We start from the raw sequence: 273,548 nt of genomic DNA on the forward strand, positions 1-273,548 counted from the left end.
TTGGAGAAATGTCTATTTAGGTCTTTTGCCCATTTTTGGATTGGGTTGTTTGTTTTTTTGATATTGAGCTGCGTGAGCTGCTTGTATATTTTGGAGATTAATCCATTGTCAGTTGCTTCGTTTGCAAATACTTTCTCCCATTCTGAGGGTTGTCTTTTCGTCTTGTTTATGGTTTCCTTTGCTGTGCAAAAGCTTTTAAGTTTCATTAGGTCCCATTTGTTTATTTTTGTTTTTATTTCCATTTCTCTAGGAGGTGGGTCAAAAAGGATCTTGCTGTGATTTACGTCATGGAGTGTTTTGCCTATGTTTTCCTCTAAGAGTTTTATAGACATCACTATATCTTGATCTTCCACAAAGGAAAACATTTATAATGTAAGGTAAGTGAAAAAGACCACCATCTTGTATATACACTACAACTAAAATAATATTTAGCAAAAAAAAAAAAAAAAAAAAAAAAGGATGCATGAGAAAAAGAGTGGGGAAAAATAATAAAAAGCTAAACTTTTCACCATGTTTACATATGTCATGTAACACGGTTTTCATACCTAGATATGAAAAAATTACTTTAAAAAAGCTTCCCTTGAGACTGACGATACCTCTCCCAAATGATATCAATTGACGTTTTTGAGGACACAAAAGTCAGACGGGGGACGCTGGAAAATTTCAGTTTGCATTTTTCTACCCAAAGACTAATAGAGATATTTAGTCCATAGGTAATTTCCCCAGTGCCTTTCCAGTTTTCAGAAAGATAAGAGAGCTCCTGACATTAACTCCAAACAGATGGCTGGAGCTGCTTTTGCCATCTCTTCCTTCCTCTCCCTGCTCTCCCAAACTACAGCGAAAGGCACAGATCTAGAATAGGAGGAGAAGCAAGACTGTGGCTGAGAACGGCCGTGTGGCACTGGGCTCGAGGGCATCTTCAGAGCCAGGTGTCATCCGTGCTTCATCTCAAGCTGCACGGGAATCTTATTTCTAACCATGTGTCACAAAATTCCACTATGACAAACCGTAATGAATGAAGGTCCTGGAGAGTTTCTCATGCTGGAAATGTTCATATCTGGACTTAGAAATAAGTAGTCATTTAAGTGGGCTAGAAGTTTGGTTAGAAGAAAGAAATGTGGTTTTCTATATCATACTGTCATGTCTTTAATGGGAAATGGAAGGTATTGAATAAACCAGGGAGTCTCTGCACACACTCTCCTGCCTCGAGACCCCTGCCTTAGACATGAAAACCTCCACCTCCAGTCTCCAGAAACAGTTGCCAAGGAGGCATCACTCAGTACTGCCATACCCTTCATCTGCGAGGACAGGCATCCCAGAAGACAGCCACTCCAAAAAGCAGTGTCAAAGGTCCAGGCAAGATACGCCCTTTAAAGTAAGTCTAGGGAATCATCTTCCTTTGTTTGGTCACTGCTTCTCAGAAAAACTGAGTTATTAAAGAAGATCAGTGTTAACATCTTGCTTCATGTTTTGCAAGACTCAAATTCAGTGTAAAAAACTCTTGATCCTGGGCCAGTTGTAGCATGGAGCCTGGGGCTCCTCCAACATGCCACACTGTGCTGGGTGCTAGGAATACAGCAGTGAATGGGACAGACATGGTCCCTGACTTTTCTGAAGTTCTTGCCAGTGAGGAGTACAAACAGATGAGCAGATAGGCAATCACAAAAAACTAGGAGATCATCAATGTGACATACGTAGCACAGCACGTACAACACTATGAGTTACTGCATCACTGGGCACGGAAGGCCAGAGCCAGGCTCTTCAAGTGCGCAGAACTGAACAGGGCTGGAGCACAGAACAATCTGGGGAGATGAGGCTGGAAAAGGTGCAAGGTGGTCAAAGGTGTCCTTCACCTCATGTGTGTCCCTGGCTGTTGGCACCGCTCCACTGGCTCCACTGGCCCCCAGGAAAGTCAGCCACTTGCTCTACAGTCTGCACCTTACACCAGGTTGTCCCCTGGGCGTGGCTCTGCCTACCTCCTCCTCAGACTTTCAAGACCTCAGCTCCACAAGCAGGCCGGCCCTTCTCATCAGCTGATGTGGCGGCGTCCGAGGTTAGTCTCTAGTAATGCAGCTCAAAGGGATGGACGGACCTCATATAAATGAGACTGCTCTTCTTGCTGCCCCCTGCTGGTGGCTGTGTGTAAAAGGCAGAGGTGCCACATCCTTGAAAACCATCACATTCCAGGAAGGCAGCGATTGTGTCCTGGAGAGGCAGAGAGAATATATGGTTGAAACACGGGTTGATGTATGTGTGGATTAACAAATTCCAAACTATCCGTTTAACATGACCAGAAAACAAATGATCCTTTACTTTTTCCTGCGTACTCTAAGTCTTGCGTTTGTGGTCATAATCAGTGAAGCTACGTAACAACCGTTGAGAGAGTTGTCGGAAGCCAGGATTCATACGTGACACAGCATCCCAGGTAATGATGTACCAGTATTAAGTAAAAAGTATGAGGGAACCTCAAAGGCGAGAGATCTGTGTTGTTCCAATACAAACATATTCCAAAGAGCCATGACATTGTATTTCGTCAAGGCGTGAGGTATGAAATTATCCAGGAACGGTACATTGAACAATAAAGAACAAGAAACAATGGTTCCTGGACCTGAATGGGAAGAGATGATGCCTGGAAACCACAAAAAATCTTCATATGTACAGATCAGACAGTTAAAAAAATATGTAAGTACATATTTTACCCATTAATATAAATTTTCACCAATATATCACTATACTTCACTTGGGCCTATGTATTTTGTAGTATTTTTATTTATTTATTTTTTTATAAATTTATTTATTTATTTTTGGCTGTGTTGGGTCTTCGTTTTTGTGCGTGGGCTTCTCATTGCAGTGGCTTCTCTTGTTGCGGAGCATGGGCTCTAGGCATGCGAGCTTCAGTAGTTGTGGCACGTGGGCTCAGTAGTTGTGGCTTGCAGGCTCTAGAGCGCAGGCTCAGTAGTGTGGCGCACGGATTTAGTTGCTCCGCAGCATGTGGGATCTTCCCGCACCAGGGCTCGAACTCATGTCCCCTGCATTGACAGGCAGATTCTTAACCACTGTGCCACCAGGGAAGCCCTTTATTTTTATTTTTTTTAATGTATTTTGTAGTATATATATATATATATATATATTTAAGATGTTGGGGGTAGGAGTTTATTAATTAATTTATTTATTTTTGCTGTGTTGGGTCTTCGTTTCTGTGCGAGGGCTATCTCTAGTTGTGGCAAGCGGGATCACTCTTCATCGCGGTGCGCGGGCCTCTCACCATCGCGGCCTCTCTTGTTGCGGAGCACAGGCTCCTGATGCTCAGGCTCAGTAGTTGTGGCTCACGGGCCTAGTTGCTCCGCGGCATGTGGAATCCTCCCAGACCAGGGCTCGAACCCGTGTCCCTTGCATTAGCAGGCAGATTCTCAACCACTGCGCCACCAGGGAAGCCCTGTAGTATATTTTACAATCAATTTGTTTATAGACTTTGCCCACACACCGTAGGTGCGACCCTGCCTCGACATGTCCAAACACAGCTTCCCCAGCAACTGCTCCTCATTTTGTACCTGTCTCCCATTTTCTGACCACTTTTGCCAGAAATCTAACATTCTCCCTCCAACTACCCTCTCTCCACAATTACTGCGAGCCTCCTATCTCATCCACCTCCGAGTCCTGCAGATTCTACCTGCTGCGCATCCTTCCATATCTCCAACCTCTCACCTCTCACTTGGACTACTACAGCTGCATACAACTGCCTCTCCCATCCTCTCCTAATTCCTGCTGACTCTTTCTCCATTTTGCAGTCAGGGTGATCTTTCAAAAGTGCAAATACCATCACATCACTCCCTGGATTAAGAAGCATTGCCTCTCATTGCTGAAGTCTAAAGTGCAAACTCCTGGAGACTTCCCTGGTGGCACAGTGGTTGAGAATCCGCCTGCCAATGCAGGGGACACGGGTTCGATCCCTGGTCCGGGAAGATCCCACATGCCATGGAGCAACTAAGCCCATGCGCCACAACTACTGAGCCTGTGCTCTAGAGCCCATAAACCACAACTACTGAGCCCGCGTGCCGCAACTACTGAAGCCTGCACACCTAGAGCCCATGCTCCACAGCGAGAGAAACCACTGCAATGAGAAGCCCGCGCACTGCAACGAAGAGTAGCCCCCACTCGCTGCAACTAGAGAAAGCCCACGCGCAGGAATGAAGACCCAACACAGCCAAAAGTAAATAAATAAAATAAATAAATTTAAAATAAAATAAAATAAAAATATATAATGAGATGTCTTTTAACACCATAATCACAGATTGATATTTTATCTTTTTTTTTAAAAAATTTAGTTGACACCATTGTTATATTAAGTCTTTTTATCCGTTAACACATATGTCTATTTATTTAGGTCTTCTTTAGCATTTTTCAATAAAATACGGTAATTTTTCTCAGAAACTTCTTGAACATTGTTTTGATTTATTCCTAGTTATCTTAAAATGTTTATTGTATTGTAAAGGGCTTTTTATTCAATTATGTTTTCTTACTATCTGCTACTGCTATAAAGGAAACTAATTGTTTTACTTATTAATCTCTATTCAATAATGTTTCTAAGCTTCCCTATAAATTTTAATAATGTGTTGGGTTTTCTTTTCTTTCTTTCTTTATTTTTGGCTGCGTTGGGTCTTCGTTGCTGTGCGCGGGCTTTCTCTAGTTGCCGCGAGCCGGGGGGTGGTAAAAGCACCGAGTCCTGGGATTCCCTGGTGGCGCAAGTGGTTGGGAGTCCGCCTGCTGATGCAGGGCACGCAGGTTCGTGCCCCGGTCCGGGAAGATCCCACATGCCGCGGAGTGGCTGGGCCCGTGAACCATGGCCGCTGAGCCTGCGCGTCCGGAGCCTGTCCTCCGCAACGGGAGAAGGCCACAGCAGTGAGAGGCCCGCGTACCGCAAAAAAAAAAAAAAAAAAAAAAGCACCGAGTCCTAACCAATGGACTGCCAGGGAATTCCCCTAGAATTACTTTTAATTGATTTAAATTTAAGTTTAAGTGGCACATGTGGCTGATGGCTACCATATTGGAGAGCACAGCTCTGTAACATGCAATTATATAAAAAGACCAGAAATAATTTTTCCATTCTTTTATTTACAGATATTGAAGTTATTTCCAAATTATTGCTATATAAGGAAATGCTTCAATGAACATATTTCTCTATGCCTCCTTATGCAAATATGGGAGGATTTGGATATTAGTTTATAAGTGGAATTATATTGTCAACTCTACTAAATATTGCCAAATGGTCTCCACAGTGGTTTTTCCAGTTTACACTCTTACACAATGTAAGAGGGTCCCTATCTCCCCATAACCTCAGCAACACTTGGTATTACCAGACTTATCTTTGCCAATATGATTGATGTCAAATGTTGTCTCATTGTTATTTTATTTTATTTTAAATATTTATTTATTTAGGCTGCGCTGGGTCTTTGTTGTGGCATGCAGGATCTTTTTTAGTTGCAGCATGCGGACTTATTAGTTGTGGCGTGCAGACTCTTAGTTGCGGCATGTGAACTCTTAGTTGCAGCATGCATGCGGGATCCAGCTCCCCCTGCATTGGGAGCTCAGAGTCTTACCCACTGGGCCACCAGGGAAGTCCCTCACTGTTATTTTAAATTGCATTTTCTGTTTCTCCTTTGAGGAATTGTCTTTCATACTGTCTTCATTCTTCTCTTGGGTTGATTGTCTTTTTCATACTGATTTGTGGAAGTTCTCCATAAATTCTAGGTGGTAATTCTTTCTTGGTTATATGCCTATATATCATGACTACTATAATGTTCTTTTTATTATTCATTTAATTTTTGGAATAGCAATAATTCACATGTATTCCAAAAGATACACAAAGATAACTAGGGTTGACTGAAAAATATTCTCTCCTTGACCAAACTCTAGCCACGTTCCTCTAAGCTCTTTTTCTACTTTGGCCTGCAAAGACTTAAACAGAGGACTTCCCTGGTGGCGCAGTGGATAAGACTCTGTGCTCCCAATGCAGGGGGCCTGGGCTCGATCCCTGGTCAGGGAACTAGATCCCACATGCATGCCACAACTAAGGAGCCCTGAAGGTGCAACTAAGGAGCCCGCCTGCCGCAAATAAGACCCATCACAACCACATAAATAAATATTTTTAAAAAAAGACTTAAACACGAACATAATTTCTAACAGCTCAAGGCCACATCCCCAGGATGACTTTTGCTGCCCTTAAAGTGTCTGCCTGAGAAAACACAGAGCTGCCAAAATAATTTTTTGTTTGTTCCAGTCAACACCTGAAGATAGGGCCCTTGTCTCCTGGCCTCCCTGGGAGGGTAGGAGTCTAAACTGGATAAGCACCAGTTAACAAACCCAAATGGATTTCACACAGACCAAACCCCCACTTCCTGCTTTTTGTAATTTTTCACTTCCCTGACTCTACTGAGCTCCCACTCACCCCCCTCTCTATTCCCTCATTCTCCTTTTAAAATGCCCAGTTACCTCTGTACAAATCCAAGTTGAGTTCTGTTCATGGTGGACTCTTTTCCCTAATGCATTAGTATACTACTGACTACAATCTGTCCTTACCATATTAACTAGTGTCCAACTTTTTTATCTTTGAATAACCCAGCAGTTCTACTCCTAGGCATATATACCCAAGAGAAATGAAAACATATGTCCACACAGAAACTCGTACAAGAATGTTTACAGCAGCATCGTTTAATGATAGCCAAAAGGTGGAAAAAGCCCAAATGTCCATCAGCTGGTTAAGTGGATAAACAAATTGTGATTTATACATAGAATGGACTATTATTCAGCCATAAAAAGGAATGTAATACTGATATGTGCTACAACTTTGATGAACCTCAAAAACATTATGGTAAGTGTAAGAAGCCAGACACAAACGGTCACATGTTGTATCATTACTTTTATATAGTATATACAGAATAGGCAAATCTATACATATAGATCAGATTAGAGGTTGGGGTCAAGGGAATATATGGTAAGGCAAACCCTCAAACTTGTTTTCTTGGTTATTCTTGGCCCTTTGTTCATCCATATAAATATTGGAATCAGCTCATGAAGTCCAGAAAAAATATTACTGAGAATTTTTATTAGAATTGCTTTAGATTTATCAATTAATTTGGGAAGAGCTGACATCATTGTTATATTATGTCTTTTTATCCATTAACACATATGTCTATTTATTTAGATCTTCAATAAAATACGGTGATTTTTCTCAGAAATTTCTTGAAAATTTTTTGATTTATTCCTGCTTATCTTAAAATGTTTATTGTATTGTAAAGGGCTTTAATTAAATTATGTTTTCTTTCTACCTGCTACTGCTATAAAAGAAACTAATTGTTTTACTTATTAATCTCTATTCAGTAATGTTTCTAAGCCTCCCTATAAATTCTAATAATGTGTTGGGTTTTCTTTTATTTATTTATTTGTTGGGTTTTATTTTATTTATTTATTTATTTTTGGCTGCATTGGGTCTTCATTGCTGCGCGCGGGCTTTCTCTAGTTGCGGTGAGTGCGGGGGTGCTCTTCATTGCGGTGCGCTGGCTTTTCACTGCGGTGGCTTCTTTTGCTGCGGAGCATGGGCTCTAGGGTGCGTGGGCTTCAGTAGTTGTGGCTCGCGGGCTCTAGAGCACAGGCTCAGTAGTTGTGGCGCAGGGACTTAGTTGCTCCGCCGCACGTGGGATCTTCCCGGACCAGGGCTTGAACCCGTGTCCCCTGCACTGGCAGGCAGATTCTTAACCAGTGTGCCACCAGGGAAGTCCATGTGTTGGGTTTTCTATGTAGATAATCAAATCCTTATAAACAACATAATCATTATTTATGTTTTTTTTTAAATTGTCAAGTTAGTATTGATAATACACACACACACACACACACACACACACAAACAAACACTGCTTGGTTTGATTTGCAAAACTTTTGTTTAGGATTTTTCCCACTATGCTTGTCAGTGAGTTTCATGAAATAATTTTTTTTGTTTTTTTTTTTTTGGCTGCACCGCACAGCTTGTGTGATCTCAGTTCCCCAACCAGGGATTGAACCCAGGCCCTTTACAGTGAAAGCGCTGAGTCCTAACCACTGGACCGCAGGGGAATTCCCCCAAATAGTTTTAAAGTATATACTCTTTTATCTCTTCTCTGGAAAGGTGTATGTTGTTGTTGTTAATGTTGGTTGTAACTCTGTATGCAGGTAATAGTAATCTGATGAAGTGTTCTTCTACCATCAGAAACAACTTGTACAAAACAGTGAGCCCGGGCTTCCCTGGTGGCGCAGTGGTTGAGAATCTGCCTGCCAATGCAGGGGACACGGGTTCGAGCCCTGGTCCGGGAAGATCCCACATGCCGCGGAGCAACTAGACATGTAAGCCACAACTACTTAGCCTGCGCGTCTGGAGCCTGTGCTCTGCAACAAGAGAAGCTGTGACAGTGACAGTGAGAGGCCCGCGCACCGCGATGAAGAGTGGCCCCCGCTCGCTGCAACTAGAGAAAGCCCTCGCACAGAAACGAAGGCCCAACACAGCCATAAATAAATAAATAAATAAATAAATAAATAAATAAATAAAAAGCCATGCTTATAAAATCTTTAAAAAAAAAAAACAACAGTGAGCCCCTCAGCCTCCCACTCTTTTACTGGGTTCACTCCTACTCACCCTTCGGTTCTCATTGTGAACTTCACATCCTTAGAAAGCTCTTTGCTGCCTCCCACACTAGGTTAGATGTCTGTGTTCCACGCCTCTCATAGCACACTTTATTTCCTCTATCATAACTCTCTTCACATTTCACTGTAATGTCTCACTGAATGTTGGTATTCTCAGCTGGACCACAAGCTGCAACCTCATTTTTTTTTTTTTTTTTTTTTTGGCCGCACCACATGGCTTATGGGATCTTAGTTCCCTGACCAGGGATTGAACCCAAGCCCTTGGCAGTGACAGTGCGGAGTCCTAACTGAACTGCCAGGGAATTCCCTGCGACCTCATTTTTGTTCACCACTACTCCAGTGTTTGGCACATGGATGGCACAACATTACCCATCAATGAATGTATGTTGACAGTTTGATTAAATGAATGAGTGAAGGAAACAGCCGCAAAATGGGACATGAATCAAGTTATCCCTGTATATGGAAAAATTTGAGCTGCCTGTGAAGACCTTCTGCTTTAGAACAAGGGAGAAGATAAGAACCAAGAAAGACTGCAGCCCCAGCTGTGGGAGCAGAGAAATATGGAAGGAGGTGGAGGCACCATCCAGGTCCTTCTGTGCAGAAGCTCAGTATGAAAAGACAGTGATGGGGGGCAGAGACATGGCAGCACCAGGGACCCCACCATTATTGGAGGCCTGCTAGAACCCCAGGGTTCCACCAAAGATGGCTCTGGACACTTAGATGTTCTGGGAGGGTCATTATGCCACCTGAGAGCCAAGTGCTATGCAGGATCATGGGGAAGACAGCAGAGATTCCTCAAGATTCTCTCACAGACAGAGGGAGGGGCTTGGACAGGGTTAGATTTCTCCTATTACTGCAGGCAGAGTCCCCCGAAATATCAGTTAAAGTTTCTTGTTTTCTTTAACCCAATAAAAAATGGGCAGATGATCTAAAGAGACATTTCTCCAAAGAAGACATACAGATGACCAAAAGCCATTTGAAAAGATGCTCAACATCGCTAATTATTAGAAAAATGCAGATCAAAACTACAGTGAGGTATCACCTCATACCAGTCAGAATGGCCATCATTAAAAAGTCTACAAATAATAAATGCTGGAGAGTGTGTGGAGAAGATGGAACCCTCCTACACTGTTGGTGGGAATGTAAATTGGTACAGCCACTATGGAGAACAGTATGGAGGTTCCTTAAAAAACTAAAAATGATTCTGCAATCCCACTCCTGGGCATATATCCAGAGAATACCATAATTAGAAAAGATACATGCACCACAGTGTTCATAGCAGCACTATTTACAATAGCCAAGACGTGGAAACAACCTAAATGTCCATCAACAGATGAATGGATAAAGATGTGGTACATATACACAATGGAATACTACTCAGCCGTAAAAAAGGATGAAATAATGCCATTTGCAGCAATGTGGGTGGACCTAAAGATTATCATACCAAATGAAGTAAGTCAGACAAAGACAAATATCATATGATATCACTTATATGTGGAATCTTAAAAAAAAAGATACAAATGAACTTATTTACAAAACAGAAACACTCACAGACAAAGAAAACAAACTTATGGTTACCAAAGGGGAAAGGTGGGGGGAAGGGATAAATTAGGAATTTGGGAGTAACATATAACACTACTATATATAAAATAGATAAGCAACCAAGTCCTATTATATAGCACAGGGAACTATACTCAATATTTTGTAATAACCTATATGGGAAAAGCATCTGAAAAATATATAACTGAATCACTTTGCTGTATACCTGAAACTAACACAACATTGTAAATCAACTATACTTCAATAAAAAATACATTTTTTAAAAGTTTCTTTTTTTTAAATATTTTTGTACTGTATGACCAAATTATACCCAAACCTCAGAAATTAGGTTATATTTTTTAAATTCCCAAGTCCATGGTGGTGAACACACTTTAGTGTAAACAGAAGTAGAAATATAATGTTGTACACATGAAACTTACCTCTATTAAAAAAAAATCTAAAATAAAATTTTAAAAAATCCCCAAGTCTACTCAAGGCAGAGATAGCTCAATGGCTTCTGCGGGCCACTAGAGAAACCTCCCTCACCATGTCCTGACCCCACTGACTCATGCTCAGTAACTATTATGTTTATTCTACACCTGCACCTCAGTACCATAAGTGCCTTGTACAGAGGTACAAGAAATTCAGTCAGTGGAGAGACATGATAGCCGGGTATCCTAGCTTATCTGTCTCATGTGACTTTGAATAGCATCCGTTAGCCCCTTGAGCTTCAATAACTGAGTACACTGGCAAATGGACCTTTAGACTTGCCATAAGGCTCATTAGGCCCTGCTCCTAGACCGTTTGTTCATTCATCCAATTAACCCTGCCTGAACACCTCCTGTATGGGAGACCATGGTTGGGTCAGTCTCTGGTATCTACCTAGAGAGCTATTTCCATGTGACTCAGAAATGTTGATCTGTAGAGTAGACTTGAAGGCCTCACACAAGATTTGGAAGGCAGGATATCATACTAGGTAAAAGCATGTGCATTGGAGACAAATCCTGCGTTCAAATCCAACCTCTAGCACTTACTTCTCTGGACCTCATGGAAAAATAGGGCTAATAAGAATTTTGTCTCAGTTAGGATGCATTCAGCTATAAGCAACAGAAAACTCAGCTAATAATGAAGACATTAAATTGTTTCATTTTACAAAAAGGTCTGGAGGTAGGCAGCTGGTAAAGCCACTCACATATATTATCCAACAAGACCTAGGCTCTCCTCATCCTGCTCCATCACCCTTGGTGTGCTGGCTTTTGGGACCCCTGTGATACTCCATGATTCTCTTGGCACATGGGAAACTTTGCCCCTGGATTTCCCAGATCAATTTGGGAGTATTACTTCTTGGGGGGTGGGGAGGGGACAATGGCCTTGTGGTGATTTGGATTATTATTCCCAGTTATTTGCGCCCTTATAATTTAAGTATACATCCCTGTCCTTTGCTGCATGACTTGCTTGGGCCAACAGGATGTCAGAAGACGTGATATAGGCAGATGGGTTTTTGTAATTTGACTTGGCCTCTTACACTCCTGTGATGTGACAAGAGAAAAGTAAAATCCAGACCTCTACTGTCCCTTCAGCTTGGGCCCCAGAATAAAGACCCTGGACCAGAACTAAACACAACCAGAAGCTTGGAGCCTTATCCATCCTGATCAAGCCCAACTTGGATCAGCCAAACCACAGCCAACTTCCAGCACTATGAACATAAAAATAATTGTTGTTATGGTAAGCCATTGATACCTTGGAGATGTTTGTTTACGCAGCAAAAACTAACTATTGCAGGACATTTTGGGGGCCCTACCAATGTCTAAGCTCTTTATCAGGATCAATTATCTTACACCAAAACTCAGAGGTGTGAGGAAATGAAGTTTACCTAGAAGAAATGTGGCCTTTCTTACAACCCTCATCTACTGGGTAGCAGTAAAAGCTGGAGCTGTTTCAGTACAATGCCATAGAATAAACATGCTGTTCAGATACTTCTTAGTCTCTCTAGGTAAAAATGCTGAGAATCTCAGATTTCTCAGAAGTCTTCCCTCCTCCCAGGCTTCTTGCCAAGTAGCTGTTGGGAGTGCATGAAGAGAGAGAAGAGGCTTAAATTCTCTTGTGGGGGACAGGTGTAGGAGGAGAATCAGGGTCCTCATGATCTCACTGCGTCCTTTGGCTCCTCTGGTGTATGGGTCAATATGTACTTGGTCATGTTCACCCTGTTGTTCTTTGGCTAATGTCAGCACTTAGAGTATCTCAAGGGTCTCTCATGGCTGGGTCTGATCTCACTGGTACTCCCTGGCTGACTCAATCTCCCTGTGGCTCTGGAGAGCCCAGTGGACCCCCTGAATATCTACCATGTCCCCAATCTAGCCCCTGACCCAAGCTGTCCAAACTGCACACCTCTGTTGTCCATTCACCACCTTCCTTCCACACCACGCCCATGGCGCTCAGCTCAATACCCACCTAGGGAAGAACTAAAAGTGAAAACTAGACCCTCTCTCCCTCTCGTTCACCCTGGTTTGCCCATATATCTATATTGGACACAAGTTTGTACCAACTTCAGTGATTTCTTCTATTTTCTAGCTGTTTTTGAAGTCATTTCCCCATTTCCAAGGTAAGCCTCTTTGATGTCTATCTCCTTGTCACCTCCGGCTTTCTTCTTCAGTCCCCAAGACAAGAAGGGGCAGGCTTCTCTTTTATTCCTTTCATACCATATCCTTGGTTTCCTGGCTCTAGTCACCACTTCAGAGGACAGGAATTCCTTTTGGAAGCAATCCTTTGAGGTAGATGTTATGATTGTCATTATGGACAAATGAGGCAATCAGAGACGAGAGATAAAATTAACTCTTCCTTTGGTAGAAACTTGGATCTAGATCTGGATCTTGATTATGTTAAATGGGAGCTAAATGAATAAAGAAAATGATTTCTCTCTGAGTCCAATTTCAAGCCTATTGTCTTTCTGAACAATCCTATTCTGAGTTTCAATAGATGCATATTAGCTCTTTTCTTCTCTTTATATTCCGTCTGAAACAATCCTAATCTTCTCACAAGCAGATTGATGACACTACCAAATAAGGAGGTCGTTTAGTTGCTAAGGGCAAAGAGAAAAGCACATGTATAGTTTCTCCGTACATTACTCATTCCAGCTCCCTGTTTCTACCTGACTTCCCTTCTCCAAAGTCTAGTGAATTTTTATCTAGTCCTCTGATTGTGTGCATGCACATGTGTGTCAATATGTGCATATGTATGTGTGTGAATGTATCAAGTGTGTGACAGTGTTGAGAAAAATGAACTCTTTATTCTTTTAAAACTGCTTCTTTTTTTAAATAAATGTATTTATTTTATTTATTTATTTTTGGCTGCATTGGGTCTTTGTTGCTGCGCGTGGGCTTTCTCTAGTGGCGGTGCGCGTGGGCTACTCTTCGTTGTGGTACGTGGTCTTCTCATTGCCATGGCTTCTCTTGTTGTGGAGCACGGGCTCTAGGTGTGCGGGCTTCAGTAGTTGTGGCTCATGGGCTCTAGAGCGCAGGCTCAGTAGTTGTGGTGCACGGGCTTAGCTGCTCCCCGGCATGTGGGATCTTCCAACCGTCTCTGTGCTGGTGGTCAGAATGCAGTTAACGTCTTCCATCTGGTGGGGGTTTTAGTATCTGCAAAACAACTCAAGGATATGGCTCAGGATATGATCTGTAGCCCCTGAGGAGGAACTAAATGTCCTTGAGTTTGTTTTATGGCTAAATTATTATCACTTTGTCTTGCTTGACTGTTTTCCTTTGTTTCTGCATTTTTTTTACTTCTCTAAAGAAATTTGCTCTTTGAAACTTGGGGAAGGCCTAGGAGGCTAAGGCTATTTTTTACAAACAAGAGGCAGGGGACACAGTGGGCGGTGGGGGGAAGGTCTATCCCCAGGAAGGCCCTGCAGGGTCCTGCTTGGTTTCAGTAGGTATTATCATTCTTACTTTTTAATGGTGAGGGAGCACAGCCTGAAAGAGGTTGAATAACTTCTCCGAAACCTCACAGCTAAAACATGAAATAGGTGGGATTCAAACCCTATCCACTGTGACTACTAACCTCACCATCCTTTCCCTATGTTAAGGTGCCTCTTGAGAGAATGTGCTGGCACTACATGGGACTCTGTAAAGATGAGTATTTTTAGGACTCTATAAAGATGAGTATTTTTAGGACTTCCCTGTTGGCGCAGTGGATAAGACTCCATGCTCCCAATGCAGGGGGCCCAGGTTCAATCCCTGGTCAGGAAACTAGATCCCATATGCATGCTGCAACTAAGAGTTCACATGCCACAACTAAGGAGCCCGCCTGCCACAACTAACACCCAGTGCGACCAAATAAATAAAATTTTTTTTAAAAAATAGGTGAGTATTTTCTTCCTTGTAGAAGTTTATTTTTAAAACAAGCATAAAAGTAAGTATACCTAATCTTGTTTTAAACTAAAGGGATCGGATTTAAGCTGCTGCGGCTGCTGCTGCAAAAAAAAATCACAAGTGGAGAGGCAGGCCCCAGCTCCCTTGCCATGTGTTAGAAGGAGCTCATACTAGGATGGATCCAAAAGTCACCCTGTCTGGAGGTACTTTTGGGAGCATTTCCTATTCTTCTCTTTAAACTTAGGCTTTTGAAGCATATAACCGTGGGTGAAGAAAACAATACCCATGGTTCATTCTTCTTAAAGATTTTTTAAAATTCTAAAATGTATGTTTTCTTCCAGACCAGCATATGCTTTTAGCTGCCTTGTATGTTTGGCTCTTTTCAAGTACAGTCTAAATGTTGTCAGACCTTCTTGGTCTGTAGAGGAAGTCCCTCAGACACTGAGAACTCAAAGTTCCTCTTCTGGTTCAGTTTTGGTTATCTGTTGATATATAACAAACTGCCCCAAAACATGGTGTCTTAAAACAGTAACCATTTTATTGTTTCTCACAATTCAGTGGGTCAGGAATTCTGGCAGGTCACAGCTCGCCTCTGAACCCTGTAGTGTCCACTGGGGCTGGAAGATCCATGAGGATGTCTTCACTCATGTGTCTAGAGCCTCAGCTCAGAGGGCTCCCAGTGGCCAGGGGATGACTAGAACTGCTCAACCGTGGTTACACTTCTGAGGCCTCAGTTCTCAGTGCTTTGTCATGAAATCTCAGGGTCTCTCCCTCTCCGCATGGCCTCTCCGTGCAGTCACTCCAACAGGGTAGACAGACTTCTTACCTGGAGATTCAGAGTTCCCAGAGAGGAAAAATAGAAACTATCAGGTTTCTGAAGGCTTAGGCTCAGAACTGGCACATAGTCACGCCCACTGTGCTCTATTAAATCAGGTCACAGGGCCAGCATAGATTCAAGGAGAGGGGACTACGCGAGGTTGTGAATATTGGGAGGTATCCATTGGGGATCACCTATGTCACAGACCACCACAGGTCTTAACCTGCATCGGCCAGTCCTGCAAACAATTCTCTCTCCTGGTATTTCTAGATGAGCCCACAAGAGGCCTTACATGTGTTCATAAACATCAGCTGTGGCCACCTTGAAGCATCTGCCAATGCTCTTCCTCTTCTATTCTGCTTCAATGCCCACAGTTCTCAAAATCACTCAAGGAAGTTTTGCTTTCTAACCCTCATATCTCACTAACATCCATTCCCACTGGAAGTAAATTCTTTACTATAATTGGTTTATGCAATGCATTCCTGATGAACTAGCCAATGTCTTTTTGCCTTCACTTGGGAAGAAAAACAATTCACCTGGACAGTAATGCCTCAGGGTTTCACTGAGAGTCCTTCTTATTTATCACAAATCCTGAAGGTTTATCGGGATGACAGAAAGTTCCCTAGAGGTTCTACTTTGCTGCAATATGTAGATGGTTTGCTTCTTTGCTCTCTTTCCCGAGGCTCCTCCCAGGGAGACAGCATCCAGTTTGCTAAAGCTTTCAGCCTTAAAGGGACATGAGGTTGCCAAGAGAAAATGCAGTTTGCCCAAACCTGGATTTGATATCCGGGCATCTGCTATCAGAACAAGGGCTACACCTAGATCCAGTTAGACTTCATGGTATCCTAAGTTTCCCAAAACCCAAAACTAAGTGTCAACTGTGAGGTTTTCTCTGGATAATTGGTTATTGCCAAAATTGGATTCCAAATTTCTCTCTTACGGCCAAACCTCAGTATGTTTTACTCAACAATAACAACCCCAACCCAATTTTATGGAAAGAACCGGAGACTTAGATTTAAGGCTTTAAAGGAGAGTGTAAGGAACCCACACACCATTAGGCATCCCAATTATCAGATTCCCTTTTTCCTTTTTGTATATGAAAACTAAGGGAATGTCCTTGGGGTATTCACCCAAAAATACGGGGACCACCATCGACCCATCATGCCCCTTGCCTTAGAGCCATTATGGTCGCTGCCCTTTAGGTTGAAGCCACTGAGAAAATTGTTGTGGATCCCCTTTAGCCATTTGTACCTCATGCAGTAGAAGCGCCCCTGAATTCTCATGACACTGAACATTTCTCAGCCAGATGCCTCACCTCCTATGAAGTCCTTTTGTTAAATGGTCTCATGTAACTCATTTATGTTCTAGTAATCTTAACCCTGCTACTCTTCTCCCCTTTTCACCAATGAAATCCCTCACAACTGCTTAACGCTGATGGACCACCTTGTGATTCCTCTTGATGATCTTGAGGAAATTCCTCTGGGTAATTCTGATCTCTATGGTTTACTGGTGGTTCTTATTTAAAAGGTGACAACAGTAAATATTGTGCTGGGTATGCTACTACAACTCCTTTTGATGTTGAGGCAGCACCTTTACCTACGGCCAACAGGCTGAATGATATGCCTTTACATGGGCTTGTACTTCAGCCAAGGACAAAACTGCCAATATTTATACTGATAGTAGATATGTTTTCAGAGTAGTTCATGATTTTGGAATGCTGTGGAAGCACTGTGGCTTCCTTACTTCCAGTGGAAATAAAATTTAAAATGGCCCCTATGTTCAGAAATTATTAGGTGCAATATTTTTACCTGCCACTTTAACTATTGGTAAAATTCTGGGGCATTCTGAACTTGACTCTCTGGAAGCTAAGGGAAATCACCTTGCTGATACTTCCACAAGAAATGCTGCCCTTAAAGGGACTGCCAGCAGCCAAACTTCTGTCACAGTCCAAAGGAATATTTCTCCTAAATGATAACTTAGAAAAACTGGCTAGAGCAGCCCAACCAATTGACCTCAGAAAAGGAAAAATAAGATTAGGAATTCAACGTTGTTGCTTTGACTCTAAAATTCCCACTCCTCACCACTGTACATGGATTAACCCACTAGGCTACTGACAAAATGATAGCATTCATGAATCCATATTGGTGAGGAAGCATTAACAAGGCCACAAAAACTGCCCACTTCACTTGTCCCACTTGTCAGAAGTATAACCCAGGGAAGCCTATTCATACTTCTATACTTAAACTGCCTAATGGACCATTCAGGATCTGGCAAATGGATTTCAAACAACTTCCTCCATCTCATGGATATATGTTTTAGTCATGGTCTGTATGTTTTCACTCTGGACCAAAGCCTTCCCTTGCAGATGAGCTACTGCCTCTATTGTGGCTAAAATCCATTTGGAAAAGATTATCCCTACCTGGGGAAACTCCTCTCAAACTTCATTAGTGATCAAGGAACCCACTATATTGGCCGGATACCTCAACAAGTCTGCACTGTTTGGCCAGTTTTACAATGCTTTCACTGTGCTTACTACTCTCAATCCTCTGGTTTAGTTGAATGCACTAATGGCATCATTAAGACTTAACTGGCAAAATTTGTAGAGGTCCTTCAATTACCTTGGGGAGACCCTCCAAAAGCATTGCCATGGGTCCTTCTAAGTCTCAGATCCACCCCTTTTGGAACTCATAAATACCCTTTGAGATAGTCACAGGATGCCCAATGCACTTGGCTTCTGCTTCTTTTGACTCACAACTGATAAAAGGAGAGACACCCAATATTGCAAAGGCCTAATTGCTTCTATTAAAAATAACCGTGCTTTGGTAGAGCAATCTTTCCACGGTGCATACTCAGGAGAGGAAGACCTTAAGCATCACACCTTGCAACCTGAAGACATCATCTCTTGGAAAAGAAACCTCCAGAAGGACTCTCTTCAGCCTCTCCGGAAAGGCTTTTATCGGGTACTTCTACCAACCCTCGTGCTGCCAAACTCCAAGGAATAGACTCTTGGATTTATCTGACACACCTAAAGAAAGTACTGAACCCTGACTGTAGCTGCACATCATTTGGTGACCTGAAAGTAAAGATTCCCAGAATTGAAGCAGATGACATCTGATGAGACAGCTTTCCCAAGATATCCAGACCAGGCCTGTTGAAAAAATTTCCCCAAACCTTTTTGATGACATAATACTTCAGATAGGGACTTCCCTGGTGGTCCAGTGGCTAAGACTCCACGCTCCCAATGCAGAGGGCCCGGGTTCGATCCCTGGTCAGGGAACTAGATTCAACATGCCACAACTAAGAGTTCACATGCTGCATCTAAAGGTCTCACATGCCGCAACTAAAAGATCCCACATGTCGCAACTAAGGCCCGGCATGGCCAAACAAATAAATAAGTAAATATTTTTAAAAAACCAACAAAAAAAACCAACTTCAGGATTTCCCTGGTGGCATGATGCTTAAGAATCCGCCTGCCTGGGCTTCCCTGGTGGCGCAGTGGTTGAGAGTCCGCCTGCCGATGCAGGGGACGCGGGTTCGTGCCCTGGTCTGGGAAGACCCCACATGCCGCGGAGCGGCTGGATCCGTGAGCCATGGCCGCTGAGCCTGTGCTCCGCAATGGGAGAGGTCACAACAGTGAGAGACCCGCATACTGCAAAAAAAAAATAAAATAAAAAAGAATCTGCCTGCCAATGCAGGGGACATGGGTTCGAACCCTGGTCCAGGAAGATCCCACATGCCGTGGAGCAACTAGGCCTGTGCTCCACAACTGCTGAGTCTGCACTCTAGAGCCCGCGAGCCACAACTACTGAGCCCACGTGACACAACTACTGAAGCCTGCGTGCCTGGAGTCTGTGCTCTGCAACAAGAGAAGCCACCGCAATGAGAAGCCCGTGCACCTCAACGAAGAGTAGCCCCTGCTCACCGCAACTAGAGGATGCCTGTGTGCAGCAATGAAGACCCAATGTAGCCAAAAATAAATAAATAAATTAATTAATTAAATAGATTTATATTAAAAAAAAACTTCAGATGGTATCCAGTGTCTATGATCTTGATAACATATGGACTTTAGATAAAAGGTACATGAGACTTCTCCCTCCTGCCCCTTCTTGTTGCTCAGATGTGACCTTGATAGATTTTCAATCTGTGCATTTTCTCTCTGACATAAGACACTACACCCAAGAAAGATCCTTCCTGATACTGAGGGACAAAAAGCCGTTGAAACTAGAAAACCTGTCTCTGGATCTGCAATGCTTTCAGAGAATGATCTTGATCAAAAGGGAGAAATGTAAAAAAAGTAGTATCAATAAATAGAAACCTCAATTAAATACAGTCAGGAGACCAGCAGGGGGAGCTCTCACACCCTGCGACAACAGCAGAGACCACTAGGAAGAAGAAATACTGCTTTCCTGGCAAGGACTCCGCCAGTGAAAAGCCATGAATTTTTTGTTTGCTATAGCCCTTCCAACTTCCTTTTCCTCTCTGTAAAAGAATTCTCCCTCCCTTGCCGTGTAGGGACTTGCACGTGCCTCACCAGACTGCAGATCCCGAACTGCAACTCTCTGCTGATCCCTAATAAGCCTATCTTTGCTGGAGAAATATCTGGCAGTCTGTTTATTTAGGTCAACAGTACTAATTAGAGAGTCTCTAGACTGGAGGACATCAGAGAGCAAGGGTGTCATCCTGAAATAGGAGGATTAAGTGAAGATTTAGAGTTTCCCAATGAAAGGTGAGATTCCCCGCCTTTCCCCCCACTTAGCTCACAGACCCTGACAACCAGACTGTAACCCTCCAGACAAGAGATTGTCCAGAAAATATGACAAGGACAAAAGAAAAGACCTAAAAATGCAGATGGAAGTTCCCAAGTAACAGCCCAGCTAGGTCACTACAGCAGACATCACTGCCCCCACTCGTATCCTCTGGGCAATCCCACTTCAGTGTACTCCTGTTGACTTCCAGCTGCCAAAATCTGAGCCTCTTTGCCTGGAGTCTCTCTCCAAAGCCAGGTAAGGCGACCTTGCCCAGGTACAAGGCAGAGGCCAGAGGTTCTAGGGAATTAATACCTTCCCCCACAGGAGCAGCTCTCAACCAATGACTGTCGGAATTTGATGTATAAATACTCCAGGTCTCTTGCCCTTGTATGCAATAATTCTGAAGTGTGTGTTTTACACCGTTTTCCCAAAGTTACTCCATAGCATTAAGCCTCAATCATAGTTAGCTTTACAGCTGTTTTCTCTTCCCTGTCTCACTTTCCTACTCCCCTACTTATGTTTCCACCAAGTACTTCCACTTGAATACATGGCTTTCGGTTCTCTTTTGGGAGAACCCAAACTAGGATTATCATGTTAAAGTTGAAAAGCCCCATGCAAAGTGAACAGGTCTTCTAATCAGCTTTTTAGTGCACCATTTAAAAAAAAATTATTTACTTTTGGCTGCACTGTGTCTTCATTGCTGCACATGGGCTTTCTCTAGTTGCTGCAGGCGGTGGCTTCTCTTGTTGCAGAACATGGACTCTAGGGGCACAGGCTCCTAGTGCACCCAGGCTTAGTTGCTCCACAGCATGTGAGATCTTCCCAGACCAGGGATCGAACCTGTGTCCCCTGCATTGGCAGGAGGATTCTTAACCACTGCGCCACCAGGGAAGTCCCACCATTCTTAAATATAGGCAGACAGCCAAGGATCATCAGAAATTTAAGAAAAATCTCTAACTGGAAATATAGAGATCAAAATAAGAAAATACCTCATAGGAAACAGAGACTAAAAAGGAGGAAGAAAACTTGCCAAAATATCTATTATTAATCTTCAAGAGAGTTAAGAAAAGAAATTACATTCATGAAACAATAACAGAATACTATAAAAAATAATATTCAGAGAACAAAACAGAACTATTGAAAATGAAAAAAAATATATGATAGAAGTGAAAAACATAGAGATTTGAAAGATAATGTTGGTGAAATCTCCCAGAATATAGAGCAAAAGGAAAACAATGTGAAAAATGAGGGGAAAAAAGGATTAAAAAATTTATAGAATCAGTCCAAGAGGTCCAGTATCTGATTCTGGGAGTTATATAAAGAAGGAAAACAGCTGGAGGGATATAACCAAAGAAATAATTTAAGAAATTTCCCAGGACTGGCAGATGAGCTTCCAGAATGACAGGGCCCAGCACATTAAACAAAAATATGCCCGTTCCAGAGTTATACCATTTTGAAATTTCACCAGTGAGGAAAAAGAGAAGATCCTAACAACTCCTGAAGGAAGATAAAACAGGTTTTGTTTTGTTGGTTTGGCTGTACCACGTGGCATGAGGGATCCTAGTTTCCCAAGCAGGGATCAAACCTGCGCCCCCTGCAGTGGAAGCACAGAGTCTCAACCACTGGACCACCAGGGAAGTCCCCTAAAAAAGGTTTTATACAAAGAATCAAGAGCAAGAATGCCATTCATTGAAAGCAAGAACACAGTGGAGCAATGCTTTCAAATTTCTTAGGAAATTTTTTTCCAGTCTAAGATTCAGTACCAAACCAAACTACTAATCAGTGTATGAATAGGATAAATACATTTCCAGACATACAAAGTCTCAAAGCATTTACTTCTCGTGCACCTTTGCTCTGGAAACTTTTACAGGATGTGCTCCACCACAACTAGGAGATAAACAAAAAAGAAGAAGGCTTGATATGTATGAAACAGGAGGTCAAACACAAGGGAGGAGGAAAATTCCTAGGGGACAGTGAAGGGAGACCCCAAACACCAGAGCTGTTCAACAGGACTGGAGGGCAGCCACTTCCCATTGGAGCTGATCAGAGGCTTCGAGAGGGAATTTCATTCAGAAGATGTGATAGACTACTTGATGTGTTTGAACAAATTGAGAAGAAATACATACTGGAAGATATGTGGGGGTTGAATTAATGGTAAGAACATAGAAACAATAAACAAAAAGGTAATTATTAGGTCAAGGGAAAATGAGAGTTTATTCAGTGAGTAATGTTTGTGCAGTCATAATAGCTTAATGATGAATAGCCATCTAAGCAGAATGAGCTATAATGTACTAACTCTGTATAGTGACAGATGATAACTAGACTTAACATGGAGATCATTTCATAAGGTATAAAAATATCAAATCACTATGTTGTATGCCTGAAACTGATATAATATTATATGTCAATTATAATTCAATAAATAAATAGTTTAAAAAAATGGGCTATGTTGGACTGGAGAAATGGGCAGATGGGTGGGAGAAGGTACGTTTTTTCCCAACTATTTGAATCTTTAGACTATGTGCATGAATAACTTTGATTAAAAAATAATAAAAGTATGAAATTAATAGCAAAATAAATAGCTAAGTGAAATAAGGTTGGGACCTCTAAACAGGAGAGGAGAAAAAAGTAGGGATCAGCAGTTTACTTTTTTTTTTAAAGCCTTTTTAAACATTTATTTATTTATTTATTTATTGGCTGCGTTGGGTCTTTGTTGCAGCGTGTGGGCTTTCTCTAATTGCAGCGATCGGGGGCTACTCTTCATTGTGGTGCATGGGCTTCTCCTTGCGGTGGCTTCTCTTGTTGTGGAGCACAGGCTATAGGCACGCAGACTTCAGTAGTTGCAGCACGTGGGCTTCAGTGTTGTGGCATGCGGGCTCAGTAGTTGTGGTGCACGGGCTTAGCTGCTCCACAGCATGTGGGATCTTCCCAGACCGGGATCGAACCCGTGTCCCCTGCATTGGCAGGTGGATTCTTAACCACTGCACCACCAGGGAAGTCCTTATTTTTCTAATTTTTAAAACTTTTTTATTCTTTGTTATTGTTCTGCCTTTTTTTTCTGCTGTGCCTCATGGCTTGCAGAATCTTGGCTCCCAGGCTGGGAGGTCAGGCTTGAGCTCCTGTGGTGGGAGTGCCTAGTCCAGACTGCTGGACTAACAAAGAACCTCAGACCCCAGGGAATATTAACTGGAGTGAGGTCTCCCGGAGGTCCTCATCTCGGCACCAAGACTTGGTTCTACCTAACTGCCTGCAAACTCCAGGCCTGGATGCCTCAGGCCAAACAACCAGTAAGACAGGAATACAGCCCCACCCATCAAAAAAAATGAGACGACTAAAAAATATGTTACAGATGAAGGAGCAAGGTAAAAACCTACAAGACCAAATAAATGAAAAGGAAATAGGCAACCTACCTGAAAAAGAATTGAGTAATGATAGTAAAGATGATCCAAAATCTCAGAAATAGAATGGAGGCATGGATCGAGAAAATACAAGAAATGTTTAACAAAGACCTAGAAGAACTAAAGAACAAACACTGATGAACAACACAATAACTGAAATGAAAAATACTCTAGAAGGAATCAATAGCAGAGTAACTGAGGAAGAAGAACAAATAAGTGACCTCAAAGATAGAATGGTAGAAATAACTGCTGAGGAGCAGAATAAAGAAAAAAGAATAAAAAGAATTGAGGACAGTCTCAGAGACCTCTGGGACATATTAAATGCACAAACATTCAAATTATAGGGGTCCCAGAAGAAGAGAAAGAGAAAGGGTCTGAAAAAATATCTGAAGAGATTATAGTTGAAAACTCCCCTAATGTGGGAAAGGAAATAGCCACCCAAGTCCAGGAAGCTAGAGTCCCATATAGGATAAACCCTAGGAGAAACACACCAAGACACATATTAATCAAATTAACAAAAATTAAATTCAAAGAAAAAAATATCAAAAGCAGCAAAGGAAAAGCAATAAATAACATGCAAGGGAATCCCCGTAAGGTTATCAGCTGATTTTTCAGCAGAAACTCTGTAGACAGAGTGGAGTGGCAGGATATATTTAAAATGATGAAAGGGGAAAACTTACAACCAAGATTACTCTACCCAGCAAGGATCTCATTCAGATTCACCAGAGAAATCAAAAGGTTTACAGACAAGCAAAAGCTAGGAGAATTCAGCACCACCAAACCAGCCTTACAATAAATGCTAGAGGAACTTCTCTAGGTGGAAAACACAAGAGAAGAAAAAGACCCACAAAAACAAATCCAAAACAATTAAGAAAATGGTAATAGGAATATACATATCAATAATTACCTTGAATGTAAATGGATTAAATGCTCCAAACAAAAGACACAAGCTGGCTGAATGGATACAAAAACAAGACCCGTATATATGCTGTCTATAAGGGATCCACTTCAGACCTAGCGACACATACAGACTGAAAATGAGGGGATGGAAAAAGATGTTCCATGCAAATGGAAATCAAAAGAAGGCTGGAGTAGCAATACTCGTATCAGATAAAGTAGACTTTAAAGACTGTTACAAGAGATAAGGAAGGACACTACATAATGACCAAGGGATCAACCCAAGAAGAAGGTATCATAATTATAAATATTTATGCACCCAACATAGGAGCACCTCAGTACATAAGGCAAATGGTAACATCCATAAAAGGGGAAATAGACAGTAACACAGTAATAGTGGGGGATTTAACACCCCATTTACTCCGATGGACAGATCATCCAGGCAGAAAATAAATAAGGAAACACAAGCTTTAAATGACACAATAGACCAGATAGATTTAATTGATATTTATAGGACATTCCACCCAAAAGCAGCAGAATACACTTTCTTCTCAAGTGCACACAAAACATTCTCCAAGATAGATCCATCTTGGGTCACAAATCAAGCCTCAGAAAATTTAAGAAAATTTAAATTGTACCAAGCATTGGTGGGACTGTAAAATTGATACAGCCACTGTGGAGAACAGTATGGAGGTTCCTTAAAAAACTAAAAATAGAACTACCATACGACCCAGCAATCCCACTGCTGGGCATATACCCTGAGAAAACCATAATTCAAAAAGAGTCATGTACCCCAATGTTCACTGCAGCACTATTTACAATAGCCAGGTCATGGAAACAACCTAAATGTCTATCAACAGATGAATGGATAAAGAAGATGTACATATACATAATGGAATATTATGCAGCCATAAAAAGTAACAAAATTGGGTAATTTGTAGAGATGTGGATGGACCTAGAGTCTGTCATACAGAGTGAAGTAAGTCAGAAAGAGAAAAACAAATATCGTATATTAATGCATATATGTGGAATCTAGAAAAATAGTACAGATGAACCTATTTCCAGTGCAAGGATAGAGACGCAGATGTAGAGAACAGACATATGGACAAAGGGGCAGAAGTGGAGGGTGGGATGAATTGGGAAATTAGGTTTGACACAAATACACTACCATGTGTAAAATAGATAGCTAGGGGGAACCTGTGGAATAGCACAGGGAGCTCAGCTCGGCGCTCTGGGATAACCTAGATGGGCAGGATGGGGGGATGGGAGGCAAGTCCAAGCGGGAGGGGATATATGTATACATATAGCTGATTCACTTCATTGTACAGCACAAAATAACACAACATTGTAAAGCAATTATACTCCAATTAAAAAAAAGTTTAAAAAAATCTCAAAAACAAACAAAAATTCATGAAGAAGACATAATAGTCCTAAATGTTCATGCATTGAACACAGCTCCAAAATACATATAGCAAAACTTATAGAACTGAAAGTCAAATAGATAAATCCACAGTTATAGCTGGAGGCTTCAATACTCCTGTCTCAGTAATTGATGAAACAAGTAGACAGAAAATCAGCAAAGGTAAAAAGATCTGAACACACTATCAACAGATTTGACCTAATTGACATTTATAGAACATTCCACCCAACAACAGAAGAACAACATTCTTTCCAAGGGCACATCAAGCGTTCATCAAGATAGATAATAGTCTGGACCATAAAACAAGACTCAACAAATTTTAAATAACTGAAATCATAAAAAGTATGTTCTCTGACCACAACTGAATTAAATTAGAATGATATCTGGAAAATCTCCCAAATATTTGCAGGTTAAACAACACACTTCTAAATTACCCATGGGTCAAAGAGGAAGTCACAAGGGAAACTAGAAAATATTTTGAATTGAATAAAAATGGAAAAATAACATATCAAAATTTGCGGGACATAGCCAAAGTGGTGCCTAAATGGAAATTTAAACATTAAACTAGAAAACAAAAAAAGTTTCAAATTATTAATCTATGTTCCATCTTAAGAAGTCAGAAAAAAGAAGAGCAAATTAAATTCAAAGTGAATAAGTAAGGGGGGCTTCCCTGGTGGCGCAGTGGTTGAGAGTCTGCCTGCCGATGCAGGGGACAAGGGTATGTGCCCCGGTCTGGGAATATCCCACGTGCCGCAGAGCGGCTGGGCCCGTGAGCCATGGTCGCTGAGCCTGCACGTCCGGAGCCTGTGCTCCGCGACGGGAGGGGCCACAGCAGTGAGAGGCCCGCGTACCACAAAAAAAAAAAAAAAAAAAAAAGTGAATAAGTAAGAAATAAGTAAGATTAGAGCACAAATCAATGAAATTGAGAACAGAAAAATAGAGAAAAATTAATGATACCAGGTTATTTGAAAAGATCATTAAAATCAATAAACCGATAGATACTAAGAAAAACTATTTTTAAAAATCTGTAGGAGCAGAAATCAGATCAGCGCTTGCTAGTGGCTTCATGTTGGGGGAGGCGACTGACTACAAAGGAGCCTGAGGGAATTTTGAGGTGGATGGAAATGTCCTATATCTTGATTGTGGTGATGTCTGCGACTGCATACATTTGTCAAAACAGATGGAACGGTACACCTAACAAGGGTGGATTTTACTGTATGTAAATTATGTCTCAATGAACCTGAAGTAAAAGAAAATACAAGAGTGCATTTTAGCACTTTATGTAGAAGGAGAATTTCATGAAATTTTTGTTTTGGATGCATGTGTTCTGGATTGCAGTAATAAACTGTTTTTTATCCCATAAATTGTAGTTAAAAAAGAAAAAACAAGTCATTGCCCGAGAACGTGCCAAGGTCTTCCCTGTCTTGCGACTTGACACTAGCCAGTCCCTCTGCCTGAAACACTGGGACAGTTCATTCTCCGGCTTCAAGTCGCCCCAGGGAGTCATTTCCAGGCAACTCTATCAAGAAACCCAATGCCACCCCTCTCTCTATAGCTCTAACTCTCTCTCACGCTGTTTATTTCCTTTATATCACTTACTGCAATCTATAATTTTTTTTATCTCTGTAACAGTACATTGAGTCTGTGGGCTTGTAGGTTGTAATCAGATAATAGCTTTATCCTTTTCCCCCATTGTCCCTGGAAACCTGCCCTGTGGAGCTAGTTCTTTCTCTGCCTTTGAACAATACTCAGGAAGGTCACAGAGCGAATCTGCTCAATCTCTCTATAAAAAGTCCTCCACACTTCATTTTAAATTAAGTTTCTTCCCTCGGCCAGCCATCACTGGCTTGACTTGGAAAGTTGTGCTGGGGAACAAAGACAGTGTGGCCGGATTCTTCTTTGTGAATTTCTTTCCAGACTCCCGCAGCATCCCACCATACCCATCAGTGCCAGATGCAGGGGAGGAAATGCTTTACTTAACCAGCACAGACCAGAAGTGGTTTTGGTTTCCTCTGGCTGTGACAGACGTTCAGATTGACTTTTGCTCTGTGGGACGTTTGTGGGTTTGTATAGCCCCATGATTGCTGGCTATCTCTCACCTGCACTCTGTATCCCAAACTTCAAATTTATCTAGGTGTGGAATCGGCTGCAATGCTCCCCACTTCCTGTTATCTGAGCTCTTTGCAATGTGCTCTTGGCAGCTACGCCATCAAAAGGTGGAGCTTGTTGCCGCACTGCTGGAATCTGGATTGGCCTTGTGACTGGCTTAGGTCAATAAAACCAGGTGGAAGCAACCTTGTGCCAGCCAAGGCCTCAGAAAGCCCTGTACACTTCTGCTCTCAATCCCGAAACCCTGCCAGCCAACAACCTCAGGCTAGTCTTCTGGATGACAAGACCTGTGGCCCGGGCACCTCTTATCACCGCAGCAACACCCAGGCAACCTTCAGAAGCAGAGCTGTCCAAGTGACCAGCTGCTGATCACAAACATATGAGTGAGCTTTGCTGAGATTACAAGAAATCCATACAGGAGCCCAGCCCATGCTGCCAACCCACAGAAGCGTGAGTTAATTAAATGCTTAAGACACAAAATATTGGGATAGTGAGATACACAGTGTTAGAAAACAAACTGAACAGAGAGAATTTGAATATCTAATTGGCTTTATTCAATGATTCATGAATTGGGCAGCATCCTATCTAACAAACAGGAGTGTGCTCAGGGAATTCCCTGGTGGTCCAGTTGTTAAGACTCAGCACTTTCACTGACGTGGGCCCGGGTACGATCCCTGGTCAGGGAACTAGGATCCCACAAGCCATGCAGCAGGGCCAAAAAACACCATCAAGAAACTGGGGCTTCCCTGGTGGTGCACTGGTTAGGAACCCGCCTGCCAATGCAGGGGACACGGGTTCGATTCCTGGTCCTGGAAGATCCCACATGCCGCGGAGTAACTAAGCCCGTGCTCCACAACTACTGAGCCTGCGCTCTAGAGCCCGTGCTCTGCAGCAAGAGTCGCCACCGCAATGAGAAGCCTGCGCACCGCAATGAAAAGTAGCCCCTGCTCGCCGCAACTAGAGAAAGCCCACGCACAGCAACGAAGACCCAACACAGCCAAAAATAAATAAATTAAATAAATAAATTTATTTAAAAACAAACAAACAAAACCCACCAAAAAACAAAGAGAACTGTGCTCTGAGGAGATGTTCAAGATGGAAAGATTTTAAAAGCAGAAGGAGGATGAGACAAGGAAGTTAAGTGAATTTTCCAGGGAAGATCCCCTTGCGTTAGGGGAAGGCAGGGGGTCTTATCAAGCTGATTACTTCACTAGGGTTGATCAGGTACTTTCAGACTAATTGGTTTAAAATTCCACTCCTGGGAGAAGTTGAAAGTACAATTAAGTTAGGTACTAAGTCTCGGTGGGGCGTAGCATAAATGACTCCATTTGGGGCCTGTTGTTCTTTTTTAAAAAACAGCAATTAGGACTTCCCTTGTGGCGCAGTGGTTAAGAATCCACCTGCCAATGTAGGGGACATGGGTTAAAGCCCTGGTCCGGGAAGATCCCACATGCCACGGAGCAACTAAGCCCATGTGCCACAACTCCTGAATCCGCGTGCCACAACTACCGAAGCCTGTGTGCCTAGATCCCGTGATCTGCAACAAGAGAAGTCACTGCAATGAGAAGCCCGCACCCCAACGAAGAGTAGCCCCTGCTCGCCACAACTAGAGAAAGCCCACAGCAATGAAGACCCAACGCAGCCATAAATGAATAAATAAATTAATTAATTGAAACCAAAAATAAATAAATAAATAAAAACAGCAATTAGCTGATACAGTCTGTTAAGAAGTTATCTGTGCCAGTTGGATTCTTGTTCAAAATTTGCATGGCATACTCTTATCACTTTACCTTAATTTTGTGTGTGTCCTTATGATTTTTGTTTTTAAATTAAGGGTACTTTAATTAATTAATTTATTTATTTTTGCTGTGTTGGGTCTTTGTTTCTGTGCAAGGGCTTTCTCTAGTTGTGGCAAGCGGGGGCCACTCTTCATCGTGGTGCGCAGGCCTCTCACTGTCGTGGCCTCTCTCGTTGCGGAGCACAGGCTCCAGACGCGCAGGCTGAATAGTTGTGGCTCACAGGCCTAGTTGCTCCGCGGCATGTGGGATCTTCCCAGACCAGGGCTCGAACCTGTGTCCCCTGCATCAGCAGGCAGATTCTCAACCACTGAGCCACCAGGGAAGCCCCTTATGATTCTTTTTAAAAAGCCAAATAACAGGACCAGAATTATTGTTTATTTTGGTTTTCCAAGCTAACTATCTTTTCTTGGCATAGGCTCTTTAACTCCAACTTTGTGAAGTAGAGATTATTATCTACTTTATGGATAGTTAATTGAGTCAATGAAATTTAAAAGATTTGTCCAAAGTTACTTAGTTAGCAAGAGGCAGAACTGGAACATGAACACGGCAGTCTGGCTCCAGAGCTGATGCTATTAAACACCATCTACTCTGTTCCCTGCCACACTGACAAGTATTTCCTTGGATGTGTGTAAACCAGTTTGAAAAGCATGGATTAAAATAAAGTATGTGTATATTTACCTCCAGCCTTTACTTTCCTGAAGTTATTTCTAAATAACAGGCAGCACTCCCCAACATATAAAAATCTCTTTCAAATCAATAAGAAAAATATTGACAACCAATAGAAAATGAGCAAAGACATAGATTATTTATAGGAAAGGAAATTCAAATAGATTTTCAACCACTTGACTGAAAGAAATACACTTAATTTCACTAACTTTTAAAAGTAAATTAAAATAACAATGACACACTATTTCTTGCCCATCATACAGATATAGAAGTTTGATAACACTCTCATTTGGCAGGGGCCAGGGAACGAAATTAGTACTGTCCACACGTTGATGGGAGGGTACACCGGTGCAACCTCTACAGACAGCAATTTTATAATATCTATTGAAGTTAAATATTTACATATTCTTTAATCTAGTGATTCTCCTTCAAAGAATATACATCTACACTGGACATTTTTGAGAATCTAAGGGAGCACTGTTACAAGTAAGGACTACCCCAGACACCTGCAGGTATGGTCACTCTGACTGTGAATTACATACAAGGTTATTCATTGCAGCACCGTGTGTATTGGTAGAATAGTGGAAATAACTCAATTATTCATCAATAGATGAATGTTTACATAAAAGTACCATTATCCCTACAATAGAATGTAACACAATGGTTAAAAAGGAGGCAACTCTTGTAAATACTGATTTCAAGATATGAAGTGTAAAAAAGCAAGGCAGGGAACAATGAATATGATATACTACTGTTTATGTATTTTTATAGAATATATGCAAATACATGCTTGTATATGAAGACACTGTCTCTGGAAGCTAGCAGATTCAGGTTTGAGGGGCTCTGAAACTTGTACAATTCTGGTGGCCCTTTTTAAGAAAAAGAATACAAAAAGTACAAATACAAAATTCGGTATAAGGCCTGGGAAGGGGCCTAAGCAAGCAAAGGACGCTGATGCAGAAGCGTAGTTGGCTTCACAGTAAATTGCCTCTATCTGGAAAGATGCAGGAGAAACCAGTAAAAGAGTCTGGCTCCTGAGAGGTGAACTGGGTGGCTGCAGGAAACGAGAAAACAAGTGATGCACCTTTCTCCCTGTGGGATTTTGCAGTATGTTACCTATTCAATAGGAAGAATTCCTTTGTAAATTAATTGCAGTGTCAAACCAATACAATTCCTAAATAACCAGAACAAACAGTAATTTCTCAGAGAAAGATACATTTCTTTCTTTAGAGACTCCCTTCATTTTCAAGACACAAAAAGAAGATACATACCATTTTTGGTTGGTTGAGCTAAGGATAATAATGCCAACTGTTGTTTTTCAAATACCAGTAGCTTCTTTCCCTCATAAGAAGAAAAGTCTGGATCTTAAAATGGGCCTTAAGGTTTTATTTCTCATATACTGTTGATCATCTTACAGCACCTCCTTGCTGATGTTTCACAGCATCCTGTTCTTCTTTCAGAGACACTCTAGCTTATCTATGAGGAAGTTTATTATAGTTTATGTGACATTCCCCTCTTCTCTCTGCCTCTGTTTGCTCTGTATTTTGTTGTTGTTTGTTTTTTGCCACAGACAGAGCCCGTTGTTCTTAGATCTCTGCCTGTCTTGTCCGTCTGTCCATCCACCCGTCCGTTCTCGTATGTATCTGTATATCTCTATGGAAAGGGAAAGGGGGTTTCTCATGTAAAAATCCAAAATATAGTTCTATGAACACCCGTGTACTAGTCAGTCCAAGTGTGGCTATGAAGCCCCAAGCAAGCCTTGGCACACGGGGCCGGACCCTTGGTCTGGGGGGCCACGCCAAGACCCAGGCCTCTAGGACACAGTGGGGTCCCTTGCTTTGGGGGGCTCAGAGCCCATCAGCAGGGAGATGGTGGGATCAGCAGGGAGATGGTGGGGTCATCAGCGTGGTTGTCCTCCTGTGAGAAGCAGGAGCCCTCCCCCAGCTCTAAGAGCACCGGCAGGGCTTCCCTGGTGGCGCAGTGGTTGAGAGTCCGCCTGCCGATGCAGGGAACACGGGTTCGTGCCCCGGTCCGGGAAGATCCCACGAGCCGCGGAGCAGCTGAGCCCGTGAGCCATGGCCGCTGAGCCTGCGCGTCCGGAGCCTGTGCTCCGCAACGGGAGAGGCCACAACAGTGAGAGGCCCGCGTACCACAAAAAAAAAAAAAAAAAAGAGCACCGGCAGACCACTGCCCTGCACGTCCACGGAGCCCGGGTCCAGCAGGAGCTGCTTCCCCAAGTCAGGGCTGCTGCTCTCTGCCTCGCGAGGCCTGGGGGTCTCGCGGGCCAGGTTGCTGTCAAGGTCAGGCAGACTCCTGTCGGGCAATGTCACCGAGGGGCCGAACAGGTCCGGCAGGGCACTGGTGTCCACGCTGAAGCCGTGGCTAGTCGGCTTGGTCTGCAGGTCGCCCAGGTTGGAGTCCATGGCGTCCAAGTGGTCCCTGAGCTCGGTCCCCTGGCTGGACTCAAACACGCAGAGAGGAGGAGGGGCAGGGGAAGAAGCGGGTGACCCCAGACATCTATGGAGCGCGAGTCAAATTGTCCAGGCGGGCTATGCTGAGGCACTTCTGGGAGGGATGGGGTGTGGGGCCGAGGTGGGCAGGGGCGAGAGGGGTCACCCCCTTCCGCCCCCGCGTCTGTGAAGGGTGTGGCCGAGGCAGCCGGCGCAGGCTCTCCCACAGGATGGAGTCAATGAGGGTGGTTGGGGACAGGGGCGTATCCACCATGGTGGACGGGTGCCCGGGACCAGCATCCTCTGCCCGGGGGCTCCGAGGTGGGCTGGGGGGCTCCTCCTTGACTCGAACCAGGGTCCTACTGGACAGGGGCCTCTAGTCGTCTATGTTCCTGCCTGGAGAGGCCAAGGGACTACTGGGGTAGCTCAGTGATGTCAGAGACGAAGGGTCCCGAGCCGGCAACAGCATCTGGGGAACAGAAGCTGCGGCCGCTGTAGGCCATGCCGGAGCCGAGTAGGGGCCCGGGCCGTGGATGTGCTCCAGGGAGTACCGGGCATGGAATAGCTGTCGTACAGCATCAGGGGGATCTTTCTCTTCACCCCCCGGATCTAGTTCCACTGCACCAGCGAGATGAGGAACTGGATGAGCTTGTTGACGACTTTCTGCTGCCGGGCGTGCTTCTGCTGCAGGCCACCCACCTTCCGCCACAGGGCCTCGTTCTCTTGCTTCACGGTCAGCAGTTTGGAATCCATGCTCTCCTGCTTCCTCTTCATCTGCTGCACGTCGGTCAGCAGCTTGGTGACCCTGTCCTGGGGAATCTTTATGTCCTCGCTCCACAGAGTGGACACGCTGGTCACTTTCCTCTTGACCAGGGGCTGCTCCTGGCCGCGCAGGAAGCACAGGTGCTGGAACTTGGTGTCGTCCCCCTCTGGCTTGACCAGGCTGCCCTGCTCAATGCGGACCACCTTCCGGAAGCCACACATGTTGAGCTGCCCCACGAAGCTGGCCGTGCTGCTGTGCTTGGAGGACTTAGATGGCACCTCTTTGGCAGACGGGCTCTGGTTGAGCACGTGGACGCTGTTCCTGCTCGGGCTCCAGAACGTCCGTGTCTTGGTTGCTCACGAAGGTCCACAACTTGGTCAGGAAGACCTGGACGTTGCTGGGCTCTGCCGTGCCCAGGCACACGGGCAGATCCATCCCGGGCAAGGTGGGAGAGGCGGAGGGAGTGACCACGAGGAGAGACCACGGGCCGGCCGCCACCGCGGGCCGCCCGGATGTGAACCGGCCCGGGGCCTGCGGCCCACATGGCCGCCGCCATCTTGTGACGGGCGAGCTCCCGCCGGCGCCGCCCACCGGCTTCTTTTTAACTTTTTATTTTGATTTTTTGTTCATGTCCAAAGTCTCCCTCAAATACAGTATACAGTCCTGAACTGAGCACTCCTATTTAAAAGCAAGACACCCACAAGCTGGTGGGCCACTCTGGAACCTAGGTGGGAACTAGTGGCCTTGAGGTAATTGAGTGGGAATCCAGACTTAAATTTTTGAAGCACGGAAATTCCCTGGCAGGACAGTGGTTAGGACTCCGCGCTTTCCTGCACGCAGAATGGCAAATTTTTTGAATCACATTCAAACGTCAGTACCTGTGGGTATTTTTTCTTGAGGGAGTCAGTTGCCTCCTGGGGGGTGAGAGTGGATTGTCAGTCTTCTGGGAACCAAATGGGGAAAGGGGGCTGGTGGTTCACTGCTTGGGATATAGGTCTTCACTAAAGGCCCCTGTGTTCAGTATGGAGCCTGCTCTCTGCTCATTTGGGCTTGGTGTCCCCAAGGCCAGAATCTGTCTGGTTTGGCCTTTCCCCCGTCTTCTCTCAGCATGATGGGCTGGCCTGGGAGTTGCCTGGTTACCAGCTGTGGGGGGAATTAACTGCAGGTATCTCAGCTTCTTCAAAAACTTTTAATCCATCCTCTCCTTGCACCTCTGCTTTCACGGGAAACTAGAGCTGTGAAATTCCTACATCTTCCCGAAGTTGTGCCTCAGGAATTGCTTCTTGTTGCCCACAGCTCCTGCTCTCACCCTTAGGTTTTGCTTTTTCGGATTGACAAGGTCAGTAATCACTCTTCTCTCAGCTCCACCAGCTTTACAGTTAAGATGTTGTCTTCTCCTGTCTGATATTGTCTCTTCCCCTGTTCTCTTTGTGCCTTTCTTATCCCATTTCAGGGAGGTTTGCGGCATGAGGTGAGAGGAACTTGAATGTCCAATTCTCAAGATTTAACCAAAAGAGCTTAAAATTTCTTTCAAGTTCAAAGAAATGAAGCACAAATTTGTCCTTGGATCAAGATATATCTTTGTTTGGGGATGAACTACTTCTGTAAACCTTCTGTTTAGCATTGGTTTTTTCATCAATTGATTCAAAAATATTTCCAAGTGTCCAGTATACTGCACAGACCGGACAAGACAGTGTTGGTTGCCAGCCTCATAGAGCTTTGATTCCAGTTTCTTTTTTTTTCTTTTTTTCTTTTTTGCGGTACGCGGGCCTCTCACTGTTGTGGCCTCTCCCGTTGCGGAGCACAGGCTCCGGATGCGCAGGCTCAGCTGCCATGGCTCACGGGCCCAGCCGCCCCACGGCATGTGGGATCTTCCCAGACCGGGGCACGAACCCGTGTCCCCTGCATCGGCAGGCGGACTCTCAACGTCTGCGCCACCAGGGAAGCCTATGATTCCAGTTTTGAGAAAGGAGACCCACAGATAAAGAAGAGAAGACAATATGTATATATATATATATATAATAAACTGCAGTAAACATTATAATGAAAACCAATAAAAGGGATAAAGAATAATCGTATTGTCCTCCTCCAAATAAGAATTGTTAGTATTGGCTTTTCCCATCCCCCACCTCCCACTCATTTTTCACAACCCACTCCAGTTGGGCTTCTGCCTCTTACTCTCCTAAATCCCCCAATGACTTGGATGTAACTAAATACAATAAATTTCCAGACCTCCTCTTACTTGATTTCCCCAGCACCAGATAAGTGGACTTCCACTTTCTTGGGACACTTTCCTTGGTCTCCAAGACCCAACACTTTCTAATACCCACCTCTGTGATCACTCTTGACCTCCATTGCCTTCTTTATCCTGATGACCTTGGAGAAGCAGCAGCAGTGAGTGGTGGCTTGAAGCAAGATCTTAGTTCCCTGCCCAGGAATTGAACCTGGGTAGCCTGGATGAAAACCAGGAACCCTAGCCACTAGACCAGCAAGGGCTGGAGACTAGAAGTAAATTTTCTGTGGCTCTTGCCTCCACTGAAAAATGCATTTCTCAGGGAGACAAAAACTGTAAAAACAGGTATGAAGTTTATTATTAGAGACACAGCACAACAAGTGGGAGAGCACACAGAGAAACAGTTTGTTTAGTGAAGACAGAAGCAAGGCAGAGAAAACACACCCAGAGAGAAAGGGTGTGGGCGTTCTCCCTAATGAGGAGGAGTAAAGAGTTGGTTAAATCGTTTATACAGCGTGGCTCTTCCCAGCCTTTGTTTACCTTTGGCCAATTATCTGGTTTCTTTTTCCACACCTGACCTGTCATAGGACCCTCCCCAACTTGCATGCACAACTTTTTTCCAAGATGGATTCCAGCCCAGAGGCCTATGGGGGCCCTTGGCATCACCTATTCTGGGGTGGTGACCCCTTCTTTTTGACCCCCAAGGAGCCTTTCTGTGCATGTACGGTGTCTCCTTTGCCCCAAAGATGGGAAATATAGGACCTCTTGATCTTTTACTCAAACAGGGTTTAGCCCCTCTCTGTTCCTGCCATGACTGTTATCTTAAAGTGTATGTACCCTGTTTCTGTTGTTATTCCTATTTCCAAGTGCAAACAGGAGGCTGGTTGTAAATATCTATCCTGGAGCCCACCTATCTCCTGTTTCAGGAAGTGCAAACAGGAGGCCTGTTGTAAATGTCTAGCCTGGAGCCCATCTACTTCCTGCCCCACTGACATTAAATATTGGAGCTGTCCAAAGCTTGAACCCCCTTCTCTTCTCATTTTGCTACCCTGGGAGAGTTCATCCTTAAGAACTGGAAATTTTAGGACTCATCTTCCTGTCTGGACTTCACCAATAATCCTGATGTTACCTTGCATACAGCCTTGACTCCTTTGCTCCTTCATCCTTTCCCAGCACTCTTGGCAAAGTCCTAATTCTCTGCCAACTCTGCCATTGCATGCACGTGGCTGAACATACCTGGAGGGAAAGGAAAACACATACCATGCTGACTGGTCTCATTTTGAATTTTTGGTTAAGTCTCAAGTACACCTTGTGCTGGCTGACAGTCATACTACATGTCCCTAGTCCAGTGGTCTTCACCCTGGAGTGTGCAGACTCCAAGGAATACACAAAGTCCTACAAGGGACAGGAGGACATGGCCAGTTATGAATGTATCCATTTTCACATTCTCTATTTCTGTATATCCTTTTCGTAAAACTGATTTACCTGTGAACTTTTGTGCATATTTTCATTTCTCTCCTCCTCTTTTGCCATTGCCCATTTGCCATTCTCCCAAGATGGGGAAATATAAAAACATCTGAGTTGCTAAACTAAAGTACAATTTGAAATTTTTTTTTTTTTCGGTATGCGGGCCTCTCACTGTTGTGGCCTCTCCCGTTGCGGAGCACAGGCTCCGGACGCGCAGGCTCCGGACGCGCAGGCTCAGCGGCCATGGCTTATGGGCCCAGCCACTCCACGGCATGTGGGATCTTCCCGGACTGGGGCACGAACCCATGTCCCCTGCATCGGCAGGCGGACTCTCAACCACTGCGCCACCAGGGAAGCCCAATTTGAAATATTGTTTTTGAAAGTAAATGACTCTAATAATTGAGTAATGAATCCTTTAGCAAGTCAGGTGGTTTTCAATTCGTTGCTTTCAACAAAATTAATAGAGAATCTAATGGAGTTTTCAGCTTGAATATCATTAAAATACATTTAATGATGGCTTATTATGTGATTTTTGGCATATAATTCAGAAGAAGTTCAAAGAAGTGAGTGTCATTGCTATAATAAAATTATTTCCATTCCCATTTACTTATTTATGTGAACAAGAACTCTCAGCTTTTATTCTGATGAAAAGAAAAATAGATAGAGAATTGTTACTGAAGGTTGTCTCATTCCAGCTATGCTATTCTTACGATTGTTACATGTAACGATGTTACATGAACTGTTACCTAAAGCAAGCCCAGGTGCCTGAGGCACAGTGAGGCCAAACAATACCAGAACTTGTTGTTGTCAGAGTCTGGAGCAGAGAAAGGTTTATTGCAGGGCCAGGCAAAGGGCTTTTTCATGACTTAAAAAGCCCAAACTCCCAAAAGGCTTTCAAGCAAAGCCTTTTTCTTTTTCTTTTTTTTTTTTGGCCACACTGTAGGGCTTGCGGGATCTTAGTTCACTGACCAGGTATTGAACCCGTGCCCCATATAGTGGAAGCAAGTGTGGAGTCTTTACCACTGGACCGCCAGGGAAGTCCAGCAAAGCCCTTTTAAAGGCAAGATGAGGGAGTGGCGTGGTTAGTTGTTGCAAACTTCTTGGTGTGGGATCGTTTGTTCTTGCAGCTGTCCAGGTAGGTCAGTTCACAGGTCACGATGTTCCTCTAAACCTCCAACAAGACAAATGTTATTCTGTGTTCAGGTCAGGTCAAGGTCAGTCTATCCTGTATACTTGAAGCTATAGGCAACATTCTTTTACGAAAGGTGCAGAGCCAGCATGACTAAGCAAGGCAACAGAGCATAAAGATTAAAGTAAAAGGAGGACTTACCTGGTGGCGCACTGGTTAAGAATCTGCCTGCCAATGCAGGGGACACAGGTTCGAACCCTGGTCCTGGAAGATCCCACATTCTGTGGAGCAACTAAGCCCATGCACCACAACTACTGGGCCTGTGCTCTAGAGCCCCAGAGCCACAACTACTGAGCCTGCATGCTGCAACGACTGAAGCCCATGCGCCTAGAGCTCGTGCTCCGCAACAAGAGAAGCCACCGCTCACCACAATTAGAGAAAGCCTGCGCGCAGCAACAGAGACCCACCGCAGCCAAAAATAAATAAATAAATAAATAAAAAATTTAAAATAAAAGACAAAAGTAAAAGGAACAGATCTAATATGGAGTCAGATTTGTTCTTCTTTAATACAGAACTAGCTAAAAACCCATTAAAAGACGCATTGTAAATAAAATTTTATGTTTATTGATAGCTATCAAAATGTATAATATATTTATGTGATTTTGATCAATTTGCTTTGTTGCTAATAGTTCAATCCAAAAGAAAAGTTTAAACATTTAGAGTATTATGGTTAAAAGAAATTAAAAAGAACTAATTTTAAAAAATATATTTTGTTACAGAGAAATATAGAAAGATCAATACAAGACTTTCACATATAAAATACATTAAGAAAAAATTATGTAGTGGAAGTGAATGAAATATAAATTCAAGGAAAAAGTAAATAATGTAAAATGTCCAGCTGTTGAAGAAGAGTATATTCATATGTTCTATCTGGTTTTTTTTTAAAGATTTTATTTTTGGATGTGGACCATCCATTTTTTTTAAAAGTCTTTATTGAATTTTTTACAGTATTGCTTGTGTTTTATGTTTTTTGTTTTTTTGGCCTGAGGCATGTGAGATCCTAGCTCTCCGATCAGGAATTGAACCTGTAACCTTGCATTGGAAGGCGAAGTATGTTTTTCAAAAGGATGATGTTGAATATCAAAAAGCTATGGCATTGGGACTTCACTGGCAGTCCAGTGGTTAAGATTTTGCTCTTCCACTGCAGGGGGCACGGGTTCAATCTCTGGTTGGGGAACTAAGATCCCACATGCCTCACGGCATAGCCAAAAAAAAAAAAAGCTATGGCATTTAGGTTCTATTGGTTACATTTAAAACAGTAATATAAACTGTCTTATTTTTATTTTTTTTTTATTTATTTTTTTTTACGGTACGCGGGCCTCTCACTGTTGTGGCCTCTCCCGTTGCGGAGCACAGGCTCCGGACGCGCAGGCTCAGCGGCCACGGCTCGCGGGCCCAGCCGCTCCGCGGCATGTGGGATCCTCCCGGACCGGGGCACGAACCCACGTCCCCTGCATTGGCAGGCGGACTCTCAACAACTGCACCACCAGGGACGCCCCTGTCTTATTTTTAAATGTTGATATTTATAAGATACTAAAATTTTTACACTGTTTGTAGTTATTTAAATTTACAAGGAAAAAATTAGATATGAAGTAAAAGACATGCAGGAGGTCACATAGTTTTCCAAAATGTTTTTAGGGAACATGCAAGCAAAAAAATTGAAGACTAATGAACTAGTCCTGGTACTATTAGTACACCCAGGCAAGAAGGGACTCCGCCTTGAGCCCACATTTAAGAGGACACCTCATGTCAACACACACAAACAATTTTGAAGGGACATAGGGGTATCTCTGTTACTAAGGATCTGACACTTAATTCTGGCTCAGTGTATTAATTATCTCTTGTTATATAAAATTACCCCCAAACTAGTAGCTCAAAACAACACACATTATTTCATGATTTCTGTCAGTCAGAAACCTGGGAGAAGCTTAGCTGGATCCTCTGCTTCAGGGTCTCCCATCAAGCTGCAGTCAGGGTGTTGCCAGTGGTCTCCTCTGAAGGCTCCGTTGGGGAAAGACCTGATTCTAATCTTGCTCCATGGATCGCTGGCAGGATTCAGTTCCTTAAAGGTTGTTGGACTGAAGGTATCAGTCTCTTTTTGGCTATTTCCCAGAGGCCACCCTCAGTTTCTTGCCATGTGGGCCGCTCCAAAGTGGCAGCTTGCTTCTTCAAAGCCAGCAATAGAGTGCCTACAAGACAAAAGTCATGACTTTTAATCTCAGAATTGACATCCTGTCACTCTTTGCCAAATTCTATTCAATAGAAGCAAGTCACTAGGGGACTTCTCTGGTGGCGCAGTGGTTAAGAATCTGCCTGCCAATGCAGGGGACACGGGTTCAAGCCCTGGTCTGGGAAGATCCCACATGCTGTGGAGCAACTAAGCCTGTGCGCCACAACTACTGAGGCTGCGCTCTAGAGCCTGCAAGCCACAACTAGAGCCTGTGGGCCACAACTACTGAAGCCCACGCGCCTAGATCCCGTGCTCCGCAACACAAGAGAAGCCACCACAGTAAGAAGCTCGTGCACCGCAACAAAGAATAGTCCCCGCTCGCCGCAACTAGAAAAAGAAGCAAGTCACTAGACTCAGTCCACACTCAAGGGGAGGGGATTACATATGGGCATAACCATCAGAAGGTGGAGATCACTGGGAGCCATTTTAGAAGGCAGCCTACTAGACACAGCATGACCATAAGTCTAAACATCTGCTGCTATAATTAACACTATTCAAGTTGCAAGGAAATGTGTCTCCTTACCTCTTGTCCTTTATCATTGAAACAAAAGGTGATGGTGACCAAATGCTGTGAAGATTCATAGGTTTTGCTGTTGCTGACCCTGCAGATGGCCACTTGTTTGGGATGCAGGGAGAATTTAGCAGTGATAGTGATTAAGTAACAGAAAAGACAAATCAATTAACTTGTCAAACGTTCTCTCAGTCAGTATGAATGTAGTACCTTCTTACATAATGATGTATCCTTTCCCAGTAGGGTCACAGTTGACCACAGTGGCTGAAGAACATGTTCCTGTACTAAACAATTAATATTACTCTTCAATTTGTATATATGCATATGTATGTATAACAAATATGGCACATGAAGTTACACTGGCAACTAAATAGGCATCTAATACTTCAATAGTTTTATTTTTATAAAAATATTTCATAGGATTTAATTAAAATTTCAAAAAGTTAAATTTTCAACTGGCAGCTTTCTTTTTTTTAATTAATTAATTTATTTATTTTATTTTATTTTTGGCTGTGTTGGGTCTTTGCTGCTGCTCGTGGGCTTTCTCTAGTTGCAGCGAGTGGGGGCTACTCTTCCTTGTGGTGCGCAGGCTTCTCATTGCAGTGGCTTCTCTTGTTGTGAGCACGGGCTCTAGGCACGCAGGCTTCAGTAGTTGTGGCACGCGGGCTCAGTCGTTGTGGCTCACGGACTCTAGAGTGCAGCCTCAGTAGTTGCGGCGCATGGGCTTAGTTGCTCCGTGGCATGTGGGATCTTCCTGGACCAGGGCTCAAACCTGTGTCCCCTGCATTGGCAGGCAGATTCTTAACCACTGCGCCACCAGGGAAGCCCTCCCTTCAAATGGCAGCTTTCTATAAATAACTTTTAATATTTATTCAGTATAATTTGCAATTTACACTTCAATTTTAATAGATGATTTAAATATTAGAAAAATAACATTTTAAAGCATGATAATAATTTTAATTTTACATTAACTTCATTATATTTCTTCATGAAAATATACTGAAATTATGTAAAGTTTGAAGTCAGTTGCATTTAAGTTTTATTTTATTTTTAATTAACTAATTAATTTTTGGCTGCGTTGGGTCTTCGTTGTTGCGTGCAGGCTTTCTCTAGTTGTGGCGAGCAGGAGCTACTCTTCATTGCAGTGTGCAGGCTTCTCATTGTGGTGGCTTCTCTTGTTGCGGATCATGGGCTCTAGTTATGTGAGCTTCAGTAGTTGTGGTACGTGGGCTCAGTAGTTATGGCACGTGGGCTCAGTAGTTGTGGCACATGGGCTTAGTTGCTCCACGGCATGTGGGATCTTCCCTGACCAGGGCTTGAACCGTGTCCCCTGCATTGGCAGGCAGATTCTTATCCACTGTGCCACCAGGGAAGTCCTGCATTTAACTTTTAAATTCTTTAGCCCATTACTGTTAATAGAGCATAGATTATATGAAAATCTCAGTTATAACAACATAATTAGTGACTTTGCAAAAATGAAGATAAGAAAAATAAATGGTTTGAAATATATATTTATTAACTTGTAAATAATGCATGTCTCTTTTAAATTGAGGTAACATTGGTTTATAACATAAGTTTCATGTGTACAACATTATACTTCTACTTATGTTTACACTATAGTGTGCTCACCACCAAAAATTTTGTTTCCATCCATCACCATAAAGTTGACCACTTTTACCCTCTTCACCCTCCCCTCATCCCTTCACCTGTGGTAGCCACTGCTCTGTTCTCTGTATCTACATGTTTGTTTTTGTTTGGTTTGGTTTGTTCATTTATTTATTCATTTATTTTTTTTTAATTCCACATATGAGTGAAATCATACAGTATTTGTCTTTCTCCATCTGACTTATTTCACTTAGTGGAATACCCTCAAGATCCGTCCATATTCTCTCAAATGGCAAGATTTAATCTTTTTTATGGCTGCATAGTATTCCATTTAATATACATACACCACATCTTATTTATCCTTTCATCTGCCAGTGGGCACTTAGGTTGTTTCCATAGAGTAGCTATTGTAAATGATGCTGCAATAAACACAGGGGTGCGTATTTCTTTTAATTAGTGTTTTCATATTTTGGGGATAAAACCCAAAAGTGGAATAGCTGGGTCATATGGAAATTCTATTCTTAATTTTTTGAGGAATCTCCATACTGTTTTCCACAGTGGCTGTAGCAGGTTACATTCCCACCAACAATGTACAAGAGTTCCTTTTCTCCCTCCACATCCTCATCAACACTTGTTATTTCTTGCCTTTTTGATAATAGCCATTCTGACAGGCATGAGATTATATCTTGTGATTTTGATTTGCATTTCCCTAATAATTAGTGACGTAGAACATCTTTTTCATGTGCCTATTGGCCATCAGTGTGTCTTCTTTTGAAAAATGTCTATTTGGCTCCTCTGCCCATGTAAAAAAATCAAGTAGTTTTTGAGTTGTATGAGTTCTTTATATATTTTAGATTTTAAGCCCTTATCAGATATATGATTTGTAAATATCTTCTCCCATTCGGTAGGTTGACCTTTCATTTTGTTGATGGTTTCCTTTGCTGTGCAGAAGATTTTTAACTTGATATAGTCTCCTTTGTTTATTTTTGCTTTTGTTTCCCTTGCCTGTGGAGATATATCTGGAAAGACATTGCTACAATCGATGTCAAAGAGCATACTGTGTATGTTTTTTTCCAGGAGTTGTATGGTTTCAGGTCTTACATTCATGTCTTTAATCCATTTTGAGTTGATTTTTGTAAATGGTGTGAGGTAGTGGTCTAGTCTCTCTCTCTCTCTCTCTCTCTCTCTCTTTTTTTTTTTTTTGCATGTTGGCTGTCCAGTTTTCCGCATCATTTATTGAAGAGACTATTCTTTCTCCAGTAATGCACATGTTTATTTTGTTACTCATCCAGCCATATCTGGTCCACCAAAAGAATACCTAGGTACATGCGATAATAATTAAATGTAGTCATTTTGATATTTTTTCCAGCTGTGTTGCTTTACACACATTCTTTTGTTGTTATGAAAGTAGACTTGGTAAAGTAAGAGTAAAGAACATACCTAACAGTTTATTAGCTTGATGATTAACTTTAAAAAATTTAGACCTATGATATGTGAGCCTCCATTTTTATTCTTGCCCTGGGGCACCTTCTTTTCTCTCCTCAAATCAACTCCCTCATGCCCAGCTGATGACATTACTTCCTAGTTCACTGAAAACCAGGGACAACAGAAAAGAACTTCTTTTTCCACTTCCCACCTTCTCCTACATTTCTGCCCTTAGACTCTGTCTCCCTCCAGGCATCATAAATGTGTCTATCTAGGGTCACCCCCTCCACTTGTGCACTGAATCCCAGTCCTTCTCAGTCAAGAGCATCACTCCTACAATTGCACTCCCTGGTCCCTGTCCCTGTCTACTTTGTCATTCCTATCAGCATATAAAAATACCAATATATGCCCATTTTAAATATCCTTCCTCTGAGCCCACATTTCTTTCTACATTATGCTGCATTTCTTTCCTTCCCTTTATGGCAAAATTCTTTGAAAGGACTGGCTGTACTCTTGTTGTCTTTCTCATCTACTACTTTGTCTTGAACTCTTTCCATTTCTTCTGTCAAGAGGTTGGTTTATAGACTCACAGACATAGAGAACAGACTTGTGGTTGCCAAGGATGGGGGGATGGGGGAGGGGAGGATTGGCAGTTTGGGATGAGCAGATGCAAACTATTATATGTAGGATGGATAAACAACAAGGTCCTACTGTATAGCACAGGGAACGATATTCAATATCCTGTGATAAACCATAATGGAAAAGAATATGAAAAAGAATATATATATATATGTATAACTGAATCAATTTGCTATACAGCAGAAATTAACACAACTTTGTAAATCAACTATACTTCAATAAAGTAATTTTAAAAAAGAAGTGGGTTATGAGGTCCATACCTCCTCCCCTTAAATCTAAACATGTTTGTAACTGTCTTATAACCAACAGAAGGCAGCAGAAGTCATACTGCATGATTTCTGAGGCTAGCTCAGAAAAGATTATACAGCTTCTGCCTTACTCATTTCAACATGCTCTTGGAGCCATGAGTGCCATGTAAGAATCTTAACTATCTCAAGGTTGCCATGCTGTGAAAAAGCTCATGCTACATGGAGAGGACAAGTGCAGGTGTTCTGGCCAACATCCCCATTAGAGAGCCAGCTGACAGCTAGCATCAACTGCCAGAAATGTGACAGAAGATGCCTCCAGACGATCCCAGCTCTCAGTGGTTAAGTCACCCTCAGCCTTTAAGTCTCCCCAGATAAGGACCCAGACATCACTGAGCAAAGACAAGCCATCCTTATTGTGTCCTTTCTGACACAGTATTCCATGAGTATAATAAAATGGTTGTTTTACACCAAGTTTTGGGGTGGTATGTTAGGTGGCTATAGTAACTGGAACAGTGTGTGTGTGTGTGTGTGTGTGTGTGTGTGTGTGTGTGTATGTATGTGTATACATATATACATTCATATATTTCCTAGCTCTATTTGCTGAGAAGGCCTAGGAACGATGGCATCATAGTAGCAATGAAGATATCTGGCACCCAGATCTTGGTTTCCAAATACTACCCTTTGTTAAAAGAAGCCAGAGAGGGCTTCCCTGGTGGCACAGTGGTTAAGAATCCGCCTGCCAATGCAGGGGACACTGGTTTGAGCCCTGATCTGGGAAGATCCCACATGCGTGGAACAACTAAGCCTGTGAGCCACAACTACTGAGTCTGCGCTCTAGAACCCTCGAGCCACAACTACTGAAGCCTAGAGCCTGTGCTGCACAACAAGAGAAGCCACCGTAATGAGAAGCCCACGCACTGCAATGAAGAGTAGCCCCCGCTCACTGCAACTAGAGAAAGCCCACAGACAGCAATGAAGACCCAACGCAGCCATAAATTAAATAAATAAATTTATTAAAAAAAAAAAAAAAGAAGCCAGAGGCTCTTGAAGAAATGGTTGATTCCTGGGCTGAGTCAGGAAAAGTACAAATTGAGCCTGAATTACCTCTTGTACCAGAAAGTAATCAAATAATGTTGTAGACATTGCAAAAGGACACAGGAACCAGCTTGGAGCACTTTCTCATTTGCCAAATTTGGGATAATTTTTTTCAACCTTACTTTCTGTTTAATTCATTTTGCCAAACAAACATAGTGAAAACTTTAATCTGACTAATTGTGCAGAAAATAGAATTTGTAGCAAACATAACAGGATAGACTTAAGTCCCTGGCAAGCTGGATCTCCATGAGATCCCATAGATTGCCTTGTAGATGGCCTCCTGGGAGGGAGGTCCTAGGAGGGAGAGGCACAGATCTGCCAGTCCCTATCAGAAGCACAGGCTGCACGTGGGAAGGAAAAGCACAAAAAGTAGAACTGATGTTACTTGGATCTCTTATCATTACATGTGGAAGAGTTCTGATTACTGGCCAAACTCAAGGTGTCGTCTTCCCAAACCCATAGTCCTTGGGCATCCTGCCTGCATCCGTAGGGGATAAGTTTCAAGTTCAATGGTTCTAAAGCCTCTGCTTCACCAGAACCTGCAACGTAAATTTGGGGGTGGGGGTGAAGGTGGGGAGGGGTAGACAAAGTCATAATTGCTGGTGTCACCGGTGCAGAGTCTGAGATCCCAGACTTCAGGAGCTTGCTTCAGGAGGAAACAAGAGAGGGTGCCAGGTCACCAGCAAGAGCCCAACTGCCCTAAGCCTCAGTACTCTCAACCAGTGCCCCAGGAGTATGAGGGAGTTCAACAGCGGCGGTCTAAGGTCCCCACTAAGCTGCTAGGTGTCTGGGAGTTCCGAAGGCCGAAATGGCACTCGTTCACATCCTGTGCTTTTTGCGGATGACAGCCATAGCCAGCAGCCGATCCCTCTCGAGGAGTTCTTCACAGAGCTTGGCCTCAGTGAGACACAGGTGAGGATGCTGCCCTTCATCTCCTTCATCTTCACCTCCATCAGTGCCAGGATGTCCAGCTGCTCGTCCAGCTTGCAGGAGCTCCTTCTCCGTGGTGCCTGACGACAAGTAGAGTGGTTCGAGCCAGTATCAGGGAAGCCCTCACAGCCCTCCCCGCCCCCCACCAGCTGGGGGCCCTTGGGGCTGTGGCAGCCTCTAGCTCCGATGCTGCAGCTGCTGGGGCTGTGGCCTATGAACTCCACTTGCACCACCAAGCCCATGGGCTTCCCATCTTCTCCCGTGGGAATGGTGGGCGCCAGGTGGCACGGATCCCAGAGTCTGGCGCTGCCCAAATTTGGGATAATTTGTGCATGAAATTAATGATGATAGTAACTAACTACAATTAATTAAATAAAATAGAAATGCATGGGTCCAGGCAATATAAGTAAATATAGTAGTAATGGATTACAAGTTATTGAGTAAAATTGGAATCCATGAGTCCATATGATATAAATAAATAAATGAATAAATGAGGGAGAAAGAAATGTTCTTTTATAGTCGATTGTTGACTGAAAACTGAAGAAGAAATGACGGAGTAAAAAAAAAAAAAAAAATCACCATTTAATAAACATCATTGGGCTTCCCTGGTGGCGCAGTAGTTAAGAATCTGCCTGGCAATGCAAGGGACACGGGTTCGAGCCCTGGCCCGGGAAGATCCCACATGCCGCGGAGCAACTAAGCCCGTGCACCACAACTACTGAGCCTGAGCTCTAGAGCCCACAAGCCACAGCTACTGAGCCCACGTGCCACAACTACTGAAGCCTGCACGCCTAGAGCCCGTGCCCCACAACAAGAGAAGCCACGACAATGAGAAGCCACAACGAAGAGTAGCCCCCGCTCACCGCAACTAGAGAAAGCGTGCGCACAGCAACGAAAGACCCAACGCAGCCAAAAATAAATAAATAAATAAATTTTAAAAATAAAAATAAACATCGTCATGCTTATTCTGATGAGAGTCATAAAGGGATGCTAAGGCAGGTAGGTGGAGATTTGGTGATGTGCCAGATACCTAGGAATTACAAAGGGACAGTTAGGACTTTAAGGTGGAGAACCTGCCAGACTGGTTTGGCAGCATCAGGAGTGAGATGGTTTTGCCTCCAGCAACTTCTGATGTGATACACAAAGGCCGCATCATTTCTCTCTTGCCCCAACATGTACTTAGGTTGGAGAGATTGTACAGAAATGAAAAGCCTGTACTCTTTAAAACTAATTCATGAAAGAGAAAGACAGAGGAACTGCCCACATTGAAGGAGTCTGCAGATATGTGACTACCAAATGCGATTTGTGATCCTGGACCAAAAAGGACAGAGGCATTAGTGGGACAGCTGATGAACTCTGAATTGTACCTATAATTAGATAGTGGTGTTGACTTCCTGATTAGGATGGTGTATTTGTTTGCTAGGGCTGCCATAACAAAGTACCACAAACGAGGTGGCTTAAACAGTAGAAATTTATTTTCTTACAGTTCTGAAAGCTAGAAGTCAGAAATCAAAGAGTCAGCAGGGTTGGTTCTCTCTGAGGGCTGTGACAGAAGTCTCTTCCATGCCTCTCCCCTAGATTCTGGTGGTTTGCTGGCAATCTTTGGCGTTCCTTGGCTTGTAGACACATCAACCCTATCTCTGCCTTCACATTCACATGACATTCTGGTCTTGACATATGCTGGTCTGGACGTGATGTTCTGGTCTGGACATGTCTGTGTCCAAATTTCCCCTTTTTATAAGGACATCAGTCATATTGGATTAAGGGTCCACCCTACTGCAGTATGACCTCATTTTATTTTAACCAATTACATCTGCAACAACCCTATTTCCAAATAAGGTCATATTCTGAGGTACTGGGAGTTAGGGCTTCACTATCTGAATTTTGAAGGGACACAATTCAACCCATAATAGATGGTTATATTGGGGTTGAGAGAAATAAGCAAATATAACCAAATGTTGACAAATGGGGAATCAGGGTGAAAAGGATACCAGAGTTCCCGATACTGTTCTTAAGTGTTTTCTGTAAGTTTGAAATTACTTCAAAAAATTTTTTAAATTCAATAAAGTGCTGAGTTTATGTATTACACAAGATCTTAGTGCTGAACCTATCATGGGGAAGGAACTATAAGGAGATGATAAAGGTGTTTGGGTGGCCTTATTGCAAACTTGCCTGAGACATAGTGAGGGTATCAGAAATTAATACATTATGTTTACACAGCACTTCATAATTTACAAAAAAAAAATCTTATTTCGTTTGTCCCTCCTGACAACTTTGTGAGGCAAGACTTTTTCAATTTTAAAGAAAAACTAAAGAAAGGTCAGCTGACTGGCCCAAGGTCTCCATCATACAACCGTTAAAGGTAAACTGAGGCATGTTAAAATTTTAAGTTTGAGCAAAAAAATGCATTCAAATGGGCCCGCACCAAACCAGAAGTGGTTATGAGCGCTCCTCAGACCTCAGCCAGAGGAAAAACTTAAATGGAGAAAGTGTGGAAACAGAGAAAGGAAATTATTTGATTGGCTATAGCTTAGCCTAGTTGGCTGTGTGTGATTGGTTGTCCTTTAGTGTTTTTTTGTTTCGCTTTGATGTTTTGATTTTGTTTTTGTGTTGCCTGTGCCTCCCAGCATGCAGGATCTTAGTTCCCCAAACAGGGATCGAACCTGTGCCCCCTGGAGTGGACGTGCTGAGTCCTAACCACTGGACTGCCAGGGAATTCCCTCCCTTGGCATCTTGATTACATGACCTTGAGGCATTTACAGGTTTAGATTTTGGCTTGCTTAAGTAGGCCGCCATGACATTAGAGCCACTCAGTCTGATGGCCTCCTTGTTTAATTAACACAACTAATAAATGATTAGTTTGGACCCTGATCCAGTTTTTTTTTGACTTGTAATGACCTCCTGTGGCGGTAGCAAACGATAACACGAGTTGACTCTAAACAAAACTGTGACTTCCCTGGTGGTCCAGTGGGTAAGGCTCCACGCTCCCAATGCAGGGGACACTGTACGATCCCTGGTCGGGAACTAGATCCCACATGTATGCCTCAACGAAGTCAGCATGCCACAACTACAACCCAGCGCAGTCAAAATAAATAAACAAATATTTTAAAAACAACAACAACAAAAAACCTGTGACATCCTTTGTACCATTTTGGGTAAACAAGTTCTTCCCAAGAAAAAAATGTCTTCTTATTAAGATCAAACTGGAGTTTAGGTAAGAGACCTTAGAGGCTCCAGATATGAGGTTCACTATGGACCCTTTCCTCCGCTGTCCACACTCCACCCCCCAACCACCACCTACGGGGCGGGTGTGGGCCGGTCTCCATATGGACTTCGATTTCCCTCACGAACTTTCAGGCCAGTGCCTGGGGAACAGGGTCCAGAAAAGGCCTTCAACCCGTGCCACAATACAGCCTCTTGGACATTTCCCACCAACTCTCAGGCCACGCCCCTCACGCACAAGCTCGCTCTTCCTTATTATTGCCCCAATAGTTAAGTCCCAATCATTCTCCTTCGCACCGCTGGCCAATCATGTTCTTTCTCTTTTTATAAACCTCCGCCCTGGCTCCTGCAGTCCAATGATTGATATAATCGTCTTCAAAGTCACGAAGCAAGAGTGCGGGGTTTCAGCGCCGCAACCTCGGGGCCCCACAGACCTGGGGAAGAACTACGAGCCTGCGCGGACTGTAGCCACCGCTGCTCGCTCTCCCCCTTCCCCCCACCTAGGTTAGGCGTGTCCCCCCCCACCCCCAATGTAAAGCTGAAAAGGGCCTTAGGTGCTTGACTAGCATACTAGGTCCACTTGCTCCCTCTGTCTGTAGGGGCCCAAGACCTTGAGCCTTAAGCTTAGAGGCCCAGAATGACTTGGTCAGCTCCAGCTGGCATGTCTCTGTTGGGCCTTCAGCTTCCGAAACACAGAATTATAAAACGGTAAAGCTGGACAGACTTTAGGAATTGTTTAATCCAGACCATTCACATTGCACTGACTGTTCCAAAGGCTCAGAGGCCCTCCTCTCCTTTCTTTCTCTTGGTTGGGGGAATTAGGGTCAAGCTCCGCTGGTGCAGGACTTGCCAACACCACGTCCCTTAATCCTGGCCAGGCTGAGTAAGGGCTTCCATCCCAGCCTCCGTGCTCCAGCCAGCTGTCACATAGTGGGTTAAGATGGCTGAGGAGGAGGGTGATGTGGACGAGGAGGACGTGTTCCTGGCGTTTGCCCGGAGGCCCTCTCCTCCCAGGGGTCCCCTGCGGCAGGCCATGGACAAGGCCTTCTTTATCTTCCTGGTCCTCACCCTGACACTACTGACGCTGGAGGCTGTTTATAAGCTGCTATGGCTGTTACCATGGGCAAAGTTTGGGGACTGGCTCCTGAGAACACCTCAGATGGAGGAGGAGCTGGAACTGTGACCGCCTTTCCTATAAACGTCCTCTTTCCCTGCCACAGAGGTGAGAGGGGAGAAAGGGGGAAATGGGGGCTTTGGAGGGACACTTGGAGAGCTGAGAGCAGCTATCTTAAAATTTCTGCACCTATACTCCGGGAATTAATTTTGAAAAAGTTTATAATCCTCAGGTATTTTTAAGTAAGTACCTAAAACTTTTCATCATACATTAACATTGTTTCAAGGATGTAATTCCTGGCATACAAAAAATATTCACATTTTAAAATAAAAAAATTAAATCAATCTTTTGTGTGTCCAGGGGAGTTGAAATATCAGAGTGACTTGATATTCACCACCACTCGTTTAAAAATATAATTGGGAATCCTTCCTTTTCTTCTTCCATCATTCTCTTTTCTCCTAGAACTTCTATTACCATTCTACTTCTCCACAGACAATTTTATCCTTTTATACTTGAAAGTCTTTTATTGACCAATCTATCACTCTTTCCTACATAAACATATATATTAATTGAGATGAAAAATATTTTTCTTTCTTGTGACCATAAGACTCTAGTTTTTTAGAAAAATTTCTTCTGGGTTACCATTACAATTATTATGTGAGCAGAACTGATTAAATAGCATAAAGATTGTACACATTTTCATAATTGTTAATATTAAAGGTACATTTTTTTTCTGTTTCAGCTTGCAGGATCTTAGTTCCCTGACCAGGGATCAAACCCCAGCACCCTGCTTGGCAACACAGAGTCCTAACCACTGGACTGCAGGGAACTACCTAAAAGTACATTTTAAGTGAGATAGACGAGGTGGTGCTCATGGTGCCTTGAAGAAACAGGTTACATGTCTCTTTATTTAAGACAAAGTAAGGGAATTCCCTGGCCGTCCAGTGGTCAAAACAAAAACAAACACAAACAAACAAAACCAAACAACAAAAAACAAGGTAACATCCTGAGATTTCATGATTGAGAACTACAGTATCCTTTTTTTTTTTTTTTAAGAGGGAGAAAGTCTATTGTAAAAGAGAAAAGGAAGAAGGAGAAGCTCTACTGCAGGAATTTACTGAGGAAAACAAATTTTGGGAAAATTGAGAATCTGGAAATTAAGTCCCTTATATTTCCCAAATCCGAGTACCCTTGGGCAAGTCTTCATGTCCCCCAATTTGAAGACTTAGATGACTGGAGAGAAGTGGTGTGGGATTCTTTAATGGAAGGGAGAGTTTGAGGTTCTGGGACTCTGAGGGCTTGGGGATGTAAGGGTCTGTGGTCCCAGAAAGTGGCAAGATGCTCACCATCTGTGGAATTCGCAAGGATGCAGGAGGTGGGAAACTCAGCAGTCGGAACCGTATTAACATTTCCGGTTTCCCCACAAGCTCACCTTTGGACCCAGCTCTGCCTCCACGAGTCCCTCCAGCTTCCCTAAAGCTGGGTTAGGTGGGGGGGTGGCGGGCGAGGCGGGCGTCAAAGTCGTTTTCTTCTCTCTTCCTTCTTTCATCAGCTCTCTCAGAGGAAGAGGACGAGAGAGACTCGAGGTATTTTACGAGCCTCATTTCGTCTCACAGCCCTCACAGCGGCAATTGGCACAGATTCTTCTCAGAACCCCCTCCCCACATCGCCCGTCCTCAGGCCCTGGAGCCCCTGGACAAAGCACGGCCTCCTGGTCATCAGCGCCTGCGCCTCGGGAATCCCCTCCAGAAAAGGAAGGAGAACCACCCAGGTCCCACCTACTTGGTTGGTCATTAGTTCTGTGGTGGAGCTTGAAAAGCAAACCAACAACAATAGCAGTAATAATAACACATTTGTACAGCGTGTTGTGCTCATTTGTATGCATGTGTTATGACTTCAAGATTGGGAGATGTAGGCAACTGGATGTAGAAATAGCTTCTGGACAGCGACAAGGGAGCGCACAGCCCATAGAAAGGAATGACAGGCGCATTCGATTAAGCCGTGGAAACTGGTACCTGGCAGGTAGGAAAGCAGCGCCAGAAGGCTTGTCAATAGCCCAGTGGATGGAAAAGGTTTTATTTCCCTCTTAAGAGATTCCCGCCCTTCCGTGCACCCTTGTGCAGCCTTGGAGGGCCGATTCCTCAGCTGCCCTGTTCCGTTCCCCCCTCCCCTGCTTGGACAGGTGGCTCAGTCCTCCCGGCACGCAACTCGCCGGCAGCTGGGCCAGGATGCGGGAAGTTTCTGATTGGCGGAGTGGCAGAAGCACCGGGTGAAAAGAGCTCCACTGGCGGCGCGCCCCAATCCGGGCGTAGCCAGCGCCGTACGGCAAAATGGCGTCCTCCAAGCATTTGGGACGCCCGGATGGGACAATTCCGTCCCCTGCAGGTCAGGGGGAAGGGAGCCGCAGACTATGTGGGCGGCATTAGAAGCCCTCGCGGGGCGGGTCCACCGTCACTTCCGGCCACCGGGGGCGGGGGGCACTGGATTCCGTACGACAATATGGCCGCACCTAGGTGCCTGTAGCCGGAAACTCCGCGGCTTCCGGTCCGGAGTAGGGCCTGCGGTGGGAGGGGGAAGGAAGACGGAGGGAACCATGCGAGGTTCTGAGATCAGCGGCGAGGGTCTTCTCGAGAGACTGTTTCTGAGGTGGGGGCCGGACGGTGCGGGGAGCGAAGGCGGGGGCGGGAATGTCGAGGGACAGGTACTGGGGGGTTCCGGGCGCTGAGTCTGAGGGGCAAGCTGTGGTACCTTCCTTCCTATCCCTGAAGGGGAGTGGGGCGGCCGGGGGCTGAACTGGGGGAGGGGTACTTGGCGGGAAGCTCATCTAGGGGAAGGACCGGACTCAGGGCTGGAATCTGAGTGGAAGCAGGAGAGCCCAGTGTGGGGCTCACTATCGGTTACAAGTCCCAGAAAGAGAATGGGGAAAATTAGGGTGGGGTGAGAGGGAGGGGGACTTGAGGTGAAATATCTCCAACCTAACGCCCCGGTTTGAGGAGAGCCATCAGAGGGTGGAATATGGAGATAATTTAAGTAGGAGAAAGGGGGATGGATTGTTGGGAGGGAACCTTCTTCGCCTCAGAGAGTCTCGGAGTTGGGGTGAACCTTCAGGATGGAGTGAGGGTGTGGATTTGATGTGTGTGAGAACGAAAGGGGAAAACACCTGAGGTGGTGCCAGCGGGGGTGTGGTATCTGTTCGAGGGGATGTCAAGGAAATCTGGAGTGCAATGTGAGAGGTCGTCCAGGGGTTGAGAGGAAGAATCAACTTGCCAACTATGAGAAATAGTGGGGAAATGCAACTGAAAGACCGGATATCGACGTGAGGGGTGGAGCTGGGGGTGGGACTTAAGGTTTTCTGATGGTTTGGGGCTCCCATAGTAAAGGGCCCAAAAAACATATGGTACTAATGGTTGCTGAAGATAGGCAGTGAGGACACTGTTGGGCATGGCTGGGTGTTTTGAAACCCAAGAAGACTGAAAAATGTGTGAGATGAAGGGATGGGGCTATGCTGGAGGGGCTCTGTCTGAGGCCCCATCCCCTTCCAGCAGGAATTACGAAATCCCCAAGACTTCCTCCCTCCGGGGGATTTGATCCCCCATGGCCACCGCTAACAGCATCATCGTGCTGGATGATGATGATGAAGATGAAGCAGCTGCTCTGCCAGGGCCCTCCCACCCACCCCCCAATCCGGCCTCACCCAGGGCAGAAGCCCCTGGCTCCTCTCAGCCCCATGGGGCTGGAGGAAGCAGTAGTTCGGGCGGCAAGAAATGCTACAAGTTGGAGAATGAGAAGCTGTTTGAAGAGGTGAGCTTTAGGGGAGAAGATTCTCATACCCCAGGGAGGGGGATGGCTGACTGGCTCTCCTGTCCTTTCTTCCCCACTAACCCCACCTCACCTTCTTTCTCTCAATCCCATCCCTTGTCTCTTTCCCCCTCCCTTTTTCTCCTGAACCTTCCAGTTCCTTGAACTGTGTAAGACGCAGACGGCGGACCACCCTGAGGTGGTCCCGTTCCTCTATAACCGGCAGCAGCGGGCCCACTCTCTGTTTTTGGCCTCGGCGGAGTTCTGCAACATCCTCTCTCGGGTCCTCTCTCGGGCCCAGAGCCGGCCAGCTAAGCTCTATGTCTACATTAATGAGCTCTGCACTGTTCTCAAGGCCCACTCAGCCAAGAAGAAGCTGAACCTGGCCCCTGCTGCCACCACCTCTAGTGAGCCCTCTGGGAATAACCCTCCCGCAGACCCCTCCTTGGACCCCACAAGTGCTGAGACCACTGCCTCTGAGGCCCCAAGGACCCATGGTTCCCGGCGGCAGATCCAGCGCTTGGAGCAGCTGCTGGCACTCTACGTGGCAGAGATCCGGCGGCTGCAGGAAAAGGAGTTGGATCTCTCAGAATTGGATGACCCAGACTCCACTTACCTGCAGGAGGCGAGGTTGAAGCGTAAGCTGATCCGCCTCTTTGGGCGGCTGTGTGAGCTGAAAGACTGCTCTTCACTGACAGGCCGGGTCATAGAGCAGCGCATCCCCTACCGTGGTACCCGCTACCCAGAGGTCAACAGGCGCATTGAGCGGCTCATCAACAAGCCAGGGCCTGATACCTTCCCTGACTATGGAGACGTACTGCGGGCTGTAGAGAAGGCAGCTGCTCGGCACAGCCTTGGCCTCCCCCGACAGCAGCTCCAGCTCATGGCTCAGGATGCCTTCCGAGATGTGGGCATCAGGTTACAGGAGCGTCGCCACCTTGATCTCATCTACAACTTTGGCTGTCACCTCACAGATGACTATAGGCCAGGTAGGCATTAGTGAGATGCTCCTTGGTAACCCTCATTCGTCAGGTGTGTGGTGGAGGGGGTGTCTCTCTAGTCCCTTCTAGGGTTCTGGGTGAGTACACTGACTTTATATCTTCCCACATAGGCATTGATCCCGCACTGTCAGATCCTGCCCTGGCTCGGCGCCTGCGGGAGAACCGGAGCTTGGCTATGAGCCGGCTGGATGAGGTCATCTCCAAGTATGCAATGATGCAAGACAAGAGCGAGGAGAGCGAGAGACAGAAGAGAAGAGCGCGGCTCCCCCAAGCCACCCCTTCCCACTCTGCAGACCCCTCCAAAGCCTCCTTGGATTCTGGTGAGGTATGGAAGGGAATACACCCTTCAGAGAGACCTTGTCCTTCCACTGCACTGGCCAGGAGGGAGTACGTGGTGACTGATCATGGCGTGTGCAGAAGGAATGCAAGAAGCAGCCCCTCTGGGGCAAGGGATTCCATAGAGAAACTCCTTTGTCCCCTGCAGGGCCCTAGTGGGATGGCATCCCAGGAGTGCCCTACCACCTCCAAGGCTGAGACCGATGATGAAGATGAGGAAAGTGATGAGGAGGAGGAGGAAGAGGAGGAAGAGGAAGATGAGGAGGAAGACGAGGAGGCCACAGATTCCGAAGAAGAGGAGGATCTGGAACAGATGCAGGAAGGTCAGGGGGACGATGAAGAGGAGGAGGAGGAGGAGGAGGAGGACGAGGAAGCAGGTATGTCAAGGAAACAGTATTCTTGTCGGTTCCCTCTACTCTGTTGGGCATGAGCCCCCTGTTTGAGATCCTTCCCTTCTTCCTCTTACTCCTAGTGTCCTCTCAGCAGTTTTCTTTCCCCTAGTTCTTTTGCTACCCCTCCCCTCTTTTCTTCTTTTCCAGGGAAGGATGGAGATAAGAGCCCCATGTCCCCACTACAGATCTCCACTGAAAAGAACCTGGAACCTCGCAAAGGGATCAGCGGGTCGTTGGGGGAGCAGCAAAACAAAGGACTCACAGTGTCACCATCTTCACTGGCAGAAGAGCCCCCGGCCCCCTCCAGCGTAGTTGCTGAAAGCAGTGGAGAGCACCTCGAGGAGTTGCCCCTGGAGGAGGAGAGCCCTATGTCTCAGCTCTTTGAGCTAGAGATTGAAGCCTTGCCCCTGGATACTACTCCTTCCCCTGAGGAGAGGGACGTTACCTCTTCCAGGAAGCAATCAGAAGACCCTCTCACCACTGTCTTGGAGAATGGAGCAGCCATGGTCACCTCCACTTCCTTCAACGGAGGCGTCTCTCCTCACACCTGGGGAGATTCCAGTCCTCCCCACAAGAAATCTCGGAAGGAGAAGCAAACAGAAGCCGGGCCATTAGGAAAGAGGTAACAGCAATAAGGAGGAGAAAGAGGGAAGCCAAGGAGGGACTGCGGGGGCTTTCTGAGAGGAATACTGTGGAACGGAGTCTGCGAGGAGAAACTGGAGCTCCCCCTCCATCCTCAGTCTCCACATACCCTTCCACCCACATATGTTTCTGTCTCTAGCTATGTGGAAAGGCAAAGGGCAGTGCATGAGAAGACACATACTCTGCCCAGCCCGCCTTCCCCCTTGGCTTCCATGGCTCCAGTTGCCGATTCCTCCACAAGGGTGGATTCTCCTAGCCACGGCCTGGTGACCAGCTCCCTCTGTAGCCCATTTCCAGCCCGGTTGTTCGACACCCCACAATCACAACCCTCCAGACCTGGTACTTTTAAGGTAAGAGGGGGAGGCTGTGTTTCCTGACTTCATTCTCTTTCATTGTTCAGTTTGGGGTATTCTGTCTGCTGCACTCATCACCTCCTCTCTCTTCCCACCCCAGTTTTTGATCTCTGATAAGTCCTTCCCTTGGCTTCTCGTCCGCTGTGTTCCAGACCTCTCTGACTCTGTCTCTCACTCCCCTGCAGATGAGTGTGGCCACACAGTGCGATCCAGAGGAGATCATCGTGCTCTCAGACTCTGATTAACTGCCTCCCCCTCCTCCCTGCCTCCAAAATGTTTTGGGATAGTATTTGGAGGACGGTGGGAACCAGACGACTGAGGAAGGGATGGACTGAGCTAATCGCCTTTTGGTGGTTTCTTTAAAAAAAAAAAAAAAGCTTAAGTTTTACACAGAAACATTAATAAACAATAAAGTTCTTTTCTTATTGTATTCCTGTCTTTTCCTTGTCCTGCTCTCACCAGCTGCTGATTGGCATGAGCTGTTCTCTGGCTCAGGGTTAGCCGTTCCCCCGGGATAGCCCTGGATCTGCCCTTTCCAGCTGCCTTCAGCACGCCTCTCGCGGAGTTTTTCTCGCCCTCAGGCCTTCTCTTTGCTCTCTGCCAGGCGCTGAAAAAATGTACTTCAGCCTCCTGAACGCGCTTTACTTTCTCACTTCGAGCGGTAGCAGTAAAAAGGCCAATCACGGGCCGACGCAAGGTTATTTAGCCAATCCAGGCCCGGAGGTAGGGGGCGGGGTTTCAGGGGGACTGTCAGAAGCTGGGAGACCGGGGCGATTAGATCCCGCAAACCCGCTAATGGCCACAGCTCAGGGGCGGAGCCCAGGCAGCGGCGGCCTAGACCCATCGCCAATGGGAAGAGGCAGGCTTACCGAATTAAAGGGGAATGAGAACTTCGGCCGAACCGAGTCCTGCGTCCTCAGCGGCGGAAAGAGACCTGGTACCCTTAAGGTGGAAGGAAGAAGCTGTTCTTTAAAGGAGAAGTGGCCGAGTCGGCCGAGTATTGCCCAGCGGGTCGGGCGGGGTTCCCGCCTGTGCCTTTAAAGCCTGAGGGGCGGGAGGCGGAGCGGAGGCGGAGGGCGGAGGGAGTCGGCGCAAGATGGCGGCGGGAGGGGCCCAGGCTGCGGCTCTGGCCGCCGAGTGAGGGGCGGGGGGGCCCGGGGGCGCGCGGCCCGGTAAGCGGGGACGCGCGGGGTTGGGGGGCGCCTTCCGGGCGGGAGAGGAGGTCGAAGTAGCGCTTGGGGCGGAGCAGAAGGGGGCGGGGTCCGATGTGGGCGGGGGTAGATAAGGGGCGGAGCCCAAAGGCCATGGGCGGGTCTTGAGGTGGGCGGGGCCTAAATGGGCGGGGTTGGGGATAACTGGGGGCAAGGTGCGTGGCCTGCGAGAGAGCCGTGGGGTGGGGGGGCACGGCCTAAAGGGAAGTGGAGAGAGGGGTGGTTTTCAACACCAGAGCCAACCTGCCCCCCTCCCAAGAAAAGGGTACAAAACCCCAGAAAGGTAAATTTTGGAAAGTCAGGTTCTCAGGCAAATGGGAATTTCTGAGGGGAGGCACCCCACTCCCCAAGAGCACCTTATTTCTGTAACGTCCAAGGAAAGATCACTGGATTTGGAGTTAGGACACCTGCATTTGTGGGTGCTGCCACTTAATGGTGTAACCTTGGATAATCTCTTAATCTTTCTGAGCCTCAGTTTCCTCATCTGTCAAATGGAGTTGAAAGGAATACCTACCTTATAGTGTCACTGTGGGGAGTTACTCAGATAATGTGTGAACATGTTTTTAAACTGTAAAGGGCTGTGTCATTATGGGTTGTTATCATTCTTCTCTCTTTCTTTCCAGAGACCCCCCCGGCCGCCCTCCTCCTTCCCTTGTTCCTGTGGCTGGGGGGGTACCCCTTCCCTCCACACCATGGAGCCATCTCCCCTGTCTCCCAGCGGGGCAGCACTCCCCCTGCCTCTATCGCTGGCCCCACCACCACTGCCCCTGCCTGCAGCGGCAGTAGTGCACGTGTCCTTCCCCGAGGTGACCAGTGCCCTCTTGGAGTCTCTCAATCAGCAGCGGCTGCAGGGCCAGCTCTGTGATGTGTCCATCCGAGTGCAGGGACGGGAGTTCAGGGCTCATCGTGCTGTCCTGGCTGCCTCTTCCCCTTACTTCCACGACCAGGTCCTACTCAAGGGCATGACCTCCATCTCGCTGCCTAGCGTCATGGACCCAGGCGCCTTCGAGACTGTCTTGGCTTCAGCTTATACTGGTCGCCTCAGCATGGCCGCTGCTGACATTGTCAACTTCCTCACAGTGGGGTCTGTGCTCCAAATGTGGCACATCGTGGATAAGTGCACTGAACTCCTCCGAGAGGGCCGGGCCTCAGCCACCACCACCACCATCACCACTGCTGCAGCCACATCGGTCACTGTCCCTGGTGCTGGGGTCACCTCAGGGAGTGGGGGCACCGTGGCCCCTGCCACTGTGGGATCCGTACGCTTCCATGCCTCCAGCCGGGCCAGTGAGAATCAGTCCCCCAGCAGCAGCAACTATTTCAGCCCTCGGGAGTCCACTGATTTCTCATCTTCCGCCCAGGAGGCTTTTGCAGCTTCTGCAGTGGGCAGTAGGGAGCGTCAAGGAGGTGGCCCTGTATTCCCCGCCCCTGTGGTTGGCAGTGGGGGGGCTACCTCTGGGAAGCTGCTGCTGGAGGCAGATGAGCTGTGTGATGACGGTGGGGATGGGAGGGGTGCAGTGGTCCCTGGGGCTGGGCTCCGCCGGCCCACCTACGCACCCCCCAGCATTGTGCCGCAGAAACACTGGGTATATGTGAAACGGGGTGGAAACTGCCCAGCACCAGCGCCCCTCGTTCCCCAAGACCCAGACCTGGAAGAGGATGAGGAGGAGGAAGACTTGGTGTTGACCTGTGAGGATGATGAAGATGAAGAGCTGGGGGGTGGCTCCGGGGTGCCACCAGGGGGAGGATCTGAGGCTACCCTTAGCATAAGTGACGTCCGGACCCTGTCTGAGCCTCCAGACAAGGGAGAGGAGCAGGTCAATTTCTGTGAGTCCTCCAATGACTTTGGCCCCTATGAAGGTGGGGGTCCTGGGGCAGGGCTTGATGATTCAGGGGGACCAACCCCTTCCTCCTATGCTCCCTCCCATCCTTCGAGGCCCCTGCTTCCACTGGACATGCAAGGCAACCAGATCCTGGTCTTCCCATCCTCTTCATCCTCCTCCTCCTCCTCACAGGCTCCAGGCCAGCCACCAGGGAACCAAGCTGAACATGGGGCAGTGACCCTGGGGAGCACATCGGCAGGGGCCCTGGGCATGCCGGGTGGCACCGGCGGGACTCCTGGAGGGACAGGCAGTGGGGATGGAAATAAGATCTTTCTGTGCCACTGCGGAAAGGCCTTCTCCCACAAGAGCATGCGAGATCGCCATGTGAACATGCACCTCAACCTGCGGCCCTTTGATTGCCCCGTGTGCAACAAAAAGTTCAAGATGAAGCATCACCTGACAGAGCACATGAAGACACACACAGGCCTCAAGCCCTACGAGTGCGGCGTCTGCGCCAAGAAGTTCATGTGGCGAGACAGTTTCATGCGCCATCGGGGACATTGTGAGCGCCGGCACCGCCTAGGCGGCGGGGGCGGGGCCGGACCCGGACCCGGGGGGACCACCGGGCCAGCCTTGCAGCCCAAGAGAGAGTCCCCCGGCGGCGGGGGCAGCGGCGACGAGGCGAGTGGGGCCACGCCCCCGTCCAGTCGACGGGTCTGGTCCCCGCCCAGCGTCCACAAGGTGGAGATGGGCTTCAGTGGGGGCGGAGGAGCAAACTGAAGAGGCGAGCTACGGGGGGTAGCTTTCCGGGAAGAGGGATTAGGGATCACTAGCCAGGGGCGCTGTGGCCCGTAGGTGATGTCCCAACACACTTACTGTCTTCCTATCTCTATGGACTTGTATATATTCTGGAGAGGGAACCGCCTCGCACCATGGGCCACCCCTTTCTACTCCTCAGCCCCTCCTCCCTAAAGTATCACCGGAACTCAGCCCTTCCTTCCCTTCAGATGGGTACACTGAAGCCCCAGCTCCCGAGTAGGGTGCAAGTGGTGGGGGGGAGGGAGGGAGAGGGGACTTGTTGAGCATCCTGGAGTCGCTGGGTCGAGGGTCAGGTGGTTGTAGTCTGTACCTGAAGTCTGTGTTTGCGTAGTTGTGGGGACCAGGACTTTGAGCCCCACCCTTGTCCTAGAACATACCCTGCCCCCAAAAGGATGTGCCCCTTATTTCTACCCTAATCCCTCTTCCTCCACCTTGGGGGTCCCCCACCTCCATTCTCACTGGGGAGTGGGGGAGTGGAGACAAGGAGTAAGTCGTAGGAGTACAAGGGTTTTATTTTAAATCTTATTTTTTTTAAACGGTGATTAAAATATTTATTGGTCATTTCATTTGCCTTCCCGACAACCCCTATGTGTTTGCTGGGGACCTGGCCCAGGTCGGGGAAGGTGGAGTAAGGGTTCTCAGGGAAGTGGATTCGGGGTTGGGGTGGACAGGAGGGGGTGCCTCTGGTGTGGGAAGGCTCCCGGACTCTGTGGTGCTGGGTGGTTCAGGAGGGCTGGGAGGGGCTGAGTTCCCCAGATCAGAACTGGAGAGGATGTTCCGGGATCCCTGCCCAGCCGGCGGAGGAAGCACCTGCCTCCCCCGAGCCCTCCCCTAGCCGGAGCGGAGATTTCCTCCGCCCCTCCAGCCGGCCTTTGGAGGAAAGTGAAAGTGAAAGTTAAAGGGGGAAAGCCGGCTTCGGAGCTGAGAAGATCGCGGCGCCATGAAGCCTCTGTCCCTGCTCCTCGCTGTGGCTCTGGGTGAGCGAACCCCGCGACTCTTAGCCTAGGGAAGCGGTGGGAGGTGACTGCCACCACGTCTGGGGGTGGGGTGGAGGAGGTCGGGTCACCTGACGTTGGGGCCGTCCCCTCACTCGCGCCCATACCCCCAGGCACGGCGACCGTCGTCTCGGCGGGACCCGCAGTGATAGAGTGCTGGTTCGTGGAGGATGCGGGCGGGGGCCGGTTGTCCAAGAAACCCTCTGCACTGCTGCTGCGCCAGAGCTCGGAGAGCCCACCTCCCCGGCCGGACCTCGACCCAGAGCGCTACCTCAAAGTGCATGGTGAGTCATGCTGGACTCGCTCCCAACTCTGTCGCCTCCACCGAAACCCCCTGCTCTTTAGGTCTCACAGTGACCTCGGGCCTCAGTTTCCCCCTCTGTAAAATGAAACTGGATCACTTTTAAATCTCTCGCTACCGGGTAGTCTGTACCTTTAAAATTCCCTGGACGCTGCTCTCCCCTCCCCTTTCCTGGCGGAGATTCTACTGCAGCAACTTCTCTCTCTGTGCTCACAGACCCCGCGGGCACCCTCCTGGCCGCCTTCAGGCGATACCCGCGGGACGCCCCCGCGCCACGCTGCGAAATGAGCCACTACGTCCCGCTTCCTGCCTCGGCGATCTGGCTCAGCGGCTTGACCCCGGAGCAGAGCTGCCCGCGGGCCCTGGATGGGAGGTGGCTCATGGTCAGCATGTCCAGCCCGGTCCTCAGCCTCTCCAGCCTCCTTCGACCACAGTCCGAGCCTCAGCCGGAGCCTGCTCTCATCACCATGGCAACAGGTAGCTACCGAGGGGAAGTAGAGATAAACGGGTAGATTCTAAGGGTCCAGATCAGCCGTTAACTCGCTATGTGGACTTGAGCGAGTCATTTCCCTAGTCGGGTCTCAGTTTCTTTATTTATAAATCGAAGCAGTTCAGCTGAAGTTAAGATGTCTCTACCGGTTCTTCTAGTCCCAGCCTAGTTTAAACAAAAGTGCGGTTTGGGGCGGGGCTTTGGAGCCAGGCGGGGGTTCCTGACACCCGACCTTAAGAAACTCGCTAGGCGACAGAGTTGGGAGGGTCTCAGAAACAGGAACTTTTGCACCTTTCCTCCTAGATCTTGCTAGGCTCCCCCACATTTGCGGTTCACCCAGTTTAAAAAAACAGCCTTCGCGCCCCACCCGCGCCCACATCCGGCACTGCGGCAACCAGCAAAGCGCAGGCTCTTGAGCTCTAGCGCGTCGACCTCCCTTGACAGACCCTTCCCTATGGCGCGTGATGATGCCCTGACTCTGTGGTCACCGAATGGTGGGCTTGAGTGCGTGGAAGGGAAGCGGCAGATCTAATGGTTCCCGCTGCAAGGGCCACTTACTGCATTGTGTGACGCAGTTTGAGGCCCAGGGGTCGGGCACCTTGCTGGGCTGGGGCGCAGGGAGGGAGTGGGCCGATAAAGCAAGAATGGGGAAGATATGAGCGGGATTTGGGATTTCTCGGAGGTCTTCTCGAGAGGGTAGGTAGGATATTAACAGAGTCCTCGGCTTCCTTCAGTCTTGTGCGATTTTATGGAAACAATACAGCCTGACCGGCTGGTCAACCCCAGCCGAGCCCTACACCCTCCCTTCCCCAGTACCTTCTCCCTGCCACCCTCATCACTGAGAGAGAATCACCCACGGGGCTCAGCACCCACCCTGAAACCCTCACATCTGCCTACACCTCCATTCTTAGTCCCCAGACCTCGCTGTGGGCAGGGGCAGAGGCAAACTGCTCCTTGTGGGGACAGTAGCTCTCTCTAGTGGGTAGGAATATTTCCCAGGCTGTTGGCTTCACAAGGTGGGGTGAGAATGTCCTTTTCTCTCTGAATATGCTTTTCCAACTGTAAAATGTGGATGGTTATTTCCCATCTGCCTTCCCATTGTTGTAAAAATCAAGCGAGACACTTTGTTAATTTATTCACTGATTAAATATTTATTATCACCAAGAATAAATTAGGGCCCAGTAGTTCTCAGTCCAGGCTGCAAATAAGAATCCTTTTGGAGGTTATACTGAAATCTGAGTTTTATTCCAGATGAATTAAATCAGAACCTCTGGGTGGCCTTGGTTACTTTTAAGGGTCACAAAGGTGATCGGATGTAGAGTCTACTCTCAGGAAGGTTCCCATCAGATTTGTCTTGGGTAATTGTAGAGTAGAAAGTGACTTGGACCATAAAAGAAGTGCAGATAGGGAGCCAGGGGCGTGTGCCCAGGAGAGAAAATTATTGCATCTCACCCACCACCAGGGGTGAAAACTAGTTGCTGTGTTCAGCCCTCCTTTTCAAGCATTCCTACTTGATTAGGGATTTAAGAATGTGAAAGTTGTTGTTTCAATGTAAAGTTAAAAATGAACTCTTTCCAGGGTCACAGATCATCAGTAATTTTGCTAGTATGCATTTATACTTCATTTCTTACCAAATTAGTTGTCAAATACTCTAAAATGTTTCTTGAGAAATATACTTTTGTAATATACTTGTGTGTATAGTATTTAATTCTCATCGTTCTTTTAAAATTGTTATAGAAAGTTTCAATGACACACTAAAGTAGAGAACAGTAAAATGAACCCCCCATATACCCATTATCTACTTGTATAGTTATTACATTTTACCAAATTGCTTTACCTATCCTCCCCCAAACTTCTGTTCTTTTTTGGAAGTATTTTTAAGTATATCCCATCGTATTATTTTACTCATAAGTACTTCAGTAAGCATCTCTATCATATAAGGACTTTAACAACCCCCCCCCCACACACAATAGCATTATCATACCTAACAAAACAAACAATAATTCCTTAGTATCATTTAACTCCTGGCTCATATTAAATTTCTCCCGATTGTCTCAATGATGTTATTTTACAGTCTGTTTGCTTCAGTCAGGATAAAAAAGAGGTCTATATATTCTATTTGGCTGTTGCAGCTGCTTGGGCTGCCAAAACAAAATATCATAAACCAGGGGGCTTAAACAACAGGAATTTATTTTCTCAGTTTTGGAGGCTAGAAGTCCAAGATCAAGTCCAAGATCAAGGTGCTAGCAGGGCTGTTGTCTGGTGAGAACTCTCCCCTTGTGGTTACAGATGGCTGCCTTCTGGCTGTGTCCCCACGTGGAGGGGAGAGAGAGAGCTGCGGTGTTTCTTCCTCTTCTTATAAGGGCACCAGCTCTATCAGGTTAGGGCCTACCTTTATGACCTCATTAACTTTATCACCTCCTCCTAGTCCCTATCTCCAAATACAGCCACATTGTGGGTTAAGGCTTCAACATTTGAATTGGGGGGGTTGGGGGAGGGAGAACCACAGACATTCAGTCTATAACAGTTTCGTCTCTCTTTTTTAAAAAATTTATTTATTTTTGGTTGCCTTGGGTCTTCGTTGCTGCATGCGGGCTTTCTCTAGTTGCAGTGAGTGGGGGCTACTCTTCATTGCGGTGTGCGGGCTTCTCGTTGCGGTGGCTTCTCTTGTGGAGCATGGGCTCTAGGCACGCGGGCTTCAGTAGTTGTGGCTCACGGTCTCTAGAGTGCAGGTTCAGTAGTTGTGGCACATGGGCTTAGTTGCTCCGTGGCATGTGGGATCTTCCTGGACCAGGGATCGAATCCTTGTCCCCTGAATTGACAGGCGAATTCTTAACCACTGCGCCACCAGGGAGGTCCCAGTTTTGTCTCTTAAGTCTCTTTTATTTGTAATTGCCCCACCCCTTTAAATGCTATTGATTTGTCATTTGTTCTGTAGAAGTTCCCACATTCTATATTTGGCCAATTGTTTCCTCATCCTGTCATTTCCTTTGTTCCTTTTCCCTCCATATTTCCTATAAATTGGTAGTTAGAACTAGAGGCTTGATTAGATTTGGGTTTAAATTTTTTCAGTAATATATATATATATATATATATATATATATATATATATATAGTACGCGGGCCTCTCACTGCTGTGGCCTCTCCCGTTGCGGAGCACAGGCTCCAGATGCGCAGGCTCAGCGGCCATGGCTCACGGGCCCAGCCACTACGCGGCATGTGGGATCTTCCCGGACCGGGGCACGAATCCATGTCCCCTGCATCGGCAGGTGGACTCTCAATCACTGCGCCACCAGGGAAGCCCCAGTAATATTTTATAATAGTTTTTACCATTCACTTTTTAACAGAAAAGCATAAGCCTATATAATACAAGCTGCAAAACAGGTAGAAATTTCCTTACCAACAGGTTCTGGCCCTGTTGTGTTTACATTTGTATTTTTACAGAGTCCAGGTTGTGGGATGCAGGTCTAAAATTGCTTCATAATCCCATATTAAAGAGCACTGTTAGCTTAAGGTTGAACTGTAAAACCTTTAGGTTTTGTTTATTAATCCTACAGATTGATTCTTACAATTCAAAACTGTATTTTTGGATTTTAATAAACTAAATGAAATTGCTTACTTTTTTTTACTCTATTGAACAAAAACAATCCCATGAAGTTCAGAGAAGTTTAACCTTATAGGCCTTAGAAGCTAGGATTGAAAATTACACAAAAAAAGGGGGGGCTTCCCCGGTGGCGCAGTGGTTGAGAGTCCGCCTGCCGATGCAGGGGACACGGGTTCGTGCCCCGGTCCGGGAGGATCCCACATGTGGAGTGGCTGGGCCGCTGAGCCTGCGCGTCCGGAGTCTGTGCTCCGCAATGGGAGAGGCCACAACAGTGAGAGGCCCGCATAACGCAAAAAAAAAAAAAAAAAAAAAAAAAAATAGGGAATTCCCTGTCAGTCTAGTGGTTAGGACTCTGCTCTTTCACTGTTGAGGGCCTGGGGTTCAATCTCCGGTTGGGGAGTTAAGATCCCGTAAGCCCCGTGGCATGGCCAAAAGAAGAAAAAAGAAAAAAAATTACATAAAAATAACCACAGAGGCTTCCCTGGTGGCGCAGTGGTTGAGAGTCCGCCTGCCGATGCAGGGGACACGGGTTCATGCCCCGGTCCGGGAAGATCCCACATGCCGCGGAGCGGCTAGGCCCGTGAGCCATGGCCGCTGAGCCTGCGCGTCCGGAGCCTGTGCTCTGCAACGGGAGAGGCCACAGCAGTGAGAGGCCCGCGTACCGCAAAAGAAAAAAAAAATAAAAAAATAACCACAAGAGAAAAAAATTACTTCTACCTGGAAGACCCAGACATTTCTGGCAGTGGAACAGATCTGAAGGACATGAAGTAGTTAGATGTTGGAGAAAATGGGGGAGGGACATTAGAAACCGAAGGAACCAAAGCAAAGAAAAGCCCAGTGACTAGAGTTTCTGCTGGTCGCAAGAAAGGGATTCTATGTGGCTGGTTCTTAGGGTGCAAGAGAAGTCTGGAAAGATGGGTTGGGGGCTGGATTACCAAGTACTGTGAAAGCTGGAGTTTATAAATGATAGTGAACCATCAGGAGTTTTGTGTGTGTGTGTGTGTGTGTGTGTGTGTGTGTGTGTGTGCCATTTTTCCAAAAGCCTGTTATTTTACTTGATTCCTACAAAAGGTGGCAAGGATTAGATCATTGGACTAATGGGGAAAATAGAGATTAAGTCCTTTTCCCAAGATACCCAGCAAGTCCATCATGATGATGATGACAGTAATGAAAATAGTAACAGCTAAGCATTTTCTATATGCCAGCTCCTGTTCTAAGCACTTTATAGGCATAATCTTATTTATTCCTCTCAACAACCGTAAGAACTAGGTACTGATGTTATTCCCATGTCACAGATGAAGATATATGAGACACAGAGCAGTTAGGTAATTTGCCCAGGGACACACAACTTGTAAGAAGCAGGGCTAGGAATTGAACCCGGGCCATCTAGCTCCAGCGTGTGCCTTTAGTTGCTGGCTTCCTAGGTAGCTGGGATTTTTAAACAGGCAAGTGCCCAGATCAGATTTGTAGCCACGCTATTTGGTTTCAGTGTGGAGGATGAAATGAAAGGGAGAGAGATACTGATAGAGGATAGGGAGACCTGAGAGGAGGCTGTTGTAATTGTCCAAATGTATATTGATAAGAACTTGAGTAGGAAACATGTAAGATCTATTTGGGAGACAGAATTAGGGCCTGGTGGGGAGAGCACATAGCACATTATATTTGGCAATCTGTCTCCTACACAATTTGAAGGCAGGGGCTGCCTGTCTTGTTTACCACTCTCGTCAACCGTGAACATCCTAGGTGCTCAATAAATATTAGTTGAATGAATTAATTAGAAGAAGGAGTCTTAGGGACTCCAAATGCTTGCCTTTAGCGCCTGGGGGCTGGTGGTGATCATTGGTCAAGGCAGGTAAGATGGGCATTGGAGCCGAGTGGGGAAATGTTCTAGAGATGCTATTGAGTTGGGGCACGTTACATTTGTCTGGCAGATGGTTGGCTGTAATCACAGCAAACACTTTTGTAGTCATACTGTGTTCCAGGCACTGTTCTAAGTAGCTTTCATATATAGATGTCTTTGTTATCCAGAATCAGGAACTGCATATGTCTGAGTAGCAGGTGTTAAATGATTTAACCTTCACTACAACCTCATGGGATAGGTACTATCATCATTATTATCCCTATTTAGGAGATTCAGAAAGTGAAGAGTAAAGTAACTGTTCCAAGGCCATATAAATAGCTGCAGAGTGGGGATTAACCAGGGCAGCCAGGCTCCAGGCACTCAACCAGCATATACTGCCTCAGTAGATCACAGATGTCTGTGTTCAGGTCTAGTCTAGAGCCAGAACCTTCCAGAGTCAGTAAATACTCTGCATAGCACCATAGGGTTGACAGTCATGAATCATCACTTCTTCACCAGCAAACCAAGAAGGGCCTGGCTCTTCAAAGGTGGGCGTGGAGGCTGGTGGGCTGGTTCAGGTTGTGTCAGGGCACACTCAGATCCCGCTGACCCCAGAGCTGGTGCAGCACGGGCTGTATGTTCCGAGCAGCCTTCAAGGGCTGTACCCACTCACTGCCTCTATTCACCGTGAGACCTCTCTGCTCACTCTGAGTCTCACTGGGTCCCGCCCGGTCCCAGGGCAAAGGGGATTTGCAGGGAGGGCTGGAAGATGGTGAGTGTCAGAAAGGAGGTGTCATCAGAGGGGTGGGTAAATTAGAGTCGAGTCCCCCCCGTAACTCCATTTCTCTATTTTATTCTCTTTCTTCCTCTCCCCCTCCCCACCTTCCTCTCCTCATCTTCCTCAGCTGTGCTGACTGTCCTCACTCACACCCCCACCCCTCGCATCCGATTGGGACAAGATGCCCTGCTGGACCTGAGCTTCGCCTACTCGCCCCCCACCCCCAAGGCTGCTACCTCTCTGGCCCCAGGTCCCCCTCCCTTTGGGCTGGAATGGCGACGCCAGCACCTGGGTAAGGGGCACCTGATGCTGGCTGCAACTCCTGGGCTGAGTGGGCAAATGCCAGCTGCCCGAGAGGGGGCGGTGGCATTTGCTGCTTGGGATGATGATGAGCCCTTGGGGCCGTGGACCGGAAATGGGACCTTCTGGCTGCCTGCAGTGCAGCCCTTCCAGGAGGGCACCTATCTGGCTACTGTACACCTGCCATACCTACAAGGGCAGACCACCCTGGAGCTTGCCGTACAGAGTGAGTGAGGGGACAGGGGTCTCTGTGGGTAGAGGGTGATCACTGGGATTATGGGGACACCATGATGGGGGAAGGATGGTGGAGAAAAGGGTGCTGGGTGAGTAGAGGGAGACAGATTGGGGGTCCCTGAGAGTCAGGGGGGCAATGGGTAGAGGGTCCCTGGGAATCTGAGCGGCTTTGGGATGAAGGTTCCCAAATCTGAGGGAGTAGGGGTCCCTGAGAATGGGGGCTTTGGCATGGAGATTCCTGTGAAACACCAATGGAGAGATGGCAGGTTCCCCATCCTGGGAGGAGAAAACCCGAACCCCTCAGTATTGGGGAAGCCAGAGGGCACACTGAGGGCCTCTGAGAGAGGACGGTGTAGATTGATTCCCTCATGCTGCTTTCTTACTCTCTCCCCAGAGCCCCCCAAGGTGACCCTGACACCAGCACCTCTTATATGGGCTGCCCCCAGGGAGGCACCCCCGGAGCTGCTCTGCCTCGTGTCCCACTTCTACCCCTCCGAGGGCCTGGAGGTGGAGTGGGAGCTCTGGGGTGGCCCAGAGGGTCGCTTTCAGAAGGCCGAGGGGCAGAGATGGCTCTCCGCCCTAAGCCATCACTCAGATGGCTCCGTGAGCCTCTCTGCACACCTGCAGCCACCCCCAGTCACCACCGGGCAGCATGGGGCACGCTATGCCTGTCGTGTCCACCACCCCAGCCTGCCCGCCTTGGGGCGCAGCGCCGAGGTAACCCTGCAGGTAGCTGGTAAGAGCCTGAAATATGGAGAAATGGGGAGGGGTGTGGGGAGAGGTGCCTGGGAATTTCAGACTCATTCTTGCTCCTTCTGCCTGCCAGGTCTCTCTGGGCCCTCTCTGGAGGATGGCGTAGGCCTCTTCCTGTCTGCCTTTCTCCTCCTTGGGCTCATCAACGTGCTGGGCTGGGCTGGTGAGTGTAAGTCCCACCCAGGCTGGGACCCTTGACTGGCAGACATTCTCTTCCTCCTCCCAGAAGAAGTCTGACACCCATCCCTCTGCCCTTCTACTGCCCCATCCCATCCCTTCTAAATTTCTCTCCACAGCTGCCTACCTGGCAACTTCCAAGGATTCAGTGGAAAAGGTAACAACACTCTACCTTCCTTTATTTTTCCCTTCTCATTTTATCCCCTCTGCCCAACTCCTCACCCAGGAGGGAGGCTGCTGGCTTGGTGGGCAGAACCCAGACTTGGAATTCACACAGACCTGCATTAAATCCTGCCATCTCAAACATGCTACACCTCAGTTTCCTTGGGTGTAGGGGGAAAAAAACTGCTTAGGCAGTGCTGTCCAATAGAATTATAATGCAAACCACATACGTAAATTTAAATATATAATCTAGGGACTGCTTTAAAAAGGTAAAGAGATATCTAATATATCCAAAATGTTATCGTGGCAACATGTCATCAGTATAAGAAATTATAGTGTTTTTTCCATTCTAAGTCCTCAAAAACAGGAGTTTATTTTAAACTGGCAGCACACCTGAATTTGGACTAGCCACATTTCAAATGCTCAACAGACACAAGTGGGTGGTGGCTACCCTTCCGGCCAGCAGAGCCTCAGAGGGCTCTTGGAATGATTAAAAGAGAAAGGGCATCTCCTCTGGAAGATGCAGGAGCAAAAGCACTTGGCACAGTGCCAGGCTTAAAACATAGAAAATGTTAGCCTCTATCATCTGCCATCCTCTGTGCCCATGATGTTCATTTGTCTCTGGATTGACCATGAGCACTTCACCCTGCCCCGAATTCCTCACCTCCTTTTTACTTCTCTTCCAGAAAACACAGTGAGGCCAACTCACCACCATCCTGGGGAAGCCACCATCATCTCTGGTCTGAGCCACTGTAGTAACTCCCCCAAATTGTATACCCTTGGTTCGTGCCCCCTCCAGTCTCTCTCCAGTGAGCAGCTGCTTTCTGAAAAGACAAAAGACATTCACCTTCTTAGGGCTCTAGAGCAGCAGTTATCAAAATTTTTGTTCTCAGGACCTCTTAAAAATTATCAAGGACCCTACAGAGCTTTTGCTTATGTGGGTTATAAACTATAGATATTTATTGTACTAGAACTTAAAACTGAGAACAATTTAATACACAGAAAGACACAAGCACACGTTCCATTAGCTGTGGGGACGATGTCAATACACGTCATGTAGCTTCAGGAAAACACTGTACGTTTTTTAGAGAATGAGAATGAAAAGGCAAATAACAGTTTGCGATTGTTATGAAAATAGCCCAAACTTCGCATACCCCCTGAAATAGTCTCAGGGACCTCTGGGACAGAAACGGGTGCTCGAGAGGCAAAATCCATTCTTCTTGTCCTGGCTTGTGTATCCCTGCGCTCCAGCCACTGCTTACCTCTTCAAGCCCGCCTCGTGCTCTCTCCGGCCCTCTTCTCAATGCTTATCACACCTACGGCTGATCCTTTTCTTCAATAGCCTCCCACCCTCCCTGGGTCCCAGAGCGCTGTTCCCTCTGCCTGGTCCATCCTCGCCCTTCCTGGGCTCCAGACCAGGTCAGCCTTGTCATTCCCTCAGATCGCCGCGTGTCCCTCTTGTGCGGTTCACCACGGTTGTATTTAAGTGATTGTGCGAGTCGTTGTTAAATGCTTGTTTCCCTGCCCGGACTGTCGTCTCCTCGAAGGCGAGGATGAGCCTGTCCGTCCCCTGGTGTATCCCCCGCGCCGGCACAGGGCCTGGCGCCCGCTGGAGGGCGCTCAATATAAGACGTTAGTCTTTTTGCGTCCTAAGAATTCAAAAGCAGGTGTTGGATCAAATAACTATTGGAGGAAGGAAGCAGCGGCTCGGCTTAGGGACCTCCGAAGGTCAGGACGGTCGGCCAGACTGACGCGGGGAGCGGGTCTAATCGTATGGGAATAAACTTGTTCAGTGCTTCCAACGGGTGCCTTAGTTCTTCCCCAGGGATCCCCTTTGCAAGCGCGAGAACACTTCCAATCGCGTGTGGTTCCTTCCAACGACCCCGCCTCTCAAATGCCTCGGCTGCACCCAATCCCCCTTCGGAACTGATTGGGGTCGGGCGCCACTAATGGCGGACAGGACGCCCTGAAGAAGCCGGCCCTAGAGGGGTGACAGTACGTGAACCGAGATCCAGGCCCTGGCGTCGGAAACCCCCGAGCGCCGAGTCCCTAACCGGACGTGGCGGCTTCCTGCTCCGCCCCTTTCCGAGGGGGCGGGAACCCAGGGCTCTCAGGAAAAGCCGGAGTGGATTTCGGCCCGCTACACGCGCGGGTGGGGGTGGGAGTGGAACCCCGCGGGCTGGAGTAACTGTGTCCGTCCCCGCCTAAAACGCTTCCCGCGGGAGTTTTAGCCTAGTGGTTGTGTTAGGGGAGAGGAATGTCAAATTTGGCTCCTGCCCTTCTCCGGGGGCTGGAGACTGAAATCTTTATATCAGTTAAGTGCGGGGCGACTTGGGTTCCAGGATCCCCGAGTCCGGGGGGCCCGAGGACAGCGGAGCTGGAGACCCGGGCTCCTGGGTCCCGGCCCCTGAGTGTCTAGCGCTCCTCTCGTCCGCGGCCCTGGCTCCTGTCCTCACTTCCTTCCCTTTTTGGCTCCTGCTCGCGGAGCGGGCGGACGTGGGGGGAGCGGAAAGGGCGGGAGGGCCCGGGAGTCTGGCGAGGGGGTGGGGTACAAGGGGGTGCGGAAAAGCCAGGGAAGGGACTCGGTCCGGGAACTTGATCAGGGGCCGGAGACCTACGGGAACAGCGGCCCGGGACCCTCGCTGCCCCCACCCCTCCTGAGCAGGTCAGAGCCAGAGCACCCTGTGACCCTGCCCGTTCCCGTACTCGTGACCCCCTCATCCCCAAAATGCAAGGCCCCCCATATTCCACCCCTGTATCCCTCCTTCCCCCCCGCCCAGTCCCTTCAGGACTCCCATCCGGTTACCTAGAACCCACCCGCTTACGTCCCCTCCGGATCCCCCGCGTCCACCTGACTCTCCACCTGACCCCTCCTGTCTCTCCCCAGGAGCCCCCATGGCCCGACCCCGCTGATTCCTTCACTCGGCCATGCTCCCGCGGCCCCTGCGGCTGTTTTGGGACACGAGCCCCCCCGGGGGAGTCGTGCTGAGCAGCTTCCGGAGTCGAGACCCCGAAGAGGGTGGGGGCCCAGGTGGCCGGGGCGTGGGCGGGGGGCAGGAGGAGGAGGAGGAGGAGGAGGAGGAAGAAGAAGACGACGAGGTGAGACGCGGGAGGTGGGAGGTAGGGGGCGTGTATATTTCTGAGACTCTCCACCTTTTGGTGTCTGTGTCCCTTCATCTCTTCCTGCCTCAGCTACTTCCGCGCCTCTCGCTGGTGTCTGCCTGTCTCCCCGCTGCGGGGAGTCCCGGCGTTTCTGTGGTTCTGTGCCGCAGTGTGACTCAGGACCTGCCCGCAGGAACCTGCCCTGTTCCTGCCAGGAGCGTCTGGCTGGCTGTCCTGCGGGTCTCTGGCCCTCTCCGCCTGTGCCCGAGTGTGCCCGTCTCTCTGGGCTTGGTGTCTAGGTCCCTGTCTCCCTCCCTGTTTTTGTTTGGCGGGGAGGGGTTTGTTTCCACAGTAACCCGCTCCTCTGATTCCGGGATTGGGGAGGGAACCCTTTGACTTCGTGACCCCTCCCCCCTCTCCTGCCGGGCTCTCGGTGGAGGCGCGAAGCCAAGGTTCTTGGACCTTGGAGGGACCATCCCGGGCTGAGTGGCGGGTGGTCACCTGCTTTTCTCCGGGACTAATGGCGGTGGCCAGGAGTATGACTGGGGCCTCGGGAGGCGCCAAAAGTTGGATTTGAGGCCCCGAGGCTTTGGACTCCTGGGTCCAGAGTCTGGGTGAGGGCTGGGTGACTAGCAGGGCTGGTTTTTCGGGATCGGTTGGGGGAGGGGCTGGGTCACATGACACTCTGAGTCTTTCCCCCACATCATCCCCACTTCCCCTTCTTCCTGTACTGGGATCAGAGCCGCCACCTCGAGGGGGGTCTCCAGGGCTGAGGGACCCGGGGAAAGGGGGCTAAGGGGAAGGACTAACTCTTTGGGCTTGGTCAGTTCCTGCGGGGGAGGGCGGAGCATGCGGCTGTGCCTGTGACTGAGGTTTCAGCTTCTCAAGGTCTCTGCCTCAGGCTTTCTGCCTCTCTCGCTTCCCGTCTCCTACCCTTTGCACCTTGATTCTCCGCTGTTCTGGGGTTCAGCTCTGGGGGGAAGGGGCTACAGCGGTCTCCAGGACCAGGGTTCCTGCATTCCATCCAGCCCCCCACGGCAAACCCCTAGACTCCACCGGGCCCTGAGGCGGCTTGCGGGGGGCTGTCTGGGCCCCAGTGGGGGAGACCTGGGGTCACCAGTCCCCCCCACCCCTCGTACTCGCTGGTACTGTCCCCCGCCGCAACAGGTGAGGGGTACAGAGGGAGGAGTAGGGCCTGGGGCTGAGGGTTGGGCAGTGGGGTATGGTGGGGAACTGTCTGACCTCCCCTTCCTTGCTCCTCCAGGCCCCTGTGTCTGTCTGGGACGAGGAGGAGGATGGTGCCACCTTTACTGTCACAAGTCGCCAGTATCGGTCTGTTGATCCCTTGGTGAGATCATAACTTTGACTTCACACCTCTGACCCTCCACCTCCCAGTTCCCCTTCCTCCGGCCAACTTTCTGGCCAGAGTGCCAGGTTGGAAGTTTGCAGACTGCACTCTGCTGTGTGACTTAGGTCAAGTCTTTTGCCCTCTCTGAATCTTAATACAGTGAGCCTGGATCATCTCCTAGGTCTGGGATTTCCCCCAGATATCTAGGGGCAGAGTTGAAAAAAGGGTCAGTGACTGGCCCTCTGTCTCCCCCAGGCCCCGAGGCCTCCCCCGCGTTCCTTCCGGAGGCTCCGAGCTGGCACTCTGGAGGCCCTGGTCAGACACCTGCTGGACACCCGGACATCAGGGACTGACGTGACCTTCACGGCAGCCTTCCTGGCTACTCACCGGGCCTTCACCTCCACGCCTGCCCTGCTAGGGCTTATGGCTGACAGGTCAGGGTCATAAGGGGCCAAGGGTCATTGACATGTCTGGACTTTCTAAAGCCGGAATATCCCGCCCAAATAGTCAAAGCCACTAGCATTTTGGAAAAAATGGACAGATAGAATCTCTTCCACTCCCCAGGCTGGAAGCCCTTGAATCTCATCCTACTGATGAGCTAGAGAGGACAAAAGGGTGAGTGACCCCTGATTCTTAACCTCACAGTTCCCTCCGCCCAGGCTGCAGCCTGACATCTGACCCCTGGCGGATTCCACTTCTCCCAGGGTAGCCATCTCTGTACTGTCAACCTGGCTGGCCTCTCACCCTGAGGATTTTGGCTCTGAGGTCAAGGGTCAGATTGACCGGCTTGAGAGCTTCTTGCTTCGGACAGGGTATGCAGCAGGGGAGGGTGTTGGGGGGGGCGGCGCTGACCTCATCCGCAACCTCCGGTCCCGGGTGGACCCCCAGACCCCCGAACTTCCTAAGCCCCTGGCCCTCCCCGGCGATCCCCCTGCTGACCCCACGGATGTCCTGGTGTTCCTCGCTGACCACTTGGCCGAACAGCTGACCCTGCTAGATGCGGTGAGACCTTGATCTCTGACCCCCCTGCCCCCTGCCCCCTACTAACCTGTCCCTGACTCCAGATCCTTAGCGTGCTTCCAATCCTTCCTGATCCAGCTCCCAGTCTCCTTCGCCCACCCAGTTTTGACCTTGCCCCCTTTCCTCTTGATTGTTGCCCTTCAAACCCTGTGCCCCTCTGGTTCCTTGGCCACCTGAGATCCTCACACCCCCGATATTGGAAGGCTGACCTCACTTGACTACAAACTTTAACCTCTAACCTCTGCCCCACAGGAGCTATTTCTCAATCTGGTCCCCTCTCAGTGCCTGGGGGGCCTGTGGGGTCACAGAGACCGGCCAGGACATTCCCACCTCTGCCCGTCTGTCCGGGCTACTGTCATACAGTTCAACAAGGTGGCAGGGGCAGTGGTCAGCTCTGTCCTGGGGGCTACCTCAACCGGAGAGGGGCCTGGGGAGGTGACCATACGGCCACTCCGTCCCCCCCAGAGGGCCCGACTGCTGGAGAAGTGGATCCGTGTGGCAGAGGTAAGAGAGAGGCTCGGCCCTACTAGGGACTGTGGTGTGGAAAGAGGCCCACAGCTGCGGCCCCCTCTTGTGAACCCCACAGGAGTGCCGTCTGCTCCGAAACTTCTCTTCAGTGTATGCTGTGGTGTCGGCCCTGCAATCCAGCCCCATCCACAGGCTTCGGGCAGCCTGGGGGGAAGCAGCCAGGTGGGGAGGATGGGGCACTGGAGTCGGGTAAGGGCTGGGAGGGGGGCAACTGAGCCAGGCCCCTCCTCAAGACCACTGCCTCCTGCTCCCCAGGGACAGCCTCAGAGTCTTTTCCAGCCTCTGCCAGATTTTCTCCGAGGAGGATAATTATTCCCAGAGCCGGGAGCTCCTCCTGCAGGTGAGGCCTGTTCCCAGCATTCCCAGACATCCCCCCCACCCCCCCACCCCCACCCCCATGTCTCCTTGTTCTGTCACCACCAGGAGGTGAAGCTGCAGCCTTCTCTGGAGCCAAATTCCAAGAAGTCCCCGAGGTCTGGCTCCCGGGGTGGGGTGAGTGACTAGTTGGGGGTGGAAGCAGTCTGAGGGATGGAAGAGGAGGCACAGCAGCGTGAGGAGAATTCAACTTGTTCTCTGAGGCAATGGGATAGGAAAGTGCGGAGAGATGGAGGGCCCTTGGATCAATGGCAGGGGTGACTGACTCTTACCTCTGATCTCAGGGTGTGGTCCCATACCTTGGCACCTTCTTGAAGGACCTTGTGATGCTGGACGCAGCCTCCAAGGATGAGCTGGAGGTCAGTGTGTGTGTGTGTGTGTGTGTGTGTGTGTGTGTGTGTGTGTGTGTGTGTGTGTGTGTGTGTGTGTGTGTGCGCATTGCGATAATGGAATGAGTAGGCCTCAGGGTCAGACAGACCTCCTTCCAGAAGGGGCTGCAAGGCAGAAGCACTGCCAGGACTCTGTTACTTCGGCAAGTTTGTTTAACCTCCTTGTGCCTTAGTGATTTGTAAATGGGAAACTAGTGACGTCTCTACATCAACCTTTTATTATGAGAGTTAAATGAATTAACGTTTGGCGAGTGCTCAGAACATGCCTGAGATGTAAGCATATATAGTTTGCTAAATAAATCAATACTGGGATCTTGGGCAAGTTCCTTATCTTTTCTGAGCTCTAATTTTCTCAACTGTAAAGTGGACACAATTTTGACCCATGATGTTCTATTTAAAGGGTAAGGTAGGGGTCTTGGGGCATGATGGATGAGAGGGGGAGGAGGGGGAGGGCCAGAGGAGTCAGAGAGGCTGAGTGAAGTGAGTGTTTGGGAGAGGGGATGTTCTCTCTGTGGCAGGGTTGGGACCCTCACCCCATCCCCTTTATCCTTGCAGAACGGATACATCAATTTTGACAAGCGGAGGAAGGTGAGGGGAGCATTTGGGCTGGATGCTAGCTGTCCCTAGCTACATCCCAGGAAGGGGAGAGGAGGGCAGAGTCAGGGGTTCCTGAATTTTGGCGCCTGCAGTCTGTGGGCTCCTTCCTAGGAGTTTGCTGTCCTTTCTGAGCTGAGGCAGCTCCAGAACAAATGTCGTGGCTATGACCTCCGACCTGACCCCGATATCCAGCGGTGGCTACAGGGGCTCCGGCCACTGACAGAGGCCCAGAGGTGACTGGCTGGGTGCGGTTGGGACTCCAGGGCTCAGGCTGGGCATGGGGGTCAGTATGTCATGCACTGACCTCTGCCCATTGCCCCCATCCCCAGCCATCAGGTGTCCTGTGAGGTGGAGCCATCCAGTAGCAGTGACCCTCCTGCCCCGCGGGTGCTTCGGCCAACGCTTGTCATCTCGCAGTGGACAGAGTGAGGGAGTCAGTGGTTGGAGGGTGGTCTCTTGGGGACTTGTCCTTCTCCCTCTGACCTTCCCAATGTCCTGCCACTCCAGGGTGCTGGGTTCTGTTGGAGGTCCCACACCCCTTGTCTCCTGGGACTGGCCGAATGTGGGGGCAGAGGAGGTGCCTGCAACCCCCGCTCCACTGCTGACCCGGCTGGCCCAGGTGAGCTCCGCTCCTGACCTCTGACCTCAACACTGACCCTGACTTCGTGAATCCTTCTTCCTTGACCTCCCTGCCTTCGTGCCAGTTCCCTGTGTCGTTTGTCCCCAGCACATGAAGTGGCCGTCTGTCTCATCTCTGGACTCCGCCCTGGAAAGCACTCCAGCCCTGCAGAGTCCCGCTGACCCCAGCCACCTCTCTCCCCCAGCTTCCTCCCCGAGGCCTTCTCGAGGTCACCGCCGCTCAGCCTCCTGTGGCTCCCCGCTCAGTGGGGGTGCAGAAGGGGCCTCCAGGGGGCCTGGATATGGGGGAGGGGGGCCTGGGCCAGGGGCCTCTGATTGCCGCATCATCCGAGTCCAGATGGAGCTGGGGGAAGACGGCAGTGTCTACAAGAGCATCTTGGTGAGGGAGCTGTGGGCTGGGAGGTGGGGTGAAGGATGGTGCCCCGAGGGACTAGAGATAGATGATGTCTTAGATGTCAATAGCCAAATGGGAGGATGATTTTACTTTTTTTTTTTTTTTTTTTTTGCGGTACGCGGGCCTCTCACTGCTGTGGCCTCTCCCGTTGCGGAGCACAGGCTCCGGACGCGCAGGCTCAGCAGCCATGGCTCACGGGTCTAGCCGCTCCGCGGCATGTGGGATCTTCCCGGACCGGGGCATGAACTCGTGTCCCCTGCATCGGCAGGTGGACTCTCAACCACTGCACCACCAGGGAAGCCCTGTTTTTACTTTTAATTGACCTTTGGTTTTAGCAACCATGTTTTCTTTTTTTTTGCGGTACGTGGGCCCCTCATTGTCGTGGCCTCTACCGCTGCGGAGCACAGGCTCTGGACACGCAGGCTTCACGGCCATGGCTCACAGGCCCAGCCGCTCCGCGGCATGTGGGATCTTCCCACACCGGGGCACGAACCCGCATCCCCTGCATCAGCAGGCGGACTCTCAACCACTGCGCCACCAGGGAAGCCCAGCGACCATGTTTTCTTTTGAAGGTTACTTTGCTGGTGCACCTTGAACTTTGGGTGGCTGTATTAGATTTTCAGAACCAATAGCAGTTTCCCCACAGGAAGCAGGAAGTAGCCCAGCAACTATGTGGGCTGGCGGATGGAGTACAGGGAGCCACCATGTTGGGTTTCCCTCTTCGCTTGAAAGTTTGGGTGCGGGTAACCTTTTCTGGTTGGGATTACTGGCTAGGGTTGGAAAAATGGAAAGCACAGGTCATCATGGCCAACTGATTGCTCTTTTGGTCTACTGTCCTGCCAGGTGACAAGCCAGGACAAGGCTCCAAGTGTCATCAGTCGTGTCCTTAAGAAAAACAATCGTGATTCTGCGGTGGCTTCAGAGTATGAGCTAGTGCAGCTGCTCCCAGGGGAGCGAGGTCAGAGGCTGGGAGGGCAGACTCTGGAGGAGAGTGCGTCCACATCCGGGGGGTTGTGCGGGGAATGACTGTGTTTGTGTTTGACACCCTTTCTGAACCTACAGAGCTGACCATCCCCCCCTCGGCTAACGTCTTCTACGCTATGGATGGAGCTTCACTCGATTTCCTCCTGCGGCAGCGGCGACGGCCCTCCACTGCTACACTGGGCCGTGCCAGTGGCCCTTCTGCCTCGGGAACTCCCCCAAGTGAGGGAGGAGGGGGTTCTTTTCCCAGGATCAAGGCCAAAGGGAGGAAGATTGCCCGAGCACTGTTCTGAGGACGAAGCCCTGTTGGCTCCTAGAACTCATGGTGGCCGTGCCAGATGTGGGGAGCCATCCTGAATGGTGGCAGTTGCCGCACTGGGGAAAAATCCAGAAGGATGGCCAACCACCCTGGGGCAGTGAAGCGCCACTGGTTTACCAGCCAGCCGAGATCCAGCCCTATGGGAACTGGTAATCTTGGTACCCAAGACGGATACCTGTGTATAGCTTCCCACTTTCCATGAATGCAGCACACAGCTAGTGCTGGGAAAAGGATCCGTTTCTGATTCCTGGCCACATCCTAACATGCTAAGGGCCAAGGAAAGGCCTGGAAGTAGGGGGAAAGGAAAAGCCTAGAGGCTCTGAGCCCCAGGGAAGGGAATGGTAAGAAAAAGGTTCTAGTAGGAGTTCCTCTTCCTAGTCTGGGGGTTCCTGTCACTGTGACAACACTAATAAACCAAAACACTACCTGAACTCTACTCCCGTCCTTGCAGTGTGTACGAACTAGCTGCTTGGAGTGGGGGTGGGGAGTTGGCTGAAGGTAGACACCGTGGAAAAAGAGGGGCCCAATGTTCTCTATCCATGAAGAGCTGGAAGCAAGGACTTGGTGGAAACGGTTTCCTCAGAATGGTTTGTTCCTCCCCAGCAACCTCGCCATCCCTGGTCCCTTTATTTGCTCTTACATTTTTCTCCTCAGTTGCTACAAACCCATGTCAAGTACTAGCCATCCCAATTAAAGTGATCAGCATGAAGAACACCCCTGACTCTGAATTTGTAAGAAACAATTTTAGGACAAAGAAATGGAAGAACAACTTTGTGGACAATGTACAAACTGGGAGACCTTACATATTACAATGCATTATGTGCTGGGGCTTTAAATCAGTTTAAGCTACACTCAAATTCTAGGAAGAAAGAGACTAAAAAGAACTAATGTGCCAGGGCTATTTTGAGAATGACAAGAAATCATAGCAAAGGAGGGTCACCATGTTTCATTCTGGGGTCAGAGAATTGTGAGTTCTTCAATAAACTCACTTTCCCTGAAATTATTGTGTTGTAAATGCCCTTTTCATGTTTCCAACCAAGATATGGAAGAGTTAAGGGTTCCACATACAGGCAAGAATTAGGTTTGAGACATTTCGGATTTTAGTCTCAAGAAAGAAGGGTTACTCTGCCACACAGAGATTCCAGTGCAAGGATCTGGACCTGAGAGAGTAATGCAAGTGATAAACATATAAGGTGGAAGGGACCAGGAGAATGGATGGAGACAATTATAACAGAAGCGACTGGTCAGAAAACGGCCAGGTATTTTCACATTTTATTAGCTACAGTATAGACCCTAGAGCTGCCTCATTTGCTCCCCTCCCCCGCCCCCAGGACAGGGTCAGACCTTCCCAGGAGCCCCTGCTTTTGCTGCCTGGGCCCGCTGGAACTCCTGCTGCAGCTGAGCAAGGGTCGCTCTCTGTTGCTCTGACTGCCGCTCTAGGTCCCGGAGCTGGGATTCGTATCGCTTACTGAGGAAAGGCAAAAAAGCAAGTAAGGAGAAGTTACTGAGACTTACTGTTGAGGGTGCTGAAGGCAAGAAGAAGATTGGTGGAAAACTTGAGATCTAAGGGGAGGATGGAGGAGAGGAGTTACAAGGGAAGGGTTGGAGGAACTGGACAATTGGGGGATACTCTGGAGAGCGACTCTACGATGGTTCCTCAACACCTTTTTCCCAACGCGTCAGGTACATCACGGGGCGTGGAATAAAGACTCACATCTCAGCCGTGATGTAGTCCAGCCTTTTCCCCACTGTGGCCCGAGCTTCCCCCAGCTCCTGTTTGACCAGCACGGGACCCAGAAGTTTAAAGACCACATTGGATCCATCCAGCAGGGCCAGTTCCTGATGGAGGGGTGGCACATACATGATCAGAATTACTGCCAGGACAGATCCCTCCTCACCCCACAAATCCCAGTCTCTCACCTCCTTCACGATATTATTTTCTGTTAGTTGTGCCTCTAGTTTCTGCCTCCCTGACATGGATTTACTCAAGTCTGGTGGGTGGGAGGAAAGACTTTATTAGAGACATCACATGCGCCACCCGACCCCCAAAATCCTGATGAGAAAAAGATGCAATTGAGGAAGTAGGCCAAGGACGGAGCGGCGAGTCAGTGGATGGGAAGAGTATAGAGGTGGGGATGGACCCGCACGCTGGGGCCGGGAGTAGGGGGGTGGGGTGGCGGCAGTGCAGAACACATGGTCTGGGTATGGCTTTGGGTTTTGAGGGAATTGGGGCGAGGCCACACCGACCCTGCTCCCTTACCCTTCTGTAGCTGTTGATATTTCTCCACTTCTCCCTGTAGCTTCTTCTGGATTAGCTCAGCCATGGCGGGGACGAAAGCCTGCGGGGAGCGGGAGGGGGGCGCTGGGTCTCACACTCTGGAAGGTACCCGAGCTCCCTTTTCTGGCCTGCGGAAATGACAGCTCTCCTGACAGGCAGCCTCTCGGAACACCGCAGTCTCTCCGGATCCGGAATATCTGCTTCACCCCTGCCCCAAGGGGTGGCGGGCGAAACAGGACCCCAAACCCCTCAACCGAATCCCTGACCCACTCACGTTCTCCCGTCAGTATTGGTAAACCCGGAAGTAAACAACGAATGCCGGGAAAAGACGGCGCCGGAAGCTTTCGTCTGGTGCATGCCGGGAAATGTAGTTCTAACATGTTTAATGAGCGGCTTTCCGCTGAAAAGACTGGATTTGGAAGGTTTTAGGCAAGATGGGGAAACCAAGCTGGTAAAAGAAACTGCACGGTTGCTTGGGTCCTGGCCCCGGACAGCCTCTCTTTCATTACTCGGGCATAAGCTGCTGCACGGGAGGGCGGGGCCAAGGCCCGCGGAGGCCCTCAGTGGCGAGCGCGCCCTCAGTCAAGATGGCGCCTAGAAGACTTCAGACCTGGGGCGGCGCTGATTGGATGAGGGTCGGAGAACTTCCGGGAGTTCTCCATCCGATTGTGGGACAGCTGAGAAGAGTTTGCACGTGTATCGTGGTTCGAGTGGACTAGATGGAGACGGTCCCCAAGCTGGGCAATAATGTCACGCCCAAGAAAGACAAACTTCAGGGCAAGAAGAAGGTAGAGACCTCCTTGGGGTGGAAGGGAAGTTTTTAGCTGCGGGGTTGGAGGGGCGGGGCGAGGGGCAGCGCACTATCGGGTATCCTGATCTGCCGGCAGAAACCGCGGCGATACTGGGAGGAAGAGACCACTCAGACTGCTGCCGGAGCCTCTCCAGGTCCACCTCGTAAACGGAAGAGGAATCGAGAGTTCCGCCCCCAGAAGCCAAAGAACACTCACAGCACAAAGAAGTCTCGGATCTCCAAGAAGCCCCAGGTCCCGAAGAAACCCCGGGAACGGAGGAGTCCAGGGCCTCAGCGGAGCTTGTCTGGGGTGAGCCTGGGACCTGATAGGGTGGCAAGGCAAGTCGCCTTGTGCTTGAGGGTACGAGAGTTGGGGTCAACCTGAGCCTGTTTCCTAATTGCCTCCTCCTTGCCCCAGGCCCAGGACCCATTTACAGGCCCCGCCCCCGTCCCTGTGGAGGTGGTTCAGAAGTTCTGTCGCATTGACAAATCCAAAAAGGTGAGGACCAGTCGGAGAGTGGGGAGGGGTTGCAGGCAGGGAGTGTCTGGGTGAGTTAGATGGAGGCGGGGCCAGGTGGCTCTCCTGTGACCCCCATATCCCTTGGTTCTTCTCCCACTCCTTCTCCACCAACGATGTTGTAGCTGCCACGTTCTGAGACCAAAATCCGGAGACGACTTGAGGCGGCTGAAGCTCAAGAAGAGGAAATAAGTGTCAAAGCTGCTCGTTCTGAGCTGCTGCTTGCTGAGGAACCTGGGTGAGTGGACCCTAATGTGGGCCTCCCCAGCGCCTGCTTTATGGGGCTCTCATTTTTCATATTTATGTTGGTACACCCACTTCATATTAGGAAGCCTTAATTCATCCCTGATGCTCACTTGCAGGTTTCTGGAAGGAGAGGATGGGGAGGACACGGCAAAGATATGCCAGGCTGACATCGTGGAGGCTGTGGACATTGCAAGTGCAGCCAAAGTGAGCCTGAGGATGGAAAAAGGGTCAATGGGTTGATGGATGCAGAGTAAGATGGGAGTGGGGACTAGAAGAAAAAATTACCAAAGGGAGCCAATTATTTCTTTTTTTTCTTTTCTTTTTTTTCTAGCATTTTGACTTGAACTTGAGGCAGTTTGGACCCTACAGGCTTAATTACTCTCGAACTGGGAGGTAAGGAATTCCAGTTACTTCAGTCTTGCTCATCTCAGCCATACCAGTGTGTGTCTGGGTTGTTGATGTGGGGAGGGTCTTGTGATTTGCTTGCATGTGAGGGTGCGCGTGTATGGCAGCATCTCTGCTCTCACCTGGAGAGAAGGAGCTGGCGTGGGGCAGACGTCTGAGCCCAGGTGTCCCCCTGAACTGACACCCTGCCTGTCCTCCAACTCCAACAGACACTTGGCTTTTGGAGGGCGCCGGGGTCATGTGGCCGCCCTTGATTGGGTGACAAAGAAGCTCATGTGCGAGATCAACGTCATGGAGGCAGTGCGGGACATCCGGTCAGTGGCCTCGGTTAGCAGCGGTGGGGCTGAGACAGCCCATCCCTGATCGAATGACAGCCAGTGACTCCCTTTCACGTTGTACTGTTACTCCGCTCCTCCCAGGTTTCTGCATTCGGAGGCACTGCTTGCTGTCGCCCAGAACCGCTGGCTTCACATTTACGACAACCAGGGCATCGAGCTCCATTGCATCCGCCGCTGTGACCGCATCACGCAACTTGAGTTCCTGCCTTTCCACTTTCTCCTGGCCACAGCTGTGAGTGGCTGCGGAGCACAGGGACTGGGTGGCAGGCCCTGAGAAGACTGACCATCCTCCCCTGGGGCCCCAGTAGAGGAAGGACAGAGGACAATCAGGACTCATTTTCTCTCTCTCTCTCTTAGTCAGAGACAGGGTTTCTGACCTACCTGGACGTGTCAGTGGGAAAGATTGTGGCAGCTCTGAATGCTCGGGCTGGACGGCTCAACGTCATGACTCAGAACCCTTACAACGCCGTCATCCATCTGGGACACAGCAATGGTCAGTCCCTGGGTGAACTTTGAGCCTGACCATCCTGTCCTACTTTTCCTTTCTTTTCTTTTTTTTTTTTTCAGCTTGAGGGATCTTAGTTCTCCGACCAGGGATCGAACCTGGGCCCTTGGCATTGAAAACTCTGAGTATTAACCACTGGACCGCCAGGGAATGCCCCTGCTTTTCTTCTATATTTGCTTTTAACGGGTCCCTTCAGGTTGCTCCTCTGCTTCCCTCTCTTGTTACTTCTTGGCCTTGAGTCCCCATCTTTCCCAGGGTTAATCACCTCGGCGCCCTTTTAGTAACTAAAGTTCTCCTCTGATGCCTAGGGACTGTGTCTTTATGGAGCCCAGCCATGAAGGAGCCACTGGCAAAGATTCTCTGTCACCGTGGTGGGGTCCGGGCTGTGGCAGTAGATTCTACAGGCACGTAAGTCACTTGTTTGGGCCTGAGGTGCTGGGGGGTGAGGGGCGGTGTGTGTGTCACAGCTCAGCAGAAAGGAGAGGAGGGGCACAGACGCTGCAGCCAAGCTGCTTGGGTTTAAATCCTGGTGTTATTCCTGACCAGCCATGTCAGCGAGCATTCTAGGTGACCTCGGTGTACCACACATTGTCCTCACCCTGAGACTGGGGATATGAGTGTCTCGCTCAAGGGCCAGAAGACTTTTTCTGTAAAGAGCCTGATAGTAAGTATTTTAGGCTTGTTGGCAATGGGGCATATCTGAGTGATTTATGTAGGTCCTTAAATAACAAGAGGAAACACAGGATTGCAAATTTTTAAGCAATGAACTTAGAAAAATAATTGAGCACAATATTTTTGTAATACAGGTCTACTCATGGGAAGAGTTGGATTCCTGTTTTTGAGAATAACATTTGGTTTAATTGAGGTTGAAAGTTAGTGTCCCAAATCATCCAACCCAATTGCAAATGTTTATCTACAGATGCCGATCTGTGGAGAGATTTTGGTACTTGAAATTTGGTACTCTCAAGTGAGATGCTTTACGTGGTGTCAGTCTTGACCACAATACCGTGCTGTCTTAGCACAAAAAGCAGCCACAGAACAAGTAACTGAATGAGTGTGACTGTGTCCCAATAAATCTTTATTTGTAGATGCTGACATTGGAGTTTTCAAATAATTTTCATGTTTCAAAATATATTTCTTTTGATTTTTTTTCCCAACCACTTAAAAATGTAAAAACCATTCTTTACAGTTTGTGGGCTATACAGAAATAGGTGGTGCGCTGGCTTTGTTGGCTCATGGGCCATAGTTTGCCAAGCCTGGGGCTTAGCTTAGAAAACTGTTGTAGGCGGGAACGCGAGTTAAGGCCTATAGAGTTGATCATGGTGCCTGGTGGGTAGGGAGCGCTGTATTTCATCATCTTTGTCAAAGACGATTGTCCTCTTTAGGTCTGGCTGGTGATGTGAAGGGTTGGGGGTGGCAGGTCTGCTTTGAATTTCCGCCTCACGACCGCTGTGAAGTCCTGACCGCTTTTCCCCTCCAGGGTCCCTCCAAGGTCTGTTTCTCGCCATTCTCAGTGTCTCACAGTTTCTAGCCTCCAGTTCTTCCTCCTTCTTGTGTGTCCTGGGTGTTGATGTCAGAATACTCTTTCCCACATGGCTTTCCTCCTTTTACACCATTGTTCAGGAATCTTCTACATTAAGTATTAACTCCATAACCTTACTTTTAAGTTGTTTGATAGAAAATCAGGAAGAAGAAAAGCCCAGTGGCTACCAACTTATGAAAGCCTGCCAGATGCTCACGCCTCCTGGGCCCCCCATAGTTGTGTCTCTGTGGACAGGTGGTTTGCTTCTGCCCTGTTTACTCCATGTCTGTGCCAGTCTGGTGCTAGGACTGTCAGGGGGCCTGTCCTGAGGTTTTCTGCCTTCTGTGGGCCATTGGACCTGAGCTGGACTTGGCCTTCCCCAGGCTGCCTGGGTCAGCTACTCCTGTGCTCAGGGCTCCATCAGTTCCTTCACGGAGGTTTGGTCAACAGCCTGACACCAGACGGCTCTGGTCCTTGGTCTTAGGCCCACCCCGGCTTAGCTCTGGTCCTCCTCAGGGGTGCCTCAGACCAGCCACAGGGGCTCCAGAGATGAGACTGACTGTCGTCCTCAGCTGGCTTTCTGGAAGCTTGCATTAGGATTGGATTGGACTCGCAAAGCTGAAGTGTTTCTTGCAAGTTCAGTAGCGTGGTAGTGTGGCCTTGGAGACCCGTCTGGCCACTGGGTGGGCATTTGCACAGGGGATCCCAGAGCTGGGTGTGTTTGGGGCAGGAGCCAGCGTGTGCTCCTCAGTTGTTGGCTCAGTGAAGGGTGTGACCCTGTGTCCCAGGAGCCCTCCATAAGTCCTGGTTTGTGCTGATGGCCTCTCCCTCCTGCCTTTCCACTTTCTCCTGGCCAGTGGAGCTGGGCCCTGATTGTCTTGTCAGGACAAGTATCCAGCTGGGCCTCTCTTCGGCCCCATCACAGGCCAAGTCTCTGCTCAAGTAGGAACTCCTTAGTGTCTTCCTCCTGGGTTCACAGCCAAGGCTAAGAGGAGGGTCTTTGGCTTCTGGCAAACATACATCCCCTGGCCTGGCTGGTCTCCCTTCAGCCTCCCTGAGGAGCAACTTGAACATCAATAGAAACTCCAACCTCTGCAAGTAAATGACTTGCATGGTACATGCTTCCTTGAGAGGATTTGGTCACCAACCTTGCCCACCCTCCTTCCAGGGAAGGGGGCGGGGCAGAGCCCTCTAGTGCATCACTTCCTTGCTTCCTAAGGAGGTTTTTTCAGGTCCATGCAGCCTCCATCTTGTGGCCTGTCATTGCCGGAGAGCAGCTTTGGGAACTATCTCCCGTCCGACCTTCAGGAGCCCCTGCAATTTGTCCCCTCCTGGCCTTCCTGGCCATATTTCCCACCAGCCTGGAAAACAAACCCCTGCTTCCATCTCCCTGTCTCCATGCTCTGATGTTAATTCATTTGTACCTGCTTATACATGCATCTCTGTTTTTTGTGCTTTCTTGAGAATTACCTAGAATGGCTCAAATCCCACGAAGCCCTCCCTGACCACTGCTGTGAGCCCTTCCCGCTGCTTACCGATGGGCTGCCTGTCTATGTGGTGGGACCTCACACCTGGGTGTAGATTGTCGTGTGTGTCCTCCCTTTCATTCACATGTCATGAGTGGGTAAGAGCACAGACACTAAAGACACAGGTCTGACTTGAATTCTAGCTCTACCACTCACCCTGATTTCCTTTCTCTGAGCTAGTTTCAGTTTCTTCTCTGTAAAAGGGAAATGAAAATAGTACAGCCGCCTCACTGAGAAGAGGTGCGTGGAGTGTGTGGTGTGATGGTAGTGATTACTGTCATTATTGGTCTTCTTCTCTTCAACCAGACCTGATGCCTGGACTTGGCCACGGGCCTGCCCAGTAAGCTCATACTATGGATTAACCAGCCCCCCTTGCCCCCAGGCACATGGCCACCTCTGGCCTGGACCACCAGCTGAAGATCTTTGACTTGCGAGGGACGTTCCAGCCTCTGAGCGCTCGGACCCTGCCCCAGGGAGCGGGGCACCTGGCCTTCTCCCAGCGGGGACTGCTGGCTGCAGGAACGGGCGATGTGGTCAACATATGGGCAGGACAGGGCAAGGCCAGCCCCCCGTCCCTGGAGCAGCCCTACCTCACCCACCGGCTCTCAGGCCACGTGCATGGCCTTCAGTTCTGCCCCTTTGAAGATGTGCTGGGAGTGGGGCACAGCGGGGGCATCACCAGCATGCTGGTCCCTGGTGAGTGGGCAGGGCTGGGGCTCTTAAGTGGATGACCTTGGGATGGAAGCTGGAGTGGGCCTGACCCTGAGACAGCTGGGGGCCAGGGGCTTGCTCAGGCTGGAGTAGGTTCCTGTTTACAGTTCTGTGTTCCCTCCTCCCTCCAGGGGCTGCTGAGCCCAACTTCGACGGCCTGGAGAGTAACCCATACAGGAGCCGGAAGCAGCGCCAGGAGTGGGAGGTGAAGGCCCTACTGGAGAAGGTGAGGAAGTGTCTGCGTGTGGTGTGGGGCCGGGGGTCTTGGGAAGAGTGGGCTTCAGCGGCATCTCTTGGGTGTCACCCTCCTGTGGCTCCTTACGCATTCCTGTCCCTCTGTGACACACCCAGGTACCTGCAGAGCTCATCTGTCTGGACCCACGAGCCCTGGCAGAGGTTGATGTCATCTCTCTGGAGCAGGAAAAGAAGGAACGGCTTGAGAGGCTGGTACGGAGCAGGCCCCCGAGGGCCCGGGCCTTCCTCACCCCCACATCCTGTCCCCACCATGTCCTCATAAGTGCAGTTCCCTGCCTTGGAAGTCTGTTTCAGGTTTCACTCCTGTCCCCTCCCTCAGGGCTACGATCCCGACACCAAGCCTCCCTTCCAGCCAAAGCCAAAGCAGAAGGGCCGCAGCTCCACAGCAAGTCTGGTGAAGAGGAAGAGGAAGGTCATGGATGAGGAACACAGGGTAAGTGAGCACTGGGGGATGGGCCGGGTGGCCTGTGGGCTATGCCCTCCTGCCACTTCTCACCTCGCCTTTTCTCCCCACCCCAGGACAAAGTCCGGCAGAGCTTGGAGCAGCAGCCGCAGAAGCAAGAGAAGGCCAAGCCCATGGGGGCCCGGCCATCTGCCCTGGACAGATTTGTGCGCTGAGCCAGGCTCCAGGGGTTCCTGGGAACGACATTCTCTCCCCAAGAGCACCTGTGGGGAATGACCTGTTCCCTGGAATGAGGAGGGAGCAGTGAGCCCCCTCCCCCACAGGGGGTGGAAAGCTGACTCCTGGGGGTTGGGGGAGAGGGCTTGGTATTAAACAGGAAGGTGGGTTTTTGGATAACATGTCTGGATCATCCTGTGGACCTGTTCCCTTCCCACGTCCGGCCTGGGGCTGCTCTCAGACACGAGAGGTCGTGGTGTCTTGTTTCTACCCTCACCCCTATCTTGTGGTCGCTGTGGCTTTAGTCTGGCTCTCTAGGGCCTTCCTCCAGGGAGAGGCTGTCCTCCCTCTCCCACATCCCTGGAGATGTCCTTTCCATCCAGCAGGCTCTGGTAGCCTTCAGGTTCCCCAGGTTTGTGATCTGAGACTCCTGGTGAGGACCACACTGTACTCGAAGAGGAAAAGAGACAAGTTTATTGAGGGGCTTGTGCCCCTCCGCTGCCGTGGCTGGAGAGAACAACCCAGCATGTGCGGCTCTTCCTGATGACCATCTTTGGGGCTGGCAGGCAAGGCAGCCCCCTAGGTGTGTCCTGTATCCCTCAGTCTTCAGTGACAGACTGCGCATCTGGTGTAGGGCAACCAATCAGTTGCAGCCAGCTAGAGCCCCTGCCTTGGGCCCGGGAGAGAGAAGGTGGTGAGGGGGCTGGTTGGACTCTCAGCTCCTCACCCCTCTCCTGGGCGCTCACGGCCTCTCAGCTGTGAAGCCAGGCTATTACCCGGCATCGGAGGATGCCGAGGACTCCCTGGAGCCAGGAGCAGAAGGGTACAGTTCTTTCCCCGTCAGAGCCACCCACCAGCTTCCAGGCTTCCTGCATCTCCCAGGGGTCCAGCTTGTGGGATGTCAGCAGGAATTTCCCATAGCAGCACCGATCCAGGGGGTAGTGGGTGGCACCAGCCAGCTTGACACAGTGGGTTGGGGCGAGGCCTCCTCGTCGGGCACTTAACCCCACAAAGACATCCTCCAGTGGCAGAAGGGGTGCCCGGCTGGCTACCTTCAGTATGAGCTGCACAGCAGAAGCCGATAGCACATACCCCGTGCCTGAGGCATAGGGGGGAAAGGGGCCCCAGGTGGGAGGCCACTGTTTCTCTGATATCTGGTGCTTGCCCCCTGGTGTCCGAGAGGGGTGCACCCGCCAATGCACACGGCCCAGGTACAAGAGAGGCACAGGCTGGCTCGCCAAGGTGGGGCCTCCTTCCCACTTTTCATCTCCAACTTTCGCCTTTCTCGGGGGCCCCATGCCCCTTTCCCATTGCTCCCAGCGGCCTCCTCGCCGGACCAGCTCTGATACCAGTTCGGGGACATTGACGAACACATCATCATCAGTCTTGAGGATGTAGCGGGCCACGGGGCAGTGTTTGTCGGCCCAGTTCAGCCCGCTGAGGGTCTTGAGAGTGAGGTTGCGGTAGGAATCCTGGAAAGCCGCCAGCATTATGTCCCCCTGGGCCGCTGACTCCCGCGCCAGGTCGTTCCCGCGCGAGCCCCAGCTGGGTTCTCCCAGCAGAAAGACAGTCTGCACCCTGAGCCCTCGGGCCTCGCGCAGCCGGCCCCACGAGGCCCGAATGGCGTTTCTCTGGTTCAGGTTATCCGGGGCCGTGCACACCAGGATTAGCAGGAAGGGCGGGGGGCCGGGACCGCCGCACGCCTCCTCGTTGGGGATCAGGAGGCGGGGCAGGGTCAGGGGCGGCCCGGGCGAGGCCGGGCCTGGGAGCAGGGAGGCTAGCGAGATGCTCAGCAGCTCCTCCCCGATGCCCGAGGGCCCAAAGAGCGTCCAGACAATCACGAGCAGCAGGGCGGCCAGGAGAAGGCGCCGGAAGAGGCTGAGGCGCATGGTGCGGCGCAGTCAGAGGGGACCTGGAGGGAAAGATGGAACGCGGTTAGAGGGCGGAGAGTGCAGCTCTAGGACACTTCGGTCCCTAACCGGTCACGCCAGGGCTGGGGCGGGCGGAGGGCACGGCCTGTGCCAGCGCCCTACGGTGCCGGCGCGGGAGGCGGCGCGGCGGGGCCCATGGCTGCAGCTGAAGGGAGGTTACCTTGTCGGCTCGGCCGCCGAGGCCTGCCTCCATGGCCGGCGGGTTTCCGCTTCAACAGTCACCTCTTCCGTCCGCGGAAGCGTCCTAGCCCCGCCCCTCTCGCTGGGAGGGCGTGGCGTGCGCGCCCCCGGGAACCCTGTCAGAAGCTTCGCAGCCGCGCGGCAAGCAGAATGCAGAGGGGACTGTGGTGTACAAGTGGGGTCTTCCCCGAAACTGGGCAAGAATGGAATTGGACCCGCGGGCCTCGGGCACAGCGGGCGAACGCTGTGCAGCCGGAACGGCAGCGGCTCCCTGGCAACAATGCGCCCCACCCCCCCTGCCGCTCAGCTCTTCCGGGTCACCAAAATCAGCATCTCCCCGCAACTCTCAGAAACCTAGGGTGGTAAAGACCTGGAAATACTCGCCTAAGCGGCAACCGGCTAGGCTCAACTACCTACACAAGCCTCAACACCCTGCAAGACAATAGGGAGCCTAGTCTTGAAAATCGTGAGGGCTCCTCCTCGAGGATGAGCGTGTTGGTTGCCCCTTCTCCCACCCACCTGGAGAGCAGGGCACCACTAAGTAAAATGTTGCTTCCCGCAGTGGGGAGTGGCAACAGCATAGCTTTAACCAAGACCAAGGACACTGTCTGGGCAGCTGAGTGGGGAAATCAGGCAGGAGGGAAAATGACCAACAGGCCCCAGTGTGAGAACATGTTCCCTATTAGTGTCTCCAGAAAAATGCAAAGAACCATAAAGAAGGAAGCCATAACTGTATAAACTATTTATTAACAGACAACGCCCACAAATTTATTTCTTCTTGGACACACCCACGGTGCGGCCACGGCGGCCTGTGGTCTTGGTGTGCTGGCCTCGTACACGAAGTCTGCAGGTGAGAAAAGAGAAGGGTTACAGGTCTTACACCATACAAACGTCTGGAAAAAGACAGAGCATGAGAATTCCCTGGGAGTCTAGGGACAGGCAGAGATGAACCCCCGCCCCACTCACCCCCAGAAGTGGCGGAGCCCTCGGTGGGCCCTAATCTTCTTCAGTCGCTCCAGGTCTTCACGGAGCTTGTTGTCCAGACCGTTGGCCAGGACCTGGATACAGAGGAGATGGTGAGGTATGCTTGTTCTACCCCCTGGCCTATGACCAATTCTAACTGGACACCCTGCTTTTCTCTAATCTCCCCCATCTTAATACACACCTGGCTGTATTTTCCATCCTTCACGTCCTTCTGTCTGTTTAAGAACCAATCTGGGATCTTGTATTGGCGTGGATTCTGCATAATGGTGATCACACGTTCCACCTGGCAGGCAGGACAAGGGTCAGGTCCAGATGGTCTCCCCTCCCCCTCCCCACAGGCCCAATCCCCAGCCCCTCTTCCTTGTCCTCACCTCATCCTCAGTGAGCTCTCCTGCCCTCTTGGTGAGGTCGATGTCTGCTTTCCTCAACACCACATGAGCATATCTTCGCCCCACACCCTGAGGAAAGGTCCCAGAGTCGGATGAGTCTGATTTTTTGGGTTTCCTTTATAGACCCATGATTCAAAAAGCACAGAAAGGTAGGTCCTAAAATAACCTAATGCCTTATACTTTTCCAGATACAAAGCCTAATCATTAAAAGAGAAAAAGTTTTGTTCAGAGGCAGGGCTGGACCAGAGAACTTGGGGCATATACCCCTTGAAAGCAGAATCTTTTTTCCCCACTTGCCCAGCATACGGACATAGTGTAAATGCTGCTGTTCAGACAATACAGCAGCATCCAAGAAAGGCACCTCCTCATTTCTGCATCGTGGAGAATGAAGCTGATGCCCCTCAGAGCTGATGTAGCACCAAGGCAGCAAGATTAGGGTATTTTGAATTAATAGGGTTGATTAAGGGGTAGGAATGTCAGTTGCTCACGATGTCTAAGGGCGACAGGCCATGATCCTTTGGGCAGGTCACTGCACGATCAAAATAAACAAACACTTAAATCAGTGGCATCATATCACCACCACCACTGGTACTCCTTGCCACCTGAATTCACAAGCCAAATTGACTTGGATAGTGAAGGACTGTGTGCTGGGTTGAACAGTGTCCCACCAAATATATGTCCATCCAGAACCTCAAAACGTTACTTTATTTTGAAATATAGTTTGTTAAAATGAGGTCATACTGGATTAAATCCAATGACTGGTGTTTTTATCAAAGGAGAGGACACAGACACAGAGGGAAGAAGGCATGTGATAAGAGGCGAGACACTAGAGTGATGCAGCTGTAACACAAAGAAACCAAGGATGTTTGGCATCCAGAACTGAGAGATTAAGTTTCTGTTGTTTGAAGCCAACAAGTCTGTGTTACAAGGGCCCCAGGAAACTGAAATAGATGGCATTTCCTTTCTGTAAGAAAGTGAGCAGGAAGTCAAATTACCAGATTGATTTGGAAGAGACTAGGATCTTAAGTCTCTCTCAAACTTTCTCTTCCTTCTATTTTTTTTTTTTTTTGCGGTACGCGGGCTTCTCACTATTGTGGCCTCTCCTGTTGCAGAGCACAGGCTCCGGACTTGCAGGCTCAGCGGCCATGGCTCACGGGCCCAGCCACTCCGCAGCATGTGGGATCTTCCCGGACTGGGGCACGAACCTGTGTCCCCTGCATCGGCAGGCGGACTCTCAACCACTGCGCCACCAGGGAAGCCCCTCCTTCTACTTTTAAGTGTTTAAAACTTTCCATTAACAAGTTTTTTTTTTTTTTTTTTCCATTAACAAGTTTTTAAAAAAGTTGCTGTCAAGCTAAGATTTTTGAAAGCCCTATTTAGATACTGGCTTGCCAACCTCCTAAGTTAGACCCACAGATCCCCTTTACTCTGCCCCAAGCAGACCACCCTTATTCTCTCCATCCAGAAGAGTACACTACAGAAAATCATCACTTTCTCATCTTTGTAGCTCAAGGGCCTGGACCATATAACAGAAGAGTTGATACTAACTTCATACTAGTCTCTGAAACCCAGTCATTGTGACCAATTCCAACCCCCCTCCATGTTTCCAAACAATCTGCAGACAACAGTTATCATCCTGATTTAGAGAAAGAGCAGAACAACCAGCCTTAAGGAATATTCATAGCCAAAGTGGACAAATGGAAACAAAACAACAAAGGGATCATGGCACAGAATAACCTTGCAGGTGTGTATTACCTCTCAGCAAATACCCTCTTCTGCTTGTGCCAACTTCAATACTTCACCTTTCCCTGGCCAATTAACCTTGCTCCTCTAACTACATTTTTTTGAGGAACCCCTCCTTATACTCAACCTCCCCCCGGCAACTTTCTTCCAATTTCTAAGTATTACCCTGCCCTACATTCCAGATCATTAACAAAAGACCACCTGCAAAGGTGGTGGAGCAACAGGGCTCCCATACACTTCTGGTAGAAAGTGTAAATTGATACGACCACTTTGGAAAACTGTTTAGCAATATTTACTAAAGCTAAACATATACATGTCCTATATACCTACCAGAAATGTAAATGGATGTTCTTTAAGAATGTATATGTACATGTACTAGAACATTTGTAATAGCACTATATGTAATAGCTAAAAACTGCCCCCCCCCAAAGACCACCTGCAAGCTTCAGTTGTCTCACCAGAGGAAGAGCCAGCAAAGGCTGACTTTCCACACAATTAGCAACGGCCCTAGTACCTGTCTATATCTAATCTTTCCCAGTGATAAGTAGGGCATCAAGTTAATAAAAAGATTTATCAAAATACTCATTAAGTATCGGAAACTGCTTTGGTTAAACTGTTTTAAGCTGACTACAAAGGTTGACACATACTTAAGCTAACAAATAACAAACTAATTTCAAAGAGGCAGAGGAAGGGTTTAACAAAAGTATCCTACTAACCATGCTCATCTTTTATTTTCACTATCTCACCTACAGCCTTTAAAAAGGGAACAGGCAACCTCACAGATACAGTGGGCTCAGTTCCAGACCATGCCAAACAGTGAATATTGCAATAAAGGGAGCTACACAATATATTTTGGTTTCCCAGCACATGTAAAAGTTATGTAATCTATTAAGGGAGCCAATAGCTTTATGTCTCAAAAAAACCCATACATACCTTAATTAAAAGATACTTTATTACTATAAAGTGGTAACCATCACCTGAGTCTTCATCAAGTCTAAATATTTTTGCAATAGTAACACCAAAGGCCGCTGATCACAGATCACCATTAACAAACACAGTAATGAAAACGTTTGAAATCTTGCAAGAATTACCAAAATGTGACAGAGACACCAAGTGAGCAAATGCTATTGAAAACTGACTTCCTTGAGACAGGGCTGCCACAAAAAACACATTATTGCTAAGCACGATAAAATGAGGTAAGCCTGTACTGTATTCCACACTGCCTTACTAGTTTCACAGAACAGAAGGCAGCAGTCTTCTTATGTACCATTTAAGTATGAAAGCTGTGCTCCTTGAATTACAGAATGAAAAAGTAAATGCGATGGATCTTATAAAGAAAAGCTTATGATATACTGTTTTAAATTAACAACCTATCTATAAAATACTTATAATGGTGTCCTGTCATGACATAGTGACACCTCCCATCTCCCAACTTAGACTCTCTCAGCATTTCTACTCACCCTTCAAAATGTACAATAATCCAATTCCTAGGATATACACATTTCCCAGGAAGAGTTGCTGTTACGATGCACTGGGGGAGAGCGGCAGAAACCAAATCTAGCACGGACCTTACAAGCTGATTGATGGCTGATGGTCCAGGAAGTTTTTAGTGAATTCAGGTAGACAACCAAACCCATTCTCCATCCCCTAGGTGAAATACATTGGCTTGACCTGAGACTGTTCTTTGGCTTTTATCACTTACCTTTTCGGGCAAATATTGTTACGGGGTTAAGGGAACTAGTTGCACTCTTAACTATTCTTTTTTTACCCAGCAGATGTGGTGATCTGGTTGGGACTTCCTCCACCTTGCCTTAACGAAAGCTCAATTGTTAACAACCCAAGTTTCACTTACAACCCAAGTAGTCCTTACCCTACTTTACCTTAATTGCAGTGATGGCAAAGGCAATTTTCCGCCGCCCATCGATGTTGGTGTTGAGTACTCGCAAAATGTGCTGGAACTTCTCGGGGATTACTAGAGACTGACAGAGATTCGGGGAGAAATTAGACACCGTGAACTACTATTAAACTGTAACCTCAAACACGAGCGTTAAGCTTGTCACACAGAGAGCAAGAAGCCCCCGTCAGGTTTTCACGACACAACAAACTCCTCAGTCCTGCAGACAGCAGGAGCATCAAGTGTTCAGGCTTGGAAAAACGCAACCTCCGGGAGGAAGCACGTCTCCTGCCCGTTCCCAAAGTACACTCTGAGTGGCGGAGGCCGGAGGGCCCCACTCACGCCCAAGCCTTTCCAGCGCCCGCGGAATGACTTCCTCCGGCCCCACTCCCCAGAACTGGATGTCTTTAGTCGTCCTTTTCCAGGGGTGCGATCCAAGGCTCCACACAGAAAGTTGCAGGCCCCCAGAGTAGGACATTTTCGGCCCCCTGACAGCAGACCTTCCTTGCCCCGGTTCCGATGTCGCCAGATCCCCGTACCGATTCCAGTCTTACCATGGCGGCGGCCCCAGCGGCGGCGTGCAGGCCTCCAGTGGAAGAGAGAGCGGAAGTGACGTACCAGCACTATATCACTACCCGTCGGAAGGGGCGGAGCGATCTTGATGAGGAGTTTCCGGAAACTGTGCAAGAGTCTGAGTTGGGAGCCAAGACTTCCGGTGCGGTTTTTCTTTACGTGTTCGTAAAGTTCTTGGGTGTGAGAGCAACGAGGGTTCCGGATTGAGATCGTGCTTAAGACTTCCGATTCCCATTTGCACTTGGGTGAAGCGGTTAGACCTGAAAGGGAAAGGCTGGAGGCAAACAATTTAACTCAAGTATCTGGGAGCGATTTCGCGCAGTGCAAGACACTCCAGGACTTGTAGTTCCACTCCGGGGAACAGACTCGCCTGACAGCTGCCGGAAGTGAGGCTGCGCGGAATGGCCGCCGCTGCGACCATGGCTGCAGCCGCCCGGGAGCTGGTGTTGCGGGCCGGAGCCTCAGATATGGAGGAGGAGGAGGGCCCGCTGGTGAGAACGCAGGGCTGTTTCTCCTGCAGAGTCTCGTCCGAGCTCCTCACGTCAGAAAGGCCTGGGCTGGGTTTAGGCACAAGGTTGGGAGCTCGGCTGCTACCGGTGATGCTACCCGGTTTGGCTCTCCATACACCTTCCTGGAATCAGACCTGAAACTGAGCGGGGACCAGAATGGCCGAGACTCAGGTTCTGGGGCCACAATTTCAGTTAATCTCCAGATGTTTGGGCAGAATAGAGAAGCAGTGTAGAGTAACGGCTAGGAACATGGCCTCTGGAGTTAGATTGCTTGGGTTCTAATTCCATTTCTGCCACTTACACTGTGTGTCTTTGGGCAAGTTAACTAGTCCCTCTGTGCCATCACTTTCCACACCTATGAGGTGAAGAAAATAAGACCTACTGTATAGATTGTCGGTTAGGATTAGGCAAATGAATACAAATAAGATGGCCCCTGGCATGTAGGTAAACACTATAGGTTAGTTGGCATTTCTAGAAAGGCTGGGGCTCCCGAGTGGGATGGTGATAGAACACCTAAGATAGCAGGAGTCTAGAGATCTTAAATTCAACTGCAGGTTCTGCTCTGTCCTCTGCATCTCCTCATTTTCCTCATTTGGTCACCTCCGCCCTTTCTGGGTTGCCTGTTGCTGGTCATATTCCCTACCCATCAGCCCCAGTCAGTAAGACTGAGACAATATGAGGCTTTTGGAATTTTTGGACTCAGTATTTACCTATGGCTCCCCAGTGAAAGTCCTTCTCCCCCACTTGAAGGGTTGGTGATTACCCCATTGTATTTTGTTCTCCCCCTTGCTTTCCCATTAACCTGTCCCTCTCCAGGAGGGTGGTCCGGGTCTTCAGGAGCCATTGCAGCTTGGAGAGTTGGACATCACCTCTGATGAATTCATCCTGGATGAAGTGGATGGTAAGTGATGGCACGGGGGTGGGGGGATGCAGTTCCTATAACCTGAGAGGCATGGGGGCTGGAAGTACTAGGGCAGGGGTTAGTGTGTGGATGTTCAATGTGGGGATGGAGCTGTGGAGGAGCTGGATGGACCCTTATGATGAACTTCTATTTGCAGTTCACATTCAGGCGAATCTGGAGGATGAGTTAGTAAAGGAAGCTCTTAAAACGGTGAGGTTTTCCACTATACTAATCTGTCCCTCCACTTACCCTCCCCTCAGAGAAAAGAAGAAGAAAACAATCTCTTGCTCTTCTAATACCACCTTGGTGTCTTACTCTCTAGTCCTTCATTGACTCTGTTCCAGCATCGCTTCACTGACTCCCTCCTGACCTGTCACGTTTCTGTCCTCCCAGGGTGTGGATCTCCGTCACTATTCAAAGCAGGTTGAGCTGGAGCTACAGCAGATTGAGCAGAAATCCATTCGGGATTGTATCCTCCAGCAGAGAAAAAGGGTGGTGTTATTAAAATGGGCATCTTGGGGGGCATGGTGCTGACAGCCCAGCTGGGGCTGCCATCTTCTCTCTGAGGTTTATGTCACCTCAGGGAGAAATTGGAGGGGTCCTGCGGGTCTGAGGATTTCCATCTCCACAGTGAGGCCCCTTGACTTTTTGTGAGTCAGATATCCAAGAGAGTGAAAACATAGCATCTCTGCACAACCAGATCACAGCCTGTGATGCTGTCCTTGAGGTTAGTAACCCTCATAATCCTGAGCCCAGATCATGGTCTCTGGGAACTTTCTTTACGTCATCAGCCTCAGGCGGGGACAGTTAGGGTCACTTCAGGGTGACCTCAGCAGCCGTTTTTGTTGTTGCCGCTATGACTGATGTTATTTGCCAGTGATCTTTCAGGTACCTCTTCCTTTATCATCCACTACCCTCGGACTGATAGATGCTGGAGATTTTACCAAGAAACTTGGGTGGCCCCCTCGTCCCCTACCAACCCTATGGCCATTCAGTAACACTTCCACCTTCCCCCAGCGCATGGAGCAGATGCTGGGAGCTTTTCAGAGTGATCTCAGCTCCATCAGCTCTGAGATCCGGACACTGCAGGAACAGTCAGGAGCCATGAACATTCGGCTTCGAAACCGCCAGGCTGTCCGGGGGAAACTCGGGGAGCTTGTCGATGGTCTGGTGGTGCCCTCTGCTCTGGTCACGTGAGTCATCAGTTTGAAGGGGCATAATGTCTGTACCAAGTAGATGGGCTGGAGCGACCTACCCTACTTACCACATGGGTCTCCATCACGTCACTTCCAGAAACTGATGAGTGGGTTGACAGCGCTTCCTAACCTTGATGCAGGCTTTAGGAATCAAAGATTAGGAATCATCCAGGGTTGGGCGTAGAGAAGGGGGTCCAAGGCTTATGTGGGTGGTGGAGGTGTGTGTGTCTAGGAACAGAAAACTTTGTATGTGTGTCCTGACTCTATGATGCAGTGTAAGAAGGGAGAGGAGACAGAGGCTGGATGCCAGGGGTATGGTTTAGAGTCTAGGGGTGTCTGGGTCTCCCTCCTCCCCCATCCCACCCCTCCTTGCTCCCCAGGGCAATTCTGGAGGCACCAGTCACAGAGCCCCGGTTCCTGGAGCAGCTGCAGGAGCTGGATGCCAAGGCAGCTGCAGTCCGAGAGCAGGAGGCTAGGGGCACAGCGGCCTGTGCAGACGTCCGAGGCGTGCTCGACAGGCTCCGGATCAAGGTGGGGAGGGGGGTGGATACCCTAGAGACTACTCAAACCAGCCTGCCTGAGAAGTCCACCCTGAATTGCCCTGGCAAAGCTCATTGTAGCCTGTGCCCAAGAACTTCACCTTGCCTTTACCTAGCAGAGCACATCTCTGGGTTCCCCTGAAAGTCTTAAGAAATATCAAAGAGGTATTCTCTACTCTTACCCCTTCCATATCCAACATTTGTTCCTTCTCTCAGTACTTCCCAAACAGTGAGGTTGCAGCTTCATGCCCTGTGTTTGGTCCCCCATGTCTAGGCAGTGACGAAGATCCGAGAGTTCATCCTTCAGAAGATCTATTCCTTCAGAAAACCAATGACCAACTATCAGATCCCCCAGACGGCCCTGCTGAAGTACAGGTTGTTGCCCAAACGAAGGGCTGGGGGTGGCCTCGGAGCCCTTGAGCAGCCCAGCATGATGCTGGGCGTCTTGGGCCATCAGGGAGACTGACTGGTCCCTGGCATCTCCAGGTTTTTCTATCAGTTCCTGCTGGGCAACGAACGGGCCACCGCAAAGGAGATCAGGGACGAGTACGTGGAGACACTGAGCAAGATGTACCTGTCCTACTACCGCTCTTACCTGGGGCGGCTCATGAAGGTGCAGGTGAGGCCACGGAGGAAGAGGCAGTCCTGGGCCCCTGGGCTGCGGGGAGGGGCAGCTACGGGGCAATGGGGGACAGGATAAAAAGACATTTTTTTGTTGCACTTTGGGAAGCGATGGTTCCCAGTTCTCTCTGCTCTTTTCTCTAGTATGAGGAGGTCGCTGAGAAGGATGATCTAATGGGTGTAGAAGATACAGCCAAGAAAGATATCCTGGAGCTGAGGGGCCCTCATGCTGGGTCTGGAGAGTGAGGGGGCTTCGGGCTCCAGCCTCCAAGGCACTGCTGCTTACCTTTTTTCTGTGGGACCAAAACCTTTGAGAATGTGATCAAGGCTGTGGCCTCCCTCCCCAGAAAAATGCACAAATCATCCTGACACAGAGTTTTGCATATGATGTTAGGGGGTGTAGAGGCTCCTTAGGGCTCATTCACCGATGTGAGGTGAAGTGGGGCCCCAGAACTGGGAAAGAGGGACCCTGGGGCTGTGTCTGGCTGCTGGGGGCCCCTGAAGGTCCTGAGTCTTTGACCTTCCATCACAGTTGTGATGTGACTGTTTTCCTTGACTCTGACTCGCCACGATTCTTCTCAAAGCCATCCCTCCGCAGCAGGAATACCATCTTCACCCTGGGGACCCGCGGCTCTGTCATCTCCCCCACTGAACTGGAAGCCCCCATCCTTGTGCCCCACACCGCCCAGCGGGGAGAACAGAGGGTAGGAGGAGGAGCAAGCCTTAGCCGACGGGGTGGGGGTGGGGGCGGGAGAACTCCGAGTACAGACCTTAGGGCGAAGCTTCCCCCACTGCAGGCCCGTGGGAGTCCCCTTCTCCAGTCACCCCAGTGTTCTGTGATAAGAGGGTGGGGACCATTGACTTAGGGTGTACAGAGGGGAGAGGTGTGTGATATGTCATGAGGCAGGTGTGAAGGAGGATATGGGAGCAGCAACAGCAGGTGGAGGCGGCGTCTTCTCGTGCCCCCCCTCCCCCTACCTCTTCAGTACCCGTTCAGGATGCTCTTTCGCAGCCTGGACTAGGGGTAGATGGGGAGGGTCTCCTGAGCTCCCATTACCCAGGTTTGCTGATTTCCCAGCTGTGTCCATGGACTGCTGGTACTGGGGTCCATCCCGTCTGTCTCTTTTCCTACCCCTTCCATCCTAGTATCCTTTCGAGGCCCTCTTCCGCAGCCAGCACTACGCCCTCCTTGACAACTCCTGCCGTGAATACCTTTTCATCTGTGAATTCTTCGTTGTGTCTGGCTCGGCTGCACACGACCTCTTCCACGCAGTCATGGGCCGCACGCTCAGCATGACCCTGGTAGGCTCCCTCGCTCCCGGGCTCTTAAAACTCTGTCCCCAGTTCTTGTCAGCACCACAGTGAGGTCACAGCCCTGGGGTTACTGAAACCAGGATCCCTTCATTCTAAAATGCATGAGCCTCATCCTCGCTGTGTGATTCCTCATGAAACCATCAAAGCTTGGGGTCCCAGAGGCTCCTGGGGACACACAGGTGACAGCACCTGAAAACTCAGGGGCCCCTAAACCTTGGTGCTCAGCCCTGAATTCTGCTATGATGGGCTTGTGATCTTAGATCTGGGGAGCAAGGCTGCAGGACCACCCGAGTGGCCAGTGGGCAGGGAAGGAGGGAGCATTTCCCATTTAGATCCCCTCCCTAGTGCCACGTCCCTAGGGGAGCACAAGCATCTGTCCATGGCCACTGGGAAAAGCAAAGTAACAGATGCTCTCTTCCAATCCCCTGCCTGTTCCTAAATCACAGAAACACCTGGAGTCTTACCTCACTGACTGCTACGATGCCATTGCTGTTTTTCTCTGTATCCATATTGTCCTCCGATTCCGCAACATTGCAGCCAAGAGGGATGTTCCTGCCCTGGACAGGTCGCTGAGTTCTGGTCCTTGATGTCCCACTGGCCTTGAAATCTTTGGTCTTGCACCAGCCTGCTCTGACCCGTGGGCTCCTCCTGACCTGAACCATTGACCCTGTTACCATTTGTCTGTCTAGAGGCAGTACTGCTGCTTCCAGACTCACCTTTCACACCCACTCCAGCCTCCACCAGCTATCACCTGTCGATGAGGGTTCCCGCACACACACCCTCCCCCTGGCCCCCACCCCTGACGTTCCTTGCCAGATCTCTGATTCTGATCAAGCCCACAGGTACTGGGAACAAGTGCTTACCTTGCTGTGGCCACGGTTTGAACTGATCCTGGAGATGAACGTCCAGAGTGTCCGCAGCACTGACCCTCAGCGCCTCGGGGGGCTGGACACTCGGCCTCACTACGTGAGGGCGGTCAGGGGTAACGGGCCGTTCAAAGGCAGGGCTCGAAGCCTCGCTGCAGGGGTCACCCAGGTTCACGGTCGTGTCCATGGGCCTGGCTGGACAGCTAGCCACGCTGCGTGAGGGGCAATCTGGGAGTGTGGTCAGACTCAGGGTGGGTTGGGCACTGTTGGGGGAGGGATTGGAGGTGGGAGTCACCCAGAGACCAGTTGGCCAGCTTCAAGGGAGTTGGGGGTTTCATGGGTTGGGCCAGGGGGTTGGCTTGATTTTTCTTCCTACCTTCTTTCTCCCAGATCACACGCCGCTATGCAGAGTTCTCCTCGGCTCTTGTCAGCATCAATCAGACGATTCCCAATGAACGGACGATGCAGCTGCTAGGCCAGCTACAGGTGAGGGGCGGCTGGGAGAGGTTGCCGAGCCACAGCGCTGCTGCAGGGGGCTGGAGTGTGAGGTGGGGGCCCTTGCCTGCTCCTGCCACCTCCTCCTCTCATTTTTTCAGGTGGAGGTGGAGAATTTTGTCCTCCGAGTGGCAGCCGAGTTCTCCTCAAGGAAGGAGCAGCTTGTGTTTCTGATCAACAACTACGACATGATGCTGGGGGTGCTGATGGTACCTGAAGCCCTTTCTCCTTGTCTCCCTCCCTGGAGAATTTGGGTTCCCCCCACTGCTCTGTTACCTCCACGAGGGCAAAGATTATGCTGGCTTTGTTTGGTGTTTTATTCTTGCAGACTGGCACAGCGTCTGGCTATGTACAGTAAATGTGGGGAGAAGGGGATATTCCGACGTGAAGGGCAACTTCTCCCCAAACTTGAGATTTCCCTGTGTCTTCCCTTAGGAGCGGGCTGCGGATGACAGCAAAGAGGTTGAAAGTTTCCAACAGCTGCTCAATGCTCGGACACAGGTAGGGGTATGGGGAAGAGGAAAGGAATAGTCCCATGTGCTGTTTAGTTGAGAGAGAGAGAGAGAGACAGAGAGACAGAAGGGGCCGTTAGCTACGCGGGCCTCTCACTGTTGTGGCCCCTCCCGTTGCGGAGCACAGGCTCTGGACTGGCAGGCTCAGCGGCTATGGCTCACAGGCCTAGCCGCTCCACAGCATGTGGGATCTTCCCAGACCGGGGCACGAACCCGTGTCCCCTGCATCGGCAGGCGGACTCTCGACCACTGCGCCACCAGGGAAGCCCTTCTTTTGTATTTTTTTAATGATATAGACATCCATGAACCTACCACACACCTTGGCAATAAACCCCACCCCATCACCCTGCGTTTCACATAGAGGCACCTCTTGACCTAAATGTTGTCTTTATCATGCCCTGGCTTTTAAAAATACAGCCATAGGGACTTCCCTGGTGGTCCAGTGGTTAGCACTCTGTGCTTCCACTGCAGGGGGCATGGGTTTGATCCCTGGTTGGGGAACTAAGATTCCGCATACCGCATGGTGTGGCCAAAAAAAAAAAAGTAAAAAAAAAATAGAGCTATAGGTATGCAAAAACTAACTATTTGGTTTTGGGTTTGAGTGCCATAAAAGCGAGAATCACAGGATTATTTCATGCATAATTTTTCTAGTATTGTCCTGTTATGACATATGGCTGTAGCTCATTCTTTTTTTTTTTTTTTTTTTTTTTTTTGCGGTACGCGGGCCTCTCACTGTTGTGGCCTGTCCCGTTGTGGAGCACAGGCTCCGGACGCGCAGGTTCAGCAGCCATGGCTCACGGGCCCAGCCGCTCCGCGGCATGTGGGATCTTCCCGGACTGGGGCACGAACCCGTGTCCCCTGCATCGGCAGGCGGACTCTCAACCACTGCGCCACCCGGGAAGCCCATGTAGCTCATTCTTTTTCACTGCAATATAATGTTACATTGTGTGAATATAACAGAGGACATTTGGATTATTTCCAGTTTCTTGCTCCTGTGAGCATTGTTTTATGAACAATTATGTCTTCTAGCACACATAGATATATCAAAAGTTTTATCAAGAATCTCTCTTGGGGCTTCCCTGGTGGTGCAGTGGTTGAGAGTCCGCCTGCCGATGCAGGGGACACGTGTTTGTGCCCCGGTCCGGGAAGATCTCACATGCCACGGAGCGGCTGGGCCTGTGAGTCATGGCTGCTGAGCCTGCGCGTCCGGAGCCTGTGCTCCGCAACGGGAGAGGCCACAACAGTGAGAGCCCCACATACCGCAAAAAAAAAAAAGAATCTCTCTTGGAGGTAGGAGTAGGCTTGCTGCATCAAGAGAATGCTAGTATTCAACTTTATGAGACAATGCCAAATTGTTTTCCTAAGTGATGGGACCAGTTTATTCCTTACCTGAAATGTATAAGAATTTTCAATGAGTCATATTTTCTCCAACATACGATAGATCAGACTATCTTTGCCTTTCTGGTAGGTGTCTCACTGGGAGCTTGATTTGCATTTTCTTGATTACTAATGAGACTGAGCATCATTTCAAATGTTAAATAACCATACAAATTTTTCTTTTCTGTAAAATGTCTGTCAGCATTTGACCTTTTAAAACTTGGGCTGTTTGTGTTTTTCTTACTGATTTATAAGAGTTCTTAATACATTTACCTACTAATCTTTTGTTGATTGTATAGGTTGCAGATACCTTTCAGGAGGTGTTTTATCTTTTAACTTTTTTTTTTTGGATTTAATTTTATTTAAAAAAATTTTTTTGCCCGCTCTGCGAGCCTTGTGGGATCTTAGTTCCCTGACCAGGGATCAAACCCAGGCCCTCTGCAGTGAAAGTGCAGAGTCCTAACCTCTGGACTGCCAGGGAATTCCCCTTTTTACTTTTTCTATGATGAACAGAAATTTCTAATTGTAACTTGATGAATTTAATAATCCTTATTTTTGTGTCTTGATTAAGGAATCCCTAATTACTCCAAAGCCAGAAAAATATTATACTGCATTTTCTTAATATTGTAGAATTTTGCTTTTCACTTTTAAGCCCTAAATTTACCTAGAATTGATTTTTGTGTATGATGTGAGGTAGGATACTAATTATTTTCTATTTGGAAAAATGATTGGCCTAGAACCATTTATAGGAAGTCCCTTTCTTTCCCCATTTGATCTGTAGTCCTGTCTGTGTCACACAGCAAAACTCCACAAACATGTGCCTCTTGCCTCTAGTCTATTCCATTGATCAATTTGTCTACCTGCAAAACAGTTTTAATTATCATGCTTTTAGGACAAATTCTCCTACCTTCTTTTTTGTTTGTTTTGTTTTGTTTTTGGTGGCACCATGCAGCTGTGGGATCTTAGTTCCGCAACCAGGGATTGAACCCATGCCCCTGCAATGGAAGTGCGGAGTCCTAACCACTGGACTGCCAGGGACTTCCCTCTCCTACCTTCTTTTTCATCATTATCTTGAGTATTATTGGCCTTTTGATTTTTCATGTAAATTTTATGATCAGCTTATAAGTTTTCAGAAAAGCTTATTAATGATTTTGAATGTAGTTGCATTGATCAGTTTAGAAGAATTGATACTTTTTGATATTGAAACTTCCCATCCACGAACATGGCCCCTCTCTACATTTTTAAATGTATTCTTTATTGTCTTTTGATAACCTTTTATAGTCTTCAGCACAAAGATATTGCAAACCTTTTGTTAGAATTGCTCCTAGGTAGGTGTAATATGTAGCTTTAGTCCTACTAGGAATACATAAATCCTTCCCAATTCTTTACCTTTAATTTCTTATGTCTTTGATCTTTTACTCTTCTGGCCAGGACCCTATGACAGTTTAATAGTTGAATAATATCCTGTTCCTGAGTTTAAAAGAAATGCTTTTATCATTTTCTCATTAAGAGTAATGTAGATGTAGGTGTTTTTGTAGATGCCCTTTATCAGGTTAAGAAAATTCCTTTTAATCACTCTTGCGCTAAGAGTTTTTATCATAGTTTTTCCTACTAGAAGTAAATCTACATTTATTTAGGGATAATTACTAAGAATAATACTAGGAATTACTAGAAATAATAACTACATTTTTTTTTCTCTCTGTTTGGACTTTATTCTTTTAGGATTTGTCCTTTAAATAAACTGTTGTTCCTTAAATATTGTGTTTTAAAAAAGAAATTTACTTGTTTGAAGTGGTGTTAGAAATGCTGTTGATTTTTGTACATGGATTATATAGCCAGCCACCTTCCTAAATTCTTTCTTTTTTTTTAAGTATCATTTTAACTTTTTTTTTATTTTTTTAACTTATTTATTTATATTTGGCTGTGCTGGGTCTACATCGCTGCGTGGAGGCTTTCACGGTCTTTCTCTGGTTGCGGCGATCAGGGGCTACTCTTCATTGCGGCGCGCGGGCTTCTCACTGCGTTGGCTTCTCTTGTTGTGGAGCACAGTCTCTAGTTGCGTGGGCTTCAGTAGTTGTGGCACTCGGGCTCCATAGTTGTGGCTCATGCATGGGCTTAGTTACTCTGCGGCATGTGGGATCTTACTGGACGAGGGATCAAACCCGTGTTCCCTACGTTGGCAGGCGGATTCTTAACCACTTCGCCAGCAGGGAAGTCCCCTAAATTATTTCTAATAATGTTTTTGGAGGTGTGTGTGTGTGTTTCTTTGTAGGCGTTCATCATCTCTGAATTGTGACAGTTTTATTTCTTCTTTTCTGATCCCTATGTATTTAATTTCTCTATGTCTTTATTCTCTTACTGCATTGGCTAGTACCTCCAGTACAAAGCTGAATGGTTGAATAGAAGTGGTGACAGTGAGAATGCTTATCTCTTCCTAATTTTAAAAGGAGTGCTTTCATCATTTCCGCATTAAGAGTACTGTTGTTGTAGGTTTTTTATAGATATCCTTTATCAGGTGAAGAAAATTCCTTTCGATCCCTAGTATGCCAAAAGTTATTAATTTTTAAAAAATCATGAGTAGGTATTGAATTTTTAATCAAGAATGTGTGCTTTTTCTGCATACGTTGAGGTAATCATATATTTATGTTTTTAAAAATCTACTATGTCATGGGTGGGATAAATTAGGACAACTATATATAAAATAAACAGCAAGGACCTACTGTATAGCACAGGGAACTATATTCAATATCTTGTAATAACCTATAATGGACAAGAATCTGAAAAAGAATGTATATATCTATCTGTATATATATCTATATCTGAATCACTTTGCTATACACCTGAAAGTATCACAATGTTGTAAATCAACTATACTTCAATTTAAAAAAAAATCTACTGTGTGGTATATTACATTTGTAGATTTTAGAATGTTAAACCATTCTGGATTTGGTCTAATTCATATGGGATTTTTGCTTCTCTGTGCAGAAGTGAGATTGGCCTGTGATGTTCTTTTCTTGTACTTGTACTTGTGTGGTTTTGGTACCAAAGTCATACTGGATTTGAAGAAGGTGGGAAGGAAGTATTTCTTCATTCTTTTTATTCTGAAAGAGTTTGAGATTGAAATGATCTCTTCCTTGGAAGTATCTTAGAACTTGCCAGCACACACATCCAGGAAGATTTAAAAATATGAAATTCCTGGGCTTCCCTGGTGGCACAATGGTTAAGAGTCCGCCTGCCAACGCAGGGGACATGGGTTCGAGCCCTGGTCCGGGAAGATCCCACATGCCGCGGAGCAACTAAGCCCCCGCGCCACAACTTCTGAAGCCTGTGTGTGCCCTAGAGCCTGTGCCCCGCAACAAGAGAAGCCACCGCAATTAGAAGCCTGCGCACCGCAACGAAGAGCAGCCCCCGCTTGCCGCAACTAGAGAAAGCCCGCGCACAGCAATGAAGACCCAACGCAGCCAAAAATAAATAAATTAATTAAAAAAAAAAATTGTGGCACTGCCATTTAAAAAAAATATACTATGAAATTCCCTCTAAGTACTCCTTTTATTGAGTTCTGTAGGTTTGAGTATGTAGCATTTTTATTATTCAGTTCTAAGAATTTTTATATTTCAGTCATTTCTTCTTCAATCCATGAGATTTTTTAGATGAGTGTTTTAAAATTTCCAAAAGTAGTTTTTTATCTTTTTGTTATTAATGTCTAACTTAATTGCATTGTGGATGGAGAATGTGGCCTTTTGGTACTGAATATTTGAAATTTGAAAATTTTTTGAAATTTGTTTATATTTGCTTTGGCCTAGGACACGACCAACTTTTGTAAATGTCCAATGTTTTTTTTAAATTTTTAAATTTTTTAAAATTTGTTTATTTGGCTGCACCGGTTCTTAGTTGCGGCATGTGGGATCTAGTTCCCTGACCAGGGGTCAAACCCAGGCCCCGTGCATTGGGAGCACAGAGTCTTAGCCACTGGACCACCAGGAAAGTCCCCCATGTATGTTTGAGAAGATTGTGTATTCTTTGATTGTCAGGTGTGGAAATCAAGCTCTTTAATTCTGAGGTTCACATCACCTATATTTTTACTGATTTTTTTTTGTCTACTTATCAGTAGTTGAGAGAGAGGTTTTGAAATTCATAAGTTTATCAGTTTTTCACTGCAGTTTTTTTTTAACATCTTTAATGGAGTATAATTGCTTTACAATGGTGTGTTAGTTTCTGCTTTATAACAAAGTGAATCAGCTATACATATACATATATCCCCATATCTCTTCCCTCTTGCATCTCCCTCCCTCCCATCCTCCCTAACCCACCCCTCTAGGTGGTCACAAAGCACCGAGCTGATCTCCCTGTGCTATGCGGCTGCTTCCCACTAGCTATCGGTTTTACATTTGGTAGTGTATATATGTCCATGCCACTCTCTCACTTTGTCCCAGCTTACCCTTCCCCATCCCTGTGTCCTCAAGTCCATTCTCTTGTAGGTCTGTGTCTTTATTCCCGTCCTGCCCCTAGGTTCTTCGTGACCTTTTTTTTTTTTTTTAGATTCCATATATATGTGTTAGCATACGGTATTTGTTTTTCTCTTTCTGACTTACTTCACTCCGTATAACAGACTCTAGGTCCATCCACCTCACTACAAATAACTCAATTTCGTTTCTTTTTATGGCTGAGTAATATTCCATTGTATATATGTGCCACAGCTTCTTTATCCATTCATCTGTCGATGGTCACTTAGGTTGCTTCCATGTCCTGGCTATTGTAAACAAAGCTGCAGTGAACATTGTGGTACGATTCTTTTTGAATTATGGTTTGCTCAGGGTATATGCCCAGTAGTGGGATTGCTGGGTCATATGGTAGTTCAATTTTTAGTTTTTTAAGGAACCTCCATACTGTTCTCCATAGTGGTTGTATCAATTTACTTTCCCACCAACAGTGCAAGAGGGTTCCCTTTGCTCCACATCCTCTCCAGCGTTTACTGTTTGTAGATTTTTTGATGATGGCCATTCTGACTGGTGTGAGATGATATCTCATTGTTTTGATTTTGATTTTCATTACTCTAATGATTAATGATGTTGAGCATTCTTTCATGTGTTTGTTGGCAATCTGTGTATCTTCTTTGGAGAAATGTCTATTTAGGTCTCCTGCCCATTTTTGGATTGGGTTGTTTGTTTTTTTTGATATTGAGCTGCATGAGCTGCTTGTAAATTTTGCAGATTAATCCTTTGTCAGTTGCTTCACTTGCAAATATTCTCTCCCATTCTGAGGGTTGTCTTTTTGTCTTGTTTATGGTTTCCTTTGCTGTGCAAAAGCTTTTAAGTTTCATTAGGTCCCATTTGTTTATTTTTGTTTTTATTTCCATTTCTCCAGGAGGTGGGTCAAAAAGGATCTTGCTGTGATTTATGTCATAGAGTGTTCTGCCTATGTTTTCCTCTAAGAGTTTTATAGTGTCTGGACTTACATTTAGGTCTTTAATCCATTTTGAGTTTATTTTTGTGTATGGTGTTAGGGAGTGTTCTAATTTCATTCTTTTACATGTAGCTGTCCAGTTTTCCCAACACCACTTATTGAAGCGGCTGTCGTTTCTCCACTGTATATCCTTGCCTCCTTTGTCATAGATTAGTTGACCATAGGTACATGGGTTTATCTCTGGCTTTCTGTCCTGTTATTGATCTATATTTCTGTTTTTGTGCCAGTACCATATTGTCTTGATTACTGTAGCTTTGTAGTATAGTCTGAAGTCAGGCAGTCTGATTCCTCCAGCTCTGTTTTTTTCCCTCAAGACTGCTTTGGCTATTCGGGGTCTTTTGTGTCTCCAAACAAATTTTAAGATTTTTTGTTCTAGTTCTGTAAAGAATGCCATTGGTAATTTGATCTTGATTGCATTGAATCTGTAGACTGCTTTGGGTAGTATAGACATTTTCACAATACTGATTCTTCCAATCCAAGAACATGGTATATCTCTCCATCTGTTTGTATCGTCTTTAATTTCTTTCATCAGTGTCTTATAGTTTTCTGCATACAGGTCTTTTGTCTCCCTAGGTAGGTTTATTCCTAGGTATTTTATCCTTTTTGTTACAATGGTAAATGGGAGTGTTTCCTTAATTTCTCTTTCAGATTTTTCATCATTAGTGTATAGGAATGCAAAAAATTTCTGTGCATTAATTTTGCATCCTGCAACTTTACCAAATTCATTGATTAGCTCTAGTAGTTTTCTGGTGGCATATTTAGGATTCTCTATGTATAGTATGATGTCATCTGCAAACAGTGACAGTTTTACTTCTTTTCCAGTTTGTATTCCTTTTATTTCTTTTTCTTCTCTGATTACCATGGCTAGGGCTTCCAAAACTATGTTGAATAATAGTGGTGAGAGTGGACATCCTTGTCTTGTTCCTGATCTTAGAGGAAATGCTTTCAGTTTTTCACCATTGAGAATGATGTTTGCTGTGGGTTTGTCATATATGGCCTTTATTATGTTGAGGTAGGTTCCCTCTATGCCCACTTTCTAGAGAGTTTTTATCATAAATTGGTGTTGAATTTTGTCAAAAGCTTTTTCTGCATCTATTGAGATGATCTTGTGGTTTTTCTTCTTCAGTTTGTTAATATGGTGTATCACATTGATTGATTTGCATATATTGAAGAATCCTTGCATCCCTGGGACAAATCCCACTTGATCATGGTGTATGATCCTTTTAATGTGTTGTTGGATTCTATTTGCTAGTATTTTGTTGCGGGTTTTTGCATCTATATTCATGAGTGATATTGGCCTGTAATTTTCTTTTTTTGTAGATCTTTGTCTGGTTTTGGTATTAGGGTGATGGTGGCCTTATAGAATGAATTTGGGAGTGTTCCTTCCTGTGCAATTTTTTGGAAGAGTTTGAGAAGGATGGGTGTTAACTCTTCTCTAAATGTTTGATAGAATTCACCTGTGAAGCCACCTGGTCCTGGACTTTTGTTTGTTGGAAGATTTTTAATCACGGTTTCAATGTCATTACTTGTGACAGGTCTGTTCATATTTTCTATTTCTTCCTGGTTCAGTTGTGGAAGCTTATACCTTTCTAAGAATTTGTCCATTTCTTCCAGGTTGTCCATTTTACTGGCATAGAGTTGATTGTAGTAGTCTCTTAGGATGCTTTGTATTTCTGTGGTGTCTGTTGTAACTTCTCCTTTTTCATTTCTAATTTTATTGGTTTGAGTCTTCTCCCTCATTTTCTTGATGAGTCTGGCTAATGGTTTATCAATTTTGTTTATCTTCTCAGAGAACCAGCTTTTAGTTTTATTGATCTTTGCTATTATTTTCTTTGTTTCTATTTCATTTGTTTCTGCTCTGATCTTTATGATTTCTTTCCTTCTACTATCTTTGGGTTTTGTTTGTTATTCTTTCTCTAGTTCCTTTAGGTGTAAGGTTAGATTGTTTATTTGAGATGTTTGTTGTTTCTTGAGGTAGGATTGTATTGCTATAAACTTCCCTCTTAGAACTGCTTTTGCTGCATCCCATATGTTTTGGATCATCGTGTTTTCATTGTCATTTGTCTCTAGGTATTTTTTGATTTCCTCTTTGATTTCTTCAATGATCTCTTGGTTATTTAGTAACGTATTGTTTAGCCTCCATGTGTTTGTGCTTTTTACGTTTTTTCCCCCTGTAATTGATTTCTAATCTCATAGCGTTGTGGTCAGAAAAGATGCTTGATGTGATTTCAGTTTTCTTAAATTTACTGAGGCTTGATTTGTGACCCAAGCTATGATCTATCCTGGAGAATGTTCTGTGCGCACTTGAAAAGAAAGTGTAATCTGCTGTTTTTGGATGGAATGTCCTATAAATATCAATTAAATCTGTCTGGTCTGTTGTGTCATTTAAAGCTTGTGTTTCCTTATTAATTTTCTGTTTGGATGATCTGTCCATTGGTGTAAGTGAGGTGTTAAAGTCCCCCACTATTGTTGTGTTACTGTCGATTTCCTTTTTTATAGCTGTTAGCAGTTAGTTGCCTTATGTATTGAGGTGCTCCTATGTTGGGTGCATATATATTTATAATTGTTATATCTTCTTCTTGGATTGATCCCTTGATCATTATGTAGTGTCCTTCCTTGTCTCTTGTAACAATCTTTAAAGTCTATTTTATCTGATATGAGTGTTGCTACTCCAGCTTTCTTTTGATTTCCATTGGCATGGAATATCTTTTTCCATCCCCTCACTCTCTGTCTGTATGTGTCCCTAGGTCTGAAGTGGGTCTCTTGTAGACAGCGTATATATGGGTCTTGTTTTTGTATCCATTCAGCAAGCCTATATCTTTTGGTTGGAGCATTTAATCCATTCATGTTTAAGGTAATTATCAATATGTATGTTCCTATTACCATTTTCTTAATTGTTTTGGGTTTGTTTTTGTAGGTCCTTTTCTTTTTTTGTGTTTCCCACTTAGAGAAGTTCCTTTAGCATTTGTTTTAGAGCTGGTTTGGTGGTGCTGAATTCTCTTAGCTTTTGCTTGTCCGTAAAGCTTTTGATTTCTCCATCGAATCTGAATGAGATCCTTGCTGGGTGGAGTAATCTTGGTTGTAGGTTCTTCCCTTTCATCACTTTAAGTATGTCATGCCACTCCCTTCTGGCTTGTAGAGTTTCTGCTGAGAAATCAGCTGTTAACCTTATGGGAGTTCCATTATATGATATTTGTCATTTTTCCCTTGCTGCTTTCAATAATTTTTCTTTGTCTTTAATTTTTGCCTATTTGATTACTATGTGTGTTGGCATGTTTCTCCTTGGGTTTATCCTGCCTGGGACTCTCTGCACTTCCTGGACTTGGGTGGCTATTTCCTTTCCCATGTTAGGGAAGTTTTCGACTATAATCTCTTCAAATATTTTCCCTGGTCCTTTCTGTCTCTCTTCTCCTTCTGGGACCCCTATAATGTGAATGTTGTTGCGTTTAATTTTGTCCCTGAGGTCTCTTAGGCTGTCTTCATTTCTTTTCATTCTTTTTTCTTTATTCTGTTCCACAGCAGTGAATTCCACCATTCTGTCTTCCAGGTCACTTATCCCTTCTCCATCAGTTATTCTGGTATTGATTCCTTCTAGTGTATTTTTCGTTTCAGTTATTGTATTGTTCATCTCTGTTTGTCCTTTTATTTTTCTATGTCTTTGTTAAACATTTCTTGCATCTTCTCGATCTTTGCCTCCATTCTTTTCCGAGGTCCTGGATCATCTTCACTATCATTATTCTGAATTATTTTTCTGGAAGGTTGCCTATCTCCACTTCATTTAGTTGTTTTTCTGGGGTTTTATCTTGTTCCTTCATCTGGTACATAGCCCTGTGCCTTTTCATCTTGTTTGTCTTTCTGTGAATGTGGTCTTTGTTCCACCTGCTGCAGGATTGTAGTTCTTCTTGCTTCTGCTCTATTTCTGTTTTGTAGACAGGTTCATTTGTACCATATTAGATTCCACAAAAGATTTTTAAGTGGAAGTAGTTTATTTTTAAATGGAATAAAAGTTTCATTTTCACCTTACCAGATCTTACTATTTGGGTTGGGTTTTTTGTTTTTCTGTTTTTTCTTTTTTCTTTCCCTATTTTAATTCCTCCCTTCCATTGTTTTTTACTTGTTGTTTGCTTTTTCATTTTAACTCTGTGTTTTGGGAAATTTCAAATATACATGCTATATAGAGGATAGCATGGTGAACTCCCAGGGGCCATCACAGATCTTCAACCAATAACAACTCACAGACAGTTTTGTTTCATCTGTATCAACACTCACTGTTCATCCTTCTCCCACCTGTCCCCCCTACCCACAGTGATTTTGAATTTAAAAAGTTTGTGTTTTTTTGTCTGCATTGGGTCTTTGTTGCTGCACGTGGGCGTTTTATAATTGTGGCGAGTGGGGCTACTCTTCATTGTGGTGTGTGGGCTTCTCATTGTGATGGCTTCTCTTGTTGCTGAGCATGGGCTCTAGGCGCACGGGCTTCAGTAGTTGTGGCGCTCAGGCTCAGTAGTTGTGGCACACGTGCTTAGTTGCTTCACAGCATGTGGAATCTTCCCAGACCAGGGATCGAACCCATGTCCCCTGCATTGGCAGGCAGATTCTTAACCACTGTACTACCAGGGAAGTCCCTGAATCAAATCCCATACATCCTTATCACTTCATCTGTATCAGGATGTGTTTTAAAAACCACAATACTTTATCACACTTAAAAAAAATTATCACTTTCAGGGAGTTCCCTGGTGGTCTAGTAGTTAGGATTTGGTGCTTTCACTACAGTGGCCCAGGGTCAGTCCCTGGTCGAGGAACTGAGATCAGCCGTGTGGTGCAGCCAAAAAAAGAAAAAAAACACTCTCAAAATAGCCAGTATTCAGGTATCCCCAGTTATCTCATAGACAGTGGTTCAAGTCAGGATCCATATGCGTCCATACATGTCTCTCTTTTTTCTTTTTTTTCACGAGTCTCTTTTCAATCTATAGATTTCCCTTCCATCTTACCCCCCTGCCCCGCTCTGCAATTTATTTGTGGAAGAAATGGAGTCATTTGTCATGTAGAATGATGTACAGTCTGGATTTTGCTGACTGCCTTCCGTGGCATGCCTAAACTGTTCCTTTTTTCCCATAAATGTGTAATTCGATGGAAAGATTTGATCAGGTTCCAATGAGATTTTTCTTACAAGGCTGTTTGAGAGGTAGTGGTGTGTACGTCTATCAGGGGCACATAATGTCTTCTTGGCTCTCTTTTTGCCAGTAGCATCAATGATCACTGCCTAGACCATTAGATTTCTGTACTTATCAGTGTCTCAAAAATTTCCATCTCCTTATCTGTCTGTGCTGCATTCTGAGTCAGTTCTTTAATTATAAATTCCAATTTGCTCTATCATGCTTCCAGGTATTTCTAATCTGCGATTTAGCCAGTTGACTTTTTAAAAATTTTTAAATCATTTCTTTAAAATTCCATTTTGTTTCAAGTCTTTCCATTCCTAATCTTGTTAATTGGTCATGTTTGTGTCTGTACCTTTAACTTCTTTGAACAGTTTTTACAGAATGTACAGCTGCTCTGTATCTGACAGTTCTAACATTGGCAGTCTTTGGAGGTCTAAGTCCATTGCTTATTGTCTGTGCTGACTCTCGTGGTAGCTTGCTTTCTTCTGTGACTGGTGATCTTTGAGTTCTTTTCTTGGTCTTAAGCAGTCATAGGGGCCTAAATTGGGATCGAGGAGATTTCAGAGAAGATTTACCTCTCCTTTTGCAATAGCTGAAAGATGCTGTCCACATGGGTCTACATTGGCACCTCTTTGAGGCTCTTGTGAGAGACCAGGCTCAGCATCCCCACTCAAGGCTAGCATGAGGCTCAGCTTCCCAATAGCAGAGTTGCCATGGCCACTTGCCTTCTGGTAGCCCTGCCTCTCCCAGTTATCCACTTCTCTGGTTCCAGCCCTCTGCTCCCAGCTCAATTTTTTTCAAATGTAATTAAAAAAAAATTTTTTTTTTTGAGGAGGGTAATCCTTGGAGATTTCCCCTACTTCTTGTGAGTCTGGCAGTGTCTTAAAGTATATGACCTTTGCAGAGTTTAGCTGTTCTGTTATGGGAGTTTTCTAAGGACCAAGTTGGGCATGATGCCAGAATTGGGGAAAATCTGCCAACACCAGTAAACTCAACTCTGTGTGTATGTTTCTACAGGAATTCATTGAAGAATTGCTGTCTCCCCCCTTTGGGGGTCTGGTGGCATTTGTGAAGGAAGCTGAGGCTTTGATTGAGCGTGGACAAGCTGAACGACTTCGTGGGGAAGAAGGTCTGAGAATGGGGTGGTTATGATGGGGTCAGTGGAAAGGTGAATGGAAAAGAAAAATTCAAGGATGCAGATTACATGGGGAGGGTGTCGAGCAGGAAAGAGTGGGTTGGGAGAACACTAGGAAAGAGGGCTTGCATGGTGAGGGTGGCTATGCCTTGGGGAAGACGTAGAGGGATCAAATATCACTTAGCCATGATCTCTTTCCTCCTACTCTCAGCCCGGGTTACTCAGCTAATCCGTGGCTTTGGTAGTTCCTGGAAATCCTCAGTGGAGTCTCTGAGTCAGGATGTAATGCGGAGTTTCACCAACTTCAAAAATGGAACCAGTATCATCCAGGTGACCTGCAGTTCCCAGTCCCCACTCCCACCCCACCCCATCACTGATTTCCCCCCCTCTTTTCTCTGGGCTCAGAATCATACAAATGACCCTTGATCTTCAACTACTAGCTGTGCCCAAAGTTCTGGATGAGCCCTAACCTGACTCCTAATCATCATCCCTAGCACCACGCCAACTCTCATCCCTCTGTGACTTTCTCTGAGCAGGGAGCGCTGACCCAGCTGATCCAGCTCTATCATCGCTTCCACCGGGTGTTGTCTCAGCCGCAGCTCCGAGCCCTGCCTGCCCGGGCCGAGCTCATCAACATCCACCACCTCATGGTGGAGCTCAAGAAGCACAAGCCCAACTTCTGATGCGCCGGACCCTGGGAGCCGCCAGCCCTCTCCATGGACTTCTGTGCCCCATCCCATACCTTTCTTCACCTGGGGGCCCCCTTCCAGTTCTTCCCTTGCCTCCCAGGTCCTTGACATGCCTCACCCTTCCTTCATTCCCAGGACCCTGCCTCATCAGGATAAGCTGAATCCCTTTGGCTTTCAGAATCTCCCATGTCTTCAGGTTTCCCAGGACCACTTCCTCCTGGGCTTCCAAAATGACCTTTATTATTTTTCCAGTTTTGTCATTCCTCTCTTTCCCTCCACTGCCCCACCCCCAGGGCTTTTTTCTTCTCCCAGTAAAACCTTCTGGTTCACTGAGCTCTTGTCACCATGTTATGAGGTGTGAAGCCTCGACTCTTCGAATTGGTGTGGCAAGGGGAGAGACTGCCTCATAATGGTTGATTTTTTTTTTTTCTTTTCCCTCAAAGTGAGTTCTTTTCTGTAGCTTTTTGACCTAAGATCTCAGCAATTTGAACACTAACCAGTCCCCTCCTGGCTTGAGAGTTACACCAAGGTCAGTCTGCAGAAAACAATAAATATTTAACATGACATAACACTCTTTTCCCATTTCTTTTCTCCTTCCTCCTGGGGCCTTCAAGTAGCCCCATCTCTGCTCCAGGGTCATCTTTGCTCTCTGACTACCTCCTGGGCCTACATCCCTTCTGGTGGGTGTCCAGAAAGTAGGGGCACAAGGTTACCTCTCACCTCTAGCTACCTCAGGCCAAAAGAGTGGCTGTAGTGCTTTTAGGGTGGAGACTGTTTCATGAGTAACCAGCCTGGTGGAGGAAATGGCCCTGGTTAAGGTGGCAGATGCATCAACGGCTGTGCCACCTTGGGCACTGTCCAAGGTCTGCCTTGGCTCCCTGACACCAACACCAGCTCTCTTTGCCTCCTGCCTCCTCAGGCTGACCCTGGGATTGCCTCCTCTCCTTCAGTGTCAGCTCCCTAGCTCCTCTGATGTGGTTGTCACAGCCACTTGCTAGAGGGCTGCCGTACCCACACCACTGGGGCATTAGTAGGCCAGGTGTGCAATGTGACCATCTCATCCATTTCTATGACTCGGCGCCTGCCTGCTGCTGCTGCCTGTACACCTCGTTTGAACTCAGACTCTAGACTGGGGAGACACGGGGGCGCCTTAAGTCCTAAGGGGGAAGGCCTGGGCAGTCAGGGGAAAATGGTAATTTGGCGACGCTTCCTCCGCCCCTATAGCCTAATCATTCCCTCCCAGGCCCCGCTTCGGCACTCTGGATGCAGGCCCAGCCCGCCCGCGGAGGCAGAGAGAATAAGAGTACAAAGGGGTCCCGCGTATGGCCTGAGCGCGGGTGGCTGAAAGCGAGGACCGCGCAGAGCGAGGCAGAGCTGGACCGTTTTCTGCCCGCGGGCCCTGCCGATTGGCTGCCGCCGGGTGGGGGGGGGGGGTGCGGTGGGGGGGCGTGGCAGGGTCGCTGGAGCCGCTTTCTCCGGCTCCCGCCGTTTTGGGGTTCCGCCCCATCTCTGAGAGCAGCGCTCTGATTGGCTTTGGGACCCATATCTCTGAGCTTCAGTCTCAAGGACTGAAGAGCCGGGGAGGGTGCAGAGATGGTGGGGACTGAGGGCGGCTCCTGACTGCCTCAGACGCCTCCGGGGCAGAACCAGGACAGTGTCCTTAACTGACCTCACCCGGTGTTACCACCACTTTCCCCCTCCACTCGGCGTCCTTCCAGGTTTACCCTGCCTGACTCTTCGCCCCAGACATTCCCTGAGGCCTGCCCAGTGCTGGGCGGTTGTGTGCTGGGCTCTGGGGGACCGCGAGCTCACCGCTGGGCGCCTCCACCTTCCTGTCCCGTTACTACCCACCAACCTCACCACCACCAGGGGGATCCAGATATTCTCACATTTGACCTGATTCCTGCCCCAGCTCGAGGAGCACAGAAGGGCCCAGGATTTGGGACTTGGGACTAGGGAGACATAAGCTGCTTTGACAGCGGTTTCTGAGAAGGGGGTCTCTGGATATCCCACGAGGGAGATTCCTGAGACAGGTGTCTTCATCGAAAGTCAACTAATACTCCGATGGGAGAAGGGCTGTGCATGCTGGCGCCTTGGTTTTCGAAGTTCTGCGCTTCCCTTCTCCTGTCCATCCCTGAACCTAAGTATATACGCTGGACTGATAAGCACGGTTTCTTGCAGGCCTCACTGAGGAGCATTGCTGGAATATGAGGAGGCTCATATTCTGGAGCCTGGAGGCATTAAAGTTACATTGGAGCACACAGTTTTCGGGGACATTGAACTGCTCCGGGAATCCACAGGAGCCCTCTGACCCAACGGTCTCAGGAGGGCATGAAAAGGCGACAGAATCGCGTGAAAGGGAGCCGCGATACCTATATAGACCTCCAGGGGGCAGCATCGACCAGGGGATGGAGTTCTTCATCCGCTCAAACTTGGCCGACTGCTGAAGTGCCCCCTTCATGCTCCCTTCAAGCTGAAGCAACTGAGGGACTTTTCCTTCAGTCTAACAACATTCAGTCCTGTGGCTTAGATGGGTCCTTGTGATCCCCAGGCTGAAACTCATAACTTCTGGCTAACATCACCGCCCCTCAAGCTTCTCCTTCACTTTTTTCCTTTTGCTGATGACAGACACACTGGCCTCACAGACCCAGAAGCATCAGGGATCACTCCTTAGGACGGGACTGTGTCAATATCCTCCTTCCCTTTGCTAACCTGTAAGACTCGTGTCTGTATCTGGCACATCGGTCCCTGTCTTTACCTAGTGTCATAGGAAGGACCTGGAGGTGTCCTTATGGATTGTAATAGCGCCCCAATGCTAAGGGATCTCTGTCCTTTAAAGAAATATCATTTCCCTCTATTTTTACACCTCGGTGCCCTCAGCTTGTCCTGAGTTATTTCTTAACTGGACTCTCTGGGAAATATCTACTCTGTGTCCAACAGCTCTGTTTCTGCATAAAATGGGGGTGCCCATCTCAGCATCAATTTCAGAGCTATTGAATGTGGACATGTACCCTGAGGACAAAAGAAATAAGAGATTCCTCCTTTCTTCCCATCCTATCAATATGGACCCACCCACCCTCTATTTAAGAAGGGTGGCTTTTCAGATTTTAGGAAATCAGGCATGACGGAAGCAGGCAAATTGGCTGGGTTCCAACATAGATTTAGGGTAAAGATTCAAGGAAAGAAGGAGAAAGCAAGACCAAGACAACTTTGAAGGGAAAAATAGAATCAGCTCTCTCCATCCTGGGGAAAATGGATGTAGCAATTCATGTTGCATTTGAGTTTATAGAGTGTTTTCAGATACAAAGTTCATTAAACCAAGGCATATGTATTGATCCCCTTCTCTGTGTTCTGTGACAAGCACTGTAGATTCAGCAGAGAATAAATCAAGGTCCCTGAAATCATAGAGCAGATATGTCATCTCACCAAATTCACACACCTGTCCTTGGAGGTGTTCTTCCTGGTTCATGTGCTGGAGTAAGTAATGAACCCAACACCACACAGCCGTTCAGTGGTTCGAAACTTCTGTGCCCCAAATTCACCTGTTCCATGACTCCAGGCTGGGAGTCATGGAGCTGAGGAAGCAGCTGTCTGCAGAGAAATAACAAATTAACTCTGGTGAAGTAAGAGTAAATGATTAGAAGGATCTTTACAGAACTGAGGGAAAAGCTGGACAGGCAGGATTTAGAAAGGACAGAAGCCAGGACAATTCCAGGATTTAGGGACCAAGGGTCAGAAGACTGGTGGGCGGGGAGCAACGTGTTCTCCTGACCTGGCTTCCTTTCCACTCTGAGACATTGCTGGCTCTAAGGCAAGGCTCTTAATCAGCATCCCAAAGGATCTGTGAATGAGGATGGGGAAAAGTACATTTTATTTTCACTAGCCTCAAAGTGAAATTCAGTATTTCTTCAGTTGTCTGTAGAGAATTTTTAAATAATACTAAAATCGACTTTTTATTGTTACCATGCACCAGCAATTCTACAATGATAGTGACAAAACACTGCTGCCTGTGGTGCAGTGCCCTCCCACTCCACCTCTCTTGGTATATCACCGCACACAGGAGAATTAACTATTTTCAGTTCACATACACACACTTAGCCTTTGGAGATTCCCCTTTACCCTCAACTCTCCCTCTCTCCTGAGGCCTCCTCAACCCGATCGTCTGTAATCCCATCCCCTGCGTGGGCAATGATTTCATGGCCATCAAATCACCTTCCATCAAGGGTTTGAATATAATAACCAGCTTCCTCTGCATTCCTCAAGGACACGTAGTCCACACCAGCTGCGTGCCTAGCAAAGAAAAGGAGTTTCTTAATTTGTCCAGGCTTGGAACACTCCACTCAGAGGTGTTCTCTGACCTCCTTCGGCACCAACGGATCATCCTCTGAATCCACTGGATGAAATATATTTTTGATGATGACAACTCACTCATGGTACATTCTGGTTGGCCCATCTTGCCTCTCAGGTCTCCAGTCCAATTGCTTCTGTTGCAGAGACAGCTTCTTCTTGTAGATTTGAGGCATCATATCACTCCTTCAGCTGAAACTTTGCCACTTTGACCTGTAATGTGTGGCTTCTTAATGTTGTGTTAATTTCTGCTGTACAGCAAAGTGATTCAGTTATACATATATAGTTTTTTTATATTCTTTTCCATCATGGTTTATCTCAGGATATTGAATATAGCTCCTTGTGCTATACAGTAGGACCTTGTTGTTTTCTGCTCTATATGTAATAGTTTGCATCTACTAACCCCAAACTCCCTGTCCATTCCTCCCTATAGCTTCCAATTTCATCTTCATCGAAGAGCTGTGATGCAAGATCCAAAGATTTCCTCTTCAAATAACAGCAAAGCCCACCTCCTTTAAGATTTCTTTGATTTTCTTTGTAAAACTTGACCTTAAATTCTTCTGACGATCTCTCATAATAATGCAAAATTTGGATGTCAGCTGTGTAAATTCACCTACTGTAATGTCTAGAGGCAAATTAGATATATAATACATTTGTATTTCTATCTTTGTGGACATGAGACCATCTTGCTTCTTCCTCTTCTCTCCTCTCTTTTTGGGATCAGTGGGTTTGAGGTTTTTCTTGCAGAAGTTCCTCTGCATTCCTAGAATTGACGTCTTGTATTTTTGCGGTAGAGCTAGACATGCTATCATTAGAGAAGCCATAATTGGTCTGATATGTAGCAATGAAACCTTCTGTGATCTTTGGGAACCAAGCCCCCCTCCCAGAGATAGGCAGTGACCCCAAGCTGCTGCCCCCAAAGAGTCCATTTTTCTACCAGGATCTTCTTGGGTGTCTCTGATCTTGGAGTCATTCTTGCATTTGCAGCTGCTCATCAAACTCCTCATTCCCATCCAAGGGGTGGCTACTTGGCTTTCCTACCTAGCACAGGGCAGAGGCCAGGTGAGCCAAGAGGCTGCTCCCCTGGGCTTGGGAGCCACCACCGAGTTATCTGAAATGCCTGTCCAGACACTGTTCTCAACATTTAACACACTAAGTCACTGGCTCAGCACAACAACCCTGTGAGGTCAGAACTATTGTTATCCCCATTTTACAGCAGAGGAAATGGGGGCCCAGAGACCTTGCCCAAGGTCGTGCATGACAACGCTGGGATTTGAATCCAGCAGGTCTTCTCTAGAGGCCACATCCTGAACCGTCACTTCTTATAGCTTCCCAGAGACTAATGAGATGATATCCAGCCTGCCTCCCATCCCTGTTTTTATATTTAAGAGTGAATATGTAAACTCCCTGGCCCACCTACTCTACCGCGTTGTTGTCTCCACCACACTCTGTGCTTTCTGGCTCTGACCCACGTGCCCCCTCCTGAACCCACCCTCGTGCCCTCTAATAAGCTGGGAGTCTCCTCCTACCCTTCACTTCTCCTTGGAGTGCCCCCTCCATTTCCTGGCTTTAACCGAAATTGAACTCTCCCTGGAGGGTACTACCTCCTCTGCAGGCTTCTGAAATGACAGCTGTTTATTTTCTTATAGGTGAGGGTGCTTTCATTGCTCCAGATTGCTGCCTCCAGACCCTCCTCCTCCACCCCACCCCACCCCCAGTTTCTGCTTTAAAATAACCCTCTGCCTCCGGGGCTCAGCCATTGGGCTAAATTGCTGTCTTCCTTTTTGCTACTGTCTGTCCCCTCCCAGACCTCTCCATCTCGCTCAGGGGGACTCTGGCACTCGGCAAACTGTCTGTCTCTTCCCATCTCATTGTCCAAGGAGGGGACCTGTTGCCCACCTGACGTCTGAACACCTTGGTGACTTCATGCCCTGGACCTTCTCCACTCCGACTTGGCCACCCTTCCTCACTGTCACACCCTGGACCTTGTCATCTGCAGCGGCTCCTCCAGAATCACTCAACCCCCATCTCCTAAGCTTCCCCCCTTCAGTCTCTCCTCCTCTCGCAACCATTTCTCAGTCTCCCGGGACCTCCGGGTCACTGGTGCCTCCCTTCCTCCAGCCCATCAGCCCCACCTTATGTGGCTACACCTGTGTGGTCCTTCATTTCATCAGCTCTCTCGACAGTATCCTGAACTGCCTTGCCCCGCTATATTTCCATCCTTTGTATGTCTCAGGCAAAACCTCAACCCTGGTGAGCCTAATGATCTTTCTTCAGGAGTTTATTCTTCAAGCTAAGAAGTGTTGGAGGAAGTCTCGAGCCAGGAAATGGTCACCACTCCTCATTCGTGGTCCCTAAGAGGCATTGCTTCGTTAACCAGTCACATCAGGCTGGTCATTGGCTACATTAAACTCCCTGTTACTGGAGCCTATGAGATGCCTCTCTGTCTCCACCTCACATTCAGTTGATGATCTTGCTCTTACATCACAGAGAAAACTGAAGCCATTAGAGGTGGACTCCTTCAATCACGTGTTACCAAATCCACATAGCACCTGTGTCCATCTCTCCCTGTTCCTTCAGAAAAGAGCGATGGTTTTCCAACTTGGCGCATCAGAATTGCCTGGAGGGCGTGTTAAAACACGTTTCCTATTCAGCGGGTGGGTGGCTAGAATTTTCAGTTGTAACTAGTTTCCAGGTGACGCTTGATGCTGCTGGCTGGGGACCCCACTTTGAGAACCACTGGAGCAGAGGCACTGCCCTCCTCCTGCCCAAAGCCAGTTTCTCTACCCGTGACTGCATCCCATGTCCTTGATTACCCTCCCCCTTTTCCCCTCCTGAATCTTCAGCCTCTCCCTCTCAAAATAAAACACGAAAAACCAACCCCCACCTCCACCTCACCTCCTCCTCTGACCACTCCCTGTACCTCTCCATCCCCTCACCCAGCCTCACTCTCTCGCACACAGCGCGTGTACATTGATGGGATCCTAATTTGAAAAGACATGTATAAAAGACATTTGGGGGTTCATCTGAGTATATTCTGTACATCAGGTGGTATTAGGGACTGACTGTTATTTCCTTAGCTGGAGGAAGTCCTTATTTTGAGGCCATGTGTGCTAAGTGTTCACGTGTGAAGCGTCACAATCTCCTAAATTTTCACATGGTTCAAGGACTAGATCTAAATATGTAAATATTTGTATGTATGTATGTATAAAGGATAACGATTTTAAATTAAGTGGTGGATGTACAAGTGATCATTATACTATAGTTTCAACTTTTCTGTATGCTTGAAACTTTTCATAATAAAAAGTTGGGGGAAAATTCTCTCTCTAGTCCCTCACTTCCACTCACACCTCAACCCTCTTGGGCTGGTGTCCACCTCTCCCAGGCCACACAGGTGCTTTTTTTTATGACCCTCATTTCATTAAATCCATTATTTAGTTTTCTTCTGCTTGACCTCCCTCCAGTATTCAATGCTTTTGACCAATTCTTTTATTTATTTATTTATTTTTGGCTGCGTTGGGTCTTCGTTGCTACACGCAGGTTTTCTCTAGTTGCAGCAAGCTGGGGCTACTCTTCGTTGCGGTGCACGGGCTTCTCATTGCGGTGGCTTCTCTTGTTGCAGAGCACAGGATCGAGGTGCCTGGGCTTCAGTAGTTGTGGCGCATGGGCTTAGTTGCTCTGCGGCATGTGGGATCTTCCCGGACCACGGCTTGAACCCATGTTGCCTGCATTGGCAGGCGGATTCTTAACCACTGCATCACCAGGGAAGCCGTTGACCAACTCTTCATTGAAACACAGTCTTTATTTGGCTTCCAGGACTGAGCACTCTCCTGGGTTTTCCCCTCTCACTCTGGCTGCTCCCTGCTCCTTTGTTGGCTCATCCTGCTCTATTTGGTCGTATTGGAGATCCTCAAGGGTCCTGAGCCCTAGACCCTTCCTCTTCTCATGCTACACTCTGCCTCCAGGAGATCCATCACTCCTGACCTACGGCTTCAGTTGCTATCTGCTGATCACTCTCAAATTTATGTCTTTCCTCTGATCTCCAGACTTGTGGATCTGACTCCCTACCTGGCATCCCTACTTGGATGTCTCAAAGGTACCACAGACTTAGCATATTCAAAAGTGAATATGTAAAAGTGAATTCGAAGTGAATATGAATATGATCACAAACAGTGTCATGCTCAGATCTGGACCACAGGGGCCCTGCTCTGGTCCACAGACTTTAGGGGACCTCACCTATCATGTGCCACATTTATGAAGCCACACCTGGGCACCTTTGTCACTTGGGATCCGGCCCTCAGTTCTGGCACAGCACAACCTGAAACCCTGACCTTCTGCTCTCATAATTAACATCCTTCCGGCCCCAGGGAAATGCTTCTGCAATCTCTTACCCTATATCCTGGAAACAAAAGATGACTACAACCGAATCCTGAGCAAGTTTGAGGTTGTGTCTCTGCCAGATTCCAAAGCACACACTTTTGGGGGGTGGGGAGACGTTAAGCAGTAGAAGCTCATTACAACAACCCAATTGAGCAAATCTTCATGGCTGCATTGCCTCTGTTGCTTTGTATTTTTTTCTTTAAAAATAGTAATTTAAAAAAGCATTACAGTTATAGCTAAAGCTCATCCCATTCCTCTCCTTTCTAGGTGGGAATTATCATTCTGAAGTCACTGGGAATTATTCCCATGCATATTTTCTACTTTAACAAACAGGCTTTTGTTAATATAAGTATAATTTATTTATTTTTGGCTGCGTTGGGTCTTCATGGCTGTGCGCGGTCTTTCTCTAGTTGCAGTGAGTGGGGGCTACTCTTCATTGCGGTGCGCGGGCTTCTCATTGTGGTGGCTTCTTTTGTTGTGGAGCAAGGGCTCTAGGCGCGTGGGCTTCAATAGTTGCAGCATGCAGGCTCAGTAGTTGTGGCTCGCTGGCTCTAGAGCGCAGGCTCAGTAGTTGTGACACATGGGCTTAGTTGCTTAACCACTGCGCCACCAGGGAAGTCCCAACAAATAGGCTTTTTTTAACATGTATCATTGTTTGTGTATTTTAAAACGCATAAATATCATACAACATCCACTTTTGCAACTTTCTTTTACTTATATGTTGGTAAATAAGTCATTTATTTTAACTGCTGTGTAGCAGTCCACTGTAAGAATAAACCGTACTTTATTTATCTATTCCTTTAAGGACAGATTAGGATGTTTCCACGTTTTCTTGACAATCACATGATACTGCAATGCCCATTCTTATCCTTGCCTCCTTGTACATATGTAGAAATTTTTTTTAAGAGTTATGCATGATCAGGGTTTGTTTATTTATTTAATTTATTTTTGGCTATGTTGGGTCTTTGTTGCTGCGTACGGGCTTTCTCTAGTTGTGGCGAGCGGGGCCTACTCTTCGTTGTGGTGCGTGGGCTTCTCATTGTGGTGGCTTCTCTTGCTGCGGAGCAAGGGCTCTAGGTGTGCGAGCTTCAGTGGTTGTGGCTCATGGGCTCAGTAGTTGTGGCTCACAGGCTCAGTAGTTGTGGCTCACGGGCCTAGTTGCTCCATGGCATATGGGATCTTCCCGGACCAGGGCTCGAAACCGTGTCCCCTGCATTGGCAGGCGGATTCCCAACCACCGCACCATCAGGGGATCCCCTATAAATGTTTTCCTAAGGAATACATCTAGAAGCCGGAGCACTGGGTTTTAGGGTATGTGTATTTTCAGCATTAAGTGTTGCCAAATTTCCCTTCAAATTTGTTATAGCTGTTCACACTTCAAGCCAAAATGGATGAGTTCCTAATATCCCACATTTTTGTCAACACTTGGTGTTATCAGAGTTATTTTAATTTTGCTGATTTAGTAAAGTAGTATCTCATGGTTTGGGTTTGCATTTCTGCATTATTAGGGAAGTTGAGCATCTTTTCCTATGTTTATTAGCTATTTGGCTTCCTCTTTGATGACTTACCTGTTCATAGCTTTTGCTCATTTCCCCCTGCCTTGTCCTTTTATTTTATTGATCTGCAAGAGTTCTTTATAAATCCTGAATACCCATCCTTTATTGGTCATATAGGTTGTAAATAGTCTCACAATCTGTGGCTTGTCTTTTTGTTTTGTTGTTTCTTGTCTCATAGAAGTTAAAATTTTTTTTAATGTAGTTGTATGTGTCAATCTTTTATTGCCTGTGTTTTTGTATCTTGTTTAAGAAATCCTTCCCTATGCTGATATCATCAATGTATTCTCTTGTATTTTCTTTGAAGAACTTAAAGTTTTCTTTTTCACATATTTAAGGTATCTGAAATTTATTTTTGGATCTGTTGTAATGCACGGATCCATTTTGTTTTTCATTTGGATAGCCAGTTAACCCCAGACAAGTCAAGAAATAGTCCATCCTTCTCCACTGACTTATGTTCCTTTTGTCATATACAAAGTTCTCATATCTCTGCGGGTCTGATTCTGGACCCGTGGTCTATCTATTTGTCCATGTGTCAGGCCTACACTGCTTAAATCACTCCAGCTTTAAATCTGTGATATACGGTGAGGCAAACACTCCAGTATTCTTGCACTTCAAACTTGTTTTGACTTTTTTTGGCCATTTACTCTTCCACAGGAATTTAAAGAACAGCTTGTTAAATAGAATTTAGATTAGAATTGTACTAAATTCTAGAACTTTTTTTTTTTTTTTTTTTTTTGCGGTACGCGGGCCTCTCACTGTTGTGGCCTCTCCCGTTGCGGAGCACAGGCTCCGGATGCGCAGGCTCAGCGGCCATGGTTCTCGAACCTAGCCGCTCTGCGGCATGTGGGATCTTCCCGGACCGGGGCACGAACCCATGTCCCCTGCATCGGCAGGCGGACTCTCAACCACTGCGCCACCAGGGAAGCCCTCTAGTACTTTTGATTAGAATTGTACTAAATGTATAGATTTTGATTAGAATTGTACTAAATGTATAGATTTGAAAAAAACTAATCAGCTGTATATTGAATTTTCCTCCTCATGAGCATGGCATATCTCTCCACTCTTTTTTGTCTTCTCTTCATGTTCTCCAATAGAGTTCTATAATTTTCTCCATAAAGCTCATGCACATATTTTGCTATATTGATTCCTAAGTACCTTATAGTTTTTGTTGCAATTACAAATGGTATTTTCTTAAAACAAAATTTGTTTATTGCTGTTGTATAGCCATATTGATGTTTGAATATTCATCTTGCCCCCAAAACGGTGTTAGTTTTAATTGTTTGTAGGTTCTCATAAATTTTCTATGTAAATAATCAATCATCTATGTATAATTATGGCTTTACTTCCACTTTTTCTTATTGTGCTAGTTCAGACCACCACCACCCCCAGCACAAGTTGAATAGAAACAGTAAAAACTAGTATCTTTGTATTAGTGTTGGAAGTTATTTTCTATTCCTAGTTAGCTAGATTTGTTTTTTAAATCATTAGTGTTAAACTTTATCCAGGTGCATCTCTACATATTGGGACAATCATATTTTTTCCTTTTAATATGTCAATGCTGTAAATATCATTAATAGATTTTTTAAAGTAGACCATCCTTGTATTCCTGGAATAAACTCTGCTTGGTCACACATACACACGTGCATATACACATGCACTTGCACAAACTCCATTGGATTCAGTTTGCTAATATTTCATTTAGGATTTTCAATCTTATAAGTTCAATTGGTCCTCTTTTTCCATTGTCTGGGACGGTCTATATAAATAAATAAACAGTTCCTTGAAGAGTTAGCAGAATAATATACTTATAAGGCCATTTGGGTAGTGTGTGTGTGTGTGTGTGTGTGTGTGTGTGTGTGTGTGTGTGTGTGTACTTAAAATTTCTCATTCAATTTATTAGAATTTATAGAGCTGTCAGGCTTTCTATTTCTTCTTGAGTCAACTTTGGCTGTCTTTCATCTAATTTCCCCAGCTGTTCAGGACTGAGACCTCATCTGTCTCTGGGTGGCTGGTGAAACAGAACAGGTTGACAGAACCTGTTCCTTCCCAGCCCCCTCCTAGTAACCGTAGCCACAGTCAGCTCACCCTCTGGCTTTCAGTTTTCTCTTTGTTTCTAGCACCTGGGATTTTACTTTCCTTTTGAGAACTCAGTTATATGTTTAATTTTTTTCCTTTTTATCAGTATTTCTAGGTGATGGTGCTTTTAGATTTTCCACATCCTCCATCTTGCTTGATTCTGAAGTTGTTCCCATTTTACAGATAAGAAGGCTAGGGTTCAGAGTGGTTTAAAAGCCAGCTGAAGGTCACACTGCTAATCCTTTTACCTAGTTATTGAACCCAGATTTCTGGTTCTGAATTCTCTGCTGTTGCCATATTATTCCATGCTGCCTTCTGAGGCCAAAGAGGCAAAACCAGGAAGGGGCATTAGGAAGTCAAAGGGAGAAGGGGTCTCATGGGCAAGGTGGAGGACTCTGGGACGGAGGCTCAACCGTGGACGGACAATGCCAGGAAGCGTGGAGGAAGGAATGGTGTTAAGGAAATGACATATGGGACTCCTGGGCTGCAGCTTTTGGAGGGAGAATCACGGCCTCAATCCATCCTGAGATCCTGAAATATGCGTCCCCTGCCCCAGATCCAGGCATGCATGCATCCTTTCAACCAATATTTCAACTCCATATTCGTAGAGTGTCCAGTTCCAGGTCCAGGGAATGACAAGAGTGAGCATCTGCAATCCTGGCTCCTGCCCTCAGGGAGCTTACGTTCCATGGGGAGCCAGACACCAATCGAGTAATCCCCAAAAAACACAGATCTGCAACCACACACAGTACCTCGGAGAAAGAGTGCGCCTTGGTGTGGGAGCTCAGAGGAGGGGAATTTGACCCGAAAGGAAGGTCTGAGTACCTTCCCTGAGGATGTGGTAAAGGAGCTGAGATCTGAAGAATGCACAGGAGCTAACTTAAAAGAGAAATGGAAGAAGCCTTTCGGGTGGAGGGCCCAGCCTGCGGGAGGAAGCACGCCACGGTGGAGTAGAGCGCTAGGGAGTGACAGGGGTGAGTAGTGGGAGGTGAGGCTGGAGAGGCCGGTGGGGCCACACCCCAAGGGGCCTTAGAGGCCAGGTTAAGGACTTGGGTCTTTAACTTAAGGTCGGTGGGAAACCATTGACTGTGTTTCAGCAGGGTGCCTGAAACCATCAGATTTGCATTTCAGAAAGGTCTCTTACTCAGGCATGCCTCTTGTTTCAGAGAAGGTCTTTCCGGCCTCTCCAGTGATCTCAGTGATTCAGAGAAGAGCCAGACAGTCCAAGTGGTCGCTGGCCCAGGGAGGTGGAGGGATGGAGAAGAGTGGACAGACTTGAGAGATATTATAGTGGATACACTCGTTAGGACTAGATTCAATATTGAGATGCTCACCACGAACACCTGAGATCACATGCTTCAAAGGCGGGGCCACATCACACACCTGTTTGTGGTACCCAGGTCCTAGAACAGTCCTGACACATGGTGGACTCAATACATAGTTTCTGAAAGGGTGAAACTGACCAGCGGTCTCCCAAGTGATCCTTTTACCTTAGAGGTTCTTTCATCCCTTCCTGCATGTGGCAATAATCAGCCTCTCTGATACATCATCGGGAGAAATCTGCCAAGTTCTAAAGAGTTTTCTTTGGGGGAAGTTAATACAAGAACTAAGGTCTACCTTATCCTTGAACATGAACAATAACAATAAATTTACTGAAGGTGCCGCCCAAGGCGGAAACTCCCCTAGCAGAACCTCCTACAAGAGTGAATGATGACGTGCCATCCTCCGGGCCACGCTGGGCCCCAGGGTGCCAATCTGGAGGGGATGCTCCGTGGGACTCCCTGCTGACTCTTGTTCAAAACCAGTTTCCCAGCACATGAAGAAGACAGTAAGTGAGGAATCCTGCGGAAGAAGTGCAAATGCAAGGAAGTGCTTGTACTGGCCAGGTGTTTCTTGTCTTCTTCCACACAACCCTGTTCTACTTTTTCCACACCCAGAACCTCCCACTTTCTCCCCCAACCTCCCTTGGCTTCTTCCACTGGTCTCCATCTCCTCCATTTCCCTTCCTTCTCCTTGGATACATGCCTCTGCCTATTTTCACCTTTCAATAAGAGGCCCATGGTGCTGCTGGAAAAAGCAGCCTCCGTCTGGGCTTTATTCTTAGTGTGAAATGCAGTGAAGGTCACAGAAAGCCCTGAAACAGGGCCCGTGGGTCCAGGAGTGGGCACAGGGAGATGGCCTCATCCGATGGGGTGCTGGGTGTAGCTTTAGCACCGGAGGCAATAAGCAGCCAGCGGCTTCTGGGGGAAGTGATGGGGTTGGGTGGGATTTGTGGGCAACTAGAATTTGATGGTGGGGGTTGTCATGGAGATCTCTGGGGATTCAGTTATCTCTTTAAAAAATCCCTTCAAGAAAATCCCGGGAAATCTGATCCGTCTGTGATGGCAGTAGGTCTCAGGCAGCCTGGTTAAACTTCTCAGATGGAGGACAGGAGATTGGAAGTACAGATTCTTTTCTAAGAAACAGGAAAAGCTCTTTTCCTGGGGGATTAGATTGTGGACTAGAAGTGAGGTGGACCTGGCCATTCCAGCCCTGAGTAGGTTCCGGTGAGACACTCTGATCACCTAATGTGGTGGCTCTGGCGGGGATGGGATGGGTCAGGGAGCCGTGCCCCATTATGCCTCCCACAGAAGAGGCAAGTCACTCCGACTGTGGAGGGAGTCTGTCCCCAGGGCTGCCCTCCTGGAGTGCTGCGGGGTTGGCGGCCCGCTCTGTTCATCCCTGTCCTTCCCACTGGGTGTGGACGGTTGTCAAAGCAGAAGGGGGCTCTGAGTGAAGCCACAGCCATGGAGGCCAGAGCCATAGGGCCTGTCACCTGTGTGGGAGTGCAGGGGCAGGGTCAGGTGGCCCCGTGGCTGCAGCACTTCCCACACTGGGGGCAGGGAAAGGGCCTCTCACTCAAATGGACCAGGCGGTGCTGGGAGGGGTGGGAGCATGACAAAAGGAGGCTCCACAGTCCAGGCCAGAAAAGGGCTTTGGGGTGGGGGCAGGGGCTGCTGGGAGGGACGTGGGACAGGGTCAGCTGTGACAGCAGAGGGGTCAAGGGGTAGATGGGGAGCTGGAGGTCTGTCCTGCCTTCTCCTTCTCCTCTGCCTTGGCTCCCAGCCTGTAGGGGAGGGGGATGAAGGTGAGAGCAGCCAGGAGGAGGGGGAGGCAGAGAGACCAAGGTGGCGCAGGCAGGCTGAGCCCCACCCTGAGGAACCCAGGGCACAACTTTCCCGTTAGCAGTTTGCCAGGGTTTTGAGGGCAGCTGGGTGACAACCAAGCCCTCAGGGTTTGGCCTCACCTGGGCAGGGGTCTCCTTTGGTCCTGGGCTCTGGGGCTCAGCTTCTGCACTTAGACACATAATCTGCTACGGTTTGGGGACCAAGAAGCCTGAAAGAGATAAAATGAGGGGGAGACTAACAGAGAGAGAGGCTCCCCTCCCCCACAGGCCCCCCACCTACTTCCTTCTTCCCTCCCGTCCATCCAGCCTGGTGGCACCTCCTCTGAGAAGCTCTTCCTGACCACCCTGCGGCTTCCAGTGATGCCCCTGCCCTGAGGCCTGGCATCCCTCCAAGGGGACACTTGTCATTCACTGTAAGGACCAGAGCATCTACTGCAGGGGTTCTGGGCCCCGAGCACATCAGATTCACATGGAGGGCTTGTTAATACACAACTGCGGGCCCCACCCCGCAAGTCCCTTTCCTATGCGAGGTCGTGTGGTTCCTAAGTGGCGAGGTGGAGATTTGGACCCCGATCAGTCTGAATCGAATGTCTTTCTTTCTCCACCTTGCTCCTCTGGGTAGTTGCTCTCCTTTTATCCTCTGTATCTTGTCTCTCAACAAAATAATCAGGTTCCCTTTTGTATACTTTGTGTCTCTCACTTTGCCTCACCCATAGGTGCAGGCTTCACTGACAGAGGCTGAAAGACTTGGGGAGCTATCTCAGGGAGTGGGGGTGGAACAGAATTGGAGCAACCCCCGCCCCCTTCTGCCAGCACTGGGGAAGGGGAACGCCTGGTCAGGTCAGGTCAGGCAGTCATTTTTTCTTTGTTGTGGGCAGAGGAGATGGACCTGGAGCAACAGTTCTGTATGTCACTCACATGGTGCCATCTAAAGAAACAGGCAGCCTGCGAAGTTCAGCGTCTCGGGGGCAGAGGAGGGTGACAGAGCACTGGCAGCAGAGAGGGGTCCGAGGAGGAGCGTGAGAAGCGGAACGGCGGAGAGGGTGGGCCGTGGTGTGGACTGGGGCCCTAGGAGAGGAGAGACGGGGGACCAAGGCTCGCAGGCGGCTCCAGAGTGAAGCCAGAGGGCGGGGGAAGAGGCAGAAGGGCCACCGGGTCGGGTAGGGCTGGCGAGAACGAGGAGAGTGAGGAAGTGTCGCTCCGGGCAGCCGCTGGAACCAGAAGAGAAGCCGGGTTCATTCCAGACTCTTCGGCTTCCGCCTCGGTACCTCCCGCGACTCCTCGCCATCGTTTTCTCTCCCTTGAAACTCCGGGAGCGACACCCACCTTCCTCCCGCCCTCACATCCCGGGAGCGTCGCCCCCCTGGATGCCTGGGGTGGGAGAAAAGGGGAGCCAGGATCGGGGATCCAGGGAGGCGGGGGTAGAAAGGGGCTTATACGAGGGTGAAGTGGGTGTTGTCTATTTCTACAGGGCGAGAGGTCTCGGGGGTGGGCGCCCGGTCACCTGGGCTGGAGGGTACCCCCTGCGTCCGTCGTACTGAGGGTGAAAGGGACGACGGGCAGCAAACGAGAAACGCCAAGCGTGGAGTGAGGTGCCCTCGGGCCGGCGAGTCTGACGCCGAGTCTGACTCCTTAGCCGGGAGGGCCGAGACTAGACTGAGCGAGCCACGGGAATTTGGGGCGGAGTGGGGTGGGGGCGCGAAGGGCAACGGAAACAGGAAGTGAGGGGCAGAGAGGCCAAAGCGGGTGGCGGGAGGCAGCGTCAGTCCCTCCTGGGGAGGCGATCCTCTCCACCTCGCCGGGGCGTGGCGCGCTACGTGGGCCCCGGACCCCGCCCGCGGAACTCGAGGCGTGGGGGATGCGGAGCAGCGAGCGCTTTACTGGATGCCCCCACCTGGGCTCTCCGCTGCCGCCGGGACCGGCACAGAACTACAACTCCCGGGCAGCCCTCCCTCCGCTCAGCCCCGCGGCTCGGCGGGCACCGACCGGCTCGCTCGCTCCTGGGAACTGTAGTCCCTGGCCCTGCCCGTCTTCTTCGGGAGGCTACCCGGGGGCGGGATATGTGCAGGGAGGTTCTCGCAGCCCTCCCCCCATCCGCGCCTTTTCTCTCCAGCTTTAGAAACCAGCTTCTCGCAGGGACGAGGAATTGTACCCCTTCCAAACATCTCGGGCCTGCCGCGTCACCCTCTTGAGCCACTTTCCTTCTTTCCCTGTGGTATTGAAACCCGGAATCTCAGCCTGGGCATTCAGGTCATAGGGGGAAAGCTTGGGATCTGACTTCACACCTCTCGGCTCTCCACCCTGTCTCTTACAGCTTCACAGGTCCTTCCAATTTTCGTTCACATTTGCTGATCTGAAGGTTCAGGAAAATGGGATCTACACACCATGAATACCCTTTGACATTTCCTCCCCATTTCCAAGGCTGATTCTACATGATTTCTAGGGTTCCCTCCCCGATCTTTGTTTTCCTCTCCTTCTACTAACCCCCGATAAAGAGACACAAAACCACAGGTTTCAAAGAGGAATAAAAGCAAATTTGTTGTTGTTGGTAGAAGGGCATGATGGGAAGGGCTCTTCACCCTTCCCAACATCTTGCATGGATGGGAGGTTGGGGGCAATAGAAAAGGCAGTAGATGGGGGCGCAGGCCCCACTCTGTACAATATAGAAGAATCTGATATAGATACTTTGTATAAAAGCCACTTGTCCTCATTTGTGTCCTCTTGCTGGCTGGCCGGGCTGGGGGGCTCTGGGGGACAAAGAAGCTGGGTGGTGGGCCAGGACTCAGGGACACCCCATGGTCCCCATCCCCTGGCTGTCCCCTTGAGGGGTCACTTTGGATCCTTGGTGGGGGCATAGCAGAGCTCCAGTGGTCGGGACACTTTCCAGAACTTCTCATTCACCAGCTCCAGGGTTAGCGAGCCATTCAGTGTCTACAGAGGGGGTGGATGGGGGAGGAGAGGGAAGAGGAAAGTAAGTTGGGAAAGATAGTAAAGGAAATGAATGAGAGGAGAAAAAAAAGGAAGAAGGAATAATAAATGGGGCAAATCACGGACACGGATGATGGGGAAGAAGGATGGACAGAGAAGGGAGAGATGGGAGATGCAGAGGGAGAAGAGGGCTGGTCAGTTAGGAGGTCAGGATCTCGGTTCTGCGTCCCCAGGCCACTCTCCCTCCTCTCCTCTCACACCGCTGCCCTCAGAGGCTCTCACCGTGAAAGCTCCGCCCCCGGGGGCGATGTAGATGGTATACTGCTTTTCGCTGACACCCTCCAGACTGGGCAAGGCAGGCTCTTCAGGGCCGTCACCTCCTCCGGCGCCCCCACCCTCCCCACCTCCCCCATCGGGTCCTCCGGCGTCAGAGGCGCCCCCTCCAGGCCCTCCTGGCTCCCCCGCCTCTTGCTGCTGCCTCCGTTCGAGGGCAATGCGCAGGGCCAAGTACTTGGAGAGATGGTCCACTGTGGCATTCCCAGTTGTCTTCACATACCTGGAGTGGGAGAGAGGGCAGGTTGAGGGCACAGGAAGCCTCAAATGGAGAAGGGAAGTTGGGGATTTCCCAAAGGGCCTCTGGGTTAGGGATTCTTTCTGGGTTTGGGCGAAGCCCAATTCTGATGGAAGATCATGAGACCTTTGGTTTCTCAGTGGTCTGGGGAAGGACGAAACTCTCACCTAGTCTGGCAGTATTCTCCCTTCTCCACGAGCAGGGGGTGGGGCCGGAACACGAGCTCAATTTCTCCACCTGGCTCTGGGGGACTGGGAGCCCCGGGAGGGCTTGGGGGGCCCAGGGTTCCCCCTCCCAGGGTCCCTCCCCGGTCACCAGAGTCTTCAGAACCAGCACCCCCACCCACCCCACCAGCGCCACCTCCCCCTGTCCCTACGCTGCTCCCCCCTGCGCCCCCTCCACGGGGTCGCTTGGGAGCAGGGCCTGGGGCAGAGTCAGGGGCGGAGTCTGAGCTCACATCCTCTCCATCCCCCTCTCCCTCCCCAGGCTCTCCTTCCCCCCCACTCATCGTTGTGGTCTGATCTGACCCAGGCATCGGCCGCCTCACACGCTGGGCCCTGTGGAAACAAGTGGTTGAGGTTAGAAAGCACCAAGGATAAGGGGTTTAGATTTTAAACTTCAGAAAATTAAGAGATCAGGGAAATCTTAATGATGATACCTAATATTTATTACATACTGACTACATGCTAAACACATTGTTAAGTATTTTGCACTGATTGCCTCAAATTATACAAATCCTATGGACACAGGTAATTATATCATCTCTATTTTATGGTTGAGGAAACTGAGGCTTAGAGAGGTTAAATAACTAGTTTGAGACCATAGTCTCTTTGCCTCTCAAAGCGTGGTCCAAGAACCAGTAGCACAGCCTTGTAGAGATGCAGAATCTCAGGCCCAACTTGTGACCTACTGAATCAGAATCTGCATTTTTAACAAGACTCTCAGGTAATTTAGATGCACATTAAAGACTGAGTGATGCTGGACTAGGAGGTGATTTAATTCCCAGCAGTGTGAACTCAGAGCTCATGCTCAAAAAGCACTCTACTGTTCTAACTTCCAGAAAGTTAGAAGATGAGCTATTTCCTTAAGAACAGTAGTACAAGCTACAGTTTACATCCATGACCTCCAGGCGTGACAGTTAAGACTGTGATCAGCACTCAGGATGCTGAGGCTTAGAAGCAAAGACAGCCCCAGGAGTCTGACCCACGGATCTGTCCCATCAGCACCGCTGCCACCTTCTTCGTGGCCCCCGAACCTGTGCATGGCCTGCATTCGCAGCCCCTCCTCAATGCTGGAGCTCAGCGCCTGCTGGTTGTGCAGGCGGCTGAGGCGGATGAGCACCCTGTCTTGGTGGGCCTCATATTCCTCCCGGCTGGGGTAGATCTTAGAGATCAGAGCATCGAAGTTGGGGTCTGGCCGCAGAGACCGCTTGGATACCAGCTTCTTTCGGCAGGTAGGGCACTCCTTGTTCCTGGTGTGGGAGAAAGGAGGCCCTGAGGAGTCAGTCACCAGGGCATGGAGGGTCCAACTCTTGTCCCCCTCCCCCCATCTCAAACCTGTCCCTCCTGTTACCCGCTGCGCAGGGCCGTGACAATGCAATCAGAGCAGAATCGGTGGAGGCACTCCTTGGTTGTCATCGTATTCTTCAGCATGTCCAGGCAGATGGGGCACATGAGCTCTGAATGCAGTGACCGAGGGGAAACTGCAATTTCTGTGCCATCCATGATGGCTTCCTGGAGGCGTCGATGAGTGGAAAGGTGGTGGGTGGGTTGGGGGGAAAGGGGTTTTAGAAACAAGTGGTCCATGAAATTGGAGTCTTGAGAAATACAGTGAGATGTCAGAATCTGGGTACCTCACGTTGGCCACATGAGGAAATTGGGAATTCTAAGAGTAGGAGCTTTGGAATAGGAGGATCTGAGGTTTGGTAATAGGCCTGGGGATGGGCGTGGCACAGATTTTCCATCTGTGGAAGACTTACTTGGTCAACAGAATTTCTTACAGTGCAGTCCTGGTACTACCTATATCAGAATCCCCTAGGATGCAGGTTAAAAATGCAGATTCTGGGGCTTCCCTGGTGGCGCAGTGGTTGAGAGTCAGCCTGCGGATGCAGGGGACACGGGTTCGTGCCCCGGTCCGGGAGGATCCCACATGCCGCGGAGCGGCTGGGCCCGTGAGCCATGGCCGCTGGACCTGCGCGTCCGGAGCCTGTGCTCCGCAGTGGGAGAGGCCACAACAGTGGGAGCCCCGCGTACCGCAAAAAAAAAAGCAGATTCTGGGGTTCCATCCCTTTACTGTATCACAATGTTACAGGTAGGGCCAGCGGGAATTCCATTTTTAATAAACTCCCAAGGTGAGTCTTAAATGCACTGACCTATGATGCGGACCTGAGGAACGGGGAAGGTAATTTCAGCCTGTTTACTATCTTTCAAATGAAGATAGTAATACTTGCTCTACCTCTCTGGCACGTCTGTTTTTAGGATTAAATGAGATAAATGTGAAAACGCTTTGAAAGATTAAGGTAATTCAAAGGGCCGGGGAGTGTGAAATCGGGCAGAATGGGGCAAAAAATGGAAGAGGCTGTGAGATGGGGGTCTGGGGAAAAGGAGTAAGTTGTAAGGGGAGAATCCCTGTCACCTGAGGGGTCCGGTGGAGCTCATACAGACTCAGTTCCCACGTTTTGCTGGCATTCTGGGCATTCGCCGGCGTCGTCATGGTGACCGGGCACAGACCCCCACGAGGGCTCCACCGCCGGGGAGGAGGAGAGGTAGGCTGGGGAGTGGGGGAAGGGGGAAGGGGAGGAAGAGTGTTAGGGGGGCCGCCCCTCGCGGAGACCCCGCCCTCCCTAGGCTCCCTCCTCCGCCCCCCACTCCGCGCCGGCGCGGCCCCTCACCAGCTTCCAGTTGTCCGCGCTCCCGCCGCCACAGCGCCTCTTCCGGGGCCCGGCCTCCCCGGCCGAGTTCGCTCGGTCCGCAGCCGCTGCTCAGACAGCAGCTCCCGCTGCCGCCGCCGCCGCCGCCATGGCCCGGGCGCTGGGGCCCTACGTCACTTCCGCCTGCCCCTCCACTCCACTCCACCCCCCGCCGGCAGAGACGTCACCCGCCAGTCGCGGCGCGGGTGGGAGGCGACGTGGACGCCCGGGTTCCCCACGGCCCCCGCGAGCAGCCGGCGTCCCCGGAGTCCCGCGCTACGTGGGGATCGCAGTCTCCGTCCCCTGGCCAGCACCGTCGCGCGGCCGACCTCAGCCACTGTCCCCTTCCAAGGCCCCCACTCGGGGCCTCCGCTCTGGAGGGCGGGGCCTGGGATCTCTCGGACCCCGGGAGGGGACAGAGGGAATTGGAAAAGGGGCCACCTCCCCCATTCCGCGTCCCCTGGCGGCTCTGGGGAAGGGCGCCCCTCCTCCCCACACACAACTTCTCCATAACCCCAGCCCGGGATTCCGGGGAAAAAAGAGTTGCAGAGGAGCCTCTGCCGCTACAGTCCTTCAGTCCTGTGAACGCAACTAAGTTCCGACGTGCCCGGGATTCCCTTACCACCCTGGTGACCTGCTCCACCCTCCGCTTTGGCTCTCCCTAGACCCTCCGACCCGCTCTCCCTTCGAGGTTTGGGGGCGACGGCTCGGGACGTCCAGACTCAACTCTCGGCCAGAGCTAGAGACTCGAGAATTGCGTTTGGACAATCAAGAGCCGCGGCCCGGGGCGGGGGAGGGAGGCACACGGGAGGTATGGGGGAATGGAGACACCACGCGGAAGCAGGGACACAGACACACACACAGACACACACACACACACACACACACACACACACACACACACACACGATGGGGCCCCTATCGGGGAGGGGTTGTGCGCGTGTAGGTGGGGGGCACAAGGGGCCGAATGTCTGGAGTGGGAAGCGGGCAGAAGTCTCCTCCAGGACTTCCCAGTAAAGGAAGGCGACCGGGAGGGAAGAGAAGAGGAAGGGGCAGAGCGATCCCCATTGAGGGCAGGGGATGAGAGGGATACGGGGGAAAAGAGACCGTGATGGGCGTCTGTCTCCTCCAGCTTGAACTGGGGCTCCCGGACTTGGGCTGCAACTGCCAGGGGGTGGCCTCTTTCTGGGACAAGGCAGCAGTGGGTCCCCTCGCCCCCTCCCCCAGTTCCCCCCTACTTCCCTGTCCTCGCCTTCAGTCCGTGGCCAGTCCTTATGTGGGCTCCAGAGTCGATTAGCGCGGACCCCCTCCCCTTCCTCCTCCTCCTCCCAGCCCCCTCCCTCCCTTCTGCTCTCCTCCAGCCCCTTTCATCGGCTGGCCCATTCCCCTAATCCTGGCCCCCTCCCCTAATCCCCCCCATCCGACCCCCGGCCGGCTGCAGCTATTGTAAGGTGGAGAGAAAGGGGAGGGGGGGACTCAGAGAAAGGAGAGGGGTGGGGGAGGGCCACCTGTTCCAAGACCCCCTCCCAAGGATAGACTGGATACTACGATGGGGCCATGAACAAATCACCCTTGGGGACCATAAGGACCCAGGGAATTGGGGGAGGGGACTGGGGCTGCAGGATCAGTGGAAGGGGGTGGGGCAGAGATCCCCTCCCTCCAAAAGACCCAGAGTGTCACGCACACACAGTGACACACACTCTCTCCTCTCATACCCGGCGGCGGGGGTTGCCCTGGGAGACCAGGCAGTGAAAGGGAACAATCCTTCGCGAAAGGGAAAGGAGGGGGAGGTGGCGAAGGGTCTGAGGACTTGGACACAAGAAGAACCGGAGGTGGCAGGGAAGAGGATTTGGAATTTATTAGGGTCACAAGCACCCCTGCCTCCCATATTCAGCATTCCTGAGCCATACACTGCCACCCCTTTTGTAGCCTGGGAACTCTGAGTCCTCATCAGCAGGAGGCCCGGCAGAGTGGTGGGATAGTGAGCAGAGTCCGGGGTCCTTGAGGCAGTTACATGAAAAGACCTCCTGGGAGGGGCAGAAACATTTGGACAGATGTATAGGTGGAGACAAATGGGCTGGGGGGGAGGCATCCACTTCTGTCCTTGGCCTATGGGAACTTCTGCCCTTCCCTCAGTGGCTCCAGACTCCCCTCATTTGCTTTCTGGGTTCCACTTCTCTGCCCTCTTCCTCCCCCGATGGCCTCATACCAGTGACTTCCACTGACGCCCCTGTGATGTATCCACTGTCTTCAGATGCCAAGAACGCGACCACATCTGCCACATCTATGGGAATGGTGGGGAGAGGGCAGAATCCTACTCACTCTCACAGACCCAAAGTAGCCACCTACCCGAATCATCCCTCCCCCAACCACCAATCCTGGTGAGACCCTCTCAGATACCACAGACCTCGGGATCTCTTCATTCAGGCCCCCTCTGCACTCAGTGCTCACCCTCAGGGTCCCCCATATGTCCCAGTGGGATCATTCCAGTCACCTGTAAGGAAACACTCGTGTGAGTGAAGGTTTTTTTCATGGTTTTTTTTTTTTTTTGTAGACCGAGTCTGTGACTTTTTTTGGTCTTCATTCCTTATACGCTTGCCGAATATGCCCCTCACTGGGCCCAGCATCCTCTCTCTGAAGCCCAGAGAGTTTGGCTCTCTGAATGATTCTGCCCTCCACCCACAGTCTCCTACCTTGTCCAGTACCTTCTGTGGCACTTTCTGTGTCATGGGTGTTTTAATGAACCCTGGGAGGACAGAGTTACAGCGGATCCCATGTCTGTGGAAAGGAGAGTGGCTGCTGACTCCAGAGAGGACTGAACACTGACCCTCCCTCAGACCTTCCACATGGCCCCAGGTGTCTGACCAACCGTCCAAGCTCCCGGGCTGCAGTCTGGGTCAGCCCAACCACTCCAGCCTTGGATGCTGCGTAGTTTGTCTGTCCCACGTTCCCCACCTTTGGGTGAGCCAGAGATTGGGGTTAAGTTGGGAGTCCTAAGGAGGGGCTCTCCTCTCTGTGCCCACTTGGCTGGCTGACCTCGTCCCAACTCAACCTGACCTTCCCTACGATGCTACTGATGTTGATGATGGAGCCAGGACAGCCACTGGACACCAGGGCTTGGGCTGCAGCCTGAGTGACTAGAAAGATGCCCTGGGGGTGGGGAGAGAAAGTAACAAGGCAGAAAGGATCAGCAGGGGTGACACTCCTCCAACTCCCTCCCCAGGCTAGAGGGCCCAGAAGTCATGGGTTCAGAGATCACCACCTTGAGGTTGACAGCTATGACTTTGTCCCAGTCATCCTCAGACATGTGGAGCAGAAACTCATCCCTGGTGATGCCCGCACAGGACACAACGACAGATGGCGGGCGAGAAAAGCAGGCCTATGTAAGGGGTAGGTTACACACCAAAAAACCTTGTAGAGCCGAGGGCACTGGAGGCAACGTTAGGGCTTTAAAGGGGGCGACGTCGTCTCGCTTTTTCACCTGCACTTGATCCACCAGGCGGCTGACGGCCCCGGCCTCGGAAACGTCAGCCTGGAAGGCTGCGTGGGCCCCGCGGGGTGCCCCCTCGTGGCTTCCCGGCCCTCCCAGCAGCCGCACCGTCTCCCGTGCCGCTGCCCCGTCCAGGTCGCAAGCGGCCACAGTGGCCCCCTCAGCGGCCAGGCGCACACCCACTGCTCGGCCGATGCCACTACCAGCACCTGAGATGGGAGAGAACACGCGGGAAGGGGGGGAGGGAGAAGTGGGCAGGGGTCAGAGGTCAACAGGGCGCAAAGTTAGTAAAATTCGGACCACAGGCCACAGCGGTTGTAGAGTCCGAGGGCGCGCCCCGACGTCACTCTAGCACACCAATCCCCCCGGGGAGAGGACACCCGCCCCCCAACCTGTGACCAGAGCCAGCGCGAAGCGAAGCCGGAGCTGAGACGCCATGGCGGGTGGCGAGTGGGCGGGCCCCCAGCACTGAGCCAATCCGAGCGCAGAGGGGGCGCGGCGAGAGCAAAGCCGGACCAATCGAAGACCCGCCAGCGTTAGGCCACTGGCGGCCACCCGCGCAGGCAGACCTCCAACCGCGGGGGCGTGGCCAGACACCAAGGCTTGGGGGCCAGTGGAGCCGGGAGAAGAGGGGCCCCCATTCCCCCCAAAACGGACAAAGACTGCGCGTGGAGCGGAAGATCCAAGGATTTTATTTCCGGTCACCACCCCTCCTTCCCCATTCAAACAGTGATATAAAAGAATACAAACAAAAGAAAAATCAGGCCATGAGAGTAGCAACTAGCCCCCCTCCCCCCGCAATAACTCCCAAATCAGGACACACGATTGATGTTTATCCCCGACTTCTGCTACCCACTTCAGGGCTCTGGTCTTCCCTGGAGTTTCCACCAACCGGTGGGAGAGAGGGAGGTGGACCCTGGAGAAGCCAGTGTGTGGCAGCTTGGTCCTCTGTGAATAGTTGGGGTGGGGGATATGGGGTAGGTTGCCGTGACTCCTCTCTCTTCCAGCCTTCTTCATGGCCCCACTTAGTCCCCAAACCCAACAACATGGTCAGCACATGCCCAACACTATGGTCCCCCGGGCTGTCATTATCACCTCTGCAGCCCCTGTAAGACTGCCAAATCTTGATAGCTTTCAAGACAAAGTTGCCACCTCCCTAGGACACAACTCCCTCCTTTGGCAGATGTCCCAGGCCAGGGCCCCCAACTTCCACAGACCCCTGACCTGGAGGGTTTAGAGGCTAGAGGTTTGGGGCTGGGGTGGGGCTGGTTTACCCCACCTCTCACTCAAGGTGGGCAATCAGCACCATCATGAAAACTCCCCCCAGCAGCCCCAGCACCTCCAGAAGTGATTGCAATGGTGATGCCTCCCTCAACAGCTCAGGCAACACTGACACCGTTGCTACATAGATAAAGCCACCTGCAGTGAATGGCAGAACCCAGCCAGGACCTGTGCCACCTGCAACTTCACTGCCCACTGCCCCTCCTTCAGTTAGGAGGGCACAGGCTGTGCCTGCCAGTGCCCCTATTGCCGTCAGTAGTTGTAGACGCATCGCCTGGTGGGCAGAAAAGAGAGAGAGAGGCACTCACCAACATCTAAAGGTTATCAGTGGTTTAGATGTGGCTGGAGGGGTATAAGTGTACATGGATAAGATGCATGTCTTTAGAAACTAAATAGTAAGGCAAAAAGAAGGGGATCTAGAATAGACACCTTCTGAAAAATCTTAGATCAAAGAGGTCCTTTCCACAGACCTTCTGACTCAATAGGTCAGGGTCAGGGGCATGGTGTGAAAGACCCCCATAAAACATTCAGATGGCTATGGACCACAGTTCAAGAACTACTGAGCTACAAGACAAAGAAACAGAACTTCTTCCCCCTCATTTCTAGAAGTTCTGTTGTTAACAATACAGGCATACCTCGGAGATGTTGTGAGTTCAGTCCCAGGGCATCACAATAAAGCAAGTCACATGAATTTTTTTGGTTTCCCAATGCATATATTTACACTATCCTGTAAGTGTGCAGTAGCATTATGCCTACAATGTACGTAGCTTAGTTAAAAAATACTCTACCGAGGGCTTCCCTGGTGGCGCAGTGGTTGAGAGTCCGCCTGCCGATGCAGGGGACGCAGGTTCGTGCCCCAGTCCGGGAAGATCCCACATGCCTCGGAGCGGCTGGGCCCGTGGGCCATGGCCGCTGGGCCTGCGCGTCTGGAGCCTGTGCTCCACAACGGGAGGGGCCGCGGCGGTGAGAGGCCCGCGTACCACACACAAAAAAAATACTCTACTGATAAAAAATGCTAACCATCACGTAAGCCTTCAACAAGTTGCAATCTTTTTGCTATAGTAACATCAGAGATCACTGATCACAGATCAACGTAACAAGTATGATAATAACGAAGTTTGAAATGTTTCAAGAATTACTCAAACTGTGACACAGACATGAAGTAAACTAGTGTTGTTGGAAAAATTGTATCCATAGACTTGCTGAAGCAGGGTTGCTATAAATTTGTAAAAAACGCAATATCTGCTAAGTGTAATAAAGGAGTGCAATAAAACGAGGTATACCTGTAGTACAACTTGTTCGGAACTAACGGGTGGCAGTCTGGGTTTGGGGTGGGTTAGCGGGGGATAAAAGACTTGAGGCAACCATGTTTGGTGCACACCTTCACCAACCTGCTTTTTGCTGCAGCCAGACTGGACCAAGATGGCAAAGTCCCCGACTTCATGGGGCACTTCATGTAGCAGAACAGTCATTGTGGTCAGGATCCCCAGTCCCCGACCCCCTCGAAACGAAGCACCAATGGCCAGACCATCCGTGAAGTTGTGTGCCAGGTCAGCAGCCAGATTCAGGTACCCCGATACACGTAGGTCTTTTACAGGAGAAAAGGAAGATTAAACGATTAGAGGTATTCATCACCCCTAGTCTCAGCCCTGATCAGCCTCCTAGAGACCACTTCACATCCAGCCTCAGTATTTTCCAGACACCTGTGATCACCCATAGTGCTGTTCCATGTGATTCATGATGATGCCCCTTGCCCAAGCGTATGCAACGCTGGCCCTCACCTGAACCTGCTTTTTCCTCTTCAGAGTTCTGAGGTTTCACTGGCCTGTCTTTGGGCCTTGTGCTCCCTCCTCTGCTTTTCCTCGACCCCCCTGCTTCCTTTTCTTCTTCCTCTGAGCTCTGTTTCTCCTTTGAAGGACGCCCTGAGGGAAGAAAGGAGTTGGTAAGAGTGGAGAACAGAGATTTGCCAATATGTCCTCATAAGGGTAGCCTTCTCCCACCTAAGAACCATAAAATGAGGAGATTCAGAGATGGCAAGGTGGCTTTCAGGAAGGTTGTTCCTGGGCTCACCCTGTCTTCCATGTGTGTGACCGTGAGCGTGTCCATGTCCGTGTCCATGTCCTCCTTTCACATGTCTCACAAATTTCTCCACCACGAGAAAGGCGACAATTCCACTGAGGACCCACAGTCCCACAGACAGAATGGGGCCCTGCCCTAGGAATGGATACATTGAGACATTAAGGGAGATTCTGATTTCAGACTCTTCCTCCCCAAGCACAAGAGAAGAATAGGGAGGCACAGACCTTCCCCTGCACCCCAACCCCACGTCTTCACCTGCCCCTTCCTCACCACTGTGGGAATGTCCATGTCCAGGCTGCTCCAGAGGGTGGTGAGAATGAGGTTCTGGAGGAAGGGAGAGACAAAGCCAGATGAGGAAATACCCCAACCAAGGGGTGTATATTTGGGAGAATATTGGAAGGTCAGGGATCACAAAGGGGAAAGAACCCTCTTGTCCAAAGCATGAAATACATTAAGATTTAAGGTAGAAGCTAGAGATCACTTACCCAGAGCATGAGGGATGAGGTGCAGGAAGGCATCTCCCAAGAGCCCACCCGAAGCAAAACTCAGCAAGATCTGGAGCAGAGAGCGGTGCCGAGGGGAGTTTGACTCCACGGGGATAAGGAAGAGGACGAAAAATGGAGCTGCAGAGATCAGCACTGTGGCCCCCAGTGCCTGGCGAGGGAGAGTCAGGGGTCAAGTGGTGTGGGGTTTCCCAACAATCCCGAACCAGTCCCCCTCTGCCCCATCCCCGGGGGACTCACATAGGCCCAGAGAGTGACAGTGTCCAGGTTCTGTTTGATGCCTGGAGCCCCAGACTCCTCATAGATTGCATGGCTGTGCTCATGATCATGTCCATGTCCTCGGTGGTAGACGCTCTCATGAGAGTGGCCATGACTATGGCCATGGTGCAAATCCTCATGCGAATGTCCATGGTCGTGATCGTGGGTATGCCCATGCCAGATGCTCTCATGAGTGTGGCCAGGGGCATGGCTGTGTCCATGGTGGAAATCCTCATGTGAGTGCCTGTGGCTGTGGCCCTGGAAGTCCTCGTGCAGGTCTTCGTACAGGTCGCCATGACCCCCGTGTCCGGCCACTAGCAGCCCCAAGGCCGCCCAGGTCAGCAGTCCCACGGCCACCCAGTGGGGGGCCCCCAGGCCTCTGGCCATCACGCTGACCAGAGGGACAGAGATAGTGACTCCACTTGACCCTCAACTCTATACCTATGCGGGGTCCGCTCTACTCCGTTCGCGCCCTCCGTCCACTTCTATGGGCTGCTTCCCCATTCCATCCTGTCCCCACCCACATTGTTCCCAAGACTCGTTTTCTTTATCCGGAACCCCATCCCTGATGCAGGGCCCCCAGGACACCGCTCTAGGCTTTGATCCTCCACTATATGGACTCTCTGCGCCCTCGTCTCTATGACCCACTAAATGAAGAAAAAGGCCTGAAAAGGACGGTAGGGAAAAACAGGGAATTCTCACCGGCTCCGGGATCCTCTCCTTTCCCGGTTTGCTCGGACGTGGCAGTCCCGCCTCTAGCTCCCGCGAGAACAGGGAGTTCCGTTCTACCTTGGTCCCAGTACCTTTACCAATATGGCGGCACTCCGGTAGTGGTGAACCCGTCTAGCCCTGGCGCGCATGCGCGGGTGTGGAGGTTATTTGAGGGGACGCTGGGCTAGGCGGGTTAACAGGCGGGAGGAGACCGCCTCCTCCGTTTCCAACCAGACGAGGAGGCGGGAACTAGCGCGGAGACTTCCCGTCTATACCAAGATGGCTGCCATATCGGCGCTGTCATTTTGCTACAGAGCAGAGCGAAGCGCTTAATTCGACCCGGTTAAGGCCAGAGACTTTTTCTCTGGGGCTTCCTCGTGCTCAGCTAGTCCAACGATCAATCCTTGGGAATCCCTGGTACCTCTTCGGTATTCCTACACTCAGCCAGGAATCATGTCTTGGGCTGCTCGCCCGCCCTTCCTCCCCCAGCGGCATGCCGCAGGGCAGTGTGGGCCGGTGGGGGTGCGAAAAGAAATGCATTGTGGGGTCGCGTCCCGGTGGCGGCGGCGACGGCCCTGGCTGGATCCCGCAGCAGCAGCGGCGGCGGCGGCGGTGGCAGCCGGAGAGCAACAAACCCCGGAGCCGGAGCCGGGGGAGGCTGGACGGGACGGGATGGGCGACAGCGGGCGGGGTGAGTGACCTAGCGGACGGACCGGCAAGCCAGTGACCGCGTTATCAGCAACCCCTTCCCCCCCCTCCCCTGGTGTTCTTTCCCAGGCGCTCCCGCCCCCTTGTTTGTAAACACGCGTCCCCTCCCTCCCGAGGGCCTTAGTGCCCTCCCCCCGGGGCGGGGCGGGGAGGGGGAGCTTCCGCTCTCCTAGCGGTGGCCGCTCGAGGCCCTGCACTACGGAGGTCCAAGGCGTGGGGCACTAGTCCTCGAGATTGAGGACTCTGGACGTTTGAAGGCAAAGTCTGTGTCCTAGGAGGGGTCTCTTCTGCCTATCTCTTTTCCCTGCACGTTCTGGCTACGAGCTGGGAGTGGAGGGGCTGACTGGTCCACCCCACGTGCTGCCCCACCCACACGAGATGCGTCTGGCTTGGGGTGACCAAATGCATTGTTTGGAATTTGCCTCACCCGAACGATCCTCCTCTGTCAGCCCCCTTCTCTCACCACGATTAGGAGTTAAGCCGTTGTTTGACAGCAGGGTGTCTCTGGACTTGGGAAGGGGTGGGGTGAGGTGGGGGCGCGGTGGGGGGATCAGAGAGAGAATTAAAGGCTCCGGTTGGATGATCGAAGACTCATTTTCTCTTTTTGTCTCTTCTGTCTGTGTGTGTCTGTGCCTGTGTGTACCCCTCACCAGACTCCCGAAGCCCAGACAGTTCCTCTCCAAATCCCCTTCCCCAGGGGGCCGCTCCCCCTTCTCCTCCGGGGCCACCCTTACCCCCTTCAGCAGCTGCATCCCTTGGAGGCTCTGGGGCTCCACCCCCACCCCCGATGCCACCCCCGCCACTGGGCTCCCCCTTCCCGGTCATCAGCTCTTCCATGGGGTCCCCTGGTCTGCCCCCTCCAGCTCCCCCAGGATTCTCCGGGCCTGTCAGCAGTCCCCAGGTGAGAGGTTGTGACCCACTTACTGCCTCTCCATTTTCATTTCCTTGTTTTCCTGGTGACCTAGATCCTTGTGTGAACTTCCCCATGGCCCACTGACCTTCCAGGCCTGTGGTCCTTGTGTGACCCCTGGCATTTCTTGAGGTGACTGAGCTTTCAGTGCACGCCTCCTCCCCAACCCTGTAAAAGAACCCAGCTATTCTTGATGTCCCTTTCATATATCAGTGATTTTTTGCCCTTTTGGTTCCATCTACCCTTCTGAAATACAAGCCCTTCAGGGCCACTGTGTTGCACAATTTCAGGGGGACCTTTATGTCTCATGTCTTCGGGGTTGTACTCCAGGGGTGGCCCTTCCCGGGCACTGCAGTGTAAATAATGTCCTTTGTAACGTGCAATGCAGGGCCCTGCCTAGGTGGTAGGGAATGATGTCCCTCCCCTCTGAGAGATTATCCTTCCCAATGAGTCTCCCTGTGACTTCCCTATTTCCCCCAACCCAGATTAACTCAACAGTGTCGCTCCCTGGGGGTGGGTCTGGCCCCCCTGAAGATGTGAAGCCACCAGTCTTAGGGGTCCGGGGCCTGCACTGTCCACCCCCTCCAGGTGGCCCTGGGGCTGGCAAACGGCTATGTGCAATCTGCGGGGACCGAAGCTCAGGTATGGGGCTCAGAGGACCAGCAGAGAGGAAGAGAGCGTGTACCATTTACCATCACCTGTGGGATTCCCAGGGGCTCTTGAGGTTTGGTTAGAGCAAGTGAGCTGGGGGAGGTCTGATGAGAGTTAAGGACCCTGCAGCTCAGATTTGGTGTGGGGGGGTGGTCAGAGGGAAGAGGGGGCTGGCATAGGGTTTTCGAACTGTGAGAAGAGTGGGACTGGATCATGCCTCATGTCCTGGTTCCCCATCTCTCTCTTTGGCAAACACAGAGCAGACTTCAACTAAATTTGCTGGGGGGAGGTGGGCAAGAGTCCTAGTGGCACAGGGTCTACGTGCAGTCTTACTGCTCTTCCTGTCCCCTCGCAGGCAAACACTACGGGGTTTACAGCTGTGAGGGCTGCAAAGGCTTCTTCAAGCGCACCATCCGTAAGGACCTGACCTACTCGTGCCGGGACAACAAGGACTGCACGGTGGACAAGCGCCAGCGGAACCGCTGTCAGTACTGCCGCTATCAGAAGTGCCTGGCCACCGGCATGAAGAGGGAGGGTAAGAGCCTGCCCTACCCAGGCCTCCCAGTCTACCCTGTGGGAGGAGAGGGAGGAGGGGGAGGGAAGACTGCAGGGACTATACCTCTTAGGAAGGCTGGACTCCTCTCTCTCCTCCAGAGGGCGATATTTGATTCTCTCTCCCCTGCTCATCAGCCCTCCTCTCTGGTACCTTGACCTGGTGCCTTGAGTTTCCTTCTTAATGGTTCTGCTTCTGTGGCCTCTGCCCCTCTGACCCCTCCCTGGTCGGGTGCTAGGGTAGGATAAGTTTTCCTTCCCCATGATGGGTTTCTCTAGCTCCCCTTCTCTAACCTGAGTAATTCTTCCTCATTTTGACCAAGTGCTTCCACTCTGGTCTCCATCTCCCTATTATCTGTGTTCTCTCTTCCAAACTCTGGGACTCTACCCTCTTAAGCTGCAGCCATTACTGAAGACCTCAGGGCTGCTGCTGCTTCTTTTTTTTTTTTAAATCTCTATCTTTTCTTCTTAAGCTTGATTCTGGAATTCTGAGAGAGATACTTTAGGGAGTATATGTTGGTCACATCCCTCATTTTAGAGAAGATGAGCCTGAAGCCTGGCTTTCCCAAGGTCATGCAACAAAAGAGTGGCAGGTCTTGGATCAGAAGCCACACCTCTGAAGACCCAGGCCAGTGCTCCTTTTCCTGCTTTTTTGTTGAGTCAGAAGAGCACCAGATTTGCCATCAGGCATGCTTAGATTTGGACATACGACTTGCTATGTATTGTGTGAACTTGGGCAAGCTGTTTAATGAACTGCCCCCAAATCGTTATTTTTAAAAATGGGGTCAAGAGCTCACAGGGTCGTTATGATACTTGAGTGAACGTGAAAGTGTGCTTGGCACGTTTCCTAGTATATGGTAGGCCCTCAGTTTAAATGCTAGCTTTCTCCGTAATTCCTTTACCCACCCTTTTACTTCTTCTGGGTTTATTTATCTGTTCTTTTATAAGTCCTGCTTCTGGACTGCCACAAATCTGCCATGGTTTCCAGTGACTTCCCCAATTTCTATAAATATCTCCTAAGGGCCATGAGACCCTGATAAGACCCTAAGGACATTTTGGAATCTCCTCATGGCTGGCTGCTGACTTTCTACTTTTTTCTCCTTCCTCCTTCTCCTTCAGCGGTTCAGGAGGAGCGTCAGCGGGGGAAGGACAAGGATGGGGATGGGGAGGGGGCTGGGGGAGCCCCCGAGGAGATGCCCGTGGACAGGATCCTGGAGGCAGAGCTTGCTGTGGAGCAGAAGAGTGACCAGGGCGTTGAGGGTCCTGGGGGAACGGCGGGTAGCGGCAGCAGCGTGAGTGCTGGGGTCAATCTACTCTTCTTCCTGATGGGGGTGGGGAGGCGGGAGTCTAGGTCTGTTCTACCTCCCCCTCCCCTCCCTTCCCCTCACAACCCATCTAACACTGCCGGGGACCGGAAGTGCCGCCAAACAAGGTCTCTTAGACATCTGAGGTAGGCGTGATAGCATCCTCCGTCCCCACTCCCAAAACAATCCACTCACAGAACCACAGGCAAGTCCCAAATTAATAACTTTTCCTGAATGCTAGAAGAGGAGGAATTGGTTCAGATGGGGCTTGAAGAGAGACTACAAATAAGGAGGGGGTGTCAAAAGCCTCTTATGGGGTTGGGGGGGCTCCCAGTGTACTTCCAAACCTTCTATAACTCTCACCCCTCCTCCCCTGCAGCCAAACGATCCTGTGACTAACATCTGCCAGGCAGCTGACAAACAGCTCTTCACACTTGTTGAGTGGGCAAAGAGGATCCCACACTTTTCCTCCTTGCCTCTGGATGACCAGGTCATACTGCTACGGGCAGGTCAGTGACCTTGGACTCCTTGAATCTCTTGTCATTTGACCCCTCTTGGACCTCCTGACCTTCAGGGACCCCAGCGGCCTTACCTTGCATACTCAGAGAGCCAGTCTCATTGACCTCGCCACCCCTTCTTCTCTTCCCCTGATGTGCTTTCAATCCCATGGCCTGATCCCTGGCTCGTCACCCTTGCCGCCCCCCACCCCCAGGCTGGAATGAGCTCCTCATTGCCTCCTTCTCTCACCGATCCATCGATGTCCGAGACGGCATCCTCCTCGCCACAGGTCTTCACGTGCACCGCAACTCAGCCCATTCCGCAGGCGTGGGAGCCATCTTTGATCGGTCAGTGGCCCTCGGCTGGGCTGGCCTGTCGGTCGAGGGGGTGGGGCTATAGGCTGGTCCGTGTCCAAGGCTGGCTGAGCTGTGACCTTTGAGTGACCTGCAGGTCCCTCTCCAGGGTGCTGACAGAGCTAGTGTCCAAAATGCGTGACATGAGGATGGACAAGACAGAACTTGGCTGCCTGAGGGCAATCATTCTGTTCAATCCAGGTAAGAGGAGGATTACCCCCGTCTCTCAAGACCAAGGCAGCCTTGGAGCCTCCTCTTCTTCGGAGACTCCTAAGTTACCCAGCTATCCCCCTCAACCTAGAAATCTCACAGCTGACAAAGAAGAACCCACATCTGCTGATAACATTCCCTTTGCAACCCCATCCCTCAAACCCATTGTGCCCTGCTTCCCTTGCCAGGCATCCGGTGAAGGGCGTGTAGGTGGGGCCCAAAAGGGACATCGTGTGGGCCACACCTCCACATTTGTCCTGATTTGATTTGCCCTCCTTCCTCTTCCTCCTCTCTTCCCTGCCATCCCAGATGCCAAGGGCCTCTCCAACCCCAGTGAGGTAGAGGTCCTGCGGGAGAAAGTGTACGCGTCCCTGGAGACCTATTGCAAACAGAAGTACCCTGAGCAGCAGGGCCGGTGAGAAGGCGCTGTGGGGCTGAGGGGCTGTGGGAACCGAGGCTCCTGCTGGGGTGGGGGTAGTGCCATGTGGCTCTAGCTCTCACTCCATGTCTCCCATTCCCTCCTCAGGTTTGCCAAGCTGCTCTTGCGTCTTCCTGCTCTCAGGTCCATAGGCCTTAAGTGTCTAGAGCATCTGTTTTTCTTCAAGCTCATTGGCGACACCCCCATCGACACCTTCCTCATGGAGATGCTTGAGGCTCCCCACCAGCTGGCCTGAGCCCACACCCAGACGTGGTGTTCCTCACGCTTGAGGAGGGCACATGGGCAAGGGACTCTGAGCCTTGGGGCAGGGTGGGGAGGGACCATGTTCCTAGAATCTTGGTGGGGTGAGGAGCATAGGGCAGAACCGAGACCTCCAACGGGGGGTCCCTAAACCCTGCAAGGGTTTGCTTGGCATCCCAAGTCAGAGGGGACCCCAGACCACTTTGAGGGCTGGACCTCTCCCTTCAGTGGCCTTGAGTCTCTGAATTTGTCTGGCTCCGCCATGATCTGGGGGTGCTTTCTTACCCCTGGCCTGGAACGGCCTTTCCTTCCCCCAGCACAGAGCACTGGCCTTGCTCCCAGGACCTGGCTTCCTTCTCGTCTTGCTTCACTTAGCCCCCCATCTGAAGAATGGAAATGGGAACTCCCGCAGAGATGGATATTGGGGGGCAGGCCCCCCAAACGGATGGACATGGGAGTAAGGCTCTGACAGGCCTTCCTCCAACCAAGCCTGGCAGATGGGGGCTTCTCTGGAATAAGGAGGGGCCCTGTCGCTGTCCCATGTCCAGAGCCCCCTCTCACGCTTCACCTTCTGCCGTCAGACTGAAAAAGAAAAAGGTGGTGGTGGCTAAGGGGCGGGTGGAGATGTAGGAACCCATGTGCTATTTTTAATTTTCTCTGAGGATAGAGACTTGCAGTTAGACTCAAAGAAGTACTGTACTTTCCCAGGTTGACTAAGAAATGCCAGTGGTGGAGGTGGTGGTCGGGAAAGGCAGGGCCCTGAGGTGGTCTGCGGGGCTGGCTTTTCAGCACTGGCCTTCCCAGCCCCCTCCCCCACTCTTTCCGTCTGGCTTGGGGAAGGCGCCTGGGCTGTGAGGGCGGGGTGGGGGGAAGTGGCTTGGTGAGTAGTCCTCAGACCCTTCCCCTCCCAGCTCTCCCCCCAGCCCGGGGCACACACCTTGTAGGCTGGGGACACAGGCTCCTGGCCTCAGAACTGAGGGGAGATGGCCCGCCTGCAGAGATGGGGTGATGGGGCTGCATGATTTTTGCCCTGCGGCTCTTCTCTCCGGGGTTCCCTTACCCTCTCGTTCACTCACATAAAATCGCTTTCAAATTAAAATCGCTGTTTTCTGGACTGAGGTGACTGTATGAGGGGTGGGGGCAGCGCCGCACCGGGCCGCGTGTGGGAGGGTATCCGGTCGGGAGCTCCGGACCGGCTCCCTGGACGCCGCCGCCGCCGCCTAAGTTCCCTGGGGCCTCGGAGGCGGGCGCAGGGTGGGGGACACAAGGCGCGCTTTGTCGCGGAGGTGGGGGGAGAGGGTGTGCCAGCCTGGGGGCGGGGCCGGCCGGAGGGATGGGGGCGGCTGACTCTCAAAGGCGCCTTGTTCGCGGGCGCCCTCCCCAGCGCCAGCGGGCGGCGGCGCCTCGGCTCGCTCCGGGCTTCCCTCCGGCCGCGCCGCGGGCTCCGGGCAGACCCGGCGCCGTGCCCGCTCGTGGGGGCGCACTGGGCGCCGAGCGCCGCGGCTTACTCCTGTGTTGCCCGCCTGGAGGCGGCCTCGTCCCCGAGTGACCCCGTTTCCCGTACTCTGCCAACCAGTGTCGGCGGCCCCCCGCGCCCCCGCCTCTCCACTGGGTGCCTTTCCACCTGGGCTCCCGGGCGCCGTTACGCCGTCCCCCTACTTCCATCCCTTGGGACCTGATGAGCCTGTGTGTGGGTCTGTCCAGTCTCTGGCCTCCCCCCTAACGGCCCTCCCGCCTCGCCCCCCACCCCCGCTCCCCGCGGCCGTCGGTTGCAGGTCCCCAGTCGCTATCTATAGCCGTGTCTATAAATACCGTGCCCCGGGCCAGGCTCTGTAATTACAGCGGGCGGGCCGGGCCGAGGGGAAATAATTATGGAGACCCGACGGGGTGAGGGGAGGTAGCGACCCCCAGGCCCGGCTCTCCCCTCCCACTGTGCTGTAAATCCCGCCCCAGACTCTGCTGAAAGGGGGCTCTGGGCCCCCAAGGGGGAGTAACGAGAAGGGGTGTTGTGACTGGACGTCTGGGCCCCCCCCAAAGAAAGAGACTGGGGAAGAGATATTGGGGTTCCCGAAAAGAGAATCCTAAGGACAGGCCACTGAGTCTCTGCGAAAAGCAGAGGAGAGCAGTCCGAGGGTCAGCGAGGGAGGGTTCCCACTCGCACCCCCACACCAGGTGGAGATCGGGGGTGGGGTTTCCCTCGGTGGCTGTGGGCGGGCGGCTGGAGGCAGGGGCTGGGCCGGGGGCGGGAGCGGGGTGGGGGCTCTGGGCTGCCGGGGTGGCCGGGGACACACAGGAGCGGCGGCCACCGAGGAGGGAGCAGCGCCGGAGCCCCGACGGCGCCTCGCTGCATGGAGCTGGGTCACTGAGAGCTGTCGCCACCCGGCAGCCTCCGACTTCCCCGGGACCCCGGCGTGCGAGCCTGCTCGCTGTCTCCTGCCAGCGTCGGGGTGTCCGGCGCCTCCGGCGGTCCCTGGGACCTGGCGTTCCGGGCGCCAGCTATGGGGCGGTGCAGCCGCTGCCATCGCCTCCTCCTGCTGGTACCGCTGTTGCTGGGCCTGAGCGCGGCCCCCGCCTGGGCAGGTAAGGGAAGTCCCAGCGCCTGGGTCATCGGAATCTCCGCACACCTCGGGACAGGGGACAGCTGATGCCTGGGGAGCAGGGGGGAGCTTCTGGGTCCAAGAATGGGATTTGGGGGGGTCAGGGGTCCAGACTGGAGGGCAGGACACCTAGGATCCTTGGAGCCGGGGTGGGGATCTCTTTCCCTCCTTGAAGTGACTGGTGGAGGGCGGGTAAGGTTGAATGGCGGAGCATCACCTGAGGGCGGTGAGTGGGGCTGGATGGTGGGGTCCTCCAGCAGGGCCACTGTGGTCCAGCTGGTGCTGGAGTCAGGGCTAGATGCCAGTGTTGATGAGTGAGAGGCGCATGTCTGTCTTCTGTCTCTCTGTCTGTATCTCTGGGGTGAGGGGGGGAGCATCCTTGGTCAGAGCAGAGCCTCGAAAGTAGAGAAAGAAGGGATACCTGGACTATTTGTCCCATCAGCTTCCCCGACAGGATCCCCTTCCCCCTCCCCGTGCCCTCGATGCTGCCACGCGGCTGGCTCTGGGGAGCATTGGGGCTGGCTGCCAACAGGACGGCCGCTGGACAGGCCAGGATCAGGTGTCTGAGGCAGGAGCCAACTCTTTGCATTCCTGCCCCGCCCCTCCCCCTCTGGCCAGCCGGGCTCCCCTGGGACCCTGGCATCCACAATCCCAATCTTTTCCTTCTTTTTCCCAGGATCCAGAAGTCCTGGTTCCTAGGAGAGGGGGTTTGATGTTGGAGGGGAGGAGGCTGGGAGTACCTGGGTACTAGGCAGGCTGGAGCAAGCCCCCTCCCCCCGTGGAAACACTGGAGGCTGATTTGCATATAACTTGACTATTCATTTCTTCTCTGCTTTGGAGACAAGATGGTCAGAAAAGCAGCATAAAGGATTAGATTAGATTACAGAAGGAAGAACTTTCAAGATAGGAGGAGCATGCGGCTCAGGGACAGAAAATTGAAGTGTGGGATGTCTGTAGACTCTAGGAGTCTTTTTTAGGGAGAAAAGGGGACCTTTAACATGGAGGCAGGGGGATGGCTGAGATGACTGTCTCTTATTTGGGGGTTGAGTGGGTAGAGGTGGGACTCTAGCGGGAAATAGGTTAGTGTGGAATTCATCAGAGTAAAGAAAGGGGTGTTTGGGGGGCCAGAGGTAGAGTGGTGGGGGTGATGGGGCCACCAGTGGGGAGACTGGGGCAGATTGAGGCCAGAGACAGTGGGGCACGTATGTAGCTTGAAGTGGGAAGATGGGTGGGCAGACCTGTGGGTAGGTTGTCTATAGGATGGAACTGTACTCTTCTGGGGTTTGGTGGAGGGTGGGGCCCTCTGAGGTCTCCTTGGCCTGGGGTCTCTGTGAGTCTCTGTGTCTCTGTCTCACTTACCCTTCGTCTCTCAAAGCGGCCCTTGTGTGTTGGTGTTTGCGGAGCTGCCACACGTGGGGGCCAGGCTAGGGCAGGGGGGTGGGAGGGGGCAAGGCCGTGGTTTCCCGGCTCCTGGACTCAAAGGGCCTTTTCTCTGCCTGCCCACCCCACCTCACCCGCCCCACCCAGCTCTGCTCTCCTGATCACTCTGGCCCCTGCCCTGCCCCACACTTCTATGAGGGTTTTGCTGGAACTTTCTTTGGGATTTTTCCAATGGAGCTGATGGAGTGAGAAGTATGTGTATTGGGGAGCAAGTGAGGAAGAGGCGACCCCTGTCTTCTCAGGAGTTTGAACCCTCAGAAGCCGAGTTCTAGGGGGATAGGGCTGGTGGCCCGGGCCTTGAATCTTTGGACCGTGGCGGGGCGGGGGGGGGGGGGGGCGGGCGGGGCGGGGCGGGCACGGTCGAAGTTCCAGGTGTGGGGAGCTTGCCCGGGTTTTGGGCAGAGGACCCTGATGGGATCCACAGATGTGTGGCTCCAGGCCCTGGACCTGCTCCGGCTCTGCGTGGCAGCTTCAGGCTCCCCACCCGCCCCTGCACCCCAGCCCATCTCCCAAGCCAGGGGCACCAGCTCCTGGGTTGGCCCTTTCTTGTATCTCCTTCCTCTGCATGGTCAGAGGTGTCCCCACTTCCCCAAACACGGGAACCCCAGCAGCTTGCAGTCCCCTCCCCACAGAGCTGCCTCTCTGTTCCCTCCCTCGTGGCCCCCCTGCACCTCCCGTGCCCAGGATGATCGTTTGCCCAGATGTTGTTTATGCTGGAGACATGGGACTGAGGCCAGAGACCCAGAGACCAAGAGACACGGAAAGGGAGGAAGAGAGGGAGAAAGGAAAAGTTGGGTAGAGTGTGAGGGAAACGGAGGAAGACAGAAGAGCCGGGGAGAGAGAAAGACCCACAGATACAGAGACAGAGAGAGTAAGCGTGACAGAGCTAGAGTAAAGGGAAGGCAGAGTTGGGACGGAGAGGTTAAGAGAGAATAGAGAGAGATTCATAGGCTGAAAGACGGAGATAGGGAGGGAGTGACAGAGACAGAGGCTGGGAGGCGGGGACAGTGGTGGGCAGGGAGCAGAATACCGGCTCAGCGCTGCCCTTTTCCAGGTGACTTTCGTTTTCCATCCATTCAGGCCCTGTTCAGGAGCGAGTAAGGGAGAGGTGACTTTTATCTTCCAAGGAGTTTGAGCCCCAGGAAGCTGAGCTCTAGACCCCAAATGTCCCCTGTGTGGGCCCTCCTGAGAGTGTGTCCCTTCCCCTGACCCTCGTGGACTCTCCCAGGTGCAGCCCCTGTGGACGTGCTGTGGGCCCTGAGGTTCCCCTCCCTCCCTGACGGTGTCCGGAGGGCGAGAGGCATTTGTCCAGCTGATGTGGCTTACCGAGTGTCCCGACCCGCCCAGCTCAGTGCACCCACCCGCCAGCTCTTCCCAGGTATGGGTGACACGCTGGAGGAGGGAAAGTTGGCCGAGGTCACAGGGCAGGGTCTGGGATCAGACACGAGAAGGGAAGGGGTTAATGTCTCACTTTGCCTCTCACTCCACCTGTGTATGTCTCTCCGGTACCAGGAGGCTTTCCCAAAGACTTCTCTCTACTGACTGCTGTCCGGACCCGCCCTGGCCTCCAGGCTCCCCTCCTGACTGTCTATAGTGCCCAGGGTGTCCGACAACTGGGCCTGGAGCTCGGCCAACCTGTCCGCTTCCTGTACGAGGACCAGACTGGACGGCCTCAACCTCCTGCTCAGCCCGTCTTCCGAGGCCTCAGCCTAGCAGATGGCAAGTAAGTCAGTTTGCTCCTCTGGCCTGTCTGGCCTACCCTTTCAGGAGCTCCCCTCTGGCCCCTGCCCGCAGAGCCCCCATGCCCTAATCTAGGAAACCCTGCCGACCCTGTGGGCCACCACTCACTTACCCACTGCCCAAACTTCTGCCTAGTCACTTCTAGCCCAGAGTTTGGGCTTTAGAGTTTAAATCCTTGCAAGTAGGACTAGCTTGTACCTTGGGCAAGTTCCTTGACTTTTTTGAGCCTTGGTTTCTATGTCTGAAAAATAGGGACAATAGAACTGTGAGAATCAAATGAGAAAGTGATGGGATGGTGCCTGGTGTATTGTAAGCCCTCGGTACATGGTAGTTAACTGTGATTACTACTATTGTTATCATTGACTTGTCAACCCTTCCATCAAGGGCTGCTCAGCCCTCTTGACTTCCCCCCTTCAGTCAGTTGCTTGAACCTCCCGCCTCCCTGTCCCTATGACCAGATGGCACCGTGTGGCTGTGGCTGTGAAGGGCCAGTCGGTCACCCTCATAATTGATTGCAAGAAGCGAGTCACCCGGCCCCTCCCCCGAAGTGCTCATCCAGTATTGGACACCCGAGGCGTGATCATCTTTGGTGCTCAGATCCTGGATGAAGAAGTCTTTGAGGTAACCAGAGCAGCCAGAGAGAGGAGTGACTTCTGGTCCTATGCCTTGTATCCACTCCCCTTCTGACCTCAGTACTCTGTCTTCCTATGTCCTACCCTTCACTTTTCCTTTCATAAATTTATATTTCCATTTCCTGTCTTCAGGGCTAATTTTTTTTTTTCTGTAGGAGAATTAGGTGCCCACTTATGTGGCAGGATTGTCCACAGTCACTTATTCTGTCACTCAGTTTTCATTAGTCCACCCATCCATCCATCCCTTCAACTGATCCATCGGCAGATCTATTCACATCTATTCACCCACGCATCCATTCACACACTCACCCACCCACTCAAGCATTCAGTCTTGTATTCTCCCACCTGCCCATTCTTCCCCTGCTCAGTCACTCCCTCCTGTAAACCACCCATCTATTCAGCTATCCTTCTGTCCATCCATCCTCTTTAACCCATCCATCCACCTATTCACTCATCCATCCACTCACCCACCCCGTCTACCCATGCATAGGATACATGCATGCAGCTAGCAACTCATTTACCCACCGCACTCTCCACCCTACCATTTCTTCACTTCCATCCATCTACCGACACACTGTTGGTATCTACCCTGCACCTCCCATTTATTGACCCACCAGTCCACCCACACAGACATTCACCATCCATCAACGCTCCCATTCAGTCAAGTGCTCGAGCCCTCATTCACCCACCCACCCACCCACCCATCTGTCCATCCAGCCATCCATCTGTCCATTCACCCACCCAGCCAGTCAACATTTTCTGAACACCTGCTGGCCCAACACTAAGGGAGAACACAGAAGAATAATATCAGATCTCTATCATCCCAAGGAACTACCAGTTCCACTGTGGAGATGAGACAGTATCCCCAAACTAGAATACAATGCAGGGTGTGCTTATCACCACATGTGGGCACAAATAAATGCCACTGGAAATCAGAACTGTCTTCCCCCCATTTCCAGAGATCCTGAGACTTCTCATCGTCGCTGTCATTGGAAGGTCAAAGCAACTAAGGTTGGGCCACTGTCTCCAGAAGCCCTTGTGAACAGGCTCATGCATGGCCACATGGGCAGGGTGTAGGCCAAGAGTTGAACTTACACTTGGAAGGCTTGAATTCTAGTCCTGATTCTACCACTTCGAGTGACCTTGGGCCGGTCATTGTCTCTTTGAAATTTTATGAATGGAATGTGCTTGGAAAATAGGCATAAAGATCCTTGTCCTACTGACTTCAATCCTTGTCCAACTGTCCAGTTGTTGTGAAGGTTCAATGGGATTATGAATGAGAAGGTCCTTTGAAAACTGAAAAGCACTGTGCATATGGGAGGGCTGGTAATGACCTTCTCCATTATATAGTCTTATCTCGGATTGGCCTCCGACCCCGTGTCCCAGACTCTACCCTGTGTCTCTTGGAAGCCCACTCTGCCTCCCTCCATTGGTGTCCCTTCCTCTTGTCTTTGTAGGGTGATGTTCAGGAGCTTGCCATCGTTCCGGGGGTGCAAGCTGCCTATGAATCCTGTGAACAGAAGGAGCTGGAGTGTGAGGGGGGTTGGAGGGAGAGACCTCAGAGACAACAGTCTCACAGAGCCCAGAGATCTCCGAAGCAGCAACCACCAAGACTTCATAGGTCACAAAACCAGGAACCCCAGCGACAGGTGAGGGAGCTGGTGAACCCCAAACTGCAGCACATCCCAGGGAGGGAAGACACCCTCACATCTCCCCAGGGGAATTGCCCCAATGTCCCAGAGCTCCCCATCCTATTTTGGGCTCCTGTTCTCCCCTCCCTTGTGCCCCTCCCCAGCTGTACCCTCTATTCTCATCATACCCCCCCACCCCCAGTCCTCATTCATCAACCTTTTTATTTTCATTTAAAAATAAAAAGTCGTCATGAAGAATTCGTGGCTGGGAGCCGTGTCCCCTCCTTGTGTCTCCTCCTCTGCTAGTCTTCCTGGGACTGTGCCCTTGGGCTTTCCATCCCCCTTCCTTGAATTAAGAGATTGCGAGACCATGGAGGGTGGGGGTGAGAGCTGGGGACGGAGGATGGGAGAGCAGAGGAGGGGAGAGACAGAAACAGGGAGAAAGTTGAAATGGTAAGACCAGGAGGGGAAGAGGGGAAGGAGTAGGAGGTAGAGTAGGTCTGTGCAAGTGTGGATACGGGGGGCCCTCTCTCTGGCCCCCTGCACGAGCAGGTGCTGGATAAGGGACTGGGGGGGTGGAAGGGAAGGGAGGGTACGAATTGGGTGGAGTCTTGACAGTGACAGGGGTCAGTGGCCTGAAGATTGGAGGGTCAATCTCTTAATCACGTCTGCTTCTGTCCCACGTGTGGGACCCACCCCCCTTTCCCACCACCCCTTCTCTCTCCTGACTCCCACCCCTCCTTTCATCCCCAACTCCCACGCCACCTCCTCACCTGCCTGCCCCCCCTTCCCACCTATTCCCACCGCCCCTTCCCTAACCCCAGTCCATTGAGTCTCTCTACTATGACTACGAGCCCCCCTATTACGACGTGATGACTACGGTGACCACCCCTGATTATCAGGTAAACTTGAGGGACTTCTCCCGTTCCCCTCCACCACCCCTTGCAAACATCTATGACACCTTCCTCCCCTCCCCACATGCGGGGAGAGCCACCTTGTATTTAGACTGTGGGCGTTTCCTCACTGCCCCCTCCCGTGTCTCTCTGCTGCAGTGGCCTCCAAGCCCCAACCACAGGGCTCCCCCTCCCCCCAGGGGGCGTCGGACCCCTCCCCGAAAGCCTACCCCACCTACCAAGAGATCAGCGGCTGGGCAGGCGTTCCCCTCTCGAAGTGGAGGTTCTGGCCCAGCTCGGGGCCAGCCTCCCCTCTCCCGGCGCCCAGCTCGGATGGCAGCTCCCCTCACTGCCCGGGCCCCCCCCAGGACCAGAGGCAGCGGTTACCAGCAGGTAGAGCCGGGGCATCCAGATCTCTGCCCCCAAACCTCTGTGACTTCGGAGATTCACTCTCCCCAAAGCGTCCCCCCCTCCTAAGGGGCTGCAAGATCTGAGATTGCCCCCACCCCCCAGCACAGACAGACACTGCCCCCTGGGGGATGCACTGCTGCTTGGCCTCCCTTTCCGCTAACCTCTCTCCTTTCCTCCCGCCCTGTGCTCCTCTCCCCACACCTTCCCCCTGGGGTTAGGACCCCACCCCAGGTGAAGAGGAAGGAAACCTGGAGTCACGCCCCTTGCCACCCACTGAGGAGGTAACTCCATCCCCCACCCTCGCCCTAGCTGGGTCGGTGGGCGTCTGTTACCCACTCTCCTTGCCCCATGTCATCTTGATGAACCAGCCCCTCCTCTGGCCGGAGGGCTCTTTGTCATCTCCATTCGTGTCCTTCTGTCTCCCGGTCACTCCGGACCTATCGGTCTGCTTTCCTCTTTCAGAACCTTCATTTTTCTCCAGTGTCCATGTCTCCTGCCATTATTCTTTGATTCTGGAGTAACTTCCTCTCCCTGTTGGTGTCAAATGGTTTTACTTTCTGTCATATTTCTGTTCCCAGGAGCCATTTTCTGTCCAATGCTGTCACTTTTCCTCTTCTGCCCCTCTTTCCATCCATTTCTTTGGTCATTCCTTGGATTCTTTCATCGATTATTATGTCCATGGACTGTCCACTCTGTGTCCAGCCCTCTGGCCACCCTTCTTGTTACCCATCATTTCTTCCAACCGGGCCCATTTTCTGGACCTCCCTCCACATTGGGGGGCTCTGATGGCCATCCCCCTTCTCTACAACGGCTCTCCTTGCTCTTGGGAGGAAAACTCCAGTCCCTGTTACCCTTCAGAAACCTTTGGGCTGGAAGTTGTCACACCCTGGGGTCCAGGGAGAACCTCCTCTCAGCCCTAATGCCCCCGTCTACCCCTCTCCCTCCCCATCCCCGGGAAGGAGCAGACAGATCTCCAGGTCCCCTCCACAGCTGACAGGTTCCTGACAGAGGAATATGGGGAGGGTGGCACAGACCCCACAGCAGGGCCCTACGATTACACCTATGGCTATGGGGACGATTTTCGTGAGGAGACGGAGCTTGGCCCGGCACTCTCTGCGGAGACAGCCCACTTGGGAGCCGTAAGTGAAAGGAGCTCCTCTTCCATCCTTGACTTCCAGTGGGAGCTACAAGAATCGCTTCCTGTTGTTTTTGATTGTTATCTCTTGTCTGTGAGCTACTTCCCATTAGTGGTTTTCCATTTTCTGTTCACATAAGATGTATCTGTTGCTTGAAAACGTTACTTCCTGCCTTCCCTTGCCAAAAGTCTTAATCTATGGATCCTTCTGTTCAGGGCAATTGGTTGTTGCTGTTGGGTTTCTTTTTTTTTTTTTCAATCCTGTGGCCACTTTCTGTCTTTCTTGGTCACTTCCTGTCTCCATCAAGCTGGATTTTATAAAACTTTTGGTCAGTAAGCCCCTACCTTGTGTCCATTTTCCGTCTGTCTCGATCATTTCTTCTTGGTCGAAACAATTTCTTGTCCATGTTGCTGCCAAATGATCTAACTTCCTCTATCACATTTTCTAACCTACAGGCCACTTCCTGTCTGTCCCCTCCTGTCTTCTCTCCTTCTCTACAATGGCTCCCCTCCTGTCTTCTCCAGTCATGGCATCCGTTCTGGTGACTGTGTCAGATTGAACTGGAAGGGACTTATTCTTTGTGTTTTGGCTCTAGTTTTTCATGTTCTCTTATACTTTGATAATAAGCCGCTTCCTATGTGTCTCACGTCATCCAAATCATAAAGTTTCCATGTGGGCCTAGATATTTATCACAGCCACCTCCTGTGTGTACTAGCCTTGATGTTTGTGTTTGTTGGAAGAATTGCCTTTCATTGTCATAATCCATTTCCCGGAGTTACTTTCTGTCTGTTTTGTGAATTTCTTTTCTCTCTTGGTTGTGGTAGCCATGTTGTTATTGAAGGTCCACTTCCTGGATCCTCTTTCCTTGGCTGCTTCCTGTCTGTCCCACCACTTCCTGTTTATCTGGTTCATTTGCTAGCCGTCTTGGCCATGTTTAATTTTTCTTGGCCCTGGCATCATTCTTGCTTCCAAGTGTTTGTCCCTTTTTTCTGTCTCCCTTAATTGCGTCCCATGTTTTCAACCACTCCCTGTCAGTGGGGTATTTCCTGTCTACTCACTTCATCTTTTGCCTCTACCCCGCTGCCTCATCCCACCCTCCCTGCTCTAATAATTCCACCCTTGACCCTCTGCTGCCTTTCCCTTATGCTGCTTTCTGGAAACTTAGGGTTGATCTGGGATATGGGAGAGTTTGGAAATTGATCACTGTTGTTTGAGCAGGATGGAGGTAGAAGGGGGCATTTTGAAGATCTTTGTTGGGAGAGTTGGTGGGGGGGTGAATATCCTCCATTCTCCTTGTCCTCATCTTGGTTCTGGCCCCAGAGTTGGGAGCGGGCATCTGAGTGGACGTGTGGAAGAGAGGCGACGGGTGGGCTTGAAGTATAAATGAGGGTCAGAGGACGGGTGTAGCATCCTGGCTGGGAGAGGAACTGGGAAAACTTGAGGGGCTTGGCTCGGGGCTTGAGCAACTGAGCCCAGGAGCTGTATTTTTCCGAAGTCCAGTTATGTGGTCTAAGTTTGAGATATCGGTGGGGACTGCTCTCCAGATCTACTTACAGTATGAATGTCTAATCTCCAGGGAGTTTTAAACTTGTGAACCCCTTGAAACTCTAAGTAACATTCTGTGCATAAGGGCGTACACTTTTTCTTTTCTGGAGAAGGACTCCATAGATTACATCAGATCCTCATATGGATACATGATCTTCCCCTAAACCCAAGTAAAAATCTATCCACAATCTTAGAGATATTCTTATTTGGTGAGCTGGGGTAAAGGTGAGGAAGTCGATGGTTTCTTAAGGTTCTCAGGGAGTTTGGGGAATAAGGTGCAGTCCTCCAGAAGAGGGTTTGGGAAGGTTGGGGGTTTGGAATCCCAGGAAGTGTCTGGGGACCTTCCTGAGAGAGGTTCTCAGGGAGATGAGGAGACTGTGTTTGTTGAGGTGGAGCTGGGAATTGTGGGGAGGGGAGCCCTGAGGTCTACCTTGGTAGACCTGGGAGGTCTGTGAAGAGGGAGTCTTAGAGGAGGAGGGGGGGACTTGGGGATAGGGTCAGGAGGTCTCCAGAGGACCTGAGACTGCCACCGGGATGGGGGCAGTCCTGGTGTCTTGGATGCTTACGGGCCCCCCTGGGGGTTACATATGTGTCTCTCTCAGGCTGCCCGTGGTCCCCGGGGGCTGAAAGGAGAGAAGGGGGAGCCTGCGGTGCTGGAACCTGTAAGTCACCATGGTCACCGAGCTGAGGGCAGTGGGATGAAGGGAAGCAGGTGGGGGTGCTAGCCCTATAGCCTCTGACTTTTAACCTTTGACTCCACAGGGTATGCTAGTGGAGGGGCCCCCTGGTCCAGAAGGCCCTGCGGTGAGTTCTAGCTGTGACCCACTAGCCTCCATTCTTTTCACAGAGATGCTTCCTATGTGCTCACCTGTGCCTTCCCCCCATAGGCCCAGGCCTCCTTCTTAGAACTCAGAGCATCCTTCCAATCAAAGCCTCCCAGATCCTCAGATCTCTTCTGTAGAGACCACCCCTTAGCCACATACCCCTCTTCTACCTGAACGCCCACACCTTACCCCCTCTTCTTGTGTTCTTCAGGGATTTCCTGGTCCCCCTGGCATCCAAGGCAATCCAGGTCCAGTTGGAGACCCAGGCGAGAGGGTATGAGGACATCCTGTGGGGGTGGGGGGACGGCTGCAGAGGAGCCACTGGTACCCAGTAGGGGTACCATGCCCAGTAATTTCTCATTAGAAAAGAAGGTAGACTCTGGTTGGGGAGGGGAGTAGTGTGGTGTCTCACCGTCATTTTTCTCCATGGGGTGTGGGGAGAGCTTGGGAAAGACGTAGGGAAGTCTATATTTATTCTGTTGAGGAGGGTTTCAAAATGATGCCAGGACCCTAACAACCCCCTGTGGCCGTATCCTTCTCATTCTTCCCCCACTCTAGGGCCCCCCTGGCCGAGCAGGGCTCCCTGGATCAGATGGGGCCCCTGGCCCTCCCGGCACATCCCTCATGCTCCCAGTGAGTTGTCTTCTGGTCTTTGGAACGAGCTGAGGGGGGAGGGAGGGAGAATTGTGTTGTGTCACCAAGAACCAGAGGAGCAGGAATGCCAAGGAGGAGTCTCTAAAGACCATCCACCCAAAGAGATTGATCTTAGGGGTGGAGGGTTTAGGGCCTCATTAGATGACCTGGAGCCAAACATGGAGCATCTAGAATTGGGCAGAAAATCCTAAATTTCAGGGGGTCTAGAACCAAAGGAGGGTCTTTGGGGAGGAAGAGGCTCAAGAGTGGAGGAGGAGGACAGGAGTTGAGTTTCTGAAAACCTCTAAGTGACTACCTGGAACCCATGGGAGACACTGGAGTGGGGCATGGGGGGAAGTGGGGTCCTGGAACCTGGGGGATGGGGCAGACATGCTGGATGATGCCTCTGGCTGGGAGGGTCATGTGGATTTCCTGGAAGACCCTAGACCTTCTCTCCTTGGCCCGCAGTTCCGGTTTGGCAGTGGTGGGGGTGACAAGGGCCCCGTGGTGGCGGCACAGGAGGCCCAGGCCCAGGCAATTCTGCAGCAGGCACGGGTGAGGAAGGCTGGGGGATCTTGGTGGGGGGAGGGGTGTGGTGGGAAGGGGAAGACTCTAGGAAGAGTTGGAAGGGTAGGTTGGAGTGAATGTAGGGCAGGCGGAGATCTGGGTTGGTTTGGGGTTGAGAGGGAGGTTGGGGAAGATACAGGGCAGTAGAATGAAGATCAGGGGTACAAGGGTGACTTTGGGAAGTGACCTGGGGTCCGGAATTCTCCAGCTGCCTCTTGCTTAGCTCTTCCGTCTCCCCTGCTCCCCCAGCTGGCGCTCCGAGGACCCCCTGGTCCCATGGGATACACGGGCCGCCCTGGACCCTTGGTGAGTGAGTGGGGTGCTGGGATAGGGGATTCTTTATTTGTGTGGGGGGTATGGATAGTTCTGGAAAAGGACCAAGTTGCAAGTCTTTTGCTTCTTTGGGGGAGGGCTCTGAGGCCACCGATGGGTGTGTCCTTCAGCACAGCCACCCTCTCTTCTCTCTCACAGGGACAACCTGGGAGTCCTGGACTGAAAGGAGAATCTGGAGACCTAGGACCTCAGGTGACAGCCCCCACCCACCTGATCCCCAAACCAGTGCCCCCGCCGTCTATACCCACTAACCCTGCCCCTGCCTCTCCCTCCCAGGGCCCCAGAGGACCTCAGGGCCTCATGGGCCCCCCTGGCAAGGCTGGGCGAAGGGTGAGTGACCTGAGGGTAGGATGGGTGTGGGTGGGGGATGGGAGGCAGAGCACAGGGTGTGGAGGACTGTGCCCCCTCTTGCTCTGACACCTCCCCTTCACCCCCAGGGCCGAGCGGGTGCTGATGGAGCCCGAGGGATGCCTGGGGAACCTGGAGTGAAGGTAATAGGCTTGGGCCCCTCTCTGGCACCCACAACTCCCAGCCCCACCTGAGCTCGTTTGTTTTTAGGGATAACCCCTCCCCACTCAGGGCACAGTAGAGAGGGGTGGGGTGGGAACGGGACTGGGACCTCACCTACGCTGCCCCTCTTCTCCCCAGGGTGACCGAGGATTTGATGGCCTCCCAGGGCTACCTGGGGAGAAAGGACACAGGGTGAGTATAGGGGCATGGTGTGTTGTGATGAGGGGGTAGATCTTCTGTGGAGGGGAGGGGAGGTAGGAGGCTGAGGGTCCCAGCAGGAGCTCAGTGAAGGAAATTGGTTGGTTAACTGAAGACAGTCAGTGTCTGCCTGTGTTGGGGGCTCTGCACCCCCTCTTACCTGTTCAACCATTTTCCAGGGTGATACTGGTGCCCAGGGCCTTCCTGGGCCCCCCGGCGAGGATGGAGATCGGGTAAGTGTTGTGGACGGCGGGGGCAGGGGTGGGGGCTGGGTATGGGAGAGGTCTGGACGCTGAGCCTGCTTCACCACGTCCTCCTCCTCCAGGGAGATGATGGGGAGATTGGGCCTCGGGGGCTGCCTGGAGAGTCGGTGAGTGTCAAGGGGTTTGGGGATGGGGGTGGCTCTGGGGATGCCGGAGGAGGGACACGGGCATGAAAGGGACACGTTTTCTCTCACCCATGCGGGTCCTATCTTCCCCTCACCTGAATGCAGGGAACTCGAGGTCTCCTTGGCCCCAAAGGTCCACCTGGGGTTCCTGGGCCCCCGGTAAGTGACTGTCCCTGGCTTCTGATCCTGTCCTCTCCCTCTCTCCACCTTCCCTGACTGCCTCCCTCCTCCCTCCCCTCCAGCTCCTCCTCCCTGGCCCCCACCTAGCCCTGCTTCAGTCTTCACCCCCTGGTGCCCTTGCGGGACCATGTCTTGTAGTGCACCAAAGGCTCTCATCATAGCCAAAAAAAAAAAAAAAAAAACCTCAAGAAAACAAAACAAACCCCCACAAACCCACAGTCCCAGAGCCCCAGAGACCCACGCCCTGTGGATCCGGACCGGCTGTGTTTGCTTAGGTTTGGGATGAACTGCTGTGCGCCTGACCCGTCCCACCCTCTGGGATGGCCTGGCCTCAGAAACCACAGGTCCCTCCAGGGCCCAGGGCCGCCTTCCAGCCTGCTCATGCCCCTCTCGTGTTTCAGGGAGTCCGAGGCATGGATGGCCCCCATGGTCCCAAAGGAAGCTTGGTGAGTGCTGGGCATGGAGACCTCACCTGACCCTTAGCCCCTGGGGTCTCTGCCAAAGTCCTGTTCCCTTTGCCACCATTTCGACCCTCTGCCTGCCGTCTCGGCTGTCCCTGCCGGGACTCGGCTCTCTGCCCTGTTTGTTCTGTCACCATCTCCTTCTGACCCCTGCCCGGTTGCCTGTTCTAGGGACCCCAGGGAGAGCCAGGACCTCCTGGACAACAGGGCACTCCTGGGACCCAGGTGAGTGGTCCTGTCCATCCCCTCCCCAACTTCAGTGATTTCCCCTGGGCTTCCACAGTGGGCCAGATCCCGGGTGGGGACAGGAAATGAAGGGTCTCAAGCCTTCGCTGCTCACGCTCTGAATGGGGGCTGCTGCAGAGAGAGCGGCCCACCCCTAAGGGGCCCCCTGTGACTTCTCCCTCCTGTGTCTAGGGTCTCCCTGGGCCCCAGGGTGCCATCGGCCCTCATGGAGAGAAGGTAAGTGACTAAGTGATCAGGGGAAAGGTGGATGGGCCAAGGCGGGGTGTAGGGTGGGCCCCAAATATCTGGCTGGGCCTGAGCCTCCTCATCCCCCTGCAGGGTCCTCGAGGGAAACCAGGACTTCCTGGCATGCCTGGCTCAGATGGACCCCCGGTGAGTGGCCTCCACCTCTTAATACAAGTCCCCCTTGACCTTCCACCCCAGGAAATGACTTTCTAGCACCTTCAGTGAGTGTCCGTACTGTGTGTCCCTTGCACTGGGAGGTCACTGGTGGTGCTGCCAATGGTGGGTCAGCTTCATTAGGTCCCAGGGGGGCATTTGGGTGGAAGAAGTGTAGGGAGGGGTGCAGGAGGTGACAGGGGCCAGTGGTCACGCTCTCCTTCCCCTACCCCCAGGGTCACCCGGGCAAAGAAGGTCCCCCTGGAACCAAAGGAAACCAGGTGAGATCTTCCACGCCTCCTCTCATCCCCTGGAGGGGTCTCTACCCAGACCCTGGTCCTCCAAGTCCTTGGGATTTCCTCACCTCGTCACGCGGCTCTGACAGTCCTTTGTCCCATACCCCTCAACCCTCTCCAGACTCCGATGTTGTAACTTCCATTTCCCCCACCCCTAGGGGGCCCCCGTGGTGACACCCTGAGACCCCTTTATTGATGCCTCTCTGTTTTCTTCCAGGGTCCATCTGGACCTCAGGGTCCTCTGGGATACCCAGGACCTCGAGGCGTCAAGGTAACGAACCACCGGGCTGGGAGATAAAGGCTGGGGTCAGGGGAGCCAGCTGGGGCCCCAGGAGCTTGGTCCTGCCAGCCCAGCCTCCTCCCCTGATCTCTCAGTCTCTGTCCCCCACTCTAATTCCAGGGTGTGGATGGAATTCGGGGTCTGAAGGGTCACAAGGGTGAAAAGGTGAGCAATGCACCCCTAACTTCCCAGCCCCTCCACCTGCCCCACACCAGCCTTTCTGTCCATCTCTGCCTCACCCCCTCCCTCCATCATCTGTGGTGTCCTTTCACCCCAATCTTTCTCAGGGCGAGGATGGCTTTCCTGGGTTCAAAGGTGACATGGGTGTGAAAGGTGACAGGGTGAGTAGAAATCCCCACAGTGGCCCCCCAACTCTAAGTGCTGATGATCCTCCCCTTTGGAGACCCCAGTTACCAGCCTTCCCCCCACCCCCAATACCCCAGACTCCTCATCTCCAGGCTCCCTTTAGAGGATCTGATCACCTCTAGAGCCTGATCTGAGCAGGAACCCAACCCCGTGCTCCGTGACCCACCGGCTCTCCAATCACAGCACATTCCCTGCCCCTGTGGGGCTCCCTGTTCTGCAGTAGCTTCGGGGACCCCCACTGACCCCACTCAGCCTCACTGGGGCCTGCCTCTCCTCTCGGGGCTCAGCCCCTCCCCTAGTCCCTATCACTAACCTCTCCAACCCCCTCACCCAGGGCGAGATTGGAGTCCCTGGTTCCAGGGGAGAGGATGGTCCCGAGGGGCCGAAGGGACGCACTGGACCCACTGGAGACCCTGGCCCCCCTGGGCTCATGGGCGAGAAGGTGATGGGGAGGGTGTGAGGGGTCTGGTCTACATGCTGTAGGGCATGGAGGGGGTGAGGCCCGGGGCGCTGGGATCAGGGTTGGGGTGGGGTGCCGACAGCTGAATTCTGCAAGTCAATCAAAGATGACCATGCATTACGCTCCTCTGTGTACATGGCGCCTCCTAGACACCGATGTGTTGAAGCGGGGGGAATACATAAGAAGTTAAGGAAAAGTCTCTGTCGTGAAGACTTTACAACAGATTGATGGGGACAGGGCAGAGAGGCCGTCATAGGATACCTGAAGGTGCCGGGCAGAGTGCAAATGTGTCCAGACTCCAAGCAGTAGGCATTCCGAGAAGGAAGAGAGTCAGAGAGGAGGTGAGCTCTGACATCTTCAGAGCTAACTCTCACCAAGCCCTCACCGTGCGCCAGCACCGTGACATCTTGTCCTGTCAGTCCTGGGGGGTGGGCGCTACTACAGTCCTGAAGCATCACGAGGTTTAGAAACTTGTTCATCACACAGCCAGTGAGGGCCAGAGCCAGGGTTTGAGCCCCAAAAGTCAGGCTGCAGAGCCCCTGCTCCCCACTTCCGCTCCACAGCTGCCTTGGCAAGATAGGTCCTGAAGCCTCAGGGGGCAGGCGTGGATGGTTGCGGGGGGGGGCCCGGGGTAGTGCAGAGTGGAGCCAGGGAGTGAGGCTGGGGGGTTGCTGCCTGCAAGGGGGCCGGTCTTGGTGGAGCAGGACTGTGTGCTGGGAAGATGGAGCTGAGGTTGACAGGTAGGCAGGGGCCGGATCACAGCGCCTGCAGGACTGGAGCTGCAGATTTTACGACACAGGGGAGGGGAGATTCCAGCACTAGAGTTCGGGGAAAATCCACTCTCAGCAAGGAGAGGTTACAAAAGCCAGGCATCCTGGGAGGTGGGAAATGAGGGGCCAGGGGCTGGGGCTTTTCTGGGCGGGGTGAGGGCTGGGATCTCCAGGGATGGAGTGGCATCCGTGGTTCCTCTCGCTCCTGATCGCTCCCTGTCCATCCACAGGGCAAGCTGGGTGTTCCTGGTCTGCCTGGCTACCCCGGACGCCAGGGTCCCAAGGTGATTCGTTGCCCCGCATGTGCCCCTCCTCCTTTTCCCTTCCCTGACCCCTAATTACAGGAAGCACAGACTGACAGAGCAGCGGGGGACCCTAGAGAGAATTTAGCCCACCCCCATTCTACAGATGAGGGAACAGAGGCCAGAAGCACTAGTTATTGGCAGAGCCCGGGTCTCCCACCCTGCTGCCTCCACCACCTCTCCTGACCCCCCTTGGCCCTTCCTTGGTCCTCCCCTTTTGTGACGTGTCAATTTTTCCCCTTCTCCATCCTCACCAGGGGTCTCTGGGATTTCCTGGTTTTCCTGGAGCCAGTGGAGAGAAGGGAGCCCGTGTAAGCTGGGGAAGGGTGAGGGGGGCAGAGGGAGGGGCAGTTTTGGGAGCAGGGGCCTCACGCCCTGGGTGATGTGTTGTTTCTGCTTCGTTCCCACCAGGGCGTGTGGGGCAAATCAGGGCCTCGGGGAGAACGTGGCCCCACGGTGAGTGCAGGGGAGAGACGTGCGGCTCAAGATCCGAAGAGGTGCTTTGGGGCTTTTCTGACAACGCCCCTGTCCTCTCTCTAGGGTCCACGGGGTCAGAGGGGACCCCGAGGTGCCACCGGGAAGTCTGGAGCTAAGGTTGGTGGTCTTGGCAGGGCTCATCCCCGCCTCTGCCCTGTAGCCCAGCTGCTCTCAACTCCTCTGGCCTCAGGGTTGACTAGAAAGCATCTCCTCTCACTCTCTGACTGTTTCCCCCACAGGGAACATCGGGTGGTGATGGCCCCCACGGGCCCCCCGGAGAGAGGGTGAGTGTGGCCTGAGCCCCCTGTTCCCCGGCGCTCCCCAGGGAGTCGGAGTGGGGCCGGCTCCCTCTCACCGCAGGGAGAGGCCCCTTGCCCAGCACCCCTCCCCATTCTCCTGACTCAACCTAGCTTTGTCTCTAGGGTCTCCCTGGACCTCAGGGCCCCAACGGATTTCCTGGCCCCAAAGGACCTCCAGTAAGCTGACCTCTGACCTCTGACCCGCCTTGGTACTGTGAATCCTTCCCCATCCCCCTTCCCAGCCTAGAGCTCACCTGACATCTGGACCTCTTCCAGGGCCCCCCTGGGAAGGATGGGCTGCCGGGACACCCAGGCCAGAGAGGAGAAGTGGTAAGTGGCGCCCCGGCCTCCTCAGACCCTCACTCCTGAGCTGTCCTGTCCCGAAGGCCCTCTGGGAAGGCTCTCCTGGCTGAGTGGAGCGCACCTCGGCGCTGCTCAGACCACAGCCAAGGACTTGGTGGTGACCCTGCCCTCCCTCCGGGAGCCTGGGGTCCGTGCCACAATGTCCACGCCTGACTGTGTGTTCTGGCTGCCCTCTCCTCTCTTCCTCTCTCAGGGTTTCCAAGGGAAGACCGGCCCCCCTGGCCCCCCAGGAGTGGTGGGACCCCAGGTATGCCTGCTCCCTGGAGAGAAAGGGCCCCAGACCCTGGAGTTAGTCTATCTGCCTCTCTTCTCCCTTTTCCCGGTCACGGGCCCCTGCCCCTCCTTTGACTGAGCTGGGCCCCTGGGACTGGGATTTGGAGCAGGGGTCCCAAATTTCAGTCTGTTTCCTGGACCAGTTCTCATCTTCTCGCATCTTGGAGAAGAGGAAGGTCCCCTCAGGGACACCAGGTGGTATGGTTACTCCACATCGGGGAATGAAAACCAGAGCGGAGGCCTAGGAGAGCTCCGGGAATTTCCCAGGAGCTTTGGGGCAGACATGAAGGGGTTCTAAGGGAAAATTTAAGGTGGACAGAGTGAGGTGAAGGCTCTGAGATTGGAGTCTCTCTGTCTCTTTCCCAGGGAGCCGCAGGAGAAACCGGGCCCATGGGGGAGCGAGGTCACCCAGGCCCCCCGGGACCCCCTGGAGAGCAGGGACTCACTGGAACAGCTGGAAAAGAAGGGACAAAGGTCAGTAAGGGGCCCGGCAGGGGGGAACTTGGGGGTCTAGGGTTGGGGTGCCTAAGGGAACAGGCAAATGGGGATTTGAGGGAACAGAGATCTCTCTGCCCAATTTGGGAGTGTGGAAGTGGCTCATCACCTCTGTTTCCTTTTAGGGTGACCCTGGGCCCCCTGGGGCCCCAGGGAAGGATGGTCCCGCTGGTCTGAGGGGCTTCCCGGGAGAGAGAGGCCTCCCTGGCACTGCTGTGAGTGTGACTCCAACCTGGCTGCCTGTAATGAGTCACCAGGCTTCCCGGCACCCCTCAGCGTCACCCTACTCCCGTCTCCCCACCCCCATCCTTCCCCATGTCCCCCCTTCCTGTCTCATGTCTGTTGCCTCTGATTTCTGGTTCATAGGGCGGACTTGGTTTGAAGGGAAATGAAGGTCCGGCTGGTCCCCCTGGCCCTGCAGTAAGTCTGGGGTCCCTGGGGGGCAGAGGGGAGGAAGGATGCGGTGCGGCATCTGGATTTTGGGGGGGCTGCGTGACCGGGAAGGGTCAGCCATAAGGCATCTGATGTTGGGCTCTTCTCCTGGGAACCATGGTCAGTGGTCCTCTGGTGTAGGTGGGCTGTGGTCTCTTCCTTTGGGGTGTCTCACTCTATCTCCTGTCTCAGGGCTCCCCTGGGGAGCGAGGTGCAGCAGGATCTGGGGGACCCATTGGCCCCCCAGGGCGCCCAGGGCCGCAAGGTCCCCCTGGAGCAGCAGGAGAGAAAGGTGTTCCAGTGAGTGTGGGGTCCCTGGGGAGATGCTGGGGAGGGGTCTGTGAGCTGATGTGTTACGGGGGATTTCCTGTAGGGGTGTTTGAGGGGGACAGCCATCTCTGGGTCCTGACTCCTTCCTTCATTTCTCACAGGGTGAGAAGGGCCCCATCGGTCCGACTGGCCGCGATGGGGTGCAGGGTCCCGTGGGGCTTCCTGGCCCTGCTGGCCCCCCGGGCATGGCAGGAGAGGATGGAGACAAGGTGAGGGAGCCCACAGACCCTGGACTCAGTCTTCTTTCCCGATGAGATTGCTGGTCTGGGCATGGCCCGCAATCCCTGTCTGCTTATTCTCCCCGCCCCACCCACTCCTTCCTCTAACGTCCCACCTGCTTTCTACCCCCAGGGTGAGGTGGGAGACCCCGGACAGAAGGGCACTAAAGGGAACAAGGGGGAACATGTAAGTGTCCATTCCTTTGACTTTTCACCTCTGGCCTTTAACCTCATTCCCACCTGGTCTCTCCCCGTCTTGGCATCTCTGACTCTTCTTTCTCCCCCAGGGCCCTCCTGGACCCCCTGGACCCATTGGTCCCGTGGGGCAGCCTGGAGCTGCGGTGAGTGACGATGTCCTGTGTGCAGCCTTGATTCTGCCCTCAGTTTCCCTCTGCCCAGGGGGTTGGGGGTGGGAGTGGGGGGCTCCAGGCCTGGTGCCTGGCTCTGTGTGGGGCTTGTGGCTAGAACACACCTGACCCACGACCATCTTTGTGTCCTTGTCCTGCCCTCCTCCCACCTCAGGGGGCAGATGGGGAGCCTGGAGCTCGGGGTCCCCAGGGACACTTTGGAGCCAAAGGTGATGAGGGAACAAGGGGGTTCAATGGGCCCCCAGGACCCATTGGTCTACAGGTGAGTTGTGGGGTGGAGACAGGGGCTGAGAGGTGGGTTCACGCTGGAGCTGATGTCCGCCCCAGACCCCCCAGCCCCCTGCTGACAAAGGAGGTCTGGGGAGGTGGGGGCAGAGGACTGGGTGGTGGGGGGTATGTGGGATCTGTATGGGGGGGACCCCTCTGCCGAGGGCTGTGCTCCAGGTGGTTTGGTCACCTGGGTCTGTGCTGTGTACATCTGCGCAGGGTTTGCCAGGCCCCTCGGGGGAGAAGGGAGAAACAGGAGACGTGGGCCCTATGGTGAGTGGGACCGCATTGATAGGGTGTGATCCCGACTGATTCCAGCCCCACCCGCTAGGCACACCCCTGCTCATCCAGCCCCCACCCCAGCAGCCCACTGCCTCCGACTCCCAGCTCCCTGCATGCCATTCCCTGGCCTGGCTGCCTCCCTCCCCGCCAGGACCTCTGCCTCCCTCACCCTCCACCACTCACGTGCATCCACGGCTGGCTTTCTCTCACTTCCCTTCCCATCCCGTGTATCTTTTCTCCAGGGACCCCCCGGGCCCCCAGGACCTCGAGGCCCAGCTGGACCCAATGGAGCTGATGTGAGTCCTCTTGGCCCCTTGTCCCTCCAGATCAGTGTGGCCAGTCCTCTGCCTCCCTTTCCCCAGACTGTAAACTCTAGTCTCATCTCAGATGCCAAGAGAAGCCGGTGGACCCTGGGAAGGTCTCACACTGTCTCACTGCTCTGACCTTAGGCCCTCCTCCAGGCTCTGCCCCTCCATGGCCCCCCCTCCCATAAGCAATGACCCCATTTCTATTCCTCTTCCAGGGTCCACAAGGTCCCCCTGGAGGTGTTGGGAACCTGGGTCCCCCTGGAGAGAAGGTACTGGGAAGGGGTACATAGATGGTCTGGAGGGATGAGGGTTGGACTTTTGCCAATTTTGGGGGGTCAAAAGAGAGTGAGGGGGAATATCAGGATTCTTTTTTGGAGGGTGGAGGTTTTTGACCCCAATCTCCTTGCAGGGGGAGCCAGGAGAGCCAGGATCTCCGGGAGTGCAGGGCGAGCCAGGGGTCAAGGTGAGTGGTAGTTCTGAGGCCCTGCTCTGCAGTCCCCTTCACCCCCTCAATCCCACCCCCACCTTTCCTCTGACCTCCTGGAGCTGGAACTCCTGCACAGCCCATGAGTCTGTGCTCCTGGTCATTCTCTGTGAGGCCTGGTCCCTGGATCCGGGTGGGCTCTGTCCCCCTTTCCTTGAAGGGAAGAGGGGCCAGGGACTCCCATGATGGACTTGCCTTTCTGTGTGCACCCCGATGTCAGCGATGCACGAGGGGGAAGCTGAAGGCTTTTTAGAAGCAGGGGCTGGATCTTTGATCTCTGGGACCCCTTTGGGACCATCTGTAACCTCCGCTCATCCTCTAGGGTCCACGCGGGGAACGTGGGGAGAAAGGAGAGTCGGGGCAGCCAGGAGAGGCGGGACCACCAGGGCCTAAGGGCCCCACCGGTGATGATGGCCCCAAAGGGAACCCTGTGAGTTTGTGGGGAGGGGCTGCGAGGAGGCCCCTGTGAATGGAGATCTGGGGATATGGGTGTGAGGATCTTGGAGTTTGGGGAGCCCAAGAGTGTGGGGGATGCCTGGGAGGAAGGCTTTGCGAATGGGGTCTCCTGGGAGGGATGTACGGGGTCTGGGATCCAGAGAGAAAGTGAGAGAAACCCTAGTTAATAACCTGAAAGCCTTAGAGTGCAGGCAGTGCAGGAGGTGGGGAAAAGGGGGTGCCGGAGACCCTCTTCCTAAATGGTGCAGGTGGGCACTGCCTGTAGAGAGGGAGAGTGTGGCATGTGGCCATGGGGGTCTGTTGGCCTTGCGTGGGCTTAGGGGGCTGTGACCCTGACCCTTGGTCTCCCTCTGGATCAGGGTCCTGTTGGCTTTCCTGGTGACCCTGGCCCTCCTGGAGAAAGTGGCCCTCGGGTGAGTCTTACCTGGGGAGGGGAGGGGTGAAGAGGTGGTCTCCTCTGGAGGGGCTCTGTGTGGCTGATGGGCGTGGGCATGGGAACCGGGGTTGTGGTAGGGCAGGTGGATGGATGGGAGGATTGGCAGTTTGACCCTCTGACCTTGTTTCATCCCTGCAGGGCCAGGATGGTGCTAAGGGTGACCGCGGAGAAGATGGAGAGCCAGGACAGCCTGTGAGTGCCCGGGGACCCCTACCCCACCACTGAGACCAGGCCCTCAGCCCTGTTTCCCCTCTACTATGCCCTATGCCTGAGGGGTCCCTCACCCACCACTCTTCCTCCCTCCATAGGGATCCCCTGGTCCCACTGGGGAGAATGGACCTCCTGGACCACTTGGAAAGCGGGTAAGTGAGGTCGTCACCTGGGACCTTGCGGGGCAGGCTGGATGGCAGTTGGGGCAATGGCAGGTGGGATGTGGAGGGAGATGCCTGGTGTGCCGGTTGTCCTTGGGTGAGGTGTGTATGTGTGTGACCATGTGTGTTTGTAAGCGTGCTGTGTATATTTGTTCCTGTATATTCCATCTGTTCTTGCCAGGGGTGGTGTTGTGTACCAACCAATCAGAATGGACACGGAGGGAAGGGGCTGGCTTTCCTGGGGAGGTCCCTGCTGGGTCAGGATTAACCCTCTTTTTGCTGGTGGTGTGTGGGCAAGAGGCTCTTCACCAAATGCACAGAACGACTCAGTATTTTAACAGCTGATACAGCTGTACCGGCTCTCCCATCCATGAGTCGGCCTCTGCGATCGTGCCTGTGCATGCGCAGGTATGCGTGTGTGTGTACACGTGTGTGTGTGCACCAGGAGGACAGCGAGGGGGAGGGAGGTGAGCCTGGCTATTCACTGCCGCCCCCACCTGCAGGGACCTGCTGGTGCGCCTGGTCCTGAGGGGCGACAAGGAGAGAAGGGAGCCAAGGTGAGGGAGAGGCTGCCCTGGATGCTGGAACATCCCTCCATCTTCCCACCCCTTTGGTCCTCACACTGCAGCCTCCAGACGCCTCCCCCACATCCACCATCTCCACGCCGAGCCCCCTGTGGGGACAGGGTTCCCTATACTTGTCCCTACCCCAGGGGTCCCTGGGGTTTGACCCCTCCTCCCTGCCTCACCCCCATCCACCTTGGGCCCCCTGCCCCCAGCCACACCCCCTCCTCTGCCCTTCAGGACACTTTTTTGGGTGTGTTTCAGGGGGATCCTGGTGCTGTGGGTGCCCCGGGAAAGACAGGCCCTGTGGGTCCTGCAGGCCCAGCAGGAAAACCTGGCCCTGATGGTCTGCGGGGGCTCCTGGGCGCAGTGGTGAGTCACGGGGCAGAGAGGCTTGGCTGGAGAGGGGGAGGCGCATGGTGTGGGGACACTCTTCCTCATCCCCGTGGTCCCCTCGAATCTGCAGGGTCAGCAAGGCCGTCCCGGGGCCACAGGCCAGGCTGGGCCTCCAGGCCCTGTGGTGAGTAACTGTGGATAGGGTGGGTGGGTGGGGGGGCCCTGGGGCAATGGGCATCCAGCCTTGGAGGAAGTGGGAAGTGGTGGGGGGAGAGTGTGGTCCTGCCTCCCCCAGGAGAGAGTGACTTCCTGTCTCCCCACAGGGACCCCCAGGGCTTCCTGGCCTCCGGGGCGATGCTGGGGCCAAGGGAGAGAAGGTGAGTGACCGCACATTGCCAGGTGTCTCAGCCCCACCCCTGAAACCTCCGGGGGGCCTCGTGCTCTTGGGGAGCCCTTCCTCAGTCAGGGCCGTGGCAGCCCCTGCTCTTTCCTCAGACCCGGCCCAAGTCCCTCTCTTGTCTTCTGGGCTCTGACCCCTGTGGTTCTCCTTCTCCCCGTCCATGTGTCTCCTCTCTGCATCCCCCTGACCACCTGGCCCCTTCTCCAGGGTCACCCAGGTCTCATTGGACTGATTGGCCCCCCGGGGGAGCAGGGAGAGAAGGGTGATCGAGGGCTTCCTGGTCCTCAGGGATCCACAGGGCCAAAGGGGGAGACGGTGAGTAGAGGGCGTGGTCCTGGGAGGTCTAAGGGTGGGGTGAGGGTGGGGATTCATGGGGGTGTGGGAAGGTGGGGGGTGGAGACTCAGCTGTGGGGTGAGGGAGGGGGAGGGGAGGAGGACCCAGTTGAACCAAGCCCCTCCCTTTCCTAGGGCATCCCAGGAGCATCTGGCCCTATTGGTCCTGGAGGGCCCCCCGGCTTCCCTGTGAGTGCCCCATCTGTTCCTCAACTCAGTCCTCTAAACCCCACTGCCCCCCTCCATAATCCCCCTCTGGCTTCCGTGACAACGCCAGCGTAACACTCATAGGTTCCCGTGTCCCCCATATGTTCCTACACCTTCAGTGTTTCCACTCCTGTCCTTCCAGGGCCTCCCGAATGTCCCCACGTCTCCCATGCCTGCCCCTCTTGTGATGGCTCCCGGGTCCTGTGAACTCGTGACCTTGCCTCTCCAGTTCTCCTTGTCCTGACCTTCCCCTGTGCTGACCATCTCTTTCTTGTTCCTCGTTTCACAGGGACCTGCTGGCCCCAAAGGAGCCAAAGGAGCCACAGTGAGTGACCCCCAGCCAGCTCTGACCTTCCCTTCCCCCAGCCCTCCATAGGTGGACTTGACACTGTCTCTTCAAGACAAACATACCCCCTGCCGGTGGAGCCCCTCATTCCCAGCCCACGGACTGATTTGACCCTTCTGTGACCTTGATCGCATTCTTGACCTCCTGACCCCTCCATGACTTCATTGACTCCCTTGGCAGGGCCCAGCCGGACCTAAGGGAGAGAAGGGCATCCAGGGCCCTCCGGGACACCCGGTGAGTCAGTGTCAGGTCCTGCTCTTCTGACGGTCCCCCCCTGTCTGGGTGTTTCTCCACATCACCCTCACCCTGACCTGTCTCTTGCCCTCTCTGCCCTTCCCTCCACCAGGGCCCCCCCGGCGAGGTGATCCAGCCCCTGCCCATCCAGATGCCCAAGAAGACTCGGCGCTCAGTGGATGGGAGCCAGCTGATGCAGGAAGATGAGGCCGTGCCAACTGGGGGGGCCCCGGGCAGTCCTGGGGGGCTGGAGGAGATCTTTGGCTCCCTGGACTCCCTGCGGGAGGAGATTGAGCAGATGAGGCGGCCGACGGGGACCCAGGACAGCCCCGCTCGCACTTGCCAGGACCTGAAGCTCTGCCACCCAGAGCTGCCCGACGGTCAGTGCCAGGGACACGACATGTGAACAGCTGCGTGGGCATGAACAAGCAGGATGGATGTCGGGGGAGGCTTGGGGAAGCTGTGGGGTGGGGGTGAGGGTGGAGGGGCTTGGGGCAGCAGCTCTTTACCAACTGGGTCAGAGGTATTTCAGTATTTAGCAACTGACATGGTCCTACCAGGCTCTTCAGCTCATTATCTGCTCAGGGTCTACAGAAATAGGTAAACATAGACTCGTGGACACACATGCTGGCATTTACACACACAGACACGTGTGCAAGCCTACAGCCACACGCTGGACCAGCGTGAGGGTGTCAGTGCTCCTACCCCCTCCATTTGCGAGCCTGGGGGTGCTGCTGGGGGGAGGGGCGGCAGAGCCGGACAGGGGCATAAGGTGATGAGGGAAACCAGAGCTGTGTTCTGGGGGTCTGGCGGGGGAACGGAGGACTGGGTGTCTGAGGGCATATGTGGGGGCTGCTGGTTGGAGCAGTGGGAGGGAAGTGGGGCAAAGAGCATCTTGGGTCCAAGACCTCGGGGGCCCTGACCCTCCCCCCCACTCGACAGGAGAGTACTGGGTCGACCCCAACCAGGGCTGTGCTCGGGATGCCTTCCGGGTTTTCTGCAACTTTACGGCCGGAGGGGAAACCTGTGTGACGCCCAGGGATGATGTCACGCGGGTGAGATCTGGCCTCTGACTGCCCTGTCCCTTGCACCACAGTGGATCCCCCCTCTGGGCCTAGTGGTTTCTGGGTTTGTGTGACAAGTTCCCTGACCCTTGACCCTGCAGAGCCTGCTGACTCTTCTCTTATTCCGTTCCTTCTCACCAGTCTTCTGGTGCTCACTTCATCTCCTTCCCTTGGTAACCTAAGACAAAAGTCTGCCTTTTATTTATCCCCTGGTTCCCACCCAGGCCCCTTATTTCTCCCCCAGCCCTTTCCTCCCACCCATTCCCCACCCATGACCCTGGCTCAGCCGCCCTGCTTCTGTAGCTGCCCTGCAGGCCCGTGTCCATCCTTGACTACAGCCCTCTCTCCTGCCAGTTCTCTTACGTGGACTCTGAAGGCTCCCCAGTCGGCGTGGTCCAGCTCACCTTCCTGCGGTTGCTCAGCGTCTCAGCCCACCAGAACATCTCGTACCCCTGCTCTGGGGAGATCCGGGATGGCCCCCTGAAGCTCCGAGGGGCCAATGAGGATGAGCTGAGCCCGGAGACCAGCCCCTACGTCAAGGAATTCAGAGATGGCTGTCAGGTGGGAACCAGGGAGAGCTGGGTGGGGGCGGGTCCCAGACTCAGGCTGGAGGAGGCGGTGGGAAGACCCTTCGGGCAGGGGCACTCGGGGAGAGCATGAGGAGGCCAGCTTCCTGGTGTCAGGAAGGGCAGGAAGGATGGAAGGATGGAAGGCGGGTGTCACCTGTGTGCACATGGCAGCGCCACCCAGAGTGAGTCGTGCAGGCTTGCAAGCACATTCACACAGGTTGCCCTCTGCACACACGGGGTATGAACAATGCCCCCTCCCCACGGAGGGGCACACGGACACCCCCAATCCGTATATACATCCCCAGAGTCGCCTGGAGAGGGTCACACAGGTACACACACGTGGAATCGTGTTGGCTGTCGTCACACACTTACACCCACAAACACATATACACACGTCCCCGTGGAGTCACACAGGCTCACACCACCACGACAGACAAATAATCTCAAACCCAAAGCTGCTCAGACTGGCTCAAGACTGCGTGCGTGTGCAAGCACACGCACACGCGCAACCCTCCCAGCTTCCCCAGTCCTGACTCGCTGGAAGAAACTTCAGCAAAGTCTGAACATGGGACACGGACGAGAGGAACAGCATCTCAGGGCACCTGAAGGCGCGGAGAGCCTGGGCCTGAGGTTGGGGTGTCTGCGGGCCCTGTGTGCCTCCCCTGTGCTCAGTCCTCTCACTCCGGTGTCTCCCCCTCAAGACCCAGCAAGGCCGGACGGTGCTGGAGGTTCGAACACCTGTACTGGAGCAGCTGCCAGTGCTGGACGCCTCCTTCTCAGACCTGGGGGCCCCCCCGAGGCGGGGAGGGGTGCTGCTGGGGCCTGTCTGCTTCATGGGCTAAGACCTTCTCCTCTGTCTGACCCTGTCCGTCGACACCAGGCCCACCTGGAATCCCACAGCATCGGCTCTGTGCCACCTCGCAGAAGGGCTCCTCGCCATCTAGGGGGCCTTGGGCCAGGGCACCGAGAGCCCCCAGTCAGGGGCAGTGCAGGGGAGGGGTGCACCTGGGGCTCGCGGCCCTCCCACTTGGAGCCTGTGCCCTGTTCGACAGCTGAGACCCTTATTTAAAATTTACCTCCCAATCACCCCAAACACGTGGAAGAGAAAGGACACTGTGTATTTTGTATTTAAAAGTAATTATATTAATTATTTAAAGAGTGGAAAACAAAATGACAAAAAAGATAAAGAGAGAAATGCCAACAAAAATCAGCGGACTTTGGAGACAGGGCTCTCCAGGGGTGAGCCTGGCACCCTCATCTTTGCCTCAGGGCTCTCCTCAGAGACTGTGGGGGTTGGGGGCCGAACCCCGCCTCCCTCACGCCCCACCTGCAGCACCCACTGTGAACGTTGTAATACATGGTCTCCTTTGTCTCAGGGCTCTGCCTCTCTCTGCCCAGTGTGGGCCTTGCTCATCTCTACCTACCGGGTGTTTGGCTCTGTGGCCCGCATGCCTGCTGTCTTTCACTTGGTCTGGGGCTCGCAGGAATGCCTGCTACTTGGGGACCAGGCCAGTCCCTCAGGGGAGAAATGGAATAGTGAGGGGTTTGTGCATGGCCTGCGGTCAGCAGACTGTTGAACTATTGAAATTCTTCCACGTTAGCTGGGAAATCGCCGTGGCCCTGAGCCCCCCCGGTACACCATTGCCATCCTGGCCACCCCCATCCCTCCCCTGGGTGCCCCCTCACCTTCTCTGATCCTGCAATTAAAGGGTTAATGTGTGGCATCTGGATGGGACTCCCAGGGCCTTGTCTAGCACTAAGACCTGCGCCCATTCTGACTGATGGTTAAAAAATGTGATTGTCTCCTGCTGGGGTGCATGTGTGTGGTGCTTGTGTTGTTATTTCAATCCCCACCCCCACTCTCATCCAAAGGCGCCCCTTCTGGCTGAGCTGTTACCAGAAATGAATGGCTTAATCCCCATTTCCTGGAGGGCCTGTCCAGCTGGGGTGTTAGGGTGCAGAGAGAGTTCATGAAGCCTGGCGTAAGAGTTCAGAATCTCAAACAGATTCCCCAGTGACAGCAGGTGGGGGTCCAGGGTTCTGCCTGACGCTGGCGCTGGATTGGTTCGGTGTGAGGGTGTGCCTGCCCTCCCTGGTTTCACCTCAAACACCCCATTGCCTCCCAGCTTTAGGGACCTCAGGGCTGGAAGGAGCCTCAGATGTCTAGTCTGAACTGTTTGCAAATGAGACCGAGGCTCACTTTCACGACAGCGTTTACCGCCCCAGTCCCTTTGGCACAGGCTCGAATGTCCTGCCATAAAAAGCCAGGGCTGCGGCTGGGGCCCCTCATGCTTGTGTGTATTAGCGTCTACATTACTACAGGCTTTGTGCCGTGTCAAGATGCATAATCCTCGCCCAGTGTCTCCTCCGACTCCGTGCCGCCCGCTGGCGGCCCCTCTCGGGGTTTATTCAGCAGCTCCGAGCCCTCTGGGTCAGGTGTCTCCTCTGTTCAGGGCTGGCTGCACAGCCGGGCATTCTTGGCAGCTCCTGGGCTTCCTATCCTCACACAGCACATCCTGCCTCCCGCCCGTCCTGGCAGGAGATGAAGACTTCTTTCAGGGCCTCCTGATTACGACGCCCCTTTCCTCGGGCTGCTGGTGCGGGAGGGGGACGGTGTACGAGCGTGTGCACGTATGCGTGTCCCTGCTTCTCTTCCGCAAACCCCCGGTGCGGGTCGGGGAGGGGCTGCTTTGCACCCCAGACCCGGAGTCCCAGTAGGCGGCGTCCCCGCCCCTCGTCCCCGTACTTCTTCCTCCCGGCGGATCCCCGACGGCAGAAGGACAAAGCCCCGATCTTTGAAACCCTGAAGTGTTGGAGCTAACTCAGTATCGATCCCAGGGAGCTCTCCTATGGGCATCTAGAAGTCCGGCCTCGCATCGGCGGCGGGTGGGCAGGAAAACCGAGCGCAGGTGAAAACCCGCTTCCGCGCGCCTGCTCTTCGGGCTCCGCGCATCTCTCTGCCTCTGCGGCCCCCTGGTGGCGGCGCGGAGACCTCGCCCGGCTAAAGCGCAAGCGCAGTGATTCCGCGCCCTAAGACATCCCTAAACCGCCGCCCCTCCTGCGTCACCAACTGAACCCTCATTCCCACTCCCCCAACCCAGGAGGAGGCTGAATGGAGCAGAAGCCCCTGGCCCTCGTCTATATGGAATCAGGCGATGGACGTGGTTTCTGGGATCAGCCACGCCCTCCCCTCCATCTCAATGGCTTCAGGCACCCTTCTCCCCCCAATCCCAGGCCTCAGCTGAACAGAAGATCAGACCTAAATAGATGCTCCTCACACCGCTCGCCCGCACCCACTCCCAGACAAGCCGGGCCAGAGCTGAGGTTTCTCCGGAGCTCTCTTTGCAGTTGGAGCCAAACCACAGAGGTCGCCCTTGGAGCACAGAGGGGAGTGTTCCCAAAGGTCACTTTTGGTCAGATGCTCTGAGCTCAGAGAGATTTTCTCCGTGGAAACAAAGCCATGCATTTACTCAACTAACATTTATACACGGCGGTTAGGTCCCCAGGCACATCCACAAAAGCCTATTTAACTAGTATGCCAAGCAACCCCGTCAAACGGTTTTATGAGCAATTCTGTGCCAAGCTGCAGCCGAGGACGCCAGGACCACAGCCCTCTCCTTGCAGTGGGGCATCTCCTGCCTCCTCATCCAGCAAGCTGGGGCCTGGCTCTAAGGAAGGATGAGGGAAAGCACCCAGAGGTGGAAGTTTTGGGGTGTGACTGGGCGTAGGTAGTGCAAGCGTCCTGGAATCTGGACATGTGGGGGCTGGCAAGGGCTCCAGTGGCTTGTGGACAGCGGAGGCTTCTAGATGGGATGGGGAGGAGATAAAGGAGAGAGAAATAGAGACTTGTGGGAGTGACTTTGGGCCCCCCCAGGTTGGAGGAGGGTGTGAAGGTCCTAGACACATACACAGCCAACAACAGGTTGGGAGACTTAGGAGGGGAGAACTAGGAGTGGGGAGGACAATGAGATTATAGCGTGAAGGCTGGGGGGTTGGGTCCTCTAGCCTGTCACATCTTGGAGCTGCTTCTTAGCCTTGAGCTGTATTTGTGGCATCTGTGACTTATGGTCAAAAAGCAACTTGTAGGGCTTCCCTGGTGGTGCAGTGGTTGAGAGTCCGCCTGCCGATGCAGGGGACGTGGGTTCGTGCCCCGGTCCGGGAAGATCCCACATGCCGCGGAGCGGCTGGGCCCGTGAGCCATGGCCGCTGAGCCTGCGTGTCCGGAGCCTGTGCTCCGCAGCGGGAGAAGCCACAGCAGTGAGAGGCCCACGTACCGCAAAAAAAACAAAAAACAAAAAACTTGTAAAATTTGGACAACTTAGGTAACTGTACTTGGGAGCAGCACATATCCCAGAGGGCCATGGCCTACATATCTCTGTCTTCCCTTGGTCCTCAAGTCAGTGAAATATGGTACCACTGTGTGAATTCTTACACATTTTCTTTGCCTAAAGTACATGCACATGTTTTGGTTATAGCTGTTGTGGTTCTGTTTATGTCACTATCACACATGACATTCACCGACATTCATTCATTAGACATACCTGACACCACTTAGCGGTAGAAAAGCCCAGTTCCACTTTGCTATGTCTTTAAAGAGTGGTTTTATGGCTATTGCAAAAGCTTTGAAGATACTAAGTCTCCTACCTGGCAGCTCAGGATGCAACATGGGTATTGGAAAGTATATCAGCCACTGTATTGTCTTATTGATTTATTACCACAAGTAAATCTATACCAGCTCCTTTCTGAAATCCTTTGATATGGCACTAAACTCAACAGATGCCCATGGGCCCACACAACAGCGTCTGGGATTCCTTCTCCATCCTGTCAGTCACAGTTTCGGGGCTCTTTACTGAGAAGCACCGTGGAGGGTGCCATGTTGGACAAGGCACAATGTAAGGTGTGATTACCGAGAAGATAAGCAGCTGTGAGAGAGCTGTTCGTGACAGTCCTGCACTGGGACTGAAGGAAACCATTCCATCATTTTACTGTACCTGATGCTTGAGGGTGATATGTACATTGAGAGCTCCATTTTACATTTCCATGAATCTACTCTTATTATAGCTTGGCTGCGAACAAGAGCTGTGAGATTAGGTTGAGCTGTGAGACACAGATACCCTGAGAACAATTATGGTTTAACCAAGATAGACTTTTATTTCTCTCTCACGTTGAGCTCCGGGGCTGGTAGGGTGTTTAACAGTGTCAGAGATTCAGACTTTTTTTCCATCTTCTTGTTCCACCAACCTCAACATGGCTCTTCCTTCTCAGGTCCAATATGACTGCTTGAGTTCCAGCTTTCAGATTTGCATTCAAATCAGCAGGAAAGAGGAAAGGGAAAGAAGGACCCATCACCCTCTTTATAAGGCCACCTTCTGGAAGTTGCACATGGCAGTTCTCCTTACAGAGCATTGCACAAAACTTACGTGTGGCCACACGTAACTGGAAAGAAGGATGGGAAACTAGGACTTATTCTGGAAGTTCATGTGCCCAAATAAAACAGAAGGTTCTATTAGGAACTGTGGAATTATGGATAGTAGGGAACAATTCTCTGCCTGCCATGTCTCTAAATCATGTCTTTAGATCCAGAAAGGGGGGATTCTCCAGTGGCTGCTTTTACCAATAAAGCAGTCCCACAATTTTCATAAAAATCAGTTGTTTAAGAACATATTTGCCCTGAGGGGAGGGGTTTCCAAGATTATCTACCCCCGAGCACTAGGCAAAGTATTAAGCAGAAATTTAAAAACAAATAGACTATGTATTCTGTTTTGCAAACTTCCCTCTAGGGATTTCTTGAAGTTTCTGCAGGCTGTTACAGGCACCTAGAGCTTGTTCTTTTTTTTTTTTTTTTTTTTTTGCGGTATGTGGGCCTCTCACTGTTGTGGCCTCTCCCACTGCGGAGCACAGGCTCCGGACGCGCAGGCTCAACGGCCATGGCTCACGGGCCCAGCCGCCCCGCGGCATGTGGGATCTTCCCGGACCAGGGCACGAACCCGCGTCCCCTGCATCGGCAGGCGGACTCTCAACCACTGCGCCACCAGGGAAGCCCCTAGAGCTTGTTCTTGTTGTCACACGTTCCTCCCTGACTTCACCATGAGTTATCTCTATTGGTGTGCTTGCCTCTGAGTGAGAAGGTAATTGGCCTTGTTGGAGTATAAGTAGGATAGTTAGAATGTGTATCATCTCAAGATGATTTTAATTAGAAATGTCAGCCAGTTGAATTTTCAGAGACCCGTGCCATACAGATATGTATTCAGTATTCCAGTCCTTAAACTCCAGTGGTCTATATATCTATTTGCCCTCTAGAGCAGTGCTGTCCACTAGAACATTCTGTGATGAAGGAAATATTCTGCATCTGTGCAATCCAATATGGCAGCCACTAGCCGCATGTGGCTATCAAGCACTTGAAAAGTGGTTAGTGCACCTAAAGAATTTTATTTTTTTGTTTGTTTTTTGGCCACACGGCATGCGGGATCTTAGTTCCCCAACCAGGGACCGAACCCGTGTCCCCTGCATTGGAAGAGCAGAGTCTTAACCACTGGACCTCCAGGGAAGTCCCACAAGAATTGCAGTTTTAATTTTATTAAATTTTAATTAATCTAAATAGCCACATGTAGCTAGTGGCTACCATATCAGACAGCACAGCCCTAAGGTATCTTGCTGTTTAAAGATCTATATGATTTGCATCCATTTTTAGTAACATGATGAAGAGATCCAAGTTTAATACAGATGTGGGAGATACAGATTTCAGAATTCACACATGCCAATTAATTTCTGGTCTTCTTTTTTGGGGTAGGGTGTTTCAAGGGCAAGGGCTTTTCCCTGATCCTAGGCAGAATTTTTCTCCCCCAATTTACTGAAAATTTTATGGTTCATTCCTTTTAATCATAAAATCAATAAGGGAAGACATAGTTTTGGGGTGCAGTTGCTTTTTAAAATATCAGGTTTACTGAGATATATTTTACTTACAGTGAAATTCATCCTCCTTAGCTGTACTGTCCTGTGAGTTTTAACAAGCATATTCATCGTGTAATCACCATCACTATCAAGATAAAGGCTATTTCTACCACCCCCATAACGTTCCTCACAGGCATAATTGTTTTCAGTTCACTCCTGGTTAATGTGTCATAAGTGTAACGAACAATTTTAATACTCGCATTGGGTTTAGGTCATCTCTTTAACTTCTGCTTTATTGGATTGTGCCTCAGGGTGAAAAAATCTACTGAGGTCATATAATAAATGAGACTTGTTGGGGCAGCCAAGGGAAAGCAAACTGGTGATGGACATAGTTTATTGACATTGAGGAGAATATATCAGCCAGATGAATGCATACACGCTAATCAAGGATTGACTTAGAAAGATCTTTAACTAAGGAAATAATATCAGGTACAGTGCTAACCACATTTTGTTTATTTTTATTTATTTACTCTTTTTAACTTTTTTTAAAAAATTATTTTATTTTAGTTTTGGCTGCATTGGGTCTTCGTTGCTGTGCGTGGGCTTTCTCTAGTTGTGGTGAGCCGAGGCTACTCTTCGTTGCAGTGCGCGGGCTTCTTACTGCGGGGGCTTCTCTTGTTGCAGAGCACGGGCTCTAGGGCAGGTGGGCTTCAGTAGTTGTGGCCCACGGGCTTAGTTGCTCTGCTGCATGTGGGATCTTCCCGGACCAGTGCTCGAACCCGTGTCGCCTGCATTGGCAGGTGGATTCTTAACCACTGCACCACCAGGGAAGCCCTATTTTTAAAAAATTAGATGAGTGAAATATATAAAAAGTACTTAGAACAATCCCTGGCATCTAGTAAGCACGATTTAAGAATTAGTTATTAAAAAACAAAGAATTAGCTATTATTCTTTTAAAAAACTTTATTGATAGTTGATTTACAACATTGTGTTTGTTTCAGGTGTACAGTAAAGTGATTCAGTTATGTATTTTTTTCAGATTAAATTCCACTCTAGGTTATTATAAGATATTGAGTATAATTCCATGTGCTATACAGTAAATCCTTGTTGCTTATCTATTTTAGGTATAGTAGCTTGTATCTGTTAATTCCTTACTCCTAATTTTTCTCTCCCTTCCTCTTCCCTTTGGTAACCATAAATTTGTTTTCTATGTCTCTGAGTATGTTTTGCATATAGATTCATTTGTATTAGGTTTAGATTCCGTATATAAGTGATATCATATATTTGTCTTTCTCTGACTTCACTAGGTATAATATTCTCTAGGTCCATCCATGTTGCTGCAAATGGCATTCTTTTTTATTTTTTAATTAAAATTTTTTTTGTTTTACTTTTTAAACTTTTTAAAAATTGGAGTATAGTTGATTTAGTGTTGTGTTAATTTCTGCTGTATAGCAAAGTGACTCAGTTATACATATATATATATATATATACACATTATTATTATTATTTTTAACAGTCACTTTACTTTTTATTTTATTTTTGGCTCTGTGGGTCCTTGTTGCTGTGCGCAGGCTTTCTCTAGTTGCGGCGAGCGGGGGCTACTCTTCGTTGTGTCGCGCGGGCTTCTCATTGCGGTGGCTTCTCTTGTTTCAGAGCATGGGCTCTAGGCGTGCGGGCTTCAGTAGTTGTGGCACGTGGGCTCAGTAGTTGTGACGCACGGGCTTAGTTGCTCTGCGGCATGTGGGATCTTCCCGGACCAGGGCTTGAACCCATTTCCCCTGAACTGGCAAACGGATTCTTAACAACTGTGCCACCAAGGAAGCCCTACACATTATTTTCTTAATATTATTTTCCATTATGGTTTGTCCCAGGACATTGAATGTATTTCCCTGTGCTATAAAGTAGGACCTTATTGTCCAATATTTCATTCTTTTTTTTAAATCACTGAGTAATATTTACAATTAGATATTTGGGGGGAGGGATAAATTGGGAGATTGGGATTGACATATACACACTACTCTAGTTAAAATAGATAACTAATAAGAACCTGCTGAACAGCACAGGGAACTCTACTCAGTACTCTGTAATGGCCTATATGGGAAAAGAATCTTAAAAAAAAGAGTGGATATATGTATATGCATAACTGATTCACTTTGCTGTACACCTGAAATTAACACAACATTGTAAATCAGCTATACTTCAATAAAAATTAAAAAAAAGAATTAGCTATTATATTTTATATGGTATTTTAAATTTTTATTTATTTATTTATTTGGCTGCATTGTCTTTGTTGCTGCGCGCAGGCTTTCTCTAGTTGTGGCGAGCGGGGGCTACTCTTCGTTGCGGTGTGCAGGCTTCTCATTGCGGTGGCTTCTCTTGTTGCGGGTCACGGGCTCTAGGCACGTGGCTTCAGTAGTTGCGGTTTGCGGGCTCTAGAGCGCAGGCTCCGTAGTTGTGTAACACCAGCTTAGTTGCTCCGCGTCATGTGGGATCTTCCCGGACCAGGGCTCGAACCCATGTCTTCTGCATTGGCAGGTGGATTCTTAACCACTGTGCCACCAGGGAAGTCCCTACCTATTGTTCTTAATATTGCTATAATTCACAATTAACTTCTGAGATTCACCTACCTTTGGACTGGCCAAAATGAGATGTTAAAGAGTTCTGTTGGTGGGATGGATTATCTCAAGTTTCTCCAGCTATTTTATCATCATTGTTTTTTTACATACTCTGTTAGAGACTTGGCACTGTTTCATATTTACATTTTTTGGTGGGGATGTGAAATTCCAGAGGTTCAAAGTGGGAGCTTTTCTATTTCCCGGAATTGCAGTAGTAAATTCAACATACCCAGGGGCAGGTGAAATCACCATAGGAACTTTTTTGTTTCTCTGTAACCTCATTTAATGTTATCACAACTTATTCCTTTAGATACTTTCTCCTCCACATGCCCCAACAGTCAAAATAGCCCTCTTATTAGATTAGGTTTCCTAATTAAAAGTTCCTGTTGATCCTGTATCCCAAAGTTCCTAGAATTCTGCAATGTTGTCCTTTGTCCAAAGTTTTAATAGAGTGTAGTGTTTCCAGACAGATCTACTACTGTAACAGATCTGGAGGGAAGGAAATTAAAGTTATTTGTGCTGTCCTAGGAGAGGATCTGGCTTGATCTTCAGGGCAAAGCTCTTTAAACTCAGAGGGTGAATCAGAGGAGGTGTGTTGAAGTGCTTCCTTTCCTGTATGTACTGAGAAAACATGTTCTTAAAATTTGTAAGCTCTTTGTCTTGGAGATTCCCTTTGGCTTCCTTCCCAGCGCTTTTCAACTGCATGAGTTGAGGGTTTGCCAAGATTCCTTCTAAGGCTGTAGCTTCTGTATCTGCTAGAATTGGACTTTTTTTGTGCTTCTTTAATCTCGTTTGTAAATGTATTAAGTTGCTAGTGGGCCTCTTATGTTTTTGAGATTTTGCTATCCCCAAATCTAATGATCCATGACCAGAGAAGACTCTTTATCTCTACCTTCCCTGGCTTCTAAAGTTCTATTTTTAAAAAAATATTTATTTATTTATTATTTATTTTGGCTGCGCCAGGTCTTAGTTGCGGCACGCGGGATCTTCGTTGACACATGCGGGATCTTTAGCTGCGGCATGCAGAATCCTTAGTTGCAGCATGCAAACTCTTAGTTGTGGCATGCATGTGGGCTCTAGTTCCCTGACCAGGGATCGAACCAGGGCCCGCTGCATTGGGAGTGCAGAGTCTTAGCCACTGAACCACCAGGGAAGTCCCTCAAATCCTTTTTCATTTTTCTAGCAGCTTATCCTACAGCCTCCAGTAAAGGCTACTAAGAGAGGGCCTACATGTTTTTAAGAGAAAGATTGTAAACTGTGCCTGTCCAATATGGTAGCCACTAGTCACATATGGCTATAATTTAAATTTAACTAGTTTAGAATTAAATGAAAATTTCAGCCCATTGGTTGCACCAGCCAAGGGCATTTTCAGTGCTCAAGAGTACATGTGGCTAGTGGCTGCTCTACTGGGCAGCTCAGATATAAACATTTCCATCAAAGCAGAAAGGTCTACTGGGCAGGGCTGCTCTAGATGTTCTCTGATGAGCACACTCACTTTATAGATACTATGACTCTCTACTTCTGTAGACCTTCTTCTTTCTAAAGTTAATTTTGAAGGGTTGCCTTCTGTTGGTATATTTCTTTATGTTCAATTATTTAACAAAAATATAAATATTGCAACAGAGCAATGATTAGTATATTTTCATGGCTGCTGTCCGAGGCACAGCCAAACTGCAGAAGCGCTGGTGCTGCCAAAGCCTCTACATTTGGCCATATTTATCCCGACTTTTTTTTTTTTAAACTTTTGGCTGCGTTGGGTCTTCGTTGCGGCGAGCAGGGTCTACTCTTCGTTGCGGTGAGGGGGCTTCTCATTGCGGTGGCTTCTCTTGTTGCAGAGCATGGGCTCTAGGGCAGGTGGGCTTCAGTAGTTGTGGCGCACGGGCTTAGTTGCTCCGCAGCATGTGAGGTCTTCCCAGACCAGGGCTTGAACCGCGTCCGCTGCATTGGCAGGCGGATTCTTAACCACTGCACCACCAGGGAAGTCCCTACCCTGACTTTTATATATGTAACCTTTTCTCTAACTTTTTTGTAAAGAATGTTGGAGTGGGACTTCCCTGGTGGTGCAGTGGTTAAGAATCCACCTGCCAATGCAGCCCTGGTCTGGGAAGACCTCACATGCTGTGGAGCAACTAAGCCCGTGCGCCACAACTACGGAACCTGCGCTCTAGAGCCTGCAAGCCACAACTACTGAAGCCGCGCTCCTAGATCCGGTGCTCTGCAACAAGAGAAGCCACCACAAAGAAGAGTAGCCCCTGCTCACCGCAACTAGAGAAAGCCTGCGCGCAGCAATGAAGACCAAACGCAGCCAAATAAATTTAAAAATGTATATATATTAAAAAAAAACGTTGGCGTATTCCAACAAATTGTTCACAAATCCCTTGATTTCTTGTTCCAAGGCTAAATCCCACTGTTGGCCACTAGGTGGAGATGGGAGCCTATTGAACATTCTCTAGCTTTACAGAACATGTAAAATTCAGATTCTTGGCAATGGATAATCTGACTTTTCCCTCAAATCTTAGACTATTTCTCATAAAAATTACCCCACAGTTTTATTTATTTTTCTTAAAGTTTTGTATTTATTAAAAAAATTTTTTTTACTTTTTATTTATTTATGTATTTACTATTATTATTATTTTGGCCACATCGTGTGGCATGTGGGATCTTAGTTCTCTGACCAGGGATCAAACCTGTGCCCCCTGCATTGGGAGCACAGAGTCTTAACCACTGGACAGCCAGGGAAGACCCTAATTTTATTATTTTTTATTGAAGTATAGTTGATTTACAATGTTGTGTTAATCTCTGCTGTACAGCAAAGTGATTCAGCTATACATATATATATTCTTTTTCATATTCTTTTCCATTATGGTTTATCCAAGATATTGAATATAGTTCCCTGTGCTATACAGTAGGACCTTGTTGTTTATCCATCCTGTATATAATAGTTTACATCTGCTCATCCCAGACTCCCAGTCCTTCCCTCTCCCATCCACAGTTTTAGTTTCCCATAGTTGTCCAATAAAACAGGGAAAGGAAAGAAGTACTAAATCATTTAACTTCCATGTTTCCTTGTGACAACCCTCTACCCCCACTAGGACAAGCTTCAAAACCTGATTTGATGGTTAGAATCCTGAGTTAACTTACAGCTTTATGACTGCAGTCTGATTACACCACATTAGAAGGAATTCTTGGCCAAACAGAAAGTCAGGGAGACCATCTTCTTTTTGTCAAACCCTATATTAATCTATTGGTTCTGCTTATAAGCAGAGGATGGAATGTTCAGTATTCTAAGGTAACAGTCAAAATGATTTTTTTAACATCTTTATTGGGGTATAATTGCTTTACAATGGTGTGTTAGTTTCTGCTTTATAACAAAGTGAATCAGTTATACATATTCATATGTTCTCATATCTCTTCCGTCTTGCGTCTCCCTCCCTCCCACCCTCCCTATCCCACCCCTCCAGGCGGTCACAAACCACCGAGCTGATCTCCCTGTGCTATGCGGCTGCTTCCCACTAGCTATCTATTTTACGTTTGGTAGTGTATATATGTCCATGCCTCTCTCTCGCTTTGTCACAGCTTACCCTTCCCCCTCCCCATATCCTCAAGTCCATTCTCTAGTAGGTCTGTGTCTTTATTCCTGTCTTACCCCTAGGTTCTTCATGACATTTTTTCCCTTAAATTCCATATATATGTGTTAGCATAGTCAAAATGATTTTTAAACTAAGTTTAAAAATGTGGCTACAAAACAGAAATAGAGTCACAGGTGTAGAAAACAAACTTATGGTTACCAAGGGGGAAAGGGAGGGAGGGATAAATTGGGAGATTGGGATTGACATATACACGCTACTATATATAAAATAGATAACTATTAAGGGACTACTGTACAGCACAGGGAACTCTACTCAATACCCTGTAATGATCTATATGGGAAAAGAACCTAAATAAGAGTGGATATATGTATATGCACAATCGATTCAGTTTGTTGTCAGCAGAAACGAACACAACATTGTAAATCAACTATACTCCAATAAAAATTAATTTTAAAAATGTGGCAATCACTCCCAAAGTTCTGGATCTTGGAGTGGAGACTTCCACAGGAGCCAATGTCAGCCCGTCAGGTCCCAGCTTCAGGGGCTGAAGGGAGATCGGGGGGAGAGGCTGGTTCCCATGTCTGAGGGCCAGTCACGAAGGTGGTTACTTTCTGAGGTTTTCTAACAAGGAGAGAGTCTTTAGGATTTCCCAGGGCAGGGATAAACGCACACTAGGGTCACCAGCTCTCCTTTGCTCCCGGCCCAGACCACAGGGAGTTGAGGAGGAAAAACACAGGGTGGTGTGGCCCCGAGGCGTAGTGAGTGGACCCCAGAGCTTGGAGTCCAGAGGGTCATAAGGGAGTAACTCACTTCACGGTGACAGGTCTGTCCAGACTGGGGTGCTCCACGTGGCAGGGGTAGACGTCTCCCTGCTGACGGGTCATTTCCAGCATCACCAGGAGCTGGGAGGTCCAGTCTCCACCATTGATCAGGTGGATGGACACAACCCCAGCTGTCTTCTTCTGTCCATTCAGGAACCAGCGGACTTGCACGTGGCCTGGATAGAAATCAGTCACATGGCAGACGAGCAGGTGGTGTGCTTGCAAGGGCTCTTTCTTGGAGGGGGAGACGTTCACTTTAGGTTGGAGTAGGAGTGCGGGAAAGAATCTCGTTATGACCATGGAGATAGCTAATGCAGTGCGTTGAGTGATTTTCTTGCCAAATTGACATTTTTAAAAAAATCTAAATTGAAGTATGGTTAACGTACAAGATTACATAAGTTACAGTTGTACAATACAGTGATTCACCATTTTTAAGCCAAATTGACTTTTAGATTTTAAAGATGAATATATCATCCATTAAGCTATTTGGAGGCAGAAGATGGGGGACAGAGTAGGAAAAACAGAGTAAAACATTCAATTTTTCCAAGAAGGGCCTTGTCAGACACAATGAAGAGAGAGCAGAGAGGAACAGGAGAGGGCCAAAGTCAGCACTATAATACTTTCTATAACACCTTCACCAGAAACGTATAGTCTGGTAACTAATATTCTTTGAACAGAAATGTTGAACCAGTGGTGAAGCTACCTAAATTGACATTTTCCTATCTTGTTCAAAGGGACATGACCTTAGAATCAGAATATATTCAGCCAATAGCATTCTTTTGATCTCTTGGTCTGATAATCCTCATTAGAAAAAGAGAAGAAAAGAAGTAGCTTGATTCATTCTACATTTAATGTATGTTTCCTGGTCTCCTCTACCCACCTCCCCCCAACTCCAAAAAAAAAGAAAATTGTAGCAAGAACCACAAACCCAATATTTTTTGTGTGTTTAATTAGCAGGGGGTCTGGCCTTTTCCCATGCTGGTCTGGCCCCCGTGCACTGTGAAGCCTTCTGGACTCAGGCCACCCAGCCTGGGTCCCACTGAGCTCGGAGATGGGATGGAGAGTGCTTCCCTCCTCTGCTGCCCGAGCCCACCCCTTCCAGGGTCTTCTCTCTCCCACCCATCCTTTCACCTCTGTGCTTCAGGGTGAAACCGTTGTCCATGTGTAGTCTGTCTGCACAGCAAGTCCACCGCGCTCTGTCTCAGTCCCAGGAACTCCCTCTGGATGTTCCAAATCTTGGCAGGGTTTTCTTTTTTTACATTTAAAAACATTTTATTGAAGTACAGTTGATTTACAATGTTGTGTTAATTTCTGCTGTACAGCAAAGTGACTTAGTTATACATATATATCCTTTTGCATATTCTTTTCCATTATTTTCTTTCAGTTATACGTATACATGTATCTATTCTTTTTCACATTCTTTTCCCATTTGGGTTATTACAGAGTACTGAGCAGAGTCCTTTGTTCTATATAGTAGGTCCTTGTTGGTTATCTATTTTAAATATACCAGTGTGTACATGTCAATCCCAAACTCCTGATCTATCCCTCCCCGCCCCCTTCCCCCCCAGTAACCATAAGTTAGTTCTCTAAGTCTGTTTCTATTTTATAAATAAGTTCATTTGTATTATTATTTTTAGATTCCACATATAAGCAATATCAAATGGTATTTGTCTTTCTCTGTCTGACTTACTTCACTTAGTATGATAATCTCTAGGTCCATCCACGTTGCTGTAAATGGCATTATTTCATCCTTTTTAACGGCTGAGTAATATTCCATTTTATATATACCACATCTTCTTTATCTATTCATCTGTCAATGGACATTTAGGTTGCTTCCAAGTCTTGGCTATTGTAAAAAGCTCTGCTGTAAACATGCAGTGATGTGTTCCATCTTGGTCACAGCCACAAATGCCCCCACGGCACTGTCAAACTGGATGTACACCACTCTGTTATAAAGGTATCACTTCCAGTAGCGGTCCATCACTCCCAGTAGCAGTCACTCCTCCTCTGTACACGTACAGCTCTGTGGAAGGTAGAGAACAGGCAGAGCTGGGCTGGGAGAGGCTACCATGCCCCCAAGAGACTCTGCCCAGTTTCCCTGTGACGTCGAGTGGCTGCATCCAGGACCACATAGTGGTCTTTTGCCTCTTTTCTCCTAAGTCTCCATCCTCCTTCAGCAGAGTGTCTGATTGGAGAACTCAGAGACCTCCCTCTGCCTTCTGTCCAGAGCAGAGTCACAATTATTACTTTGTGTTCAGTGTTTTCTCTCTATCCCCTCACCTCACCCCCAGCCTCTGTGCAGTTCTCTCTCAAGGCATTGACACATCAATTCAGTGTTATTCCTGTTGACGTAAAGGTATTTTGATGACTACCCCTAAACCCATCACCTCCCAGTGTGAAATGATAGAATATACAATGTTCTTGGACTCAGTCATGTGACCTTGGAGAAATCACAGAACCCCCCTGGTCCAAAGTTTTCCTACCCCATAAATGGAGGATTTAACTAAATCATCTCTGAGGTCCTTTCCAGCATTAATCATAAACAGCCCTACCCTAGAGAACCTTCAGGTCTAAGAGGAAAACAAGCAGGTGGACAGGTGGAGAGAGATGGAGAGAGTGACATGACATCTCCTTAGGGTATCTCTTGACTTCTCACTGGTCCTCATCTGCTGGAAAGATCATCATCTCCTTAGGGGCCTGTGAGGGGAGAAATAGAAGGGAGCAGGTGTAAAGGAATGAAGGATGCACTGCTAACCGGGGAGTCCTAACCACACTGTCCTACTGCAGGTGACAACCTTTCTGTGACAGAAGAGGACAGAGGGGAGTCCCCAGCATCAGATCTACTTTATGTATTTATTTATTTATTGTCTGCATGCACAGCTTGCGGGATCTTAGTTCCCCGACCAGGGATTGAACCCAGGGCCACAGCAGTGAAAGCGCAGAGTCCTAACTTCTGAATCGCCAGGGAATTCTAATTTTTTTTTTTTTTGGTCAGATCTCCTTTAAACCTCCAGTCCCTTTGAATCTCTGTGCTCCTCAGCACCAATGATGGGCATCTCCAGAGACTCCTCCAAATCCTGGCCATCTGTGATTCCACTCACACTTAGCCCCTTGCAAAGGGCCTGACATATAGAAAGCACTTAATACATGTTGAAATTTGAAGTATGGTGGCAAGGTGATCCCCACACTGATCTATAAGCCCCGGTCTCCTCTGGGACTTCTTCCTACACAGCATCCTTCCTGAGAAATACCAGAGACCAATAAATACCTGTGTGTCAGAGCTGGACATCTCTGGTGCCTTCTTTGCGACTCCAGGGCCTGTCCCTGGTCTCGCTATAATTTCAAGTCCCTCGTAGCACGTATCTCGGACACGTAATGTGGGTGCGGATACTGCAGTCTGTGACCTGCCAGGAGGTAAGTCTTGAGAATGTTCGCTCTGCCCTGCGTCCTTCCCTAGCCGAGAGCAGGAGGTGGAGGGAACAAGGATGGTTGCTGTTCCCTACAGGGCTGATTTACTCTGAACTATTCCTCACATTGTCTCTATGCTGCTGCCGACCTCCTTTGACACCCCTTTTATTTCACCCAGAATTCTGATCACCTCTAGACCCCCGGGGTGCCCCTCCTACTCTAGGTGCCCCATCTTCTAGGAGACCTACTTTTTAAAATTTTTTATTGAAATATAGTTGATTTACAGTTTTGTGTTAGTTTCAGGGGTATAGCAAAGCGATTCAGTTATATATATATATATTCTTTTTTTTTTACATTCTGTAATGTTATAGGTTATTACAAGATATTGAGTATAGTTCCCTGTGCTATACAGTAGGTCCTTGTTGTTTATCTATTTTATATATAGTAGTGTGTATATTTTAATCTCAAACTCCTAATTTATCCCTCCCCCACTCCCCTTTGGTAACCATAAGTTAGTTTTCTAACTCTATGAGTCTATTTACGTTTTGTAAATAAGTTCATTGGCATCATTTCTTTAGATTCCACATATAAGCGATATCGTATGATATTTGTCTTTCTCTGCAGTAGACATAAAGTTTTGCAGGCGTTTCCCATAGAAACGTTGTTAAGCCCTTAGTGATTCAATGGCATCTTTGATACGACGTCATATTGCACTGTAGTCACTACTCTTCTGACAGCCCCGCCCCACCCGGCCAGGCTTTACTTTATTCCTGCTAACTTGTTTCAGGGGCATCTGTGAGCACCTTTGGAGACCCCAACATGTTAGCTAGTTTACTCATGTCTGAATCGCAGTTGTGGATCAAGGTCTGATCTCTCCCATAGGGTCGAGAGCAAAGTATGGAGATACGGATGAGTATCTGCCTGAATTTGGGGAATTTTAACATAAACTACTTCACTGTTCTCTTACACATGGTCTTGGTGGTGATTTGGAACTAGAAATTAAGAGGTGCTATGAGGACTTGATACAGGAACCTTGAAGTCATGATATTATTATACATTACATATAAGGGGCAGCCGGAGGAGGAGGCCATTTCCTGTTTCTCACTTACCCTCTGGTCCTGTCCTGGTTCACAGTTACCAAAATAGTAACTCCCTCAGTTCAGGGAGCACCACCACCTCCAAAGAAAAACAACAGGTGTCCTTAAAAGAAGTATTAGTAAATATAGACTAGCCACTTAAAATGAGCATAAACAATGCATTTACAAAAATAAGAGAAGCTATTGTGTAAAAAGAAAAAAACCTAGGGGATATAGGGAAAACTATATAGAAGGTCTAGGTGTAAAAATATATACTAGTCGGGAATTCCCTGGTGGTCCAGTGGTTAGGACTCGGCGCTTCCACTGCGGGGGTGGGGTGGGGGGTGGGGCACAGGTTTGATTCCTGGTCCGGGAATTAGGATCCCGCAAGCCAAGAGGCGCGCCAAACAAAAACAAAACAAAACAAAACAAACAAACTATATATATATAGCTTTTTCTTTCAAAAGAAAAACCACATTAATGAGAATAAATATTGGGAGAGATACAACTGAAAAACAGTTAGTAAGCTGGAGTACTAGGCTACAGAGCTCTCTTAGAATAAAAGATGGAAGGATAAAGAAATTGAAAACAGAGAAGAAAAGCCAAAAGAGATGAAAGAGAGACGTGCCCAATGTGGGTAATATGAATTTCATAAAAATAGAGAGGAGAAATAGTTACAGAAATAAAAGAGACAAATTCTTAGAATTAAAACATAAAGAGGCTCCTTAATATCCTACAGTAAGATCTGGACAAACCCATTTTAGGTACAATATAACGAATTTTACAATAGCAGACAATGAGAGAATTCTAAAAGATTCTGGAGAGATACACTGACAGCAGACTTCCTAATGCCAACAATGGATGCAAAAAAGTCATTGGGATAATATTATTTAAAATATTAAAGAGAAAAAAGTCAAACTTAGAATTTAATACAACAGCTAAATGTTATTCAAAGTGATGATATAATAAAAACGTTCTCAAGCATACAAAGCTTCAGAAGGTTTGCCCACAAATACACTGAAAACACTTTTGGAGGAAGTATTCCAGTAAGAGAAAATTTCAGGAGGTGCCAAAAAGGTATGGGAAGTAAGACTGATCAAATACCTTGGTGAAGGAGAAGTATTTGAATGTATTTGAAAGCATGCTAAGGTGCTTATCTGGTTAGAGGGAAGATGGGGGAGGTACAGACAACACATGCACCCCAATGTTCACTGCAGTACCATTTACAACAGCCAGGATATGGAAGCAGCCTAAATGTCCATCGATGGATGAATGGACGCAGAAGCTGTGGTACATATCTACAAAGGAATACTAGTCAGCCATAAAAAAGAATGAAATAATGCCATTTGCAATGACATGGATGGACCTAGAGATTGTTATACTGAGTGAAGTAACTCATACAGAGAAAGACAAATATCACGATATCACTTAGGTGTGAAATCTAAAAAATGGTATAAATGAACTTATTTACAAAACAGAAATAGAGTCACAGATGTAGAAAACAGACTTATGGTTACTAAGGGGGAAGGAGGGAGATACATTGGGAGATTGGGATTGACATATACACACTAATATATATAAAATAGATAACTAATAAGAACCTATTGTATAGCACAGGGAACTCAATACTCTGTAATAACCTATATGGGAAAAGAACCTAAAAAAGGGTTGATAGGTATATGTATAACTGATTCACTTTGCTGTAGAACAGAAACGAACACAATATTGTAAATCAATGCCACTCAGTGTAGGAAAGAGCATCAGAGCAGGTGGTTTTTGTTTGTTTTTTGTGCCGAAAAGCAGTCCATAGACTGCCTGCCCGAGAATCATCTAGGGAGCATGCTAAACACGCAGGCCCCCTGGCCCTACTTTGGAAAAGTTACTCTAACTCAGGTCAGGATGGAACCCAGGAATCTGTATTTTTAACACACTTCGCGGCTGATCCTCCTGTGTGGCCAGGTTTGGAAACACAGACTCAGATGATTTCTTAGATCCCTTCCAAGTTGAAAATCATTTATTCAATCACTTTTGACACATTGCCTTCAGATATTTGGTTAGACTTCTCTTTACCAGGATAGACAGTTAACTTTATATATATATATTTTACTTTAGACTAAATTCTGCCAGTGCCTCCCAATTAGAAGCCAAAAGTAAGGGTGATGCAGTCCACACAGGTCAACCTCCAGGCTGAGACACGGGCATAGGGGACATGGAGGGACTCGTGGAGGTTACCCAGCACCCTCTGCCCTCCTCAGAAAGGTCCACTGGAACTCCTTATGGCTCTTTTTCACTCTAAACATCTCTAACAGTTATACAGTTTTCCTCACATAATGAAATAAAGTAATATTTTAAAACATGATTTAAAGATTTAAAAGATTTTTTCTACTGTGTAGCCAGTGTTTCCCTTTTAAAGTTTCTTAGTAAAAAAAAATTTTTTTTTTTTTTTTTGTGGTACACGGGCCTCTCACTGCTGTGGCCTCTCTCGTTGTGGAGCACAGGCTCTGGACGCGCAGGCTCAGCGGCCATGGCTCACGGGCGCAGCTGCTCCGCGGCATGTGGGATCTTCCCGGACCGGGGCACGAACCCGTGTCCCCTGCATCGGCAGGCGGACTCTCAACCACTGCGCCACCAGGGAAGCCCTTTCCTTTTTTTTGGCCATGCCATGTAGTTTGCAGGATCTTAGCTCCCTGACCAGGGATTGAACCTATGTCCCCTGAAGTGGAAGCATAGAGTCCTAACCACTGGACAGCCAAGGAATCCCCAAATTTATTTTATTTTTTAACTCCAAATTGGTCCACAGAAACGTATAGGACGAGTAGGAGTCCCTATACCATGGATTAAGATAGAGGATTTGTTTGAGCTCAGCTATGCGGTGCTCTGATGGCCTTTCCTCTCCCTTCACAGGATACCTTCTTGGAGGATGTAGAAACAGTTAATCTAAGCCCCTCCCATCCCTTTGGCTTCCTGTGGACCAAGCCTCCCTGGTGCTCGTGGGCCCAATGAATTCTTCCATCTTCTCACCCAGGCTCTTTCCTCTACTTCTTTCCCCAGCAACAGCTACATTTAACGCAGAGAATTTCTCTGATTGGCTGAATACAGCAGGGGGCTCCCTCATCCTAGAATCTGTTTCTTCCTCTTTACCTTCCCCCTCTTCCTTTACCCTCCACACCGACTGGGACTTATTTGGTTAAAGCACCAAGGGACAATGGTCCTCAGTGGGGGGCTGGTCCTGGGACTCCACACCTTGATGACCCTCCTGAGCCCCCAGGAAGCTGGGGCCATCAAGGGTGAGTGCAGAGGGTGCTGGGTGAGGAGAGGAGATTAAGGGCGTGGGGTTACACGCCAGATGGTACAGAGAGTGAACAGTTCCTTTCCTCTGGTTTATGGGCAACTTCTGTTACCCGCATCCCTCTCACCTCTATCAGGTCTGTCCTGGACCTAAAATACAGGTGCAGCTCAGCCCAGCATCACATTCAGGTGCCTCCTCATTCCTCCCTCCTCTCTGAGACCCAAACCTCCGTCCTACTGCTGCCCAGCATCCTGATTTCTGTACCACTTCCTGGCTTCGGGCGAGCCCATTTTCTATTGCTGTATTTATCACCAGGTCAATAGGTAGCTGTTTATCTGTCTTTATCCTGCTCTAGACTTGAGCTCCTTGTGTGCGGGGTCCACAGCTGGTTTGTCTGTATTTCCTTGGGGCCTGGTATCGTGCTGGGCACATGGTGGTTTCTCATGATCATTGCACAAATAATTTCATAGAATTATAAAGCCATCTTATCAACGAACACCTAACTCCCAATTTCTAGAAAATTGAGCCTCAGTCATGGGAAGACACACATTTGATCATAATGCTCTGAGACAGAAGAGTTGTGACATGAACCCTGAACTTCTGACTCCTTTTCCACTGCTCTTTGCAATACCTTGGGCTGCCTTTTTCTATCCCTTCAGGCTCTGGTCACAAATCTTCTTACTCCTGCCCGCTATCACCTGTTTTCCCTCACATCCTCTTGCACTGCATCTCTGTGCCCAAAGCTCCATGGATGCTCTTCACCTTACTTATTTTCTCCTCATCCCACCCCTACTCACCTCTCATCTCACACACAGGACCTGGTAGCACAGCTGGGGCAGACCATCAGAGCCAAGATTTAACTCTGGGGATCCCAAGCCTGAGCTTAGGCAACCTCTCTTCTTCCCAACCCGGTATGCCGGGCTGCACCCATGACTCTGTGCTGGCCAGTGTGCAGGGGATGTGCCCATGCCCTCCATCCTCTCCCTCCCGTCCCTTGGCAACCCTTCTACTCTCCAAGGACCAGCTCAGCGTCAGAACGGGACTCTGCCCCCGCACAGAACCAAGGATGGGGCACAGCTCAGAGACTCAATACATCACATCTGATGGATGAGATTGATACCTTTTCTTTTCTCCCCCGACCCCTGAACTCACCCAATACAGCTGACCACATGGGCTCCTACGGACCAGCCTTCTACCAGTCCTATGATGGCTCGGGTCAGTTCACCTACGATTTCGATGGAGAGCAGCTGTTCTCTGTGGACCTGAAGAAGAGGGAGGCTGTGTGGCGTCTGCCTGAATTTGGCAACTTCGCCTACTTTGACCCGCAGCATGGGCTGGCCAGTATCACGATGATCAAAGCGCATCTGGACGTCTTGGTGGAGCGCTCGAACCGTACCAGAGCCGCCAACGGTACCGGGCCTTTCCTCTGTGCCCCCCTCCACTAAGCCCCTGGCAGGCAGGGGAGGCCCAGAGAAGCCTCCTCTCCCCCTCACAGGCCTCTATGGACTCCTGGGCTCCACTCTCGGAATCTGAGACTGTTGTGCTCAGGCCCTTTCCTTCCCAGGAGGTGCTGGATCTTCTCAGGTTCCTTCCGCAACCTCTTCCTCTTGAGAAATGACCCCTCCCGCTGTACTCCCCATCAGGGACCTGGCAGATACAGGACCCCCGGGGGCCCCCTCTGCCCTCCACAGTCTCTCATCCCTCTGTCCCCCTGCTTCTGTCCTGGTGTCACCATCCTAGACCATTCCCTGCTCTCGGAAAGCTAATAGGAGGAAACACCCTTCAATCCCAGCCCTGATAAGGCCCAGCTGGAGGGCTGAGCCTGTGGGATTCAGGGCCTGGTTCCTCCTAGTGCCCCCAAGAGTGACTGTGCTGCCCAAGTCTCACGTGGAGCTGGGCCAGCCCAACGTCCTCATCTGCGTCGTGGAGAACATCTTCCCCCCTGTCATCAATATCACCTGGCTGCGCAACGGTCAGACCATCACCGAGGGGGTGGCCCAGACCAGCTTCTATGCCCAGCCCAACCATCTGTTCCGGAAGTTCCACTACTTGCCCTTCGTGCCCTCGGTGGATGACTTCTATGACTGCAAGGTGGAGCACTGGGGCCTGGACCAGCCGCTCTTTAAGCACTGGGGTACGAAGCCCCCTCCCCAGGCCCCCCTTCTCACACCCGTGTGTCCTTCACTCTGGAATCCCTTTGCCCGACCCCCTGACCCTCTCTTTCTCTCCCAGAGCCCCAGGTGCCTACCCTGCTGCCTGACACCACAGAGACCCTGGTCTTCACCCTCGGCCTGGCCCTCGGCCTGGCCGGCTTCCTCGTGGGCGTCATCCTCATCATCACAGGCACATGCCTGTCCAGCACCCCCAGGTGCGCAGGACCCGGGAGTCTGGTGGGGAGGAAAGCAGATGACTCTGCATGGGACTAGGGTGGAGGATGAGAGATTCTGTGGGGAGGGGTGGGGTCAGGGACGAGTGGTAGGCAGGGAATAGAAGAGAAGAGGTGAGGCGAGGGTGTCAGGTTTGGGGGAGGTGGGCAGAGATGGGATCCCAGAAGTGTGAGCTGGGACAACATTGGTCATATGGTTTTTGCTACTTTAGGTAATGGCCCTTCTGAGAGAAACAGGTAGGGGAGACACCCTACGGCTTCCTGGCAAGTGTCTGACAGCCCTTGGATGCTCAGTGTCAGAGTCTACCACATTCATCCCCACTGTGCTGACTTTGAAAGGGATCAACCTCTGTCCTACAGGTCTCCTCCTTTTTGGCTCCTGTACTCAAGGCAGGGACTTGTGGGGCACCAAGGAGTTCCCTTTCCCACCCCCAAAACACACACACACACACACACACACACACACACACACACACACTTTCTTGCTCTACCCAAAGCCCTGGCTAGCAGCAGTAAAATTTTAAACAGTGTTTGCACTGTATTCATTTTACCAGGTCTTGGCCAATTCTTTCAGGGTGTAAGGGATGCTGGGATCTGGAAGTGGGGACTTCTGGGGATGACTACTGAGCATGACCACCTGCTACTGGGGATTGACAATCATTCCCGGGCCAGTCTAGCTACGTCTTGCTCCATTTGACTCATCAGTTTGGGTCCCCTTGTGTGTCACGTGTGAACGGACTGTTTCACATGGACATCATGAAATCAACATCCTGAATTCGGATTTGCCCCAAAAGGGATGCAGAGTATCCTGTTCATTGCAACTCCCCACAACCAATGACAGTTCTACAGGGCACCAGGAGAGGAAACGTTCATGGAAATTTCAGTCTTGTCCAGATTTACTCTGTCATGAAGAGGCCGTTGGTATCCAGCCATGATCTACAATGTCATCTCCTTTTTCTACATTCCCTAGAGTCCCAAGCATGGCAAAGAGACCCAAGGCTTGGGTAGGATGGCCATATCTTCTGCCTGGGGTCAATCATATCAGGTAGGAGGGTAGCAGTGTAGATCATCAAGGTATCTGGTAAGAGGAAGGTCTAGGAGAGATCCACCTGAATGCTCTCTAAATCTGTGGGCTGGAAGGTTTTACTTTACTGTGAACAAAATTTAAAATGCACACAAAGTGGTAACTAACTATACAAAGTAGTTTATGTCAAGTACCAAGTGAGTGGTACAGATTGATGGTTTTCAAACTGGAATACAGAGAAGAGTCACTTGAGAGCCTTTTAAAAAGTACAGGCTTCTCCCAGATCAACTGAATTAGAATCTCGGGGCTGGGGAGAGTGGTGACGGGGAGTCTGTAATATTTTAACACGCTCTAGATGGTGCCGATGAAGCCATCCTGGACCCAGGCTGTGGTCTGGGAACAGGGACCCATGGACAGAGTCTGGTGCTATTGGAGGTCATTGGAAGAGAGGATCCCTGAGGTCTGAGTAGTCCAGGAGGGCTTTCTGGAAAACCTGTTTTTTTTAGGGCATGAAAGTTGAGGAAGGGACTTCCCAGTGGTTAAAACTCTGTGCTTCTAATGCAGGGGCACAGGTTCAATCCCCGGTTAGGGAACGTGCTGTTCCACACAGCCAAAAAAGAAAAAGTTGAGCAAGATACAGGTGAGTAGGGGCAAGATGGGGGTTGGAACTGGGAGCATTTGGTCCCGGAAAAGAGAGAAACCAAGAGATTATGAGGACTCTGTGGATTTCCCAAGAGAGAATAAATGGGGGGAAATCGATGGCCAGAAGAGGACTCGGATGGAAGTGGGAGAAGATGGTTCTAATCCAGGTTTTTGCTTGCCAGTCACAGAAACCCTATTAAAATGGTTATAGACAAAAGGAGAGGGTATTTACGATAAAGACACAAGAGTGGTATTCAGAACCCAAGGGTGGGTTTGAGCCAGGCCCTGCAAGGAACAGAACTCAGAGTGGAAGAGTCAGCAGAACGCAGAGCAGTCCGTCTTGCTCTCTCTCTCTGGGCCATAGGGTCCCTGTTTTCTAGATCCCTTGGTACGTCAGCCATATTCTCTCCCTATGGACTGACTGTCCTTTTCAGCCGACATGTCAACCCTATAGGTCCTGTGTTTGTATGTCACCTCAGCTCTAGCCGCCCACAGACTGTGTCTCCCAGTCACAATTTTAAATCATTGAAAAAACAAACGACTGCCCAAACTTGGGGAAAGTATCCACCCCAGCCCAATGTACTGTGACCAGGGGACCAAGACCCACCTCTGGGGTGAGGAGTCGGGTCGTTCTCAGAGAAAGATCTCAGAAGACACCGCAAGAGATGTCTGTCCCCATAGTGCCCTGATCTCTGCTGATCTTTTACTTAAAACTTAACTTGATGCATCCTTGGAAACGTGTTTCTCTCATCTCTGTCCTAATGTTTAATAAAGTCATAAAAGTGTCCTGTCTTGAACAGACTGGTGGTTGCCAAGGCGGGGCTGTTGGGGAAGGGATGGAGTGGGAGTTTGGGGTTAGCAGATGTAAACTCTTATATATAGAATAGATAAACAACAAGGTCCTACTGTAGAGCACAGAGGACTATATTCAATATCCTATGATAAACCATAATGGAAAAGAATATTAAAAAAAGAATGTATATATATGTACAACTGAATCACTTTGCTCTACAGCAGTAATTAGCACAACATTGTTAATTAGCTATACTTAAGGAAAAAAAAAGTGTCCTCTTTTGACCAGAAGTGTGCTTTTTTTCACTATGCATATATTACCCAGAAATCACTAGAAACAATTTGGAAGGAATATGGAGCTATTCCAAAACTTTTAGGTTTATGTATCTGCCTTCACACTCACATTTTTTTTTCTTCTAGTCTCAAAGTAAATTGTCTCTCATTAAAAAAAAAATTGTCCTGCATTCCTTTTTCTAAATAAATTTATTTATTTTAAACTTATTTTTAATTTTTGGCTGCGCTGGGTCTTCATTGCTGTGTGCGGGCTTTCTCCAGTTGCAGCGAGCGGGGGTTACTCTTCGTTGTGGTGCACAGGCTTACTGCGGTGGCTTCTCTTGCTGCGAGCACAACCTCTAGGTGCGCAGGCTTCAGTAGTTGTGGTACACGGGCCTTGGTTGTTGTGGCTCGCGGGCTCTAGAACGCAGGCTCAGTATTTGTGGTGCACAGGCTTAGCTGCTCCGCGGCATGTGGGATCTTCCCAGACCAGGGATCGAGCCCATGTCCCCTACATAGGCAGGCGGATTCTTAACCACTGAGCCACCAGGGAAGCCCTGTTCTGCATTCTTTTTTTTTTTTTTTTTGCGATACGCGGGCCTCTCGCTGCCGTGGCCTCTCCCGCTGCGGAGCACAGGCTCCGGACGCGCAGGCTCAGCGGCCATGGCTCACGGGTCCAGCCGCTCCGCGGCATGTGGGATCTTCCCGGACCGGGGCACGAACCCGTGTCCCCTGCATCGGCAGGCAGACTCTCAACCACTGCGCCACCAGGGAAGCCCTGTTCTGCATTCTTGATCTGACTTCTTTCAGTCTCTTTTAGAATAGACAGTCACCTTCTCTTCTGTATTTTCAAACTCTCCCCCTTTGCAGAGTTCCCTCTCCACAGATAATAAACATATCATCACTCTCGTATACTGAGAACATTAAATCTCCTCTCTGTCCTATAACCCATACCTCACAAGCTCCTCCCATCACCTTCTCTGAAAGAGGATTCTGCATGGGCTGCATCCACATCCCCTCTTCCAATCTACTTTCTCTCTTAAAATTTTAATTTTTAACAACGTAATTTTATCCACATAGTTTAGAGAATCCAATAGTTCTACCAGATTTGCGTAAAAAACAATTCCAGTCTCTAGCCCCTTCTCCTATCATGTTCTTGTCCCCAGAGTTGATAAGTTTTCAACTGTTTTTAACTAATTCTGTTAATACTGACCTTCTGTCTCTAAATAGTATTCTTGCTTTGCTATATCTTGATTTTTCAGCTTCAGGCCTTTTCTCTTTACTTCCTACTATGGAAGAAGAGGATTTAAACCACACACATGCACCCCTTCCTCTAATATAGTTATATTGTAATTTTGGCTAGGTTGGTGTTCAGTGTTTATATTATTATGATCTTATGAAGGGTATTCATAGCCAAACTACAGAGTAAACCATGCCTGCTCTTCCTTTCCTAGACAACTTTGTGTTTTCCCTGGGATGAATAATCGGCCTGTTTTCTCTTTGCTTGGTTTTCTTGGTACCTGTCATTAAAGAATCACAAATTTCCTCACAATACAATCAGCTACCCTGGGTATTCTGTCCATTTTACTGTCAGATAAAACTCCCAGAACCTTGTGTCAGCTTCGATCTTAACTAGTTGCTCTCAGTGAGACAGCTGTCATCCTGGGACCACCATTTACCATCCTTGTCAGGATTTACCTGTCCTCTGTGTTGGACATTCTGTTTCTTATATCCAGCTAGAAGAATGACCAGGTTTTGGAATTACTGACGAGATGTTACTTCTCCCAACCATTCATGCAACTCCCCTTGTTCAGACTTTCTCACTTAGGATAGACTCTCAATTCCTTACTGGCTAAGGCTCTCCAACCTCACCCCTCCTCCGGCCTTCCTTCTTTCATTAAGTTACAGCCACACTCTCTTTCCTTAGACTCCTCCTGCCTGTGATCTTAACATCAATGCTTCCAACTCATCATTCATTCACAACACATGTGGTAAAAATTCAGAGGCTTCCCTGATCAGCTTTGCTAAATAAACCACCCATCTCCAGTCCTTTTCGATCACAAGACTCCATTTATCTTTGTGGACAGACATCTCTCCTGGAATGGAGGCCCTCCTCTCAGGCTTTCTTTCCTCCTTCGGGGGCGTGACCCATCATGTAGAAACGTCACTTCCTCCCTTCTCTCCATCTCTCCCCTCATCTCCAGTCAGTTCCATTAACTGTGGTTTGGCTGTCTTGTGGTTTGATTCTACCTCCTGTGGAGGCTCCAAATTTGAGTAAACCTCCTCTTCCCAGGAGAAGACTCCTTGGCATTTCTGCCTCCCGGAGACTTTCTGTTGCCCCGTCCCTAGAGCCCCAGCGCCACTCCTGAGACTCGGTTGGATTCCCACTTTTCCTTCATTCCTTCCCTCAGGCCTGCAGTATATGCTCTGCTCCAGGTACAAGTTCTTACCATAACGCCTGGAACACGGCAGTTACTCAGTAACTGACCGAAGAGTAAGATATAGTCTGCTCAGCTCTCAGATTCCTTGATGACACACCCAAATGAAGAAACCTTTAAAAACTTTCTGCTGTTATTGACATGATTGCTTTTATGATTACTATTAGCTTTCATGTATTGAGCACTTCCAATGTGCCAAGCACTAAACACTTACATCTGTCAAAGCTATGAGTTTGCACACCTACCATGGTGTTTCCTAAACTGTTCCATGGAGCTCAAATGTTCTGAAGGATGTTAATAACTTAATTAAAAACAAATCAATGTAAGTAACCTTTTTTTTCCTAAAACATATTTTAATATGGGTAAGGAAATGCCAAACGTAAGTATGCAGGTTTTAGTATATAGCAATCTGCCTTTCAAAAATGACATGCCATGTTTGGTAATAGCAAAGGATTGGAAACATGTCCAACAAGAATGGAAAAGCTGAAAGAGCTACGGTACCTCCATGAGGAGGAGAAACATTAAGCTGTTAGAAAGAATGAAGACGATCTCTTTAAGCTGATATGGAGGGGTCCCTAGGATGCAGTGGAAAAATGCAAGACACAAAAGAATGTACATACTGTGTGCTACCTTGGGGTAAGAAAGAGGGAAGCTATATGTTTGCAGAAAGCCACACTGAAAAGATAAACCAGAAATTGTTAAAAAAGTGGTAGGGGGGAAGAGCAGAGTTGAGGGAATGCGTTTGAGGCAACAGGGATAAAAGCGAATATTGACTTTTGAAATATACAAATGCTTTACAATTTTTATAAACATGAAACAAAAAGCCCTAAAATTTAAAACAAACATAAACAACGGAACCTAGAGAGAAGACTTATTTTAACTCCTATTAGAAAACAGTACTGTATATTCTTAGTGGACTATATTCTAAGGATAAAAAGTAGTACTAAAAGCATTGATAGTCATTCAGTAGTTTTATTATTAGTAATAATATTGTATTGTTATTTTGAAACTATGTTTATATATATTATAGGATAAAGCAACTCGGGAATGATGTAATGTATTTGGGAACCATGATTTTAGTGTATAAAAGGAAAGAAAAAAGTAGCTGAATTAAAACCCTAATATTAAATTTGAATTAGAAACATCAATTTAACCTAATGATTTATAGATATATATATTTTCTAGCTCTAGCAAATGAAAGAACCTGGAAGCAATGGTCCTTCAGGAGCGATGGGCATCCTTAGAGCACAGATTGTGGTTTCCTAATACCATTACCCAATAAAAGGAACTGGAGTTTCTTAGAGAAGTGACTTATTTCAAGTCTAGGCTAGGGAAAACACAAAGCATGCTTGTTTCAGAAAACAAGAAAGTGCTCAAAGACTACCAGAGTCATGTCAAAAGAAAAGAGCAGCCATCTTGAAGGGGCTCCCACTGGCCAAATTTGGGACAATTTGAGGATTAAAAAAATTACTATAATCAACTTAAACACATTGAATGGATAAAAATGCATGAGTCTCTAATAATAATCAAATAAAGATAAAGCAAACAAGCAACAACAACAAGACTTTTCTATCACCACTGGGTGTAATATTCTATTTCCAACAAAGAAAATTGGTACTTAAACAAAACAAGTGGGCTTCCCTCGTGGCGCAGTGGTTGAGAATCTGCCTGCTAATGCAGGGGACACAGGTTCGAGCCCTGGTCTGGGAAGATCCCACATGCCGCGGAGCAACTAGGCCCGTGAGCCACAACTACTGAGCCCGTGCGTCTGGAGCCTGTGCTCTGCAACAAGAGAGGCCGCGATAGTGAGAGGCCCGCGCACCATGATGAAGAGTGGCACCCGCTTGCCACAACTAGAGAAAGCCCTCGCACAGAAACGAAGGCCCAACACAGCCATAAATAAATAAATAAATAAAAAATCACACACACACAAAACAAACAAACAAACAAAAAAAAAAAACAAGCAGATATCCCGACTTTTCAGAAGGAACTCTATAGTTCCCTGGTTGAGAAAATGTCTTCCTTTCAGATGATGGCCAGCTGGGAAAAAATAGAATGATAAAATCAGTATTTTGCAGCCCTAATATGAGAATTGTTTCAGGGAAGGCATCTAGATGTTAGGAGAACAGATGACTGGAAACGGGAGAGTCCCATTACACCAAAGTATCATGCCTACAGATTGTTTGCTATTGATGAAAGGGAGAAAATATCTTCACAGAGGAGAGAGATCTGGCTGTCACTGCCTCAGCTCGGCAATCCAACTTGTCTTCACCAGTAATGAGACAACAACACGGTCATCACATCCTTCTTGATGAGATGAAAAGTACACAGTATCACCTATGAAGAATTATAGTCAAAAAGATCTTTAATCCGAATCTGATCAAGCCTTCTGTTCAAAGTTCTAGTTTATAGAAAATACATTGGATAGAGGAATAAGTCAAATGAAGCCAGGAAGAAATAATCATACAAATTCAGAATGTGAGATATTCTATAAGAAAATTGGCCTGGTCTCTCTAAAAACAACATTAAAAAAAAGGAGGAGGGGGCGATTAAGAGAGACTTGAGAGACATTACAATCAGATTTAGTGGGTGATTCTTGGCAACATCTTTGGGGGAAAACAGATATAAAGACCCTTTTGAGACAAATGGGAAAATAGACTGGGTAACCAGTGATATTTGGAAATTATTTTCAATTTTTTTCAATATGATTACTGTACTGTGGTTATGTAGCAAGACAACTTTAAGTATTTAGAGAAAATGCCATGATGTCTTTATTTTGAAATGGATGCAGATATAAACACACACACACACACACATGTGCAGTTGCAACAAATATGGCAAAATCTTGATAGTTGTTGAATCTATGTTATGGGTAGTCAAGTATCATTCGTGCTTTTTCCAGCTTTTCTTTACATTTGAAATGTAAATGTGTGTGTGCTGTTTTTGAAAATAGCAGGAAATTAAATGAGAGATCATTGGATTCCTGAACCCATGAGTTGATATATGCTACTGATTGAATAATTACTCCTCTGTAATAGATATTTTGTACTTTAAATATAAATAATTTTAATCTTTTGTTCTTTTTTTAAATTAAAATAAAGTAAGCCTGATGTAATGCCTTTTTTTTGTTGTTGTTACATTACATGGTTATTAAATACACACATAAAATTTGGCCATTTCTTCCAGCAACCTTTTCATCCCCAGGTTCAAAGCACAGCCTCATTTTATCCTGGAAGCCCTACAATTGCTTCCTCAATATCTTATCCTTTGAGAAAATGTTCTGTAGTCAAAAGTTACTATCACACTGCCTATAGTCATCTCAGGAACACCAAGAGTTAAGTTCAACGGTAAAAATATTAAGATGGTTTGTAATTTTGTACTTTTATCCATGTTCGAGATTTTTATTGTCAATCCCAATCAGAAAAGAGAGAAGATTAATCAAAATATTTTAAAAAAGGAGAAGATACAAAATTTCCAAAGTCTTACAAAGTTCATGTAATTTTTATTATTATTATTATTTTTAATTTATTTTTTGGCTGCATCTCTGTTGCTACTCACGGGCTTTCTCTAGCTTCAGCGAGCAGGCACTACTCTTCCTTGTGGTGGTGCTCGTGTTTCTCTAATTGAGATGACTTCTCTTGTTGTGGAGCACGGGCTCTAGGCACGTGGGCTTCTGTAGTTGCAGCACGTGGGCTCAGTAGTTGCGGCACACAGGCTGTAGAGCTCAGGCTCAGTAGTTGTGGTGCACGGGCTTAGTTGCTCTGCGGCATGTGGGACCTTCCTGGACCAGGGATTGAACCCATGTCCCCTGCATTGGCAAGCAGATTCTTAACAACTGCACCACCAGGGAAGCCCTGGTCTATAATTTTTTCATCCTTTTTCTCTCCTTCTTACACAGTCAATACAAGCCGAGATATCCCCCTGCCCAACTTTCCTCTTGTGGACCCTGTCCAGCTGGTCAGAGCCCCATCGCCTTCACATCCACCACCTATACCCTGGCAGCCTTTTTCCTTCACAAAGGTCCCAGTCTCTAAGCCAAGCCTAAAGGATGGTAAGTGTGAATAGTCACCATTCAGATATTACTCAGTGATATTACTGAGTGAATATCACTCAAAGTGAATAATTACCACTCATCTTGGTTCTTCTTCACACAGCAATAGTCATCATTGGGGATTCCCTCACTTGTACTGATGGAACAAGGTTGTTTCATTTTTCCTTTTGTGTCTTCACACTTCCTAATATTTCTTCAGCTAAGCTCAATTTAGTTGGGCTTGGTGAAAAAAAATTATTTTTCTACAGCATGGTGAAATCTTGGGCAAAGCTACACTTAAAAAGATGTTGAGGGCTTCCCTGGTGGCGCAGTGGTTGAGAGTCCGCTTGCCAATGCAGGGGACATGGGTTCGTGCCCCGGTCCGGGAGGATCCCACGTGCCGCGGAGCGGGCTCGCTGAGCCTGTGCGTCCGGAGCCTGTGCTCTGCAATGGGAGAAGCCACAACAGTGAGAGGCCCGCGTACCGCAAAAAAAAAAAAAAAAGATGTTGAGGAGGCAGAGTCAAGATGGAGGTGCGGAAAGACGCAGAGTTAGGGTCTTCCCACAACTAGGGCACCTGCCGGCTGCTGGTGGGGGACTCTGACACCCAGGGAGTGGGAGGAACCCCAAAGTGAACACATAGGATATAGGGGGACTGAGGGGGGAGGAGAAGTGGAGGTCAGACAGGATTGGTGCACCTAAGGCTGGGAAGATAAGGAGAGGCAGGCGGGAGGGGCCATCCCAGATCGGAGGAGCAGGAGAGGAAAGAAGGGTGTTTGCCCCACCCACTCGAGCCCACGAAGCCTGCTGGGCTCCCAAGTGAGGTCCCCTGCCCTCTGAGACCAGGGGTGGGGGGCACGCCTGGGCCCCTTCTGTTCCTTGAGCCTAAGCCCCACCCCCACAGCCCCCAGGGCCTTTTCCATCCCTGTGGGTCCTGAGCATTGGCCCCGCCCACCACCCAAACCTCACCCTTGCTTGGCCCTGCCCTCCACAGCCAAGGCCTTCCCCCCCCACCCTTTTTTTTTGCTGCCCCAGGTGGCTTGCGGGATCTTGGTTCATGAGCCTGGGGTTGGGCGGAAGCTCCTGTGGTGGGAGCTCCAAGTCCAAGCGCTGGACTAACAGTGAACCTCAGACCACAGGGAATATTCATCGGAGTGAGGTCTCACTGAGTTCCTCATCTCAGCACCAAGACCCAGCTCTACGAAACAGCCTACAAACTCGAGTGTTGGAAGCCTCAGGCCAAACAACCAGTAAGACAGGAACACAGTCCCACTCATAAAAAAAAAAAAAAAAAAAATGAGACAACAAAAAAATATATCACAGATGAAGGAGCAAGGTAAAAACCTACAAGACCAAATAAATGAAGAAGAAATAGACAATATACATGAAAAAGAATTCAGAGAAATGATAGTAAAAATGATCCAGAATCTTGGAAATAGAATGGAGGCATGGATTGAGAAAATACAAGAAATGTTTAACAAAGATCTAGAAGAACTAAAGACCAAACAGAGAAGAACAACAGAATAACTGAGATGAAAAATACACTAGAAGGAATCAATAACAAAATAACTGAGGCGGAAGAATGAATAAATGAGCTGGAAGACAAAATGGTGGAAATAACTGCTGAGGAGCAGAATAAAGAAAAAAGAATGAGAAGAATTGAAGACAATCTCAGAGACCTCTGGGACAACACTAAATGCACCAACATTCGAATTATAGGGGTGGCAGAAAAAGAAGAGAGAAAGAAAGGGTCTGAGAAAATATTTGAAGAGATTATAGTTGAAAATTTCCCTAACATGGGAAAGGAAATAGCCACCCAAGTCCAGGAAGCACAGAAACTCCCATACAGGGTGAATCTTAGGAAAAACACTCCAAGACACATATTAATCAAACTAACAAAAATTAAAGTCAAAGAAGAAATATTAAAAGCAGCAAAGGAAAAACAAAAAATAACATACAAAGGAATCCTCATAAGGTTATCAGCTGATTTTTCAGTGGAAACTCTACAGGCCAGAAGGGAGTGGCAGGATATACTTAAAGTGATGAAAGAAAAACCTACAACCAAGATTACTCTACCCAGCAAGGATCTCTTTCATATTTGGTGGAGAAGTCAAAAACTTTTCAGACAAGCAAAAGCTAAGAGAATTCAGCACCACCAAACCAGCATTACAACAAATGCTAAAGAAACTTCACTAAGCAGGAAACACAAGAGAAGAAAAAGACCCACAAAAACAAACTCAAAACAATTAAGAAAATGGTAATAGGAACATACATATCGATAATAACCTTGAATGTAAATGGATTAAATGCCCCAACCAAAAGACACAGACTGGCTGAATGGATACAAAAACAAGACCCATATATATGCTGTCTACAAGAGACCCACGTCAGACGTAGGGACACATACAGACTGAAAGTGAAGGGATGGAAAAAGATATTCCATGCAAATGGAAATCAAAAGAAAGCTGGAGTAGCATTACTTGTAGCAGATAAAATAGACTTTAAAATAAAGACTGTTACAAGAGATAAGGAGGGACACTACATAATGATCAAAGGATCAATCCAAGAAGAAGATATAACAATTATAAATGTTTATGCACCCACCATAGGAACACCTTAATACATAAGGCAAATGCTAACAACCATGAAAGGAGAAATCGACAGTAACACAATAATAGTAAGGGACTTTAACACCCCACTTACACCAATGGACAGATCATCCAAACAAAATAAATAAGAAAACACAAGCTCTAAATGACTCAATAGACCAGATAGATCTAATTGATATTTATAGAACATTTCACACAAAAGTGGCAAAATACACTTTCTTCTCAAGTGCACATGGAACATTTTCCAGGACAGATCACATCTTGGGTCACAAATCAAGCCTTGGTAAATTTAAGAAAATTGAAATCATATTAAGCACTTTTTCTGGCCACAACACTATGAGACTGGAAATCAATTACAGGAAAAAAATCTGTAAAAAACACAAATACATGGAGGTTAAACAGTGCACTACTAAATAACCAAGAGATAACTGAAGAAATCAAAGAAGAAATTAAAAAATACATGGAAGCAAATGACAATGAAAACACGATGACCCAAAACCTATGGGAGACAGCAAAAGCAATTCGAAGAGGGAAGTTTATAGCAATACAATCTCACCTCAAGAAACAAGAAAAATCTCAAATAAACAATCTAACCCTACACTTAAAAAAACTAGAGAAAGAAGAACAAAGAAAACAAAAGTCAGTAGAAGGAAATAAATTGTAAAAATCAGAGCAGAAATAAATGAAATAGAAATGAAGAAAACAATAGCAAAGATCAATAAAACTAAAAGCTGGTTCTTTGAGAAGATAAACAGAATTGATAAACCCTTAGCCAGACTCATCAAGAAAAAAAGGGAGAGGACACAAATCAATAAAATTAGAAATGAAAAAGGAGAAATCACAGCTGACACTACAGAAATACAAAGGATTATAAGAGACCACTACAAACAACTAGATGCCAATAAAATGGACAACCACGAAGAAATGAACAAATTCTTGGAAAGGTACAATTTTCCAAGACTGAACCAGGAAGAATTAGAAAATATAAACAGACCTGTCACAAGTAATGAAATTGAAACCGTAATTAAAAACCTTCCAACAAACAAAAGTCCAGGACCAGATGGCTTCACAGGAAAATTCTATCAAACATTTAGAGAAGAGCTAACACTGATCCTTCTCAAACTCTTCCAAAAAATTGCAGTGGGAGAAACACTCCCAAATTCATTCTATGAAGCCACCATCACCCTGTTATCAAAACGAGAAAAAAAATCACAAAAAAGGAAAATTATAGACCAATATCACTGATGAACATATATGCAAAAATCCTGAAAATACTAGCAAACAGAATCCAACAGCACATTAAAAGGATCATACACCATGATCAAGTGGGATTTATCCCAGAGATGCAAGGATTCTTCAATATACACAAAACAATCAATGTGATACACCACATTAACAAATTAAGGAATAAAAACCATATGATCATCTCAATAGATGCAGAAAAACCTTTTGACAAAATTTAACACCCATTTATGATAAAAACTCTCCAGAAAATGGGCATAGAGAGAACCTACCTCAACATAATAAAGGCCATATTTGACAAACCCACAGCCAACATCGTTCTCAATGGTGAAAAACTGAAAGTATTTCCGCTAAGATCAGGAACAAGACAAGGATGTCCACTCTCGTCACTGTAATTCAACATAGTTTTGGAAGTCCTAGACACAGCAATCAGAGAAGAAAAAGAAATAAAAGGAATCCAAATCAGAAAAGAAGTAAAACTGTCACTGTTTGCCAATGACATGATACTATACATAGAAAATCCTAAAGATGCCACCAGAAAACTACTAGAACTAATCAATGAATTTGGTAAGGTTGCAGGATACAAAATTCACAGAAATCTCTGGCATTCCTATACACCAACAATGAAAACTCAGAAAGAGAAATTAAGGAAACACTCCCATTTACCACTGCAAAAAAAAGAATAAAATACCTAGGGATAAACCTGCCTATGGAGGTGAAAGACTTGTACTCAGAAAACTATAAAACACTGAAGAAAGAAATCAAAGATGACATAAACAGATGGAGAAATATACCATGTTCTTGGATTGGAAGAATCAATATTGTGAAAATAAGTATACTACCCAAAGCAATCTACAGATTCAATCCCTATCAAACTACCAATGGCATTCTTCACAGAATTAGAACAAAAAATTTTACAATTCGTATGGAAACACAAAAGATCCCGAATAACCAAAGCAATCTTGAGAAAGAAAAATGGAGCTGGGGGCATCAGCCTCCCTGACTTCAAACTATGCCACAAAGCTACAGTAATCAAGACAGTATGGTACTGGCACAAAAACAGAAATATAGAACACTGGTACAGGATAGAATGCCCAGAGATAAACCCACGTACATATGGGCACCTAATTTATGACAAAGGAGGCAAGAACATACAATGTAGAAAAGACAGCCTCTTCAATAAGTGGTGCGGGGAAAACTAGACAACTACATGTAAAAGAATGAAATTAGAACACTACCTAATACCATACACAAAAATAAACTCCAGATGGATTAAAGACTTAAATGTAAGACCAGACACTATAAAACTCTTAGAGGAAAACACTCTTTGACATAAACCACAGCAAGAGCTTTTTTGATCCACCTCCTAGAGTAATAGAAATAAAAACAAAAATAAACAAATGGGACTTAATTAAACTTAAAAGCTTTTGCACAAAAAGGAAACCAAAAACAAGACAAAAAGACAACCCTCAGAATGGGAGAAAATATTTGCAAATGAAACAACAAAGGATTAATCTCCAAAATATACAAACAGTATGTGGAGCTCAATATAAAAAAAACAAGCAATCCAGTTAAAAAATGGGTGGAAGACCTAAATAGACATTTCACCAAGGAAGACATACAGATGGCCAAGAGGCACATGAAAAGATGCTCAATATCACTAATTATTAGAGAAATGCAAATCAAAACTACAATGAGGTATCACCACACACCGGTCAGAATGGCCATTATCATTATCAAAAAATCTAGGAACAATAAATGCTGGAAAGGGTGTGGTGAAAAGGGAACCCTCTTGCACTGTTGGTGGGAATGTAAATTGATACAACCACTATGGAAAACGGTATGGAGTTTCCTTAAAAAACTAAAAATAGAACAACCATATGACCCAGCAATCCCACTACTGGGAATATATCCTGAGAAAACCATAATTCAAAAAGAGACATGCAAGACAATGTTCATTGCAGCACTATTTACAATAGACAGACATCGAACAAACTTAAATGTCCACTGACAGATGAATGGATAAAGAAGATGTGGCACATATCTACAATGGAATATTACTCAGCCATAAAAAGAAATGGAATTGAGTTATTTGTAGTGAGGTGGATGGACCTAGAGTCTGTCATACAGAGTGAAGTAAGTCAGAAAGAAAAACAAATACCATATGCTAACACATATATATGGAATCTAAAAAAAAAAAAAAAGGTACTGATGAACCTAGTTGCAGGGCAGGAATAAAGAGGTAGACATAGAAAATGGACTTGAGGACATGGGGTGGGAGGGCAAAGCTGGGGTGAAGTCAGAGTAGCATTGACATATATACACTACCGGATGTAAAATAGTTGGCTGGTGGGAAGCAACAGCATAGCACAGGGAGATCGGCTCGGTGCTTTGCGATGACCTAGAGAGGACGGGAGGGAGGCTCAAGAGGGAGGGGATATGGGGACATATGTATGCATATGGCTGATTCACTTTGTAGTGAAACAGAAACTAACACAGTACTGTGAGGCAATTATACTCCAATAAAGATCTATTTTAAAAAAAAGATGTAAAAAAAAAAAAGATGTTGATAGATCAATAGATGATAGACAGACGTGTGTGTGTCCGTGTGTGTGTGTATCTCCTTATTCTTCAGTTCCGGTTGGTGGAGTTAACAAAAATTTCACTTCTGAATTCCTTTTTTGCTCATATCTATAATATAACCGGAAACGCTGGGCATAGAAGAAAGAATATAAACTTTGAAATCAGCACTACACGGTCTCACCAGCTCTACGATCTTATACACATTGTTACTATTTCCTCATCTCTAAAATAGGAACAATACATATGCGATAGGGATGTTCTGTGGACTAAAGAGGTCACTATGAAAAGTGCCCATGATAGGACTTCCCTGGTGGTGCAGTGGTTAAGAATCTGCCTGCTAATGAAGGGGACACTGGTTTGAGCCCTGGTTCGGGAAGATCCCACATGCCGTGGAGCAATTAAGCCCGTGCGCCACAACTACTGAGCCTGGGCTCTAGAGCCCACGAGCCAGAACTACTGAAGCCCGTGCACCTAGAGCCCATGCGCCTAGAGCCCGTGCTCCGCCATCGCAATGAGAAGCCCGCGCACCGCAAAGAAGAATAGCCCCCGCTCGCAGCAACTAGAGAAAGCCTACGGGCAGCAACGAAGACCCAACGCAGGCAAAAATAAATTAATTAATTAAGAAAAAAAAAGTCTTCATAGTGGAGTTAACACTATGTAGGAGATTGTGTAGGATTTGCTGATGGGGGAAAGAGCATATTTCAGGCAGAGAGAACAGCACGTGCCAAGGTCCAGTGGCAATAAACAGTATGGGAGAATCCGGGAAGGCCTCTCTTCAGCTCCGAGTTGAGCACAGGGTTCAAGGAAGGGTGCAACTATATAACCTTATAGAGATATATATAGAGATATATACCTTATAGAGATGACAAGGGCTAGAGAGAGGCCTTGCAAAGGAGTTTAATCCTTAAAGGTAATAAGCAACATGACCAGATTTCTTTTCTAAATGATCTCTCTGGCAGCAACAGTGTGGGGGATGGAGTCCATGGAAATGGGACTGTGGCTAGAAGACTAGAAAGAGGGGAATTCCCCAGCGGTCCAGTGGTTAGGACTCGGTGTGGGTTGATCCCTGCTGGAGGAACTAAGATCCCACATGCCATGTGCTGCGGCAAAAAAAAAAAAAAAAAAAAAAAGACTAGGAAGAACAGAGTTGTGACAGTCCAGCCGGGGTGGTGGGGGCACTGAAAGGAGAGAAGAAGAAGGCTCAGGAGGGCTCAATGGCTGAGCAGAGAAGCGGAGAGCAAGGGTGAGACCAGCAGGCAGGTCACCAGGGAAGGTAATGATACCTTAGCAATACTGGTTCTGCTACTTATCCGCTGTAGAACAGAATGGTTCTGAGCCTCAGTTTTCTCATCTGTGAAACGGTGATGGGTATCTACTTCGCAGGATTATTATGAGGACTTACTTTTTTTTTTTCGGCTGTGCAGCACAGCTTGCGGGATCTTAGTTCCGCGACCAGGGATCGAACCCGGGCCCAAGGCGGTGAAAGCGTGGAGTCCTAACCACTGGACCGTCAGGGAATTCCCTATGAGGACTTAATTTTAAAGGCATTCTAAATGTCTGGCACATTAATGAGTTCTGTACGAATGCTTGTTACATAAACGGATAACTCACAGAGGGAAATGTTTGGGGGAAAAGACAGGATCTTTTCTGGGTATGCATTGAGTGCCAGGGGCCTATGGGACATTGCTATGAGGTCCCTGAAAAACAGATTTGGAACTCTGGAGCAAGGTCTAGACAAGAGATAGATTTTATGAGTGGGAGTTGCCTCCAGAGGAATGGATGAAATTGCTTAGAAATACTGTGCAAATAAGGAGAAGAGGGCAAGGACGGTAACATGACAGACAACATCTCATGGAAGGCTGAGGCAGGGACTCCAGAGAAGCCGACCAAGAGGGGCTGTCTACAGAGGATGAGCGCTAGGAACTGGGGTATCAAAGAACCAGGGATGCTTCAGAGGTAAAGGGAGATAATGGTCTCTGGGTCAGAAAAGTGAAGGCTCATGTTTCAAGAGCTGAAGCTGGAGGTAAGAAGGCAAGAAAGACCTAAACGTCAGAGGATGGAGGCAATTCCCTTGTGGTCCAGAGATTAGGACTCCGCGCTTTCACTGCCGAGGGCTCGGGTTCAATCCCTCGTAGGGGAACTAAGATCCCACAAGCCCCACAGCGCAGACAAAAAAATGAAAAACAAAAGATGGGAGGGTGGGCACAAAAATATCTAGAACGGAGATTCAGGAGGATGTCATTGGTAATATGCTCACCAGGTGGCGCCAAAGACCCTCCGTGGCGATTAACACGGGCCTTAGCACTCCTGCCCCTTAGGCGAGCCTCGCGGCGGCTACATTTAAACCTGACAGTCAGCAAGGTGGCATTCCTTTAGTCAAGGAACCATCAAATTTCCACTACTGGAAAGCTCTGAGGGATACACACACACACACACACACACACACACACACACACACACACACCTCTGCTCTTCCTTTGGTATGTGAAGATAAAATAAGAACTTTCAGAGAATAGTCCCATCTATTTTATTTCCTACATAGTTTTCAAATCTACCCACGTCTTTTCATTATGGAACTTTTCATAGTTCCATTCCAAACCACTATGCTCACTTGCTGGGACCCACCACCGCCGATGCTTTCTAAAGTGTCACTCTGCATTCATTCTCAATGCCCCGCTAACCCAGTATGACTCTTCCCACTGCAATTTCTTCCAAGCAGGTATGTCTCCTAGCTTCCCACCAGACCACAGTACTGGAATTCTTAGTGTAGCAGTTCCTGGAGCCAGATTGCTGGGTTCAAATCCCAGTTCCAGCACTCACTGGCTGTGTTGCGATTTTGGGCAAATTCCTTCACTCTCTGCCTCAGGTCTTCATCTGTTACATGGAGATAATTACCTCAGAGACTTTCCTGGTGGCACAGTGGTTAAGAATCCGCTTGCCAATGCAGGGGACACGGGTTTGATCCCTGGTCCAGGAAGATCCCACATGCGGTGAAGCAACTAAGCCCGCCCACCTAGAGCTGGTGCTCCGTACAAGAGAAGCCACCGCAATGAGAAGCCGGCCCACCGCAATGAAGAGTAGCCCCCGCTCACTGCAACTAGAGAAAGCCTGTGTGCAGCAACGAAGACCCAATGCAGCCAAAAATAAAAATAAATAATTAAAAGAAAAAAAGACTTACCTCAAAGGACCATAATGAGGACCAAATGAGTTTACAGTTTGTTTTTAGTACACTGCTTGGTATACAGTAAGTGCTCAATAGATGAGAGCTATTATTAAAAGTCTTCAGGATGAAAATTCAAATTCTTACTGTGGCCTAAGTGATCTCCTTGATCTAGCTTTTCCCAACTTTCTGGCTTTATCTGGAAGCACGCATCCTTTTCTGCTGCTTCAGCACCACCTGCTCTCAGACAGTTACCATCACTGTTTTTTTTTCTTTTTTTTTCATTTTCAGTCAAATTTTATTAAAAAAAAAAAAAGCAGCAGATCAACATTACAATTCAAGAACCTAATCTAAATATGCACTTGACAATGAAGCACATCTGAGTATGGAGTGAAAAAAGTTTTTTCCAAAAAACCGTCAAACGTATCATCTCCAAATACCCAAATAATAACTCACTTCTGCAGGCCGTCTATTGAGTGGAATCATAAACAAAGAACAGAAGATTTATCGCTGTGAAAACCAATCTGTAGTACAGTAGTATGAATCTTGGGTATTAAACATAATCAGTTGAATCAAGTTAGGAAGTTGAAAATCTAATAAGAAATTTGTGTGTGAGAGAAAGTCTATAAGCCAGCTGACCCAAGAGCAACTGAGATATCAAACTTGTTCAGTGAAACCAGACATTATTTTAAATCTCCATTTTTTGAAGGCAATTAAAAATTACAATTCCAACAGCCCACAAACCAAATTTAAAAAACAACTGTAGAAAGCAATTAAAACTACGTTCAAGGAGCCACTTTTTCAGCTCAATTTCAGCACCCCAAGGAAAAAAAAAGCATCTATGACTATCACAGATGAAACAGAATGAAATGTCATTGGAATCAGTTATTTTTCCCCACTGAGGTATAAAATCTATATAGAAATTTGATACTATACTATAACAAATTGTACTTCTCATAGTTCTGTTTTAATTTCCTTTAAACCCTGTTTAATATAGTTTTTTAAATTGTTGTAAAAATGTTTTCATGATTCTGAATCTGGTTCCAGTTCTTTTTCATTTATTTTTATATCAATATTTAATATACTGGCTACCAGTTCTAATCAGAAAAAAAAATCTTGGACATCTCTTCATTATAACAGCACATTCAGCAGAAATGACTGATGTGCAAGCAAACCATAAAAGGTGCTGCTCTCTGGAAAGCACATTTCGTAGATTGTTTCAGTCTGAATATTCTTTACAATGATTCTTGATGAAAGACTCTTAATCTTGTAAACATCAGTGTGCACAATCTCGCTACTATGTAGTTTCACGTCCTTGGACAGGAAGGCTGGTTCACAGCTAGTGAAAGAGAGAGCAGTTTAAGTTTTAATGGCTGATAAACCTTACATCCTGCAGGAGGAAAGCACTTTTCCTTTTTTGCTACTTAAGAATGTGGCAGAAATGTATGCTGAGGTAGCCCAGTCAATCCTTATTTTTTTCTTTTTTTGTAAATTTGGTCTCAGAATATTTCTGGAAGGGTTACATTTCAAAGAAGCCACTGCTGCTGGGACCGGCTTCCATTGCAGTCTCTAATGCTGGGCACCTGGCTGTCCTCTTCTGTGGCTTTCTCCAGGCACTGATTACTGTTCACATGCTGCAGGGTTAGTTTCACCGGATCATACTCCCAAAGTTGGTTGCCTTTTAGGTGGTGGCATGTGAGCATTGTGACTGGGCCATTAAGTTTGGAGACATCCAAGCAAAGGTCATCTGTTCTAATTTCTTTGTTGGCAGTGTAAGAGAAAACCTGATTACCTCCCATACCGTGACAGCTAAAAATTCCAACTTTTTCATTCTCTTTTCTAGCCATGTTATCTAGACACTGATTTGTTTCCACATTTCGTATCTCTCCCAAAGAGAAATAGTGACGTGGAATCTGAGAATCGGGATAAATATTCTCTAGGTACCAAGAGAAAGGTCTGCATTGGAGTTTGTGTCTTAGACCAAGTCTTGATGATATATCTCCATAATCTACCTTTGTAACACCTTGAGAAATTATATAGAAGAAATTCTTGAATTCATCCAACCACCCTTCTGCAAGTCGTCTGTTATTTTTATTGATAATCTGCCCTGTGCCTCCTGGAAACGTGTAGGGTGTAGCTTTCCGAAACACATGTCCAACATGTGAGCAAGTAACAATCTCCAAAGTTCCTCCACACTGCCAAATCCTAAAGGAAATTTCTAGGTTTTCTCCTCCCCAAATATCCATTCCAGCATCATATGTTCCAATTTCCTGAAAGTAATCTCTGTCTATTGAAAAAAGGCCTCCTGCCATTGTAGGTGTTCTCACAGGAAGAGTTCGATCACCTTTCCTTCTGTCCATTTCTCTTTGGGGAACAGGATACCAGCGGAAGTTGAGCTTCCAGTTGAATCCACCATAGGTCCTGCCATGTACTCAAAAGTATCATCACTGATCACATCAATGATAGGACAGACCACTGTCTTCCTGTCATGTTTGATCCTGGCTAAGAGAGGCTCCAGCCACCCCACTGTACATTCACAGTGAGCATCTAAAAAGGTGATCACTTGGCCTTTAGACACTGCAGCTCCTTTTAACCTAGCTCTGATCAATCCAGAACGTTGCTCCATTTGAATTACGTGAACTGGTACTTTTAATTTTTTCACATAACTCTCTAGAGGTCTTTTCAAAAAGTCTCTTTCGGGCTTCCCTGGTGGCGCAGTGGTTGAGAGTCCGCCTGCCGATGCAGAGGACACGGGTTCGTGCCCCAGTCTGGGAAGATCCCACATGCCGCGGAGCGGCTGGGCCCGTGAGCCATGGCTGCTAAGCCTGCGCGTCCGGAGCCTGTGCTCCACAACGGGAGAGGCCACAACAGTGAGAGGCCCGCGTACCGCAAAAAAAAAAAAAAAAAAAAAAGTCTCTTTCACTGGCATCATCTATTAGAACAATTTCTTCTAGCATGTGTCTTGGTGAGCGATTAATGACACTATGGACAGTTCGCAGAAGTGTGCTCCAAGCCTCATTATGGAAAACAATCACCACACTTGTGGTAGGAAGATTATCTGCATACACCTTTGTTTTACACCTTTCTAACCTAACATCTGGTAAAGATCTGTTGAGTGCAATCGTCTCACTTGGCATTAAATTGAACTGATTGATTTTAAACATCTCTTTCATCTTTTCTTGACCCTCTTTAGGAATGACGACTGGTTTCCCCATTTCTCCAGGACCTTCATGAGCCTTTTGTACTGGCTCTAGAACATCCCCAGCAGGAAGTCCTCTCTCTTTTTTTTCATCACATTTGTTGCATTCACTGAAGTAAAGCAGCAGGAACATATCCAAGAGTACCCAAATCAAGGAGGTGGCTAGGACCACCTTGCAATATGCAAATTTTCTCATGGCACTTTAAGTCAAATGCAAAATTAAAAATATATATATAAATATACAAAGATCATGAAAATTATTCCAATCCAGTTTCATCAGAAATCACGTTCATAATCCCAAAGTGGTTTTTCAAATGAATTCATATCCCAAATCCTCATGTCCCACATCTCCTCGGTCCGCGCACGACGGCTGGGGCGGCGGCGGGCGCTCCTCGGGGCCGGCCCGGGCGGTCGCGGTACGGTTCCGCGGGCCGCAGCGCGGGCGCTACTCTCGGGCCGCCGTTCGCCGCGCCTTTCTTTTTTTTGAGTCATGCTGCATGGCTTGCAGGATCTCAGTTCCCTGACCAGTTATTGAACCAGGCCACGGCAGTGGAAGGCCGGAATCCTAACCACTAGACCACCAGGGAACTATCATCACTTTCTTCTGCTGGCAGTGCTCACTCCCGCCCTCCCTGACACAAACACTACTCATCCTTCCCAGATATATCTGAACAGTTCTCAGAAATCTCTCAGATCAGAACCCTCTTAAATTCTTTACAGATGTTTGTATATTGCACTGCTAAAACTTATAATTTTATTAAAAACTGTGATCTGCTGTCTAATGTCACCCCTTTTCCTGCTCCCAGAATGTAAACTATGGGGACAGCAAGACCTGCTAGTGGGATTCTGCAGAGCTTGAACTAGGGTGACGATCCAGGAAAGGGGAAAGAAGCAAAGACGGAGATCATGGAATCATCATATATCAGTTCCATCTACCATTCTCAGTCCCCTTCCTGGCTCTCTGGGAGTCCTTTTCTCATTGATCAGCGAGTCCTCCCCTGTGTTATTCTTGGCAAGCCTCAGAGAGTAACTCCAACCAGCTTTGTTTGATTCTTGTCCTGGGAGCCCCTCAGGGAAGCAGGGCTTTTCAGTCAGGATAGTGCTGAGAGAATCCAAGAGCAAGGCTGGCAGGGCTTGGACTGGGGTGCACACATTTGGGTGCAATTAGAAAGAATCATCTGGAAGACTGTCATGCCTTCATCTTAGAGCAAATCAGCCCAGTATCTGCACCACGAGCTAACTGCACTGATAAAGCAAGATTCAAAGACAAGGCAAGGGTCTTGCCTTTATCTTCACTGCCACACCTCCTGACTGAGCAGTTTGACAACGTCTAGATCAATGGTGTTTATTGAAAAATAAGACAATCAAAGGAACTCTGAATTAATGATTACTATGGAAACATTAAAGGGGAGCAAACGGCAAGAGGTAGCAAAAAAAAAAAAAAAAAAAAAGAGACAGTGGAACCCATGCTTACAAGAGCTGGAAAGAGCATGGGAGGTAATACTGCCCACGGTAGGATTCCATAATTGTTCCTTCTGGTTGAGCTGGGGACTGTGCTTGTTACTTTGGAAGACAATAATTCAAACCAAAATGGGGATCAGACTCCTGAAACTATTACAATGCCTCAAGGAGAGGATGGGATACAGCTAAGGTTTTGACCAGTAACTTCGACTAAGGGAAAAGGTAAATCAAAGGGCTAAATGGCAACCTCAAGGGTCAGGAACCAGGGAAAGGACTCTTCACCAACAGACTTACCATCAGGAAATCCATGAACGTTTGTAAGCTGTCTAGTGAGGTGGTAAAGAGGGAGGTGTAAACCAGGTCCAGAGCCACTCTTGCCCAGTCTCAGCCTGCTCTGCAGTCAAGGGAATAAGCCAGGCCACCTACTTTTATAGCACTTAGACTGTTCTGGATTCAGTCTATAGGGAATATTAAATTGCCTCCACAGGTACAATGTCAGAAACTCATCTTCTGAGAGTTGAAGTCTTTTATTTTCCCAAACCACAATTTTAAAATACTTAAATGACATGAACAGAAGGGGATGCAGCCACAGACGGTCTTCCAAGATTGTATGCCTGGTCTCCTCCCCAAACTAATCTCACACCTTAAATGCCCATTTAAATGAGATATAGTGTTAGATTGACACACATCTATTTGAAATCAACATTTATCCCTTTGGACTTAAATAAATCCTATCCCACAGCCACAACTCTTAAGTACTACTGAACTTTCCAAATCCTTTCTATCACTTTTCTCTAGATGAACAGAGCTCAAAGGGAGTTGAAGAGTTCACTCACTGAGATCTACAATTAAGTGGGCTGAAAAGCCCAATCAGGGGGCTCCTCCCCTTTAAAAAACTAAGAGCCTTGCAAAACGGTAACAAGTGATTCCCAGCCCTGCTAGGGTATTACCATCTCTGAGCTTTTGCGTTGCCTGGGCCTCAACTTAAGAATTCAGGGAATTCCCTGGTAGTCCAGTGGTTAGGACTCTGCACTTCCACTGCAGGTCTGGGTTCAAGCCCTGGTTGGGAAACTAAGATCACACAAGTCGCGGGGTATGGCCAAAAAAAAGGATTCAGACAGAAACCCGTTACAAGCTTTTAGCAGCTCTGGAGTCCAAGTATGCAACAAGGGTTGAGAGTCACTGCTAGAGCCCAATTTATTGCTACCTCCAAAATCATCACTACCATCTCCACCATATTCCAGTTTCCACCTGTTTCCAGCAACGTTACAGCAGAATAAACCATTAGGTTTACATTCCCAGCCTTCCATTTAAAAATTCAGGTTTTCTACTACAGCACATTATTTTAAACTGTCCCCTTTTGTAGGGGTAAAGCCCCCCAAATTCCAGAAACCAGACATCTCATACTTCTCAACTATAGAGTCCTTCTGTCTATACAGCACGAGAAGAGGTTGGACTTCCGGAAATTATTTTTTTTTGTGGTACGCGGGCCTCTCACTGTTGTCGCCTCTCCCGCTGCGGATCACAGGCTCTGGACGCACAGGCTCACAGGCCATGGCTCACGGGTCCAGCCGCTCCGCGGCACGTGGGATCTTCCCGGACCGGGGCACGAACCTGTGTCCCCTGCATCGGCAGACGGACCCTCAACCACTGCACCACCAGGGAAGCCCTGGAAATGAGTTCTTGTGATTTCATTTTGGTAAGGATCACTGGAATTCTCTGAACTGGCATTGTATTAACCAACTTTGCAAAGCTATGTACATGTGCAACTTGAGGCCAAAGCAGCAAATTATAAAAGTAGACACAACTGCCTTTTTAAGGCAGATGCCCAATGCAAGAAGTACCTACTGTTGGCTACCTCCCATCCCTTTCACATCTTGCTAAGTGTCCAAGAAACAACCCACATATCCAGCACCAGAGGAAAACTTGAGCCTATTCCAAATCTTGAGTTTGAAACTTGGTTAAGATATGAATGAGCCAGAGAATTTTGTTTTCTTCATCTAAAACCAGAGCAAATTGCAAACTTTAAGGTTATTTTGGGGGATTCACTTTACAAACGGAAGATGCACTTCTATCACTACAGCAACAGCCTACTGGTTTATTTAAAACAGGATGGTCCTTTTTCCTCACCTCAGAGTACTTTCTTCAAAATCTCAATTGTATCACATTCATTTTGAAGCACTAGAAAAAAATATGTCATTAAAGTAATAAACTCAAAACTTGAATAATATTTTCTTTATTTACAAGTTAGAATCAACAGACAAAGAAAAGACAATCCAGGGGACCAAATGGGGAGATGACTGAAACCCCCAGGGGCCCCAAATGGAGCAGAAGGAAAAGGGAAAACAGAGTAGAAAAAAAAAGTCAACGTAAAAAAAGAACGTCTTCCTCCCTCCCCATGGAGGCTGAGGGGACCACGGCCCCACCCTGCCTCGGCCTTACCTAGCTTAAAATAAATTAGAACAAACAACCTCAAAACAGGGCCCTTACAAGTGAACAGGGCAGCTACGGCCTCAGGTAACCCTGTATCAGGGCCTTTGCCCATTCCCACCCTTTACCCCTGCCCCACCACAGTCATTTTGAATAGGGGCTCTATGCCTAAGAGGTCACTCTCCATGGGGCTGGGAACGCAGTTGTATTTTGTCCATTTATGTCCCTCCTTCAGTAATTGTCCCTGCATTCCTCCCCCCTGCAGAGCCAGCTCTCCTACAGTGGGGGGAGGGGGTGAGATGAGGAAGTGTCACAGCAAAGGGAGAGTAGGGGTGGGGCAGGGTGGTCTAGGGGTCCGGTCCTGCGGAGCCTCCTGCCCCATCTGGCCTGGCCCCTTAGCCTGAGTCTGAATCACTGGTGTCTGAAGAAGAGGAAGATGAAGAAGAGGAGCTGGAATCCGAGCTGGAGCTGGAAGCACTGAGGCGGGACACTGCTACCTGCTGTGCCGATGACGTCTCTGCTTTTTCACTCGCTGCAGAACAAAGTTGAAGTTTAAAGATTATTTCAGTCTGATTTCCATTTTTCAAGAGTCAAGAGGGCAGGGTGTAGTGAATTCACGGTGGCTTACTGAACACTCACCTTTCTTGGGGGGCTTTTTGGTAGAATTGAGCTGCCCACTAACATCTTGTAACCGCTTTTCTAGTTCCCGCTTCTTCTCCAAAGCCAGTTCCTCCTTTGTCTTTCCCACAGGTTTCTTAATAGCTAGAAAAACAAATATACCAGGATTAAGATAGCCAGAAGCACCCTAGTTTCTCTGTCCCCTATTGTTGCCAAATTCCTTTCTTGAACATTGGGAAGCAACTAATCCAACCCTTATCATCCCAGGAGCTGATGATCTCAAGTCCATCAAGCATATGCCTAACTATCCTTCTCTCACTGTCCTCAGAACTTCGTGAGGATTTGCTGAGTTAACTGAGTTAACTCTGCCCCTCTAGATGCAACAAATCCTCCTCAGAACTTCGCAAGGATTTGCTGAGTTAACTGGCGGGCCTCATTTCATACTCACTATAGGGCTTCCGAGGTTTCTTTCGTAGGCAGGAAAGGACATAGCGTTCAAGCTCTCTAAGTGTGGATGGCTTGAGCGTTTCAAAATCAATCTCAATTTCTTCTGGGTTTGAGTCACGTAAAGAGGGCTCCCTGGCTTGAATTATGTGTACAACTCGACCCAGTTTCTCCCCGGGCAACTTGTTGATGTCCAGGCTCAACTGCCGCTTCTCGTCGTAACTCATGGGCCTGCTTTCTTCCTCTTCCTCTGAATCATAGCCTGCAGGCAGGGCAGGTGGGGCTGTCTTTGTGGCCTTTTTGGGGAGTCTACGGGCAAAAGAAAATTGTCAATTGTGGGATATTCTCACTATTCAACCCAGTGACCTGAATTTCATGCCTGAAAAACTGTTTTCCATTAAGGCAAAAGAGTGGGCTACTAGACACTGTATCAGGGGAGCAGAGCTTCTATACATGTCAAATACTTTTATTAATCTCGGACTTTGAGAACTAAATATAAGTATGCTGGCACAGGTCCACTTTTTTTTTGCTCCCTAAAGCACTAACCCACCCCCGACCACAGAAGAAAACACGAAAAACCACAGATTCACTGGTTTAGAGAAGGGGTAGGCAGACTACACTGTCAGAGTCAAGCAGCTTTGAGAGACTACAGTCTTCAAAAGTCTACTTCATCACCTGGCCACTTGCAGAAAAAATTCGCTGGACCCTGATTTAGAGAAACCTTTGCAAGGAGTGGGAGAAATCATCCTCCCCGGAGAGATTAGAGACGTAACTGAGCTGTCTCTGCTTCCATGTTAGATAGTACTCACTTGGTGCTACTTCCTCCAGAAGGTCCAAAGCCAGGAGGGCCTAGGGTAGCAGCGCTGCCAGCCCCACTGCCACTCGCTTTCTTGGACTTCTTGGGCTGAGATGGGCGAGGTGCCCGAGGCCCTTTGTCATCTTCCTCAACCCCAGCTCGGCCTCGATGCTTCTCTGCCTTCCGTTTCTTCTTTTTCTCTTTTTTTTCTCTCTTTCGCTTGGGCTTGGATATCGGGCCTTGGGACAGGGCAGCCAGTTGTTCATGTACTGCTCGAAGCTAAAGAGGAAAAAGAATCATGTGAAATAGAAAAAATAAATAGGTAAAGCAATAAAGACTGAAACAAAAAAAATTTAGGGCCAAGACAGCGCACAAACCTCACCCAGTAAACTGAACAGTGACAAATTAAAATAATACCTGTTCCTGTAGTTCAGCCAAGCGATGAGCCCTTTCTTCCTCAGAGTCAGAGCTTTCACTCTCTTCTTCCTCCTCTTCATCCTCCTCATCTTCCTCCTCCTCCTCCTCAGAAGAGCTCTCACTGCTACTTTCCTCGCTGGAGGACTCTGAAGATGATTTGGCCAAGCCAGGGGCCAAGGCAGTAGAGACTGGTAAAGGCCCTGGTTCCAGTGGTTCATCTGGCATCTTGGCATAACGGAACTCAAATACATCCTAGAAAGAGACAGCAGACTCAAAACCATGCTAGTGGATATGCCCTGATCATACCCAGCCATATGGCAGCTCCAATTTACAACTGTAGAGACTGGGAGAGCCCCATGTTGAGGTTGTGCACCACAGACAGCAAAATTTCTCTCCCCAGACCCACTTATTCTTCCAACTCCGACCTTGACACTCACCTGTAACTTTCGTGCCATGGCCACGACATCATGGTCTGGGGGATTGTACTTATAGCAGTTGGAGAACATAAGCCGCACGTCAGCAGCAAACTCCTGTGCATCCCGGTAATCACGATTCTCCATCTTCCGCTGCAGAAGGAGGCAGCATCAGAAGCTGCACAGGCAGGAAGACTCACCTTTCCCTGCCAGCTCCAGACACCGCAAGGCTAGCCCTCTGGAGAGTACGGGGGCGGGGCAGGGGTAGCCTTAAGGATCTATGCCCTGGGGCTCAAGTTTGAAGTCAAAGGAATTTGGGTGGGTTGAAGAAATACCTATGTCTAGGAAAAAAAATCATTTCTAAGTGAAAAGAGAGGGTGGGTGGCCTCTGACTAAGCAGCCATCCCTTAACTTTCCTATCCTAACCCAACGTTCCCAATAGGTAGGACCTAATTGTAGATGAATAGCGATGCTCTGAACACAAAACCCACCACACTGTCTCAAACTCCAGAAAATATGGACTCCTAACAAGTACCTGACCTTCTGCCCCGTTACTATTTTGTAAAAATAAAATGCCGAGACTGCTGTGTGCCCGGAAAAAGTGACTGTTTTATTGATCCCTAGGCTCCAATCACTGCCTGAGTATCCCATCTGCCCCATGCAGTGGGTACCTTGACAGTGCTGAGGTCCATGGGGTGCTTAATGATGTCATGGTAGTCATGCAGGCCAAGTGCAGAAGCGTCCACTGGTTTATAGAAAGGCCAGGCATAGGCAGCATGCTTCTTAGAGAGTAATTCCTTCAAAATGCCATTGCAGTGTTTTAACTGTTCCGACAGCTTTCCTTTCTTGGAGCTTTGGTGCTGTTGCTGAGAGTCAGGCAAGTCTTTGCGTGGGGGCTTGATAGGGCGGCCACTCTCTCTACGCATAGGGGGAAGCCGTGCTGCCTTAGGCTCAAGACCCCCGGGAGGGCTAGCTGGGGAGCCGGGAGCCAGGATAGCTGTAGGTGTAGGGGTGGTAGTATCTGCTTTCCGCTTTACCCCTTTTTTCTGCAGAGAAAAACAAGACAGGAGCCTTTTACCCTGGGTCCACTCCATTCAAGACCTTTCCATCCTCGTTGTCCCAAAGATATCCACAGATGTATACCTTGGCAAGGGGCTGGGCTGGGGGAGCTGCAGAGACAGCAAGGAGCGGGGGTCCAGCGGAGTGCAAGGACTTGAGAAGGGGCGAAGAGATGACCGATGGGTGGGGAATGTTGAGGACAGTGGTAGGTATCTCAGGTGGTGGAGTATACAGGGCTGTGTGAGTCACAGAAGAGACAGCAGGCACCTGATGGGCACTGGTGATACTGCCCTGGAGTGCTGGGGTGGGGGGAGAGAAAAAAAGTTTAGTCTGATTATCTTTCCCATCTTTCGGCCTTCATTGGCAAAACTCCTTCTCTTCCTACCTGCCAATTTGGCCCCTTTCTTGTGGCTGTTCTTAGGGATAGTCACCACAAGCTCTTGTTCCTCTTGTGGCATTGATGCCACCTTCTGTAGAAAGATCTTTTCCAGCGTTTGTGCCATCAGGACAATATCATCAGTAGGCTACAGGAAACACAAAGAAAAAGTTCAAATGCCAGCAAAAGACAAGCAAAACCATTTTTCTCTGAGGAATTCCTAGCCCCAGGCATCACCACCACCCCCCTTATACAACTTCACCATCAAGTACTGAAAATCACCTGTATTGGGCCATTAAATTCCCTTTTCTCTTCCAACTCTGCCCCTCAAGATGCAACAAAGAAATAAAGTTCAGAAGTAGAAGAATGAGAGCTGACTAAAAAAAAAAATAGTTCCTGCTCTACTCAGATCTCTGGAGATTTCTCTGAAAAACAGGGCCACTATCCACAAGAATAAAAAGTGTTCTATTTAAACATCTCTTAACTCTGGATCTCTGAAACCACATCACTGCTTTTAGTGGTACCTTTTGGAACTCAGACTTTCTAGGATCCTGACTACTGAGAACACCTACAGTAAAACACTTAAACCTTTCATTGATAAAGTAGTGATAAAAAATGCACTGTCTCTCCCCAACTACTAACAACACAGAAACACTCACCTTGTTGTAGATATAACAGTTGGTGAACATGGTATTAAAATCCTGCATACACTCTGAGGCAGCCCAGTAATAGTTGTTTTCAAGTCTCCTCTTAATAGTACCCATATCCATAGGCTGCTTTATAATTTTGTGATAATCCTAAAAAAAGAAATGGTAGGTCAGAGCTACAAAAAGATAAACACGCCTGTTCTCCTAAGCAAACTACGGACCCCAACACACACGCACATACACACCCCCTATGCGTCAAGAATACAAAGTCTCCTAAACTGCGGCCCCAATTAAATCTATGGGATAGGAAAAAAATGGAACAGGATTCTTATCACCCATAGGGAGGCCCCTACTGCCTTTCTCTAACCACCCACCTCCCACCCACTCTGGAAAAGCTTCCCATCCTGTGACATTACCTCTGGGGCTGGCTATCCATGGGCTGCATGAGGGAGAGGAAGAAGCTAAGAATTTTGGCCACCGTGGTCCTCTCCCAACCTGGGGTGGGAATCTGTAAAATGGAGCCAGGGCACAAAAGTTAAGGAAGGACACATGGAGGGCACAATGAGAGATGCTAAGATAGCAAGCGGTTGGATCAAACACAAAGGACCAAGAATCCAGAAATCTGGTGGCTATCTGCCCTACAGGGTAGAAATGGGAACTCCTAGGGGCCGCAGCAGCTACACTAGACAGCCCACCTCCACGCACACACATTCTTGTTCATTTCCATAGCTCCCCACTCCAATCTCTCTACTCACCGGCAGACCCAGTTTGACAGCATCCACAGGCTGCCGGAAGGGCCATGCAAACTGATGTTTCCACAGAGCCTTCATCACCACCTTGTGCAGGTATTGCAACTGGTTGGTAACCCGTCCTGGCTTTTTGGGATTGGACACCTCCGGGGGTGGTGGGTTGGCAGGGGTTAGTTGCAAAGCCGGCACTGAAGCCATTGTGGGGCTCTCGAATCCCTCATATAACAGGGAGGGCTTTCGAATCCTTTTCCCAGGCGCTGCTGCCTCTGGGCCCAGCCCCAGTAACCCTGCATTCCCCTCCCCAGGGAGCCTGTGAAGACAAGGAACAAAACCATATGTGATAATCTTGTGGAACTCGAGAGAGTACAATTTACACTAATTTACACTACGTACCCTCAATAAATCCAGGCTTGGAATCTAGTGAAAGGTGGTCAAGATTATGAAAATGAAACCAGTATCCAAACAATCCATGGAGCTTTTGTTCTTCTACTTCCTACCACCTCTTCTGTTCTTAGTCCTACATTCTGAATTCTCAAGTCTGATGGACTCTTTCATCTGTTTTTAAAATTTAAAGTGAAAAAGCCCAAGGTAATTTCTCACAAGGCACAGCCATTTGAGAATCACAGCCTTATTGGGATGGGACTTAAGCAAAATGGGTGGAGCCGAGAAACTCAAGCCCCAAGCTTCCTCCTCACTAGGGACTTGGTGGTTGCCATGGTGGTTGAGCCTGAGAGAAGCGGGTGAAAAGGAAACAAAATAGAAAAATTTCATAAAATGCTAATTAAACAGACACTTAAGAATCCACCTGTGCAGAAGGAATCAGCATCCTCCACAAGCTCTGGATAGTTAACTCCAAACAGATCAGACATCTAACGGAAAACCCTATCAACTCAAAAAAAGAAAAAAATCAGACAAGGGAGCATTTGTCACACTTCACAGCCTGGAATACCCCAAGCTACCAGCCTCCAGAAATTATTCACAAATTCGTCTCCTCCCTCTGAAGAACTCAAAAAATAGAGCTGTCCGAACAATCAAGGTCAGCAAGTTCCCTCAGAAAAGTGATACAGACCTCCCCTGCAACCCCTAACATAAACTGCGATGCCATTAACAGTTCCCACTGCAGCATCAACTCTGAAGATCAAACGCCAATAATGCACCAAGTTTACATTCTCTCTGGTGCTCCTCGAGACCAGGTGCTTCCCAAGGCCCAAGACTAAAGACGTTATACCGAAATCTCATTGTTTACATCCGCAGAGCTGGACTAGAGGATCCTTAGCTCCACCCTCCTACCCTGAATGAAACTCCCAATTGTATCACAAAAACAAAAAAAAAAAACACAGCAAAAAACCCAATCCTCTGCAACAAGACACACAACTCTCAACACAAAACCGCACCAGTCAACGAAAGACTAGCAGGAACTTAATGACCTACCCCAACCATTAGGAAAGAGTGATCCTTCTACCTTCTACCCTACTCAGGAAATCTCCGTTTCCAGTCCTCGAGCTCTATCACCATGGCAACCTTGTAAAGCACAAGATACGGCCACGAACCCACTCCCCCAAAAGGCCTGACAAACCGTCGCTAGACACCAAACCCACGACCCGCAGGACCTGCTCCCCAACCAGCGTCCTTCCCCATTACATTCTGCCGCCACCTCCCTCTGCCCGACTCGGGTAAGATCTAACCACAGAGGAAGAAACAACATATAAACTGACAACCTGTGCTCCCTCCATATTCAGGATCTGGGCCACTGCCTCAGTCCCAAACCGCCGCTCAACCCCCTGCGCGAGCCCGGCGAGCCAACAGTTGCGCCACGGAACAACAACGCGCCCCACTCGGTCCCGCACTCCCTCCGAATCCGACGCCCCACACCCGCGCGCTGCAACTCGCAAACGTCCCCTTCCCACACGCCGTTCGCGGGGACGTACTTGTTGTGGGGAGTCACGTTTTGCAGCATCTTGACCACGGGGAACCGGCGCTGCCCTCAGCCGCGGAAAGTCCGGGTGGCCTCGGTTCCCCTTACCTTCCAGTCCAGCATAACCCGGGAAGTGAAGGGGGGGGGGGGTCGGGGGCCGCTGCCCTCGGCCCTCCAGGCAACAACCCCCCCCGCCGGGCCGGCACGAAAGCAGTCTCCTCCGCTGTTTCTCGGAGAACTCCCGGCAGCTTGGCGCGCTCCGCAGGAGGCGGACAGCGAGAAAATGGCGGCGGCCCCAGCTGAGGCGGGCGAGCGAAGGGGGACGGACTCTTCAAACCCCAGGACAGTCCCCGATCCCAGACACCGTCGTCAATATTGCCCGCTGTTGGTCTGCAAGGATCCCCTCTTCCTGCCAGGACCGTCCGGCGCGGACGAGGTCCCGTTTCGATCTCGGATGGAGGCGGATGAACACGAAAAGTGGTTTAGGGAGCCGCCGCCTCCATCTTTGAAATCCTCTTGAGGGCGGAGTAGAGGGGGTGGACAGACTCCGAGGACTGGGCGGGGCTCGAAAAAGGGGAGCTTCGGGGGCTTCTATGGGGTCTGTACTGTCCGCCGGGACCGGTCATAGGCCGAGACGAAGGCCATTTCCAAGCGGATGGACGTGGATTGTAATGGCGGCCCCGGACGACTCGAAGGCTCTGTATAGGTAGGCAGAATCCTCCAGCTCGTTCTAGAGGCTGCTCCACTCCAGCGCGAAATGGCGCCGCCGAGCCCCGCGCCAGCCCTTTATATATAGGCAGGGGGGCGGAGCTTCGCCGCTCATGCGCGCCACCGCGCTCGCGACTTCCCCCACCCCCTCCGCGCGCGCGCGCTCGCTCACGCGCGTGAAGAAGCGCAGTCGAAGGGGGAGGAACACCTCTCCGCGGGAGCGTTTTCTATTGGTCGGCGGATGCGATGACGTCATAAGCCTCATTTCCAACGCGTTAGTCACCAGGCAGAAAAATGCCGCATAGACCCACAGGGAAGCGGCAACCCGCCACATCTCCGAGCCAATTGGCTGCGCTGTGGTTCGGCAACTCCAGGGAAAGAGCGAGGTTGGCAGGGGTGCAGCACCCTCTCCCCGCCTCCCCTTCCAACAAAGTCTTCCCAGGCGTCCAAGCCCAGTGCGACTGGTGACTGCCAAGCTCGGGCAGGTCGTGCCGTTTGTAGCTCCTCCATTGGCCAGACTGGCAGGACTGGAGGCGGCCGCGTGGGCGTAGTCAGCCTGGGCCCGCCGGGGTGTGGTCACAGGACGCCCGCGGCTTGTTGTTCTCGGCAGTGAGGAGGCCGCCGCAGTGAAGAATCTGAAATGAGGAAGGAGACGCCATCTTAGAAGCCGCGGCCTGGCACTGGCAAACAGCTAAGGGCTCCCAAACGCAGCAAGGAACCGAACGTTCCCGTTCTCCGCAATCAAAAATACAGAATTGATAATTAAAATCCTCCCTTTTCTTCCCCAAGCCAAACAATCGAAGACAAAGGCAAAACTCTCCCCAGAATCTACCATCTGTGAACTCTTAAAGGCTTTTCACCAACAAGGCAACCAAACAGAATACGTTCCAAACACTTGCACCCCAAGCACCTCTCCAATCCCTCCCACTCATACCTTCAGGTACCAATACAAATATCTGCCTGCTCGACAAAACCTCGGCAACCCTTAACTGGGAGCAAAATCTCCAAACGCACCCATATACCCTTTAAAATGAAACCCACCTCCTCCCCAAACTTCATTCCGGTGTCTGGCTCAGAGCGGAAAAAACAAGTCCCGCGAGGGGCGAATCAGGGTGAACGCCCTCCCCCTCCTGGCGAGCTCAGACCTTTCCCCACGCTCCCCGCCCTCCCCTCACCCCGAAGGCAGGCCCACACCCTCTAAGGGTCCTGGCGTCGCGGGGGCGGAAGGGCCCCCCCATCCCCCCCACCAGGGTTCGGAGTCCTCCCCACGGAGCGGCTGGTCCATCGGTCAGCGCCAGGGAGGAGGGCGAGCGGAGGAGGCGGCGGCTGCGGCTCAGACTAGCCCTCCCCCTCCTCTCCCCTCCCCCCTCCCCCCGGGCCGTCCGCCTCCGAGGAGGGGCAGGAGCCATTTTGGGAACTCAATTTCGCCCCCTCCCCCCAACCCACTCAACTTACATCTTTCCCACAATCTAGTACAGTAATCTGATTAGGGTTACAGACTAAGTGTGAATAGAGCCAAAGCACAAGGTCAAGATCTCTAAAGCCACCTCTGGGGCTCCCCCGCCCCCTTACCGAAGAGTGAAAGAATTTCCCCCACCTGGGCTTTAGTGGGGGGCCTTCCCCTCCTCCACGTCCCCTCTTCTGGCTACCAAGGAAGAAAACAGACTATGTATATCTGAATAACGAAATTAAGGTAAGTTAAGGAATATAAGGGCCCCCTCCTCCCGCAAACCCAGGGCTTCGTGAGGGCCTAGGTCCTTGAACTCCAACTAGGTCACCCTCCCTCCGTAGCGGCCCTGGAACCCTAACCTCGCTTACTGTGTCTAAAATGGCCATCAATTCTCGACCACCCGAGTCCGGCAAACCCTGCGGAGGAGGGGTAGTGGGCACCGGGAAAGCAGTCTCTCTCCTCCCCCCCACCCACCTCCGATCAGACCTCGGCCCCAAAAGTACACGCGGGCCCGCCCGGGTGGCTGCAGCAAAGAGAGCAATGACACAGCAACTTTGCAAAGGCCTTCTCCCCTCCCCCATTCCCCTCCCCCTAACGGCCCAACCTCCCCAATCTGCCTTTCTCCACCCGGGGCCTTGCAAGTCTGCACACAGGCCCATCAAGGATCCGGCCAGGGAAGAAAATTTAGGAGGTCGAGAGTATACAGGGCCTTATTAGAAAGGAAAAGGGCAGCCAGACAGTACTCTGGCTTATTTCCCTGCATTCCGGAAAATCACTGCTCTCCGCTCCCTCCCAGTTCTCCCTTCCCCTACATGAGTCACAGGGGAGGCTACTGCTACTCAGTAATTTGGAAAAGTAACTCTTCCCTCCTTTCCGTTCCCTCCCCCGCAATACACAAGGAAAGAACTGTTCAGGAATGGGGGAGGGGATGAAGGAGGCAAAAGACGCCACCCAGGAGAAACCCGAAACCTTGGGAGCTGTGAAATCGTTCCAGGTCCTGAGACTCACTCTCTCCTGTCTCAGGCCACGATTTCCAACCCCTCCCAAGACGCCGGTTGGGCCGGTTTCTGCTCCCAAGAGGACCTCAAGCTTCCAGCCTGCAAGCCCTCCCCAGCCTGGGGTAGACACATGCTCAGCTAAGACCCCCGCCGCGGCAAAGAAGGTTTTGTTCGGAAGGCTCCGCAGGTCATGTCCACGTGAATGCACACAAATTCGATAAGCGAGTCGAAGTGTAACCTCCACCGTGCCATGTGGCGACTGCCAGCTTCCTACCACTGATACAAAGGAAGCACAGAAATGCTCCTTAGTCTCTGCGGAGAAAGGGAGTGGGCGCCTGGGAACAATCTCAGTTTACAACCCGGGTTGCCAACTCTCAGCATTCCCATCTACGAGTAAGAACTACAGTCACCACTCCCACTCCTCAGCCCACTAGGTCACCCCACCCTCCAAACGCCAAAAGGATCCCTTCTCACCTGGCTCCAAGCTCCTGTACCCCCAGGGGACGAATGGAATGGGGGGGAACACCGCCCCCACGCCCCTTTGCCCTCCAATTGGTATTGAGACAGAGGTTGGCCATTCCCCTCCCCCACCCGAGGGGCCCTCTCCTGCTCGCCCCCCTACACACTCCCATTGGCTGTAAACTGTTTGAAGGACAAATCCTCCCACCCTCAGGATTCTTCTCTGCACCCCAAGAATCTCCCTCCCGGACTCCCCACTATTGGTTAGGCACTTAAATGACTGACAACGCCCCCGCCCGCCAAAGGCCCCGTCTCACCTGGATCCTGGAACCTTCCAGGGGGGCTCCAATGTTCCCCTTGTCTTGGTGCGGGGGGAGGATGTAATCCGGGGTGTCACCCCCCCGGAAACTGAGGTTGCTTTGGGGGAGGGGGCGTAGCCCCCAGCCCCTCCCTTCCCGACTGAGCTGGGGGGTGGGGAGAGCATCGGGGCCGCGCGGCCACGTCAGCAACATCCAGATTGGCTGACCCGGGTCACGTGCCAGCCGCTCCCTCCCCCCCCGCCACGGGGGCGTTTTCCGTAGGTTCCTAGGGGTCGTTCAAGGGGCCAAGGGGGCCGCATGGCCCAGGCATTTCTCCACAGACCCAGAGCACTCTAATGCCGCTGCTTCTGCATATCCCCGGCTTCCCATCCCGCTATCGTCGACCCTCTCCCCCCCACTCGCCTCTCCGTACGGGTTCAGCATGGCTGCCGCAGCCCGGGAACGTGCACAGCGCAGGCGCATGGGTGCGACCGGATTGGGGGAGGGGAAAGGAGAGCGGGAGGCCGCGGGGAGAGCAGTGCGCAGGCGTGAGGGCGGGTTCCGTAACTCCCGCGGCGGGGTTCGGAGCGCGCGCAGTGGGTGGGGCGGAAGCGGGCGCGGCGCACCGGCCTCCCGCCTCAGCAGGCCTTACCCCACTGCGGGCGGCCTCGCGGGGCAGCCGGGGGAGCCCTGCCTCGGTTCCTTTTCCGCAGGTGGAGGGTGCGGCTTGGGACGCCCGAGCCGGAGTGCAGTGGGAACGCGCGCCGCCGTGCTGTTGTCAGTGGAGGAGAATGGGGCCTGGACCTGGAGTTGTGAGGGTTTGCAGGGTGGGGTCTCTTCCCGGCTGTAGTGTGGTTCCACGACGGGAGTGTTGTCACCGCCCTCGTTGTGCTTGCGGCGGGGAGAGGAGGTGCGGGCGGTTGGTGTGGGCGTTTTGTTCGGTCTCTTTGTCTTAGGCCGCTTTCTAACCTCTCATTTCCCCTGAGTCTACCTGGAGTTCCTTACTTTATTGAGACCTGCCGGAGCCTGGACTCCTTTGCCTGCTGCAAAACTTGCCGGCCTTTTGATCACTTTTACTTCTTTACTGGGCTCGTCTCGATCATTTGAGTTAAAACACTTAGGCTTTTTCTAAGGCTTTACCCTCTGCTCATGTTGAATAAAACCCATAAAAGTCTAATCTAGGGATGGTTGCCACCTAAAGGCGACCTTTTACTTGTTCATGGGCAGTAATCCCTCCCTTGACCCTCAGTGTGGTTCAAATATTCACTCTAGTTCATAACTCCCCACCCCCACCCGCAGAACGGAACAGAAAGGCCAGCTTGCGCGAGAGTTCTTGGCTTTCCATCTCCCACCTGTAAACTGGGCCGTGTCTGTGTTCCTTTACCCCCATTGTACTCGAAGTCCTCTCTTCGGATTAAAGAAATGTATTTTCCTTTTGACCTGGTCAATCTTATCTGTTACTCTGAAGCTCTCCTCCATTTTCTACCAATTAGTATTTTTAACTAATCCCTTAATACGGGTTTCCCAGCCTAAAAAGAAGATAAGAAAGACAACCTTATCAATATTGTATTCCCTTGTGGACTCGCTTATCTAACTCTCAGCTCCCCTGCAGTCAAGACCTGAAATTGTCATCTTAATGTTCCTCTCTCTGCCTCATTCCCCACTCTAGCTCGTTTCTTCCACTACTGAAACTGTCCTGGCAAATGTCACCAGGAACCTCCTAATTGGCAAAGTCAGGAAGCAGTTTTCAGTTCTCACCTTATTTGACCTCTCTGAAGTGTTTGACATTTGATCACGATTCCTTCCTGAAATTCTCTACACCCTTGATTTCTGTGACTACTTCTCACTTGTTTCTTTTCCTGCTAGTCCAACTGTTCCTCTGGTCTCCTTTGTGGACTCTTCTTCTTCGGCCCTGTTGATGTTTGCCAGGGTTTTGCCTCAGTTTGCTTCTAGTTCTGTTCATTGTCTCTAAGTAATCTCAGTGGCTCAGAGCCTCTCAGATCTGTATTTTTAGTTCAGAGGACTCTCCTGAGCGAAACTCACTACTGAATTTTACCACTTGGATAATCCTCAGACACTTCAACGTTTTCAAAATTGATACAATCTGTATGTACCCTAGACGTGCTCCGTCTGTATTATCCAGGCTGATGGCAGCTATTCAATCAAAAAGCCTGGAATCTGGGAGCCATTCTTGATTTCTTTTTCTCACAACATTTTATCTCCTAGGCTTATCATTGTGCCTCGAGTACAGCCATTGACTCACACTCTGTCCTAGTCCTATCACCTGAGCTGTATCAACAGCTTCCTAACTGATTTCCTTATTTCTAAAGCTGCACTGTTCACTATGGTAGCAACAAGTGGCTGTTTAACATTAAATACTGTTTTAAATTTAGTTCCTCAGATGCCCTAGCCTCATTTTAAGTTCTCATTAGCCATGTGTGGCTAGTGGCCATCATACTGTATAGCACAAATTATAGAACATTTCCATCATTGAAGAAAGTTCTCTCGAACAGTGCTGCTCTAGATTTTTCTCTCTGCCTCTGCCACAATACTGCCAGGAATGAGCTTTCCAAAATACAACTCTAGCCATATGCTACTGTTTAAGCCCCGTATTAATTTCTCATTGCCTGTGTGATAAAGTCCAAATTCCTGTGCTTGCCAGAGAGGTCTGCCCAGCTCTCCAGTGTCATGTCTAGCCACTTCCTCTTGGGCCCTATATTCCAGCCGTATTGAACTGTTCCCCAGATACATCATTTTGTTTTACACTGTATTTTACACATACTGCTCTCACTACATGAAATATGCTTTTCTCCAGTCCATCTAAGCCCAAATACCATCATCTGAAAAGCCTATCCTTGCCTTCCAAATTGAGTTGACTGCTCATCCCTTGGTGTCCCTTTCTCTTATGATTGCACCTTTCACAGTGAATGGCATATATGTGATGCCACATGTTTCTCTCCCTTACTAGACTTTGATCTTGAGAACAGGGCCATGTTGTTTTGTTTTGTTTTTATTTTAAATGCCCCCAGCTCCTGGCTCAGGACCTGGCCAATATGAGGTGCTCACAAAGTGAGCAAATGTTGAAGGAAGTTGATGTTTACATAAGTATGTGACTTAGGTAAGATTGTAATGTATGTGTTTGGAGCGGGGGCTCCATGCGTAGTATTGGGGAAATAATCATAGACAAAGTTATTGTTGTCAGATAAACATTTGAGACACTGGGATGGTGTGAGGAAAGACAGAACAGAGCAGGTCATTTTCACAGAGCACTGCAGTCCAATCTGGCCCGAGTAAAATATAAGCTACAAGAAGTAGAGCCGGAGGAGATTGGAAGTTACATTTATTTGAGGCAGTATGATGATTTCCGGTGCTGTTAAGTTTGGACCTAGTGGAGAGCCTCTGAAGTTTTTTGAGCAATGGCTTGATTGGAATTATGTCATTAGATAGGAATCCTATCTTCATATCCCCAGTGGCTATCACTATACCTGTTAATAAACACCAAATAAAAATGCCACTTGTTGGAAGGAGGTGAGACTGGTGATAGCTAAAATTCATTGAGTTTTTGAAATGTCTCAGGCCCTATTATAAATGCTTTACATGTAGGAACTCTTCTAATGTTTATAACCCTATAAAGTAGATACTATTGTTATCACTCTCATTTTTCAAATGAAGCGACTGAAGCAAGAGATATTAAATAATTTACTCACAGTTACGTGTTTAATAAGTGTACAGAGTTGGGATCTGAACCCAGGCAGTCTGTCTCTGGGTGGTATGTTATTCTGGTTGTTAGGCACAGCAGGTTTTTTGTTTTTGTTTTTGTTTTTGCGGTACGCGGGCCTCTCACTGCTGTGGCCTCTCCCGTTGCGGACAGGCTCCGGACGCGCAGGCTCAGCGGCCATGGCTCACGGGCCTAGCCGCTCCGCGGCATGTGGGATCTTCCCGGACCGGGGCACAAGCCCGTGTCCCCTGCATCGGCAGGTGGACTGTCAACCACTGCGCCACCAGGGAAGCCCCACAGCAGGTATTTTAAAATCAAAGATTGAAGTTCGAGGAAAAAAAAGATTAGTTGAGGTAGATTTGGAAGTCACCTTTGAGGTGTAGTTTGAATCAGTCATGCAGGTAAGTAGGTGAGATTTATAAGTGAGGAAGTATGGAACAATTTAGTTGTGGGTTGAAGATCACGCTCTGGGTTGCATCCTCACACAGCAAGAATAGGAAGAGAAACCAGTGTAAGAGCATCAAACAAGGAAAAGCAGAACAACATAATATGAGGAAGCCAGAACAAGAGAGGGCTGCAGTGAGGATTTCATGTTTATTGAATGAATGACTAATCAGGAGTTTTTAAGCTTGTTTGTGCCATGCACTTATTTGGCAGTTTGGTGGAGCCTTTGGACCTTGTCTGACAATAACATTTGTAAATGCATAAGTAAAATACACAGTTATCAAAATATTAAAAGAAATGTGTGATGATCTAGTAATAATGTGTTCCCTTATTAATAGAATACTAATACAATAAATAAAATGATTTATTGCAGGTCTAAACTCATAGTTGTAGAGGTATTTTGAGATGGCTATGATATGAAAATATTCATTGATGGTGATTTCTATTGATGACATTACAGGTACTGCTCGTACTACAAAGACTTGTTTTCTACATTCATAAAATTAAGTTTCAGTTAATTAGATGTTCTTAAAAATAAAGGTGACTCTTTTTGTTCCATCCAAGTTCATGGACCCCTGAATTTTATGGCATGTGGACTGCAGGTTAAGAAACCCTGTTCTTTTTTTTCTTTTTTTTTTCGCCACGCCATGCGGTTTGCGGGATCTTAGTTCCCTGTCCAGGGATTGAACCCGGGTCCCGGCAGTGAACGCGCGGAGCCCTAACCACTGGACTGCCAGGGAATTCCCAAAAACCCCTGTTCTGATTGAATGAAGAGACAAGATCCTGCAGAGGGTGTGAGAGAATGAAGAAAGGGGAAATCTCACTAGGTTGTTGGTGATCATTACTGATATTGGAGAGCAGTTTTGTAGTCTGGGGATAGAATTCAGAGTATGGGGAACCTGAAAAACCCAGGCCAAGTAATTCAGATTGAATCTCATAGAAAGGGGGGAGCTGTTTAAGTTTTGAGAGGGGAAGGAAGAGCTACCTTTATAGGAAGTTACTTGGCATCAGTGTGCACCATGGATTGGCTTTGGAGAGACTGGAGGTAGGTCAGGTAGGAATCACGGCACACATTCACCCATGGAATGAAAAGGAATAAAGTCATAGCATTAGAATTAATCACACTTAGAGGAGAATGCAAACCTCGCTGTGGACCACGAGGTCCCACGTGGTCTTGCTTCTTCCTGCCTGTGGCCTCATCTGCTGTCTGTGCTCTCTTATTCACTAATAATATGCCAGCCACACAGGTCTTCACCTCCCTGAAGGAGCCAGCTCCTTGCCTGCCTCAGGGCCTTCCTCTTCTTCCCCCTCTGCCTGGCTAACTCCTACTCACCCTTCAGATCCCATCTCAATATCACTAGGTTCCCCGTTTCACTTAGTGTCTCTTATGGATCTCCGTTCTTTTCCTTCACAGTACCTTTTACAATTTGGTTTTGTAGGTTCGTATGATTACTTGTTTAATGCCTCTGTTTTCATTAGATTATAGGTTTGGTCATGTAGGTGTCTGGTGCCCAGCATACTACGAGGTACATAGAGGGTAATCAGTAAATATTTGCTAAATAAATAAATGAATGAACCTCGTTGAGCCACAGATTTCTTGTTTATATAATGGCAGTAATAAATTCCAACCTTGTAGTGTAGTTGACAGGATTGCTGTATTCAAATAATACAGCTAAAAGGGAACAATGAATATGGATGTGAAGAGATCACTGAGCTGGGAATGAGGGTAAAGGTGGGAGCTGGATGGGCAGTCTTACTCTCTGAATTAGGCTGTGGCAGGGAGGAGGAAGAAAATGGGAAGATGAGTGGGGTGCACAGGGAAGGCAGTGGGAGTGAAGATGTCTGTAGAGTGGCCCACAGACATGCCTGGTAGGATTTACTGTTGTTGTTTTTTTTTTTGGCTGTGTTGGGTCTTTGTTGCTGCGCGCGGGCTTTCTCTAGTTGTGGTGAGCGGGGGCTACTCTTTGTTGCGGTGCGCGGGCTTCTCATTGCGTTGGTTTCTCTTATTGCAGAGCACGGGCTCTAGGCCCACGGGCTTCAGTATTTGTGGCACGAGGGTTCAGTAGTTGTGGCTTGTGGGCTCTAGAGCACAGGCTCAGTAGTTGTGGCACATGGGCTTAGTTGTTCTGTGGCAGGCATGTGGGATCTTCTTGGACCGGGGCCCAAACCCGTGTCCCCTGCTTTGGCAGGTGAATTCCTAACCACTGTACCACCAGGGAACCCCAGATTTACTGTTGAAATATCCATGTTAGAAGGAATGACCTATCATTCATCTAATGCTTGAAGGCTCTTCTAGGCCCAGCTTCAACACCTTCAGTAACCAACAGCCCATTTATTCATCCAATGAGTAGTCACTTGCTGGTGGGCCTTCTTGGTAGATGCTGAAAATGGAAAAATACCAGGAAGAGATCCTTGAGACCTTGCAGTGGAAGTGAGGTGACCGAAGCAGACATAAACAGAAGAGCATAATACAATACAAATGATGGTAAGGACGGGCCAGTGCTGTGGAAGCATACTGAAGAAGTCACTCATCTCCACTCTGGGTTCCAAGGCTCCCTGAGGGAGGTGAGATTTCATCTCAAATGATGTATAGAGATAGGTTAAGTGGATCCAGATCATTAAGGATCATGCCAAGGAAAGCAGATTGTAGAGAGCCATTGAAGGCTTTCTTGCAAAAGTATGATGTGATCAAATGTGCCTAATAAAAAGATCCTTGTGGCAGCACTGGAAAATAAGAATAAGATTGGAGAAAGAGCAGTTCTAAGAAAATTGCAGTGATCCAGGAAAAAGACAAGCAAACCAATGAGGGCCTGAACTAGTGGGAATGGAGGACAGACTAAAGAGATATGGAAGAGGTAGAATTGATAGGACTTGGTGAACAGTTGGTTGAGAACGTTTGAGGAAGATGAAGTTGTCAAGGTTGACTGCCGTATTTGTGACTCATCTGATTGGGTGGACGGTCAACTTATACACTGAGGTCTTGAATACGGGAGCTTAAACATGCTGGGAAGGGAAGGTGGTGAGTTTAGTTTTGTAAATTTTGAGATAGAGCTACATTCAGTGTAGTAATTCCTGAACTTAATTTGCCTAAAAATTCATTATTGAACATTCAACAGAGGTTTATGAGACATCATGTAAAATAGAAAACTCACTAAATTTTAAAATATGAAGGCAAAGTTTGAAAACCACAAGACTGCTTTTCATTTAAAACTTACCCTTAGACATTTTTGAGATAGTGGGGGAAAAATGAACACAGATTGGGTTAAAGGAAGTTAAGCAATCATTTTTAATTTTGATGCTTGTGGTGATAGGATGGTAGTTACATTAAGGAAAAAGTCATTATAGATACCCGTAGAAATGTTTCCTGGTGAAATATAGTGATAGAATTTGTTTAAATACTCCAGAAAAAAAAAAAAGTGTGTGGAACAGGAGAATAGATGAAACAAAAATGGAAGACTTTTAGAATGTTGAAAATTGTTGAAACTTAAACAAGAGTACGTGGAGGCTTAATAGATTCTTTTGTGTATGTTTGAAATTTTCCATAGTAAAAAAAAAAAAAATTAAACTTAGTCATAGATCCAAAGGAAATCAGTTAGTGGAATACAAATATTATAATTATATAATTAATCAACACTGAGGTCATAAGTATATTTTGAATTTGTGGCAAGACTTGTGACAGACCAGAGGTCAAGTAGATGACATATATCACTTGGGCAGTTAATTGGGAGATGCTTTCTGAGTGTTAATGCACAGACTTAACCTCACGTTTATGCCTCAGATGATCTAATACAGTTGTGTGGGATGCCGTATGTTTAAGATAATTATACTGAGGTGGTTGGTTCTTGGTAATTCTCGCTTCTCTGGGAATAGCTCTAAGACACAGAGGTGATATTGTACCTGGCCATCACTAATTGATCCCGAGGTCCACACCTGATATAAGCTGAGCCCGTCTGATTGTCCCTCTCAGCAACGTGAAATTTGAAAGATAGAGGCTAGAGGACTTTGAAGGTGCGGCATATTAATGGCAACTCAACCCTTGCTGCTAAGGACCCTGTGGCTCCTCTTCCTGAGCCTAGCTGATTCCACCCATCTTTTGATTTTCTGAGCTAGCTCTGTCCGTCCAATAAATCGTCCCTTTAAAAGTTAAGTTAGCTAGAGTTGGTTTCTGTTGCTTACAACCAAAAATGACCTTATTAAATATAATAAATTATTACATAAAAATTACTGTGTAAACATGTTTGGTGTTTTATTACATCTGTGTTGAAATAAATTTAAAAATGAAAAATTGCTACTATCGAATTTACATTTTAAACAATTTCTTGAGGGACCCTATTTTGTGGAGAGTACAGTTTTAGAACTGCTGTACAGCATCCAAGTGGAGATACCTAAAGGCAGTTGGGTGTATGGATGGTGTGGAATCAGAGCCAGATCTGAGCTGAAGGGGGAAATTTGGAAAACGTCGGCAAATAGATGGTAACGGAAGACAAGTGGGAGTAGATGCCATTGAGAGCAGGGGTATAGTATAAGAAGAAAAAAGGATGAGGACAAAACTCCAGGGATACCAACACGTAAGGGGTAGCTGGAAAAAAGGAGTCCATGAAGGTGACAAGACGCCAGAGAAGTGGGAGGAAAAACTAGGAGAGAGTGCGGTCAGGGATGCCAAAAAAAATAGACCGTTTTAGGAAGGAGGGCATGGCCAACAGTGTCAAATGTTGCCAAGACTGCAAAGAGTCCATTTGATTTAGCAACACAAAGATGTTGAATCACTTCATTGTTGAGTGTTAAGGATTAAATGGAAAGTATGAAAGTAGAGAGATGGTTGCCCATGGCTTTTTCAGGAAACTTGGCTCTGTCAATAGAAAGAAGATGGGGCAGGACTAGGAAGGGATGGAGAGATGAGTGTTAGAAAGCTGTGACCTACTGGGTTTACAGGTGTGATGCCTTTATTTTCAGAGGCATTCATGTCTCATGACCAAAGACACTGAGTTACTGGCATGCAGAACTGGTGCTTTGCCCTTCTCTTGACCACAATTCCCACTTTCCCAAACTGATGAGAGACTGTTTTTGAGATATGTATTAATGGAGGTTGTTGCAGGGTCCTGACAGGAAGAGGATTACATAGAGGGAAGGGTAGTTATAAATGTTTGAACTGGTTCCCATTTGTTCTGGGAGAGAAAGGAGTTAACCACAACCTTGCCTTCATCTTGATGATGGGTAGTTATATTTCTCCTCATGCTGGACTTGTCTACACTGTACTCTCGGTGGAGAACTTGGACCCCCTTTGCCTCATTCCTTCCACCCAGAGTGGTTGCAGGGTCTGCTCTAACTGTTCCTAGCCCTCCCACCAGTCCTCTTCCTCCTGTGCCCACTCCTCCTGCAGACATCCTTCCAAACAGTGTTGTATCTGGGACATGATACATTAATTAACCAATTGCCACCCCCAAAAAGGAATGGGGCTCTTTGGAGGGTGCGTTTATTTTGGGTCCCCCATCCCATTTCTGACCACACATGGAACAATGTTCAGCAAACAGTGGTTTCTGAGCAAGAGTCAGCCCATATATTTTTATATGGCCCAAGAACTCAGAACGGTTTTTACATTTGTAAATGGTTGAAAAAAAAAAAAGCAAAAGAATTCTATTTTGTGACTCATGAAAATTATATGAAATATTTAAGTTTCAGTGTTCCTTAGTAAAAAGGTTAAGAACAAAACTCCGAGGAACAAAGATTTGCTATCGGGTCTTTTACAGAAAATATTTGCTCACCACTGGTTTAGAACTCCAGGTGGCTGTGTGTCATCTATCTCCACCAGCAGTTCTGGTGATGTCAATAGACCTCCTTTCTATCAATACTTTCCTAAGGGCTGAATCTTCCCCACCGCAGGAGCTACTGACGGATTAATCCACAAAGGATGAGACATTAGGAAAATGTTCTACTTTTTTTTTCTTGGAGTGTAACACAATGATTTCCAAGCCCAGCCTAACCCTGGCACCCTGCCCACCCCCACCACACATACACACACCCACACACACATATGTACCCTTTTCAGAATATGCAGGAGGTCATGGGGGTGTTTTTGTTTGGGGCTGTTATGGCTGCTGTTATTTGTTTCTCAAAAGGGAGTATGGATTTTGAAAGGACCATATTCACATAGATTGATTTCTAAGATTACTTAATTGCCACATTAGATCTTTCTCACTGCCTCTTCCCCCACCCCTTCTGTCTTTCTTTTTCTTCTCTATCAAACTTGCAGCATATACACTGACAGTTTCTTCCTCACCTCCCACTTACTTCTCAGCCCACCACAATCTGGAGTCCACTCCCACTCCAACGCTGAAACTGCTCTCAACACATTTGTCACCCATCTCATAATTACCAAATCTAAGGACACTTTCCCGTCCTCCCTTGACTTCTGAGTAGCATTTGATAATGCTGACCTTGCCCTTCTTCATGGAACACTTCTATTTCTCTGCATCTGCTTCTTCTTTATTCTTCTCTTAGCTCTCTGGGTGCTCCTAGTGCCACCAGATTCTTACAAATTAGTGTATTTCAGTGACCTGCTTATTATCTAGCATCAGTGCCAAGCCCAGCCTCCTATACTGTGTTATGGACTGCTTGGCCGTGTATTTTCCAGCCTTCCTGGACGGTTGGCTTCCTGTTAGATTCTCTCAGTAGGAGGTATGGGTGGGAGATCAGATGGCAGGAGAAACCAAGAAGCTTCCTGCTTTAGTTTCTAAGAGAGTGGCAGCTCCTGGTACCAGCAGCAAGAATGGGTGATTCTGGACTCCAGCTTCCTGGGCAGAGGAAATACCTTCTCAGTGATCCAGCTTTGATGGAGATGGCGCCTTTTTGGTAGATCCGGAAGTGACTGTGATGGTGTCTCCTCCAGGACAACAGCAGGTGTAGACATGAATTCCAGCTCAGGGGCGAGAGCTGCTTCTGATTTCCAGGTTTTCCTCTGTCCTATTTGCACCTCCAGCCTCTCTCTTTTTCCCTCTTGCATGTCTTGCCTTTTTAAAAATACCTTTGTAACCAATCTCTATATTAAATCCCCTCAGTCTGAAATACCTAGAATGATCATACCTTCCTGACTGGATCCTGGATGATACTGAATAACTGGTATGAGTTTGGGGTTTGAACCCAATCTGACCTGTGTCCTTGTGCCCTCCCTCTGCACGGTCTACGTGGGTGATCTTGTCCACTGCCTCTGCTTCAGCATTTGTGCAGATGACTCCCAAATTAGGGTTCTTCAGCCCACACCTGAGATCCATACCCATCTACTTCATGCCTCCTAGTTACCCTGGCACCTCAAATTCAACACAAAACTGAACTTAATTCTCTGCTTCTATGCCTTTCTTTTCTATTTCAACTCAGTCCATCATTGATCAGCCACCTAGGCTGGAGACCTTGGTGTTACCTCTCCTTGACCCCTCCACATCTAATTCTCAGCCAGTGCTTTAGATTCGACTTCCTAATTACATCAATATTTGATTCCCTCCATCTCCTCTGTACAAGACTTAATTCAGGCTCTTACCATGTCTCGCCTAAAGTATTGCTATGCTGCTACCAGAGGGCAGTGTGTGTGTATGTGTGTGCAACTTTTAATTTTGTTGTCATATACATCACAAAGTCTATGTGTGGACTCTTGACCAGAAGTTTGGCCTCAGTTCTTTTCAAGCTCCAGACCATTATTGGAAGCATCAGAACGATTTTTCTAAAATGTTAAAAATGATTATGTCACCCTTCGGTTTAAAGTCTCTATCATCTGTAAAATAAAAAACACCCTCCTTGGGACTTCCTTGGCGGTCCAGTGGTTAAGACTCTGCACTTTCACTGCAGGGGGCACGGGTTCCATCCCTGGTCAGGAAACTAAGATCTCGCATGCCACCCGGCTTGGCAAAAAACCCCCCAAAAACAAAAAACAAAAACACCCTCCATGTGGCATAACAGAGCCTATGTGATCTGGCTCTTGCCTAAATTTCTAGCTCATCTTAAATCAGCTATACCCCAATCAAAATTGAAAAAATAAATAAAAAGTGAGTAATTCCTGAAAAAAAATTTTTTTTCTAGCTCATCTTGACACCCCACCCCCACTCCCTGCCCGTTACCAAACAGGGAAACATGAGCAGCCTCCAAACATTCATGCCCAACTATACAGAGGTCTCCAAAGAAAGGAGCTGTGAAGGCCTTTAACCGTCACCCATTTGCCTACCCCTTGCCCTGGAAGGCTTTTCTCTTCTCTCCCATTCTGCTGGTCTAACTGTTTTTTCTTCAAGACTCTTAGTAGCCTTCCTAATTACATCCCACCTATTTCTCCATCCTCATGAAATAAATACTTCCAAAACACACTTGGCTTGGTCTTATTTGAATATGTTACATTGTATGTAATTATTTATTCAGTGACCACCCCCACTCCCTCCAAGTTAGACTCGAAACTCTTTGAAAGCAGGAATATGCCTTATTCATCTTGGTATTTCTAGCCCTGGACCTAACGCTTGTTACATTTTCAGTCTATTTCTGCAGAAGGAAGAGAGCTAAAGCCTGAAGGAGAATAAATTTTGTGAGAAAGAGGAGGGGGCTTGGGAGGTAGAAGACAGGGTCTGAAGAGCCCTGGGGGGTTACCATGGGAAGATGAACTTTCCCAGTTTATTATTCGGCCACATGGCAGTGCTGCTCAGAAGAGTCCCTTGGTGGGGTTACAGGCTGAGGCTGACTGCCAGATGCTAAAGAGGGATCCTCACCAGGAGGCAGACATTCCTCCACTGCCTCCCCAACCCATCTACAGCCCCTAGGCTGGCCTGGTAAAAGAGCCTAGTCCTAAGAAGGGTGCTCGCTCCTGGTCTCTCCCCAGCGACCGATGACGTCAAACCCTACACTTTCTGTGATTGGCTTAGCCGGAAAGACAAGAGAAGTTAGGGAAGTGAGCTGGAGAAACATGATCTGGGAAGGAATCTGGGGACCTGGGTCAGCCGTCTGGTAGCTCCAAGCCCACTGGGAGCTGTGAAGATATGGATCATGAGCTGAGCCAGGGAGCTGCGCTGCTACGGCTGCTACCCCTTCTGTGGCTGCTGCCCCAGTCCTGGACTGCCCATGAAGGTATGGCAGTACCTCCCCTTTACTTCCATCCTGACTGGGGTAGAACCTAGGGAGCCGGGGCATTTGAAAGCGGTGAAAGTGCTTTGTAAGTGGTGAAAGTATTATGAGAGAGTGGAAACGATAGCAGTATTGGGAAAGAGAGCTATACTATGGATGGATGGCAAACAATGCCAGAGGTGCTTTGTAGGTTTCATCGAAGACAATCTCTTGAAGCAGAGATTATTATCTCCACTTTCCAGATGAAGGAAATGAGACTCAGAGTTTAAGTAACTTGTGGAAGTTCACCCCGTTGGAAAGTGGTAGAGCAGGGATTTGAGCAAAACAAGTGTTATTTCCACTGTTCCTACTTGGGAGTCTACTCTGCACTCTGTCATCAATTCACCTTATGATTCTTGAAAAGTCTCTTAACTTTATTGGTCCTTAGTTCCTTCTTTGAAAAGAATGGGGCAGAATGGAAGAAGAATCTGGAAGACCCCTCTTACTCTATCATTCTGGGTATTGGGTTTTGAGTAGAAGATTTCCTCCTGGCTGGGGAGATTCCTGCCAGGAGCTTCAAAGAATTAGAGATTATTTCCTGCAGCTATGGTGCCATTCCCCCAGTCCTGTCTTTGCAAGGTCTGCAGGGTTGAGGGAGGGGAAGTTATTTTCAGAGAGGCCTGGTGCCAACGAAGCGGCTGAAAAGAAGCCTGGAGAGTGGTTTTTCAGTCTGCCATGTGTGTCTGGGGATGGGATGGGATGGGATGGGGCAGTGCCATCTATGGCTTAGGGAGGCCACCGCCATTCCTTCACATACCCACGTGAAGACTGGGAACTCATCCAGGCCCTTCACAAGTCAATAGGATGGCCTCCCAGGGATCAGGCAAAGGTGGAGACCTTTGGGAGGACATAACCCTATGCCAGGTTGCATGGTTTGGTGAGCAGAATGCAGGTTTGATTTTAGCCGCCACTTACCTCTTTGGCTGGGTGCCTTTAGGCACAAAGATACAACCAACATTGTGATTCTGAATTACTTGTTACAACTTTAAACAGTTGGCCTTTTTATGGGCTGGGTAAGTTTGGTGAGATCCCGTAATTTCTTTTCTGCTCCCACTGGGAGGCAACCCACCTCTCCCCCCTCTACCTGAGGCAGGCCTTGCTGTTTTCTAAGCTAAAGAGGAGGTGGCTGCCACCTCCTTGGACACCACTCTGTCTCTTTTGCAGCTCTTACTCCAGGGTGGAGGGATGAGCTGAAAAACCACACGTTCCTGCACACAATGTACTGCCAGATGGGGAATCCCAACGTGGGGCTCTCCGAATCCTTCAACGAGGACCAGCTTTTCTCCTTCGACTTTTCCCAGAATATCCGAGTGCCTCGCCTGCCTGAATTTGCTGACTGGGCTCACAAGTCTCGAGATACTTCCAACATTTTCTTTGACAAAGCATTCTGCCGGGCGATTGTCGAGGAAATTGGCCCAGAGCTTGAAGGGCAAATCCCAGTGTCTAGAGGTCAGGGGATTTTTTGGGGGGTGGGCTGCCCTCTTAACCTCATGATACACTGAATTACTCCCCTTCTCACCAGCTCCCCATCTCTCCTGCTTTCTGGTTCTCTCCTTGGATATTGATTTTTCTACCACTCATGATCTGTACTCTGTTTTTGTTTTGGGGCAGAAGAAAAGTCCCTGGGATGTAGTAGGCATTCAAAACTACGGAACTTAATGAATTCAACAGAGACCAACAGACGCCTACTGAGTATTAGGGCTTGTGTTACGATGCTCAGCAAGATGGAGGGGAGAATAGAAGCATCTGATGATGTGCCTACATTTTATTTTATTATTTTTTTTTCCAAAAAATTTGAGTTTGTTAGGAAATGCTGATGGATCGTAGTAGATGAAAGCCCCAGCTGAGGTAGTGAAATGGTACTAACTGCCTTGGTAAACTAGGCTTAACTACATAGGTTAATCAAGCTCTGTTAATGATTATTTATTTTATTATTCTACCATATTTGTTTGAGCATCATAATGTGTTTTTTTATTGAAGTATAGTTGATACACCATGCTGTGCCAGTCTCTGCAGCACAGCAAAGTGACCCAGCCATACACATACATACATTCCTTTATCCCAGGAAATTGGGTATAGTTCCCCGTGCCACACAGCAGGACCTTATTGTCCATCCATTCTAAACGTAATAGTTTGCAATCATAATGTGTTTTTAATGTACATTTGCCAAGATTTAAACTACAATACCATATCAAAACTGAGTTAACATTAATTGGATGATGAGGTAAATTTAAAAAAAAGTATGGATGTGATCAGGATGTCTTTCAAATATATCCAAACATATAGTTCCTTGAAACTACCCTTAAAATTAGTATTTTCAATTTTTTTTACTGATTGGTTCTTTCTTTTTTTTTGGTGGTGGTGGTTATCTTTATTTTCTTAAATTTAATTTTTATTTTATATTAGAATATAGTTGATTTACAATGTTGTGTTAGTTTCAGGGGCACAACGAAGTGATTCAGTTATACATATACATATGTCCATTCTTTCTGAGATTCTTCTCCCATATAGGTTATTACAGAGTATCAAGTAGATTTCCTTGTGCTATACAGTAGGTCCCTGTTGATTATCGATCTTATATATAGTAGTGTGTATCTATTCATCCCAAAGTCCTAATTAAAATGTGCCTGCATTTTAATGAGAAGACAGAGTGTGATCAGTTGCTGATGTGAGGTCCAGACAGGAAGTGCTGCAGGAAGTCAGGGTGGAGGGTCCAGAGTGGCCTGGCTCTGGTCCAGGTCTGGTTCTTGCCTAGACGAAGACCTCCCTCAGAGCCCTAGCTCCCCCTATCTCGTGTCCTCTCCGTATGCCACATCCCCTCCACACACAGGGGTCCCATCTAAGTTAGTCGCTTCTTTCCCTCACCTCAGTACCCCCACAGGCCTCCCCATCGCTGAGGTGTTCACTCTGAAGCCCCTGGAGTTCGGCAAGCCCAACACACTGGTCTGTTTCGTCAATAACCTCTTCCCACCCACACTGACTGTGAAATGGCAGCATGATTCGGCCCCTGTGGAAGGAGCAAGGCCCACTTTTGTCTCAGCCGTCGATGGACTCACCTTCCAGGCCTTTTCTTACTTAAACTTCACACCAGCACCCTCTGATCTTTTCACCTGCATCGTGACTCATGAGATTGACAGCTACACAGCAATCGCCTTTTGGGGTGAGACACTTCTCCATGGAAGCCTAGTTCCTCTGGGGGGCAGAAGGGGGTAGACCCACAGGAGGACTTCTTTCTCCACTGGGCCCTTGTTTAGTCTGTTCTCACTCTGAGCTGACCTCAATCTTCCATGCCTCAGTTTCTCCCTTGTCATCCCAGACACCCGTGTCATTCCCCTGGGGCTCCCCAACTAGGTCTCTGGGCTGACCGGCTCCCCTTTTGCTCTAGTGCCCCAGAATGTGCTGCCCTCGGATCTTCTGGAGAACGTGCTGTGCGGTGTAGCCTTTGGCCTGGGTGTGCTGGGCATCACTGTTGGCTCAGTCCTCATCATCTACTTCCGAAAACCTTGCTCGGGTGGTATGTCAGGGCATCTGGAGAGGGCATGTGTGGGTGTGCCGGGACCGACCTGTGGCCTGGGGAGCGCGTACAGTGGTCCTCAGGCCCTTGGTGGGGAGGCCTGTGTTGGGCACCGTGGGACATCCTCCTGGTTGAGGTCCCAAATACACACACCCAGTTCTAGGTCATGAGAATGGCTTTGCGTGGGAGAGGAGTGATGTGGGGGGCTGGAGGAAGGGTGCTTGGAGATGATTTGGAGAGAAGGAGAGATCAACTTCTATAGGGTGTGTTGCAGGCCGGAAAGGGCCTTTGGGGACGATGAGGATCCCCCTGATGGCTTTCCTCCATCCTTCTCTCTCCTCAGACTGACTCTTCTTGACCAGAGTCTGAGGCCAACAGCTGCAGCCATCCAAGCAAGAGGTGTTCAAGTTTCTCACATCCTACCCAGGATCTCTCCTTCTCAGAGCAGGAGGCCCTGGGCCGGTGTGTGTGTGTGTGTGTGTGTGTGTGTGTGTGTGTGTGTACAGGTTTCTCAGCTGGGAGCTCTGCTGTCCCTGGGCTTTTGCATCCAGGGGAACCCAGAGTGACTTTCCTATCATGACCACATCACTACCATGTCAAAGCAATAAATCTCATTTCTTAATATCAGCATGGCTTCTTTTTTCACTCATGATATTTATTTCTGGATATTTTAACTTGAGTAAGTTGTCATGTCAAATTCAACAAGCCTTAACCTGACACGTCTGCCCTCCTTAGGGAGAGAAATGGGAAAACCCCTAATTCCTCAGCTGATTCCCATTCCCTGGTCTCAGTACAGCACGATGGCTTTTACTCCTATCAGTTTGTGCAAAATATGTGAGCAATGAAGGCAGAGCCACTTTCTGGTAATCTGCTCAAAGAATGGTGGAGGAAGCTGCTTGCAGGTTTTTTTGGATCTTTTTTGCAATTTACTGTTTGTGGAAATGTTTATGCCTAGTATAGGCTGCCTTGAGGAATATATAACTGCCTTCAACCTACATGATAGCTGAGAAAACAAGAGCTCATAATGGAAAAATAAGACTTCAGATGCTATTCTAACTCAGTCATTCCGGTTTTGTGAAAAGAGTAAAATCCAAAGTTCTTGAAATGAAGCATGAACAGCCTGGAAGGGCCCAGAATTCATGTGTCCTTTCAGACGATCTGTTCGTTGGCCTGAGTGGACCATCCAAGGAGAACTGTGATGATGCTGTCTTGGGTGGATGGTGGGGGCAGGGGGCACATGTCTACTAGTGGTAATCTCCTTTGCATGTGCTTTGTTTCTTGCTTTTCTTGGTGTTTGGGTTGCTTTGGAGGAGGGGGTGGCATTAAGGTGAAGAGTGAAATTATTTTGGTATTGGTGCAAGAGTCTCTGTTCTTTGCATCATATCAGAATCTAATCTAAGGGAAAATATCCATTTCTTCCCAGGAATTGGCATCTCCTCTGAACCATCTCATTTCTAAGAGCAGCATATGTACTGGCTAAGAGTGCAGAGTCCAGGGCTTCCCTGGTGGCGCAGTGGTTGAGAATCTGCCTGCCAATGCAGGGGACACAGGTTCAATCCCTGGTCCGGGAAGATCCCACATGCTGCGGAGCAACTAAGCCCATGCGCCACAATTACTGAGCCTGTGCTCTAGACCCAGTGAGCCACAACTACTGAGCCCACATGACACAACTACTGAAGCCCACATGCCTAGAGCCCGTGCTCTGCAACAAGAGAAGCCACAACAATGAGAAGCCCACTCACTGCAACGAAGACCCAATGCAGCCAAAAATAAATAAATAAAATAAATAAATTTATAGAGAAAAAGAGTGCGGAGTCCAGAACCAAACCGCTGGGAATTCAATCGTGACTGTCAAATTTTAGCTGTGTGCCCTTGGGCGAGTTACTTAACCTTTCTGTGTCTTGGTACCATTTTCTATAAAAGGATGATGATAACAATGGTGCCCACCTTAATAAGGTTATTGTGAGGCTTAAATAAATTGACATCTTGTAGAATGCTTAGAACAGCGTTTGGCATGTAGAAAAGGTGCTCATAACTTAGCAAGGATTTTCACTGGGGAATTTAGCAGCATCATTAACTTCTTTTCTGGAAACTACTTTGAATCTACCTTCAAGTATTGTATGTTCTCCCTTTGAGATGTTTTTCTTTTCTTTTCACTTTACCATTCTACATCTGCCCCATTGCTTTCTAGTTCTTCCTGATTTCTCTCTCTCCATTTTCCAACTTATCCAGAAACTTCCTGCCAGTCAAGCCTTAAAACTGCTTTTATTTATTTATTCGTTGCCCTGCACAGCTTGTGGGATCTTATTTCCCCAACAAGGGATTAAACCCAGGCATTCAGCAGTGAAAGCGTGGAGTCCTAACCACTGGACCACCAGGGAAGTCTCAAAACTGCTTTTATTATGCTGTGTGACCTTAGACAAGTCACACCCCCTCTCTGGGCCTCAAACTCCTCATCTGTAAAATGATGGGCTTAGGTTAGATGCTCTCTATCAAGCATTCTATAATACTGTCACTTATAATACTCAACAAGCCTTCCAGACCCTCTCTCGTCTGGTGTCCCCGCTTTAATAAAAAAAAAAAAAATAGTGCCTCCTCTTCCATGAATCTGTTCCTAATACTCCAGCCCTGACTGACCTTGACTGAACTCGAAATTCCAAGACTTGGCACACTCAACCCAGACCTTGCTCTCAGCGCTATGCTGACTTGGTTTATGTGTTAGTTATTTTTTTATATAACTATTTTGTAATTTCAATGATTCAGGGATCATAAACAGTTTACACTCCCACCAACAGAGCAAGGTAGTTCTCACTTTCCTTTATTGTCACTAACACTTGAAATTATTTGACTTTCAAATGTTGGCGATACAGTGGGTGTCAAGTTGTCTCAAGTTGTTGTGTTTTCTTTAATTTAAAAAAAAATTTAAATTTTAATATTTTATTTTTTTAAGCAGATATTAATTTAAAATTATTTATTTTTGGCTGTGTTGGGTCTTCGTTTCTGTGTGAGGGCTTTCTCCAGTTGCGGCAAGTGGGGGCCACTCTTCATCGCGGTGCGCGGGCCTCTTGCTATCGTGGCCTCTCTCGTTGCAAGCACAGGCTCCAGACGCTCAGGCTCAGTAGCTGTGGCTCACAGGCCCAGTTGCTCCGCGGCACGTGGGATCTTCCCAGACCAGGGCTCGAATCCGTGTCCCCTGCATCGGCAGGCAGATTCCCAGCCACTGCGCCACCAGGGAAGCCCCCAAATTTTTATTTTTTAACATCTTTATTGGAGTATAATTGCTTTACAATGGTGTGTTAGTTTCTGCTTTATAACAAAGTGAATCAGCTATACATATACATATATCCCCATATCTCCTCCCTCTTGTGTCTCCCTCCCACCCTCCTTATCCCACCCCTCTAGGTGGTCACAAAGCACGGAGCTGATCTCCCTGTGCTATGCGGCTGCTTCCCACTAGCTATCTATTTTACATTTGGTAGCATATATAAATCCATGCCACTCTCTCACTTCATCCCAGCTTACCCTTCCCCCTCCCCGTAGGGGCAGGACAGGAATAAAGATGCAGACGTTGAGAATGGACTTAACTTGCCTTTCTCTCCTTGCTAGTGAGGCTGGACATCGTCTTATAGGTTTATCTCTGTGTGAATTGCTGATTCATATCTTTTATCTATCTTACATATGGCTTTTTCTTGTGAATGTATGGGGGCTTCTGAAGTATTTTATATAGCAATCCTATGTCAGTATAAATACTGCAAGTGTCTTCTTCCACTTTGCTGCTCATCAGTTAAATTTGTCTACGGTTCTTTCCCCAAATAGAATGATTTCATTTTGACAAAACCCATATGGTTTGTGGTTTCATAACCTTAAGAAATCCTTTCGAACCCCAAGGCAGTAACGTTACAATTTTTGCTGGAACATAAAGTGATAAGGGGAGTCTCCATTTTCTCAATGAGAATATTTTAAAAGATTTTTGACCAAGTTCAAAATTTAAAGTTTTAGGTGTATAGAAGTTATAGGAAAATAGTCAAATGTTTGCTAACTGCCTTTATTTAGTTACTAACTCACAAATTTAAAATCACATATTTTATAACATAATATTTTAATGTAGGCATATTGCTGTTTCCACTTCTCACATTTCATAAAACAATTTTTATTCTAATTCTCGTGTGTTTATTTGTGATTATGCTAATGGATTCTAAATTCTTTGATTTATTTAAAAAACAAACCCATTAATTTAAACTAAAAACCCCACCAAAACCAGTTTGTTCATTTCTCCTACCTGCCCACCCCTCCCTGGCAGTCTCTGGCAACCACGAAACTGTTCTGTTCTCTGTTTCTATAAGCTTGGTTGTTTTTTCGTTTGCGTTTGCTTGTTTGTTTGTTTATAAATTTATTTATTTAATTTTGGCTGCATTGGGTCTTCATTGCTGCACGCGGGCTTTCTCTAGTTGCGGCGCGTGGGGGCTACTCTTCGTTGAGGTGCGTGGGCTTCTCACTGTGGTGGCTCCTCTCGTTGTGGAGCACAGGCTCTAGGCGCGCGGGCTTCAGTAGTTGTGGCATATGGGCTCAGTAGTTGTGGCTCGCGGGCTCTAGAGCACAGGCTCAGTAGTTGTGGCGCCACAGGCTTAGTTGCTCCGCGGCATGTGGGATCTTCCCGGACCAGGACTTAGACCAGTGTCCCCTGCGTTGGCAGGCGGATTCTTAACCACTGTGCCACCAGGGGAAGTCCCCGTTTGTTTGTTTGTTTTAGATTCCACATATAAGAGGGATTATACAGTATTTTTCTTTCTCTGACTTATTTCACTTCCCATAATGCCCTCGAGGTCCATCCATGTTTTTGCAAATGGCAAGATTTCATTCTTTTTTATGGCCGAATAATATTCCATTGTATGTATACACCACGATTTCTTTATGCATTGATGGATAATTAGATTGTTTCCATATTTATAGAGATATTATTATACTATAGAAATACAGCAAATAATGCTTCAGTGAAAATGGGGTGCATGTATCTTTTTGAGTTAGTGTTTTTGTTTTCTTTGGATAAATACCCAGAAGTGGAATTGCTAGATCACATAATAGTTCTATTTTTAATTTTTTGAAGAACCTCCATACTGTTGGTGAATCCTTATGCAATGTTGGTAGGAATGTAAATTGGTGCAGCCACTGTGGAAAACGGTATGGAGGTTTCTCATGTATTTATTAACTGAAATCATTTTAGGATAATGTATCATCTCCAAACAGCTTTGAGAGAGTGGCCATAACTTGGAAAGGAAAAAACTTAAGGGCTTATATAGAAGGTAATTTCTCTTTTCTGATGAATAATTTTAGGTAAGAAAGCTTTGCCTTATATCTGGCCGTATATATTTCACTGTGCTTTCCTATTAGAGTTATTGTTCTCCTTTCATAGTTAGATCTTTATTGATCTGGAGTTTTTCCATATGGTATGAGTATGGTTACAACTTTCTTTTTCTCCAAACACTAAATTGATTTTAATGCCATGTATCAAATATTTGATTTATTCCCAGGAATTTTATGCCAAATTCCCCCATATGCATGGATTTGTCTCTGGATTATTCAGTTCAATTGGCTTGTCGGTTCTTGTGTCCACTTAATCATGTTTAAATTATTAGGGCTTTTTTTGTGTTTTAATATTTGGTAGGGCTCGTTTCCATTTCTTTGCCACCTCACCTCCCAGAAAACCACATTTTGCTCTTCTTTATCAAAATTGTCTAAGATTCTTATGGACTTTATTATCATGCACATTATAGAATCAGCTTGTCAAGTTCTCCCCAAATTCTGCTATGATGTTGGTTAGAGCTATGGGGGAAAACTGACTTCTTCATTATGTGAGGATGCCTCAGCCATGAATATGGTATGTCTCTTCACTTCTTAAGGTCTTCATTTATGCACTTTAATATAACGTTTCCTTTTTTTTCCTAAAAAGTTTTTATACTTTTGTATGTTAATTTCTAAATATATTTGGTTTAAAATTCCTATTATAAATGGTTGGCCATTTTCAATTAGTTTCTAATTGATTATTAAGATATTATTATACTATAGAATTTAGAATCAAGTCATGGCGCTATTACTTAGTATCTGGGTAAAGCTGGGCAGTCACTAACCTCCCTCTGCCTCCATTTTCTCATAGTTAAAATGCAGAGGTAATAACATGATTCAAGAGTTGTGGTGGCAAATCAGGTAAAATATCTGCTAGTAGTTCAAGTAATCTGGCTGCATGATGGAAGGAGGTTGAACTAGTTACAACAACTGTAGCTCAAAGGTCAGGGTCTAGAGCAGTGAATCCTAACAGAGAAGGAGAGCAAGGAGAGGAGAGGTGGGAGGTGGGTGGGCGTGAAGTTGGACAGACTGGGAAGTCATGTAATCCTGATAGGATGCAGAAGTGTGAAAAGACATTGAAGGAAGTCACGAATGTGGTCTCAGGCTCTTGGTTTTCAATTACAAGTGATGGACAAGTTGAACAATTTTTGAGTTTATAAAATGCAGGCTTGAGTTAAAACCATCTGTCCAGGACTTCCCTGGTGGTGCAGTGGTTAAGAATCTGCCTGCCAACGCAGGGGACACGGGTTCGAGCCCTGGTCTGGGAAGATCCCACATGCCTCGGAGCAACTAAGCCTGTGCGCCGCAGCTTCTGAGCCTGCACTCTAGAGCCCATGAGCCACAACTACTGAGCTCACGTGCTGCAACTACTGGAGCCCATGTGCTGCAACTACTGACGTCCGCGTGCCTAGAGCCCGTGCTCCACAAAAAGGAGAAGCTCCTGCAATGAGAAGCCCGCGCACCGCAACAAAGAGTAGGCCCCACTTGTCGCAACTAGAGAAAGCCCATGCGCAGCAATGAAGACCCAACGCAGCCAAAAATAAATAAAATAAAATAAATAAATTTATATATTAAAAAAACCACACTATCTGTCCAGAAGAGGAACCTGTGAACGTACAGGGAGGGATGTTAGGAAGGACCTAGAAGAGATTTTTTATTATGGCCATACTCTCGAAAAAGCATAAGACCACATTTCTGACTTCTTTCAAGGTGCCAATGATGTCACTGCAGTTCGTTTTTGTTTTTGTCAGTCCAGGTAGCTGCTAGATCCCCAACAGCACCTTATAACATTGCCCAGCTCGTGTGGTTATATGCCAAGACCGGGATGCCAACTGCCTTCCTCTTCTCTGTCACGAATCCAGCCCACTTCCAGGCCCCCGCAATGGAGAGGACTTCCTGTCCACCAAACACACACAATGTCTTCTCTTTTCTCTTTTAAGTCCACTGGCCTGATTGCTGACTTGCATTAACATAAACTCTTCTCTCTCTAGATGTTTCTTCTCACTCCCCAACCGAGCTGTAAGCGAATGACGTGGGAACGGAGCCCACATCTCTTAGCTCTTGGGAGTCCCTGTAATGCTTTGCAGGTAAACACCATGGTCAGTCCACTTCTGGCCTATGGTGTCCAGCTTAGCAGAAGAGGCAGCAGGCAAGGAGGGGATTCACTCTTTGGGCCCTTGTGTAGTGGCCGTAAAAGAGGGACAGCATATGGGAAGCTGCCTGGGGTTCCCCAACTTCAGTCCTGGGTGTTACATAAATAGTTATCCAATCACCAACAATGCACAGGACAGTTGAAACATTCTTTGGGGTTGACTAGAGGTGGGGGACAGAGCTATGTCTGTAACAACAACAGCAACAAAAAAAGTAGGGTTAGGAGGAAGAGGGGAAGGAAGAAACCACTTCGCTGAGCACAGGTCTCTGGGTTTTTCTGTCCAGCTTGATTCTAAAAAGCACCCTCAGTCTTCTCATTAGTAGAGAAGTGAAATCGTCTACATTTCCTGCAGCTGCCTATGGAAGGTTTCACATCTCCTTTGGCTGCCCAAGCAGAGAGCCAGACATGGGAGGGAGTTTGCCGAGCCTCAGGGAGCTGGCGGAGGGCCACACAGGCCCTCCTGTGTGGAAAGCATTCCTGTGCCAGGCGGGCTTTGGGGACCTTGAAAAGGATCCCAAGACCTGGTTCCTGAGGTTAGGTTCACTGCCTACCTGGAGGGAGGAGGAGAGACGTAACGGGGGGAAGTGAGCGTGTGTGTAGGAGAATTCACAGTTTTGAGACTGTCGAAAGAAAAAGTGGAAGAGACACGAGTTCTAAGAGCAGGAGGAGCTCTGAGCATCGGAAAGATGACTCAGAAGGATTGGGGTGGCTTTTCCCTTTTTCCTTTTCTCAGCGGAGGCCTCCACGAGTTACCTTTACTTGGGTCATCTCAGTCCCAGGATGTAGTGAGTGTGTGGGCACACTCAAGTGTGTGTGTGTTTGTGTGTGTACCTCGAGACCTTGGGTGTGAATCTTTGGACCTGTTTTCCAAACTGTAAAATGAGGACCATCAACAGGTCTTTTTTTTTTTTTTTGCGGTACGCGGGCCTCTCACTGTTGGGGCCTCTCCCGTTGCGGAGCACAGGCTCCGGACGTGCAGGCTCAGCGGCCATGGCTCACGGACCCAGCCGCTCCGCGGCATGTGGGACCCTCCCGGACCGGGGCACGAACCCGTGTCCCCTGCATCGGCAGGCGGACTCTCAACCACTGCACCAGCAGGGAAGCCCAACAGGTCTTTTAAGATTAAATGAGATAGCATGTAAAGGATTGACTTTAGCATAGTATCTGTCACAAAGTAGAAGCTTAACAAATATTGCACTCCCCCTCCTCAATTTTCTGCCCATTCCCCCTCCTCAATTTTCTGCCCATTCAACCCTTAATGGTTCATTAGAGAAGTTCAAGTGTAGCGGTATAACCCAGGTGGGGCTGAGTGTATGGGTGGTGGTGGGGGGACGTGGGCAGAGCTTCAGTGAAGCTCAACTAGTTACACAAAACAACTCTTTTGTTCCTGATATTCATGTATGTTTTCATCTTGGAGGTAAGCTTCCCCCTCTTCCTTTTTTCTTCATAAATATCAGATTCTCTGGGGGTCAGGGACTTGGAAGGAGGACAGGTAAATGTGGTGTCAAGGGCTTCCCTCCTAATCCTCTTTTATTTAGCTCACTATCAAGTCAAATTCCAGAGCTTTCAGAAAGCAAGGTGAAACTTGCTTGGACTTCCCTGGTGGTGCAGCAGTTAAGACTCCATGCCCCCAGTGCAGGGGGCCCGGGTTCGATCCCTGATCAGGGAAATAAATCCTGAATGCCGCAACTAGAAAGGTCCCGCATGTGGCAACGAAGATCCCATGTGCTGCAACTAAGACCTGGTGCAGCTAAAAAAATAAACAAATATTTTTAAAAAAGAAAGCAAGGTGAGGAGAGGCAGCCATGAAGCCTAGTGGGGAGCACAGAGAAACCAATTTAGGGTTTTACATTTGTAATGGGAAAATCTATCAATCGTATAGTTCACAATGAGAATGAATTGCTATTTAAAATTTGTCTTTTCCTGGGGAAGAAAAGTAGGGATGTTTTATCTCATTTTTCTAGTGGCTTCATAATGTGGGGACCTGCCCCAGGACAGATGGGACCTGTGGGGGAAACACATAGGGGAGTTTTGAGTTTGGGGGAGACAAGTGAGCTTTGGGCATTGGCCCATCACCAGCTAATTATCAAGGGGGTTAAGTGGTATTGCCCTGCGGTCTGCTCTGAGATGTTTCAGAGGGTAGGGGGTTCGGGTTTCTGGCTTAGGAAAGCAGAAAGGAGAAAATGAAGCTCATCTGGGCTAGGACAGATGAAGCAATGGAAGCCCAGGGAGGGATTTTTCAGGGCTGTGGCCCTGATCTCTTAGGAACTGCTTCTCTTCTGCAGTCTTGCTTTGAGGCCAGCTAACTGCACTCTCCCTACATCTCCTTCCTTAGCAGCCCTGCCTCTACCACATGCCCCAGAAGGGCCCCTTGTCCGCCTGTTTCCTGGGTGACAGGACAGACCAAGGAATATGTAATCAAGGGATAAATTCCCAAGTAACTTCCCTTAAAGGAGAAAGAGAGGTTACCTAGTCCCCAGTCTTTGAGGAGGACCTTGAGCGGAAACAGTTAAACCAGTGGGCAGTCCAGGCTGCATACATCTTGGGAATATTGGGTTTATTCTCTCCACTGAGCTAGGGAAATCCACCTACAGACTGTTCCTTAGGAGAGTTAAGAGACCAGTTCTTAAAAGCCCAGGGCAGAGTGAGATTTACCTAGTAACTGATGATGCTAAGCGGATGCGCTCAGCGATTTGTCTCTACACTTGTCCCCGCCTACCTAGCCAATCTGACAGTTCTCAGTTTGGGACACTGAGTTAGATGATCAGGTAAGGAACAGGTATAGTATCTAGGGGCTTGGTAGCTCCAAATCGCTCATTTAGAGAGCATCGAGAAGGCCCCGGCAATAACCATATTCCCACTCAGTGTTTGGAGATCATCTACCCAGGCTGGGACTTCTCGGGCAGGCAAGGACCCAGGGCCCCTGGAAGAGCTGCTCCAGGGGACAGGATTCCCTGTGTCTCCCCCGAGGAGAGCATGACTGCCCTCCTGCCGCTGCTGCTGGGCCTCAGCCTGGGCTGCACCGGAGCAGGTAAGGACCCTCCCTTCCTCTGCTCCCTTTGGGTAGGGTGTTCAGTTTTGTTATTGGATTCGGATACCCCAAACTAGTCTGTCTCCCTATTACATACTCCCATAGCACTTCGTACTGTACCTTTGTAGCAATTTTTTAAATTTATTTTTTTATTGAAGTTTAGTTGATTTACAATGTTGTGTTAATTTCTGCTGTACAGCAAAGTGACTCAGTTATACACATGTATACATTCTTTT

The 273,548-nt window shown here is 48.9% G+C and overlaps 21 protein-coding genes, 1 long non-coding RNA gene and 2 pseudogenes across 56 annotated transcripts in view; 12 read left to right on the forward strand and 12 right to left on the reverse strand.

The window, feature by feature from the left end:
* Positions 1-15,111: 15,111 nt before the first annotated feature.
* On the reverse strand, positions 15,112-59,096 carry LOC109549343 (uncharacterized). 6 transcript variants are annotated; one of them, XR_012334513.1, is made up of 8 exons: positions 58,943-59,096; positions 57,524-57,657; positions 57,341-57,428; positions 52,984-54,109; positions 38,364-40,721; positions 35,974-37,112; positions 31,702-32,083; positions 15,112-15,402 (listed from the first exon to the last, which is right to left on the reverse strand). It is a non-coding gene; the product is annotated as an uncharacterized lncRNA (long non-coding RNA). The 6 variants fall into 6 exon arrangements; XR_004528454.2 differs by lacking the exon at positions 15,112-15,402 and having other exon boundaries at positions 28,351-32,083; positions 38,364-38,508; positions 40,420-40,721; positions 58,943-59,095; XR_012334515.1 differs by lacking the exon at positions 15,112-15,402 and having other exon boundaries at positions 28,363-32,083; positions 35,974-36,019; positions 37,006-37,112; positions 58,943-59,095.
* On the reverse strand, positions 32,082-35,506 carry LOC101334512 (heat shock factor protein 1). Its single transcript, XM_033864445.2, is given in 11 exon segments — positions 32,082-32,309; positions 32,312-32,394; positions 32,616-32,883; positions 32,885-32,998; positions 33,001-33,048; positions 33,051-33,106; positions 33,109-33,302; positions 33,304-33,382; positions 33,385-33,432; positions 33,435-33,979; positions 33,981-35,506. Coding segments are annotated over 11 exon segments (1,599 nt in total). The 5' UTR covers positions 34,079-35,506; the 3' UTR covers positions 32,082-32,243.
* SMIM40 (small integral membrane protein 40) lies at positions 51,127-52,094 on the forward strand. The gene has a single exon (XM_033864444.2). The coding sequence runs from the start codon at positions 51,378-51,380 to the stop codon at positions 51,618-51,620; it is 243 nt and encodes an 80-aa protein (XP_033720335.1). The 5' UTR covers positions 51,127-51,377; the 3' UTR covers positions 51,621-52,094.
* DAXX (death domain associated protein) lies at positions 54,070-58,503 on the forward strand. 4 transcript variants are annotated; one of them, XM_033864437.2, is made up of 8 exons: positions 54,074-54,197; positions 55,094-55,352; positions 55,507-56,338; positions 56,461-56,675; positions 56,835-57,063; positions 57,226-57,700; positions 57,860-58,070; positions 58,259-58,503. In XM_033864437.2, the coding sequence occupies exons 2-8, from the start codon at positions 55,146-55,148 to the stop codon at positions 58,316-58,318; spliced, it is 2,229 nt and encodes a 742-aa protein (XP_033720328.1). In that variant the 5' UTR covers positions 54,074-54,197; positions 55,094-55,145; the 3' UTR covers positions 58,319-58,503. The 4 variants fall into 4 exon arrangements, with proteins under 4 accessions (XP_073666959.1, XP_033720328.1, XP_033720329.1 ...); XM_033864438.2 differs by having other exon boundaries at positions 54,097-54,197; positions 55,097-55,352; XM_073810857.1 differs by lacking the exon at positions 54,074-54,197 and having other exon boundaries at positions 54,353-55,352.
* On the forward strand, positions 58,689-62,492 carry ZBTB22 (zinc finger and BTB domain containing 22). 2 transcript variants are annotated; one of them, XM_033864435.2, is made up of 2 exons: positions 58,689-59,021; positions 59,908-62,492. In XM_033864435.2, exons 1-2 carry the CDS (start codon positions 58,689-58,691, stop codon positions 61,885-61,887), a joined length of 2,313 nt encoding a protein of 770 aa, XP_033720326.2. In that variant the 3' UTR covers positions 61,888-62,492. The 2 variants fall into 2 exon arrangements, with proteins under 2 accessions (XP_033720326.2, XP_033720327.1); XM_033864436.2 differs by lacking the exon at positions 58,689-59,021 and adding an exon at positions 59,150-59,245.
* Positions 62,493-62,625: 133 nt separating this feature from the next.
* TAPBP (TAP binding protein) lies at positions 62,626-73,362 on the forward strand. 3 transcript variants are annotated; one of them, XM_019931404.3, is made up of 8 exons: positions 62,626-62,903; positions 63,035-63,205; positions 63,439-63,699; positions 70,062-70,460; positions 70,863-71,204; positions 71,295-71,390; positions 71,518-71,555; positions 72,247-73,362. In XM_019931404.3, the coding sequence occupies exons 1-8, from the start codon at positions 62,867-62,869 to the stop codon at positions 72,256-72,258; spliced, it is 1,356 nt and encodes a 451-aa protein (XP_019786963.1). In that variant the 5' UTR covers positions 62,626-62,866; the 3' UTR covers positions 72,259-73,362. The 3 variants fall into 3 exon arrangements, with proteins under 3 accessions (XP_019786963.1, XP_004319475.1, XP_019786965.1); XM_004319427.4 differs by having other exon boundaries at positions 71,295-71,384; XM_019931406.3 differs by lacking the exon at positions 71,295-71,390.
* Positions 73,363-73,515: 153 nt separating this feature from the next.
* Positions 73,516-81,966, forward strand: RGL2 (ral guanine nucleotide dissociation stimulator like 2). 2 transcript variants are annotated; one of them, XM_033864433.2, is made up of 18 exons: positions 73,516-74,225; positions 74,448-74,659; positions 75,927-76,010; positions 76,266-76,444; positions 76,575-76,625; positions 76,715-77,012; positions 77,283-77,534; positions 77,617-77,720; positions 77,814-77,898; positions 77,982-78,050; positions 78,218-78,292; positions 78,878-78,910; positions 79,031-79,152; positions 79,249-79,344; positions 79,427-79,538; positions 79,647-79,937; positions 80,796-80,910; positions 81,015-81,966. In XM_033864433.2, exons 2-18 carry the CDS (start codon positions 74,489-74,491, stop codon positions 81,224-81,226), a joined length of 2,349 nt encoding a protein of 782 aa, XP_033720324.1. In that variant the 5' UTR covers positions 73,516-74,225; positions 74,448-74,488; the 3' UTR covers positions 81,227-81,966. The 2 variants fall into 2 exon arrangements, with proteins under 2 accessions (XP_033720324.1, XP_033720325.1); XM_033864434.2 differs by having other exon boundaries at positions 80,796-80,875; positions 81,015-81,182.
* Positions 81,967-82,506: 540 nt separating this feature from the next.
* On the reverse strand, positions 82,507-83,800 carry PFDN6 (prefoldin subunit 6). Its single transcript, XM_019931408.3, has 4 exons — positions 83,513-83,800; positions 83,173-83,243; positions 82,967-83,091; positions 82,507-82,720 (listed from the first exon to the last, which is right to left on the reverse strand). Exons 1-4 carry the CDS (start codon positions 83,574-83,576, stop codon positions 82,591-82,593), a joined length of 390 nt encoding a protein of 129 aa, XP_019786967.2. The 5' UTR covers positions 83,577-83,800; the 3' UTR covers positions 82,507-82,590.
* Positions 83,801-83,978: 178 nt separating this feature from the next.
* WDR46 (WD repeat domain 46) lies at positions 83,979-91,146 on the forward strand. The gene is made up of 15 exons (XM_004319422.4): positions 83,979-84,318; positions 84,418-84,630; positions 84,739-84,819; positions 84,963-85,075; positions 85,200-85,287; positions 85,415-85,476; positions 85,698-85,802; positions 85,908-86,058; positions 86,184-86,319; positions 86,640-86,739; positions 89,762-90,075; positions 90,222-90,316; positions 90,442-90,537; positions 90,665-90,778; positions 90,865-91,146. Exons 1-15 carry the CDS (start codon positions 84,250-84,252, stop codon positions 90,961-90,963), a joined length of 1,836 nt encoding a protein of 611 aa, XP_004319470.1. The 5' UTR covers positions 83,979-84,249; the 3' UTR covers positions 90,964-91,146.
* A 269-nt stretch (positions 91,147-91,415) lies between these two features.
* Positions 91,416-93,680, reverse strand: B3GALT4 (beta-1,3-galactosyltransferase 4). The gene is made up of 2 exons (XM_004332656.3): positions 93,056-93,680; positions 91,416-92,876 (listed from the first exon to the last, which is right to left on the reverse strand). Exon 2 carries the CDS (start codon positions 92,851-92,853, stop codon positions 91,717-91,719), a length of 1,137 nt encoding a protein of 378 aa, XP_004332704.2. The 5' UTR covers positions 92,854-92,876; positions 93,056-93,680; the 3' UTR covers positions 91,416-91,716.
* Positions 93,681-93,802: 122 nt separating this feature from the next.
* RPS18 (ribosomal protein S18) lies at positions 93,803-98,741 on the reverse strand. 2 transcript variants are annotated; one of them, XM_004319421.3, is made up of 6 exons: positions 98,640-98,741; positions 98,072-98,170; positions 94,431-94,517; positions 94,241-94,342; positions 94,042-94,133; positions 93,803-93,919 (listed from the first exon to the last, which is right to left on the reverse strand). In XM_004319421.3, exons 1-6 carry the CDS (start codon positions 98,640-98,642, stop codon positions 93,844-93,846), a joined length of 459 nt encoding a protein of 152 aa, XP_004319469.1. In that variant the 5' UTR covers positions 98,643-98,741; the 3' UTR covers positions 93,803-93,843. The 2 variants fall into 2 exon arrangements, with proteins under 2 accessions (XP_004319469.1, XP_073666961.1); XM_073810860.1 differs by having other exon boundaries at positions 98,625-98,657.
* A 112-nt stretch (positions 98,742-98,853) lies between these two features.
* On the forward strand, positions 98,854-120,000 carry VPS52 (VPS52 subunit of GARP complex). 4 transcript variants are annotated; one of them, XM_033864439.2, is made up of 20 exons: positions 98,863-99,149; positions 99,984-100,068; positions 100,226-100,278; positions 100,462-100,537; positions 100,728-100,795; positions 101,086-101,261; positions 101,645-101,795; positions 102,078-102,178; positions 102,290-102,422; positions 102,569-102,626; positions 102,995-103,128; positions 103,571-103,726; positions 104,185-104,303; positions 104,581-104,704; positions 104,995-105,090; positions 105,201-105,308; positions 105,535-105,600; positions 118,625-118,736; positions 118,954-119,072; positions 119,279-120,000. In XM_033864439.2, exons 1-20 carry the CDS (start codon positions 99,060-99,062, stop codon positions 119,423-119,425), a joined length of 2,172 nt encoding a protein of 723 aa, XP_033720330.1. In that variant the 5' UTR covers positions 98,863-99,059; the 3' UTR covers positions 119,426-120,000. The 4 variants fall into 4 exon arrangements, with proteins under 4 accessions (XP_073666960.1, XP_033720330.1, XP_033720331.1 ...); XM_033864440.2 differs by lacking the exon at positions 100,226-100,278; XM_073810859.1 differs by lacking the exons at positions 118,625-118,736; positions 118,954-119,072; positions 119,279-120,000 and adding an exon at positions 110,329-118,373 and having other exon boundaries at positions 98,854-99,149.
* A 3,997-nt stretch (positions 120,001-123,997) lies between these two features.
* On the reverse strand, positions 123,998-129,747 carry LOC101323381 (17S U2 SnRNP complex component HTATSF1 pseudogene; annotated as a pseudogene).
* A 7,721-nt stretch (positions 129,748-137,468) lies between these two features.
* RING1 (ring finger protein 1) lies at positions 137,469-141,505 on the reverse strand. The gene is made up of 7 exons (XM_033864451.2): positions 141,346-141,505; positions 141,090-141,224; positions 140,028-140,188; positions 139,711-139,926; positions 138,623-139,012; positions 138,167-138,440; positions 137,469-137,887 (listed from the first exon to the last, which is right to left on the reverse strand). The coding sequence occupies exons 2-7, from the start codon at positions 141,165-141,167 to the stop codon at positions 137,786-137,788; spliced, it is 1,221 nt and encodes a 406-aa protein (XP_033720342.1). The 5' UTR covers positions 141,168-141,224; positions 141,346-141,505; the 3' UTR covers positions 137,469-137,785.
* Positions 141,506-143,196: 1,691 nt separating this feature from the next.
* Positions 143,197-145,469, reverse strand: HSD17B8 (hydroxysteroid 17-beta dehydrogenase 8). Of its 4 annotated transcripts, none has more exons than XM_033864453.2 (9): positions 145,246-145,469; positions 144,845-145,062; positions 144,626-144,742; positions 144,421-144,513; positions 144,233-144,318; positions 144,069-144,141; positions 143,815-143,857; positions 143,573-143,647; positions 143,197-143,390 (listed from the first exon to the last, which is right to left on the reverse strand). In XM_033864453.2, the coding sequence occupies exons 1-9, from the start codon at positions 145,289-145,291 to the stop codon at positions 143,374-143,376; spliced, it is 768 nt and encodes a 255-aa protein (XP_033720344.1). In that variant the 5' UTR covers positions 145,292-145,469; the 3' UTR covers positions 143,197-143,373. The 4 variants fall into 4 exon arrangements, with proteins under 4 accessions (XP_033720344.1, XP_033720343.1, XP_033720345.1 ...); XM_033864452.2 differs by having other exon boundaries at positions 144,057-144,141; XM_033864454.2 differs by lacking the exon at positions 144,626-144,742 and having other exon boundaries at positions 144,057-144,141; positions 144,767-145,062.
* Positions 145,470-145,524: 55 nt separating this feature from the next.
* SLC39A7 (solute carrier family 39 member 7) lies at positions 145,525-149,790 on the reverse strand. Of its 2 annotated transcripts, XM_033864450.2 has the most exons (8): positions 149,677-149,790; positions 148,957-149,365; positions 148,699-148,867; positions 148,484-148,537; positions 148,205-148,348; positions 147,916-148,056; positions 147,526-147,722; positions 145,525-146,408 (listed from the first exon to the last, which is right to left on the reverse strand). In XM_033864450.2, the coding sequence occupies exons 2-8, from the start codon at positions 149,359-149,361 to the stop codon at positions 146,136-146,138; spliced, it is 1,383 nt and encodes a 460-aa protein (XP_033720341.1). In that variant the 5' UTR covers positions 149,362-149,365; positions 149,677-149,790; the 3' UTR covers positions 145,525-146,135. The 2 variants fall into 2 exon arrangements, with proteins under 2 accessions (XP_033720341.1, XP_019786968.1); XM_019931409.3 differs by having other exon boundaries at positions 148,699-148,851; positions 149,219-149,694.
* A 173-nt stretch (positions 149,791-149,963) lies between these two features.
* Positions 149,964-156,664, forward strand: RXRB (retinoid X receptor beta). 5 transcript variants are annotated; one of them, XM_033864448.2, is made up of 10 exons: positions 149,973-150,376; positions 151,047-151,294; positions 151,789-151,945; positions 152,310-152,489; positions 153,626-153,798; positions 154,190-154,319; positions 154,523-154,655; positions 154,759-154,862; positions 155,181-155,286; positions 155,398-156,664. In XM_033864448.2, exons 1-10 carry the CDS (start codon positions 150,139-150,141, stop codon positions 155,543-155,545), a joined length of 1,617 nt encoding a protein of 538 aa, XP_033720339.1. In that variant the 5' UTR covers positions 149,973-150,138; the 3' UTR covers positions 155,546-156,664. The 5 variants fall into 5 exon arrangements, 2 of the variants coding, with proteins under 2 accessions (XP_033720339.1, XP_033720340.1); XM_033864449.2 differs by having other exon boundaries at positions 154,771-154,862; XR_012334518.1 differs by having other exon boundaries at positions 149,964-150,376; positions 154,771-155,286; positions 155,398-155,440.
* A 1,227-nt stretch (positions 156,665-157,891) lies between these two features.
* Positions 157,892-186,055, forward strand: COL11A2 (collagen type XI alpha 2 chain). Its single transcript, XM_033863697.2, has 66 exons — positions 157,892-158,130; positions 160,816-160,965; positions 161,100-161,310; positions 161,786-161,948; positions 163,417-163,608; positions 164,415-164,492; positions 165,113-165,175; positions 165,854-166,033; positions 168,178-168,237; positions 168,338-168,379; positions 168,611-168,673; positions 168,958-169,032; positions 169,501-169,587; positions 169,849-169,905; positions 170,071-170,124; positions 170,209-170,262; positions 170,370-170,423; positions 170,581-170,634; positions 170,820-170,873; positions 170,966-171,010; positions 171,134-171,187; positions 171,610-171,654; positions 171,841-171,894; positions 172,087-172,131; positions 172,234-172,287; positions 172,530-172,574; positions 172,807-172,860; positions 172,990-173,034; positions 173,157-173,210; positions 173,570-173,677; positions 174,696-174,749; positions 175,025-175,078; positions 175,179-175,223; positions 175,308-175,361; positions 175,484-175,528; positions 175,667-175,720; positions 175,820-175,873; positions 176,100-176,153; positions 176,546-176,653; positions 176,800-176,889; positions 177,041-177,094; positions 177,299-177,406; positions 177,538-177,645; positions 177,788-177,841; positions 177,942-177,995; positions 178,177-178,284; positions 178,509-178,562; positions 178,814-178,867; positions 179,095-179,148; positions 179,289-179,342; positions 179,686-179,793; positions 180,179-180,232; positions 180,394-180,447; positions 180,564-180,617; positions 181,130-181,183; positions 181,454-181,561; positions 181,656-181,709; positions 181,849-181,902; positions 182,133-182,240; positions 182,394-182,447; positions 182,755-182,790; positions 182,992-183,045; positions 183,158-183,425; positions 183,988-184,100; positions 184,464-184,670; positions 185,380-186,055. The coding sequence occupies exons 1-66, from the start codon at positions 158,049-158,051 to the stop codon at positions 185,518-185,520; spliced, it is 5,211 nt and encodes a 1,736-aa protein (XP_033719588.1). The 5' UTR covers positions 157,892-158,048; the 3' UTR covers positions 185,521-186,055.
* Positions 186,056-198,580: 12,525 nt separating this feature from the next.
* Positions 198,581-200,549, reverse strand: LOC101333145 (HLA class II histocompatibility antigen, DP beta 1 chain-like; the record flags this gene model as incomplete). The annotated part of the gene is given in 4 exon segments (XM_033863698.1): positions 198,581-198,861; positions 199,727-199,761; positions 199,763-199,839; positions 200,478-200,549. Coding segments are annotated over 4 exon segments (465 nt in total), but the record flags the coding sequence as incomplete, so codon positions are not given.
* Positions 200,550-206,247: 5,698 nt separating this feature from the next.
* LOC117313882 (HLA class II histocompatibility antigen, DO alpha chain) lies at positions 206,248-211,205 on the forward strand. The gene is made up of 5 exons (XM_033864456.2): positions 206,248-206,366; positions 207,530-207,778; positions 208,221-208,502; positions 208,601-208,736; positions 208,967-211,205. Exons 1-5 carry the CDS (start codon positions 206,285-206,287, stop codon positions 208,968-208,970), a joined length of 753 nt encoding a protein of 250 aa, XP_033720347.1. The 5' UTR covers positions 206,248-206,284; the 3' UTR covers positions 208,971-211,205.
* Positions 211,206-228,889: 17,684 nt separating this feature from the next.
* On the reverse strand, positions 228,890-230,268 carry LOC109549339 (polypeptide N-acetylgalactosaminyltransferase 1 pseudogene; annotated as a pseudogene).
* A 4,158-nt stretch (positions 230,269-234,426) lies between these two features.
* Positions 234,427-246,384, reverse strand: BRD2 (bromodomain containing 2). 10 transcript variants are annotated; one of them, XM_073810862.1, is made up of 14 exons: positions 246,003-246,382; positions 242,084-243,413; positions 240,549-240,882; positions 240,162-240,465; positions 239,419-239,556; positions 238,769-238,907; positions 238,468-238,682; positions 237,996-238,370; positions 237,349-237,477; positions 236,912-237,163; positions 236,508-236,773; positions 235,703-236,007; positions 235,276-235,398; positions 234,427-235,168 (listed from the first exon to the last, which is right to left on the reverse strand). In XM_073810862.1, the coding sequence occupies exons 4-14, from the start codon at positions 240,351-240,353 to the stop codon at positions 235,032-235,034; spliced, it is 2,271 nt and encodes a 756-aa protein (XP_073666963.1). In that variant the 5' UTR covers positions 240,354-240,465; positions 240,549-240,882; positions 242,084-243,413; positions 246,003-246,382; the 3' UTR covers positions 234,427-235,031. The 10 variants fall into 10 exon arrangements, with proteins under 10 accessions (XP_073666963.1, XP_033720352.1, XP_033720348.1 ...); XM_033864461.2 differs by lacking the exon at positions 240,549-240,882 and having other exon boundaries at positions 238,468-238,619; positions 246,003-246,384; XM_033864457.2 differs by lacking the exon at positions 240,549-240,882 and having other exon boundaries at positions 246,003-246,383.
* A 12,504-nt stretch (positions 246,385-258,888) lies between these two features.
* On the forward strand, positions 258,889-263,411 carry LOC101335518 (HLA class II histocompatibility antigen, DM alpha chain). The gene is made up of 5 exons (XM_019931419.3): positions 258,889-259,239; positions 260,440-260,724; positions 262,157-262,435; positions 262,661-262,789; positions 263,133-263,411. Exons 1-5 carry the CDS (start codon positions 259,152-259,154, stop codon positions 263,135-263,137), a joined length of 786 nt encoding a protein of 261 aa, XP_019786978.1. The 5' UTR covers positions 258,889-259,151; the 3' UTR covers positions 263,138-263,411.
* A 9,627-nt stretch (positions 263,412-273,038) lies between these two features.
* The window catches only part of LOC101335803 (HLA class II histocompatibility antigen, DM beta chain), a 5,584-nt gene continuing 5,074 nt past the window's right edge, over positions 273,039-273,548 (forward strand). Inside the window, exon 1 of one of the 2 annotated variants that reach the window (XM_019931420.3) lies at positions 273,039-273,312. In XM_019931420.3, coding sequence (XP_019786979.1) covers positions 273,258-273,312 — 55 coding nt within the window. In that variant the 5' untranslated portion in view covers positions 273,039-273,257. The remainder of the gene's footprint in view (positions 273,313-273,548) is intronic. The other variant, XM_019931421.3, reaches the window with a different exon arrangement.

Source organism: Tursiops truncatus, chromosome 10 (genome assembly GCF_011762595.2).
Source record: "Tursiops truncatus isolate mTurTru1 chromosome 10, mTurTru1.mat.Y, whole genome shotgun sequence".
Classification (NCBI taxonomy): domain Eukaryota; kingdom Metazoa; phylum Chordata; class Mammalia; order Artiodactyla; family Delphinidae; genus Tursiops; species Tursiops truncatus.

What these genes read in the sequence shown, in the direction of transcription:
- SMIM40 (XM_033864444.2), top strand. Translation starts at nt 51,378, where the DNA reads ATGGCTGAGGAGGAGGGTGATGTGGACGAGGAGGACGTGTTCCTGGCG.
- DAXX (XM_033864437.2), top strand. Translation starts at nt 55,146, where the DNA reads ATGGCCACCGCTAACAGCATCATCGTGCTGGATGATGATGATGAAGAT. An exon ending in ATGAGAAGCTGTTTGAAGAG is followed by an intron (nt 55,353 to 55,506) that starts GTGAGCTTTAGG and finishes TGAACCTTCCAG; the next exon opens with TTCCTTGAACTGTGTAAGAC. An exon ending in CCTCCTTGGATTCTGGTGAG is followed by an intron (nt 56,676 to 56,834) that starts GTATGGAAGGGA and finishes TGTCCCCTGCAG; the next exon opens with GGCCCTAGTGGGATGGCATC.
- ZBTB22 (XM_033864435.2), top strand. Translation starts at nt 58,689, where the DNA reads ATGTACTTCAGCCTCCTGAACGCGCTTTACTTTCTCACTTCGAGCGGT. An exon ending in AGAGACCTGGTACCCTTAAG is followed by an intron (nt 59,022 to 59,907) that starts GTGGAAGGAAGA and finishes CTTTCTTTCCAG; the next exon opens with AGACCCCCCCGGCCGCCCTC.
- TAPBP (XM_019931404.3), top strand. Translation starts at nt 62,867, where the DNA reads ATGAAGCCTCTGTCCCTGCTCCTCGCTGTGGCTCTGG. An exon ending in GCGCTACCTCAAAGTGCATG is followed by an intron (nt 63,206 to 63,438) that starts GTGAGTCATGCT and finishes CTGTGCTCACAG; the next exon opens with ACCCCGCGGGCACCCTCCTG. An exon ending in GCTGGGCTGGGCTGGTGAGT is followed by an intron (nt 71,391 to 71,517) that starts GTAAGTCCCACC and finishes TTCTCTCCACAG; the next exon opens with CTGCCTACCTGGCAACTTCC.
- RGL2 (XM_033864433.2), top strand. Translation starts at nt 74,489, where the DNA reads ATGCTCCCGCGGCCCCTGCGGCTGTTTTGGGACACGAGCCCCCCCGGG. An exon ending in GCCTGGGGGGAAGCAGCCAG is followed by an intron (nt 77,721 to 77,813) that starts GTGGGGAGGATG and finishes CCTGCTCCCCAG; the next exon opens with GGACAGCCTCAGAGTCTTTT. An exon ending in GTGTCTACAAGAGCATCTTG is followed by an intron (nt 79,938 to 80,795) that starts GTGAGGGAGCTG and finishes CTGTCCTGCCAG; the next exon opens with GTGACAAGCCAGGACAAGGC.
- PFDN6 (XM_019931408.3), bottom strand. Translation starts at nt 83,576, where the DNA reads ATGGCTGAGCTAATCCAGAAGAAGCTACAGGGAGAAGTGGAGAAATAT. An exon ending in ATATCAACAGCTACAGAAGG is followed by an intron (nt 83,244 to 83,512) that starts GTAAGGGAGCAG and finishes CCCACCCACCAG; the next exon opens with ACTTGAGTAAATCCATGTCA. An exon ending in AAAATAATATCGTGAAGGAG is followed by an intron (nt 83,092 to 83,172) that starts GTGAGAGACTGG and finishes CCCCTCCATCAG; the next exon opens with GAACTGGCCCTGCTGGATGG.
- WDR46 (XM_004319422.4), top strand. Translation starts at nt 84,250, where the DNA reads ATGGAGACGGTCCCCAAGCTGGGCAATAATGTCACGCCCAAGAAAGAC. An exon ending in GCAGTAGATTCTACAGGCAC is followed by an intron (nt 86,740 to 89,761) that starts GTAAGTCACTTG and finishes CCTTGCCCCCAG; the next exon opens with GCACATGGCCACCTCTGGCC. An exon ending in CACCAGCATGCTGGTCCCTG is followed by an intron (nt 90,076 to 90,221) that starts GTGAGTGGGCAG and finishes TCCTCCCTCCAG; the next exon opens with GGGCTGCTGAGCCCAACTTC.
- B3GALT4 (XM_004332656.3), bottom strand. Translation starts at nt 92,853, where the DNA reads ATGCGCCTCAGCCTCTTCCGGCGCCTTCTCCTGGCCGCCCTGCTGCTC.
- RPS18 (XM_073810860.1), bottom strand. An exon ending in TTGCCATCACTGCAATTAAG is followed by an intron (nt 94,518 to 98,071) that starts GTAAAGTAGGGT and finishes ACCTTTCCTCAG; the next exon opens with GGTGTGGGGCGAAGATATGC. An exon ending in GGGCTCCGCCACTTCTGGGG is followed by an intron (nt 93,920 to 94,041) that starts GTGAGTGGGGCG and finishes TCTCACCTGCAG; the next exon opens with ACTTCGTGTACGAGGCCAGC.
- VPS52 (XM_033864439.2), top strand. Translation starts at nt 99,060, where the DNA reads ATGGCCGCCGCTGCGACCATGGCTGCAGCCGCCCGGGAGCTGGTGTTG. An exon ending in GGCGGCTCATGAAGGTGCAG is followed by an intron (nt 102,423 to 102,568) that starts GTGAGGCCACGG and finishes TCTTTTCTCTAG; the next exon opens with TATGAGGAGGTCGCTGAGAA. An exon ending in AGAAGATACAGCCAAGAAAG is followed by an intron (nt 102,627 to 102,994) that starts ATATCCTGGAGC and finishes CTGACTCGCCAC; the next exon opens with GATTCTTCTCAAAGCCATCC.
- RING1 (XM_033864451.2), bottom strand. Translation starts at nt 141,167, where the DNA reads ATGACGACGCCGGCGAATGCCCAGAATGCCAGCAAAACGTGGGAACTG. An exon ending in AGCTCCACCGGACCCCTCAG is followed by an intron (nt 140,189 to 141,089) that starts GTGACAGGGATT and finishes CGACGCCTCCAG; the next exon opens with GAAGCCATCATGGATGGCAC. An exon ending in CGAATGCAGGCCATGCACAG is followed by an intron (nt 139,013 to 139,710) that starts GTTCGGGGGCCA and finishes TTGTTTCCACAG; the next exon opens with GGCCCAGCGTGTGAGGCGGC.
- HSD17B8 (XM_033864452.2), bottom strand. Translation starts at nt 145,291, where the DNA reads ATGGCGTCTCAGCTCCGGCTTCGCTTCGCGCTGGCTCTGGTCACAG. An exon ending in GCCTGGTGGATCAAGTGCAG is followed by an intron (nt 144,743 to 144,844) that starts GTGAAAAAGCGA and finishes CCCCTTACATAG; the next exon opens with GCCTGCTTTTCTCGCCCGCC. An exon ending in CACAGAAGGTACTGGACAAG is followed by an intron (nt 143,858 to 144,056) that starts GTAGGAGACTGT and finishes GTTTCCTTACAG; the next exon opens with GTGACTGGAATGATCCCACT.
- SLC39A7 (XM_033864450.2), bottom strand. Translation starts at nt 149,361, where the DNA reads ATGGCCAGAGGCCTGGGGGCCCCCCACTGGGTGGCCGTGGGACTGCTG. An exon ending in CTGTCACTCTCTGGGCCTAT is followed by an intron (nt 148,868 to 148,956) that starts GTGAGTCCCCCG and finishes CTCCCTCGCCAG; the next exon opens with GCACTGGGGGCCACAGTGCT. An exon ending in CCTCATCCCTCATGCTCTGG is followed by an intron (nt 148,538 to 148,698) that starts GTAAGTGATCTC and finishes CCCTTCCTCCAG; the next exon opens with AACCTCATTCTCACCACCCT.
- RXRB (XM_033864448.2), top strand. Translation starts at nt 150,139, where the DNA reads ATGTCTTGGGCTGCTCGCCCGCCCTTCCTCCCCCAGCGGCATGCCGCA. An exon ending in CACCGGCATGAAGAGGGAGG is followed by an intron (nt 152,490 to 153,625) that starts GTAAGAGCCTGC and finishes CTTCTCCTTCAG; the next exon opens with CGGTTCAGGAGGAGCGTCAG. An exon ending in TACCCTGAGCAGCAGGGCCG is followed by an intron (nt 155,287 to 155,397) that starts GTGAGAAGGCGC and finishes TTCCCTCCTCAG; the next exon opens with GTTTGCCAAGCTGCTCTTGC.
- COL11A2 (XM_033863697.2), top strand. Translation starts at nt 158,049, where the DNA reads ATGGGGCGGTGCAGCCGCTGCCATCGCCTCCTCCTGCTGGTACCGCTG. An exon ending in CTGGTCCAGAAGGCCCTGCG is followed by an intron (nt 168,380 to 168,610) that starts GTGAGTTCTAGC and finishes TGTGTTCTTCAG; the next exon opens with GGATTTCCTGGTCCCCCTGG. An exon ending in TGGGGCAGCCTGGAGCTGCG is followed by an intron (nt 177,996 to 178,176) that starts GTGAGTGACGAT and finishes CTCCCACCTCAG; the next exon opens with GGGGCAGATGGGGAGCCTGG.
- LOC117313882 (XM_033864456.2), top strand. Translation starts at nt 206,285, where the DNA reads ATGGTCCTCAGTGGGGGGCTGGTCCTGGGACTCCACACCTTGATGACC. An exon ending in GGAAGCTGGGGCCATCAAGG is followed by an intron (nt 206,367 to 207,529) that starts GTGAGTGCAGAG and finishes CACCCAATACAG; the next exon opens with CTGACCACATGGGCTCCTAC. An exon ending in GCCGCTCTTTAAGCACTGGG is followed by an intron (nt 208,503 to 208,600) that starts GTACGAAGCCCC and finishes TTTCTCTCCCAG; the next exon opens with AGCCCCAGGTGCCTACCCTG.
- BRD2 (XM_033864457.2), bottom strand. Translation starts at nt 242,112, where the DNA reads ATGCTGCAAAACGTGACTCCCCACAACAA. An exon ending in ACTGTTATATCTACAACAAG is followed by an intron (nt 238,908 to 239,418) that starts GTGAGTGTTTCT and finishes TGTTTCCTGTAG; the next exon opens with CCTACTGATGATATTGTCCT. An exon ending in GAAAGGGGCCAAATTGGCAG is followed by an intron (nt 238,683 to 238,768) that starts GTAGGAAGAGAA and finishes CCCCCACCCCAG; the next exon opens with CACTCCAGGGCAGTATCACC.
- LOC101335518 (XM_019931419.3), top strand. Translation starts at nt 259,152, where the DNA reads ATGGATCATGAGCTGAGCCAGGGAGCTGCGCTGCTACGGCTGCTACCC. An exon ending in GTCCTGGACTGCCCATGAAG is followed by an intron (nt 259,240 to 260,439) that starts GTATGGCAGTAC and finishes TCTCTTTTGCAG; the next exon opens with CTCTTACTCCAGGGTGGAGG. An exon ending in GCAAATCCCAGTGTCTAGAG is followed by an intron (nt 260,725 to 262,156) that starts GTCAGGGGATTT and finishes GTACCCCCACAG; the next exon opens with GCCTCCCCATCGCTGAGGTG.